A 249,348-nucleotide genomic window follows, 5' to 3' on the forward strand; every position below is an offset into this window, starting at 1 on the left:
CTTTTTAACTGGTATTTTAAAGCTGAAACTTCTCCCAATCTCCCACTGCACCATGTGTCCGATCTCTATTGTCAGTTTTCCTTAGCCCAGGGGACTGTCTGTGTGTCGTGCCAAGTGCCCTGGAGGTGCTTACTGGGCAGTAATTAATCCGCTTCCTTACTGGTCTGTTTCACGGACCAACAGTCAAATGTGAGATCCTTTTCGATGCTATTCTGCAGGCTCTGCGGAAAGATGCCTGCGTCCCTTGGCAAAAGGGAACGGCATTAACTGGAGCAGCAAAGCCTGTTTAATGTAAAAGGCAAACAAGTGACACCTGCAGCTAGGACCTGCTCTGTTCTGAAGCCTTGGCTGTCAGACACTCCCTGGCTGCCCTGTCCCATGTTCAATAGGCGGAGTGAACTTTGATGCAGAAAGTCTGCGTAGCTGTTGTGCCTAATGGTTACCCTGGTCAAAGCAAGCTAGTGCCCCAGCCAGCCAGCGTCCTGGCCTGCAGCGCTTTCGCTGGGGCGGGACTGCGCTCATCTCTAACGGGCTGCCCCATCCTTCGAGCCGGGGGTTGGACTAGATGACCTCCTAGGCCTGAGGTCTCTTCCAACCCTCATCTTCCACGATCCTATGAAGAACAGGAGGACTTGTGGCACCTTAGAGACTAACAAGAATGCATCCGATGAAGTGAGCTGTAGCTCACGAAAGGTTAGGCTCAAATAAATTGGTTCGTCTCTAAGGTGCCCCAAGTCCTCCTGTTCTTTTCGTGAATACAGACTAACACGGCTGCTGCTCTGAAACCTGACACGATTCTATGAACTCCCTGCTCTGCATTAAAGGCGCTGTTCTCCCAAACTACCACAAGGGGCGCTGTCTCCTAGCAGGGAGGGCAGCTGTTCACCCTGCGTGCGGGTGCTGTCTCCATGTGCTTCAGCTCCAGAGGGCAGGAGCAGCCGCGTGCACAGGGAGGTGGGTGGGAGTGGATCCCTCCATCTCTCCTGGGGGGTGGGGAAGGAGGAACAGAGGATTTGTGAGAGGAGGGAGTGGGAAGAGCACAGTCCATATTATGCACTCACATGCTATCATGACTGCACAGAATGCCCCTTGCAAAGCTCTAATTGTTTTTCGCTCCTGACTGCAGCAAGGCACAGATGGCCGATAATTAATAGACCATCCAGCCCCCTGCTTCTTAAACAATCCTGGCATGTCTGGACCAGGGGCTCCCTTTTTTCCCCTCATGGGCCCAGATGACCTCAATCAACATAATCGGCCCTGATCCTTCGTCAAAAGTGGGTTCTGCTACTGCAAATTAATGGAGCCCGTCCTCCTCTTTTGCACTGCGGCTCCCACTGCAGATTAGCGGCTATCTCCCAGCCACATCTCTGATCATCAGATTCCTCACTTGGATAACAGGCTTTCTGGAGAGTTTTTTAGGGATGGCATTTTTGCAATGTCTGCCTTAATGCCATGTGTGTAATTTGGCTACAAAAATCGGGGCTTTCCAAGCTGTAAATAGGGTGACCAGATGTCCCGATTTTATAGGGACAGTCCCGATTTTCGGGTCTTTTTCTTATATAGGCTCCTATTACCCTCCACCCCCATCCTGATTTTTCACACTTGCTGTCTGGTCACCCTAGCTGTAAATGACCACCTGGTTTTATTAGAAATATTGCTTGAGTCACAGAAAACCTAATGCGGGATAAAGTTGCAAACCACAAGGGACAAATGAGCCACAAGTGGTGAACAAGACAATAATTACAAGCATTATCCTATAACCATAATAGAGTGCTAAGTATGTAATGTTATTCATGAAGGCAATGGAGGAAAGGACAAAAAAATTAGCAGCTTGCATATTAGAATCCGCATGTGTAATGAAAGGAAGGCAAAGAGCGTGATGTGGGGAAACATTTTCCCAGTGTTTCATATGAGTAAGATTTTCCATAAGGCTATTCACACTTTGCCAAAAAAAGGAGTTTGGTTGAATTCAGCACAGCAAGTGAATTGTCTGGTATGAGTCAATAACAAGTCCCTCTTCTTACTCTGCCTTTCCTTATCTAATCTGCTCCCTCGGATGTATTTCTAAAGCACCCATAGCAGGGAACTACGACGCTCTCACTTTGACCCTCCCCTCCCCCCCCCCGAAGAGTAAGGAAAACTGACCCTTTATGACAAAAGCTGGACATAGTGCAAGAGTAGCTCTGGAGTGTAATTAACCGTGGGTTTGTGCCCCACTTTGGATTCCCCCCTGCTGAACGTTAATTAAAGCTTTCAGCAATTGCTTTGTGAAGTCACGTCTGGTACAGACTAAGTCACCCGGACACATTCTGGTCCCCAGCTGAGAGAAATAAAGGAACCATGGAAGGTTGCTTAGCAACGGATGCTGCTTGCTTTACCAGTGCCTGTCACTGGGCTTTCCTTCCTTCAGTTCCTCAGCTTAGCGTCTGAGCGCTGAAGGGATGAGGATGGGCCTGTAAATGGGTTCAGAGCCCTTGTTTTTGCCAAGGTCATTTCAGTGGCAAAAATGTTATGTAAAATAGCCATCCGTTGCATGGCTCAGCAGTTATTTACCCCCGCTGATTTTGTCCTGTAGATAGAAGTGTGTTTTCTACTGGCATCTGTAAGGGGTACTTTGTTGCCCCTTTCCACTCCTTAGTCTGTGTGTTTTAGCTAGTTAAGAGAAGTCTGGGGGTTGAGTTCGGACCAGGCATGTTGCAGATTGGCCAGGTGAGTTTCAGGCCCCTCAGCCCTGACCTCCAGCCATACCATACCATAGCTTTCACGAACGTGGGCACTGCTGGTGCCTATTTTGCCACATTGAGGGAGTGATGCATTACCCACGGCCACTGGGACAAATTTACTGCACTTTATTTTCACTGGTGGTTTAAAGCGGGGTCTTAATGTGATCTCCATTTGCTCACTCAGATTCACCTAGGCAATGAACTGCGGGGCCGGGGGGTTGCCAGATCCCCTGGATGTGACACACGGGTTGGCTGGCAGTCTGTTCTCTGCAAGGGTTCGGCACTCTGGAATGCCACCTTGTCCCTGATCCAAACAGCCCAGAGAGTTAGTGCGATTGAGGTGCTGGCTGATGGGTGGTGGGATAGGATTTGAACAGGACCTGCCGCCTGGCAGAAGGTGGGAGCTGATCCCAAATTTTGTACCTGGTTCTGGAATTTTAAACCATCAGATCCTGGCTATGTGGCCTTATTATTCTGACTGGAAAGAAAAGCAATAAAATAACACTTGTTACTGCCCATAAATGAAGGGCCGAATGTGACCTAAAATTGTACCATCTGGCTTCACCTCCCCCTGAACTCTGTCTCTTGTGATGCCCGCACGCAGAGCCCTTTGCCTGGCAGTGGGATTTCTGCCTCGGGATGCGATCTTTGATTTTTTCCTCTTCCCTTCCAGATGTCTCAGCGCCCTTTGCTAGTTTCTTTCTTGGAGATCTGCCTTTGGCATGCTGTTCCAGATAGCTCAGTGATGAGTGCGATGGAGAATATTCCTAGTGAGGTCAGGAGAAGGGGAGGAAAGGGGTTGTAGTTTGCTTTTATTTGTAAAGCATGCTTTCTATTCCCTCCACAAAACGAAGGCTAATGCTGCTAAGTGGCACCACACTGCTGCTAACCCCTAGCTTATATATCCCGCTCCTCACCCAGAGATCTCCGAGCATTTACACAGCAGGTCAGTTTCCCTATTCTCATTTCGCAGAGGCAGAGAAAGGTGAAGTGACTCAGACATGGTCACCCAGCAGGCCAGTGGCAAAATCCAGATCTCCTGAGTCCCAGTCCAGTGCTCTAGGCACTACAGCCTGAGTCTGCTTTTAGCTGCACAGACCATAGCAGTGCCCAGCTCCTTCCCACACTGCCCTGCCAACACGCCTTAGACCTGCCCTACAGAGGTGACCTCTACAGGTAAGAAGTATCCATATCGCATCAGCTCTGAGGTGACTCTGTGTGTGTGACAGAGAGAGAGGTGAGGCTATATGGGAAGCTACTACACGAAAAATGATTGGGGTTGGCAGAATTTTGTATTTTATTTTAATTTTGACAGCTAATAGGGATGTTTATTTTTAAGCATTTTTTCCCCAGTTTTCATTGATTTAAATGTTTACAGCTGTGGGAAATTACGAGGAGTAAGACAATTGGGGGGTCAGACAGTCATTGTTTAATGACAGGAGATGTTGAGATTCAAGAAGTTAAAGCTTTATAACTGTTAAAACACACATGGTCAGCATCACATGTCAAAATCTACAAAGTGAATAGCCTTACATCAAACCCGCATAAGTTGTCCAGCATCCTGTTTCTGTCTTTGTCTCTCTGTAAATGCTGATTATTATCAATGGAAATGCTTTTTTGCTGGTTTGTGCATGGTGAAATCAACACTTACCAACATTTACTGATTAAAAAATTGAATCCTTCCAAACCCCACCGTGATCTCCGTTTCCCAGCAATTGTGTGGCTGCAGGAGCGCCAGCAATGATGCAGTGTCTGGCTCAGGCAGTTTTGCCAGGGGGTTATAAAACCCTGTTCTGTTGAGCAAAGCAGGGCTTCATGACCCAGTGGGAAAAAACCCCGAGGATGGTCTACACTCACTCTTACCGGAGGGTTTCAAAGTCCATGGGGGTTGGACACTGCATAGGTGCTTTTGAAAATTGCTCCCAATGCTCTAGCTGGTGCTTGGGCAACTGGAAAAGGGACACTGGTTTCTAGTGTAGACAAAGCCTTGTGCACTAGGAACAGTTCGGTTAGGGTAACAAACAGCTGTGTGATAACTTGTCACTGCAGACCTGGGTCACACCCACTCCAGCAGCCTGGCAGCTCCTGCCAGTCCCTGAGCTGTCGCCCTTTTCTGCTCCCAGTACTTACTCTGCAGGTTCTCCTGGGATGGTTCTTTTCCTTGGCAGAACTTGACTTTGTGACTAGCCCATTTCAGCCCGTTGCTCTCTCCAGATCTCCTCACTTAACTAGAAATAACACTTGTGTCTATAATTGCATCTGTAGGTGATAATTAATCCCTGCCCTGCGTTCTGCAGCAGACAGTCTGGTTAAGAATATCTCGCTCCTTACTGTCAGGTGCGCCCTCCCAGACAAAAAGAAAAGGAGTACTTGTGGCACCTTAGAGACTAACCAATTTATTTGAGCATAAGCTTTCGTGAGCTACAGCTCACTTCATCGGATGCATCCAATGAAGTGAGCTGTAGCTCACGAAAGCTTATGCTCAAATAAATTGGTTAGTCTCTAAGGTGCCACAAGTACTCCTTTTCTTTTTGCGAATCCAGACTAACACGGCTGTTACTCTGAAACCTCCCAGACAGTCATCCATGCGAACTCAAAGGGCTGTTCTGTTGCACGACCAGTGAAGAGACTTGATGCGGCGCCTACAGTCCTGGGAACTGTATTTCCGGCTTTGCACTTGTGTCCCGGTACCCAAAGGATGATCACGTGCAGGCGCTGCAGGTGGAATGCAAGATGCCATGTGGAAAGCTGAAATTCTTACCCATGGAAATAGACGTGGCCAACTCTTTTTTCATGGCAGTAGCAAGGCCTTTTCACTAGTGTATTGCAGACGTTGGGGCAAGTAGCTGAGAGATTTTTTTGTTTTGAGGGGTTAGAAAAAATGCAGCTAATATGATGTGTTGAGTTGTCTCATTGGTCACAGGTCAGATCAACAGTACACACACTCCCCCTCTGTGATCCACCAAGGGCATCCACCTGGGGATCCCAGCTCCTCAGCGAGCATCTCTCTCCCTCCTGATAGGGGGTCTTCCTGGCTGCCCAGCTCCCTGCCTAAACAGACCAGTATCTGTCCTTGGCTGACTCTTTGAAGGCTTAGAAGAGCTGTAATTCCTGCAATTACATTACCACACAGCTATCTATAAGCAAGCACCTTTATTCTTCTGGTGAAAATATTCCAGAGAAAACACTAAACCCAACAAAAGAACCTACATGAATGATAAAAAGCTTACAAGAGGTCATCCCAACTCCAGCCTCAAGCTCTGGTAGGTGTCAGGCCTTCAAAACCACACCTGGGGTTTCCCCTATGATTCACGTTGGTAAGTGTTTCATATCCCCCCCTCCAGGTTACACAGAGTCACGGCCCACAACCATACTGAATTCATTTAATACAACGGACCCCCAAAGATCCTCACACTTCATTCAATGAAGTCTCTCCAGGCCAGGGCCGGATTAATGTAGGGGCTTTTGGGGCTGCAGCCCTGGGCTAAGGGGGACCACGGCACAGCAGGGCTCAGGCAGGCTGCCTGCATGACGTGGCCCCACGCTGCTCCTGGAAGCAGCTGGCTGCTGAAATGTCTCTGTGGCCCCTGGTGGGGGGGAGGGGAGGCAGCTCCGCGCGCTGCCCCGCCTCCAGCACCGTTCCCGCAGCTTCCATTGGCTGGTTCTGGGGGCAGCACTTGTGGGCATAGGCAGCACACGTTGACACGCTGTCCCCCTCCCCCCAGGGGCGCGCAGAGACCTGCCAGCAGCCGGCCGCTTCCGGGAGTGGCGTGGGACCATGGCATGCAAGCAGCCTGCCTGAGCCCTGCTGCGCCATGGGCCAGGAGCCACCTGTGGTAAGTGCCTCCCAGTCAGAGCCTGTGCCTTGCACCCAAACTCCCTCCCAGACCCTGCACCCCAACCCCCTGCCCCAGGTCAGAATCCCCCTCCTGCACCCAAACTCCCTCCCAGAAAGAAACTAATATAGCAGCTGTTCTAAGGTAAGAAGTAGGCTATTTTGAATTAACTTAACTATACTTGACATGTTTTAAGACTGAAATGTAACCACAGACCAGCTTTATGTTAATTAAAAGGCAAGTTTAATATAGTGTTAATAGCCTCAGTGCCATAATTGTGATCATTTTGCTTCAGATTAGGAAGAAGACTTGTATACAGGGCCCCACAAAATCTAGTCGCTTCGGGCCCATGGGAGAGTTAATCTGGCCCTGCTCCAGGCTATGGCAGGAAATTGCCATCTCTGTCACAGCAACGTCTGGAGAGATGAGCACAGGAACCAGGTGGTCTTAAATCCTAATCCTAGCTCTGCCACTGAGTCACTCCATTGCCCTGAGCAAGTTGCTTCATCTTTCTGACCGTTTCCCAATCTGTAAACCGGGGAGGAGAACGTTTAACCTCCAATTTAGCCAGCATGTTTTACAGATCAATGAGTTAACATCTCAGTGCTCTGTACATATAAAGTGCTATCAAAATGCCAGGTGTTATAGAAGTATTTAAAACCCCAAACAAAGGGGAACCTTCTACTGTACATAGCCCTCTTACTGTTAAATGGTGCAGCATGGGCCAGTTTCTTTAGTAGCTCGAAGGCTGTGCCTCCCGGTTGATTTCAGCGGGGCTACTGGCAGTGCGTGAAATTAGCATGTGTCTAGATCTGGGTAGGATCAGGCTCTGACTGTAGAGGACCAGTTCACTAGCAGGTATGTTGGTGGACACCATGAAGATAAATTTCACCATTCTAAATCTGAGAGTTGGGAAGCCAATGAGAACCCAATCTTAGCACAGCTGCCTGTGATGTATGTAGAGTCAAAGCAAACAAATGTCTCGCCACGTTCAAATATTAACTAGTCCAACAGAAACAAACCACCGGAGAACAATTGGCAGACCCAGAGTTCATCCCTCGAGTTGCCTGGTACCTAATTTTGAATAATGAATAAATTTGACTGAAACTGGATCTTGTTCATAGGCAACTCTCAAACCAAAAAGGCAAAATTCACTGATTTGCCCAGAGCTAATGATTATGCAGACTTGGCTGTCACCTGGGCTCAGATTTTGCGATTGCCCAGCCAGAGACTCAAGCTAGCATCCTTGCATTTTTAAACATTAGATTAATGGTTTTTATTGTGTTTGTGTAGCATGCGGTTGTAGGGATTCTTATGATATATGCAAACACATCGCATTTTAACCTCAGTGATGCTTTCACTTTTGGGGCTCTGATGGGAGAGGGAAATGACATGAGTTTGGAGGAGTTTTTCCCTATAAAAGCCCTTCTATCCGCAGAAGGCGCCAGGGTCTGAGCTGCCCTCCAGCCCTGAGGCGCAGTGAAGGATTCCCAGCCATTTGGCTCTCTAAAGAGGTTATGTTCTGAGTACAGTGAAACTGGTGCTGGTATGGTCACATGTAAAGGGGCTGTGTCACATGCCAGTCATGGGATCTTACTCTTTGTGATGCATCTGCGGCTTTTTCCTCCCCCCCAAACATAAAGGGAGAGGGAAATGACTCAGAGCTGTTTAACTAGCAATGGTTTCTAGACTGCAGGGCTTTTTGTGCGTGTCTCTGGGTGGGGGGCTTCCTATGTAGGGGAAAGGGAAAGAGCAGTTTCTCACTTGCAAATGGTGATCCACCCTCCCCATCAGATATTTATGGGTTTTTGTTGTTGTGAGCAGGGCTGGCCTTACCATGAGGTGAACTGAGGCGGATGCCTCAGGTGCCAGACTGTGGAGGGGGGGAGCCACTAGGACCCAGAGTGTAGAAAATTGTGTCTGCTCCTGGTTTTCTCTGCTCTAGATGCACAGAGAGGGGGGAGTGCTGTGCTGGAGGAAGGAGGGCACAAGAGACAGAACAGGCAGGCAGGAGAAAAGGTGAGAGGGAATAACAGAAAGCAGCAGGAGCTGCAGGGGGAGAGAGGAGGAGGAGGAGCCTCTTATGTACCTCTCTGGCCCCCCCCCCAGGAGCCTGGACTGATTAACCCCAGCTCTCAGGGCGCTTCCTGTTTCCTGCTGCTTACCGGAACCCACTTGAGGAGAGCAGGCCGTCAACTGAAGTAGTAGGAGCCAGTTAGGCCCTTAAGACGCTGATCTCTTCCCTCACTCAGGCCCTGCTACCAGCCTGCTTATTTGTCCCCTTCAGTTGAGTGTTGAGAGCCACTCTAGCTGGCACAGAACAGCAGCCATGAGTGAAAAAAGAAAACGCCCCTCTGGGGCAGCATTCAGAAAAAGAAAGAAAGCAAAGGAAGCTTTTCTATCTAAGCAGGAAGGAGCTCTCCTAAGATACATAGACACAAATGTTCACGGTGGACCTTCCGGCCCTAGGGAGGAGGTGAGTGGTGAGGAGATGCCTGATCTTCCACTAGAGTACAGGTGACCTGGCAATTACTGGAGCATCCATATCTCCATCTCAAATGGATGTAATCATGCACATTCCTGAAGAAAAGTGTAGATCAGAGAAGAGTGTGGTGGAGGCAAAAGAAACAGCTGCTGCTGAGTTTAGTTCCTTAAGTCTAGATGATTCAGGACTGCGGACCCACTTGAGCAGTAGCCTGAAGGTCTTCCTTGTACTGCATGGACCACAGCAAGTGGAAAAACTTCATGTTCCCCAAAGACAATGAAAATAGAAGTTTCCATCCAACACATTACTGGTGTGAAATCCCCAATGGTGACAAAGCGGAGAGGCCATGGCTTATGTACTCAAAAACCCAGAATGCTGTATACTGTTTTTGTTGCAAGCTCTTCCTGTCTAATGTTCCAGCCACATTGGGTTCTACAGGAACAAAGGACTGGAAAAATCTGGCTAGAAATCTGGCATGCCATGAGAAGACAGCAAATCAGCAGAGAGCATTCCATAGGTGGAAATAGCTTGAGATGAGACTAAGGTTAAAGGTCACCATAGATGATCAGCATCAAGAGAAGATTGCATCAGAGTCTCTTTACTGGCAAAATGTTCTGAAAAGGCTCATTGCCATTGTGAGAATGCTTGCGACCCAAACCCTAGTACTGCGTGGCTCTTCAGATCCGCTGTATGTGCCAAACAATGGAAATGTCCTTAAAATTGTGGAGCTGATGGCTGAGTTTGATGCTGTACTCCAGGATCATCTAAGAAGGGTCACCACCCAAGAAATGTACATATACCACTACCTTGGAAAAACAATTCAAAATGAGATACAGTTACTGGCAACAAAAGTCAAACAGAAGATTGTGGCAGATCTGAAGTCAGCAAGATATTACTCTGTTATTCTGGACCGCACACCGGACATCAGCCGTACGGAACAAATGACTTTAATGGTGCGTTTTGTAACAATAACAGAACCTAGTGAAAGTGTCCCGGCAGTGGTGACTGTCAGAGCATTTTCTAGATTTTAGTGACATTGATGATACTACAGGAGCTGGCGTGATAAATGTTCTTCTTAAAAAGCTAGAAGAGACGGGAATTGCGACAGCTGACAGGAGAGGTCAGGGCTACGATAATGGTGCCAACATGAGAGGAAAGAACAGAGGAGTGCAGACACGGATCTAAGAGTTAAACCCTCGAGCTTTTTTTGTCCCATGCAGTTCTCATTCATTGAACTTGGTGGTCAGTGATGCAGCATCAGCTTCTAATGAGGCTGCTGAATTTTTTAGTGTAATTCAAAGCATTGATGTATTTTTCTCTGCATCAACTCATCGATGGCAAATTTTGAAGCAACATCTGGGAACATCCTCTCTGACACTGAAATCACTGAGTGCCACACAATGGGAAGGTCGAGTGGAGGCGATAAAGCCTATCAAACACCAAACTGGGAAGATAGATGGTGCCATAGTTGCCATTATGGAGGACAATGCTATGACAGGAACTGTTCGTGGGAGAACAGTGGCAGAGGGAAATGGAATCACCAGAAACATACATAACTTCACATTTCTGTGTGGCTTAGTGTTGTGGCCTGACATACTGTTTGAAATAAATCTTGTAAGCAAGAGACTGCAAGGTGTTGACCTTGATATATCTGGAGCAATGGAACAACTGGACAAAGCAAAGTCAGACCTACAGTCTTACCGGTCAGATGAGGGATTTCAAAACGTTCTGAAGAGTGCACAGAAATTGGCAGAGGAACTTCACACTGAAGCTATTTTCCACCCATTCAAGAATACAAGAGTCACCGAAGAAGAAGACATTTTGATTACGAGGCACAGGATAATCCCATAAGAGACCGTAAACAACAATTCAAAGTTGAATTCTTTAACCAGGTGCTAGATTGTGCAATACAGTCAGCTGAAGAACGTTTCATGCAGCTCAAGGAACACAGCAGTATATTTGGGATGTTGTATGATATTCCCAAACTCCTCACTATACCTGAAGAAGACCTACACCAGCAATGCAGCGCACTGGAGACAGTGCTGACATGATGACACGCGCGATATCGATGCGAGTAATTTAGGTGATGAACTGAAAGCCCTTTCAAGATACATTTCAGCAGGATCAACTCCAAAGGCTGTTCTGGAATATATGTGCACAAATAAGATGACCACCCTCTTTCCAAATGCTTTTGTTGCTCTGCGCATACTTCTAACACTTCTGGTAACAGTTGCCAGTGGAGAACGCAGCTTCTCCAAGCTAACGTTAATAAAAACACATCTACCCTCCACAATGACACAGGAGAGGCTGGTTGGCCTTGCAACCATCTCAATAGAGCATGAGCTGGCCCAGACTGTGGACCTTCAGCAGGAAGCAGTTCAAATCTTTGCAACCAAGAAGGCACGGAAAGCACCACTTTGATTATTCAAACGGATAAAAATGCCAGTGTTTGCTATGCAGACAAGAAAAGTTACATTTGCTGTTCAGGCGTTTGAAAGTTAAGTGTTACTTACCATTTTTGAACAAGGCATTTTAAGTTGTTAGTTCTCCTTTATTGGGGTAGGTAGCAGAGCAGTACCATGAGAGGAGTAGAACAGGAAGAAGGCAGAACTGAGACCTTTCAAAGTTTTGGCCCAAGCAAGGGGGCATCATTTGAGCTCCCAGCCTCAGGTGCCAAAATGTTGTGGGCCGGCCCTGGTTGTGAGTTCAGAAATGTGCTAGATCCGTACCCTTCTCTCCCCTCCCCCGAAAAGGAGCCACTCCCAAGATACGGAGCTGCACTCAGCCCTCCCCCCTGCTTTCTCCAAGTGGGGGGGATGACATGAGCTCCAGAGCAGCATCACTCCCTCCCCTCTGCCCCAGCCTGTGGAATGCCCTCTGTGCCAGCCAGGAGCTGGAGCTGTGTGGGTTTGTCTGGGGTGTACCAAGGCAGTGTTAATGGGAGCTGGGGACTGGCTTCTGCATAGACCCACAGGGTTAGAAGGGCCTGCCAGGGTCAACCCCCTGCCAAGATGCAGGACTTGTGTCTAAACCATCCAAGACCGATGGCTATCCAGCCTCCTCTTCAAAACCTCCAGGGAAGGAGCTTCCACAACCTTCCGAGGCAGTCTGTTCCATTATCTAACTGTTCAGGTATGTTGGCAACAAGAAGAAAGTCAAGGAAAGTGTGGGCCCCTTACTGAATGAGGGAGGCAACCTAGTGACAGAGGATGTGGAAAAAGCTAATGTACTCAATGCTTTTTTTGCCTCTGTCTTCACAAACAAGGTCAGCTCCCAGACTACTGCACTGGGAAGCACAGCATGGGGAGGAGGTTACCAGCCCTCTCTGGAGAAAGAAGTGGTTCAGGACTATTTAGAAAAGCTGGACGAGCACAAGTCCATGGGGCCGGATGCGTTGCATCCGAGCATGCTAAAGGAGTTGGCGGATGTGATTGCGGAGCCATTGGCCATTATCTTTGAAAACTCATGGGGATCGGTGGAGGTCCCGGACAACTGGAAAAAGGCAAATGTAGTGCCCATCTTTAAAAAAGGGAAGGAGGAGGATCCTGGGAACTACAGGCCAGTCAGTCTCACCTCAGTCCCCGGAAAAATCATGGAGCAGGTCCTCAAGGAATCAATTCTGAAGCACTTAGAGGAGAGGAAAGTGATCAGGAACAGTCAGCATGGATTCACCAAGGACAAGTCATGCCTGACTAATCTAATTGCCTTCTATGATGAGATAACTGGCTCTGTGGATGAAGGGAAAGCAGTGGACGTGTTGTTCCTTGACTTTAGCAAAGCTTTTGACACGGTCTCCCACAGTATTCTTGCCAGCAAGTTAAGGAAGTATGGGCTGGATGAATGCACTATAAGGTGGGTAGAAAGTTGGCTAGATCGTCGGGCTCAACGGGTAGTGATCAATGGCTCCATGTCTAGTTGGCAGCCGGTATCAAGCGGAGTGCCCCAAGGGTCGGTCCTGGGGCCGGTTTTGTTCAATATCTTCATTAATGATCTGGAGGGTGGTGTGGATTGCACCCTCAGCAAGTTTGCAGACGACACTAAACTGGGAGGAGTGGTAGATACGCTGGGGGGATAGGGATAGGATACAGAGAGACCTAGACAAATTGGAGGATTGGGCCAAAAGATATGAGTCCCCAGTGTGCCCTTGTTGCCAAGAAGGCCAATGGCATTTTGGGATGTATAAGTAGGGGCATTGCCAGCAGATTAAGGGACGTGATCATTCCCCTCTATTCGACGTTGGTGAGGCCTCATCTGGAGTACTGTGTCCAGTTTTGGGCCCCACACTCCAAGAAGGATGTGGAAAAATTGGAGAGAGTCCAGCGGAGGGCAACAAAAATGATTAGGGGACTGGAACACATGACTTATGAGGAGAGGCTGAGGGAACTGGGATTGTTTAGTCTACAGAAGAGAAGAATGAGGGGGGATTTGATAGCTGCTTTCACCTACCTGAAAGGTGGTTCCAGAGAGGATGGATCTAGACTATTCTCAGTGGTAGCGGATGACAGGACAAGGAGTAATGGTCTCAAGTTGCAGTGGGGGAGATCTAGGTTGGATATTAGGAACAACTTTTTCACTAGGAGGGTGGTGAAACACTGGAATGCGTTACCTAGGGAGGTGGTGGAATCTCCTTCCTTAGAAGTTTTTAAGGTCAGGCTTGACAAAGCCCTGGCTGGGATGATATAAATGGGGATCGGTCCTGCTTTGAGCAGGGGGTTGGACTAGATGACCTCCTGAGGTCCCTTCCAACGCTGATATTCTATGATTCTTTTACCTGAGATTTAATCTAAATCTGCCATGCTGTAGTTTGAACCCATTGCCTCTTGGCCTGCCCTCTATGGCAAAAGAGAACATCTTCATCTTTTTTATGGCAGCCTTTCAAGTATCTGAACACCGCTATTGTGTCCCCCCTTAATCTTCTCTTTTCCAAACTAAACATACCCAGTTCCTTCGGCCTTTGATCATCTGGCTTGTGATCCGTCCCTTTGATCTTCGTCCCTCACCTCTGGATCCTTTCCAGCTTCTCTACATCCTTTCTATGTAGCGGCAACCAAAATTGGACTCCAGCTGAGGCTTTTCTGTTTTTCATCCTTACCATTGTGACTCTGGATGTTTCTGTTAAAATAACCCAACAGCATCCTTGATTCTTAAGTGGGGAGAAACAACTGTGAACAGGCGTTAAATGTGCAGTGGAAGTGGTGTGAGTTTTGCAAAACGGAGGCCTATTCTGAGTGAATAATAATTGGAAGTGATGCATTTGCCAAGGACCATGATGGGATTTTAGCTGCAGAGGGCTTGTTAGGGTGCGTAGAAGCCACATGGCTAACAATCCCACCCTGCCCTTTGAAAACTCAGTCCCCTAAGGGGAGAAGAGAAGTATTCAGTCTGAAGCACTGACAGAATTCATTGCTAGGGCTGGAGCGTGGCTTACGGCCAAAGCAGATTAAGCACAGAAATGACTTCTGGCATGGTGCTTAAGTCCTGCAGCCCAAGATCGGTACCTGGGCCTGATCAAACAGGTAAAGCTGCCCCCACTGAGTGAAGCATGGGATCAATGAGGCATCTGGTGCCTGCTTGCTTCTCTCACACCACTCGTGCATTTGCCTTCAGGGCAGAGCGACAGCCAAACATTTCTTCAGAGGCGGAAAGTCAAAGGTTCGCTGCCTGAAGAGCTCGCAGAAGGCGTCTCGACCCTGCTTCACACACCGTTAGTCTCTGCTTCTGCAGCTCAAGGTTTCCTCCCTGTTCCTGCCCAGACCCGAACTCAGGGTTCGGTTTCCCCAGCAACAGCAGATGATAGTGATGCCATGATCGGCAAGTGCCTGGCTCAGACGTTTGTTCTGCCCTTAGCTGTTACCAGGGAACAGGCTGCTGGACGAAGGCGTCGGCAGCTCAGCGAAGGGCCGTTTCGGCTTCAAAGGTTTGGCTTGGCGACATGTTCATGGCACTTGAGTCGTCCCCGCAGAGGCCAGCCCTGCTCACCAACGCTTTCCGTCTGAGGTACAGACCTCAGTGCCTTTGTAGGGAACATAATTACCAACCCGCTCCCTGATTGTCCCTCAGAGCAAAGACCCAAGCTCAGGAAAGGCTCGCTTAGGAGCTGCCTCCCATACCTACCTTGCGGGGGAGTTAAGGGGGCTGGGGAAAGTGTAGGGCACTGCCTCATTCCCCTGTATGGGTTACCTGCTTTGCTGGTCCATGTATGGGGGATGGGGAGGGCTATAGCTGCTACCAGGCAGTGTTGCCTAATGGATCGAGCACAAAAGTGGGACTCAGGAGACCCGGCTCTGCCACTGATCTGCTGGGTGACCTTGGGCAAGTGCCTTTACCCCTCAGTGCCTCCGTTTCACCCTCTGTAAAATGGGGCTAATGATACCGTGATCTCCTTTGTAAAGCACTTTGAGAGATGTTGATAAGGACTACCGTAGAATCATAGAACATCAGGGTTGGAAGGGACCTCAGGAGGTCATCTAGTCCAACCCCCTGCTCAAAGCAGGACCAATCCCCAACTAAATCATCCCAGCAAGGCCTTTGTCAAGCCTGACCTTAAAACCCTCAAAGGAAGGAGATTCCACCACCTCCCTAGGTAACGCATTCCAGTGCTTCACCACTCTCCTAGTGAAAAAGTTTTTCCTAATATCCAACCTAAATCTCCCCCACTGTAACTTGAGACCATTACTCTTTCTTCTGTCATCTGCTGCCACTGAGAACAGTTGAGATCCATCCTCTTTGGAACCCTCCTTTCAGGTAGTTGAAAGCAGCTATCAAATCCCCCCTCATTCTTCTCTTCTGCAGACTAAACAATCCCAGTTCCCTCAGCCTTTCCTCATAAGTCATGTGTTCCAGTCCCCTAACCATTTTTGTTACCCTCCGCTGGATGCTTTCCAATTTTTCACATCCTTCTTGTAGTGTGGGGCCCAAAACTGGATACAGTACTCCAGATGAAGCCTCACCAATGTCGAATAGAGGGGAATGATCACGTCCCTTGATCTGCTCGCTATGCCCCTACTTATACATCCCAAAATGCCATTGGCCTTCTTGGCAGCAAGGGCACACTGTTGACTCATATCCAGCTTCTCGTCCACTGTAACCCCTAGGTCCTTTTCTGCAGAACTGCTGCCGAGCCATTCGGTCCCTAGTCTGTAGCGGTGCATTGGGTTCTTCCGTCCTAAGTGCAGGACTCTGCACTTGTCCTTGTTGAACCTCATCAGATTTCTTTTGGCCCAATCCTCCAATTTGTCTAGGGCCCTCTGTATCCTATCCCTACCCTCCAGCATATCTACCTCTCCTCCCAGTTTAGTGTCATCTGTAAACTTGCTGAGGGTGCAATCCACACCATCCTCCAGATCATTTATGAAGATCTTGAACAGAACCGGCCCCGGGACCGACCCTTGGGGCACTCTGCTTGATACCGGCTGCCAACTAGACATGGAGCCATTGATCACTACCCGTTGAGCCCGACGAAGTAGCCAGCTTTCTATCCACCTTATCGTCCATTCATCCAGCCCATACTTCTTTAACTTGCTGGCAAGAATACTGTGGGAGACCGTGTCAAAAGCTTTGCTAAAGTCAAGGAACAACACGTCCACCGCTTTCCCCTCATCCACAGAGCCAGTTATCTCCTCATAGAAGGCAATCAGGTTGTTCAGGCATGACTTGCCCTTGGTGAATCCATGCTGACTGTTCCTGATCACTTTCCTCTCCTCTAAGTGCTTCAGAATTGATTCCTTGAGGACCTGCTCCCTGATTTTTCTGGGGACTGAGGTGAGGCTGACTGGCCTGTAGTTCCTTGGATCCTCCTCCTTCCCTTTTTAAAGATGGGCACTACATTAGCCTTTTTCCAGTCGTCCGGGACCTCCACCGATCCCCATGAGTTTTCAAAGATAATGGCCAATGGCTCTGCAATCACATCCGCCAACTCCTTTAGCACTCTCGGATGCAGCGCATCCAGCCCCATGGACTTGTGCTCGTCCAGTTTTTCTAAATAGTCCCGAACCACTTCTTCCTTCACAGAGGGCTGGTAACCTCCTCCCCATGCTGTGCTTCCCAGTGCAGTAGTCTGGGAGCTGACCTTGTTCGTGAAGACAGAGGCAAAAAAAGCATTGAGTACATTAGCTTTTTCCACATCCTCTGTCACTAGGTTGCCTCCCTCATTCAGTAAGGGGCCCACACTTTCCTTGACTTTCTTCTTGTTGCTAACATACCTGAAGAAACTCTTCTTGTTGCTCTTAACATCTCTTGCTAGCTGCAACTCTAGGTGTGATTTGGCCTTCCTGATTTCACTCCTGCATGCCTGAGCAATATTTTTATACTCTTCCCTGGTCATTTGTCCAGTCTTCCACTTCTTGTAAGCTTCTTTTTTGTGTTTAAAGTCAGCAAGGATTTCACTGTTAAGTCAAGCTGGTCGCCTGCCATATTTACTATTCTTTCTACACATCAGGATGGTTTGTCCCTGTAACCTCAATAAGGATTCTTTAAAATACAGCCAGCTCTCCTGGACTCTTTTCCCCCTCATATCAAAGTATTGTTATTTATTCATCCTCTTCCCATGCACGTGTGTGGACAGTGTGCTGGCCAGGGTGAGGCGCAGGTGGATCCTCAGCTCTGTCCCCTCACATGCCAGCCAGCACGGAGGGGGAAAGCCTCTGCCCTGCTGCAGGTGCTGTACAGCTCCACGCTGACAGCCTGCAAGGTGCCAATCGGCTCTGACAGAACGGGGCTGATCCCTTCACACAGCCACACTGGAAATGTTCCTTACCCCCCGAACGAGGCTCATAGTTCAGGCCTCTATTCTGCTTGGCCCAGCCACTCAAAGGTATTTAAGCCCCTGTCTCCCATTGATTCCATTGGGAGTTTGGCACCTACCTAGCTTTGAGGCTCTGGGCCCCAGTGACTTAGGATCTTAGCTCCAAGGGCCGGGGCGTGTGATGGCAGCAGCGTTTTGCTTTGGACCAGAATCGGAAAACAAGAGTGTCACTCAGCTGAGCGTTAGGAGCATCGGCTGTTTTTAACTCCGGGGACCTGAGGGAGGAAAGGGCTGTGGCAGCTGGGAGAATTGCTGCGTGATCCCAGGCACCGATGTTACCGGAATATGTCAGAAATCTCCTGCAACGCGCCTGAGGAAATGAAAGTAGCTGGTAGCCTTGGAATCTGAGGCTTTTAACATTGGCCTGACTCTCCCTTTGCAGTCCGAGGTGTTGGCTTCTCTCGAAGCAGCACTGGTGCTGGGTGGCAGGGAGTGTGAAGGAATAAGGAGTTGAGGGGTCAGAGGCCCTGATGGATTGCTGCTGCGGGAACTGCTCCAGAAAACCAAACAGATGAGCGGGGAGAGAGGTTGGGAGTCTGGATTGCTAAAACAAGAGCCAGGGAAACCTGGTTACTGGAAATACAAGTGTGAGAGACTAACCAGGGGAGAAGACTGCTTTGCTTCCCCAGATGTTGAAGTAAGTATTTGATCGGTTTATTAAGAAGACTCAATTAAAGAAACTACCCCAGCTGAAAAATAGCTTGAAAATTCCTTGAGAAAGCCTGGCTGGATTAACAGCTGTACCAATTGATTAACCATGTATTAAAACAGAGTAATCCCGCATTAGCCTTTCACAAACTCTTGAGAAATGGATCCTTAATATAAAATGTGACTGGCTATTTCATAATAGTTCATTTGGTGCCAGCGGAACAAAGGGAACAAAGTTTGCCCAGAAGCTGTGTGAACAGTCCCGAGCGATGTCATCGCTGGGTTCTAGGACACAGTCCTGATCCTGCAAAGCCACTCCATCCATAGTTGTGGGGACATGCCCACAGCTATGTCTATGGATATGCCAACACTGCAGTTAGACTCCTGAGGCTGGTCTGTGCCAGCTGGCTCTGGCAGCGGGGCTGTTTAATTGTGGTTTAGACATCCCAGCTCTGGGACTTTCTCACCTCACAGGATCCTCGAGGCCGGGTCCCAGCCCGAGGTTCGCTGCAACTAAACAACGCTGCGAGTTTGCGTCAGCTGGCATGGGCCAGCTGCGGGGTTTTAATTGCACTGTAGACATACCCAGTGGGGCTCCCCCCCAGGATCAGGAGACCATCCAGGGAATTGGCCAGCAGATCATGGAGACCAATATTTCCAAACAGGGAGGTTACGCTCCTAGCGGCCTCCTATTTTGCACAGGAATGACTTTGCACTGACACACTGGTCTGGCCCCACTGCTCCTCCATGCTGATTGTTGGGTACAGATGCAGGATGATTTCTGGAGGCTTCCTCTCTTGAACCTGAGTTGATTTATATTGCGCAGTTGCCCCCAGGAATGCTTCATCACATTGGAATGTGCATCAACTTCAGACCCAGCCAGATACCTGAGTGGCTGAATCAGCAGCAGATACCAGCCCTTACTGCTTCATGTTGCCATGCAGGGAGGAAAGTAGCTCCATGCCAGCGAAGGTCTTTTGTGGTTCATTATGGTCTGAAAAAAGCCATAATGGCAGAAACCAAGTTATATTTGCTCAGGGGTTGCTACAACAGTTAGTGGAAAGTGTCCAAAGGCTTGGATTAGACCCAGGAATGTCAGATTATTTATCACTAGTATTTGAGTAGAACACAGCTGCCCCAGCCAGGCGTCTGTGCAGCACCTCAGCTTGGAGAAATTCTCTGGCCTGGGGGCGGGGGGGTTGGTCAGATTAGCTGAACAATGGTCCCTTCTGGCCACCGACGCTTAGTGAGAGGGAGTGCCAAAGAATTTACAATTGACATAGACAAGGTGTGGGGAAAATATTTTACAGATCCCCATTTTACAGATAGGGAAACTAAGGCCCAGAGTGATGGAGTGACAAATAGTTTTGTCTGGTGGTTATTTGGGATCCTCACTAGGTCTACATGAGCGTGTGATGTTCAGCGTATGTTTGTCACGGCTTTCGCCGTGTCAGACTGCATGGAGGAAAGGAGATGGCTCGATGGGAGAATTTCTGAATGGCAGATTTCCATTCTTTATTCCATGTATTCCATTTCTTTAATACATGTTTGTCTTAACTTTTCCATTGTGATTACCAGTGAGTTAGGTGTTTGCTCCTCCCCCTAGATCTTCTCTTCCTATAGAACCCTGCTGCTGCAATGAAGTTATCGGGGAATTTTATTACAACACAAAAAGAAAAGGAGGACTTGTGGCACCTTAGAGACTAACCAATTTATTTGAGCATGAGCTTTCGTGAGCTACAGCTCACTTCATCGGATGCATCCGATGAAGTGAGCTGTAGCTCACGAAAGCTCATGCTCAAATAAATTGGTTAGTCTCTAAGGTGCCACAAGTCCTCCTTTTCTTTTTGCGAATACAGACTAACACGGCTGTTACTCTGAAACCTATTACAACACAGTAACTCGTGTGGCTAAAGACTGAAGCCTAAATTTGCCAGAGTGCCTTAGTGATTTTGGCTGCCTCAGGTCAGGGTGCCTAGCTTGAGACATATTGAAGGGCCTGACTTTCAGAAAGGACAGAGCCCCCTTCCTCTACAAATCTGTCTCCAGCTGGACCCCAAAACACTAGTGTGGAACACTTCAGTCTGAGATCATAAGCAGAGGCACGAGCTTCCCTGCCAGACCCAGCTACCAGAGAGGTTGGGATGGGAGAGTGTGACTCCTAAAGCTCAGAGATGATTAATAGTGGCACAAGTACGGTAGGGGGCAAATATTGTCCTGCTAAATCTTTTTCCTATTTCCTTCATTGTGAAAGCTGCCCCCTGAGACAATCCACACAATAATTCCACTGACCTGGGTGAGTTCTGGAGGATTTCAGGTACTCTGCTGGGTTTGTGGGAGATGGGCAGGAAAGGCGGGTTGTGTCTCTTCCCTCCAGGAAGAGCCCATCTTTACAGATGCAGTGCCACAGCCACGCCACTTGAAGAACTGGTCTCATCTGATCCTGTAGGCTCCTCTGGGCCAAGCCAACTTCGTCAGGTTGCCACCTGGAGGGGAGAACTCCAAGGTAAACCAAAGCTGTTGCCAGCAGCAGTGATGGTGAGCCAATGGGCAGTACTCTTTCTCCTGAGTCAGAACGGGACCAACACCCAGGGTGCACCGTGCTGATGAGGGGGTGTAAAACAAGCTCCCTGAGGGTATCTCTTGAGGTGCGAGGTTTGTGTGTGTTGGCCTCCGTGTGCTGGTAAACTTGCCATTTAATTCTGCACCCTCCAGTTCCCCCTGACTTTCCATTTGCCAAGGTATTGGCCCCTTCCTGTCCTCAGGTAGAGCTGTAGCTTTACGGACTTTAAACGGGGCTGTGCATCTGTACCTGAGGCTCCGGCCCATTTATCGTTCGCTACCTACAGTACGTGTCAGGCGCCCGTCACTGCAGTACCTGAGCGCCCCCCCAGTTTTTAATGTATTTGTTCCCACAATGTCCCCAGTAGACAGGATAGGGCCCAGATCCTCAAAGTCTGTAAGCTCCTAACTTTCATTGAAATCAAGGATTGAGGGGATCTGGGCCTCAGTGACTTGCCTAAGGTCACACTAGAAGTGTGTGGCATAGCAGGGGCTTGAACCCGGACCTCTTAAGTTCCAGGGTAGGGTCCTCGGCATTGGACCATCCTTCTCCTTGTGAAGGCCAAACGCAGGATGAGTGTGTAGGACTGGCAGCCAGAAACCCCCAGATTTTCCCTGGGTTTAAACTGAGCAGCTCTGGTGAGGAATCAGTGTCCGGATGAGGAGTTAAAGGCTTGATGTTAGTGCTGCCTCGCCTGAGGTGAGCGGCAGTTTGTAAAACTCTTAACGGAGACAAAGCAACAGAACTTTAGCGTGCGCTAAACTAACTGGTTGAAATTACAATGCTACACCGGCGCAGCTGCAGGGGGTCCGTGTTGACACTCACCGCAGCGGCAGGAGGGGTTCGCCCATCGCCGCAGTTATTCTCTCTCCCCGAGAGGAAGAATTCTTCTATCGCCCTGGAGTTGTCCGCACCGGGGATCAGCTCGGCGTAGATCTGTACCTGAGGGGTGGGGATTTTTCTCTCCGGGGTGTAGCTACGCCAGTGTACGTTTTCAGTGCAGACAAGCCCTTCAAGTGGAATCTAGCTGGTGCCTCTGTTTCCCCTCTCACCTTTCGTCTGGCTCACCTGCTAGGCCTGTCTTTTACAATGGGTGAAATCTTGCCCCATTAATGTCAGTGGGAAAACTCCCATTGGCTGGTCTACACTAGGCACTTGCATTGGCATAGCTACGTCTCTCACAAGGGCGAAAAGCCCACACCCCTCAGAGACGTTGCTATGCCGACCTAACAGCCGGTGCAGCCGGCCCCAGGTCGACAGAGGAATTCTTCCATTGACCTAGCTACCACCTCTCAGGGAGGTGATTATCTACAGCAGCCGGAGAACCCCTCCCATCAGCATAGGCAGTGTCTACACTGAAGCACTACAGTGGCACAATGGCGCTGTATCAGTTCAGGTGTAGACATGCCCCCAGTGTCTGTACAGCACCAGTGCAATGGGGCCAGGATTTCACTTGGGCGTCCAGGGACTATTGTTATAAAGGTCATAACAAGCTGACCACTTTCCTGATGCTTAGGGCAAGTCTGCACCACAAAATTATGTTGACCTAAGTGACGGCGACATACAGCCACCGCCGTAATTAAATCGCTTTGCATGTCCACACCACGCTCCTTTGTCAGTGGTGCACGTCCTCACCAGGAGCGCTTGCGCCGATTGAAGGGTCAGCGTGGGGCATTGTGGGACGGCTTCGGAAAGTCAGTAACAGGGGGTGTCAAGCAGCACAGCGTCTACCCTGACACTGGGTCAACCTACCTACACCAACCTAAGCACTCCGCCTCTCCCAGAGGTGGAGTTAAGTCGGGGTAGTGGGCAAGTTACTTCAGCGGGAGCGACATTCTAGTTTAGACGCTTACACAGTTAGGACCATGTAAGCTGCCTTACCTCTGTAGTGCAGACCAGGCCTTAGTTAATTATGGATTGCTGTGGCTGGGTGACCAGTGCAAGTGCCTATCTGTTGACCCAGCTGTACATCAAGAGAAATTAACCCTTTCAAGAATGCTCATGCAGGAAGTCACAGGGCATCTTCAGAGACCCAGCTGGGCTCATGGCCATTGTGGAGGGTGTCCAGTTACCACCCTCTCGGTTCCAGGGATCTTTCTTGCTCCACCGGCCTGTATTCAGTGTCTGCACTAGGGGCCATGACCACTCTGGTGGGAGGGTCAGTGTTCTCAAGTCATCATGGTTGTGCTGTTTGATGATTGCATCTCCCTTGTTTGACAAGAGGCAGGAGCTGGCTCCTCCAGCATTTGCGCAAGGCTCTGTATCAGCCTACTCCATGTCTGCTCCCCCACATGGCAGGCTCTCAGAGCGTTTGCAATAAATTATCAGGGAGATAAGAGTTTAGTGTCTCCGAAAGTCCTGGGTATTTGCTGAATCTTTCCACAGACAGAAACCAAACCTCTTCCCATTCTCATTGCTGTAATTCCACCAGCATAGCACGTGACAGGATACGCTCCTGCTCTTGGGAGCAGTTGGAACCTATTAATTAACATTTTCTAACACACCTTTTAATCCCGGTCTAGCCAAAGCCTAAGGATTTATCTACATTTGGAAATTTACAAAATTAACTATTCTGGAGTCACTACATTTATTATTTTATTTTATGTATGATTATTCTGGAATAGCTATTTCAGTAAATTTCCAAGTGTAGACAACCCCTTACAGATCTTGACTTTTTCACACCTCTGAGTGACGTAAGCAATCATGTGGACCAGTCCTAAGAGATTAAGACCTCTTAAGATCCTCACATCCCTGCTCAAAGCTATTGTGAAGACGCTCCCGAAACCCATTCACACCATCTCCATCAAAGCAACTCATCCAGAAACCTTTGCCCAGACCAGTTCCTGCTAAACCACAGAATTAGTTTTCATTTCTCATTAAAGACAACATTGAAGAGGAAACTTGTGAAAGTGCTCATTGCAACCCATGACTCTTTTTATTTTGGGAGAGGGATAGCTCAGTGGTTTGAGCATTGGCCTGCGAAACCCAGGGTTGTGAATTCAATCCTTGAAGGGGCCATTTAGGGATTGGGAGCCAAAAATTGGGGATTGGTCCTGCTTTGAGCAGGGGGTTGGACTAGATGACCTCCTGAGATCCCTTCCGACCCTGATATTCTATGATTCTATGATTATTAAAGACCAGCAGGTGCTATGTACAAACAATACCCGGCTGAAGCTAATGGAAAGGCTTCCACTGATTTGAGTGGGCTTTGGATCAGAACCTAACTGAGTTTCCATAGTACAAGACTAGTCTGGCTGCAGTAGTCTTGGTGGGTAGGTGAGAGAGAATTCAGTAGCCCCCAAGTCACACACAATTGAGAAACAAAAGGTATTAGCTAGGTGGTTAAACTTGTGTTCACCACAACACAGTGGGCAGCCTCTAAACTCAGTTGTTACTGTGCGGGACGCCCAGGGGCATAGGGAATTAGGTCCTGTTCATCCCAGCAGAGGCAAAGCCCCAGGGCACAGCATATACACCTCTTCCAAAGCAGCATCCAGCTCCCTGCCGTGCACTTCCCCTACCTCCAGTCTCCCCTCCCCAAACTGGTGGTAGGACTAGGAGGTTCCCTCCTCCCAGACAAACACACAGGCTGGGTCTTTAAAGGAAGAGAGAGAAGAGGTAAGTGACTCTTATCCCCCCTGCCCCAACCCCAAATCAGCAGCTGTAGCATTGCCAATCCCCCTTGGGTCAGACCCTAAAATATCCTGAGACTGGCTTAAAAGTCATAGGCTTTTACCAAATAACGGACGTGGCTCGTTTTCTTTGTCTTCTGGTGTCTCAGCCTTGCAGGGTCACCTTTTTCAGCTTTTCTCTCAACCATGTGGGCTAAAAAATTATTAAAAAAAAAAAAAGGCAAGCTAAATTTCTCCTGCAATAACATGACTCCAGTAGCTGGGAATTCAGCAAAAGCATCAAATATCTTATTAAAGCTAAAGTTAAAAATATATATATATAATACTTAGGTTGGGGAAAGAGTGTCTGTACATCTGGGTATAGTGCTTAGATTATCCACAAATATTAAGTTAGTTTTTAAAAGTCATAAGATACATAAAGTGCATAATCAGCAATAGCCCAAATTTAGGTGAATAGATTTAACAATACAGTTTAGATATTAGAATCCGAATACTTGGGTACATCACTCATGAAAAGTTGTGCAGAGATTTGGTTGTGGAAAGCAAAATATATCCGTGAGTGGAGATTGTCCCTCAGTAGTTGAGAATTAGGCTGGTTGTCCATTTAGAAAATACAATCCACTGCGCTTCTCATCGGCACTCTGGCTCATCCCTCCTGGTATTGCCAATGTCCGGTGATGTGTTCTACGTAGATGTCCCTCAAGCACCTGATGGAGTCCAACACCATGAGTTGCTGCATCAGCCAAGGGTAGCGTTGATCGGTTCCGCGTTCTCTCAGCACTCGCTCCTCGCTGGAGTCCCATGCACCTAAGGCTCCGTGTCTGGACCTGGTAACCCTTAACTCTCAAGGTGTCAGCCAGAGGGGCGTATTTCTCTACCCAGGGCTGGTGCAAGGATATTTTGCGCCCTAGGCAAAACTTCCACCTTGCCCCCCCCCCACTCCCCCCCAACCTCTGAAAACTAGTAAACTTAGCATTATAAACAGCCTGTCAGAACGGTAACGGCTGTTCTAATGTTTCTTTTTTTACCTTGAAGACATTTCAATTGTTTGCCATTGCCTCTGATGGTGTCCCATTCAAAGTCTTACTATTGTGCAAAGCTAAACAATTGAGCTTTGCCTTGCATCACCAGCCAGGTTAGGCAGGGTGACACATCCCCCTTGCCCCAAGGGGCCATTATCCCCTGGTGACTAATTTCTACTCCAAGTCAGTAAAGCAGACTTTTAAGGTAAATACATTATTCCTTCAATATTACCCATGCACGCATCTCACAAAGATTCTCACTCTTGACAAGTTACCAGCCTTGTGTAGATCCCTTCCACTTTCCTCTTGGTGGGTAAGTGCCCTGTAAGACACGTGTGGGGTGCAGTGAGTTTGTCAGGCCTGTGGTGACAGCTGTTTGTGAAGATCAGGGGGCCCTTTGCCAAGCGGGCTGGTGTCATAGTGAGCTTGGGGTAGCTGACAGTGTGGGGCAGGGCACACTCACTGGGCTGGGGGGCAAGCAGTGCCGGAATGGGGCGGGGCAGGTACCTGTCGGTCTCGGCTGGGGCCCCGCACCTGCTGGCCAAGAGCAGCAGGAACTGGGCACCACTCGGGGGGAGCCAGGCAGCCCGAGCCCAGGGCGGCGGGAGCCGCCGCAGCAGCAGGGGCAGGCAGGGAGCATAGGCGCCCTGGACTTGGGCTTTCCAGCTCCCCCCAAGCGGCGCCCGGTTCCTGCTGCTCTCGGCCGGCAGGTGCAGGGCCCCAGCCGAGCCCGGCCCCTTGCGTCTCCTCCATGGCGGCGGCACCCCCCGCCCACGTCCTCCTGGGCAGCTGCAGCAGCAGTGGCCGGGGAGTCTGAGAGGAGAGGTGCCCCTGAGGCAAGCGGTGGAGACTCCGAGGTGAAGAGGCTGCTGGCCCTGGCACGGCCCGAGTGCTGGAGACTGACAGGTACCTGCCCCTAAGCAATCGTGTGAAAAAAAAATTGGGGGCACTGCTTTTTGGTGCCCCCAAATCTTGGTGCCCTAGGCGGTCGCCTAGTGGTTACACCAGCCCTGTCTGTACCTTTCAAGCTCGGGCATCGTGAAAGTCCGGGGATCTGTTCTCGAAGGGCACTGTGACGTCCACCATGATGATCATCTTTTGGTCCTTGTTGGTGATGATGATGTCCAGTTGCATTTGGCTGTTGGTTCCAGGGATGGCTGAGTTTACAGCAACCCTCCGCATGGGTGGCGGGATGGCTCTAGCCAGGCGATCTTGGATGGTGGTGTCGCAGCTGCCAAGCTCTCGAATGAGATTGCAACACTGTGACCATGACTATCCCCGTATGTTCTTCTGCTCGTAATTCAGGGCTGACGTCTTCCTAGCCTGCAGCTGTAATGAGTGTGCAGAGAACTCCCCGAAGAGCTTAGTCAGCTCTGCGGGTGACCCCAGAACCTGGGCTGAGCAGGGCTCATAGCTGCCAGAACAGCCCATAGGAGTTTTGGGCAGCCAGGTGAAGTTAGAGACTTTACTCTTCTCTATTTGGGGTGCTGAATCGGTCTGCATCAGCCCCAGTACAGAGGAGACAGTCACCTGTGGGCTTCCCCCTCTGCCCCCGTGCAGAGCTCACCAGAGCACAGCAATGAATCTCAAATATCAACGATGAAGTCTCATTTTGAAGCAGTGTGCCTCAGAGGACAGAGCACTGGAGTGGGAACCAGGAGATCGGGGTTCTAGTCCCAGCACTGCCTGTCACTTGGGTCAAGTCATTTCACCTCTCTGTGCTTGTTTCCCCTCCCATGCTTGGCCTGTCTTGTCTATGTGTCTGTGAAACATCCAGCACAATGGAACCCCTCTCTCAGCCGGTTCCTGGGTGCGACTATAATACTTTAAGGCTATAGTGTATTAGACCTGCATTTCTTCAGGAGGAGTTGGACAAAGATCAGTGCTTAGATACTACAGCAAAGGGTGCTCCAGGGGAAACCTCAGCTACGCAGATAGCAACAGTAATAAGCATCACTTGCATTACAAACCATGGTTGTTACATTTCAATTGCAAGGCTGGATTATGATGCTCATGGAGCTTCATCATCTTCAGTCTGTCCAGGTAACACTTGATTTCCACCACTCCAGGTTTTATTTTGTGGGGAAGGTCTCACTTCCTCATTGCACATATGGCTTTCCCTACTGGGTGAAATTTATTTGCAATGACATTCTGCTCTCTACTGGACATAAACGAAACACTGTACATTCTTAATAGGCCAGTGGAGTGTCGTTCACTCAATCTCTCATGTTATTTCTGTGTATTCATAATGTCTGCCTGATGAACTCAACCCCTCTTGGCTTAAGGGGAACGCAAGCTCTGGGAGTTAATTATAGAGGGCCTGCGTCTCCAGATGGATTTGCTCCAGGGGCTGTGTGGAGCCCCCTTAACTTCATGTCCATGTGCACCAGTTTCAGGGTCAGAACTTTGGTAGCTACAATGAACTCCTCTGTGTTTGTCTATAGTACATGCACTCGGACACGAAGGCTGGGCTGACACAGGGAAGTGGTGAGTCTGGCCTGTCATGTTAAGGTGGGTTTTTGAAGGCAACTTATATTTTTGTCCTTAACTTCCTCATTTAAGCATTGGCAAAGTCATGGCCCAGTGCCTTGAGACTGTAGTTATTTGTTCACTGACATTTGTTCCTACAATGGCTATTGTTTGAGGGGTTTCGTTATTTTAAAGTGACCGTGTTGGATTTTAAAAACTGCTATTTAGAGCCCAGCTGCATTATGCAAACTCTCAAGTGAGTAAGTCTGTTGAACATTCCCTCGCATACAGTAAAAGTAGCAGAGGGGAAGTTCGAATCCACGGCATGGGAGTATTAAGCAGGTCGAAGTTATGCTATCAAGGTCAAATCTAAGCTACACTGAAGATGCTGAATCGGGAGATGAGCATTGTAACGCAGCCTTGCCATTGAATTAAACGAAACCTCTGGATGTTGTGATGGGACTGTCATTGCAAATCAAGCCTATTGCTTTCCAAATGGCATCTGAATCAGAGGGCAAAGAGGAATTCAAGGCTGCATGTCACACAGTCACGCAGTCAGGTCATGAAGCTTGTAATATCAAACCATGTATGCTCATTCTACCCCCCTTCCTCAATTTGGGTAGTCCCCTAATCTGCAAGTAGTCCCATTGATTTCAATGAGGCCTTGTGTGATGGCGTGTGTACCCCGCACAGGCAAGGGAGAGCTTAAAGTGAGCCTGAGAGACCATTTAACATACCAGACTGTATTGGGGAGCTGGGAGGGGACTATAAACCGCAGAAGCTTAGAACAGAAGGGGATGCAGGGAGAGGAGAGGAGTTCTGTAGTCACTCTGGGGCTACAGAGTAGCGAGACCCAGAGGATCAAGCAGGAAGCCTGGGGAGAGAGTTGGCCCTGTGACCCTGTCCTGAGTAAAGAAGGAGCCAGATGGGCCTCGGAGCAGCCATTGGACATGGACCAGGCTCCAGTGGTGCACCCTGATAATGGGGCTGGGCCTGGCCTGCCAGGCAGAGAGCCGTGGGAGTGGTTCAGCTGAGGAACCGGAAAGGGATGAAAAGCCAAGCCCAAGGAGGGCAGAAGGAGGTTTACTTTTAGTTTGGTCTTTGTTGGGGGATTGCAGGGAAGAGCCTGGTGTGAATCTTGGCCCCTAGAGAAGGGTGAACCTAGAGAGGTTGTGGGCAGAAGACCTGGTAAAAGGCTGTGGTAGGAATAGGGTTGCCAACCCTCCAGGATTGTCCTGGAGTCTCCAAGAATGAAAGATTAATATTCAATTAAATATTATGTCATGTGATTAAACCTCCAGGAGTACGTCCAGCCGGAATTGGCAACTCTAGGTAGGAAGAAGTCCAGGGAGGCAGCAGGGGAAGGCTGGAATAGGCAGACTTTCCCTGTAGCAAGCAGGCACCTGGTCTGGGACCTGGCGGAGTGGGAGGGCCGAGGTTCCCTACCAGCCACCAGAGAAAGTGGCTTGAAGCCTCCCAAATAAGGTAATGACATTGGAAAGCCCTGAGCCAAGAGGGTGCAAGGACCCTGGTGCTCATGAGGACCTTTTCGTAAGGACATTTGGACTTTGGACTTTGTTACTCCGAAAGGGGTGGGACTGAATCATGGCCTGGCTGGAAGGCCTAGTTATAGGGAGAGAGACCCGTGGTGAGCTGGAGCAGCCATCCGTCAGCAGGGGGCGCTAGAGAGGAGAGAACTGCTACACTGTGCCCGAAGGCGCTGTAGTGGAGTGGTGACTTGCCTGCATTAGAAAGAGTTTGCCAGTATAGCTTTTCTGGGACAGCTAGACTGGCAAGGTCCCCTCGAGCAGTGGTTCTCAACCTTTTTGGGCTCAGGATCCGTTTGTAAATGTTTCTGGCCTGTCACCACCAGTATGTTGTCGGGCAGTGGAAGCCCTGGGGCAGAGCCGTAACTAGGCATTTTTGGGCCCCGGGGTGAGCAAGCAGATTTGCCCCCGCTGCCACAGGAGATGCTGGGGGGAGCACACAGGGTCACGTTCTCCCCCCCCCCCCACACCTAGATTTTTTGTGTCCCCCCAGCCCAGAGAGGTTGGGTGGCCTGCTGAGATGAGTCAAGGTGGAGGTGGTGCTCCCTCCCTGAGCCCTGCACCACCTGTTGTCGCCGGTCCAAGCTGCCTCCACGGCTTTGCACCCTGGGCAGCTGCCCTGCTCACCCCACCCTGGTTATGGCTCTGCCTGAGGTGGTTTCAGTTGGATCCTGCCCCCCAGGGGGGGTTGGGTCCTGCCTGGCACTCACCCCACGATGGCGGCTCCTGCAGCTCCTGTGCATGACATCCGGGGCTGGCTGGGCTTGGCTCTCTGCTCCAGGCGTGACATCCGGGGCTGCAGTGACGCTCCGGTTCGGCCATGCCCCCCCAACTGGATCCAGTGTGTGTGAGTGGAGCTGTGACCTGGCTCATGGGGTTGCAGTGCCACTTACTCACATGTGGCCTACCCCCAACTCCTGTCGTCATGGCGTCTGGGCCACACCTGAGTGGCGCTGGGACCCCAGAGGTCACAGTTCCTGGAGTAGGGAGGCCAGCCCAGCCAGCCCTGGGGGACAGGAGCTGCCATGCCACCCTTTGAAATATTCTGGTGCCCCAGTTTTGGGTCCCAACCGACAGGTTGAGAAACCCTGGCGGAGAGGAGTCTCCTTTTATACAGGCCAAAGAGGTTTTATAGCAGCTCTGTGAATGAGATAAGTGATACTGGCCAAAGGGCTATTTTGATGGTGTAACTGCATTTCCACTAGGGCTTATGCTGGCATAGCTGTGTTGGCTAGGGAGTGACTTTCCCCCACTCTCCTCACTGACACAGCTATGCTGGCAAACCCTTGAAGTGCAACCCAGGCCTGAGACAGCTGTAGAGTAGGGGATTACTCAGCCGTGAGCGAGGGCCCCAGTGATTAGCTGAGGTACAAGTCGAGAGGGGAACTGTCTAATCCTCTTGAGCTTTCACAGGAGCTGGTGCGCTGGAAAGTGCCAATGTTCAGAGGCTTCTTATCTTTGATCATCGGCCTCCAAGCATCCCCCCACCCTGACAAATGTTAGTAAATCTCTTCACTGTGGTGAGTGGGAGAGCCCTGCTGGTGCACAGAGCTAGCCTCCTTTTCCTAGGCTTTGCTGCACCTTTGTGCGGGCTCCACAGGAATCCTGCTGCTCTAAAATGACAGCTCTGATACACGACTCTCTGGGCCCCACCAGCCAGCGCTGATCAGAGGGTGAGAGAACCCAAGGGAGTTCATTGCAGCAGCGCTCAGAAATCCCAGCTGGTGCCCCTGGGAATTGGTAAAAACAGGGCGTTTTACCTCCCAGCATGTGATTAGCAAAGGACTAAGTGAGAGAGAGTGAAGCCACCCAGTACAGAAACAGATGGGAACATTTAAGGCATCGTCATGTGAGAATTGACTCTGCAGAAAGAAGCTGCTCGTGATGTCTTGGCGGAATGTGCTTCCTGAGCAGGATACACTTCCTCGGAAACTGATCTGCGCCGAAGCGCTCGGCGTTGCGTGGCTAATGGTGATTAGCGTGACCATTCAGTGCGAGTCATTCATCTTTAGCCAGAACTCACTCTGGCCTGGGAGCCTAGGGCAGAAGTCCACTTAGCCATCTATTAAAGCTCCTTTCTCAGGACGATACCACGTGTTAGCTGTGTCACGCACTCCTGATCCAAGAAAGAAAAAAAGAGAGGTTGTCTTTGGGTAAATGCTTCAATCCCACCTTTAGGGCTAGAGTGGGGTGAATTTTTTTGGCTGACTGTTTACCCAAAAATGCAGTTTCAGTCAAGCCAAAACTATTCCCGAATTGGACACGCACTTGCTGATAGTTTGGCCAAATATTTTGTTTCAGGATTTAGGTGCTCTGCAAAAAACAGCCAGGGGGGCAGCGCTGGCTCCCTCCTCCCCTTTAGCCCAGTGGTTAGGGCACTCCCCTCGGATGTGGGAGAGTGCGGTTCAATTCCCTCTTCTGCCCGATGGGCAGGAGAGATTTTGACTTGGATCTCCCACATCTGGGAGCGAGCCCTAGCCACTGGGCTGGCATATTCTAGGGCAGAGCTTTCCTAAGCTCTCCTGTTGCAGCTGTTCCACTTTGTATAAAATATATGACTAGTCATTGCCCAGAGCAAACCAGACTGAGAGTGACTCTATAGCCAGATGGTCAGGGCGTTCACGTGGGGAGCGGGGAGATCTTGCATTCCTGTCCTGCTCCAATGACCAGAGGAACTTAGTAAACCATTTCCATTGCATGAGAAGGAACAGAATACAGCCCTGCACGTGCTTTGCCTTGTTAGCTCCTGAAGGGCTCTGTAACGTGTATTTCCATTGTCAAAGTTTGACTCAGCCTGACAATTTATCAGACCACTCTGTTTTATTAGCAAAGCTGCTCTGCTAATACATTTAGAAGTGAGCCCCCCGAGTGGGGCTTGTGTCTCTTAATTTATACAGCTTGCTGGAGAACAAGTTACAGAGAAGTTACAGACAAAAGAAGAAAAAGATTTTATTCACCACCCTTCGAGATCCCTGAGACCAGTCACGTATCTTCAATTACCTGCCACCCTTAACAATCTCCTTTAACAGCTTCCAGTTAACTTAACTAATTGCCCTTCACACCTTCCATTCTGATGCCTGCTTCTTAGACGTGCTGGCTCTATCTTAATTGCTTCTCCATTCAAAAGCTAACTGTCCCTACGTGTGCTCCCTCAGATACTTTGTAACATGTTTTGGCATGCCCTCTCATATACAATGTATCCAGCATGTCCCCTTATACAATGTTATACTTCCACACCATCACTAACCTGAGCACACACAGAGCACTGACTATGCACAGGGAACAGGGGTGATGCATAAGAAGTGCTGTTTATACGTCATCACCTTTCAGAGTGCCCTTTGAGGTGATGTGAAGGCTGGAAAGACATCGCACTAAGCTAAGGGGGAAACCTTTTTACCATCCCAACGAACTGTGGAAAGGCAGGAAAATCTGAGCGAAGGTTAAACTTCATTTCCTTAAATGTATGAAATTGTTGAGTTGAAAGATCAAACACAACCTCAACTCTGACCCCCGTTATCACTGGCCAGTGCTGCTTTCCTGTGTGATGGTAGCTGACACTCAGAACACGTACATTGATGATTCCATGTCTCTTCGAGTCCAGGTTCATCTTTAAGATAAGAAAATGGGAGTTTTGCTATTGTCTTTTTGCTATTGAGTTTTGCTATGGGACTTAAGTATCTGCTTTGATGAATGGGAATGGACTTAGGCACACACCTAAGTGCTTTGCTGGACACTTGGGCCCATACTTTGGCATTTGTTTCCCTGAGGACTTTAAGAAGTCGTTATGTCTGCTGTGGTGTAACAGCAGGGTTTGTGATACCCTCAGATCTGGCAATAACCTCCTAGCAAGTGGTGATTGGAAAGGGTTAAATCTGCTAGGTGTGAAGGAGCAATATGGGAAAGACAAAGTGAGTCTGATGGCCTGGAAGGTGGATGAAGTCTAGAAGGTGACGTGTTGGTGTAGCTCTGCCCTTGCAGGAGGGTGAAATGGAGTCAGCGTCCATAATGGAGGTACATATTCACCTGGAGCATGGTGTTAAAGGTGTACACTAACAACAGCACAACTTGGTGGGCATCCCTGGTAGACGTTTTCATGAGGAGCATGTAACCCTTGCTTGTTGTAGGTTATCTCATGAATGGGAGTTGAGATGGTTGTAATAGAAGGGGCAGTGTTCAGCTTTTGTTATGCATCCTAGCTCACGAATATATACATTTGTGGTGTATTGAAAAGTGTTAAAATTGTGATCTATAACTTTAAATTATCAGAGGTTTCCTGGTCCTGCTTGCAGGCCAGGGGCTCTATAGGGAAGCGTGCAATCAGAAGGAGCCAGCCTGGGGCAAGGTGGGGAAAGCTGTACCTCTCTGCCACAGGGAGCAGTCTGCTTTTTCTCTCTCTGTTTTTGGATTCTTGTGTGTGGTTGTTCTAGATTCTAAGAAATAGTCTTATTACATTGCAGCCTTTCAGCAAGATGATTTATGGCTTTATCTAATTTTTCTGTTCATACTTTGAAACGTAACACGCACTGAACTACGTTGTCTTGGTCTTTCCTGCTTTTCCTGTGGTGAGGACTTCAGGAGCTCTAAGAGCTAGTCTTTATATGTTAACATGGTTTTAATTGAAGATATAGGTCTGTCATGCTCAACCACATCAAGTTTTTCTGTTCTGCTAGTCCTCAGTGCAAAGATTACTGCATGTGAGGAGGTGATCAGGCCCATACATTTCAAATTAAAAAAAAGAGAACTGTTATTAGTTTTCTTGTTTTTATTTGGGATTTATTTATACAGATTTTTGTTTGGTTTATTTTTAACAGAATATCAATAACAAAGATCAAATCAGTTGACTACAATGCTCCAAGTTCAGTGCTCCAGCTGGGGTGAAACTTGATTGGGTGGTGGTGGCTCAATAATACTTTCAAATGAAAAATGTGTTCACGTTCAGTGTATTTGAAACACAGTTCAGACACTGACAGATTGACTTAGGCAGAACAAATACCATTCTCTATTTCCAATCAACAGGCTGCTAGGATGACATTCTATCCCTCACTTAGAACACCACTTGGTACTTATGTGACAACTTTCATCCAAAGATCTCAAAGTGCTATCTAAATATGATGCATCAGACACTCATACACTAGAGTGATAGGCACCATAGTAGTACCAAGGTAGAAATCTTATCCCCATTGCACAGATGAGAAAACTGAGGTACAGAGAAGAACCTTGCCCCAAGTCAGATAGTGAGTGAGCAACACAGCAGGAAATAGAAAAGGAGTACTTGTGGCACCTTAGAGACTAACCAATTTATTTGAGCATAAGCTTTCGTGAGCTACAGCTCACGAAAGCTTATGCTCAAATAAATTGGTTAGTCTCTAAGGTGCCACAAGTACTCCTTTTCTTTTTGCGAATACAGACTAACACGGCTGTTACTCTGAAACGCAGCAGGAAATGGAACACAGAGGTCCCATTAATATTCTGAGCACTACACCATAGCATTATGGCATGAATCATCTGTAACAATCAAACAAGCTTTAAACAAAGCTTTCACAAATATTCTGAATTAATTGGAGACCAAATCAAAACATGGAACAAAAAAACACTTAGCTGCTATTTAAAGGCAATATGCTCTGAATAATTTCTGAGCTCACCGCCATAAGTTACTTACTGGGACTGTGCTCAGGAGAGCCCTACATTCCCTAAGGCCTGGAGCTGCACCCAGTCTCCAACCCCATAGTTACTCTGCCTTGGATTTCCTCGATTTGCTCACTCTTCCTTTTTTGCAGAAACACTTCCGGCAGCAGGACAGGCAGCACTTCAGAGAGATGAACACGGTGACGAGCACGGCAGCCAGGAGAAAAGCAATGACGTCCAGAGAGTGGTACTGGATCCAGTTGAGATCGTGGGCCGCAGGCCGCAAATGCGGGGCCCCCTTGTGTCTCATCACAAACTCCACCCAATACACCGCGAGATCAAGGGGATGGATAGGTCTGTCGAGGTGAAGGGCTGAGAGATGCATGATATTTTCTTTATAGCTACAAAGAAAAGAAATGAAATGTTTTAAATACTTTTTTATTTAGAAAGTTAGAAGATTATTTATATCTACAGAAATAAATTCCACAGAGATTCCATCAGTTAACTTTCTTCTCATGCCATATGCCCTAAGGGCTTTATTCCCCTTCTGTGTCTTAAACCCTGTTAAGAAAAGGGAGACACTTTACATAGCGTCCAGGCTGTGAACTGAGGCTGGAGGTGTTAACATCGACAAAGAAAGCAGCCAGTAGAGAAGGTTTAAGAGGAAAAATCAGGATCTTCGTTTTGGCTATGTTAAGCTTAAACTTCAGGGGGGCCTCTGGGAAGAGGTATCTCGAGGGCAGGCTGAAATGTGGGACTTGATGGGAGGAGACCAGTCAGGGCGGTTTTAAAATCATCGGCCGAGAGATGGTAGCTGAAGCCATGCAAGCAGATAAGGGCACCCAGGGACATGGTGTAGAAGAGAAGGCCAAGCACCAAGTTGTGTGCATTCTGCGGGAGAGAGGTGGAGAAGACTCCTCAAAACTCCACTTTGTTGGGTTGCCTACACAAAACTGAGAATAGCTAGGTAGTTGGGGCACTCCTTATTGCGCTGCCTGGTAAAGTCACATTTGTTTCCTTGTCCGTCCCACATTGCTATCTACCTGCTGTCTCTTGCCTTATATTTGTATTGCAAGCTCATTGGGACAAGACACCATCTTTCTGTTCTGGGTTTGTACAGCATCTAGCACCGGAGGGTCCTGGCCCATAACTGGGTCTCGGTGCTATGATAATACAAATAATAAAGAGCAATAATGTACTAAGATATCCAAGAGAGACCAGTCCCAAGAAAGCCCAAGGAGAGCAGAGTGTCCAGTAGAAGGGAATAGCCAATGGCACTGAAACAGCAGAAGAATCAAGGAGGATAAGGATGGAGTATTGGCCCCAGATCTGGCCAGCAGGGGGTCACCAGTTGCCTTGGGGAGGGCAGTCTTGAGTGGAGTGGAGAGGGTGGAAGCCAGACTGGAGAGGGATTGGAGGAAAGGAAGTCAAGACAGTAGCTATAAATCTCTGTTAGATAAATTTAGAGGAGAAAGGTGAAGAAAGAGGCAGCACTTGCAGAAATAGACAGGGTCTCTTGGAAGCCTTGAGAGTCCAGGGTGGGCTGCTTAATTATAGACAAACTATTAAAAATGGTCAAGTTCTCCTCACGCTGAACCCAACTGGCTCGTCCGCATTTACCCTGCTGTACCAGACAGTCACTCCAAATGTAACCTAATCTTGTGTGAGACAGCCAGCGCGGCAGGGTGAGTCACCTCCACATGGCCCCTGGCAGTGAGTGGATCAAAATCCTTTCCTGGCTCCTTTCTGTACACGTTCCATCTCGGCTACCGTGCAAGCTAAGAGACCTCAGTGGCCTGCCTTTCCTGCGTAATGCCCGGCCAAGCAGCGTTTGACTGGGCCTGATGCTGCTGCTTGCGAACAGATAGAAAGATGAGTTGACTGAGAAAATTCTGGTCTATGTAGTAAATTAATGCTAGAGTTAGCTTCTATAAAACATGGCGATTATAAGGTAATCCTTTAAGGACGTTCTGCAACAGAACCATAGCTTTGCTCGATAAACGCCAATGTATGGGAGTGACTATACAAATGAGATGACGTAATGGTGATATGGGCGGGACAGTTATTAATGCTTAGCCATCTTCGGCGTTCCACAGCATTTTGCTCACGTTCACTGTACATTACATCAAGTCAAGAAATCAGGCCAACCTCCCTCGAAAAACATTCCAATAAAGCATTTTTGTTTGAAAACGTTCAGTGGAACCCTTGGGTTTTTTGATGAAAACTTGTGAAATGGAACAAACATTTCTCTCTTTGATTTTTTTTCTCTTTTCTCTGCTTTTATCTCCCTTTCCTGCCTAGAAAAGGGGGGGGGGGGAGGGGACACCACCACATTTTGATTGCTGTCTTTACATTCTCCAAGAAGCTGGACACTTTTGGCTTTAATCATGTGATGTACCTTGGAAAATTGCTTTCTTCCACTGTATATATGCTGCACCCACTTGCATCATCTCATTTGCATACTCAAGCCCCTTCTAGATACCTATAATTAGAGACCCTGATGAGGAAAGTCCTTTAGTAATGGGGAAAATACTAGCCCCCTAATGCTAATACACTGGTGTATAAATCCTGATTGCTGAGTGATACATAACATCCTTAATATGACAAAGGTAGTGCTTAGTGTTCAATTTAACTGGAAGCCAATGTGCCAGCATTATATTCAATAGCCCTAAAATGAAGATGCCACATTTATATCTCCTGTTACTGACCTTTTATCATTAATCACTGCATTCAATGCATCCGATAGGTCCTTAGAAGTCATTTCAAGTACATTCAGCGTCACTCCCGCACCCCGAGACTCTATCCGCTTAGCATTGTCCATCTGGTCTCCAAATAATGGCATCAGAACCATTGGCACTCCATTGCATATCCCCTCATAGATTCCATGTGAGCCTCCATGGGTGATAAAGGCACGGGCTTTGGGATGAGCTGTGAGGGAAAGGTAGACTTATTAAAATGATTAGGGGTCTGGAACACATGACTTATGAGGAGAGGCTGAGGGAACTGGGATTGTTTAGTCTGCAGAAGAGAAGAATGAGGGGGGATTTGATAGCTACTTTCAACTACCTGAGAGGTGGTTCCAGAGAGGATGGTTCTAGACTATTCTCAGTGGTAGAAGAGGACAGGACAAGGAGTAATGGTCTCAAGTTGCAGTGGGGGAGATTTAGGTTGGATATTAGGAAAAACTTTTTCACCAAGAGGGTGGTGAAACACTGGAATGTGTTACCTAGGGAGGTGGTAGAATCTCCTTCCTTAGAAGTTTTTAAGGTCAGGCTTGACAAAGCCCTGGCTGGGATGATTTAATTGGGGATTGGTCCTGCTTTGAGCAGGGGGTTGGACTAGATGACCTCCTGAGGTCCCTTCCAACCCTGATATTCTATGATTCCTGTAATAGACTGTTTGCTCAGACATTTCTGGTTAATTCTTTAAGCTGCAGGAGGCACAGTATTAGATGTGCTTTCGGTACAATGGCATCGGTGGTTATAAATATAGAATACAACAACACTGGAGTGCAGGTCACATAGGAATCGCTCCTGGACAATCTTCAGGATTACAATTATCAGTGATGGAGTGGACCTTAAGCTTAAACTTCAGCGAGACCTCTGGGAAGAGGTATCTAGAGGGCAGGCTGAAATGTGGGACTTGATGGGAGGAGACCAGTCAGGGTGGTTTTAAAACCATTGGCCGAGAGAAGGTAGCTGAAGCTATGCAAGCAGATAAGGGCACCCAGGGACATGGTGTAGAAGAGAAGGCCAAGGACCAAGTTGTGTGCATTCTGCGGGAGAAAGGCGGAGGAGACTCCTTAAAACTCCCCTTTGTTGGGTTGCCTAAAGGTCTCAGAGGTTCCACTAAGTTTGGATAATCGTTGCAAAGCTTGGAATCGTCTGTAAAGCTTTTGAGATCTTGGAGTGAAATCCTGGCCCCACTAGAAATAATGAGAGTTTTGCCATTGACTTCTGTGAGGTCAGGATTTCACCCTTAGCCTTCAAACTTAGTTAATCTTTCTGTTCTCACTCAGATCTTTCCTTTCCTTAGACTCATCTCTCTTCCCCGAAGTCCTGTCACCCTTACTCCTCCCCTCAATCTCTAACAAACTTTGGTAATTTTCCCTTTCTTCTCCCCCGCAATTCTCAGACCTCTCACGGGACTCCCCATAAGCTCTGACATCAAGCAGACCCCTCCCCATTCTGGCTCCTGTTGAGAGGTCTGCAGTCTCTCTCTGGGACCCAGTGCATTCTCCGGTTTGAATTTGGCAGGTCTTGGTGCTTCACCTGTCAGCCACCTCTAGCAGGGACTGTGGACTTCTGGGAAGCCCAAGCGAACACGGGAGCTGCATCGAATAGGACACTAGTTCCAGTGAGACTGTGGGATTTAATGAGATCACCAGAGAGAAGAATGTATTTGAGGTGAGGAAGAGGGTGATTTCCCTAACTAAGGTCTGGGAATGGCTCCGACATAAGGGTGAGTTTATTTTTACAGAATCAATATGTCCACTCCTAGTAAAGATCTAATACAGGGATTCTCAATGTTTTTCTTTCTGAGGCCCCCCTGAACAGGCTATATAAACTTCCGGACTCAGTGGGGAAGGGGGAGGACTCGGGGCTCCAGGTCAGGGGTGAGCCCTCATGCATAGGCGTAATTTGACTTCTATTGGGGCGGGGGGGGGGGCAGGGGCTGGTGAGGCTTGGACCAGCTCTGCACAGCAGGATCCAGGGAGGCAGCACCGTCTCCACCTCCTGACTCACCTCAGCAGGCCACCCAGCCTGTCTGGGTTGTGTGTGGTGGAGGTTCAGCTCAAAAAGTTTGAAAACTGGTGATGGTGCAGGCAGGGGGCAGCTCGGGGCTCTGGGCAGGAGGGTAGCTCAGAGTATATGTAGGGGGGAACTAGGGGCTCTGTGTGGGCAGGAGGGTAGCTCAGGGTGCAGGCAGGGGGGTAGCTAGGAGCTATGTGTGGGTGGGGGGGTAGCTCAGGGTGTAGGCAGGAGGTAGCTAGGGGCTGTGTGGTAGGAAGGCTCCCCTGTGGTCGCTGCTCCCCAAGGGCTCTGCCAGCCCCAGTGCGGGGTCACCCTACCTGGGCAGCTCTTACCGGCTGTGTGATCTGAGGAGCAGCCGCAACCCTGGGCACCAGCAGCAGACGGGGGAATGCCAGGGCTGCCTGCTCCATGACACCAGCCAGAGCAGCAGCTGCCCCGCACAGCCCGACTCCAGCTTCCCATGTCTGACCTGTCCAGGGGGTGGGGCCTTGGGGGCAAGAAGAGGAAGTGGGGGGCATGGAGCTGCCCCCCGGAGTGCCGCATTCTGGGGGGCAGCCAGTGGGGGTGGGCAGCCAGTGCTCGGGGTTTCAGCCCCGCAGTGGGGGGCGCCGGGGCTTGGGGTTTCTGTCGCGGAGTCCCACAGCCCCCCTGAAAGGGCTCGTGGACCTCCGGTTGAGAACCGCTGATCTAATAAACCCTATGTACAGTAGTTACCATGTGAATAAAACAAAGCTCAGTCTATAAGTATCTACCTGGGGGGAAAATGTCATCATCTAGCAGACAAAGGTATAACACGAGGTAATGGCTGGAGGATGAAGCTAATCAAAATTAGAATAGAAATAAGGCACAGATTTTTAGCAGTGAGGCTAATTAACCAGTGGAACCCAAGGCTGTGTGCAGACAGCCCATACCTGCTTCGGGGGGCGGGGGGGGCAGAGTGAAGGCAACCGGCTTCAGCAGTGTTACTGAGCATGCTCAGTACAAGCCAAGCCGCAAAGGGGCGGGGGGTGGGCATATGACCGTGCATGCCCCCGCCCCCCACGCATTGCCTCTGTTATAGGGGATTCTACGTCACTGGCCATTTTAAAATCAAGACTGGAGGTTTTTCTAAAAGATCTGCTGTGGTTTCAAACAGGGATTAATCTAAGGAAGTCCAGTGTTATACAGGAGTTCAGACTAGATGATCATGATGGTCCCTTATTCGTAGACTTTAAGGCCAGAAAGGACCATCGTGATCATCTAGTCTGACCTCCTTCACATCACAGGCCACGGAATCTCACCCAGCCACTCCTGTAACACACCCATAACCTCTGGCTGAGTTACTGAAGTCCTCAAATCATCATGTAAAGGATTCAAATTACAGAGAATCCACCATTTACTCTAGTTTAAAGCATTGAGTGACCCGTGCTACAGAGGAAGGCAAAAAACTCCTAGGTTCTCTGCCAATTGGACCTGGGGGGAAATTCCTTCTGGACCTCAAATATGGCCATCAGTTAGACCCTGAGCATGTGGGCGAGACCCACCAGCCAGACACCTGGGAAACAATTATCTGCAGTAACACAGAGCCCTCCCCCTCTAGTGTTCCATCACCAGCCCTTGGGGATATTTGCTAATAGCAGTCGCAGATGGGCCAAATGGCTTTTTAGGCAATCTTATCACACCATCCTCTCCATAAACTTCTCAAGCTCAGTCTTGAAACCAGTTAGGTTTTTGTCTCTGCTGCTCCCCGTGGAAGGATGTTCCAGATTTTCACTTCTCGGATGGTTAGAAAACTTTGTCTAACGTCAAGCCTTAACTTTGTTGATGACCAGTTTATATCCATCTGTTCTTGTGCCAGCACTACTGCTTAACTTGAATAACTCCACTCCCTCCGTGGTGTTTATCCCTCTGCTGTATTATAGAGAGGCCCTTCTGGCCTTGCAATCTACAGACCTATGGTATTTATGACTATTCCCTTAGAGCTTTATCAAATTCAAAGAAACCTACTTAATTGTTGCCAATAGCGCCCTCTCCTGCCCAGACTTACCAAGTAGATCATTCTGCGGTAGCCATTTGATTAGCTTTGTGTTGTTTGCAAGGTTGGGGGGTGCTTCTCCAGTGTACCTCCAAAGAACCTTTGGGAAATAATAAATGCAGCATTAATATTAAGAACTTGCCTCTTACAATTCTTCTGCTGTTGCTTCTTCCTGTAAACTGTGCTGTACAGCAGAGCAGATAAGCCCATGACAGACAAAATCTGTTTTGTGAAGGTTTGTGCTGAGCAGCGGAGATGGGTTTTGTTTTGACATAAGAGGGGAGGGGGCAGGTTTTTGCTTATTGAAGCTATTTGTTGTGTTAAGTGTTATACCACACATACATAAAAAAAAATAATCAAATAATACAGAATCGTAACCAGTGACTCTATTCCAATATTGTATTCAACAGCGGTGCTAGAGAGATTCTTTTCCTCTTACTGTCTGAGGTATTTTTCCAAAGGCTTCAGCAATCTGCTTGGCTTTCTTCATGGGAATCTCAGAGACCATTGAGCCCAAGGAGAAGACCACAAAGCCGTGTTCCCCAGAGGCATTCACAATGCTTTCAAATTCCTGCAAATACAAAGAAACCTCCAGTCAATGCTTTCCATTCTAATCCATGTCACAGGGCCATAATTCTGGTGCTTTGCAGTCAAAGGGATCTCACCTTGACTAGCCTGGAAAGGAAATAATGTTAACAGGCAAAATAATTCACTATGGTCTGATTCTATAAACATGTATGCATGCGATCGTCCTGTTGAATCCTATGGGACAGCTCCCAGGAGTAAAGATTTTGTGTGCAAGTGTTTGCAGGATTGGGGCATAAATCCAGACTCCATATGGAAATAATTAAAGGTGTAGTGTACTAAATAAATAAAATATATGAAAGAATTCAGGTTCTGTTCAGTAAAGGAAGGTGCAATGCAAACCAAGTCATATATTTCCTGGCACCCAAAAGCAGCTAAATGCATTGTTTTCTGTTGACACACCAAAGGTGTCAGGAAATTCAGGCTTAGGTCTGAGGTTTTTCTTTTCAAATCATACAGTTGTGGAAACATGGTTAGTGTTTTTAAAGCTTAATGACATAAACAATGGCTTGAAAAAAGAGGCACTTTTACATTCCTGATTCATCAGTTCTGTCTGGATCTTAAGAATATTGAAAATCCTGTAATTTAATTTTCTTTTAAATAAAAAAAAAATTTCACAGTTGCCTAGACATAGACAGGTGGAAGATTTTGAGACTCGTATCGCCCAGAAAGGGCTAAATAGGAATCTGCAACTACCTGTGATGACATAAACAAAGGATTCTGACCAAGTGAAACGCTAACTGCAAGGGCAAGTGAACCAATAAATGTCCTATTTCTTACCAATATGTTTTCCTTAAAGCCTGGGGAAGAGAGAATGACAGAATATTAATTTCAATTCAGACCCCTTTCAAAAGTTCTCCAGGAGGCACTGATGAGTCTGTTGTACCAATAAATTAAAAACCAGCAGGATCTTATTAAAGGGAAAAAGGCAAAATACCACATTTATTGTGAATACAGAAAGAATCATAGTAAGCAGTTAGTTACAGCTGTAACATTCCATTCAATCTCATCTTTATTCACTCATTCATTCATACAAACACACACACACAGGTTCTGCAAGGTTGTTATCATAGTAAGCAGTTAGTTATAGCTATAACATTCCATTCAATCTCATATTTCTTCACACATTCATTCATATACACACACACGCACACACACACACAGGTTCTGCAAGGTTGTTATCATAGTTACCAGCCTTAGAGTTGCTCATGCCAAGCCACTGGCCAGGACATGAGGAGGGAGCAGGGCCTTGTCAGATGCTCATCTGATGCTCCTGGAAGTTGGTTTGCAGAATCAGACCCCAAAGTTCTCACTTTTTAGAGTCTCTTTTTATAGGAATTTCTTCCTAGGCCAGTCTGTGGGAATTGCTTCATCATGCTGTTGCTGAATCAATCAGCAGATGGCACATTCCTGACGGCTCCGTGCTGCTAGATGTTATCTTGTTCTTTGGTTCTCCCATTCTTGAGGCTGTTGGGTGGATTCCAGTCTGCCCTCCGGGGGTCCTCTGGTTATTTCCACTTGACGCCTTCTTCAGCCGATGGACACTGGATTCTTAGGCTGGCACCTCCCTGATCATTCAGTTGTTATCCACACCAAGCATCCGTCCACATACATCCTCTATCTCTATTTTAATCACAATTGTTAATACAACAAAAGGGCGGGGAGTCTCTGGGTGCTGTTTCTGTTGTTAGAGTATTGCTTTGAGTCTCTGTGAATTGCTTTGAGAACAGATTCTGTCTTAGAATGTACTAACACAATTAGCAGCTTGCAAGTTTCACACATAGAGGGAGAGAAACAGTACCAAAACCCAAGAGACCTCTTAATTAGTAATACCCTGGAATTTAAACTATGGGGAATCAAACTCATTTGTGATTTTAATACAGAACTTCTTTAATATGATCCAACATAATCCCCCTTTTGACACTAAGATTTATAATCGTCAGTGTCACTTTCTATGTAGCCTATTCAAGAGAAGGTACCGTGAGGCAATTTGAGTTTGTGATTCCAATTCATCCCACATACATGATCCTAGTGATGTATCTTTACTACAAGGTTCTGGGGCAATAGGCAAGGTGAGGCACACCCACTTTTGAGGAGTCCATTCGATACAACCTCTAGTGTCCAATAGCTTCCCTCCCTCCCCAGCCCACTGGCTCAAGGTCCAGGGTAGCCAGAAGGATCCCATGTGTAATATGGGGAGTGGGTTAACCTTCAATACCTTTGCCTCCAGGGACTGTTGGTGTGCAATTTTGACAACAATTTCTCCCATTAACAAGTCTGGTTTCACAATACTGGAAACATATTGCATCCATTCATGTTGATAAGTGTCAAACAATGATCTCTTTCTTTGTTTTAACAAATGCATCAAACCCTTAATATTTCCCAATATGACGCAGAACATTTTGTGTTCCAAAGTAGCTCGTGCAAGTATCTGCATTTCAGTGCATCCCAGAGCTATGGCTGTGTAGTTTCCTATTTCTAATATTTTTTTTTTTAATGGATAAGCCATGTGGTAGTATTAAGCCATTACTAAAGATTCCATCGGCCTTTTAGGTTACCCAGACCAATTTGGACCAAGTCTACGTTGGCATGTACTTGTTTTTGTATCAGGCTGTCCTGTAGCTGGGACAGAGAGCTTAATTTATTTTTAAGTTCCTGCAGGTCTTCAGTATCTTTTTTTTTTTTTTTTTAACACACAACAGTGCTAGCAACAAGACAAAACACAAGACAAAACATAGAACACAAAACACAATTTCTATTGTGACAGTAGATTCATGGTATTGGGTTACTTTTCAGCTGGCATCAGCTTTTCCTGATTTTTCTGAAAGACAAAAAGAACATGTTTCTACCCCTTTTGGGGTGGCAGATTATTGCTTAAAATATTTCTTTTACAAATACCCTTGCTGATTGCAGGCAAAACAGAGGAATTGCCCCCACATTTTTCTGTTTTTGTTCTATAGGTGGGCCAGGTTTCAATGGCTTTTATCTTTTAAGGGTTATGGGGAAATTATCCCACTGTTTAGTCATTAAATCCCTGAGTTTTCCTTCTTATACAGCAGACCAAGTTTATAATGTTTTTCCTGCTGTGTTAAGCTTTAAGTTTTATTTACAGGTAATAACTGAGAAGCATCATTACCATACGACCTTAAAGGGTTTTTCCAAAAATCATACACACTATACGTTGTTACAGGGATACTTATTATCATTAAATTTATTAAAATTATCTTGTTATCCCATGCCTTTTATTTAGACAATTTGTTTGCTGACCAGGTATGTCCTTTATCTGCAGCTCCTTTGTGCTGCTAGTTCTTTCCTTCCTTTATCATTTAGGTCATTTGCATTTTCACAGAAGCTTCCTGCTTTTGGATTTAAAGCCATCAGCAGCTCAGAGACTCTATCTTAAAAGGGACACCATCAACTTTCACCAGAGTTTTGATTACTTTTAACTTCTGCTTCCAAAACACACAGCAATCTGAAAAAGAAAACCCAACCTATTGTGGCTCCCTTTGGAGCCCGAATAGCATTTTAATTAAGTAGCATGATATGTTTGCATTTCTTTTGCCCCTTCTACAATATACCCTGCACATGTTCTGGGGCAAATGCACATTCCTTCCATAGTTTAACTTCTATAACATTATCCAGATCCATTTTTACATAAGGTGTCACTATTTCTTTTTTTGCTTACAGAGGTTTCATGTACCTTTATCAAAGTGACAGTCTGATTACTCAGAGCCATTTTAAGACTCAGTGTTTCTCACATTGCTTCTTTTTGTTTTGTGCACCTCACCCCTGCTGTTGCTTCAGAGGGGCACTGTCTTTAATTTTTTTTTTTGTACTACAACTCTCATCTGCTATTTTGTTACAAAAACAAACAAACAAAAAGAATCCAGAATTTTTTTTTTATATTCTCCTGATTTTGACTGCACTGCTGCAGCCACAACTTAAAAACATTTTAAATTTTGTAAAGCATTGAGTTACCTTTTAAGGGTTAAATGCCAAATCCCAAAGCCAAACAACACTAATTACCTGTGTCTAGCAAAAAGGTCTGTCAGTTTTGCAACTTTGAATTAAAGAGTCAAATGGATTTTTAGTGGCATTATTTAAAACAAAACCAACTGGTCCTTAGAACTTTACATATTTACACACACAGAGATAGATACATACACATTTTCTTTAACATCCCTTCCACACTGCTCTGGTTTTTTTTTTACATCTTACATTCCCTTTATACATTTGAGGCAGCTAAGTTCCAATAGAACCCTCTTATGTTCTTTTAGCAAATTTGACTAAATTGTCCAGTCAAATGATTTTAATCAGTTTATTTTTGCCTGGCTAATTTACAGACATTCCTTTGGAAAAGGGCCCATTTTTCCCTCAGAATGGCTGCAAAGAAACCAAGAATGCTCTTTCTCTAACACTTTTTTTTCCTTTTTAACATTTTCACAAAGTTTAGCTGCTTAATTCCCTCCAGCCTCTGCAGAGTTAACTTTTTTTTTTTTTTACTCTTTCTCTTTGTAATTATGCCTGGGGGTGCCATACATAGGACCTTCTCCCCCTTTACCTGCCTCCCTCCAGCCTCTGCAGAGTTAACTTTTTCACTCTTTTTGTATTCCTGGAGTGCCTCTTTCACTATTTTCAGCTGGCTTTGGGTATTTGTAGCCAGCACCTTCCAATTGTCTGCTCCCTTTTCCGTTTGTGCCTTTTCCTCTTTACATGAAGACAAGCGGAGGGAAGAATCCTTACATGCCTCCCACAACAACCAAATTGCTGCTGCATCTCTTTTGGCAGCACTAGAAGGTTTGTATATGAGGATATACTGAGCCAATCTATCCTCTAGGTCCGAAATAGTGCAGAGATCAGCTAGGGCTTGTTTAGTCCAAGGACTGTGCCCAAATTTTTGAAGGTTTTGTTTAAAAGGTGTAATTTCTTTAACAAAAGGTGAGGTTGGAGTTCCTTCTGACTCCATTCCTCCCTCTGGTACTGGCTTACCCTGTTTTCTTTTAAACATCTTAACATGGATATTTCAATCTCTTTGTCACTGCTGGTATTACTTAGCAAGTGACACAGCCTAGATTCTGAAATCATAGCTTAATCTATGCGTTTTTCCCCTGCTACCTTCCCGGAGGCCAGCAGGTCCCCTGCTACCTTCCCGGAGGCCAGCAGGTCTGGTTAACCTATTTCTCCCTGCTACCTTCTCGGAGGCCAGCCGGTCCGGTTAACCTGTTCTTCCCTGCTACCTTCTCGGAGGCCAGCAGGTCCCCTGCTACCTTCTCGGAGGCCAGCAGGTCTGGTTTAATCTGTTTTCCCTGCTACCTTCTCGGAGGCCAGCAGGTCTAGTTTAATCTGTTCTTCCCTGCTACCTTCTCGGAGGCCAGCAGGTCCCCTGCTACCTTCTCGGAGGCCAGCAGGTCTGGTTTAATCTGTTTTTCCTGCTACCTTCTTGGAGGCCAGCAGGTCCCCTGCTACCTTCTCGGAGGCCAGCAGGTCTGGTTAACCTAATAGAAATGCCTAGCTCACTAGAGCTGGCGGTGTGCACACCAATATTTACAATAACTGAGGTTTTTTACCAATATTCCCCCTTTCGCAATTCTCCACCAAAATGTTGTACCAATAAATTAAAAACCAGCAGGATCTTATTAAAGGGAAAAAGGCAAAATACCACATTTATTGTGAATACAGAAAGAATCATAGTAAGCAGTTAGTTACAGCTGTAACATTCCATTCAATCTCATCTTTATTCACTCATTCATTCATACAAACACACACACACAGGTTCTGCAAGGTTGTTATCATAGTAAGCAGTTAGTTATAGCTATAACATTCCATTCAATCTCATATTTCTTCACACATTCATTCATATACACACACACGCACACACACACACAGGTTCTGCAAGGTTGTTATCATAGTTACCAGCCTTAGAGTTGCTCATGCCAAGCCACTGGCCAGGACATGAGGAGGGAGCAGGGCCTTGTCAGATGCTCATCTGATGCTCCTGGAAGTTGGTTTGCAGAATCAGACCCCAAAGTTCTCACTTTTTAGAGTCTCTTTTTATAGGAATTTCTTCCTAGGCCAGTCTGTGGGAATTGCTTCATCATGCTGTTGCTGAATCAATCAGCAGATGGCACATTCCTGACGGCTCCGTGCTGCTAGATGTTATCTTGTTCTTTGGTTCTCCCATTCTTGAGGCTGTTGGGTGGATTCCAGTCTGCCCTCCGGGGGTCCTCTGGTTATTTCCACTTGACGCCTTCTTCAGCCGATGGACACTGGATTCTTAGGCTGGCACCTCCCTGATCATTCAGTTGTTATCCACACCAAGCATCCGTCCACATACATCCTCTATCTCTATTTTAATCACAATTGTTAATACAACAAAAGGGCGGGGAGTCTCTGGGTGCTGTTTCTGTTGTTAGAGTATTGCTTTGAGTCTCTGTGAATTGCTTTGAGAACAGATTCTGTCTTAGAATGTACTAACACAATTAGCAGCTTGCAAGTTTCACACATAGAGGGAGAGAAACAGTACCAAAACCCAAGAGACCTCTTAATTAGTAATACCCTGGAATTTAAACTATGGGGAATCAAACTCATTTGTGATTTTAATACAGAACTTCTTTAATATGATCCAACATAATCCCCCTTTTGACACTAAGATTTATAATCGTCAGTGTCACTTTCTATGTAGCCTATTCAAGAGAAGGTACCATGAGGCAATTTGAGTTTGTGATTCCAATTCATCCCACATACATGATCCTAGTGATGTATCTTTACTACAAGGTTCTGGGGCAATAGGCAAGGTGAGGCACACCCACTTTTGAGGAGTCCATTCGATACAACCTCTAGTGTCCAATAGCTTCCCTCCCTCCCCAGCCCACTGGCTCAAGGTCCAGGGTAGCCAGAAGGATCCCATGTGTAATATGGGGAGTGGGTTAACCTTCAATACCTTTGCCTCCAGGGACTGTTGGTGTGCAATTTTGACAACAATTTCTCCCATTAACAAGTCTGGTTTCACAATACTGGAAACATATTGCATCCATTCATGTTGATAAGTGTCAAACAATGATCTCTTTCTTTGTTTTAACAAATGCATCAAACCCTTAATATTTCCCAATATGACGCAGAACATTTTGTGTTCCAAAGTAGCTCGTGCAAGTATCTGCATTTCAGTGCATCCCAGAGCTATGGCTGTGTAGTTTCCTATTTCTAATATTTTTTTTTTTAATGGATAAGCCATGTGGTAGTATTAAGCCATTACTAAAGATTCCATCGGCCTTTTAGGTTACCCAGACCAATTTGGACCAAGTCTACGTTGGCATGTACTTGTTTTTGTATCAGGCTGTCCTGTAGCTGGGACAGAGAGCTTAATTTATTTTTAAGTTCCTGCAGGTCTTCAGTATCTTTTTTTTTTTTTTTTTAACACACAACAGTGCTAGCAACAAGACAAAACACAAGACAAAACATAGAACACAAAACACAATTTCTATTGTGACAGTAGATTCATGGTATTGGGTTACTTTTCAGCTGGCATCAGCTTTTCCTGATTTTTCTGAAAGACAAAAAGAACATGTTTCTACCCCTTTTGGGGTGGCAGATTATTGCTTAAAATATTTCTTTTACAAATACCCTTGCTGATTGCAGGCAAAACAGAGGAATTGCCCCCACATTTTTCTGTTTTTGTTCTATAGGTGGGCCAGGTTTCAATGGCTTTTATCTTTTAAGGGTTATGGGGAAATTATCCCACTGTTTAGTCATTAAATCCCTGAGTTTTCCTTCTTATACAGCAGACCAAGTTTATAATGTTTTTCCTGCTGTGTTAAGCTTTAAGTTTTATTTACAGGTAATAACTGAGAAGCATCATTACCATACGACCTTAAAGGGTTTTTCCAAAAATCATACACACTATACGTTGTTACAGGGATACTTATTATCATTAAATTTATTAAAATTATCTTGTTATCCCATGCCTTTTATTTAGACAATTTGTTTGCTGACCAGGTATGTCCTTTATCTGCAGCTCCTTTGTGCTGCTAGTTCTTTCCTTCCTTTATCATTTAGGTCATTTGCATTTTCACAGAAGCTTCCTGCTTTTGGATTTAAAGCCATCAGCAGCTCAGAGACTCTATCTTAAAAGGGACACCATCAACTTTCACCAGAGTTTTGATTACTTTTAACTTCTGCTTCCAAAACACACAGCAATCTGAAAAAGAAAACCCAACCTATTGTGGCTCCCTTTGGAGCCCGAATAGCATTTTAATTAAGTAGCATGATATGTTTGCATTTCTTTTGCCCCTTCTACAATATACCCTGCACATGTTCTGGGGCAAATGCACATTCCTTCCATAGTTTAACTTCTATAACATTATCCAGATCCATTTTTACATAAGGTGTCACTATTTCTTTTTTTGCTTACAGAGGTTTCATGTACCTTTATCAAAGTGACAGTCTGATTACTCAGAGCCATTTTAAGACTCAGTGTTTCTCACATTGCTTCTTTTTGTTTTGTGCACCTCACCCCTGCTGTTGCTTCAGAGGGGCACTGTCTTTAATTTTTTTTTTTGTACTACAACTCTCATCTGCTATTTTGTTACAAAAACAAACAAACAAAAAGAATCCAGAATTTTTTTTTTATATTCTCCTGATTTTGACTGCACTGCTGCAGCCACAACTTAAAAACATTTTAAATTTTGTAAAGCATTGAGTTACCTTTTAAGGGTTAAATGCCAAATCCCAAAGCCAAACAACACTAATTACCTGTGTCTAGCAAAAAGGTCTGTCAGTTTTGCAACTTTGAATTAAAGAGTCAAATGGATTTTTAGTGGCATTATTTAAAACAAAACCAACTGGTCCTTAGAACTTTACATATTTACACACACAGAGATAGATACATACACATTTTCTTTAACATCCCTTCCACACTGCTCTGGTTTTTTTTTTACATCTTACATTCCCTTTATACATTTGAGGCAGCTAAGTTCCAATAGAACCCTCTTATGTTCTTTTAGCAAATTTGACTAAATTGTCCAGTCAAATGATTTTAATCAGTTTATTTTTGCCTGGCTAATTTACAGACATTCCTTTGGAAAAGGGCCCATTTTTCCCTCAGAATGGCTGCAAAGAAACCAAGAATGCTCTTTCTCTAACACTTTTTTTTCCTTTTTAACATTTTCACAAAGTTTAGCTGCTTAATTCCCTCCAGCCTCTGCAGAGTTAACTTTTTTTTTTTTTTACTCTTTCTCTTTGTAATTATGCCTGGGGGTGCCATACATAGGACCTTCTCCCCCTTTACCTGCCTCCCTCCAGCCTCTGCAGAGTTAACTTTTTCACTCTTTTTGTATTCCTGGAGTGCCTCTTTCACTATTTTCAGCTGGCTTTGGGTATTTGTAGCCAGCACCTTCCAATTGTCTGCTCCCTTTTCCGTTTGTGCCTTTTCCTCTTTACATGAAGACAAGCGGAGGGAAGAATCCTTACATGCCTCCCACAACAACCAAATTGCTGCTGCATCTCTTTTGGCAGCACTAGAAGGTTTGTATATGAGGATATACTGAGCCAATCTATCCTCTAGGTCCGAAATAGTGCAGAGATCAGCTAGGGCTTGTTTAGTCCAAGGACTGTGCCCAAATTTTTGAAGGTTTTGTTTAAAAGGTGTAATTTCTTTAACAAAAGGTGAGGTTGGAGTTCCTTCTGACTCCATTCCTCCCTCTGGTACTGGCTTACCCTGTTTTCTTTTAAACATCTTAACATGGATATTTCAATCTCTTTGTCACTGCTGGTATTACTTAGCAAGTGACACAGCCTAGATTCTGAAATCATAGCTTAATCTATGCGTTTTTCCCCTGCTACCTTCCCGGAGGCCAGCAGGTCCCCTGCTACCTTCCCGGAGGCCAGCAGGTCTGGTTAACCTATTTCTCCCTGCTACCTTCTCGGAGGCCAGCCGGTCCGGTTAACCTGTTCTTCCCTGCTACCTTCTCGGAGGCCAGCAGGTCCCCTGCTACCTTCTCGGAGGCCAGCAGGTCTGGTTTAATTTGTTTTCCCTGCTACCTTCTCGGAGGCCAGCAGGTCTAGTTTAATCTGTTCTTCCCTGCTACCTTCTCGGAGGCCAGCAGGTCCCCTGCTACCTTCTCGGAGGCCAGCAGGTCTGGTTTAATCTGTTTTTCCTGCTACCTTCTTGGAGGCCAGCAGGTCCCCTGCTACCTTCTCGGAGGCCAGCAGGTCTGGTTAACCTAATAGAAATGCCTAGCTCACTAGAGCTGGCGGTGTGCACACCAATATTTACAATAACTGAGGTTTTTTACCAATATTCCCCCTTTCGCAATTCTCCACCAAAATGTTGTACCAATAAATTAAAAACCAGCAGGATCTTATTAAAGGGAAAAAGGCAAAATACCACATTTATTGTGAATACAGAAAGAATCATAGTAAGCAGTTAGTTACAGCTGTAACATTCCATTCAATCTCATCTTTATTCACTCATTCATTCATACAAACACACACACACAGGTTCTGCAAGGTTGTTATCATAGTAAGCAGTTAGTTATAGCTATAACATTCCATTCAATCTCATATTTCTTCACACATTCATTCATATACACACACACACACACACACACACAGGTTCTGCAAGGTTGTTATCATAGTTACCAGCCTTAGAGTTGCTCATGCCAAGCCACTGGCCAGGACATGAGGAGGGAGCAGGGCCTTGTCAGATGCTCATCTGATGCTCCTGGAAGTTGGTTTGCAGAATCAGACCCCAAAGTTCTCACTTTTTAGAGTCTCTTTTTATAGGAATTTCTTCCTAGGCCAGTCTGTGGGAATTGCTTCATCATGCTGTTGCTGAATCAATCAGCAGATGGCACATTCCTGACGGCTCCGTGCTGCTAGATGTTATCTTGTTCTTTGGTTCTCCCATTCTTGAGGCTGTTGGGTGGATTCCAGTCTGCCCTCCGGGGGTCCTCTGGTTATTTCCACTTGACGCCTTCTTCAGCCGATGGACACTGGATTCTTAGGCTGGCACCTCCCTGATCATTCAGTTGTTATCCACACCAAGCATCCGTCCACATACATCCTCTATCTCTATTTTAATCACAATTGTTAATACAACAAAAGGGCGGGGAGTCTCTGGGTGCTGTGTCTGTTGTTAGAGTATTGCTTTGAGTCTCTGTGAATTGCTTTGAGAACAGACTCTGTCTTAGAATGTACTAACACAATTAGCAGCTTGCAAGTTTCACACATAGAGGGAGAGAAACAGTACCAAAACCCAAGAGACCTCTTAATTAGTAATACCCTGGAATTTAAACTATGGGGAATCAAACTCATTTGTGATTTTAATACAGAACTTCTTTAATATGATCCAACAAGTCTTGAAACAACATGGAGCGTGAAAGGCAAACTTGTTAAATAAATATTGTGTATAGTTACGAGTTGCCCTGTCAATCTACTGAGTCAAGCACATTTTTAACCATCTCATTCTCTGTCCCCCATCAGTATTCTGAGTTCCATGCCTGACTATTACAACTACTTTATGTGAGGATGGTTCTTCATCTCTGAATGTTAGGTAGTTAGTCTGTCAAAACGAGGCTAGTACCCACCTACCTTGTATGAAAGCTGTCACTTAATTAATGTCTGTCCTACTCTTCATGAAAGGTGCCACTCTAATAATGCAAAGTTTCAATATTATTTGGTATACTGGGTGACCCCACAAGTCTCATGAAGAAATATATGAAATGAGAATATTCTAGACAGTAAAACCCTAGCCTTCCATGTCTTGTTTGTGGACAACTGAGGATCTCTCATTATATAAGTGACTACTTATGACTCTAAGAGAGGATGCTTTTCTAAGCATCTTAGAGGATGCTTTTCCATGCTGTTGCTTCCTTACTTTTATTTTGTTTTAACCAATAGAAGCGTTATCTAATAGTGGGTGCTAGTAGGATAGTCCAGTTTTAATTGTAAAAAAGAACTAACCTGAGATAATGGTTTCTCCTGGCCACAGTTTATGCCTCCAATTAAAACCATGTTGGGCATCACAGGCCTCGGATACTCAAACACAAAGTCATATCTCAACAGCCAAATAGATGCATGACTTAAAAGCTCTGGCACTGTCAGATCTTGTTGAAGGAACTCCCTGATCAGATCTTCATGGGATGAATAAAGAAGGGAACAGCTCAAGAACTCTGCTGAGCTGACTAAGACGTTCCACACACGCTGGGGAAATGCCATGTGGTCTGTATAGCTGGTGAAGAATTTGGGGACATAAGAAGCAGGGTTTGGACACTGGGTGGCCTGAAATTCGAATCCACACGGAATTCCCCGTGAGAAGTAAACAGAAGGTAGGGACAAATATTCGGCTACTATTTGTCCACATAGAAACATAGGATCCATCAAGACAGCATCAAATGCACTGTCTTTGAGGTAGGTGATCAGCTCTTTGTTGGACAGAAGCTGTTTGCAGGAACTGAGTAAGTGTGCCGTAATATTTCCTATCCTTGCGAATGTTTTCGTGATCTTTTCCAGGAAAGGTTGAGGTGCAAATATATGATGCCCCAGTCTTTTAAATTCGGCTTCCAAGTATTCCTTGGTGTACGGCACAGAGTATGTCTTCACTGTATAGTGCTCCGATGGCTGTATCTGAACACTTGCTTCTGGCACAACCGCTACTATTTCATGTCCTCTCTGCCAAAGCCGCCATACTACTGAGCGCATGCTGAACCAGTGACTGCCATCTAGGGGAATCATCAATAGCTTTCCCCCTTCCGAAAGGCTCCAGAGGGGCAGAACTAGTAGAAGCCAGGCAGGTAGGCGACGAACCCCTTGAAGCAGAGAAGCCATCTCCCTAGATGAAGACTTGTGCTGCAGCCAGTCAGACAGGTTTTAGATGCATGCTCAACTATTCCAGGCAACACAGAAATTGTTTTACTACCGGGCTTCCAACCCTTATTCCTTCATATCTTAAGCTAATGTTTGGTTTCCAATGAACTGTATGTTTACAGGAGCATGAGTGAGGCATTTTTTAACTTTTAGCTGGTGAAAGGTTGGTTCTGCAATCTGGCTGGACAGCAAAGGAGCAGAAAAAGTGGGAGCAATGTAGGGAAATGTTGGTTTCCTGGGTTTGGGCATAATTTCAACATTAAGATGCTGGTGTGGGATGTTTCATTCCAAGATCTACTAGAATTGAGAATGTGAGAGAACACTTTGCCAGCATTGCATGTGGTTATTAACTTATGGTTAATTATGCATAGAACTGAGCGCATAATTGATTTTTCAGTTTTTTGTTTCCAGGTGTGTTTTTTTTTACCTTTGTTTGTTTTTAAATAAATCTAGCTAAATTTCAAAATGAAACATCATTTTGAAATGAAAAATTGAAACAAAACATTTCAACTTTTGGGGGGAATTTCCCCCCCCCCCCTTTTTTTGTTAGTTTGAAACTATTCGCATATTTCAATCCAAATTCACCAAATTGCATTTGTTGGTGAATAAACTATTCATCCTAAAACTCCCAGCTCTAACTATCCACTCCCTGAGGTGACTCTGTGCAGGTCAATTGGGCGACAGACGCACAAAGAAGCTGTACAGCTGCTCAGGGTGTTGGTTTTGTGCTTTCTGCTCCTGCTTTAAACAAAAAGATATTGAAAATCATTAAGATTCACTTGTTTGCTGTCTACCCCATACGCTGTCAAACTCAGCTCATGGTGGAGTATCTTGGCAATGATCCAACGGATAAGGGTGTTTTGTTGGACCACAAATGATGCTAACTTTGTTACCTGATTATTAGTATTATCCTGACTGTTTGTATTATACTGCCTCTTACTGATTCTGTCCTTAGGACACAGCTGCGCCACCCCTGGGGAGGAACTCCAGTATTTCAGTTTGAGAGTGGCACATATTCTCATTATGGAGTGACCCTTGTCTCACCTGAGTTAAAGGTGAAACGAGATTTCCATTATATTCCAGTGCTGATCATGACACTCATCCCCAGTCATTGCCCAAATGAAATACACTTTAAAATGTCACAAATGTGAGCCTGTGCCCAGCTGGTTGCTTTTTCAAAAGTCTGAAACAAAATGAGTGTGCTTCAAAAATGAGGTATTTGTGTTCCCTAGAAATGATCTTCATTGCCTCTGGCTCCTATCTCAGAAATGACTTATTAGGCTATGTCTACATTAGCACTAATTATGGCTGGAACAATCCCCTGGGGACTATTTTTGCAGCCAAGGATCAACAGAATGCAGCATGTTCCTCTTACATCCCCGACACGTCCCTATCTCCAAGCAGGCATCATAGAAACAGATATGCTGGTTTTGCAGCACTGGGGGAGTCTATAAATGCCCCTCAGGCAGCTTGAAGTCCCTACAGCCTGTCCCGTTGTGGTAATTCCACATAACCTTTGCACAGATACCTAAAGCACCACATACCATTTTTTAAAACCCCATAATCCAAATGTCACCAGCTAAGCAAATCCCAGAGGGGTGGGGGGAACCCAAAAAACCCAAACTGTTATGACAGAGCTGATATTAGGCACCCAAAGTGGAGGGAGGGGCGCAGAAGACTAGAATGCCGTCGTTATAAACAAAGAGTGGAAAGCTCAGGTATTCTGGGTTAAAGTTACTCTTTTAACTCATCCCATACAACCCTTTTGCCTCTTCTGACATGAAGGTATGGTGCAGGCACAATGGACGCTGTGGGAATCAGCGCCACGGGGACTCAGCTGCTTCCTTGTAAGAGTCTTTGATCAAAATAGCCCCACTTTTACTATGCCACCTGCAGCGCACAACTGGAAAAGAATGTATACAGCTCCAGCCCAGAGGCTCCAGTAGATGGAGCCAATGCACTGGGAGTAATAGGTTACAGCAAGCATGTCGGAGAACCATTTTCAATCAAGGCCTCAAAGGACCTTTACTTCCATGCTGTAGAAATTGTCCTGAGGCAATAACAATTGATTTAAGGACACTGACTATCCCTCCTCACTCACGCCTCCACTTTGTCATTACTTGAATCAACCCTTGTGAGATCATCAAGACCTTGGCTCATGTGTAATAAGCCATAAAAATGATGTTTTCACTTGGATCCCGTCGGATCTCACACACACACACAAGATAATAATTGAGCCTACAGAAAAACCCATTAAATAATTTTGTAATATTTTCAGCTTTTTAAAAATAACTTACAAACCTTGGATAATGGTTTCTTCTGTTCACAGTTGGTGCCTCCTATGAACACCATGTTGGGCATCACTGGCCTGGGATACTCAAACACAAAGTCGTATCTCAGCAGCCAAATGGATGCTTTGCTGAACAGTTCCAGTATCGTTACCTCTCTCTGAAGAAACTCAGAAGCCAGGCTCTCATATTGTGAATAGAACAGGTAACAAAGTAAATTCTCTGCAGCATTGACTAATAGGTTCTTCACACGCTGGGTAAATGTCATGTGGTCGGAATTGGATGTGAAAATCCTCGGGACATAAGAAATAGGATTGGGACACTGAGTGGCTTTGAAGTCCAAGCCACATGGAAGTCCACGCAGGAAGTACACAGAGGGAACTGAGAGATATTCAGCAATTATTGGTCCACATGGTAACACAGGATCCATAAGGACAGCATCAAATTTGCTGTCCTCAAGGTATTTGATCAACTCTTTGTTATATAAGAAATGCCTGCAGGCAGATGAGAACATGGTTGTAAATAGTGATACAATTTTAAAGACGCTGGTAAATTTCTCTGGAAATGGAAGGTCGACAAAACTGTGATGTCCAATTGAATGGTAAAATTCATCCAACGATTCCTGTGTGTAAGGCACTGGATGTGTTTTGATTGTGTAATAGTCTGATGTTCCCATGAGCAAGGTGGCTTCTGGCATTACAACAACAACCTGGTGCCCTCTTTTCCCAAGCATTTCCACTGCCACTCGCATGCTGAGCCAGTGACTCCCATCTTGAGGCACAACCAGCAGTTTCCCACCTTTGGCAAAACTCCACAAAGCGAGAAAAAGAGCCAGCCCAGCAGTTCCCTGCTCTCCTGACATGGCCGCTGCCGTGCAGCTAGGAGTAAAAAACCCAGCTTTCTCCCCCCCGAAACCTTCCAAGCAGCATTTAAAGGCAGAAGTCGCTGGGATTGCAGCTATGTCTGTGACCTTTAAGCCCAATTAATTCTCAACTCTAGAAACCCTTCTCAGCAAATATTTTACTTGACGCACAATGCTTTAAACTGGGGGGATGTTAAACAAGACTGAACAGATGCCAGCAGGGCCGCTGGAGTTTGTTACGTGCAAACACAACACCTCTATCAGCATTTCATGCTCTAAAATGAGTCAGCATAAATCGAGAGGTCACAGGATCTCTTAGCAGGGTTGGTGTGGGCCAGGATTGGTTCAAAAACCTCAGGGTAGGTCTACACAGCAGTTAAACACCTACCGCTGGCCCATCTCAGCTGACTCAGGCTCATGAGGCTCAGGCTATGGGCTGTAAAATTGCAGTGTAGATGTTTGTGTTCTGGGTGAAGTCGTTAGACACCGACAGGTGGCACGTGTCAGCGGTGGGTGTTTAACTGCAGTGTGGACATACCCTTTGAGCGCAGTTGTGTGCTCTGTACCTGGCTCAAGCCCAGACTACTAGCCTCGCTCACCAGAAATAACCTTGAGGAAATTGCTCTCTTCCTCATCCGCGGCAAGACAGTGGTGACAGATACAACTAAGGCGGGATACAGGAGAGGAGAGCACAGTTCTTGCACCAATCCTGAAGGCTGCTGTCCACACAGTCCCTAGGTCTGAAAGGGACAATGTGGGAGGGCATTTCCATGCTGGAATTTCGGAACCCCTTGAAGTCCTGAGCCTGGAGGGTGTACACAGAGGGTTACAGCTTTTAAGGGAGTTAGAGCTAGATCCACAAAGGGACTGAGCATTACAATGCCTCAATCCTAGGTGCTCAGTGGAATTCACAGCCCTGAGCTCGGTGCCCAGGCATTGTATGGGGAGCATTAGGGACCAAAGAAAGGGATTCTCAGAAGCCAGCAAGCCGAGCTGAGAGCTACCTAGGCTATGTCTACACTATGGACCTTACAGCAGCACTGTGCCACTGTAAGATCTCCCATGTAGCCACCCTCCTGCCTGCGTCCATAAACCACCCCCAAAGAGCAGTGTTAGCTATGTCATCAGAATCAGAGATCAGGGTTGGAAGAGACCTCAGGAGGTCATTGAGTCCAACAAAGCAGGACCAATCCCCAACTAAATCATCCCAGCCAGGGCTTTGTCAAGCCAGGCCTTAAAAACCTCTAAGGATGGAGATTCCATCCCCTCCCCAGGTAAGAGAAGAGTCTCCCCCGCCCACATAGCGCTAGCCACACCAACACTTTTGTCAGTGACATTTCTGCTAGTCAGGGGGATGCTTTTTCACACCCCGACCAACAAAATGTTACCAACAAAAGTGCTGGTGTGGACAAAGCCCTAAGCTAGCCGGAAATGCTGAGGAGAGGCATAAGCCCCAGTAATCAAACTCTGGGCCAGGGTGAGGTGCCTCTCCGCCTGTGAGGATTCACAGCCCTGAACCCTATCCCAGAGCTAGCTCCTAACCCAGTCCATTCTCACGAAAAGCCACTGTGAGGCAGTGACTGACTGTGGCCCATGGGGAGGGCCCTCATGCCAGACTGGGAGGGTCAAGTTCCTGAACTAAGAAATCTGTAATTGTTTATACAAAGTGGAGCAGCTCTAACAGGAGAGAGAGAGAGACAGACACCTCTGTCTGTAAACATGGCAGGCGACCAGCTTGGCTTAATGGTGAAATCCTAGCGGATCTTAAACATAAAAAAGAAGCTTACAAGAAGTGGAAAGTTGGACATATGACCAGGGAAGAGTATAAAAATATTGCTCGGGCATGTAGGAAAGATATCAGGAGGGCCAAATCGCACCTGGAGCTGCAGCTAGCAAGAGATGTCAAGAGTAACAAGAAGGGTTTCTTCAGGTATGTTGGCAACAAGAAGAAAGCCAAGGAAAGTGTGGGCCCCTTACTGAATGAGGGAGGCAACCTAGTGACAGAGGATGTGGAAAAAGCTAATGTACTCAATGCTTTTTTTGCCTCTGTTTTCACTAACAAGGTCAGCTCCCAGACTGCTGCGCTGGGCATCACAGAATGGGGAAGAGATGGCCAGCCCTCTGTGGAGATAGAGGTGGTTAGGGACTATTTAGAAAAGCTGGACGTGCACAAGTCCATGGGGCCGGACGAGTTGCATCCGAGAGTGCTGAAGGAATTGGCGGCTGTGATTGCAGAGCCCTTGGCCATTATCTTTGAAAACTCGTGGCGAACGGGGGAAGTCCCGGATGACTGGAAAAAGGCTAATGTAGTGCCAATCTTTAAAAAAGGGAAGGAGGAGGATCCTGGGAACTACAGGCCAGTCAGCCTCACCTCAGTCCCTGGAAAAATCATGGAGCAGGTCCTCAAAGAATCAATCCTGAAGCACTTGCATGAGAGGAAAGTGATCAGGAACAGTCAGCATGGATTCACCAAGGGAAGGTCATGCCTGACTAATCTAATCGCCTTTTATGATGAGATTACTGGTTCTGTGGATGAAGGGAAAGCAGTGGATGTATTGTTTCTTGACTTTAGCAAAGCTTTTGACACGGTCTCCCACAGTATTCTTGTCAGCAAGTTAAGGAAGTATGGGCTGGATGAATGCACTATAAGGTGGGTAGAAAGCTGGCTAGATTGTCGGGCTCAACGGGTAGTGATCAATGGCTCCATGTCTCGTTGGCAGCCGGTGTCAAGTGGAGTGCCCCAGGGGTCGGTCCTGGGGCCGGTTTTGTTCAATATCTTCATAAATGATCTGGAGGATGGTGTGGATTGCACTCTCAGCAAATTTGCGGATGATACTAAAGTGGGAGGAGTGGTAGATACGCTGGAGGGGAGGGATAGGATACAGAAGGACCTAGACAAATTGGAGGATTGGGCCAAAAGAAATCTGATGAGGTTCAATAAGGATAAGTGCAGGGTCCTGCACTTAGGATGGAAGAATCCAATGCACCGCTACAGACTAGGGACCGAATGGCTAGGCAGCAGTTCTGCGGAAAAGGACCTAGGGGTGACAGTGGACGAGAAGCTGGATATGAGTCAACAGTGTGCCCTTGTTGCCAAGAAGGCCAATGGCATTTTGGGATGTATAAGTAGGGGCATAGCGAGCAGATCGAGGGATGTGATCGTTCCCCTCTATTCGACACTGGTGAGGCCTCATCTGGAGTACTGTGTCCAGTTTTGGGCCCCACACTACAAGAAGGATGTGGATAAATTGGAGAGAGTCCAGCGAAGGGCAACAAAAATGATTAGGGGTCTAGAGCACATGACTTATGAGGAGAGGCTGAGGGAGCTGGGATTGTTTAGTCTGCAGAAGAGAAGAATGAGGGGGGATTTGATAGCTGCTTTCAACTACCTGAAAGGGGGTTCCAAAGAGGATGGCTCTAGACTGTTCTCAATGGTAGCAGATGACAGAACGAGGAGTAATGGTCTCAAGTTGCAATGGGGGAGGTTTAGATTGGATATTAGGAAAAACTTTTTCACTAGGAGGGTGGTGAAACACTGGAATGCGTTGCCTAGGGAGGTGGTAGAATCTCCTTCCTTAGAGGTTTTTAAGGTCAGGCTTGACAAAGCCCTGGCTGGGATGATTTAACTGGGAATTGGTCCTGCTTCGAGCAGGGGGTTGGACTAGATGACCTTCTGGGGTCCCTTCCAACCCTGATATTCTATGATTCTATGATTCTATACCTGAGAATACCCAATAGCCTGGTTGTCGGGGCACCCACCTAGAATGTGGTTAGACCTAGACCTGATTCACATTTCTGTGCCAAAGCAGGTGGGGGTAGGGGATTTCAAACCCAGGTGTCCCACATCTCAAGTAAGTGCCCTAACCATTGGTATAATGGGACTGGGGGACACACCCTCCCACTCTTGCCTTGACTGTCTTTTATGCAGGTTAAGCATATTCTGAGTACACCTACTGGATGGGCCACACAGGCAAGATGTGTGTGTGTGTGGGGGGGGGAGATGCCTCATCTGAGAATCCTACTGGGGTTTAAGTATGAGCCACTGGGCCGAATAGTTCAGCAGGATCAGGACTTAGCACACGCCCACCAGTGGAGACTATTATTTTATCTACTTCAATGCGTGCACCTAATCAAACTGATTTGTGGACATGCTGATGTACCTCACTCACCCTGATATGATGATAAACTTCACAGTGAGCACGGATTTCAAAGACATGACTTGGGAGAGATGCAGGAAATAAGTAATAAGTAGCCAAAGCAAAGGTACCGTGGCGTGATTAGCTTATCAAAACCATATTACGAAATACGATATGTAAACAATTTCTTTTGCTGTGATTTGCTCTCTGCTTTTAAAATATCTTGTGCTAATAAGATCAAGAGTCTTAGACTGTAGCTTGGATATCTTCTCACAGGTCACCCCACAGACAGCAAAAGCCCTCAGTGCCAAAGGAGCAGTAGTGAAGAAGGAAAGGGTCATCAGACTTCACCTCCCTTGGGTTCTCAGTCAGCAAGGCCTGGGCTAAAGAAGCCTTCTCCCAGAAGGAGCCAAGCAGGACTGCATCTCTTGTGGTTACAGGGGAGAGATGCTGAAGGACCAGAAAGGCCCCGTAATGTTATGGAGGAGCAGAAAGCAGTTGTGTTTTCAATCAGAAATCACTAAGGCCCAGGCCCCCAAAGGGAAATAAGCACCTAAAGACCTTTGAGGATCTGGGTCTAGGACTCTGGTTGTCTCTCTTTGAACTCTAAGCCCTATTGACATTCAAGTTAAGTTTTTTATTTAGAGAGACAACGTGGGTGAGGTAACATCTTTTATTAAACCAATGTCTGCGGGTGAGAGAGACAAGCTTTCAAGCTCCACAGAGCGCTCCAATATCCTGGTACCAAATACGGCTCCAACACTGCAAACTTACTTAGAAAGATTCATATAGTTAACATATAATGTTATAAACTAGGGAAAATCGAGAATGGTAAGCAATGGTTAACTGATAACAGGCGTGTCCGTGGAGTTTAAGTGATATATTAACAAACCACCTCCCGTCATTTCAGTGAGGTACAATGATTCAGCACAACTAGCCCAATCTTTACACAACCGAGGCTGCTGAAGTTCGTAGCAGGGGTACAGTGGGTCAGGGTTGTTTGAAGAAGCTCACGCAGCAATTGCCTGCATTACACCCGGTTCAAGCCCAAACTACTTCAGTGTATGGAGGAAGCCATTTCCCTCGTTTCTACATAGAAATTTCATTTACTCTCTGTAATACGATTCCAGGAATGCCTCCCTGAAGCCTCAGCTGTCTGCTGCCTCAGTGGTTGAGAGCTCTTTTTCAGTTGAGAATATCACCAGGTGGAATCATCACGGGGTTCTGTGGTGTTACCATCAAATTTTTAGTTCTCAGCCATTTTGGGCTATTTTTACACACACGACTTTGGAAGTGACACAAGTGCGCCGGCAGGGGCTTTCAGCTCCTTGTAGTTGCAATCTGACATCCCCTGTAGGGCACTTCCAGATACCCTTCTAAGAGCAACATTGACATGCGTTCTGCACTGTCCTCTGCCCAGGGAGCAGGTGGGATGGGGGCCCCCCATAGCAGCATGGCTCATGAGAAAACCATGCTGCCAGGATGAAGTGCTACAGAGCAGCGTGAAGGGGACTCATCTATTTAATATCTCAACACAGAAAATATTTGTAATTAGTCTCAGTCTAATAGATAGAGCCTGGTGGTTTTCGCCAAAGCGAATAATACTAAATACGACAACAAACGACCTATACTACGAAATAAAACTAAAAACTCCCCCTGCAATGGGGTCTCCTGCAGCTCTTTTGCCACAGGGGGTGGGGCCTACTCCCTGCTCCAGGAGCTGAGACCTGTCAGGCGGGGTTGCCGAGCCACGTACTCATCATGACAGAAGGGTGACCGGGCCGAGTGGCACTGTGACCCCATGCATCAGGCTGGCGTGCCCAGGGCAGGGAATGAGTCCCCATGGGACAGGTGTCATCACTGGGGGGTGAAGGTAGGACGGGCTCACTCTCATACCTCCACCCAGAGGCTTTCCACTCCCACCCACCCGGGTCCAACCACCCCCAACAGGGCCTGCCACGATAACACACAATAAAATGAAATGCCCAAAAAGCACAATGACAAATGATAAATAAAAATAATTTCCTGGGTCTCTGATACTAGCTGCATGGATTTCATTTTGAAAAATGGCTTGTGATTTGGGTGCCTTAATTTTGAAGCAGCTACCTTGAGCCCTCTTACAAAGGCCTGGTTGTCAGAGGGTGGCTGATCAGCACTTTCTGAAAATCAGGCCTCTTTGAGGTGTCACAAATTGGGCATCCAAAAATGGAGGTCCCCAAAGTAAGTTGCTTTTCAAAAATGCAGGCCATGTGTTTTTCTCTAAACCGCATAAAACGTACATTAATAGATGTAATGCAGAAAACATACCTGAGTAATTTGTAATGATTCCAGCAACATTATGATCTAAAAAGAAATTACCTGAGATAATTTTTTCTTCTGACCACAACTGATGCCTCCAGTGAAGACCATGTTGGGCATCACTGGCCTGGGATACTCAAACACAAAATCCTATCTCATCAGCCAAACAGAGGACTGACTTAAAAGCTCTAAGACAGTCAAATTTCTTTGAAGAAACTCAGATGCTAGACTGTCAAACTGAGAATACGCAAACTTGCAAATCAAGGACTCCAGTGACGCAAATAACAAGTTTATCACACGCTGGGTAAATGACATGGTCTGTGTAGGAAGTAAAAAAAAATTGGGGATATAAGAAGGAGGGTCTGGACACTGAGTAGCCTTATCCCAACTACAGGGAATTCCACGCAAAAAGTTGACAGAAGGGATGGAAAGATATTCAGCAACTATTGATCCACAAGGTAACGCAGGATCTGTAAAGATGGCATCAAACTGAACCTCCTCAACATAGTTCACCAATTCTTTGCTTAGCAAAAAGTGCTTACAGATGGCAAACATCATAGTACTAAAGTTGGTGAGTGTTTCGTGTGCTGTGAAAACTCTCTTCAGAATAGGTCCATCATCAAAAATATGATAACCGAAGGACTGGAAGTAGACATCCAAATCTTCCTGTGTGGGGGGCACTGGGTGTGTTTTCAGTGTGTAATATACTGATGTTCTCATGAGTAAATTGGCTTCTGGCCCAAGAACTACTATTTCATGTCCCTTCAGGCTGAGTTTCTCTAGCACCTGACTCATGCTGAGCCCATGACTTCCGTCCACAGGCATCACCAATAGCTTTCCACCTTCAGCGAGACTGCAGAAAGCCAGACAAAGAAGTAACCTAGAAACAACTGGACACCGTGACTGGGAGGAAGGAGCCACGTTCTTAGTAGTAGGGAGGGAAAAAGCTTCCACCACAAGGTGCTGAACACTGAGTTGTACAAGAGAACAATGGTCACCAAAGCTTACTCCTTACAAAGTAAATGTTTACCTAGGTTCAGACAAAGATCAGATTAACTAGGAGTTTGGCATCATACAAATTAAGCAATGCCAACGCTATGCAAAGGTAGGACTACTATGTTATTTTGATGGAATGCTAGCACAGGACTTGCTCTTTGGTTCCTAAGAATTAAATTTAAAATAAGTGTTCGCATGAAGTAGAGAAAGAGGATTGGCAACATTACTGGTGGCAGGGTGGGGAGGGAAGAGGGGAAGATTTATAGAACAGAGAACATAGAAGTTGCAGAGTATTCTTGACACTCGGACATCTGTGAGTAGGATCCTCTTCATTCCAGCAGCCAGTAAGGGCTTTATGCTTATGAAACTTACACTAGCAAACAGCAGATGTGAAAGAGGGAGCTGCCAGAGTCCATGGACAACATGCTAACGGAAATGCCAACACCTTTCACCAGCATGAGGGTGCCGCCCCAGGCAGGGGCGGCGAGTTATATTCCCTTGTGGTGCTCGGGCTCCAGCAATATTCAGGGCTGGGGGCCCTGCTCCACCAATGTTTGGAGCTGGGTCTCTCCCCCGGCCCTGCCTGGAGCGGCCTCCGGTCTGGAGCGTCCGCCCCCGCCTGCCCCCCCAACCCCCGGAGCACCCCTGCCTGAGCGAAAGTGGCGCTGCTCTCCCTGGCCTCCGCTGCACAAGAGCAACCCGGCAGCAGGCTGAGGCACGTGCTGCGGCTACTGCACCCCCGGAGGGGGAGGGGCAGAGCGAGGGGGCACACACGTGGGCACACACTGCCCTCCCCTCCCCTCTCCCGGCACCAGGTGCCGAAGGGGCTTCCGGCAGGAGACCTCTGGAGCGGACCCCCTCGACTCACCTGAGCCGCTGCTGGGGCTTCGGTGAGCGTTTGGCCCTGTGGTCCACCCCCCCACAGCCACCACTCCTGCAAACACTGGGCAAGGGGCAGCCCCAGCCCCAGTGAAGCTATGGCAGGGGAGCAGGGGAGGAAGGAAGCCACATGTGATGGCAGTCCCCTCCCCTCCAGCACCCACCCCCTCCCAGAGCCCACACCCCCTCTCCAGCCCCCAAACTCCCTCCCAGAACCTGCACCCCTCACCCCCTCCTACACCCCCAGCCCCTGCCCAGAGCCTGCATCCAGCACCCAAACTCTGTCCCAGAGCCTGCACCCAGCTCTCTGCACTCCCTCCCAGAGCCTGCACCCCTCCACCCATCCTGCACCCCAGCCTGGAGCCTGCACCCAGCACCCAAACTCCGTCCCACAGCCTGCACCCCCACCCCCTTCCCACACACCCCTGCCTGCACCCAAACTCTGTCCCAGAGCCTGCATCCTTCACCCCCTCCTGCACCCCCAAACTCTGTCCCACAGCCTGCACCCCCAACCCCTTCCCGCACCCTCCTTCTGCACCCAAACTCCCTCCTACACCCCCAGCCCAGAGCCTACAACCAAACTCCGTTCCAGAGCCTACATCCCCTCCCTCCGCAGCCCCTCCCATCTCCAAACTCCCTCCCGGAGCCTGCACCCAGCACCCAAACTCCATCCCAGAGCCTGCACCCCAGACTCCATCCCAGAGCCCAACCTCTCAACCGTCCTACACCGCAATTCTCTGCCCCAACCCAGGGCCTGCACCCCAGACCTCCTCCCCCAACCCAAACTCCCTCACAGAGCCTTAGGCAGGTGGTGGGCGGAGTTCGGGGGGAGGGGGGGTGCTTTGAGCATTCTGGGAACCACCAAAATTTCTACAAACCTGCCGCCCCTGAAGGGGACCAGTCCCTGTCATCTTTTGTGTCTACCTCTAGCTAGTAGATTTAGTCTTTTTTTGCCAGTAACTGGTGTCCTCCTGGACGTTTTCAAAGTGAAGTTATTGGACCAGATCCTCTCCAGGTGTAAACTGACTTCAGCAGAGCTAAACTGATTTATGGCAGCTCAGGATCTCGCCCTTGTCTGTGATGCCAGTTAATATTAAGGCGTCTTAGCTGAAATGAGAACCAGCAGCACTTAATGCTTAAAAGGAAAGGTGGTTTGAATTGCTCTATAATCGCTTAATTAAAAGTACATTTAAGAAGAAAGAAAACTAGCTGCTGAAAAGTTACGGAAGTGTATAATGAAGTGAAAGCAAAATCATTTTCTTCTCAACAAGATGCTTAATCCTTGCCAAACTGAAATCGTTGGTATAATAATCCTATCTAGGATACAAAATTTCTAGTGAATTCAGGATCCTACCATGAGTACAACAAAAATAAAAGCTTTACCAACCTGAGATAATTCCTTTTGAACACAGTTGATGCCTCCGATTATAACAATGTTAGGCATCAGTGGTCTGGGATAGTCCATCACAAAGTCAAATCTCATCAGCCAAACAGATCCATGACTTAAAAGCTCAGTCACAGTTATGTCTCTCTGAAGAAATTCAGAGGCCAGTTTTGCATATGGCCCATAAACAAAATCACAAAGGACAATCTCCAATAAGCTAAACAGCAGATTCTTCACACGCTGTGGAAATGTCATGTGGTCTGTATTGGTTGTCAATAGCCTTGGGACATAAGAAGGTGGGTTTGGACACTGAATAGCCTTATAGTCTAAACCACATGGAATTCCACGCAAGAAAAACACAGAGGGGATAGAAAGATACTCAGCTACGATCTGCCCACAGGGCATCATGGCATCTGTAAAGACAGCATCAAATTTGCTCCCTTCTAGATATTGGATCAACTCTTTGTTGTACAGTAAGTGTGTACAAGTGGATAAAATCAGACCAGAGGTGTTCTTCAGCCTTTCACGTAGTCGAACAAATCCTTCCAGAAAAGGTCGTTCCTCAAAAACCTCTTGAGTAAAAGCCAGAAAATGTTCCTCCAGCTCTGCCTTTGTGAAAGGTACCGGATACGTTTTCATGACATAATTCTCGGATGTTTTTACATGTAGATTTATTTCAGGGGCAACAATGACTATCTCATGCCCTTTGTGCCTCAGCTCATCCAGCACGGCACGCATGCTGAGCCAGTGACTTCCATCCATCGGCACCACAAGCAGCCTCCCGCCATCAGCAAAGCTCAACAAGGCCAGGAAAACAAGCAGCGCTTCACTGATCTGGGGGCTAGAGTGAAAGCCAGGGGCCATCTCTGCAGCAGTGCAGTGGGTACTACAGAGACTAGCAAATTGCCACTCAGATCCCGACAACTCTATCTTCTGACCTTTATCCCTACCTGCTACTCAAGTCAATGTTTAATTGCATACTGTATGTACATAAGATGAAAAACAAAGGTCTGAAACCTGAGCTGCACTTTGGCAGTAACCGCGGCCTCATGATAAACCTGATTAGCTGAGGCCTTTTTCAAGGTAAGTTACTCTCTGACTCTAACCACTGAGTCAAATCACTCTATCATTAACCACAGAGTCAAATCACGACCTTGGAATGCATAACCTCTACACAGCTGCACAAACTATCTCTGCACTGGCCAGATAAATGGGTGCATAGTTAGTTTGGTAGATAAGGGGGGGTGGCGCAGAAGAGAGGGATGAAGGAACCAGCTGTTCCTTTGGATAGGATTTTCAAAAGCAGTCAGCATGGGCTGACAATGGTAAAACTCCCCCCAGGCTTCACTGGAGATGGATTTAGGCCAGCGCTGAGTGGCTGGGAAAATCTCCCCCTTTATAGTCAAGAGCTGTGGCACTTATTCACAGGAGTTCCTCAGGCCTGCAAGTAGCTCCCTCTAGAACTTAGCCTTCTCTCTCCCCAAGGAGGGGCCTCCCGAAGGCCTCAGTAACAACCTGCCCCGCTGCTCCTGAGAGGTGGAGAGAAAAGGTGGGAAAGGAGTGAGACGGCTTGTAGTCCATCTTTGTGTATCATTTAATTAGTAGTAAAGGACTGCTGTAGCTGTGTTTGATGACACTTTGTGTATGATCAGTTTCACTTCCAGTCTTGTTCACTAGCATGATTACCTCATCCTCAGTCACTGCTCTGCGGCATCCCACAGCATACTCTTCCCTCGGCTCTACAGGTGTTTGCCAGCTGTAGAGACTTCAACAAAAGGAACATTTTTGCACAAATGTTTCCATTTGTTGTTGAAAATTCTCAGATTTTTGTAAAACTAAAAACTGAAACACGTTCCATTTTCCGCAACTGAAAAATGAATTTGTTTTAGCTTTAAAGCAAAACTGGTTGCATTTCATGTCTTTCCTTTTTTCAATGAAAATCTGAAAAACTGTCTTGTCATTGAAATTTTCTGGTGGAAAAGTAATTTGCCAACCAGCTCCAGTTTTGAGTTGGGACCAAAACAAGGGTCCTTCCTTCTTCTTTCCTGAAGCCCCTGCATGGGATTGGGGGGAGCAACTTCCGAACAAGATTCCTCTTCACTCCATGGAGCCTACATGAGTACAGAAAAACCCATTCTTCTGTCCATGGACATTTGCAAGGGGCTGGGAAGCAACTGAAGCCTGGAGAAGGGGTCACGGCAGCCCTCAACTTCACTTCCTAGTCCCCTGCATGGGGACTGGAAGATGGGAACCTGCACAAGTCAGGGAGGGCAGCCAGCACAGGGAGACTTTTTATTCCTTAAAAAGAAAAGGAGTACTTGTGGCACCTTAGAGACTAACCAATTTATTTGAGCATAAGCTTTCATGAGCTACAGCTCACTTCATTGGATGCATACTGTGGAAAGTACAGAAGATCTTTTTATACACACAAACCATGAAAAAATGGTGTTTACCACTACAAAAGATTTTCTCTCCCCCCACCCCACTCTCCTTCTGGTAATAGCTTATCTAAAGTGATCACTCTCCTTACAATGTGTATGATAATCAAGGTGGGCCATTTCCAGCACAAATCCAGGGTTTAACAAGAACGTCTGGGGGGGGGGGGGGAAACAAGGGGAAATAGGTTACCTTGCATAATGACTTAGCCACTCCCAGTCTCTATTCAAGCCTAAGTTAATTGTATCCAATTTGCAAATGAATTCCAATTCAACAGTCTCTCGCTGGAGTCTGGATTTGAAGTTTTTCTGTTGTAATATCGCTACTTTCATGTCTGTAGTCGCATGACCAGAGAGATTGAAGTGTTCTCCTACTGGTTTATGAATGTTATAATTCTTGACATCTGATTTGTGTCCATTTATTCTTCTATGTAGAAGTCCAGTCTGCTGTCTCGACCTTCAGGAGTCCACCTAGAATCCTCCTTTTTGTAGTGTTGGTAGGGAGGTCTCTGTGGATTAGTATGTTGTTCAGAGGTGTGTTGGAAATATTCCTTGAGTCGGAGATGTCGAAAATAGGATTCTAGGTCACCACAGAACTGTATCATGTTAGTGGGGGTGGAGGGGCAGAAGGAGAGGCCCCGAGATAGGACAGCTGCTTCTGCTGGGCTATGAGTATAGTTGGATAGGTGAACAATATTGCTGGGTGGGTTGAGGGAACCATTGCTGTGGCCCCTTGTGGCATGTAGTAGTTTAGAAAGTTTAGTGTCCTTTTTCTTTTGTAGAGAAGCAAAGTGTGTGTTGTAAATGGCTTGTCTAGTTTTAGTAAAGTCCAGCCACGAGGAAGTTTGTGTGGAAGGTTGGTTTTTTATGAGAGTATCCATTTTGAGAGCTCATTCTTTATCTTTCCCTGTTTGCTGTAGAGGATGTTGAAAAGAAGGATTCTAGGTGGACTCCTCCTGAAGGTCGAGACAGCAGACTGGACTTCTACATAGAGTGCTTCCGCCGATGTGCACGGGCTGAAATTGTGGAAAAGCAGCATCACTTGCCCCACAACCTCAGCCGTGCAGAACACAATGCCATCCACAGCCTCAGAAACAACTCTGACATCATAATCAAAAAGGCTGACAAAGGAGGTGCTGTTGTCATCATGAATAGGTCGGAATATGAACAAGAGGCTGCTCGGCAGCTCTCCAACACCACTTTCTACAAGCCATTACCCTCTGATCCCACTGAGAGTTACCAAAAGAAACAACAGCATTTGCTCAAGAAACTCCCTGAAAAAGCACAAGATCAAATCCGCACAGATAGACCCCTGGAGCCCCGACCTGGGATATTCTATCTACTACCCAAGATCCATAAACCTGGAAATCCTGGGCGCCCCATCATCTCAGGCATTGGCACCCTGACATCAGAATTGTCTGGCTATGTAGACTCCCTCCTCAGGCCCTACGCTACCAGCACTCCCAGCTACCTTCGAGACACCACTGACTTCCTGAGGAAACTACAATCCATCGGTGATCTTCCTGATAACACCATCCTGGCCACTATGGATGTAGAAGCCCTCTACACCAACATTCCACACAAAGATGGACTACACGCCGTCAAGAACACTATCCCCGATAAAGTCACGGCTAACCTGGTGGCTGAGCTTTGTGACTTTGTCCTTACCCATAACTATTTTACATTTGGGGACAATGTATACCTTCAGATCAGCGGCACTGCTATGGGTACCCGCATGGCCCCACAGTATGCCAACATTTTTATGGCTGACTTAGAACAATGCTTCCTCAGCTCTCGTCCCCTAACTCCCCTACTCTACTTGCGCTATATTGATGACATCTTCATCATCTGGACCCATGGAAAAGAAGCCATTGGGGAATTCCACCATGATTTCAACAATTTCCATCCCACCATCAACCTCAGCCTGGTCCAGTCCACACAAGAGATCCACTTCCTGGACACTACGGTGCTAATAAGCGATGGTCACATAAACACTACCCTATACCGGAAACCTACTGACCGCTATTCCTACCTACATGCCTCCAGCTTTCACCCTGACCACACCACACCATGCATTGTCTACAGCCAAGCTCTGCGATACAACCGCATTTGCTCCAACCCCTCAGACAGAGACAAACACCTACAAGATCTCTATCAAGCACTCTTACAACTACAATACCCACCTGCGGAAGTGAAGAAACAGATGGACAGAGCCAGAAGAGTTCCCAGAAGTCACCTACTACAGGACAGGCCCAACAAAGAAAATAACAGAACGCCACTAGCCGTCACCTTCAGCCCCCAACTAAAACCTCTCCAGTGCATCATCAAGGATCTACAACCTATACTGAAGGACAACCCATCACTCTCACAGACCTTGGGAGACAGGCCAGTCCTTGCCTACAGACAGCCCCCCAACCTGAAACAAATACTCACCAGCAACCACACAACAGAACCACTAACCCAGGAACCTATCCTTGCAACAAAGCCCGTTGCCAACTGTGTCCACATATCTATTCAGGGGACACCATCACAGGGCCTAATAACATCAGCCACACTATCAGAGGCTCATTCACCTGCACATCTACCAGTGTGATATGTGCCAGCAATGCCCCTCTGCTATGTACATTGGTCAAACTGGACAGTCTCTACATAAAAGAATAAATGGACACAAATCAGATGTCAAGAATTAGAACATTCAAAAACCAGTCAGAGAACACTTCAATCTCTTTGGTCACTCAATTACAGACCTAAAAGTTGCAATTCTTCAACAAAAAAACTTCAAAAACAGACTCCAGCGAGAGACTGCTGAATTGGAATAATTTGCAAACTGGATACAATTAACTTAGGCTTGAATAGAGACTGGGAGTGGATGGGTCATTACATAAAGTAAAACTATTTCCCCATGTTTATTCCCCCCCTCCATCCCCCACTGTTCCTCAGACGTTCTTGTCAACTGCTGGAAATGGCCCACCTTGATTATCACTACAAAAGTTACCTCCCTCCCCCGCCCACTCTCCTGCTGGTAATAGCTCACCTTACCTGATCACTCTCGTTACAGCGTGTATGGTAACACCCATTATTTCATGTTCTCTGTGTATATAAATCTCCCCACTGTATTTTCCACTGAATGCAGCCGATGAAGTGAGCTGTAGCTCACGAAAGCTTAGGCTCAAATAAATGTGTTAGTCTCTAAGGTGCCACAAGTCCTCCTTTTCTTTTTGCAGATACAGACTAACGCGGCTGCTACTCTGAAACCTGATTTATACCAGTGGCCGAATCTCTCATTCCCACTTAGTGAGGTAGTTTTTCAAGTGGCCCATTCACGGGATCATCAAAAACTTGCTCCTTAACCAAGGTGGTAATTTTAAAAGGGTGAAGCGGAATTGTACTCAGTACATTTGGGACAGGTGACAGTCTAGTAGGATGTTCTCCTGTACAGGTTTTACTATGCTCATTGGATTCAAAATAAAACTAGGGTTTGCAAAAGCCTTGAAGCTTGTGAACTGTGCTGGATCTTGAAATTCCATTAGCTTGCTGAAATAAGATACTTAAGCATATAGCATGTCTGGTGCAATTTATGAACCCATGCTCCCATACAAACAGTAGTTCAAACATTGGGCGAAATCTTGTTTCCATCCAGTCGAAAAGCTCCGACTGAGTTCAAGGTAGACCAGGATTTGACCATTATTTTCAAAGGTAGCTTTGAAATGTGTGCTATTTTGGTGATAACAGGACACAATTGTTCCCACTCAACATGTTAGTTGCAGTGAAGTTGGAGTCATCAGCAGGGCCAGATTAACCCATCACTGGGCCATAGGCAAACATACACTCTTGGGCCCCTACTTTCTAATATGAATAACAACAAACAGCTAATAAATGAAAAGAAGAGGAAAAATACACCTTGATGATGATCCCTCCCATTCAGGTCACTGCAGTAATTCCTGTCTCAGCCTGGTCACTTTCTGCTGTTAGAGAAGAAAGTGGTTTCTTTTACTCACAGCCCTTCTCTCTCTTTGGCTCTGCTGGGAATGGCAGTGAGTCGCACTTGTGTGTGAGAACTATCTTTGCTCCCTCATTCACTGGTGTGCATTTGCATGCAGATTGAAAGTACTTCACTCACTTGACTGATTTCAGAGTAGCAGCCGTGTTAGTCTGTATCCGCAAAAAGAAAAGGAGGACTTGTGGCACCTTAGAGACTAACCAATTTATTTGAGCAAAAGCTTTCGTGAGCTACAGCTCACTTCATCGGGTGCATTCAGTGGAAAATACCTATATAAATCTCCCCACTGTATTTTCCACTGAATGCATCCGATGAAGGGAGCTGTAGCTCACGAAAGCTTATGCTCAAATAAATTGGTTAGTCTCTAAGGTGCCACAAGTACTCCTTTTCTTTTCACTTGACTGAGTGGCTTTGCAGCCTAGTGCATGGTGGGGGTTGCAATATCACTGACATTTGGCCCGGCTGCCCTTCTGTCATGTAAAAAAACAAAAATCAAAAATCAAAAACATTTCCCCCCACACACACAACCATGAAACCGAGCCCCAGGCATATGCCTAGTTTGCCTTTGCATTAATCCAGCCCTGGTCACCACATGGCCCAGTATTCACTCTTCAGAGAATTTGTGTATTATTGCTCGTTTTGTTATGTAGATTCATTTTGGAGAAGCTGTTGCAAACAGCAAGAAACTTTGCACTCTGCCTTAATGTCTCTAAGTAGAGCCTGTTCTTGAGGTAAGAGTTGTTCCCTGGGAACCAGGCATTAGTGTTTTGGTGGAGATTACTCAAAGAGGGATTTGTCTGCTGGATGTTTATGAAAACTTCGGTTCCAGGACTGGTGAATATACTATGAATGAACCAATTATACTAAGAAAATGCCCAGACTCAACATCACTGATTTCTCATCCGATGAGAAATCAACATGCAAGACCTCAACATCTGATACCACTTAGCAGAGGGTGACAATATAAAATATAGTGTGCTTGCCTTGGTAAAGTCGTAGAAGAGGTTTCCTCTCTATTTTTTTTGGTATGAAGTCATCTAGAGTAATAATGCTGTTGACAATGCTGCTGCTCTACTGTCTACTGGTTTCACAGTTTTGAAATAATCTTTGTTGTACGTTGAAACTAGTTATAAAATGTGCCATTCGCAGGGAGAGGAGGGGACAGTTGTATAAAATGTATTTTTCTTTACACTGTGAAGTTTCTGGATTTGACAAAAACTGATAAACAATGGGCAGATAGCTCTATATATGAGGTTTCAGAGTAGCAGCCGTGTTAGTCTGTATTCGCAAAAAGAAAAGGAGTACTTGTGGCACCTTAGAGACTAACCAATTTATTTGAGCATGAGCTTTCGTGAGCTACAGTTTCCACAGTATGCATCCAATGAGTGAGCTGTAGCTCACGAACGCTCATGCTCAAATAAATTGGTTAGTCTCTAAGGTGCCACAAGTACTCCTTTTCTTACGTCGTGGGTGGGGGAGGGGGCTTTTTCACACCCCAGAGCAACATAAGTTCTGCCGAGATAACCTGTAGTGTAGACAAGCCCTGTACGACGACGCCATATAGAGTAATACCGCTGATGTCATTGCTGCTCAAGTGCCTACAGATACAGTAACTCCTCGCTTAACATTATAGTTCTGTTCCTGAAAAACGTGACTTTAAGCGAAACGATGTTAAGCGACTCCAATTTCCCCAAAAGAGTGAATGTAAATGGGGGGGGTTAGGTTCTAGGGAATTTTTTTTTTTGCCAGACAAAAGGCATTATATACATTTTAAACAATTTTTAAAAAGCAATTTAATACAGGTATTAAGCAGGCTGGCAGCCCCCCATCAGCTCCCCTACGCTCCTCCCTCCCCACTGCCTCCTGCCCGCCGCCGGACCCCGTGGATCAGCACCTTCCCCCTGCTCCCCGCCCCCGGCAGTCCGCTGCCTTGCGGTGTTCAGGAGGGAGGGGGGAGGCTGCACGCCACGTCCTCGCTCCTCCCCCCCCCCCCGCCTCCTGAACACCGCAAGACAGCAGATTGCCACGGGCGGGGAGCAGGGGGAAGGTGTTGATCCGTGGGGTCCACCGGCGGGCGGGAGGTGCTGGGGGGAGGGATGTCGGGGGGCTGCCAGCTGAGGACAAAGCAGGCGGCCAAACAACATTATAGTGGAGCATTGCACAACTTTAAATGAGCATGTTCTGTAATGGAGTAGGGACATAAGATCAAAACAACATTAAGCAAGAGGACATTAAGTGGGGAGTTACTGTATTTTTTTTCCAGCTGCATTGGAATAATCAATGAGGCCCCAGGGCCTTCACAGCCTGCTCCATAGTTCTCATAACAATGTTAAATCACCTACATTTCACTTGCTGTCTATGCATCGCTTCACAGATGCATCTATTTTAAGAACAGAAGGAACTATTAGATCATCTTAGTCTGACCTTCTGTATAACCCAGGCCATAGAATTTCACCCCTTTACTCAGCCTAGTAACTTGTATTTGACTACAGCATATCATAGAATATGTCTACTATATATACACACTATGGCATGTATCTAAGATGGTACATACTGTACACTATGTGGAAAAGTTAATGTTGGTGCCTTATCTTGTCTATGCTTTCTTCCTGAGCATATACGTGTTCTTCTATAATCTGTGAAACTCAGCCACGTACCTGAGGTAGGTTGTTCCCCTCCTCACAGTTTATGCCTCCGATGAAGACCATGTTGGGCATCACTGGTTTGGGATACTCAAACACAAAGTCGTATCTCAGGAGCCATATGGAGCCATTTTGGTAAAGTGTTGGTACGTGCACATCTCTCTGGAGAAACTTCGAAGCAATGTCTTGGTATTTGGTGTACAAATCCTTAAACAGTGATGTCTCTAAAGAGCTAACAAACAGGTTCAGCACTCGCTGGGTAAATGTCATGTGGTCTGTGTAGCTGGTATAGCATCTTGGGACATAGGAAACAGGGTTTGGAGATTTACAGATTGCATGCTCTAAACTGCATGGAAATCCACGAAAGAAGTACACGGAAGGGATGGACAGATACTCTGCCAGGATCACCCCACATGGCAAAGCTGGGTCTGTGAAGAGCACATCAAATTTACTCTCTTCCAAGTATCGTATGATTTCTCTGTTCTGCAGGAGGCTGTCACAGTTGTAGAATAACAAGTCCAGTACAAACATGGCACTGCTGTATGCTTCTGTGATCATAGTAGGGAAGGAGACTTCATCAAAGGGCTGGTTAGCAAACAAACGAAGACGACGGCCTAGCTCTTCCTGGGCATAAGGCACAGCATACATTTTCCTTGTGTAATGCTCTGATTCTTTCAAGTACAAATTAACTTCTGGAGCAAGCACTACTATTTCATGCCCTTTCTCACTGAGCTTCTTCACCACTGCATGCATGCTGAGCCAGTGACTTCCATCCTGAGGGATCACCAGCAGCCGCTCACCTTCCACAAACCCCGAAGACACTAAGAAAAGAAAAAACCCTGCAGCAAACTGGTAAAGTCTGGTAATGACTGGAGCCATCTGCAAGCTGGAAGCAGATGCTTTGACTCTGCAGGTGTTAGAAACCATTTTTTATAGCTGAACTAACACCGCCCAGACTTTAGCGCTGCTTGCAACCTTTTTGAACTTACTGTCTCATTTATTTTTAAACTCTGTGGAGCTGGCAAAAGAAAACACTTCTAACGGACAAATTCTACTGTTGGATTTGCCGGCACCATTTTCAGTCAAGAAGAATGTCTTTGATTTACTCATTAACTTAAAGTCCATTTCTCTACACTTAATTGCATAGGCCCCTTCTGACCCCTGGTGCCAGCCCCTGAGAGTCAGCACATTTCATCACCCAGAGGTGTCTTTGTGGTTGTCAATCATTCATAGACTAGATCAGCAAAAGTAGTGATCTGGGTTTGTGCCAGTGCGATGCAAAAAAAACCCCTAATGACCCCATGTTTGCAGCAGTTGCTGTCTTCAAACAGTGGAGATTTTGGATTGCTAGGTTCTTCTGTCCTTCATAAAGAATTGCCCGTTTTGTAACAGGAATTGTATAGGCCATCACCATACTATATTGTGTTACTAAACTCTTTTTCTGATTGTCTGTTCGTGGGTGGCCAGGGCAAATACTAATACAGCCACAAGGCTGCACACACAACACAATTGCATTCAGCTTGTACTTTGCCTCCAGGCTAGTCCAGTCGTCATGCCCTTTCATTCCTTGGCATCTCTGCTGAGAGTGACAGAGTACCAGTTCTATTCATAGGGTGAGCAGATAGGAAGGGTGAAAAATCGGGACGGGGGTCGGGGGTAACTGGCACATCTGGTCACCCTATCTATTCAGGATGTGGACATGGTAAGAATTGTATGAGCCACCCAGGACATTTAATAGCCACAGGAAAGTGAAAACTTCCTGCTCAGGCTGTGATCTCATCAGCTCACACAAGCTGACCAGGTTGCCCCATGTCAACATTAGAAAAGGGAAGCTCCAAAGGACGTCCAGGTTACTGAAGGTGTTGGTAATTCAGTATATGCCCCTGTGACAGAGTACACAGACCCCACGCTGATGGAGAGGGGATTAACGAGATTCTGTGGCCTTTGGACTACAACCGAGAGTGGAGGGCAGGCCTGTCTTCCCCTACTGGCGGTGATGTGAAGACCCCAGAGCCGAGGGCTGGTAGGCCCACAAAGCCTGAAGTTGGGCTGAACCTGCGATGTGATTCTGCCACTCTAGTGCCATGCTGGACTCAAATTCCCCTGGATGGGGAAGGACTAAAAGTGGCCTGGCCGAAGGGCAAAGTCACAGTAAGAGGCAGAGCAGGGCAGGGCCAGGGCTGCTGTCGGGAAGGGGTGCCAGAGGAGGAGGAGAGCAGCGACAGCATGCCCTGCCGCAGCGGGGTGCACCTGCGCTGAGGAGACTCTTCCACAGCCACTTATCCTCGTGAGCCTGCACCAGTGTCCTAGCATGGGACCACTGTGCTGCTCTTAGTGCCATGGTTTCGTTGTGATGGATAGCCACGGTCCTGGCCAGCCCCAGCCATTAAAGTCTGTGTTTTTGCAAACCTATTCAAATCCCAGCTTATTATGTTCTGCTCACTTTGTGGTAGCAATTAGTCTAACAATAGTCTTGTTTCATTTTCTGCCCCAAACTGTTTTGTGATGTTCTTGTACGCTGTTAAATCGCTTCCATGCTCCATCACAGAGGTGGCTGCCCTGAACTGGTGGCAAAGTGAATCTTGCCCATATATTGCTATGGAGTTTGCAAAGCACTTAAAGATCCTTTTGTATGAAAGGCCTTATTATGTAAACTACTGTATTATTCATGTCTGGAATTTACATCACTGTCACACATGAACTGGTGACATGAGGTGGTAAAATGAGGTAATTTATAGGAACTCCGCACTTAAAGTCATCCCGGTTAACCTTGTTTCATTGTTACGTTGCTGATCAATTAGGGAACATGCTTGTTTAAAGTTGTGCAGTGCTCCCTTCTAGCAGTTTGGCAGCCACCTGCTTTGTCCACTGCTTGCAGGAAGAGCCGCCCGTTGGAGCTGGCTGGTGGGGGCTTGGAACCAGGGTGGGCCGGCAGCCCCCTATCAGCTCCCCGCTCCCCTAAGTTCCCTGTGCAGCAGCCGCTTAGCAGGCTACCAATTGCCGGCAGTTCAGCTGTCCCTCCCCTGACTGCCATGTGCTGCTCCTGCTCTCTGCCTTGGAGCTGCTCCCCGAGAATCCTGCTTGCTGTGTGGGGGGGAGGGGAAGAAGAGGGGGCTAATGTCAGGGTGTCCCCCTCCCCCCTGCACCCGGCTTACCCCATCTTCCATAGAGCAGGGGGGAGCCGCTGCCAGCAGCAGCTGCGGTCAGGTCTCAGCTTGCTGATCTAATTAACAAGGCAGTGTACTTCTGACCCCACTCTTCATACTTAAAGGGGAAATCATAGAATCATAGAATATCAGGGTTGGAAGGGACCTCAGGAGGTCATCTAGTCCTACCCCCTGATCAAAGCAGGACCAGTCCCCAACTAAATCATCCCAGCCAGGGCTTTGTCAAGCCTGACCTTAAAAACTTGAAAGGAAGGAGATTCCACCACCTCCCTAGGTAACACATTCCAGTGTTTCACCGCTCTCCTAGTGAAAAAGTTTTTCCTAATATGCAACCTAAACCTCCCCCACTGCAACTAGAGACCATTGCTCCTTGTTCTGTCATCTGCTACTGCTGAGAACAGTCTAGATCCATCCTCTTTGGAACCCCCTTTCAGGTAGTTGAAAGCACCTCTCAAATCCCCCCTCATTCTTCTCTTCCGCAGACTAAACAATCCCAGTTCCCTCAGCCTCTCCTCATAAGTCATGTGTTCCAGTCCCCTAATCATTTTTGTTGCCCTCTGCTGGACTCTCTCCAATTTTTCCACATCCTTCTTGTAGTGTGGGGCCCAAAACTGGACACAGTACTCCAGATGAGGCCTCACCAATGTCGAATAGAGGGGAACGATCACGTCCCTTAATCTGCTGGCAATGCCCCTACTTATACATCCCAAAATGCCATTGGCCTTCTTGGCAACAAGGGCACACTGTTGACTCATATCTAGCTTCTCGTCCACTGAAACCCCTAGGTCCTTTTCTGCAGAACTGCTGCCTAGCCATTCGGTCCCTAGTCTGCAGCGGTGCATGGGATTCTTCCGTCCTAAGTGCAGGACTCTGCACTTGTCCTTGTTGAACCTCATCAGATTTCTTTTGGCCCAATCCTCTAATTTGTCTAGGCCCTCTGTATCCTATCCCTACCCTGAATGGGCCCCTGACTGAATGAGGGAGGCAACCTAGTGACAGAGGATGTGGAAAAAGCTGATGTACTCAATGCTTTTTTGCCTCTGTCTTCACGAACAAGGTCAGCTCCCAGACTGCTGCACTGGGCAGCACAGCATGGGGAGGAGGTGACCAGCCCTCTGTGGAGGAAGAAGTGGTTCGGGACTATTTAGAAAAGCTGGACGAGCACAAGTCCATGGGGCCGGATACACTGCATCCGAGAGTGCTAAAGGAGTTGGCGGATGTGGTTGCAGAGCCATTGACCATTATCTTTGAAAACTCATGGCGATCGGGGGAGGTCCCGGACGACTGGAAAAAAGTTAATGTAGTGCCCATCTTTAAGAAAGGGAAGGAGGAGGATCCTGGGAACTACAGGCCAGTCAGCCTCACCTCAGTCCCTGGAAAAATCATGGAGCAGGTCCTCAAGGAATCAATTCTGAAGCAAAAAGAAAAGGAGTACTTGTGGCACCTTAGAGACTAACCAATTTATTTGAGCATGAGCTTTCGTGAGCTACAGCTCACTTCATCGGATGCATACTGTGGAAATTGCAGAAGACATTATATACACAGACACCATGAAACAATACCTCCTCCCACCCCACTCCCCTGCTGGTAATAGCTTATCTAAAGTGATCATCAAGATGGGCCATTTCCAGCACAAATCCAGGTTTTCTCACCCTCCGCCCCCCCACAGACAAACTCACTCTCTTGCTGGTAATAGCCCATCCAAAGTGACCACTCTCTTCACAATGTGTATGATAATCAAGGTGGGCCATTTCCTGCAGAAATCCAGGTTCTCTCACCCCCCTCCAAAAGCCACACACACAAACTCACTCTCCTGCTGGTATTAGCCTATCAAAAGTGACTACTCTCCTTACAACGTGCATGAAAATCAAGGTGGGCCATTTCCAGCACAAATCCAGGTTTTCTCACCCCCCCCCCCCCCACACACACACAAACTCACTCTCCTGCTGGCAATAGCTCATCCAAACTGACCACTCTCCCCACAATGTGCATGACAATCAAGGTGGGCCACTTCCAGCATAAATCCAAGTTTAACCAGAAGGCCGGGGGGGGGCAAGGGGGTAGGAAAAAACAAGGGGAAATAGGCTACCTTGCATAATGACTAAGCCACTCCCAGTCTCTATTTAAGCCTAAATTAATAGTATCCAATTTGCAAATGAATTCCAATTCAGCAGTTTCTCGCTGGACTCTGGATTTGAAGTTTTTTTGTTGTAAGATAGCGACCTTCATGTCTCTGATTGCGTGACCAGAGAGATTGAAGTGTTCTCTGACTGGCTTATGAATGTTATAATTCTTGACATCTGATTTGTGTCCATTTATTCTTTTACGTAGAGACTGTCCAGTTTGACCAATGTACATGGCAGAGGGGCATTGCTGGCACATGATGGCATATATCACATTGGTGGATGTGCAGGTGAACGAGCCTCTGATAGTGTGGCTGATGTTATTAGGCCCTGTGATGGTGTACTCTGAATAGATATGTGGGCACAGTTGGCAACGGGCTTTGTTGCAAGGATAGGTTCCTGGGTTAGTGGTTCTGTTGTGTGGTATGTGGTTGTTGGTGAGTATTCGCTTCAGGTTGGGGGGCTGTCTGTAGGCAAGGACTGGCCTGTCTCCCAAGATTTGTGAGAGAGTTGGGTCATCCTTCAGGATAGGTTGTAGATCCTTAATAATGCGTTGGAGGGGTTTTAGTTGGGGGCTGAAGGTGACAGCTAGTGGCGTTCTGTTATTTTCTTTGTTAGGCCTGTCCTGTAGTAGGTGACTTCTGGGAACTCTTCTGGCTCTATCAATCTGTTTCTTTACTTCCGCAGGTGGGTATTGTAGTTGTAAGAATGCTTGATAGAGATCTTGTAGGTGTTTGTCTCTGTCTGAGGGGTTGGAGCAAATGCGGTTGTATCGCAGAGCTTGGCTGTAGACGATGGATCGTGTGGTGTGGTCAGGGTGAAAGCTGGAGGCATGTAGGTAGGAATAGCGGTCAGTAGGTTTCCGGTATAGGGTGGTGTTTATGTGACCATTGTTTATTAGCACTGTAGTGTCCAGGAAGTGGATCTCTTGTGTGGACTGGACCAGGCTGAGGTTGATGGTGGGATGGAAATTGTTAAAATCATGGTGGAATTCCTCAAGGGCTTCTTTTCCATGGGTCCAGATGATGAAGATGTCATCAATATAGCGCAAGTAGAGTAGGGGCGTTAGAGGACGAGAGCTGAGGAAGCGTTGTTCTAAATCAGCCATAAAAATGTTGGCCCACTGAAGCACTTAGAGGAGAGGAAAGTGATCAGGAACAGTCAGCATGGATTCACCAATGGCAAGTCATGCCTGACTAATCTAATTGCCTTCTATGACGAGATAACTGGCTCTGTGGATGAGGGGAAGCAGTGGACATGTTCCTTGACTTTAGCAAAGCTTTTGACTCGGTCTCCCACAGTATTCTTGTGAGCAAGTTGAAGTATGGGCTGGATGAATGGACTATAAGGTGGAAAGAAAGTTGGCGAGATTGTCAGGCTCAACAGGTAGTGATCAATGGCTCCATGTCTAGTTGGCAGCCGGTATCAAGTGGAGTGCCCCAAGGGTCAGTCCTGGGGCCGGTTTTGTTCAATATCTTCATAAATGATCTGAAGGATGGTGTGGATTGCACCCTCAGCAAGTTTGCAGATGACACTAAACTGGGAGGAAAGATAGATACGCTGGAGGGTAGGGATAGGATACAGAGGGCCCTAGACAAATTAGAGGATTGGGCCAAAAGAAATCTGATGAGGTTCAACAAGGAGAAGTGCAGAGTCCTGCACTTAGGATGGAAGAATCCCATGCATCGCTACAGACTAGGGAACGAATGGCTAAGCAGCAGTTCTGCAGAAAAGGACCTAGGGGTTTCAGTGGACGAGAAGCTAGATATGAGTCAACAGTGTGCCCTTGTTGCCAAGAAGGCCAATGGCATTTTGGGATGTATAAGTAGGGGCATTGCCTGCAGATTGAGGGACGTGATCGTTCCCCTCTATTCGACATTGGTGAGGCCTCATCTGGAGTACTGTGTCCAGTTTTGGGCCCCACACTACAAGAAGGATGTGGAAAAATTGGAGAGAGTCCAGCAGAGGGCAACAAAAATGATTAGGGGACTGGAACACATGACTTATGAGGAGAGGCTGAGGGAACTGGGATTGTTTAGTCTGCGGAAGAGAAGAATGAGGGGGGATTTGAGAGGTGCTTTCAACTACCTGAAAGGGGGTTCCAAAGAGGATGGGTCTAGCATGTTCTCAGTGGTGGCAGACGACAGAACAAGGAGTAATGGTCTCAAGTTGCAGTGGGGGTGGTTTAGGTTGCATATTAGGAAAAACTTTTTCACTAGGAGAGCGGGGAAACACTGGAATGTGTTACCTAGGGAGGTGGTGGAATCTCCTTCCTTTGAAGTTTTTAAGGTCAGGCTTGACAAAGCCCTGGCTGGGATGATTTAGTTGGGGATTGGTCCTGCTTTGAGCAGGGGGTTGGACTAGATGACCTCCTGAGTTCCCTTCCAACCCTGATATTCTATGATTCTATGACACTCAGGTTTCTCTGTAGTTTCATACCGGAGCTCTGAGCAGTCATACTGCTCTCCTACATACAATGCAACTCCCCCACCGTTTCTGCCCTGCCTGTCCTTCCTGAACAGTTTATATCCATCCATGACCGTACTCCAATTATGTGAGTTATCCCACCAAGTCTCTGTTATTCCAATCACATCATGATTCCTTGACTGTGCCAGGACTTCCAGTTCCCCCTGCTTGTTGTTTCCCAGGCTTCTTGCATTTGTGTATAGGCACTTGAGATAACTTGCTGTTTGTGCTGCTTTCTTAGTATGAGGCAGGAGCCCTCCCCTTTCGTGCTCTCCTGCTCGTGCTTCCTCCTGGTATCCCACGTCCCCACTTACCTCAGGGCTTTGGTCTCCTTTCCCTGGTGAACCTAGTTTAAAGCCCTCCTCACTAGGTTAGCCAGCCTGCTTGTGAAGATGCTCTTCCCTCTCCTCATTAGGTGGAGCCTGTCTCTGCCTAGCACTCCTCCTTCTTGGAACACTATCCCATGGTCAAAGAATCCAAAGCCTTCTCTCTGACACCACCCGCATAGCCATTCGTTGACTTCCATGATTCGATGGTCTCTACCCGGGGAGGATGGATGAGAACACCACTTGCACCTCAAACTCCTTTATCCTTCTTCCCAGAGCTACGTAGTCTGCAGTGATCCGCTCAAGGTCATTCTCTATCTCTCAAACACACACAGGGTGTGTGTCTCTGTCTCTGTCTGCCCTCCCTCCTTTCCTGCTGCCTTGTAGAGTCTGAGAGTTAACCTTTGAGGGCTCAGCCAGTTGCTAGTTCATCATTTAGCAGTAAGGCATTCCCTGAGAAATATCCCACCCTCTGACTCCTCCACCTCAACCAAGCTTCACAGTCATCATCACTGTGTACCAGTATTAAATTGTTTGTTTAAAACGTATACTGTGTGTGTCTTTTGTCTGGTGAAAAAAATTTCCCTGGAACCTGACTCCCACATTTACATTAAGTCTTAAGGCAAAATTGGATTCGCTTAACATTGTTTCGCTTAAAGTCGCATTTTTCAGGAACATAACTACAATGTTAAGTGAGGAGTTCCTGTATTACCAATCCCATAACGTCTAGTCCACCACAAGATGACCTGTGTGCTTTTTTCCTTTAGTAATTAGGTTGATAAAAGAAGCGTTTGGGGGGCGGGAGGTGTACGTTTGTTTTTCCTTTGATTAGAATACATTCCAACCAAATGGTTAAACACATAACATAACACGGCCTTAATCCTACCCCGATTAGCTTGGTTTTGTACGCATTTATTTCAGAAAAAAGAAAAGGAGTACTTGTGGCACCTTAGAGACTAACAAATTTATTTGAGCATAAGCTAAGTGAGCTGTAGCTCATGAAAGCTTATGCTCAAATAAATTTTTTAGTCTCTAAGGTGCCACTAGTCCTCCTTTTCTTTTTGCGAATACAGACGAACACGGCTGCTACTCTGAAACCTGTAATTTATTTCAGAGTATCTCAAAGATGATTTTGCCTTACCTGTTTATAAGACTCAAGGTTTTTGTTTTTAAAGACATTTATATTTTAGTATGGATTTAAAGATCCTCAACTGAATATTTATATCAAGTTGTAGATGCCATCATTGACTTTAGAGAAAATGCATAATAAAGAAGATTTTGAACGGTAACAGGGACCAGAGTGAGCAATTACCATACATAATTCATAATTACAGTACCATTAACAGGGAGACCAAAGTCACTGTGTAATAGACTACCTACCAATGAGTATGTGCTTAGCTGAAGTCTGTGGCGAGATACTGCAGATCATGGATATGATAGAATAATTCTGGTCTCTTGAGCCCCAGAACTGCAATGGAATCTGCTAGTGTAGACCACAGTACCCTTGAAACAGGCCACTGATTTAATGGGACTTTCTACAGGTTGACGGGTCTCTGTTCGCATAGGCGCCGACTTCCTCTCTACACAGGGGAGGTGGGGGATGCTCGACACTCCCCCCCCATCCCAGGCCCACCCGCACTCCATCCCTTCCTCCAAGCCCCCACCCCTGCTCTGCCTCTTCTTGTTTCGCCCCCACCCTCACTCCACCCCTTCCCCAACCCTCCACTCCCACTCCTCTGCCTCCCAGCGCCTCCTGCATGCCATGGAACAAGGAGGGGGAGGAGTTGATTAGCAGGGCCAGCAGCAGGTGAGAGGTGGGGGGAGGGAGCTAAGCTGCCGGTGGGTGCTAAGCACCGGCTAATTTTTTTCCCTGGGTGCTCCAGCCCTGGAGTTGGCGCCTATGTCTGACTGCTCATAATTCCAATTACTGTGCCTTGCTCAGTACAGTTTACTCGATCCAACTCTTACAAACTTGTAAGGAATTTGTAAAGCCATTTAATGTGCATGATCCATGGTGCTTGCACATTAAATACGTTTTAAACTGAAGGGACACACTTGTTTCAGTCCATGTTTTCATGCAAGACCCAGATCCATTCCTCTCCCTGTGATGTCAATCACATTCCATGCTCTGTATTAGAAAGAGTGCCTGGGCTATAACCCTTTTGCACTGGCAGAGCAGTACATTAGGGCTGTGAAGGTGTCCTCACTGTGCAGCAGAGGATTTCCCTTACACAGGTATAAAATGCAATAGGAAAGTGAGGGGAGGAAGGTACCTTTGATAGCCTGTTTTTATGGGAGCAAAATCCCGTGTGATATAATACCAGTGTAGCAGGCTCATGTCACACCGTTGCTGGGGCATGGCCTTTGCCCCGACCCCTCTCCAAAAGTGCACTGACAAGAGCTCTAGCAAAGCTGAGGCCCTGGCCCACTGCTGTGTTTTGAGAAGCACTCAATGGAGAAGAGGGGATGTTCTTTGTCCCATAAAAAAAACCAGCATTTTAAATTTACCAGCACAAACCTGAAATAGATCAGACCAGAGGGAAAGCCTGATGAACACTTCTGAATCTTTTCAGACAGTAGACAAGTGTTAGAACCTTTCAAGGCTGGATGATATGTTTCATCGGGCAGTTGAGAAATGCAGTGCTCAACACACACAAAGTGACCCTACACAATTGACCTTTCCATCAGTAAATAGAGTGCATCAGTTGTTTGCTGGATATGGAATACAAGGAAGAGTGACTTTGCAATTCAAAGTAAGCCAGGCATATGCTTCATATGTATTTCCCCCTTAACATTCAGTCTTGGTTGGTTTTCTAGCGCAAAGCTTATAAGGCCGTCTCCTGACATTTGCTTTTAGATACTGCAGTTTTAAATTAGGAGTTTGGTACATGAAATGGTGACAAGATATGATGCAAAGGTAAATATCTTTTTATATACTGTTCAGAGGTCTGTCTTTTAAAAGAGATTTCCCAGCACATACAGATTCTCAGTGCAAAAATTTCCAGGATAGACAAGAGAGCACAACAGGAGTTAACTCAGCCCTGGTCTACACTATGACTTTAGGTCGAATTTAGCAGCATTAAATCGATGTAAACCTGCACCCGTCCACACGATGAAGCCCTTTTTTCGACTTAAAGGGCTCTTAAAATCGATTTCCTTACTCCACCCCTGACAAGTGGATTAGCGCTTAAATCGGCCTTGCCTGGTCGAATTTGGGGTACTATGGACACAATTCGACGGTATTGGCCTCCGGGAGCTATCCCAGAGTGCTCCATTGTGACTGCTCTGGACAGCACTCTCAACTCAGATGCACTGGCCAGGTAGACAGGAAAAGAATTGTGAACTTTTGAATCTCATTTCCTGTTTGGGCAGCGTGGCAAGCTGCAGGTGACCATGCAGAGCTCATCTGCAGAGGTGACCATAATGGAGTCCCAGAATTGCAAAAGAGCTCCAGCATCGACTGAACGGGAGGTACGGGATCTGATCGCTGTATGGGGAGAGGAATCCGTGCTATCAGAACTCCGTTCCAGTTTTCGAAATGCCAAAACCTTTGTCAAAATCTCCCAGGGCATGAAGGACAGAGGCCATAACAGGGACCCAAAGCAGTGCCGCGTGAAACTTAAGGAGCTGAGGCAAGCCTGCCAGAAAACCAGAGAGGTGAACGGCCACTCCAGGTCAGAGCCCTAAACATGCCGCTTCTATGATGAGCTGCATGCCATTTTAGGGGGTTCAGCCACCACTACCCCAGCCTGACTCCTTCAATGGAGATGGAGGCAACACGGAAGCAGGTTTTGGGGACGAAGAAGATGATGATGATGACGAGGTTGTAGATAGCTCACAGCAAGCAAGTGGAGAAACCGGTTTTCCCGACAGCCAGGAACTGTTTCTCACCCTGACCTGGAGCCAGTACCCCCCGAACCCACCCAAGGCTGCCTCCTGGACCCAGCAGGTGGAGAAGGGACCTCCGGTGAGCGTACCTTTTAAAATACTATACATGGTTTAAAAGCAAGCATGTGAATGGATTAATTTGCCCTGGCATTTGCGGCTCTCTTGGATGTACTCCCAAAACCTTTGCAAAAGGTTTCTGGGGAGGGCAGACTTATTGCGTCCTCCATGGTAGGACACTTTACCACTCCAGGCCAGTAGCACGTACTCGGGAATCATTGTACAACAAAGCATTGCAGTGTGTTTGCTGGCGTTCAAACAACATCCGTTCTTTATCTCTCTGTGTTAGCCTCAGGAGAGTGAGATATCATTCATGGTCACCTGGTTGAAATAGGGTGCTTTTCTTCAGGGGACATTCAGAGGTGCCCGTTCCTGCCGGGCTGTTTGCCTGTGGCTGAACAGAAATGTTCCCCGCTGTTAGCCACAGGGAGGGGGGAGGGTTGAGGGGGTAGCCACGTGGTGGGAGGAGGCAAAATGCAACCTTGTAATGAAAGCACATGTGCTATGTATGTAATGTTAACAGCAAGGTTTACCCTGAAAGAGTGTAGCCATTGTTTTATAAAATGTGTCTTTTAAAATACCGCTGTCCCTTTTTTTTTCCTCCACCAGCTGCATGTGTTTCAATGATCACAGGATCTTCTCCTTCCCAGAGGCTAGTGAAGATTAGAAAGAAAAAAAAACGCACTCGTGATGAAATGTTCTCTGAGCTCATGCTGTCCTCCCACACTGACAGAGCACAGACGAATGCGTGGAGGCAAATAATGTCAGAGTGCAGGAAAGCACAAAATGACCAGCAGGAGAGGTGGCGGGCTGAAGAGAGTAAGTGGCGGGCTGAAGAGAGTAAGTGGCGGGCTGAAGAGAGTAAGTGGCGGGCTGAAGACAGGGCTGAAGCTCAAATGTGGTGGCAGTGTGATGAGAGGAGGCAGGATTCAATGCTGAGGCTGCTGGAAGATCAAACCAATATGCTCCAGTGTATGGTTGAGCTGCAGCAAAGGTAGCTGGAGCACAGACTGCTGCGACAGCCCCTGTGTAACCAACTGCCCTGCTCCCCAAGTTCCATAGCCTCCTCACCCAGACGCCCAAGAATGCGGTGCGGGGGCCTCCGGCCAACCAGCCACTCCACCACAGAGGATTCCCAAAAAACAGAAGGCTGGCATTCAATAAATTTTAAAGTTGTAAACTTTTAAAGTGCTGTGTGGCATTTTCCTTCCCTCCTCCACCACCCCTCCTGGGCTACCTTGGAAGTCATCCCCCTACTTGTGTGATGAATGAATAAAGAATGCATGAATGTGAACCAACAATGACTTTATTGCCTCTGCAAGCGGTGATTGAAGGGAGGAGGGGAGGGTAGTTAGCTTACAGGGAAGTAGAGTGAACCAAGGGGCGGGAGGTTTCATCAAGGAGAAACAAACAGAACTTTCACACCGTAGCCTGTCCAGTCATGAAACTGGTTTTCAAAGCTTCTCTGATGCGTACCGCGCCCTCCTGTGCTCTTCTAACCGCCCTGGTGTCTGGCTGCGCGTAACCAGCAGCCAGGCGATTTGCCTCAACCTCCCACCCCGCCATAAACGTCTCCCCCTTACTCTCACAGATATTGTGGAGCGCACAGCAAGCAGTAATAACAGTGGGAATATTGGTTTCGCTGAGGTCTAAACGAGTCAGTAAACTGCGCCAGTGCACTTTTAAATGTCCAAATGCACATTCTACCACCATTCTGCACTTGCTCAGCCTGTAGTTGAACAGCTCCTGACTACTGTCCAGGCTGTCTGTGTACGGCTTCATGAGCCATGGCATTAAGGGGTAGGCTGGGTCCCCAAGGATAACTATAGGCATTTCAACATCCCCAACAGTTATTTTCTGGTCTGGGAATAAAGTTCCTTCCTGCAGCTTTTGAAACAGACCAGAGTTCCTGAAGATGCGAGTGTCATGTACCTTTCCCAGCCATCCCACGTTGATGTTGGTGAAACGTCCCTTGTGATCCACCAGAGCTTGCAGCACTAGTGAAAAGTACCCCTTGCGGTTTATGTACTCGCTGGCTTGGTGCTCCGGTGCCAAGATAGGGATATGGGTTCCGTCTATGGCCCCACCACAGTTAGGGAATCCCATTGCAGCAAAGCCATCCACTATGACCTGCACATTTCCTAGGGTCACTACCCTTGATATCAGCAGATCTTTGATTGCGTGGGCTACTTGCATCACAGCAGCCCCCACAGTAGATTTGCCCACTCCAAATTGATTCCCAACTGACCGGTAGCTGTCTGGCATTGCAAGTTTCCACAGGGCTATCGCCACTCGCTTCTCAACTATGAGGGCTGCTCTCATCTTGGTATTCATATGCTTCAGGGCAGGGGAAAGCAAGTCACAAAGTTCCATGAAAGTGCCCTTACGCATGCAAAAGTTTCGCAGCCACTGGGAATCGTCCCATACCTGCAACACTATGTGGTGCCATCAGTCTGTGCTTGTTTCCCGAGCCCAGAATCGGCGTTCCACCACATGAACCTGCCCCATTAGCACCATGATGCATGCATTGGCAGGGCCCATGCTTTCAGAGAAATCTGTGTCCATGTCCTGATCACTCACGTGACCGCGCTGACGTCGCCTCCTCGCCCGGTATTGCTCTGTCAGGTTCTAGTGCTGCATATACTGCTGGATAATGCGTGTGGTGTTTAATGTGCTCCTAATTGCCAAAGTGAGCTGACCGGCCTCTATGCTTGCCTTGGTATGGCGTCCGCACAGAAAAAAGGTGCGGAACGATTGTCTGCCGTTGCTCTGATGGAGGAAAGGGCGACTGACCACCTGACTTACAGGGTTGGCTTACAGGGAATTAAAATCAACAAAGGGGGTGGCTTTACATCAAGGAGTATTTCAGGCAGGACTTCACAGAGGGTTCCAATAAGAAATGGTGCACCTAAGTAATTGTTCTTATTGGAACAAGCAGGTTGGTCTGGCCTCTGATTGATACATGGCTAGATTTACCTCGCTACACCTTCTCTGTGAGTGACTGCAGTGTGACCTCGAGGAATGAGTCCCCTAGACGGGCGGGGGGGGGGAGGGGGCAGGAAAGCAAATGAGTACAAAACAAATCTGGTCTATTTCTTGTTTTGATCCACTCCATCTATCTTTTACATCTTTGGCTAGCAGCAGACGGTGCAGAAGGACTGCAAGCCATCCACATCTCATGGCTGTTCGGCAAAAGATGGTACAATAGGACTGCTAGCCATCCTCATCTCTTGCCTGCCCGGCAGAAGATGGTACAATAGGACTGACTGCAGGACTAAAGAGAATGACCTGGTCAAGTCACTTCTAACGTAGTCCCTACACCCATGTCTGCCCAGGCGCTCCTGGCCGACGTGGCCAGGAGCACCTCGGACATGACGATGACGGCTACCAGTCCTATTGTACCGTCTGCTGCCACAAGGCAAGGGGTTGCTGCTGCTGTGTAGCAATGCAGTACCACGTCTGCCAGCACCCAGGAGACATACGGTGACGGTTACCTGAGCGGGCTCCATGCTTGCCGTGGTATGGCGTCTGCACAGGTAACTCAAGAAAAAAGGCGCAAAACGATTGTCTGCTGCTGCTTTCACGGAGGGAGGGAGGGAGGGAACGGGGGCCTGATGATATGTACCCAGAACCACCCACGACAATGTTTTAGCCCCATCAGGCATTGGGATCTCAACCCAGAATTCCAATGGGCAGCGGAGACTGCGGGAACTGTGGGATAGCCACCCACAGTGCAACACTCCGGAAGTCGACGCTTGTCTCGGTACTGTGGAAGCACTCCGCCGAGTTAATGCACTTAATGCACTTAGAGCATTTTCTGTGCGGACACACACACTCGAACATATAAAACCGATTTCTAAAAAAACGACTTCTATAAATTCGACCTAATTTTGTAGTGTAGACATACCCTTAGATTAAAAAGGTGCAGTAAAGAGATTACCAAAATCAGAGAAATGAAGTTGGGTGGGAAGAGGACTCCAGAAAGAACAGAGCAATGAAGAGATGGCCCCAAATTTGAACGCTGCTCTCCCAGAACCCTGAGAAAGTTGTGATTCAATGCAAGTCCACCCTGTAAACTCTTAGCCACCTCTGGAAAAAATATCACCTATTTATGCAGAAAATGTTCAAGAGGGACAGAAAAGGAGCTATTTGGAATTATGGGCAATTATTCAGCAGTCCTAATAAAGAGGAGACAGAACTCAGTGAACTGGGAAGAGGCTGCTTTTCCCCTCTTTTGATGGAAATGGATCTATATTTTTAGATTGGATAAGAAATAGGGGATCTTTGCTCTGTCCCTTGAGTCAAAAGGCTAAAGGATGAAGTACTCATTGTGACGCTGCACCCCCTATTCTTCACAGTGATATTATGATATGATATAGCATAATTAGGATGCATTTTATGCAAGATAAATCGTGTGAGGTGTCATTGGAAAAGTTATGATTTGCTGAATATGATTATCCTATTTGTATGCACGTATCATTTTTGTATCTGAAGTTATGAATATTGCCTACAAATCTGTATTTCAAATGTAGTTACACCTGGGTAATGCCCACTAGACAAGATGCTTTTAGTCTAGATAGCTGGGTGGAAAGGGCCTATTCAGAGCAATGGGCCACTAGGAAAAAGCAGTAGGCCTTAGAAGAAGTTTATCTCCCACCTGGGGAGCCTTCCTGAGAGCACTACAGACAGCCTCCAAGTAATGGCTGCTTTGACTCTACAAGGACATGTGATCAGACCACATGGTGCTGGACTCCATCTTGGGATGTCAGTATCTTTCCACAGATTGGTCTGGGAACCAAGCTTTGAAACAAAGAGTTCCCACCATATGCAAAAACTATATAAGGCGGGGAGTGGCATCAGGTGGTGTACTTTGCTCCCCACACAAGGAGTCTTCTGGAAACACCTGAGGAACAAAGACAGAACTGGGGGAAGTGCTGGACCCAGGCTAAAGGGATTTCTAGCCTCTAAATGAAAAACCTGGGGATTCCAAGCTGTAAGGCAAGTGCAGCTTGCCCCTTAAGAATCTGCAGCTTGCTTGTAGCTTTTCTTAGGGTGAGAATCTGCTAATTCATAACCAATCTCTTTAGTACATTAAGCTTAGTTTGTGGTTTTGTTTATTTGCTAGGTAATCTGCTTTGATCTCTTTCCCATCACTGATAATCACTTAAAATCTATCATTTGTAGTTAATAAACTTGTTCTTGCTTTATCTAAACCAGTGAGTTGGAGTGAAGCGTGTGGGAATCATAACTCAGGGACAAAGGCTGTTGCATATTCCTCTCCACATTGAGGGAGGGGGCAAATTTTATGAGTTTACGCTGTACAGTTCCCTCTGCAGCACAAGACAGTACAATTTTTGGTTTATACTTGAGAGAGGGTGCGTGTCTGGAAAGCTGGGAAATTGGCTGCTGTCTGCTGCATGTATTTGAGTAGTTTGGGTGAAGCTGCTCTCTCAGGTAGCTCAGTTTAGGTATGTGGGCCACCTGCTGTCGTGTGGGGTGATAACAGGGCCTGGGTTAGGCTGGCTGTGTCCCCAAGCAGCATGAGCAGGGCCAACCCAACTGAGTGGTTAGAGGGGCCCAGCAGTTCCCACAGCTCCCTGACTGCATCACGGGGTGACAACCCGTCCCACTCATGTCAACACTTTATAGAATGAAAAGAATAAACAGGCTACCAAATGCAGATTGTCCTTTCAACTTTCCTATTGAATTTGAAATGCCACAGTTGGCCTGAGACTCTCAAACGCAAAGTGCTATCTCCACAACCACTCAAAGCAGAGCCATGCAGCTCCGCCTTGTTTAAATCACTTCAGAAGGAGCCATTTGTTCAAACTTTATCTAAGTCCTTAAAAAGGAACTGTTCTTTGGTGGAGACTAATACGTTCAGCACGTAGGTTCAATAGGTAGATACCATGTTGGATGTATGGCTAGTTTGCACATTAGAGGCAAACAGGGTTTCTGTTTAGTGCAAGAGAGAGAGGACGGCTGTCAGGGACACTGGTTAAGACCCTAGTGTAGGCTAAATCAGTCTAGATGCTGAAAGGCAAAAGAGGCCCAGGAGGACTGTATATGCACTGCCTATGCTTTAGATTGAGGGGAAATCTAGAAATGGAGTGCGCTGAAGAAGGGGGATACTGCAAAAATCACCCTACAGAGCAATGCTACAGCTATGTGGAGCCCTTCAAAGTTACTCTCCGCAAAGTGAGGAGCAATTTCTGTGTTCTGCAATTTCTGTTACAGTTGTCGAAAATAACAATGGGCAAGATCCTCTCCTGCAGACAAGCTGTGCTGGGTGCCATCTGAGGAGCTACTGTGAGGGTATGACTGGGTGACTGCTGCTCGAGCTGTCAGACCTGAGCTAGCTTAAATCTAGCCAGCTTGGGTTCCGGAGAAGAGCAGCTCCAGACTCAGTAATGCCAGGGTACAAAATATAGGGGAATAACAGAGTAGGTCATGCTGGTGGGGAAGAGGCACTGCATATTTAAAAAAAACCCAAAACATTGTCAGATAAGGTGAAAAATCTTAAATGAATCAAACTGTACCACAGAATCTCTCTGTCTAGAAATTCCAGGCGTGAATAACAAGAATATAGCAGCAGTAGGAATATACAACCAACCACTTGACCAGGACAGTGACCGTGTTTGTGAAGTACAAAGGGAAGTTAGAAGAGCTACAAAATCAGCAAATGCAATAGTAATGGATCATTTCAACTACACTCATGTTGACTGGATAAATGTCACCTCAGGGTGTGATGCAGGGATAAAATTTCTACCATTAATAACTACTTCTGGGAGCAGCTAGTCCAGGAACCCACAAGGTGATATAACTAAACCCCCAGTATAGATGCAGTTATGCCAACACAGGAGTTCTTTTATCAGCATGAGCCTGGTCTACGCTACAAAGTTAGGTCAGTTTACTTTGACTTGAGTCAACCTAGTTGCGCATGTGTCTATCCTAAACTTTGTCTCCCTCAGACGGAAATACCCCGTTACAGAGACACAGTAACACAACCTCCCTGAATGATGCAGAGCCACAGTTGACCTACTTAGGTCAACGCAGTGTGAGTGCAGGCCCTGCATTAGTTGTGTCAACCCTAACAGTCTGCCTGCAGCTGACTCACAGAGCCGCAGTGACTGCTCTGGTCACAGTGTTGAACTCCACTGTGCAGGGGTCATAGAGACTGGAAGCCCCTCCTGTGCCCTTTAAAACACCTATGTGTTTTTGAAATTCCTTTTTCCTCACACCTAGCAGCTCACCTTTGTTGTGTGCAATTGGCCATGCCAGCTTCACACACAGAGCGCTAATAGATTTGCTTCTGCCTGTAACAGGCAAGAAGTACGGGAGTTCCTCGGCTTGTGAGAGAAAGAGGTGCAAGCACAGCTATGGAACAGCTAAAGAAATATTGACATCTGTGAGCAGATTGGATGGGGAATATTGGCAAAAAATCACAGCAGGGATGAGCAGCAGTTCCGTGGTAAAGCAAAGGAACTTCACAAGGCATACCACGAGGTGAGGACGGGCAACAAGAAATCTGGTACTGGTATGCAGACCTGCCACTTTTACAATGAACCGCATGCCACACTTGTCAATGACAGCAGCAGCAGCAGGAGAGACAACTGAATTCCTTGGAGGTGCCCAAGACAGAGGAATGGTTTTTTTTTTTCAATATCTTCATTAACGATCTAGAGGATGGTTTTCACCCTCAGAAAGTTTGCAGATGACACTAAACTGAGAGGAGTGGTAGATACGCTGGAAGGCAGGGTTAGGATACAGAGGGCCCTAGACAAGTTAGAGGATTGGGCCAAAAGAAATGTGACGAGGTTCAACAAGGACAAATGCAGAGTCCTGTACTTAGGAGGGAGGAATCCATGCACTGCTATGGACTAGGGACCGAATGAATAGGCAGCAGTTCTGCAGAAAAGGACTTAGGGGTTATAGTGGACGAGAGGCCGGATATGAGTCAACAGTGTGCCGTTGTTGCCAAGAAGGCCAATGGCATTTTGGGATGTATAGGTAGGGGCATTGCCAGCAGATCGAGGGACGTGATCGTTCCCCCCATTCGACATTGGTGAGGCCTCATCTGGAGCACTGTGTCCAGTTTTGGGCCCCACACTACAAGAAGGATGTGGAAAAATTGGGAAATGTCCAGCGGAGGGCAACAAAAATGATTAGGGGACTGGAACACATGACTTATGAGGAGAGGCTGAGGGAACTGGGATTGTTTAGTCTGCGGAAGAGAAGAATGAGGGGGGATTTGATAGCTGCTTTCAACTACCTGAAAGGGGGTTCCAGAGAGGATGGATCTAGACTGTTCTCAGTGGTAGCAGATGACAGAACAAGGAGTAATGGCCTCAAGTTGCAGTGGGGGAGGTTTAGGTTGGATATTAGGAACAATTTTTTCACTAGGAGGGTGGTGAAGCACTGGAATGGGTTACCTAGGGAGGTGGTGGAATCTTCTTCCTTAGAGGTTTTTAAGGTTAGGCTTGACAAAGCCCTGGCTGGGATGATTTAGTTGGGGATTGGTCCTGCTTTGAGCAGGGGGTTGTACTAGATGACCTCCTGAGGTCCCTTCCAACCCTGATATTCTATGATTCTATGATTCTAAGGGGAGAGGCCATTCGTGAGTTAATCATAGGCGGTGTGCAGGATCTGCTCCAAGAGGCAACTATAGCTGCATTGCTTGAAAATAGTGACCCTAATGCAACTAAATTTAATATCTTTGTAGCGGGGAAAATACCAAAAAGCCCCACCAGAGTACCATTTAATTTTAAAAAGGGGAACCACATGCAAATGAGGATGCTAGTTAGGTGGACATTAAAAAGTGCAGTCCCCAGGGTAAAATATCTGCAAGCAATAGGGAGACAATTTAAAAAACACCAAAATAGAGGCTCTGACTACATGTAGACCCCAAATCAAAAAAGACAGTCGGAGGACCAAGAGAGTGCCACCATGGCTAAACAGGAGAATAATGGAGGCCATTAAAGGAAAAAAGGCATCCTTTAAATTTTGGAAGTTGAATCCTAATAAGGAAAATAGGAAAGGGGCATCCATTCTGGCAAGTCCAATGTAAAAGTATATGCAGGCAGGCCTTCTGAACTTCTTTCTTGGAACTTGCAAAAGATCCAAAAAATAACAGTAAAAATATCTTTGAAGACTGTCAGAGTTAGGAAACCCTGCCAAACAGGTAGGGGGGCCACTGGAGGGCAAAGGTATTAAAGGCGCACTCAAGAAAAACGAGGCCATTGTGCAATAGCTAAATTAATTCTTTGCATCAATCTTTACTGCAGATGATGTGGAGGAGATACTCATGTCAGAGCTATTCTTTCTGGATGACAGATCTGCAGTACTGCCCTCAACTGATGTGTCAGTAGAGGAGGTTTTAGAATAAACATGTCAACTAACATATCGATAAGGGTGATCCAGTTGATACCGTGTTGATACAGAGAGCCTTTGACAATGTCCCTCACCAAGGGCCCTGAAGGAAACTAAGTAGACATAGGATCAAGAGAAGGTCCTCTCAGGGATCAGTGACTGGTTGAAAGATAGAAAACAAAGCATAGGAATAAATGGTCAGTTTTCACAATGGAGAGATGTGAAGAGGAGGATCCCTTAAGGACCTGTACTGGGTCCTGTGCTGTTCAACATATTCATTAATGATGTGGAACAAGGGGTGAACAGTGATGTGCCTAAGTTTGCAGGAGACACAAAATTATTCAAGATAGTTAAGTCCAAAGCAGACTGGGGAAGCAGAGTGAGTGATGCTGGCAGACCAGATGCCAGCTCATACAAAGGCCGCTCGGCCTCACTGAACACTTACAAATGCGTAGCTGGAAACCAGTCTTACTCATCTGTGTGTTAGTACTATTAAAATAGATGTTAGAATTATAAGAATGTGTTTAGTGTTTGAACTTTATGAACTGCTAGTGAATTGCTGCCTGCATTAATCTCACTTATAATATCTGTATCCCATGTTATAAGTTTCAGAGTAGCAGCCGTGTTAGTCTGTAGTCGCAAAAAGAAAAGGAGTACTTGTGGCACCTTAGAGACTAACCAATTTATTTGAGCATAAGCTTTCGTGAGCTATGGCTCACTTCATCGGATGCATTCAGTGGAAAATACAGTGAGGAGATTTATATACACACACAACATGAAACAATGGGTGTTGTCATACACACTGTAAGGAGAGTGATCACTTAAGATGAGTCGCACTATTACTACAAAAAGACTTCAAAAACAGACTCCAATGAGAGACTGCTGAATTGGAATTAATTTGCAAACTGGATACAATTAACTTAGGCTTGAATAAAGACTGGGAGTGGATGGGTCATTACACAAAGTAAAACTATTTCCCCATGTTTATTCCCCCTCCCCCCCAACCACTGTTCCTCAGACGTTCCTGTCAACTGCTGGAAATGGCCCACCTTGATTATCACTACAAAAGGTTTTCTTCCCCCCGCCCCACTCTCCTGCTGGTATTAGCTCATCTTAAGTGATCACTCTCCTTACAGTGTGTATGCTAACACCCATTTTTTCATGTTCTGTGTGTATATAAATCTCCTCACTGTATTTTCCACTGAATGCATCCGATGAAATGAGCTGTAGCTCACGAAAGCTTATGCTCAAATAAATTGGTTAGTCTCTAAGGTGCCACTAGTACTCCACGTTTTAAGGTAATAGTTAAGTATTTTGCTCTGTAACTATTGTAACCCTTCTGCCCATCAGAGTTGGCAGCAACAAGGGCCGGGTTCAGGATCTAGGGGTTCCGTTCCAGTAACACAGCGCAAAACCGGCTCATGCCCCCACCCAGTGACCTGGGACAAATATATACCACCCCCCCCAGGCGCCTCTAAGAGGCAATACTTCCCCTCTTGCAAGCACAGAGTCTGAATGTAGCAAAAGCCTTTTAATAACAGAGAGAAACAATGTGGCATTATGTTGAGGAAACACCACCACCAGGATTCATAACACAACCCACGAGCAAAAACCCATCCCAAGCAAATTGGGTTGTGTCCTTTCCCTTTGGTTCTTGAGTCCAGCAACCCAAAAGTCTCTGTCTCTGTCCTTGGTGAGTCCAGAGTTCAAAAGTTCATCTAAAGAGTTTTAACCCCCCCCCCCAGTCTATGTGGAAATGGTCGGGGAGCATGGGGAGTAAAGGGTCACCTTACATGCGCCAATGGCTGACTGCCCTGCCTCTCCATGGGTTTCTGCTGCAGCCTTCACTGCCAGTCACACACCTCCATCAGCTCCTCCTCCTCCCCAGTAGCCATCCTGCAAGCCGCTCCACCAGCTGCTCCTCCCAGGTAGCTGTCCTGTGAGCCCCTCACCAGTATATCATCAGGCTCCCTAGTACTTAACACAGTGCTCAGTGATTTTAGGTCACAGGAGGGGAGCCCCAGGGTGAGTGCACCATTGGCCCAAAATGAAGTCAGCGCTGCAATCTGTAACCAGACACCTAATAGAATCAAAATTAGCTCTGCTATTACACAGTGGAGAGAGGCAGTGGAGCAGTTAGCATTTAAGACCCCAAAGTACAAATGCTTGTCCACAGCCCCTCTCTCTATTCACTGAGTTTTGGAACCCATGTCCCTTGCCTAGTGAGTGCTACTTAGTTGATGGCGAGTCCCTCCATCATAACAAAAAGCCGAGTACAGGTCCACTGTCCTTGATTCACATAATCAGGATAATAACACTTTATTCTTCCTGCCCCAATAACAGAGAAACTGGGGATCCCACAGCAGCCAAAGTGACCATCTAGGCAGGGTGGGTGTGCCTATGCAAATGAGATCAGCCCCTGAAGTTCTTTTCCACAACCTGCCACAACTCACCACCAGATGTCAGGGTAGAGCTCATCCTGACTCTGCTTACACTATGAAAGTGTTTGCGGTGAAACTGTAAACCCACCCTGTCAGGAGAGCAGCATCACTGAGTGTGACATACTAGTTTACCACAAGAGGTGTCATCTCCTGCCCAACAAAAGAAGGCTTATAGACACCAGACAAACCATTGTGGAACATCAATGAACAAAATACTTTGTTGATTGCTTCCCCCACACCCATAAAGAGGGGACATGCACAAATTCTCATCCCATCACAGCTTAAACTCTGGGGGAAGGGGGACTGAATATTGTGACTTTTGGTGTACGGGCCCATCTATGACAAAGGCAGGTTTGCCTGGGTGGCAAAATAGACTGGAGTGCCCATGGGGACTGTGACTCCATGGTTAGACTGTCCTAGCACTTGAGTAGTTCACACTTGATACTTGGTTGGTGAAACCTAAGTACAGAACTCTCAATCAGTTTGGGGTTTATGTCCTGGTGTGTAACAAACTGTGGTTGGTACTCGTGGTTGTGAGCCACAGTCTAGACAGCCTGAGAGAGACCTCACAAAACTGGGTGACTGGGCAAAAAAAAGGCAAATGAAAGTCAACACAGATAATTGCAAAGAAGTGCACATTGGGGGGAAAAATCTAAATTATACATATTCAATTATGGTTTGTAAACTAGCTGTTAACACCCAAGAAAGAGATCTTGGGGTCTCTATAGACAGCTCTCTGAAAATTTCCACTCAATGCACAGCAGCGGTCAAAAAGGCTAATAGGGTGCTAGAAACTATTAGGAAAGGGTTAGAAAATAAGACAGAAAATATCATAATGCCTCTATATAAATCCATGGTGCGTCCAAGCCTTGCATACTGTGTGCAGTTCTGGTTGCCCCATCGCAAAAAGAATTTAGTGGAACTGGAAAAGTTTCAGAGAGGTGCAACAAAGATGATCAAGGGTATGGAACGGCTTCCGTTAAAGAAGATGTTAAAAAGATTAGGGTTGTTCAGTGGAGGAAAGGGATGACTAAGGGGGGATCATGACTGGTGTAGAAAACGTGAATAGAGAAATGTTATTTAACCATTTTCCACAATAGGAAAATCAGGGGGTCGTACAATCAAAATAGGTATCAGGTTTAATGCAAAGAGGAGGAGACACTTTTTGACACAACGCATAAGTAAGCTGTGGTGCACATTGCCATGGAACGTTGTGAAGGCCAAAAGTATAATTGGGTTCACAAAGGAACTGGATAAGTTCATGGAGAACAGGTCCATCAATGGCTTTTAGCCAGGATGCGCAGATGCAACCCCATGCTAAGAGCAACCCTAGTCCTCTGACTACCAGAAGCTGAGAGTGGAAGACTCGATGATTGCTCTATTCTGTTCACTCCCCCTGAAGCTCACATTTGGCCCAATGTCAGAGACAGGATACAGGGCAAGGTGGAGCATTGGGCTGATGCTGTATGGTAGATCTTATGCACTTATATGTGTTCTTTAGGTAGAAAATGCATAAGGATGCAGAAGAACCTCTTCCTGTGTTCAAGGCATTGTATACATTTCCCTACTATGCTGCTTAGATTTCTCCAAGAGAAAACCGGTACCTAGTAATAACAAGAAGTATTTCCAGTTGAGTTCATTGTGTTCGTGCTGAGCTGGGACATCCATTCTGAAGTGTCAACAGTACACAGAATAGAGGAAGGAGAAATCCTGTCCCACACAGGTAAATAGGCTAAAACCCGGAGACTATCCATTTATGTTTCTAAATATTTATCCTGTGTCGCTTACCTTTCTGCCAAAGAGATGCTTTAAACCAACATTTGATTGCCAAAACCTGAAACACAACTGGCTTTTCATGTGTGAGATTTAAAGCTTTTTCATTCCTCTGACTTGTGCCCAAAATAAAGCTGCCAAATGTTTCTCCACTCTGCAGTGTTATCTGTATTTTCCCTCTGCTTGTTTTTTTGTCCCTATCCACAATGCTTTGACTGAATTGCATGACCCCACTGACCTTTCCCCTGCTCTGACTTTATCTGGGTCATTCCAAATCAACATATGTACCATCACCTGTCTGGGTGATTCCTCCACCAGGTCGCTGCCTCTACTATTTGTATTTGCTTCATCACTTTGATGTTGCAGCCATGAGGGGCAGCAAGGACAAAAGCAGGAACGTGCTTGTGAAAGAAGCACACAAAGGCATGATGGCGACTGGCACTGTTGGTGGAAAGGAGACACAGTAAATACAAATGCTGAGACCTAGGAAGAGGCTAAGTTGTGAAGGCCCTTAAAGGTGAAGGCAAGGCGCTTGTATCTGATATGGTGAAGAGGGAGCCAATGAAAGGACTCCTTGAGTGGGGTGACCTGGTCAAAAATGATGGGCAGCAGCTTTTCGTGTGGACCTGCATTGGGTGACTTAGGTTTCAGGAAGAGCAGAAGAGGAGGAGAATCCAGTAGCTAGATGGGAGGTAACGAGGCCCCGGATGTGATTTTTAGTGGTGTGGGTAGTGAGAAAGGGCTGAATCGCAGAGATGCTGTGGAAGAAGCAGCAGCAAGATTTAGCATGACCGGGATGTGTGGTTCTAGAGAGGGGACTAATTTGAGATGGCACCAGGTTATAGGCCTGAGTAACGGAGAGGATGCTGATGTTGCTACCAGTGAGAGAGGAAGAGGGGAATGCTTCAAGGGGTGGAACAGAGCAGTTTGGTTTTAACCATGCTAAGGTTAAGCTGGGAACTACAGAGAGACAGGCCGAGCTGTGGAGTTGGATGGAGGGGAACAGGTCAGGAGTAGACAAACAGATTTTTAATCAGCAATGTATAATTGGTAATTAAAGCCAAGTGAGTTGATATGGTCACGTAAAGAAAGGGTGTAGAGCAGGGGTGGGTAAACTACAGCCTGTGGGCTGGATCCGGCCCACCAGCCATTTGAATCCAGCCCTTGAGCTCCCGCTGGGGAGCGGGAACTGGGGCTTGCCCTGCTCCGGCGCTTCAGCCGGGGAGCAAGGTCGTGGCTCCCAGAAGCAGCAGCATGGCCCTCTCTGGCTCCTATGCATAGGGGCAGCCAGGGCACTCTGCTCTGCACGCTCCCAGCACCGCCCCCACAGCTCCCATTGGCCGGGAAGCACACCCAATGGGAGCTTCAGGGGCAATGCCTGCAGTTGGGGCAGTGTGCAGAGGCACCTGGCTGCTCCTCTGCATAGGAGCCAGAGAAGGGACATGCCGTTGCTTCTGGGAGCTGCTTGAGGTAAGCACTGCCCAGAACCTGCACCCCTGAGCCTCCCCCGGTGCCCCAACCCCCTGCCCCAGCCCTGATCCCCCTCCTGCCCTCCAAACCCCTCAGCCCCACTCCAGAGCCCACACCCCCAGCCAGAACCTGCACCTCTTCCTGCACCCCAACCCCTTGCCCCAGCCCAGAGCCCCCTCCCTCACCCTGAACTCCTAATTTCTGGCACCACCCTGGATCCCGCACCCCCAACCATAGCCCTCACCCCTTCCCACACCCCAAATCCAATTTTGTGAGCATTCATGGCCCGCCATACAATTTCTATTCCCAGTTGTGGCACTGGGGCCAAAAAGTTTGCTCACCCCTGGTGTAGAGGAGAACAGGCGGTGGCCAGTGATCGAGCTCATTGGGACTCACAGGTGACTGATATGCAGTATCCCCTCAGGAGGGTGGAACTAGGGTGACCAGATGTCCCGATTTTATAGGGACAGTCCCGATATTTAGGGCTTTGTCTTATATAGGTGGCTATTACACCCCTCCGCCCCATCCCGATTTTTCACCCTTGCTATCTGGTCACCCTAGGTGGAACTGAGGCATTTCAACTGCATCAGTCGACCAGGGCAAAAATTGGGGATTGGCCCTGCTTTGAGCAGGGGGTTAGACTAGATGACCTCCTGAGGCCCCTTCCAACCCTGATATTCTATGATTCTATGAAGAGTGATTGTAGTACTGCTCTCCTGAGCTTGGCGTCTGACCTAGCAGCTAAGTCTGAGGCACAGTGCTTGGCAAAGGCCCATGGGTTACTCCATGTTGCTGCCTTGCAGGTCTCTGACATTAGCACACTTCTGAAGCAGGCAGAGGATGGCGCTTGTGCTCTGGTGGAAGGAGCCTCAGCAGAAGAGGTATGCCAGGCAGCTGATACTGCAGCGAGACACACTGTGTTCTCCGGGAGGAGATGGCCTGACCGTGGATGGCCTGGCTGTAGCTATATACAGACAGGGTCACACTGTGAATATCTTTGTCTTGTTAATATAATAAAGCAAAGTCCTGGAAACTTTCAGTGGGTGCAACTCCTTTTCTCCCAGTGTTGAGTGTGACTCTGAGAAGAAGACAGTCAGGTTGCTTGATTGTGTTAGATGAAATTCTGAGACCACCGTGTCCCTGTGAATGACTTATGTGGGGTACAGCCCTAAGTGCCAAGTGCTCACTCGCTCTTCAGGATGACATCACAGCCAGTAGGAGGACCAGGGAGGTGGTGTAAGCAGAATTCTGAAAGAGGTTCTAATGGAGGTTCCATGAGCCTCAGGAGGAGGATGTTCTCTGGCTCTCTGTCTTGGCACTCAGATGGTGTCCTCCTCCTTTGGTGAGACAGTAGTGTACCATTTTCTGTTGGGGCCTGGTGTGTAAATTGCCAGGGACTGTAGTGTGGAAGGTCCTGAGGAAGGCAGTCTGAAGAAGGCCACAGGGCTAGAATTAATCCCAGTGGTAAGCCCTGGAGAGGGGTGAAGCACAGGGAGGCAGTCCTGAGCGGTCACCGTTCCCGCTGAGAAAGGAGGAGCTGGGAGGACCTTGGGAGAAGCCAGAGGCCTGGGAACCAGAGGAGGGGCTGTGTTAAGCACAGGCTAGAGGGAAGCAGCACAAGGGGCTCGGCAGTAGAAAGTGGCTGAGGGAAACAGTAGCGTGTCTGAAGGAGCAGACCTAGCTGTTAAACATATGGTCTCTGGGTTGGAGCCCAGAGCAGATGGTGGGCCTGGGTTCCCCTATCAGGAAGGGGTGTACAAGCCTGGTGTAAGCACTACTCAGTCCAGGGTGAGCCTGGACACTGAGCCCAACAGACAGGCTGAGGAATAACAAGAGAGGAGGCTGAAGGATCTTTTGTTTTGGGACATTTTTAGACATTTAGTTGTACTATTGCCACTCCAGATGGGGCACGGTTTAGATGGGACTTAGCTAGAAGGCTGAGTCATGGAGATTCAGGACATTGTAGGGCTAAAGAGGTGACCAAGAGGGACTCTAGAGGTGAAGATCCCTGCAATACCCTGAACTGATGCCAGGATACTGGGCATAGGTGCTCGCTTTACTTTGTGGGGCACTGGTGTCAGGAAAACTGGTACAGGCCTGGGGCAGGGGCGCTGGAACCGGGGCAGGGTAGGGGGGCCATGGCCCCCTTCACTTTTCCAAGTGGGAGGGCCAAGCCCACTGACTTTTTAACATGGGTGTAGTAGCCTTGGGCAGCTGCAAAGTGGTGGCAGAAGGGGCTGCACTTTGTGGTGGGGGAGTTGGTGAAGTGCAGCACCAGCCTCTTCCTGGTCGGGGGCTGAGGTGGGCCTCAGCCCCCCCCCAACGAGGGGCCCCCACCCCGTACGCCTCTTTTTCCCCCAAGGCCCTGTCCCCTGGCCTGGTGGACGGTCCGAGGCTCCCTACAGCGGCCCAGACTCCCTCAGCAGTTCTTACTCCAGCTTCCAACCTGGCCAGAGGGTGGAGGGAAGAGGAGGAGCAGGGGATGGGGCCACAGTTCCAGCACCAGTGCCCCCCCCCACTTTTACACAGGTTCCGGAGCTTCTGCCCGGGGATTTAGATGCTGAGATCTTGTGCACCACAGACTTCATGACTGTTGAGGTGGTCAGAGTCGAAGTCCCCAGTCACAACTCTGTCGTGTCCTTTGCCTCTTTCTTTGCCTGATCCTTGGGTGGGATGTGTTGGCCGATGCTGATCTCTCCAGCTTTGCTCTGGTCATAATGGTCACCTCTGGGTCTGAAGTGAACTGCATGGATTACTGTAGAGGATGCAGCTTGAGCCAGGCATCCCTGGACTTGCAGATGCTGGAAGAAAAGGCTTGGGCACAGAGCACTTAGCCAGGATGTGGCTCTCCACTAGGCAGAGAAAAAAGTGTCTGTTCCTGATGGGGATCGGTCTGTCACAAGACAGGCAGTGTTTGAATCCTGAGGGTTTGGATTCTGCCATGAGGCTTGGTGGTTGGCGTGACGCACCTCACCTCTAGAAGAGGAAGCCGATCAGATTTTGGAAGAAAGCAGCAGGTCAGACACTACCTGGATTCCGTCTCGCTGCCCTGGCAGTAAGAGGGAACTCAGGGAGGGACAGGACTGTCCCTTATGTCCCTGCTTGGGAGCATGAGCAGACACAGGGAGCCTGGTCAGCTCCAACAGACCCTGATGTTCAAAAACCCTCCAATCTCACACTGGGATACACATGGACACAGTCTCACACAAGAACAGGAGACAGAGTTGCGGAGAAAAAAGCTTCAAGAAAGAAAGTGTGATCAACAGAGACAGAAAGCAGATGAGAGCTCAAGGAGGATAAGGATCAAGTGAAAGCCCAGGGATCTGGCTAGGAAGAGGCCACTAGAAACTTGGAGAGAGCAGTTTCAGTGGAGTGGTTGGAGAGTGTTTAAGTTAAACTGGAAGAAAGGAACTGGACCCTGTGAAAGGACGAGGCGGTGGAGTGACAGCTGAGGAGGGAGATGGATTCAAGGGGAGTTTCTTATGATGGGGTGGACCAAAGCAGACCTGCTCTGTGAGGGAAAGGAAGAGAGGTTGAGGAGGAGGAGAAGGGATGACAAAGGAACAAGTTTGATCAGGAGGCGGAGGAAATGGTCTCACTGGGGGAGGCGGAAGGGCTGACCCACCACTGCTGCTGACACAACAGTCCAGGCAGCTGTGGACTTTCGCTTTCTTTGAGCACATTCCTTTTTGAAAGTTACAAACATCAGTTACAAAGTCTGGTTTCAGAGTAACAGCCGTGTTAGTCTGTATTCGCAAAAAGAAAAGGAGTACTTGTGGCACCTTAGAGACTAACCAATTTATTTGAGCATGAGCTTTCGTGAGCTACAGCTCACTTCATCAGATCCGATGAAGTGAGCTGTAGCTCACGAAAGCTCATGCTCAAATAAATTGGTTAGTCTCTAAGGTGCCACAAGTACTCCTTTTCTTTTTGTGAAAGTCTGGTTTAATTTATAACCGAGAAAGTCTCTGGCCAGTTAATGTCAATGGCCTGTCTCCAGATTTACACTGCTGCCCAACAGCGGACTTTGGCTGACCTACTTTTTAATAAAGCCTGAATTATGGTTCTTTGTTTGGCAATATTGCTTAGACTTTTAATTTATATTAGGGCAATACAGTTTGTCATTAGCAAGAGAAAACCATTTGAAGTCTGATTCACATTCGGTGCAGGCCGCACCCTATTTTGTAGTTTGTGTGGAGAGCCATACGAGGGAGGAGGGTGTGTACATTAGGCACGTTACAATGAGCTATAATGCTCATTGCTCATCTACAGGCTTTTTCCACAGTAAAAATATCAAAATGATAGTGCAAACACAAAACAGAATCACTGGACATACCTGAGGTAGGTTCTTCCCCTCCTCACAGTTTATGCCTCCAATGAAGACCACGTTGGTCTGGGATACTCAAACACAAAGTCGTATCTCAGGAGCCATATGGAGCCATTTCGGTAAAGTGTTGGTAAGTGCACATCTCTCTGGAGAAACTTTGAAGCAATGTCTTGGTATGTTGTGTACAAATCCTTAAACCAGTGGTTCCCAAATTTGTTCTGCCGCTTGTGCAGGGAAAGCCCCTGTTGGCCCGGGCCAGTTTCTTTACCTGCCATGTCTGCAGGTTCATAGAATCATAGAATCATAGAATATCAGGGTTGGAAGGGACCTCAGGAGGTCATCTAGTCCAACCCCCTGCTCAAAGCAGGACCGATCCCTGACTAAATCACTGTTGGAAGCGGCGCGGGCCGAGGGATGTACTGGCCGCCGCTTCCAACAGCTCCCATTGGCCTGGAGCAGCGAACCGTGGCCACTGGGAGCCGCGATCGGCCGAACGTGAGGACGTGGCAGGTTAGTGACTGGCTGCACCAAACATCCTACCATGTTTTGTTCATTTTGGCTTCATATTGAGGCAATTGTTACCCCCCTGTTATGAAATCTTCATGGTCTTTACATCTCGTTGATAATTGTTGGATAGCTTGCCATGAGCTGGCAGCCTAAGCTCTTAGCAAAGCGGAAAGAATGTACCTGAGTTTAGCGCTAAAAGCTATACTATCCAACTTCCCCTCCTCAAGGGAATATTAATTGCTGTAATTGTAAGAGTCAATAAACACTGAAAATTGAGAAATCATTAGTTTTCTAAAGATAAAATGACCCTGGAATGAAACGAGAAACAGCTTTAAGAGGAAGAAGAAAAAATAATTTGGAAGCTGTGAGGAGACTATGAAAGCAATAGAGGTGGATGCCCTAACATTTCTCCCAACAGTGGGAACATCCACAGTTACATTTGACTAGAACAATAGGGATACAAAACTTTATTCAGTTAATGCTTGCACAAGACAAGCATTAACTGAGGGTTAGGAAGAAATTTCCACTAGGAGCATGTTATTCCATAGAGCTGGTAGTAAAACCTTTGATGGAACCATTTTCCATCAGAGCCTGCAGTTCTGCTGAGATTAAAACCTTTCATGAATTTCACAGAAATTTTGTTTTGGAGAAAAAAAGGGAAAATAAAGTTTCCATCATGTCAAAACAGGAATTTTTGGAATTAAATGTTTTGATTATTTTCTTTTGGAACAGATTTTGGTTTCACATTTGTTTAAATTTTGTGTTACATTGGATATTATAAACTAAAAAGTCAAAATGGAAATAAAACATTTCAATCCATCTGAATTTCTTTTTTCAGAATTGTCTTCCATGGAGAATTAACACTTTTGGTTTTGTTCCTGACTGGAATAAAAACAAATTTCAAAATATCAAATTCTTCCACAAAACAGAATTCCCATTCCCAGCACAGCTCTGTTAGTCCATCATTGTCCACTACTAGGTTTCTTGCAGTATCCTCTGAAGTAGGGTGACCAGATAGCAAGTGTGAAAAATCGGGACAGAGGGTGGGGGCTAATAGGCACCTATGTAAGAAAAAGTCCCAAATATTGAGACTGTCCCTATAAAATTGGGACTTCTGTTCATCCTATTCTGAAGCATCTTGCACCAAGAGATGTGATACTGGATTAGGAGGAGTGGTGATCTGATTCAGTGTGGCAATTCCCAGGGTTTATATGCAAGAAATGGGAGGATGTTAAATTGCATTCCTTTTGACTATACAACTTACCCTGGATTTAGCCCAGGGTCTATGTTGTTAGCTCCTCTTGGAGATTCTGCTGACTGAAAGTCTGCCACTACAGGCAGACAGCCAGCAGCAGCAGCAGCTTCCCCTTTATTGACCCTCTCACAAAATGGGTGGGGCTAGCTACAGAAAGCTGTGGCCCGGGAGACTGGGGCCCGTGCAGATTCAGTCCATCCCCTGAGCAGTGCCACATGGCAGGACTACTTCTTAATCCCTAACTACCACTTAGAAGTGTTCCACTTCAGCAGAAGCTTTTTAGTATGTGGCTGGTGGCACCACTGTCTGTCCTCCCTCACGGCAAATCTCCCCTGGAGCCCAGGAAGGTGCAATTTATACCTTGATCCAGCTTGTGCTAACGAAGCTGTCCCATGTCTGCTCTAATTCCTGCAGGCATGAAAAAGACTTTGAAAACCATGGTAACCTCCCCCACAAATAACACATAAGTCAGTAGTTCCCCTTGCCTCCATCCACTTTTCAATGTAAAACATTCTTTGCATTCTTATAGTGGCTTTCATCAGAATATTTCAGACAATGAGAGAATCTCACACAACTGTTTTACAGACACGCGTTCCAGTCTAATGCCAGTCCTGTGAGGTGGGTACTGATACCTATTTTACAGATGGCAAAACCAAGGGACGGTGACAGATCACTGATACACTCAATAATACAATTCTTTCTTTGAGGATGCATTGTGTGTAGCCTATTGTGCCTCTCCCTCTCATCCTACAACTGCTTCCAGTGCTGAAAAGGCCATTCAAATAATCATTTGTCCTAACTGTCCCAATTTGGACAGAACGGTCCTGGCTCTCGAACCTGTGACCAGGAGAAACACTTTTCTTTTAACTTGCAGTTCTCCACTGTGGACCATAGAGGCTATTGCTATCAAACAATTACCTTTTAATATAATTAACATCTAATGTAGTAAAGGTTGGCTGGCCTTAGTGCAAAACATGTTCCTCTACCATCTTTGGCTTTGCACTGGTTCTCTGTGTGTTTATGATCACACCTACCACACTAAATGCACAATATATTGCAAAAAGAATGGAACACTTTCATATTTGGGCCTGTCATGTGACAGGCAGGGACAAGGAACACACAAAGCCATGAGTGTGTTTCTAATGGCATCCTGCAGGAATCTGTTCTTGGCCCTATGCTATTTTTATTAATGACCTGGAAGAAAACATAAAATCATCACTCATAAAGTTTGCAGATGACACACAATTCAAGGAGGATGTTGAAAAATTGGCGAGGGATCAGAGAAGAGCCTCAAGAATGATTAAAAGATTAGAAAACATGCCTTATAGTGATAGACTCATGGAGCTCAATCTATTTAATTTAACAAAGAGAAAGGTAAGGAGTGACTTGATTACAATCTATAGGTGTCTACCTGTGGAACAAAAATTTAATAATGGACTCTTCAATCTATAACACAATCCAATAGCTGGAAATTGAAGCTAGACAAATTCAGACTGTAAATAAGGCTGGACTTCACACTTCTGAGTGCCCATGTCATGATTTGGCCCAGTCTTGATAAAGAGCAAACAGAGTGTACATACCTGAGATAGGTGCTTTATCTCAGCACAGTTTAATCCACCAACAAAGACCATATTGGGCATCACTGGCCTGGGATACTCGAATACAAAGTCTAGTCTCATTAGCCAAACAGAGTCTTGATCTAAGAGATCATGCACAGTCACTTCTCTCTGAAGAAACTCAGAAGCCAGCTGTTCAAACGGTGAATAGAGAGCAATACAAGCTCGCAGTGCCAGTGTGCTGTGTAGCAGGTTCTGCACATGCTCGGTAAAGGTCATGTGGTCTGTGTTGCTAGTAAACATTCTTGGGACATAAGAATGTGGACTTGGACACTGAGTTGCCTTGGATCCTAAGTCACATGGAAATCCACGTAAGAAAAACACAGAAGGGAGAGACAGATACTCAGCAACTATTGTCCCGCATATGGCAACTGGATCTGTGAGGATGGCATCGAATTGACTTTCTTCGAGGTACCGAATCAGTTCTTTGTTGCTCAACAAACTTTCACAGCTTTGGAAAAGCATCTGGAATGCTCGTGCTAGACTTTTATATAGTGAAATAACAACATTTAGAAAAGGTTGTTTAACAAAGCGATCTTTACCAAAAGTCTCCATTAGTGCATCCATGTGTTCGTCTTTGTAAGGCACTGGATAGGTCTTAATGGTGAAATTCTTGGCTGATGTCAAAAACAGATTAGTTTCTGGTGCCAAAAGGACTATTTCGTGCCCATTTTGATGGAGCTTCTCCACAATAAGACGCATACTCAGCCACGCACTTCCGTCCATAGGCATCACCAACAGCTTCCCCCCTTCAGCAAAGCCCACAAATATTAACAGAGGAAGAAACTTTATCATGGGTGGATAAAGAGATCTAATCCCAGGAGTCATCTCGGTGTAAGAAAATCAAAACATTCTCCTAAGAAAGATTTGAATGCAGAACCCAAAACGAAGAGCTGCAGAGTCCCCGACTGCTACTTTGATTTGCTTGCACTGCTGTGAAATGGCATTAACTTCTCCAGTCAATGTTTACTGTTTCACAATTAAACAACAGTTTCCAGGAAGCAGTTTATAAGCAATAGCCCTTTCAAATGGGAGATTATTGGCCTCAAGGTGGCAGCTTCACCTTATATGGATCTGCGTAAATGTAGTGAATAATTCTCTTCTCTGTTTTCCACATGAGCTGTTAGCTATGCCACAGTTAGGTAGTTTCAAGATCACTGCAGTTAACGTTCTTTTCCCCATAGTCCTTCTAGACATTCTCTTTTTACAAAGCTAGACAAGGGGAAACACACTGTGAACCTATAGTATGATAACCCAATTCCAATTTGATTTTTTCTGCATCTTGAACATTATGGGCCAGAGTTTCAGCAGCTGTAAATTGCCATCATTTCACTGAAGTCAGTTTACACCAGCTGAGTATTGGCTTTTTTTAAAATTTGGGTAGCTGAGACAGAAGAGCTATCAAATTAACTTCAGAGCAATAACTCTCCAAGTGGAGGACAGAAGGTTTAATCCCCCAAATGAGCAGTTAAAGCAACTGATTTCATACCAGAGACGACTCGTACCAGCTGATACTGGGGGGGCACACTGAGAGGAACTGAGGAGGAATCTTCCAGTCCCACCTCACTTGGCCAGGGCAGCCAATCCCACTAGCTCCTGGGGGGATGAGGCCACAGGAGCGGGGAGCATGTGCCTTTGGGTCTGGCCAGGCTGGCCCCGGCTTGGGGAGACTCACACCTCCACAGTGTCTCCTGGAGCTCCGGCACCCTCACGGACACCTCAGCGGGGAGGCTCGGGCAATACCCCTAACTCAGGCTCAGCGTGGGGGAAGCAGGACAGAGCTGCTTCTCACGCCAGTTCAGGGTGGCCGCTCAGGGTTGTTGCCTCTGTACAGCGCAGAGGCTGCCTGTGGCCCACCCCCTTCACTCCGTGCCTGGGCCCGGCTGCCAGGGACAGGGGCCAAGTGAGCCGGAGCCCCCTCATCCTCAGCACACCCCGGTCTCTGTTTTTCATTTGTTACCTCCCACCCCCATAACCATTTGATGCCTGAGTCTGGTGGCTCTTCCAGCTGCCCATCCCTAGTTCTACAATAGGTACACCTCACAGCAGTCAAGTGAGGAGGGGCATCTCCCAAGCCAGGTGTTTACATGAAAACAGCTTCAAGTAACTATCACTTGTCCAGCCCAGGAAAAGACAATGATGGACCATTAGAGTTAATGGAAAGATACTGAGACAACTGGAAATTGAAAAGAACATTCCAATTCCCAAGCCAAGAGGGAATTTCCTCACTCTGAATAACCATGAGTAACCATGGACTGAGAGGAAAAAAGAGAAACTTTTAAAAGCAAGCTTGGAATTGAAGTTTTTTTTATCCAGAGCCTGTGGGGGAGGCTGTCCATGAATGCTGGATCCCCCGGTAGCTCGGGGTTATGCCAGGAAACTGTTTGAAGGCAATAGGTAACTTTTATTAGAAAAGGGATTTTATCTAATATATAAGTGTGCAAACCGTTTGGAGTGCATGTGCCAAAGCAAGCTGATATCTGGGCAGCTGGTTTCACGCCTTCAGGGGTAATGAACTAGAGTGGAGCAGTGCAAATAGCTGGTCATTCAGAACTGAGGCAAGATGTATTTGGAGAGACTCCCGGTTGGAAGGATTGTTGGTATCACCCTGTGAAGAGTAACTGGACTGGTGAGAGGCAGGCGAGATCTTATGCTTGTGGTCTGGCTACTGGCATCAGGAATCTGAACCTTAGTTGCATGGCACAGAGGCCCCCAAAGTTTCAGGGCAGGCACTGACAGAACCCCTTACTGGTGTGTGATCCCCAGAACATCACCAAGTAGGGAAAGTCTGCTGGGGCAGAAGAATGACTCATTCCTCCACTGGACTCAGAATTCTGCCTCAGTTGTGGTTCTTGCCTTCCTGTGCATACGGTTACCATATGTCTGGGTTTCCCCAGACACAGCTTCTTTTTAGAGCGTCCCTCTTCCGTCCAGGGAGATTTTTCAAACCGGCAATGTCCAGGGTTTTTGCAGAGCAGAGGCTGCATCTCAGAAAGAGCCCCGATTGGTCCGCTTCCTTATTGGTCCCTCCCCAGCATCTGTGGCTGATTGGGCCATTCTTCTGCAGCTGCATTTGCTGGATCTCTGCATCTTGGGCTTGCGCCAGCCAACCTGCCACTGTGACAGGGAATGACACTGCCCCCCACCTCCAGTGAGTAACCCTGCTGCAGGTACCCCCTCCAGCTCCTGCAACTCTACCCTGCCCTCTAGCACCCCTCCCCCCCAGTCCCCCAGGTCCTCTTTTTGGGAACCTGAAATACATTAACCCTACCTATGTGTTGCCGGCACCCAGTGCCGAGAGGCAAAACAACAGCAGGGGTTCGTTACCCGGTGTGCGTCACCCAAGAATCACAACAGGGTGGAGAAGCAGAAAAGTTTATTTGCAGCTGCAAACAAGATACAGGGAGAATAGAATCTCAAATCCTGCACACCGAGCAGGAAGTTACACAGGCTTTTATACATCCTTTTTCCCAGCATACTTATCCAATAGCAAGCTGCCCTGAGTATCCATATAGCCAGCCAATCCAGTTACCAGCTAGTTCCCTTGTTTTTTGTATCATTTGTTAAACTATACGTAAAGCTGCTGTTATTCAGCATTGTTCTTCCATATCTGCCCTGTTTGGCCTTGTTTAGTTTCAGGCAGTCTGACTCTGCAGCATATTGTTGCAGATCCTTAGCATAACTTCTGCGAGTGCCTCCAGGCGGGGGGGCCAAGGACACTTGGGTCTAGTACGCATAGCTGCTGTGAGTGCCTCCAGGCCGGGGGGGGGGGCAAGGACACCTGGGCCTAGTGCAAGGGGGCTTCATCGACACTCGTGGTCTTCCATCCCCTCGAGTTACCTAGTGGCCATGCCCCAGTGTCCCCAACATATGCAACAATTTCTGCATACTGATGCCCCACTTGTTTGAACTTGGGACTACAGCCAGACCGAGAAGTGGTGGCTTTATTGTGCACTTGAGTTCACAGGTATCAAGTTGGTGTATCACCTGAGTCAACATCACATTAATGTCCTATGACACAAGGTCAATGTTCACCGGGGGAAGGAGGCCAAAGCCCTGAGGTAAGTGGGAAAGCGGGATACCGGGAGGAAACACAGGCAGGAACGTCTGTGAGGGGAGGGCTCCTGCCTCATACTGAGAATTGGGGGCGATCAGCAGGTTATCTCAAGTGCTTATATACCAATGCACAAAGCCTTGGAAACAAGTAGGGAGAACTGGAGGTCCTGGTGATGTCAAGGAATTATGACGTGATTGGAATAACAGAGACTTGGTGGGATAACTCACATGACTGGAGTACTGTCATGGATGGTTATAAACTGTTCAGGAAGGACAGGCAGGGCAGAAAAGGTGGGGGAGTAGCACTGAATGTAAGGGAGCAGTATGACTGCTCAGAGCTCCGGTACGAAACTGCAGAAAAACCTGAGTGTCTCTGGATTAAGTTTAGAAGTGTGAGCAACAAGAGTGATGTAGTGGTGGGAGTCTGCTATAGACCACCGGACCAGGGGGATGAGGTGGATGAGGCTTTCTTCCGGCAACTCGCAGAAGCTAGTAGATCGCACGCCCTGGTTCTCATGGGTGACTTTAATTTTCCTGATATCTTCTGGGAGAGCAATACAGCGGTGCATAGACAATCCAGGAAATTTTTGGAAAGCGTAGGGGACAATTTCCTGGTGCAAGTGCTAGAGGAGCCAACTAGGGGGGGAGCTTTTCTTGACCTGCTGCTCACAAACCAGGAAGAATTAGTGGGGGAAGCAAAAGTGGATAGGAATCTGGGGGGCAGTGACCATGAGTTGGTTGAGTTCAGGATCCTGACGCAGGGAAGAAAGGTAAGCAGCAGGATACGGACCCTGGACTTCAGGAAAGCAGACTTCGACTCCCTCAGGGAACGGATGGGTAGGATCCCCTGGGGGACTAATATGAAGGGGAAAGGAGTCCAGGAGAACTGGCTGTATTTCAAGGAATCCCTGTTGAGGTTACAGGGACAAACCATCCCGATGAGTCGAAAGAATAGTAAATATGGCAGGTGACCAGCTTGGCTTAAAGGTGAAATCCTAGCGGATCTTAAACATAAAAAAGAAGCTTACAAGAAGTGGAAGATTGGACATGTGACCAGGGATGAGTATAAAAATATTGCTCGGGCATGTAGGAATGAAATCAGGAGGGCCAAATCGCACCTGGAGCTGCAGCTAGCAAGAGATGTCAAGAGTAACAAGAAGGGTTTCTTCAGGTATGTTGGCAACAAGAAGAAAGCCAAGGAAAGTGTGGGCCCCTTACTGAATGAGGGAGGCAACCTAGTGACAGAGGATGTGGAAAAAGCTAATGCACTCAATGCTTTTTTTGCCTCTGTCTTCACGAACAAGGTCAGCTCCCAGACTGCTGCGCTGGGCATCACAGCATGGGGAGTAGATGGCCAGCCCTCAGTGGAGAAAGAGGTGGTTAGGGACTATTTAGAAAAGCTGGACGTGCACAAGTCCATGGGGCCGGACGAGTTGCATCCGAGAGTGCTAAAGGAATTGGCGGCTGTGATTGCAGAGCCATTGGCCATTATCTTTGAAAACTCGTGGCGAACGGGGGAAGTCCCAGATGACTGGAAAAAGGCTAATGTAGTGCCAATCTTTAAAAAAGGAAAGAAGGAGGATCCTGGGAACTACAGGCCAGTCAGCCTCACCTCAGTCCCCGGAAAAATCATGGAGCAGGTCCTCAAAGAATCAATCCTGAAGCACTTACATGAGAGGAAAGTGATCAGGAACAGTCAGCATGGATTCACCAAGGGTAGGTCATGCCTGACTAATCTAATCGCCTTCTATGATGAGATTACTGGTTCTGTGGATGAAGGGAAAGCAGTGGATGTATTGTTTCTTGACTTTAGCAAAGCTTTTGACACGGTCTCCCACAGTATTCTTGTCAGCAAGTTAAGGAAGTATGGGCTGGATGAATGCACTATAAGGTGGGTAGAAAGTTGGCTAGATTGTCGGGCTCAACGGGTAGTGATCAATGGCTCCATGTCTAGTTGGCAGCTGGTGTCAAGTGGAGTGCCCCAGGGGTCGGTCCTGGGGCCGGTTTTGTTTAATATCTTCATAAATGATGTGGAGGATGGTGTGGATTGCACCCTCAGCAAATTTGCGGATGATACTAAATAGGAGGAGTGGTAGATATGCTGGAGGGCAGGGATAGGATACAGAGGGACCTAGGCAAATTGGAGGATTGGGCCAAAAGAAATCTGATGAGGTTCAATAAGGATAAGTGCAGGGTCCTGCACTTAGGACAGAAGAACCCAATGCACCGCTACAGACTAGGGACCGAATGGCTAGGCAGCAGTTCTGCGGAAAAGGACCTAGGGGTGACAGTGGACGAGAAGCTGATATGAGTCAGCAGTGTGCCCTTGTTGCCAAGAAGGCCAATGGCATTTTGGGATGTATAAGTAGGGGCATAGCAAGCAGATCGAGGGACGTGATCGTTCCCCTCTATTCGACATTGGTGAGGCCTCATCTGGAGTACTGTGTCCAGTTTTGGGCCCCACACTACAAGAAGGATGTGGATAAATTGGAGAGAGTCCAGCGAAGGGCAACAAAAATGATTAGGGGTCTGGAACACATGACTTATGAGGAGAGGCTGAGGGAACTGGGATTGTTTAGTCTGCGGAAGAGAAGAATGATGGGGGATTTGATAGCTACTTTCAACTACATGAGAGGTGGTTCCAGAGAGGATGGTTCTAGACTATTCTCAGTGGTAGAAGAGGACAGAACAAGGCATAATGGTCTCAAATTGCAGTGGGGGAGGTTTAAGTTGGATATTAGGAAAAACTTTTTCACCAAGAGGGTGGTGAAACACTGGAATGTGTTACTTAGGGAGGTGGTAGAATCTCCTTCCTTAGAAGTTTTTAAGGTCAGGCTTGAGGAAGCCCTGGCTGGGATGATTTAATTGGGGATTGGTCCTGCTTTGAACAGGGGGTTGGACTAGATGACCTCCTGAGGTCCCTTCCAACCCTGATATTCTATGATTCTATGATCCTATGAATGTAATGGGGGTTTTCAAACAGATCATGTTCCTCATGCCTGTGGTAAGAAGGAGGTTCAGAGGAGCTGGCCTTCTGAGAAATGCTGGAAGAGTTGCCAAATGAATTACAAAGGAAGATGTCTTAAATATTACTCATTTAAACAAAGAGGTTGTGACCTTTAATAATAAAAATGTACAGCAGTATCTTTAGTTGGTTCCATCTTAGAAAAAAATACAGAACGAATCAAACAGACAGCAAAAATATTACTTTGTGAAGGAATTACCTTTCCCATGTTACAAAGTGCATCAATTCAAACTTTCCTGCTCCATGAAGTAAGAAAAGGGATCATTTTACTAAGATGTGCCAATGAGTTAGTTTAATGGTTTATTTGAAACATTTTTGTATACAAAAAAAAATCCATGAAATAGCGAAGCCCCCATCCAGAATCTTTTTGATAACTGTGGGAGATGGAAGCGAAAGCCTTATGGAGCAATGAGTCTGTTCTCAACAGCACTGCAAGCAATGTGAAGAGGTGGCAAGGAAAGCGGCAGACGTTTCCCTCATTCTTATTTGCTTTTAAAGTTTTGGGTGGGAGCATGGGGTGTGTCCTAGTCCAGCCTGCACTGTCACTAATTGAAGTTTTTGTTTGTGTTAATTTATCTTCAGGGTAAGTCGACTGAGGTCAATGGAATTGCACCAGAGAGAAACTTTACTCATTCGGTTTTGAGTAAACTTCTTAGGAAAGCTTTCCTATTGGCTTATTTTCTGTATCTATTAAACATCTAAACATAGTACATGGATATAAGCAGAAAAGAAGATGATACAAAGGCCAAAAAACAACTGGAAAAGCAGCAGTGAAAAGAATTTATACTATTTGTTATACAGGAAAGAAATGAAACCACTGCAGGATTCTAGGTTTATAATATTCTCCATCCTATTGGTAGTGTAGCATATCGAGACTGAACTTGAATTCCAATCAATCTATTCCAAGATAGAAGTAAAGGGCATATAGATACACACATCAGGAGCTTCTGGTATTTATCTGTTACTTATTTCTTATAATTTAACCAGACAAAAGTAGCTGTGCACTTTACTGGCCTAGTTAATGCATGATGTTATTGCTGGGTGTCTCATCCTCTCTCCCTACATTCCTTCCGACTGTTTGGTGTTGTGTCTTCTCTTATTATTTAGCAGTTCAATTGCAATGGGACTCAGCCCTAACATGCTAGGAACTCTACAAACATAATAAATTCCCAGATAAAAACTACATTAAACTGAAGTTAAAGTTGAATATATCTAAGTAACTCTGGGGTAAAATACAAGCATTGCAAACTTTCCTCCGCTACAGGCAGCTTCGCTTCACTCCGATTGGAAAGAATGGGAGGCGGTGGCCATTTTGGAAGAGGCCAGTGGAATTCTTTGTATTAGAACATTATTCTTTGACCTTTCTTGAAGGGGAAACTGGGGTCAGACCATCCTTCCAGTCTGTGTTTATACAGCACTTAAAACAGTGGGGTCCTGATTATGATTGCACCCCCTTAGGCGGTACTGTATTACAAATAAATGATAATATCGAAAACCTTCCGACAAGCCTAAGCCAAAGCCTGTTGAAGTCTTTGTATGGTAAGCAAAATTAAAGCCAACACAGAATGAGGCAAACCAAGGAAGAGGCCGACATGTGCATGCAGAAATTTTGACTGTGTGAGTATGTTGGCTCCCATTAGAATCAGTGGCAAAACTCCCATTGTCTTCAGTGGTCAGGATCATGCCCTTAAGGTCTTGCACAGCTGCGTCCTGATTCTGCAAACACCCTGGCTGCCCAACACTTTGCAGCAACAGGCTTCCATGCGGCAGAAGTGCCCTTAATGTAACAGAGTTTGAAGACATAGGGCCCAATTCTGCAAGGAACTGAGGACTTTTTAAGAAGTGCTGAGCACCCTTCTCCCCTTATTTAATTCTGTGAGGTTAGTCAGTGTATCTGAGACTTTCTGAGTGGATCCATTCAAACATATCATGAGGCTTTTTCAAAATAAAATCAACATCTCTTAGTTTGGAGAGGCAGACACATCACAGCGTGCCTGAACACAAGGCCCATAGGCTGGGCAGAGGCTATGATTCTGGTGAAATACCTGGGACTTTGAGATAAGGAGTAAATTACAAGAGCAGTGAGAGGAATTGACAAAATCCATTTGATCTTCCTACTCTGATGTATTTTTCCTGCTGTTAGTTATGATTTTCAATGGATAGAACTGGCATTTGTACCAGTGAAAGAAAGATGGCTATAGACAGCAAACAGATATCAGGCGCTTCTGATATTTATCTGTTACTTAGCTCTTATAATTTAACCATCTGGTTACAAACTGGTTCTTTGTGGTCTTCTGCCAGAAAGAGGTATATTTATTTATGGAGTTGGTGGAGATGGGTAGCTATCTGTACCAGAACAAAGGGGCAAAAGTGCTAAACTTTGGAAAAGCATGAGTGGTGATTGAAAGAACATAATGAAAAATCGAGATTAGAGCACTGCAGTCTTTTAATGGGAATGCTTATCATGCAAAGTTTTACAAATATGGAAAATAGCTCATTAAATAACATATATTTGCAAATAATGTGCATATGACTGCAAACTTCAACTGCAGGTCAATACACCCTGCCCCAAGCAGTGGCAGGGGTAGAAAGTAGAGCTGCACAAAAGTTGTGGGGTGGGTGATGAAGCATGTTTGTGGAGGAGGTAGGTGCAGCTGGGTTTATGGATGTCTGAGTGCAAGATGAGGTAGCTGAGGACTATGGGGGGGTGAAACAGGTTTGTGGCTCTGTCTTTAGGAGGAAGCTAGAGGAATGAAATCTAGGGGAAGAAGCTGGGGACAGCTGATTTTGTGGCAGTGTTCCAGAGGAAGATGGGGGCAGCTGAACCTGTGGATGAGTGCTGGGTTAGGAAGCACAGAGCCAGTACGGGGCCTGCTTCGCCTTCTGTCCCCATCACCTCCATTTGCTGCCCCTGCTTCTTCCCCACGCAGGTTCAACAAGGGAAGCAGTGAGACAGAGGCTACTCGACCGCCTGCTCAACCATTGTGATATTGAAGGTCTTGAACCGATGCCTGAGAGTCCCCAAAGAGCTGCCACATCCTGGCCTCCACCCAATGGCTACTGAAACTGGGTGTGCAGAGAAGCGACTAGGGCTATAGTCCCAGCCAAGCACCACCCACGCGGGAGCTCTGATTGGAGGATCGCCCGGCTCTATCGATTGGTTCAATGACACTATTTGATCCAGGAGGAGGAACAGGAAGTTTGTCTGAGCAACAATGCAGCTGTTGTGGCTGCATTGGATCCTGCTTGTGCCTGCCTCCTGCACCCTGCCCTGTTCCTGCCTTTGCTCCTCTCCCACCATGCTTGATCCTTGCATCTCCTCCTGCCTGTACACCTTGCCTCCCATCCCCAGGGACTTCCAAGCAGGAGGCTCCTGGGAGAAGCTCCAAGGCAGAGAGCAGGAGCAGCGCACGGCAGTGGGGGGGAGGGAAACCTGAACTGCCTGGCACTTGACAGCCTGCTGAGTGGCTGCCGCACAGGGAACTTAGGGGAGCTGATGGGTGGGCTGCTGCCCACCCTGGTTCCAAGCCCCCCCAGCTTGCTCCAACGGGCTGCTCTTCCTGCAAGCAGTGGCCAAAGCAGGCGGCTGCCAAACAACGTCATAAGGGAGCATTGCACAACTTTAAACAAGCATGTTCTCTACTAGATCAGTGACGTCTAACAACTCACTGCAGGGAGGGATAGCTCAGTGGTTTGAGTGTTGGCCTGCTAAACCCAGGGTTGTGAGTTCAATCCTTGAGGGGGCCATTTAGGGATCAGGGCAATAATTGGGGATTGGTCCTGCTTTGAGCAGGGGTTTGGACTAGATGATCTCCTGAGGTCCCTTCCAACCCTGAGATTCTATGATTCTATGATAACAACATTAACAGGGATGATGTTAAGTGAGGAGTTACTGTACTCCTCAGTCACATGCCCCCGATTATTAGCTGCCAGGAATTGCCTTTCCTAGTTTTATGCTAATTGTACTTGACGTTAGTGATCTCTCTTTCTAAAAACAAGCCTACTGAATCACTGCCATTTATACATCTTATTAAAAGACACCACTGTGCTAGGCATTTTATAAACCAGCAGTAAGAAATGGCCACTGTCCTGACTTTACAGTTTATAAATCCTGCTGTGACTATGCTACTGGGACTGTTTCTTGCAGGGCCAGCCTTAGTGAAAATGGTGCCCTGGGCAAACTTGTATTTTGGTGCTCCCCCCCTCCCCTTCATCCCTGGCTCCAACAGGCTCCCTGGGCTCTACCTGCCCCCATCACCTCTGGGCCATTACCTATACTTCATATGGAATGTCCACAGGGAAGTCCATTCAGTGTAGATGGGCGTCTCCCATGGTCCCCTGTGAGTTATAAGTTCTTTGATGAGTCACTTACTTTAACTCATCCCTTCAAGATGTGCTGGCTAACTATCTTGTGGGCGTTACCCCAGGAGCAAACATTTGAAATACAGGTAGAGAGCCAATACTCATAACTTCAAATACAAAAATGATACATGCATACAAATAGCTTGAACATATTCAGCAAATCATAACCTTTTCATAGACATCTTACATGCCACATTTTGTACAAGATTAGTAGCAAATATATAACAGTGGTTGCAACAATGATCTACATGGTCATGTTTTAATCAGATAACGTCACAATGAGTAACGACTACAACTAGCAAATTCCTAGGCCACTGTCAGCAGAAGCGCAGAAGCAAGAGTGGCATGGTATATGGTGTATTGCCACACACACTTCTGTGCTGCTGCAGTGGCTTGTGGTGCCTGGCGCTTGGCCTGCAGCTCATGGCAGGCTTTGCGCTGTCATATGGGAGCTGCATCTTGCCAGAGCCCACGGCCCTCCTGCAGCCCCTAGCCACTCCTGGCTCACTACGAGCATTTTGACAGGAAGTACCAAGCACTGCAGTAATAACAACAATAACAATAATGTGTGTGTGTGTGTGTATGACTGTGTGTTGGGGGATTGTGTAACAGAGTGTGTGTGGGAGAGTGTGAGACTCTATGTGTGTGTGAGACAATCTGTGTTGGGGGACTGTGAGGGGCAGAGTGTATGTGGGTGTGAGAGCCAATCTGTGTGTGAGAGAAACAGCGTGTGTGTGTGAGACTGTGTGTTGGGGGACTGTGTGAGAGACAGTGTGTGTGTTGGGGAGTGTGAGACTGTGTGTGTGAGAGAGACAATCTGTAGGGGGACTGTGAGAGATAGAGTGTGTGGGGGTGTGTTAGGGAAGTTTGAGCCTGTGTGTGTGTGTGTGTGTGTGTGTGTTAGGGAAGTTTGAGAGACAGTGAGCGCACTGTCACTTTAAGTCCTGCTCCCGCTCCACTCATGTGAAAGTTTTGCTCCTCCTGGCCCCAGCCTGGTGGTGTGTCCCCCCCCCCCCCCCCAGAGACTGCACCGTGCAGGGCTGTGGGCAGGGAGGGACTCGGCTCCGCTCCGGGCAGCAAGTAGTGGGCTGCACCACCCGTGACTGGCCACGGCCACGCCGCTCTGGGCTCCCCACGGCTGGGGCAGAGCTGGAGCCCTTGGCTGGCCAGCTGAGGAGCGAGTGAAGGAGGGGCCAGGGGCTTGGGGTTGGGGAGAAGCCCGCCGGCCCAGCGCAGGGGAGGGACCGGAGAACAGAGGAGTCTGGCCACAGCCAGCCAGGGGAAGCCCGAGCCCCTTGTGGCGCCCTCTGGCTACTGCGCCCTGGCCATGGGCCCCGTTTGCTCGGCCCTAAGGCCGGCCCTGGGTGTGCACATGGGGGTCAGGGGCCACAGGGTGCTTCTGAAACTGTCACAAGAGAACCTAACACCCTAAATTGGCCCTGCCCTGCCCTCAGGGCCTGTGCAGCACCCACAGCACTTGGGAATGGAGACTTAAACACTGGGCCAGATCCTCAGCTGGTGTAAGATAGCATGGCTCTCAAGGAACTATGACAATTTACCACAGATGAGGATCTGCCCACCTGTTAGAAACTCCTCTGCGTACCCAAAGGGGACACAAACCTTTTGTCATCATCCCAAATGCCACTTTTATATGAATTCAATTTTAATTGTATTCAAATAAAGTCAGAAATTCTTATCATTTTTTCCAAATGTTCCAGATTATTCTTTGCTACTGATAAGTGTTTAATATTATAAAAAGGACATATTAGCCAAATCCTTTTATTAGAGAGCCAAACCCTGAGGCCTTTGTTCCATTTTTACTAGGGCAAACTCCACCAGAAGTTTCATCTGGTGAAGGACCTTGGGATTTCTATGATGTTCACTACAGAAATTCTACAGATGTTTAAAAACCAAGTTCAGTTAGCTAGCTTGAAGAGTTGAAGGGTCTTCTTAGTTCAACTTCATGATCTTTGCCTTGAAAAAATCATGTTAACTTTGTTCAGGGACTTCCTAGAAAATCAATATTGTATTAATGTTCAGCTAATGATAAACATTCATCAAAGTTGAACTGGCCTTGCCTTATGGGGAATGATGTGCCATAGCCCTGGTGAAGTCTGTAGGTGTTTGGTTAGCAGAGGACAAGATCTGGCATAAAGGACCCGATCCAAAGCCTACCGAGATCACTAAAATGACACCCATTGGCTTCAGTGGGCTTTGGCTCAGAACCTAAATCTCCAAACACACTGAATGGAGTCTACTCATAGAATGTGCTCCCCTGGGCATAGTCCTGCACCGGGGTGCTGGAACTAAGGGTGCTGGGGGTGTACCAGCACTCCCTGGCTTGATGTGGTTTCCACCATATCCAGGGTTTACAGTTTGGTTCAATGACTCTCAGCATCCCCCACTATACAAATTGTTCCAGCATCCCTGCCTGCAGCTGTTTGCACACTGGGTACAGGATATCTTATGTAGGTCCCCATTCCCACCTGGATAAGTGCCCTCCGGAATGCTGTTGACAGTGCTAGTGGCTCAGAGGGTGACATTCGACACAGGGCTAAAGTAGAGTGTAGGCCAGGAGACAAGTGTTCAGTTCCCCACTCTTTCTTGGATTCTGTATGTGACTTTGGGCAAGTCACTTACTCTCTCTGTGCCTTAGTTCCCCAGCTGTAATAGGGGGATACTTCCCTCCTTCGCAGCGGGGACTGGAAGGATATATTCATATAAGAAAGTAAGATAATCAGATATATAGCTGCTCCCTCACTGTACTATGTACCTAGACAGATAACTTTTTTCCAGGCATTATTCTTCACATATTTGCACCATTTTGTACTGCTCTTACAACATGGCCTTAATTGCTAAGGATTTTTTTTTTTTTTTTAAACTAAGACCTGTGCTTAATGGCAGCATTTAAGGTTAGCTGTTAGGTTTTCACAGTACATGATGGATGGCACATTGTTATGAGAAAGCCCAGAGATGTCCCCAGTAGAAGGCCATAAAATTGCTAAAGGATAATGAGAGAAAACAATATGCTGACATAATTAAAATTGGGAGGGCCAAGTTTTCATGTGCGATACAAGGCACCAAGTCATAGATGCATGCCTACAATTAGAACTGCTTAGGTTTTTCCTGTAAAAAAATTCAAACAAATTTTCATTTGAAATTTTCCTTTTCTTTGAAAATTTTATTTTGAATTGGAATTTTCATTTGGATTCAGTTTTCAAAAACCAAAACTGTTTTGACAATTTTTTCCTTCCCCCTGCCTTTTCCCAAACAATGAAATAGAATGACTGATGTCTAATTTAGTTTTGCTTTTTGAGGGGATTGGAGATGGGAGTTTCCCACTTACTTTTTTTCATACTAAACCCTTCAAAATGTTTCCAGCTTTGGAAAAGTTGAGTGATAAAATTTCATTTTTATCAATAACTTTTCCTAAGTTAAAAGAAAAGGAGTACTTGAGGCACCTTAGAGACTAACAAATTTATTAGAGCATAAGCTTTCGTGAGCTACAGCTCACTTCATCGGATGCATGCAGTGGAAAATACAGTAGGGGGATTTTATATACACAGAGAACATGAAAAAATGGGCGTTACCATACACACTGTAACAAAGTGATCAGGTAAGGTCAGCTATTACCAGCAGGAGGGGCGGGGGAAACCCCCAAAAACCTTTTGTAGTGATAATCAAGGTGGGCCATTTCCAGCAGACAAGAATGTGTGAGGAACAGTGGGGCGGGTGGAGGGGGGGGGGAAAAAACCCATGGGGAAATAGTTTTACTTTGTGTAATGACCCATCCGCTTCCAGTCTTTATTCAAGCCTAATGTAATGGTGTCCAGTTTGCAAATTAATTCCAATTCAGCAGTCTCTCGTTGGAGTCTGTTTTTGAAGTTTTTTTGTTGTAATATTGCCACTTTTAGGTCTGTAATCGAGTGACTAGAGAGATTGAAGTGTTCTCCGACTGGTTTTTGAATGTTATAATTCTTGACATCTGATTTGTGTATATTTATCTTTTACGTAGAGACTGTCCAGTTTGGCCAATGTACATGGCAGAGGGGCATTGCTGGCACATGATGGCATATATCACATTGGTAGATGTGCAGGTGAATGAGCCTCCGATAGCATGGCTGATGTTATTAGGCCCTGTGATGGTGTCCCATGAATAGATATGTGGGCACAGTTGGCAATGGGCTTTGTTGCAAGGATAGGTTCCTGGGTTAGTGTTTTTGGTGTGTGGTTACTGGTGAGTATTTGCTTCAGGTTGGGGAGCTGTCTGTAAGCAAGGACTGGCCTGTCTCCCAAGATCTGTGAGAGTGATGGGTCATCCTTCAGGATAGGTTGTAGATCCCTGATGATGCGTTGGAGAGGTTTTAGTTGGGGGCTGAAGGTGATGGCTAGTGGCATTCTGTTATTTTCTTTGTTGGGCCTGTCCTGTAGTAGGTGACTTCTGGCTACTCTTCTGGTTCTGTCATTCTGTTACTTCACTTCAGCAGGTGGGTATTGTAGTTGTAAGAATGCTTGATAGAGATCTTGTAGGTGTTTGTCTCTGTCTGAGAGGTTGGAGCAAATGTGGTTGTATCGTAGAGCTTGGCTGTAGACAATGGATGGTGCGGTGTGGTCTGGATGAAAGCTGGAGGCATGTAGGTAAGTATAGCGGTCAGTAGGTTTCCAGTATAGGGTGGTGTTTATGTGACCATCGCTTATTAGCACTGTAGTGCCCAGGAAGTGGATCTCTTGTTTGGACTGGTCCAGGCTGAGGTTGATGGTGGGATGGAAATTGTTGAAATCATGGTGGAACTTCTCAAGGGCTTCTTTTCCATGGGTCCAGATGATGAAGATGTCATCAATGTAGGGCAAGTAGAGTAGGGACATTAGGGGACGAGAGCTGAGGAAGCGTTGTTCTAAGTCAGCCATAAAAATGTTGGCAAACTGTGGGGCCATGCGGGTACCCATAGCAGTGCCGCTGATTTGAAGGTATACATTGTCCCCAAATGTGAAATAGTTATCGGTGAGGACAAAATCACAAAGTTCAGCCACCAGGTTAGCCGTGACATTATTGGGGATACTGTTCCTGATGGCTTGTAGTCCATCTTTGTGTGGAATGTTGGTGTAGAAGGTTTCTACATCCATAGTGGCCAGGATGGTGTTTTCAGGAAGATCACCGGTGGACTGCAGTTTACTCAGGAAGTCAGCGGTGTCTTGAAGATAGCTAAGAGTGCTGGTAGCATAGGGCCTGAGGAGGGAGTCTACATAGCCAGACAATCCTGCTGTCAAGGTGCCAATGCCTGGGATGATGGGGCATCCAGGATTTCCAGGTTTATGGATCTTGAGTAGCAGATAGAATACCCCTGCTCAGGGTTCTAGGGGTGTGTCTGTGCGGATTTGCGCTTGTGCTTTTTCAGGGAGTTTCTTGAGCAGATGGTGTAGTTTCTTTTGGTAAATTTTGGAAAGTTAGAGTGGAAATAGGAAATAAAGTAATAGGGGGAAAAACTGAAGAAGAAGGGAAAAAATCATGGACATTTATTTTATTGCACTCGGTGGGGAAGTGGGAGGAGGAGGAAACAAACATTTCAAATATTTTTTGGTTTCCAAAATTAAAACAAAAATTTCAAATTCAAAATTTCCCATTGAAAAATTGAATAGTTTAGTCAAATAACATTTTCCTATAGGAAAAAACTGGGTTTGATAAAACCCCATTTTTGTGTGGGAAAAAAAACCTCACCAGCTTTACCTACAAGTAAAGACACAATGCAAAGGTGAAGGTAGTGCTCTCTTTTCAGCAATGGGGCCAAACTGAGCCAAATTTTGCCATATCTGGATGAATCTGTTTCACAGCTTTCATAACTCCGTGTTGAGTGAGGTTCATCTGTTTCCAAACTTTTAGTAGTTCAATAGGAACATTGAAAGGTGGATAAGGAATTGGTTAAAGGGGAGACTACAACGGGTCCTACTGAAAGGTGAACTGTCAGGCTGGAGGGAGGTTTCCAGTGGAGTTCCTCAAGGATCGGTTTTGGGACCAATCTTATTTAATCTTTTTATTACTGACCTCGGCACAAAAAGTGGGAGTGTGCTAATAAAGTTTGCGGATGATACAAAGCTGGGAGGTATTGCCAATTTAGAGAAGGACAGGGATATCCTACAGGAGGATCTGGATGACCTTGTAAACTGGAGTAATAGTAATAGGATGAAATTTAATAGTGATAAGTGTAAGGTCATGCATTTAGGGATTAATAACAAGAATTTTGGTTATAAGCTGGGGACGCATCAATTAGAAGTAACGGAGGAGGAGAAGGACCTTGGAGTATTGGTTGATCATAGGATGACTATGAGCCGCCAATGGGATGTGGCCGTGAAAAAAGCTAATGCGGTCTTGGGATGCATCAGGAGAGGTATTTCCAGTAGGGATAAGGAGGTTTTAGTACCCTTATACAAGGCACTGGTGAGACCTCACCTGGAATACTGTGTGCAGTTCTGGTCTCCCATGTTTAAGAAGGATGAATTCAAACTGGAACAGGTACAGAGAAGGGCTACTAGAATGATCCGAGGAATGGAAAACTTGTCTTATGAAAGGAGACTCAAGGACCTTGGCTTGTTTAGCCTAACAAAAAGAAGGTTGAGGGGAGATATGATTGCTCTCTATAAATATATCAGAGGGATAAATACCGGAGAGGGAGAGGAATTATTTAAGCTCAGTACCAATGTGGACACAAGAACAAATGGATATAAATTGGCCACCAGGAAATTTAGACTAGAAATTAGACGAAGGTTTCTAACCATCAGAGGAGTGAAGTTTTGGAACAGCCTTCCAAGGGAAGCAGTGGGGGCAAATGATCTATCTGGCTTTAAGATTAAACTCGATAAGTTTATGGAGGAGATGGTATGATGGGATAACATGGTTTTGGTAATTAAATATTCATGGTAAATAGACCCAATGGCCTGTGATAGGATATTAAATGGGGTGGGATCTGAGTTACCCAGGAAAGAATTTTCTGTAGTATCTGGCTGATGAATCTTGCCCATATGCTTAGGGTTTAGCTGATCTCCATATTTGGGGTCGGGAAGGAATTTTCCTCCAGGGCAGATTGGAAGAGGCCCTGGAGGTTTTTCGCCTTCCTCTGTAGCATGGGGCATGGGTCACTTGCTGGAGGATTCTCTGCTCCTTGAAGTCTTTAAACCACGATTTGAGGACTTCAATAGCACAGACATAGGTGAGAGGTTTTTTGCAGGAGTGGTGGGTGAAATTCTGTGGCCTGCGTTGTGCAGGAGGTCAGACTAGATGATCATAATGGTCCCTTCTGACCTAAATATCTATGAATCTATGAACTTCCACCAGAGTTTATCTTTAATCACCAGGTAAGTTAATGAATGTGAGATGACCCGTGCAAAGTCCATGTAGATGCAGAATATTGGTCATCCCGTCCCCTAAACTCAAATGTCCTAGACAAAAATGCACTTAGAACTTTGAACTATGGTAAACTAGCTGAAAGCAGAACCTGTGAAACCTTTCCTTTTGGTTTTATAATATTACTTTTGGAAACCAGGCAAGAAAGAAAGAACATACTGTATGGTTTCAGAGTAACAGCCATGTTAGTCTGTATTTGCAAAAAGAAAAGGAGTACTTGTCTCTAAGGTGCCACAAGTACTCCTTTTCTTTTTGCGAATATACTGTATGTAAATTAATGAATAATAATCCTCAGCTGGAAGGAGGAATTGGACCAGTGTGGACCTGTTATTAATTTCCCAGGTTCACTCAACAGCTCAATAATTGCATTTTGAGTTTCTTCTTTCTCAAGTTGCCAAAACACGAGCTTTCCTGTTTTATTGCCTAGTCCTTTGTTCTTGCTTTAAGACATTTTAATGTTTTTTTCTGCCTTTTCAAGCGACATCGACTATATTTGTGTCTACTATTATTTAAAGTAATGATCATTTTTCTCTCCAGCATATATATATAAATTGGTGAAGAGAACACAATAAACTGATGAAGTTTACAATCTGTTTCTCCTCCTTTTTATATATGATTTTTATGTGACTATCTTATAATGTGACTGCTTAGAATTGATTTAAGTGGCTCCCAGTAAACTTGTAGTGACCCTACAACATTACCTTTTGTCTTGTCACACTTTAATTTTCCCTTTTATTATATGTGCACTTTGACTGTATTAATCTCTGTGGGTCTTATTCATAAAAATAAATAAATTCAAATAAAATTTTGAAAGGCATTTAAAAAAAAGCTGAAGGCTTTCTAAGGTCAGGACAGGGGTCATTCAATAAAAAAGAATTATATCCATTCTAAATATGCAAACCCCAAGTTCAAAAATCCCCATACTCTGCCCTAAGAAGGTGAAATCCCAGAATAAGATGCATCTCTTATGAGTCTGATTCAAAGGCCATTAAAGTCAATGGAAAGAGTCTCAATGACTTCAGTGGGCTTTTGCATCAAGTCCTAAATGACTAAATATTGCATGTGAAACAAGAAAAGGGTTAGAAAAGTTTAAAGAAACACATTGGCCCCAAAGAGATTCTAATGCAAGGTAACAAATCAGATCACTATTATAAAGTATTTCATGTATGCAGTGTTCTTGTAGCTGTGTTGGTCCCAGAATATTAGAGACACAAGGTAGGTGAAGTGATATATTTTATTGGCCCAACTTCTGTTGGTGAGAGAGACAAGCTTCTGAGAGCTCTTCTTCAGGTCCCAGACCTCAAGAGCTCTGTGTAAGCTTGATAGCTTGTCTCTCTCACGAACAGAAATTGGGCCAATTAAAAATATTATCTCCCCAACACTGTCTCTAAAGTATTTCAGTAACTTTACCAGACACTAAAGGGCATCTGGCAATGCAATAAATTTGCTGCTGCTTTGTGTCAGAGAACAGATGTTCAACTCCACCTACTGTTCTACAAGTTACATAGTAGTGTGTAAAAATTATTCAAGGTTTTAAAAAATACCTCAGAACAAACATCAGACAAATTGTCTGACAAAGGATAAAAATGTATTCTTAACTGAACTTTGCTCATCTGTACATCTCTAAAAATGTACTCTTCCAGGCTAATTATCTTCCAACTCAAATTGACATTTGGCTCTCATCGTGATCTACAAAGTAACCTGGATATTCTATGATGGGAAACATATGATGCATGCATGTGACCAAAACACTTTTATAGTGTTTGAGAACAGAATAAAAACCAGAAGAGATTCTAAGATTTTTTAAAAAAAACTTGTTAAATTGAAGAATTTTAAGCCTGAAATGATACAAATGAAGCCAGAACTATATTTCAGGACTGTATCGAGGACTATAGTTCCATTTTAGAGCTTGCAGAAAGACAGTGTCCTTTTTTCTCCTTGATATGCTTGGAGAAATCTTAGCAATTTAAACGGAAGTTATGTGCCCATGCCAAGAGAAGTATGAATTCCATATCAATCTGTGGAAAGATTCTGCCAAAAAGTAGTTAAATAATTCCCCCAAAGCAGTCAGTGCCACTAAATGGTCATATACTATTTACTCACATTTCATTCATGTCATGTAAAAGCACTGCATTTGTCAATGTTTGATGTGAAGAGAAAAAAGAACACCATACCTCATGCAGAGCTTTTCTTGCACCGCAGTTTATGCCTCCAATAAAGACCATGTTGGGCATCACTGGTCTGGGATACTCAAACACAAAGTCATATCTCATCAGCCAAATGGATGTAGAACTCAGAAGGTCCAACAGTGTCACATCTCTTTGCAGAACCTCAGAGGCGAAGCTTAGACCTTGTGCATAGAAACTATTGCAATATAAGAATTCTACAGAGTCAACTAAAACATTTTTCAATCGTTGGGAAAATGTCATGTAGTCTGAGTTCATTGTAAAAATTCTTGGGACATAAGAAAGAGGATCTGGACATTGATTCGCTTTGTAATGTAAATTGCATGGTAATGCTCGCATGAAGAACACACATGGGAGTGAAAAATAATTAGCAACTAGTGCTCCACAAAGAGAAATGGGATCTGTGAGGAGAGCATCAAAGTCACTTTGTTTCAGATATTGCATCAGTTCCTTGTGGTTAAATAAACTCTTACAATTACTAAATATCAGACTGAAAATTGCTACTGAAGAGTTATGTATTGATAGAACATTAAATGGAAATGGTTGTCCCTTTAGGTGAGCATCAACATATGTCTGTAAGTTTACATCCATATCTTCCTTTGTATAAGATACTGGATATGTTTTCATGGTATAGTTCCCTGTTATTCTCAGCTGCCAATTTACTTGAGGTACAACAACCACCACTTCATGTCCTCTCTGACTGAGGTTTTCCACTACCTGACGCATGCTGAGCCAGTGGCTTCCATCCATGGGCACAACCACCAGCTTCCCACCTTCTGAAAAGCCAGCAATCATCAGGAGAAGCATCCATGCAGCAAACTGATAGCGAAGGAGAAGGGCAGTCAACATCTTTCTGTTGGAACTCAAAACCCAAATAAACCTTCCTTCAAGAGAAAACAAATTTCAGGAGCAAACACAAAGATTTATAACTGTTGGCTTCTGCTGCATTCTCCATGTGATCTAGTGAATGATTATTAGATCTAGTTTGTTTCCAGATAATGATGGTCAGAGGAATTTTTAAAGCTGTTAGAGGGAGGGCCAAAATGATCTTATGAATGATCACAGAAGTTCACCCTTGAAAAGATTTCTCGTATTTGCATCAATGTGCCCAGGGTGGTGTTTACAGATAGATACTGAGATCAGTGGAATTCAGCCAGGGAGGAATTTGGCCCCTAGTGTTTAAGGCAGTGGTTCTCAGACATTTTACAATAAACACCCACTTTCAGTAACGCAAACCATTTCAGGACCCACCTTCAAGTGTGCTAAAGACACTATTCATACATGGCCAGTACTAATGAAATGTACAATTATAATAGATTTTGCTTTGAATCATTTCAAGAGATGAATTAACATGTTGCTAGCTTATGCAGTTCTGGAAAGACTGATCCAAACTGAAATTAGAGTGACCTGAGAATCACCACCGCAGGGGGACAGGGTCTGGAGGTAGGCATTTCAAGGGCAGGGATGGGGTACCAACTACCAAGTGAAGCTCCCAGCCCGTTCCCCTTGAAACCACATTTCCATAGCCTGTATAAGCAAAGCCCTCAGAACAGCCAATAGCTGCTGCCGTCTCCTCATGAGCAGCTCTATGCTGGGCTGGGCACCATAGGGAGATGGGAGCAAAGGAGGAGAGAGTCTCTCTACCCTCAGTACTGCTAGCACCATTGCAACCTGCTGGATCTCATGAGGAATCACTGCAGCCATGATGGATGCATGAGGGAGATGGTTGTCATAGCTGCAGCAAGCTGACAGAAAATCTAATGGAAAATCCCAGGCAGCCATTTGCATTTTTAAGATTGTAAATAAGATGAGACTTTCAGGCCCCACTTAGACACTCTGCAGGACCTGAACTTAATGCCTGCTGGGTGAAAATTAAGTTCTGGTAGACTGTCAGTCAGCATAGTTCACGCAGCCAGAAACCCAGATAATTTCCCCAAGGCAATAAGAAGAGGTTCTATAAATACATTGTGAACAAGAGAAAGACAAAGGAAAGCTTAGATCTTCTACTTAGCAGGGAAGGAGAGATAATAACTGATGACATCAAGAAGGTCGAGTTATTTAATGCCTATTTTGCTTCAATCTTCACAAAAAGGTTAATTGTGACCAGATGCTTAACATAATTAATATTAACAAGGGGGAACAAACACAAGCCAGAATAAGGAGAGAACTGGTTAAAAATATCTAGATAAGTCAAATGTATTTATGTTAGCAGGGCCTGATAAAATTCACCCTTGAGTCATTTAGGGACTAGCTGAAGCTATCCCAGAACTATTAGGATTATCTGCAGGAACTCATGGGGGACAGTTGAGATTCTGCAGGACTGGAGAAGGGCAGACATGGTACCTATCTTTAAAACAGGGAACAAAGAGGACCTGGGAAATTACAGACCAGTCAGCCTTACTTTGATACCTAGAAAGATACTGGAAGAAATTATTAAACAATCAGTTTGTAAGCACCTGAAGGATAATAGGGTGATACGTAATAGCCAACATGGAATTGTCAAGAACAAATCATGCAAAACAAACTAATTTCCTTCTTTGACAGGATTACTGGCCTAGTGGATGGGGGGAAGCTGTAGATGTAATATATCTTGACTTTAGTGAGGCTTTTGACACAGCCCCTATGACAGTCTCATAAGGAAACAAACGTGATCTAAATTAAATTACTACAAGGTAAGTGCAGAACTAGTTGAAAAAACATACTCAAAGAGTAATTATCAATGGTTTGCTGTCAAACTTGGACAGTGTATCTAACAGTGTCCTGTAAGGGTCTGTTCTGGGTTTGGTATTATTCAATATTTTCTTTAATGACTTGAATAATGGAGTAAAGAGTATGCTTATAAAATTTGCAGATGACACCAAGCTGGGAGAGGTTGCAACAATTTTGGGGAACAGGATTAGAATTCAAAACACCTTGACAAATTGGAGAATTGGCCTTTAATCAACAAAATGAAATTTAATAAAGTCAAATGCAAAGTACTACACTTCGGAAGGCTAAATCAAACGCACACATACAAAATGGAAAATAAGTGGTTAGTCAGTAATACTGCTGAAAAAGATCTAGGGGTCATAGTGGATTTCAAACTAAATATGAACCAACAATGTGATACAGTTGTGAAAAAGACTAATATTCTAGGGCAGGGGTGGGCAAACTACGGCCTGTGGGCCAGATCTAGCCCACCAGCCATTTTAAGCCGGCCCCCAAGCTCCCGCTGGGGAGCGGGGTCTGGGGCTTGCCCCTCTCCGGCACTCCAGCCGGGGAGCAGGGTCGGGGGCTGCTCCACGCGGCTCCCGGAAGCAGTGGCATGGCCTCCCTTCAGCTCCTACGCACTCCAATGGCCCCCTCCAGCGCTCCAACGAGAACTGCAGTGGACGGGGCAGCATGCAGAGTCGCCTGGTCATGCCTCTGCACAGGAGCTGGAAAAGGAACATGCCGCTGCTTCCGGGAGCAGCTTGAGGTAAGCGCCACCCAGAGCCTGCACCCCTGAGCCTCTCTCCATGCTCCAACCTCCTGCCCTGATCCTCCTCCCACCCCCCAAACTCCTTGATCACAGCCCAGAGCACCCTCCAGCACCCCAAACTCCTCATCCCCAACCCCACCCCAGAGCCTGCACCCGGAGCCCTCACCCCTTTTCCCCCCTCCCGAACTCCAGCCCAGAGCCCCCTTCTGCAGCCTGAACTCCTCATTTTGGGCCCCACCCCAGAGCCCGCACCCCCAACCAGAACCCTCACTCCCTCTCGCACCTCAGCCCCAATTTTGTGAGCATTCATGGCCTGTCATACTATTTGTATTCCCAGATGTGGCCCTCCGGCCAAAAGGTTTATCCACCCCTGTTCTAGGGTATATTAACACAGCTGTTGTATGTAAGACATGAGAGGTAATTGTCCCAATGTACTTGGCGCTGGCGAGGTCTCTGCTGGAGAATTGTGTCTAGTTTTGGGCACCACACTTTAAGAAAGATGTGGACAAACTGGAGAAAGTCCAGAGGTGAACAGGAAAAATTATGAAAAATTAAAAAAGCAGATAAATGTGAAAGGTTAAGAAAATTTGGTATTTTAGTCCTGAGAAAGGAAGACTGAGGGAGGACCGGATAACAATCTTCAAATATGGTAAGGGCTGTTATAAAGAGGATGGTGATCAATTATTCTCCATGCCCATTAATGGTAGGACAAGAAGTAATGGATTTAATCTGCAGGTAGATTTAGGTTAAATATTAGAAAAAGCTTTGTATCTATACAGATAATTAAACTCTGAAATAGGCTTCCAAGGGAGGTTGTGGAATCCCTGTCATTGGAGGTTTTTAAGAACACACTGGACAAACACCTGTCAGGGATGGTCTAGGTTGTGCCTCTGCATGGGAGAATGGATTAGATGATTTCTCGGGGTTCTTTCCAGCCCTACATTTCTATGAACTTTTGGGCAGTCCGGTCAGAAAATGGAATTTGTTTCTGTGGAAAATTTACACTTTTCTATGAAAAAAAATCTAAAACTCAAGTATTTTGGCCCAGAACAGAAGTATTCCAATTAGGCACTGAGTACTCAGACTCTCTAGTCAGACTACATCTCCCATAATGCATCAGGGTTCCCTCTTGGAGAGGAGAAGCGAGTGCATCGTGAGAGATGTAGTCTGGCTGAAGAGCCCTACCCATAGAGGAAAATGGGGACATGACGAAACTCAACTACAACTCCCATTAGGCACAATGGCTGCAAAGCCAACTTGTCATATTTTGCATTTTGGATGAAATATTTCTCTTTCTGAGCACTTGGTTTTCTGACAAAATCAAAATTTTCCATGGAAAGTAGACACCACAAATCTCATTTAGCCAAATGCCAATTTTTCCATCAACAAAAAAGTTTGAATAGAAAATTTTCACCTATTCTTATGCATGGGGTTGCTTTCTTCCCTTATTACCCTGCCAAACTGTGTTTGTGATGGTATATTCACGGAAGATCTTGCCAGCTATCCTATAGCACCCAAGTTACTGGAAACATGGCTGGGAATTGCAGATGCTGCCATATGGCCCCATGCACACTGGGACATCCTCATTCCCTATGGTGACCACAGTTCCAATGTATTGGATTAGTCCTGCTTTAGTGATATTTCCTGTCATCCTTCTTAGTTCTAGGTGTAACCCTTCTGCCAGGTGGAGCCAGCAGCGACAATGGCCGGGTTCAGTGTCTAAGGGTTCCTTTTCAAGAATACAACACAGAACTGGCTCAGGCCCCCACCCCCCAGTGACCTGGGACAATTACACACCACCCCCTGGGCACCTCTAAGAGGCAATACTTCCCCTCGCGCAACCTCTGAGTGTAATAAAAAGAGGGAAGTAACACAGCATTAATTTGGGAAAACACCGCAACTAGGGTTCATAAACATAAACCATGAGCAAAAGACCCACCCCCAAGTAAGTTGGGCAGTGTCCTTTTCCCCTAAGGTTCTTAAATCCAGCAACCCAAAAGTCCCTTTTGCATGCCCATCCCTTCTCAGTACCCCACTCACAGTTGCTGTCCTTGGCCAGCGCAGCCCCAGAGTTCAGAGGTTCATCAGCACAGTTCACCTCCCACTCTGTGTGGAAGAGGGGGATAAGGAGGCACCTTATATGCTCCGCTGCTTGGGCACTCGCTCATCACCCCAATGGCTGATTGCCACGCCCTGCCTCTCCGCAAGGCTCTGCTCTGGCCCTCTCCACCAGTTGCCCTGCTAGCCCCCCCCCTTAACATAGCTCTCAGTGATTTCAGCTGTTAAGGGTAGGAGCCTTACTACTAGGGCCCATAAGGCAGTTTCTTGCAATAGAGACACTATCTCAAAGTAAGTCTAACATTTTAACCTAGGTATCAGTGATTTCAGCTCTAGACCCATAAAATAAAATTCCCCATTAAGTCTAAACTAGCTCTTTTATTATACTATAAACAGATAACACTTCAAAGAAAACCTACACCACCAGATACTGCTGCTCATCCCCACCTTCTCTTAACTCACTGTGCTCTGGAACCCATGTCCCCTGCCGAGCGAGTGCCATTCAGTTGAGGGTGAGTTCCTTCATCAGGGTATGCCAGGTACAGTTCTGCTACCCTTGGTTCACACAACAAGGATAACAACCCTTTACTACTCCTGCCCCAATAACAAGGAGACTGGGGATCCAACATCAGCCACAAGTGATCATTTGGGGAAGGAATCCCATCATGCTAAGCACCTAGGCAGGGTGGGTGTGTCTATGCAAACAAGATCAGCTCCTGAAGTGTTTTCCACAGCTCACCACTAGATGTCAGAGGAGAGCTCATTCAGACTGCTTACATCTGGAAGTTTCACTTGAACCCTGCGATGTCTAGTCATCTCTTCCCCTTGGGCAGTGCTGAGTAGAGGAGTCCAGAGACAACAGTTCCTGCAACAGAGGTGGAACAGCTTTGGGACCTGGCAGATTTTCAGCAGGCAAAGGAATAGAGTGGCTACTTTAAGGGTAGGGTAGGACATGCAGGGGCCAAGGGGTGGGTGGAGAAGCTGGGAGACCAGGGGCCCACTGTGCTAGCAGGAGAGGTACAAATAGGTAGGGGCAGCATGGTTGATAGGAAGAGTAAGCATGATTTTAAGGGAAGGAGAATTGTTTCACTGTGAGGTATTGTTTAAAGCAGGGGTGGCCAACCTGTGGCTCCGGAGTCAAATGCGGCTCTTCATAAATTAATATGTGGCTCCTTGTATAGGCATCGACTCCGGGCCTGGAGCTACAGGCGTCAACTTTCCAGTGTGCTGGGGGATGCTCACTGCTCAACCCCTGGCTCTGCCACAGGCATTGCCCCCACTCCACCCCTTCCCAGCCCCTCCCCTGAACTTGCAGTGCCCTCGCTCCTCCCCCTCCCATCCCAGAGCCTCCTGCATGTCGCGAAACAGCTGATTGGGAGGTGCGGGAAGGGAGGGCGAGGTGCTGATTGGCAGGGCTGCCGGTGGGTGGGAGGCGCTGGGAGCGGGGTGGGGGAGCTGCTGATGTATTACTGTGGCTCTTTGGCAATGTACACCATTAAATTCTGGCTCCTTCTCAAGCTCAGGTTGGCCATCCCCGGTTTAAGGGGATGGAGTCTAATAATGGGAGCAGCATTGCTTGAGGGGAGGTGTTTTCATGTTGGGAGGAGAGTGGGTTTGGCAGCAGACAATCTTTTTTGCCTCAGCTGATCATCGTAAAAAATAACACAGGCTCACCAAACTTCTTATCTAGTTATAGCTCATTGATATCTCATGTATTGGCTGCAGTTGAAGATTTTTTAAAAAGGTTAATAGTAATTTTTGCTGTTATCCTTCGTAATTGAAATTTGTCCTTCAGTGGAGGTTGACAAATAATTTTTTTTCTACAGAGACTTCCATATGCCTGTCTTGTCCTATTGTTCCCAATCAAATGGGGCTGAAAGTGTCCTTAACTAAACCCTCTTTGAGAATGGGCACTGCCTCCCGTTGCTCCTAAGAGGAGGCTTGCTTTTTTAAATTATCTGCCGTTAAATGGTGCAGTGCTCCATTAATGATCTCCAATTTATTTCACTTCCTCAATAGTAAATTAGTCTCTGGGAAGGATGAGGTAATTTTAGATAGGTTTTCCCTAATCCCTTTAGCAATGAGAGTGTCTTGCATATCACAGTCCTGTAATAGGGCCTTCTGCTGGCTCAGTTGCAGCGAGCCTGGGTAAGGGAGACTGATCCAATGCAATATAATTTTAAAGAGGCCACTGGACCATTTTCAAGGCACAGGCTCAGAGTTTCTGCCACAGACGCTTGAAGGCTTGCAGGAATAACATCCCCATCCACACTCAAAAAGGTATGAAAGTGACAGAGGGAGAGCCCCATTTTGGTTCAACAAAAGTATTTTCCATGCACTGTGGATTGTTTTGGAATAGCCCTTGCTAGTAAATCGAAGATTCTACACTGCAAACTCCTTCCGCATTATAACCTCTTTGGAGCAGGGACCACCTTTATTCCTGCATTTTGTACAGCACAGAGCACACACATTGTCAGCAATTGAATATTGCCAACCCCATGCACTGAAAAATTACAAGACAGGCATCCCAAAATCATGAGATTGGATTAAAAAACATGATTTAAAAATAAATAAACATTGGGTCTTTTTATTTGCCTTCTGGTATATTTACTTCTCGCTTTCAAGTTCTGCCTCCAACCTCCAGTGCTAGAAAACTCTCCCAGTGGCTTTTTTGGGATTGTGGGGGGATGGGGAGATGAGATTCTACTGCAACCTCCTGACTTCAGGAGCTGAGTCATTAAGAAAATCACTAAATATCACAAGACTCACGATAACACTGCAGGACTTGGCAACACTTGTGTTTGATACATACTAGTTTCAACAACTGGGAGAGGCAGACCCAGAGCCTGTGAGAATTTGTTTAGGGAATGTTTGGTAAGGGCTTTGTGTGTGGTGTGTGCAGATAGCATGTGCCTGCCCTCCACTATGATGAGAAGAACAGGAGTACTTGTGGCACCTTAGAGACTAACAAATGTATTTGAGCATAAGCTTTCGTGAGCTACAGCCCACTTCATCGGATGCATGCAGTGGAAAATATAGTAGGATGATATTATATACACAGAGAACATGAAACGATGGGTGTTACCACGCACACTATAATGAGAGTGACCAGTTAAGGTGAAGGAGTACTTGTGGCACCTTAGAGACTAACCAATTTATTTGAGCATAAGCTTTCGTGAGCTACAGCTCACTTCATCGGATGCATACTGTGGAAAATACAGAAGATGTTTTTATACACACAGACCATGAAAAAATGGGTGTTTATCAGTACAAAAGGTTTTCTCTCCCCCCACCCCACTCTCCTGCTGGTAATAGCTTATCTAAAGTGATCACTCTCCTTACAATGTGTATGATAATCAAGATGGGCCATTTCCAGCACAAATCCAGGTTTTCTCCCCCTGTGGGGAGTGGGGTGGGGGGAGAGAAAACCTTTTGTAGTGATAAACACCCATTTTTTCACGGTCTGTGTGTATAAAAACATCTTCTGTATTTTCCACAGTATGCATCCGATGAAGTGAGCTGTAGCTCACGAAAGCTCATGCTCAAATAAATTGGTTAGTCTCTAAGGTGCCACAAGTACTCCTTTTCTTTTTGCGAGTACAGACTAACACGGCTGTTACTATGAAACCAGTTAAGGTGAGCTATTACCAGCAGGAGAGAAAAAAACCCTTTTGTAGGGATAATCAAGATGGGCCATTTCCAGCAGTTGACAAGAATGTGTGAGGAACAGTGTGTGTGTGTGTGTGTGTGTGTGTGTGGGGGGGATTAAACATTGTCAACCAAGTGTTCCTTGATGAACCACTTAATTTGAACAAAAAGAAAAGGAGTACAAGTCAGCTGTAGGTCACGAAAGCTTATGCTCAAATAAATTTGTTAGTCTCTAAGGTACCACAAGTGCTCCTGTTCTTTTTGCGGATACAGACGAACACGGCTGCAACTCTGAAACCTGCGATGAGAAGGGATGGGTGGCATTTTATGAGTCTTTATACCACATTTTCTGAAATTTTCTCCCCATTAGATTAAGTCTCACAGAGAAGCCACCTTTTGCCAGAGAGACTACATCTCCCAGCAGGTATTGCGGTAACTACTCCCAGGCAACTATACCTCCCAGCGGGCTTTGCGGCAACCACTCCGAGTCAACTACACCCCCCAGAGGGCCTTGCGTCCGCCGCTTCCGGTCATATGCCTCTACAGAGGGTGCTGCGGGACCACTCGCCGGTTTCCCTAGCGGAGGCCGCTGACTCCAGCTGGCGCGTGGCCTGTGGGACTTGTAGTTCGGGCTGCGGGAGGCGGCGGTGCGGGTGCCGAGGGAAAGACTCCAACTCCCATCGCGCCCCGCGGGAGCCGGCTGACAACGGAGCCAAAGCAACCATGGCGGCGGCGAGCAGGCCGCGGTGCTGGTGTCGGCGCAAGCGTGGCTCCGCGTCCCGGCTGTGAGCGGTGAGCGGGCCGGGGACTGCCCTTCGGACCTCCCTGCCGTGTGGGGACCTCCCACGCTCGGGCGGGGAAGCCGCAGCTCAGGGTGGGGGAGGGGCTGAGACGCATCCCCGTCACGTCGCGGCGGGGGGCGGCTGTGGGGCGCTGAGGCGCCGGGACCCCGCCGGGCCGCTCCGCTGGCTCCTCCGCGGCGCGGGGACGAGACCCCTCAGCGGGGCGTTTGCGTCCTACCGTCGCGGCGCGGGGACTGGGGCGGGGCTGGGGAGGGTTTTGCGGGGAAAGGTGGATGTCCCCGCGCGCGCCCGCCGTGGAGAGGCGCGGCAGGGAGCGAAGCGCTGCGCGAGACCTCCCTGGCCTCAGCGCCTGAGGGCGGTTGGCTTTGCCGCGTGCGGGGCGGTTGGTGTTCTAAGGGGCGCCCGGCGAGGATCTCCTCCGCCTCCCCGGCCATTCGCCCACTGTGGTCGGGCCTCCCTCCCCCTGCCGCCGTGAAGGAACGCCTCGCCGCGGGGGGAAGTGCTTGTTCAAACCCGTGGTTGTAACAAAACCAGAAATGGGATTCTGCCACGCCTCATTCCTCTGGCGTGGCGCTGGCGAAGCCCACCCTTTCAAGCGCCACTCCGCTCCTGCGGCCAAGTAACGACCTTGGTGTTGGTTGATCCTGTTTGTTGTTTGGTTACAAGCAGCGATGAGCTGCCCAAATCTTAACAACTGGTTCCCTATGAAAAGTTCTGTTGTAAGGGATGTGCCTCAGTATGTATTTTTTGTGCCAACAGGGTTTCCATACGTCCGTATTTTCCCGGGAGGAATTTTTAAAATTAAAAAATTCCTCCCGGACGGTGATTTAAGAACCAAAAAGCCTGACCTGTCCGGGAAAATACGTGTGTGTGTTAACCCTGCCTAAAGTTCTTTTTTAAAAAGATGGGCCTGAACTAGAAATGGGCTCTGTTTCACATATGTGGGTCCCCGCCACTCCCTGGGGGTGTGCTAGGTGACCAGATGTCCCAATTTTATAAGTAAAAAGAAAAAAGAAAAGGAGTACTTGTGGCACCTTAGAGACTAACCAGTTTATTTGAGCATGAGCTTTCGTGAGCTACAGCTCACTTCATCGGATGCATAGCATATTGTGGAAACTGCAGAGGACATTATATACACACAGAGACCATGAAACAAAACTTCCTCCCACCCCACTGTCCTGCTCGTAACAGCTTATCTAAAGTGATCATCAAGGGAGGGCCATTTCCAGCACAAATCCAGGTTTTCTCACCCTTCCCCCCGCCCCCCCCCACAGACACACATACAAACTTTGTCCTTACCCATAACTATTTTACATTTGGGGACAATGTATACCTTCAGATCAGCGGCACTGCTATGGGTACCCGCATGGCCCCACAGTATGCCAACATTTTTATGGCTGATTTAGAACAACGCTTCCTCAGCTCTCGTCCCCTAACGCCCCTACTTTACTTGCGCTATATTGATGACATCTTCATCATCTGGACCCATGGAAAAGAAGCCCTTGAGGAATTCCACCATGATTTCAACAATTTCCATCCCACCATCAACCTCAGCCTGGTCCAGTCCACACAAGAGATCCACTTCCTGGACACTACAGTGCTAATAAACGATGGTCACATCAACACCACCCTATACCGGAAACCTACTGACCGCTATTCCTACCTACATGCCTCCAGCTTTCACCCTGACCACACCACACGATCCATCGTCTACAGCCAAGCTCTGCGATACAACCGCATTTGCTCCAACCCCTCAGACAGAGACAAACACCTACAAGATCTCTATCAAGCATTCTTACAACTACAATACCCACCTGCGGAAGTGAAGAAACAGATTGATAGAGCCAGAAGAGTTCCCAGAAGTCACCTACTACAGGACAGGCCTAACAAAGAAAATAACAGAACGCCACTAGCCGTCACCTTCAGCCCCCAACTAAAACCCCTCCAACGCATTATTAAGGATCTACAACCTATCCTGAAGGATGACTCAACACTCTCACAAATCTTGGGTGAAAGGCCAGTCCTTGCCTACAGACAGCCCCCCAACCTGAAGCGAATACTCACCAACAACCACATACCACACAACAGAACCACTAACCCAGGAACCTATCCTTGCAACAAAGCCCGTTGCCAACTGTGCCCACATATCTATTCAGGGAACACCATCACAGGGCCTAACAACATCAGCCACACTATCAGAGGCTCGTTCACCTGCACATCCACCAATGTGATATATGCCATCATGTGCCAGCAATGCCCCTCTGTCATGTACATTGGTCAAACTGGACAGTCTCTACGTAAAAGAATAAATGGACACAAATCAGATGTCAAGAATTAGAACATTCAAAAACCAGTCGGAGAACACTTCAATCTCTCTGGTCACGCAATCACAGACATGAGGGTCGCTATCTTAAAGCAAAAAAACTTCAAATCCAGACTCCAGGGAGAAACTGCTGAATTGGAATTCATTTGCAAATTGGATACTATTAATTTGGGCTTGAATAGAGACTGGGAGTGGCTAAGTCATTATGCAAGGTAGCCTAACCCCCCCCACCCCCCAAGACGTTCTAGTTAAACTTGGATTATTGCTGTGCACATTGTAAGATGAGCTATTGCCAGCAGGAGAGTGAGTTTGTGTGTGTGGTTTTTGGAGGGGGGTGTGTGTGTGTGTGTGGGGGGGTGGCGGTGGTGAGAGAACCTGGATTAGTGCTGGAAATGACCCACCTTGATTATCATGCGCATTATAAAGAGAGGTTTCAAAGAGGGATAGGCTATTACCAGCAGGAGAGTGAGTTTGTATGTGTGTCTGTGGGGGGGGGCGGGGGGAAGGGTGAGAAAACCTGGATTTGTGCTGGAAATGGCCCTCCCTTGATGATCACTTTAGATAAGCTGTTACGAGCAGGACAGTGGGGTGGGAGGAAGTTTTGTTTCATGGTCTCTGTGTGTATATAATGTCTTCTGCAGTTTCCACAATATGCTATGCATCCGATGAAGTGAGCTGTAGCTCACGAAAGCTCATGCTCAAATAAACTGGTTAGTCTCTAAGGTGCCACAAGTACTCCTTTTCTTTTTTCTTTTTACGAATACAGACTAACACGGCTGTTACTCTGAAACCAATTTTATAAGGACAGTCCCGATTTTGGGGTCTTTTTCTTATATAGGCTCCTATTACTCCCCACCCCCTGTCCTGATTTTTCACACTTGTTGTCTGGTCACCCTAGGGTGTGCACATGTGTGGGTCCCAGCTGCTCCCTGTCTTCCCCCCCCCCATTGAAGCAGGTGTGCAGGGTAACTGCCTTGGGAACTGCAGGGCACCAGTGGACGTGGGGCAGGGCTGTCTGCGGGCAGGGCAGGGGGTATGGAGCTGGCTGGAGACAGGAGGGTGCGGGGTTGGCTGGAGGCAAGGGGGCGTGGGGCTGGCTGGAGAGAGCGCAGGGGCTGACTGGAGGTAGCGGCTGGCTGCAGGCAGGGCAGGGGGATGCAGGGTTGGCTGGAGACGGGCTGGCTGAGGGCAGGGCAGGGGGTGCAGCAGGGGCTGGTGCAAGCAGGGCAGGGGGTGTGGCAGGGGCTGCTGCGGGCAGGGGGTGCGGGGGTGGCTGGAGACGGGCTGGCTGTGGGCAGGGCAGGGGGTGCAGCACGGGCTGGTGTGGGCAGGGGGTGGCTGGAGATGGGCTGGTGCGGCAAGGCAGGAGGTGGCTGGAGACAGGGGCTGGCTGCAGGCAGGGCAGGGGGTGCGGCAGGGGCTGGCTGCAGGCAGGGGGTGCAGGAGTGGCTGGAGACAGGGGCTGGCTGCGGGCAGGGTGGTGGGTACTCACGGGGAGAGCAGCAGGACACAGCCCAGGCCCAGCAGAGCAGCCGGGGACCCACCAGGCAGCAGTGGGAGCCCCAGGGCCAGGGGAGCAGCAGCAGCAACAGGGCTTGTGCTGAGGGCCAGGCGGCAGCTCCTGTAGCGCAGCGCCCCCGGCAGCCGGAGGAGGAATTACATCGCTTCCCGGCCGGAGCCCATCGAAGCTTCAGCGCCCCCTGCAGGGAAGCGGGTTAACAACCGGTTCTAAAAACTGCTTCAAAATTTAGCAACCGGTTCGCGTGAACCGGTGCAAACCGGCTCCAGCTCACCACTGGTTACAAGTCTGTGCATGTTTTGGAAGAAGTGCCCTGTTTTTACCAAAATCAAAATAGGGTGATTTTTATTCCAAAAGAAGTGTCCACCTACAGACTTGAAACTAAATCGCAAAGGTATCAATAAAAGCTGATATTTTGGTGCAAGTTTGTGTATAGACAAGGCTTTGGTCACTAAGATTGGAATAAAATTATGAAACGTCCAGGAACTGAAATCTGTGGACATTAAAAAGTACAAAAACCATAACAACTTTTAAATTATCTTGATTTATAGCTAAAAGTTGATATCTTTGTGATTTATAGTAGATGACTAGATAGAATGGATGCATCAGTGATTTCAGTGTTGACATAGTTAGGCCAAGGCTGAGAACTTCTGAAAACACTATGCTCAAGATTCAATTAGCATCTACTGCATAACCAATTAATATTGCAGTTTTTGTGCTAAATGGTGATTTTTGTTGGATTTCTGAAGGACTATAGTGTGGTTTCACAATGTTTGGAGATTTATTTGAAGAGGACTTTTCCTTTGTGTCAAATAATCAATGTGGAAAAGGGAAGAAACCAAAGTCCAAAGATACCGAGCCTCCCGCTCCAAGGGAGTTCACCAAATTAAGTGGTATCAAAAATCAGGGCGGGACCTGCTACCTCAATTCCCTTCTCCAGACTTTGCATTTCACGCCAGAATTTAGAGGTATGGTATCTTAAATTTTAACTTTCTAAAGTAACTTTAAAATTAACCATGTTTATTACAGTAGTGCCTAAGGGCCAACCAAGAGTGGGGCCCCATTGTGCTGGCCACTGTACAAACACAGAGAAGAAGACAGTCCTTGCCCCCAAACAGCTGTCAAGCTAAATAGACCAGACAGACCCAGGGTGGAGGGAGGAGTAGAACACACCAGCAGAGTGAAAGATGTGATGGCAGTAAACACTGTGTTCCACGCTTTTCCCCCCCTTCTTTGGGGTGGGGGTTCATTAAGGATACGCTGAAAAAAAGAAAAGGGAAGGACAGGAGAGAAGAGGGGCAAGTATGGAGTGAAGCTGAGGTGGAGACACTGTGGAGGGAGAGGAGGGTTGGAGTAAATAACCAAGAGAACAGAGAAAGTCCAGTCAAATCTGTAGAAAGCTCTCTGAATGTCCAAAAGAGCAAAAGTCCCTGCTTTTGCCTCTACCAGCAACATGTCATGTTAACACTATTTTACTAGAAATTCTGCATTGACAGTAGTCAGTTATTTATAAAACATTACCAATGGAAAGCCAATTTCAAAAGCACTTTAGTACTGTTCACTCCAGATAAGCTGTAGCAGCCAAGATGAAAACAAAGAGCAGGTGGTCCATAAAGTTAATATCTCTCTCCTCTGCAAAAAGGCATATAGCATGTCTCGATATTTTATGTATAATTCACATAATAGAGAGACAAATGTGCTTATAACTTCTTTAAAATAGGGTGCCGTTTCACTTTGGCTATTGCCGCCCATTCACTTTTCATGTAACCATTAACTTATGAAGAAGCAGTGTTTCAAGACAACTAACCATTTGTATGTTTCTCAATATTGATATTTAATTTGGGCGAGGTGAAAATAAATTGGTACAAAAAAGTGCAAATGTCATTCAGGAATAAACTTCTTAAGGTATTTAAGGACTTCCTGGGATGTTTTTGATTGCTAACTGTACAGCATGTTAACTTTTCATACAAATAAACTAAAATATGATGCATATGAATGTAAAGCTTCTTTATTCTAAAGTCATGTTTCCTTTTCCATTACAGAAGCACTGTTTTCCCTAGGCCCTGAAGAACTTGGTTCTCTGGAAGATATCAATAAACCTGATGTAAAGGTGTTAAAATCTACTCTTATTATCCTCTGCTGTAGGTTGATTCAGAAAAGTGAGGGGTTGAATCAAGAGGGAATACAATTTCTGACCATACTGGGAATATAAATTGCTGGTGAAGTGAGTTTTCTTTGTAAATCAAAGCTACAATAGCTGTCCTAGCTATGATTTAATTAAATCTCCTAAAGCCATGTTCTTTTGGGGTTTTTTTGAGGTACTAAAATGGGAAAAATACAAAAGAAAGTTACTTGTTTATAATATGATAAAATCATTAACCTAAATTTAATCTTCTTTCTGTATATTAGTTTACCACCATTGAAATAATGAATTTGAATTTCTCAAGAGATACTTAACTGAGAAGGATGAACAATTATGTAGATTTTGGAAAGATGTATCCATATTTATAGAATTGTGAAGTAGGCCAAGTTATAATTAGAAGATAAGTGCTACTGGGTTGACGGTGGCTTATTCTCACTTCTGTGCTAAATCCTTATTCATTTTATTTAAAGTACTGGTTTTGAAGTTGCTTCCTGAAACTTTTTTTTTTTAAACATTTAGGTTCGAATAATTCCATTACAGTTACAACGATTATTTGCTCAGCTTTTGCTCTTAGATCAGCAAGCTGCATCTACAACAGACCTCACTGAGAGCTTTGGATGGAACAGCAATGAGGTACAGTATGGTATCTGTAAGGACCCAGCTTTTAAGAGTTTCTTCCAAAAGAGAGAGAGAGGATGACTCTTGGACACTTGAAATATTTTGATATGTGAGAAAGTTTCTTAGAATTTTTCAAGCTGGGGAAATATATTTTTAATTTGGTAAATATTCTTTTTTTCTCTGTATCCCCACTGACAGCACATACTGACTGTTTCCTGTGGAGAACAAGAAAATGGGTCTCTGCAGATATAAAATATATTTTTAAAATATTTTTGTAGTTTTTCATTTTTTGCAGGATACTGTTTGCCTGATGACTTAAGGCTCCAAGTCCTTTAAATAATTAGGCATATACTTTATGAAAGGGAATAGTGCCACTGAGTTCAGTGGGAGTAGAGTATATGACCTGGACTATGTTATGCATGCTTGTAGCAGAAATAATGGAAGTAAATTAAGACTGGAAAGAAGTAGGGGAAAAAACAAACTTTTAAGTCAGCACAGTATTTCTCTCTTGGTAGTAGGCATCTCTCACATTGTATCTTGCTTCTTTTTAAGGCCTTTGTTATGTCTCCAATGTAACTTTTGATTATTGCTTTTAGAAAATGCTTTAGTCATCATAATATAAAAAGCAGTAGACTGCACTAATAAACCCTTTCTTAAAAATGTGTCCTATGTTGTCTTGCAGGAGATGAGACAACATGATGTACAGGAGTTAAATCGAATTCTGTTCAGTGCTTTGGAAACTTCCCTTGTGGGGACTTCTGGCCATGACCTTATTAATCGGTTGTACCATGGGACTGTTGTTAACCAGATTGTTTGTAAGGAGTGCAAGAATGTCAGTGAGAGACAGGTAAATTCCTAGGCATGTTCCAGGATAGCTTTGTGTGTGTTTAATAGCATAGCTTGTTGGGAACTTGTTAAGCAGGTTACCGTTTATTGAAGATGTTAAATTTTCTGTATGTGTAAATGCTTGCTTAACCTCACAAAGTATTCCAAGCTAATTAAATATTTTGACCATTCTAATAATCAATTTATTGGAACCGTGCAGCTTTTATGGGTTAGGACTCTGTAGACTTCTAAACACATGGAAAATACTCAAGGTGTATTTGTTCATACTGAGCCTTGACTGGTATTTTCTAAGCCCCTCCTAAGGTGAGGGCATGAGTCATCAGAAGAAAACAGTAGCACTATGGCAGTTTCTATCTGAGTTACCGTGTGTCGCATACGGTAGATATGGTTAGAGATGTAAGTAATGATGTTACTACAGTGAAACTCCATTTTTCATTCACAGTTTACAATCTATTTTTACTTTTTCTAATCTGATATGTTTTTTACAACTAGGATTTCTTACGAAGCTAAATTATGACAGAGGAATTAAACAGTTTTTAAAAAAAAATCCTAAAAAATACTAGTATTGCTGAAATAAAGTGATGAGAGAGATTCCCTTAATCCAGAAGCATGACTTGCGTTAATGTGTTTCTTTATATGTAGCAAATCTGCTATTGTGCCTGCATGCAAATGTGCTGTAGTATACCAAATATCAAAATCTGGCCTTGTTTACACAACTTATTGGCTCTGGTTCTCTGCTGTACTATTGTATAGGAGGATTTTTTAGATCTAACGGTGGCAGTGAAGGATGTATCTGGCTTGGAGGAGGCCCTGTGGAACATGTATGTGGAAGAAGAATATTTTGAAAATGATAACTTGTACCGATGTGGAGCATGCAACAAATTGGTTGAAGCAGCAAAGGTAATGGGTTACCTGGTCCATAGCATCCAGTTTGACAGCAGTTCAGGCATTTGGATAAGATTGGCATTGGTACTTTACATTAGGGAGGGCTTTGGCATTCTTTGCCAAATTGATTAATATATAAACTCTTAGCAGTCACCTTAAGCAGAGAACATGTGAAAAGACCTCTCATTCCACCCCACCCCCCAGTATGAGAATGGTAAAAGAAAATTTTTTAAATATTTTATGTCTTGTGTTAACATGTACATTATTGCAGTTTCTTACTAGGTCCTGGATGGATGGGGTAAGGTTTGGGTGGTATGAAATATCAATTCATCATCCAGTAATAATTTTCCAGTAATTTACAGCACCACTGCAACACATAATAGTTTAGCCTGAGTTAGTATCCAAGTGTTCATTCAGGCTTAGCAAATTGTAAGATTTTTCTGAATGAGTCTGTCAGTGTAGAAGAGCAGATCTCTTCACTTACATCAAAATAATCCCCATTGTGGCTGGAGGCAAGAGGGGCCAGGACAAGCTGCGGCTAAACAACTTGGAGTAGATCATAAGACCACAACTGGCTGGTGCAAACAATTTTGTTAAAAGTAGATTATGAACGAATCTTACTTTCTAGCTAAGACTGATGGCTCTGGGCAGGGTTTGACAAATCCTCTCCTCAAAAGCTACTAAAATTTCCCTGGCAAATGGGAGTGTTTCCTAGCACTTTTTACAGAATTAGATTAAACCAGTTGTTAAATGTCTGTGCCTGCTGTACATTAGCACTTCCACTCTTGCTGGTGGTGGATCTGCACCAATGCAGAAATATACGTCCAAGTTTTCTCTGTGTAGACGTACCTTCTGAACCATGAAGCTGCTTTTTGACCAATACTCTGATCTTGGAGCTGGAGTAGACTCTGCTCTTTTCATGCTTCTTCTGGTCCTGTCTGCACCTCCATGTGGGTAAAACAGAAGTAAATGCATTGGCTGAACCTCTTTGAGCCTCCAACATTTCTGCCCTTTGAAGTGGGGGAATTCTGCGTCATTGCACAGTGCAGAATTTTGCAGAAATTAATGTGCGCGCAGAGTTTCCTTTTCCCTTCCCACAGAAATGGGCTGCAAAGATGCTGACTGCCACTAGGGGCCGCTGGACCTGTCAGAGCCTAGTTCACATCTAGAAGACAAGGCTGGCGGGAGGGGGAGGGAACTGGAGGGTTCTCAGCAGCTGCAGTTCCCAGCACACCCTAAAGGGCGGAGGTGGTGGTACACAGGAGACTCTATGCAAGCCCAGGACCCAGCATCAGGCTGTTTCTCCCTCTGGATCCCTGGGCTCTAGGAGGTGTGAGTGTCTGGGCCGGCGTGGGGAGGCAGAGAAGCAGGAACTGGGTTGTCATAAGGGTTTCTTTAACTCTCTACTCCTGGGGGAATTTTTGTGTGTGTCTGTATTATTAAGAATATGCTTACTGACAGGTATTTTGAAATAATTACCAAAATTGAAACTGGCATGATTATGTAGTGCTATTTTGTCAAATAAAATTTGCAGAATTTCAAAATATTTATGCAGAATTTTTTATTTATTGGCACAGAATTCCCCCAGGAGTAGGAAATGCACTGACCAGCAAAAGGGAAAACAATCTCAAGTTTCCCTGTGTTGAGCAGGCAGGTTAACTACTATAAAAACTGACTTGCTACCCTTATAGGGCGAGAGCCATACGTGTTTAATGCATCTTGTACGCTATATGAAAGCTTCTTTTAACTTTTAAAACAAAGAACATATGAAATGGGTTAATTTTGTATTTGAAATATATGTAATATATATCAGTAGATGTGGTTTGCAAAATACGTCTAACTTACAAGTTAAGTATGTATTGAATTTGTTAACAGATATCGTTGTGTTCAGATACTAAAAATATAAAGTGCATATTGCAGATGGTGTATATGTACAATGGAAAATATTGACCTAGATTCATATCTGCATTAATATATTTAGGAATAGTTTCAAATATTTTCTGTATGGGAAAGCCGCTTTTTTTTTTTTTTTTGGCGCAACGAAAGTACACCTCTACCCCGATATAACACGAATTTGGATATAACGCGGTAAGCAGTGCTCTGGGGGGTGGGTCTGTGTGTTCCAGCGGATCAGTGTGTCAGCATGTCTGGCTCTGACACGCTGCTCTGAGTGGCATGTTAAGGATGCCGGGCTGGGGCCGAGGGGTTGGATAAGGGGCAGAGGGTCTCGGGGGGTGGTCAGGGAGCAGGGGGGGTTGGATGGTTCAGAGGTTCTGGGGCGGGGCGGTCAGGGGATGGGGAACGGGGGCGTTGGATAGGGCATGGGAGTCCCAGGGGGCCTGTCAGGGGGTAGGGGTGTGGATAAAAAAGGGAAGGAGGAGGATCCTGGGAACTACAGGCCAGTCAGCCTCACCTCAGTCCCTGGAAAAATCATGGAGCAGGTCCTCAAGGAATCAATTCTGAAGCACTTAGAGGAGAGGAAAGTGATTAGGAACAGTCAGCATGGATTCACCAAGGGCAAGTCATGCCTGACTAATCTAATTGCCTTCTATGACGAGATAACTGGCTCTGTGGATGAGGGTGGACGTGTTGTTCCTTGACTTTAGCAAAGCTTTTGACACGGTCTCCCACAGTATTCTTACCAGCAAGTTAAAGAAGTATGGGCTGGATGAATGGACTATAAGGTGGATAGAAAGTTGGCTAGATCGTCGGGCTCAACGGGTAGTGATCAATGGCTCCATGTTTAGTTGGCAGCTGGTATCAAGTGGAGTGCCCTAAGGGTCGGTCCTGGGGCCAGTTTTGTTCAATAGCTTCATAAATGATATGGAGGATGGTATGGATTGCACCCTCAGCAAGTTTGCAGATGACACTAAACTGGGAGGAGAGGTAGATACGCTGGAGGGTAGGGATAGGATACAGAGGGCCCTAGACAAATTGGAGGATTGGGCCAAAAGAAATCTGATGAGGTTCAACAAGGACAAGTGCAGAGTCCTGCACTTAGGATGGAAGAATCCCATGCACCGCTACAGACTAGGGACCGAATGGCTCGGCAGCAGTGGACGAGAAGCTGGATATGAGTCAACAGTGTGCCCTTGTTGCCAAGAAGGCCAATGGCATTTTGGGATGTATATGTAGGGGCATTGCCAGCAGATCGAGGGACGTGATTGTTCCCCTCTATTCGACATTGGTGAGGCCTCATCTGGAGTACTGCGTCCAGTTTTGGGCCCCACACTACAAGAAGGATGTGGAAAAATTGGAGTGTGTCCAGTGGAGGGCAACAAAAATGATTTAGGGGACTGGAACACATGACTTATGAGAAGAGGCTGAGGGAACGGGGATTGTTTAGTCTACGGAAGAGAAGACTGAGGGGGGATTTGATAGCTGCTTTCAACTACCTGAAAGGGGGTTCCAAAGAGGATGGCTCTAGACTGTTCTCAGTGGTAGCTGATGACCGAACAAGGAGTAATGGTCTCAAGTTGCAGTGGGGGAGGTTTAGGTTGGATATGAGGAAAAACTTTTTCACTAGGAGGGTGGTGAAACACTGGAATGCGTTACCTAGGGAGGTGGTGGAATCTCCTTCCTTAGACGTCTTTAAGGTCAGGCTTGACAAAGCCCTGGCTGGGATGATTTAGTTGGGGATTGGTCCTGCTTTGAGCAGGGGGTTAGACTAGATGACCTCCTGAGGTCCCTTCCAACCCTGATACTGTATGCTTCTATGATAGTGGTCGGGGCATTTAGGGAACAGGGAGCAGTGGGGTTGGGTAGGGGCTGGGGTCCTGGGGGTGATTAAGGACGAGGGGGTCTCTGGAGGCGGCGGTCAGGGGACAATGAGCTGTGGGAGGGGTTGGATGGGTCGGGGGTTCTGAGGGGTCAGTCGGGGACGGGAAGTGACTATTAATAACCGAAATGCTCAAGGCCAAAAAAGTTCGATATAACGCAGTTTCAGCTATAACACGGAAGATTTTTTGGCTCCCGAGGACCGCGTTATATCAGCGTAGAGATGTAATTACGTTTTCACAGAAATTTAGAGGTCTCTGAGAGCTGCTCTGTAAGCAGCAAGTGCAAACCAGCAATCTTTTCCAAACATTAATACCAAAAATTATGGTGTCTTTATTTTTGTCAAATATGCTTAATTTGCAAATCAGTGCAACTCCACGTGTACAAGAGCTAGACAAGCGGAGAATCACTGCACTCTTGAATCTTCGAGTCAGATCATGGTTGGTGGCATTTTACAGGAACATCACCTGACTGTAAATGTCTGCGAAGGGCACAAGATGGGAAATAGCCAGTGGATCCATAGAATCATAGAATATCAGGGTTGGAAGGGACCTCAGGAGATCATCTTCTCCAACCCCCTGCTCAAAGCAGGACCAATCCTCAATTTTTGCCCCAGATCCCTAAATGGCCCTCTCAAGGATTGAACTCACAACCCTGGGATTAGCAGGCCAATGCTCAAACCACTGAGCTATCCTTCCCCCCCATGTAGCAGTGGATCAGTCACCCATGACCCTGAATCCCCACTGCCCAGCATACTGTGCAGGGGAGCCCTTAAAGGACTCTCCTGCGCTGTCCAGGAGGTGTGCTTCCCCAGCTCAAGCTCCTTAAATCATTCCTCACACCCTGTGCGGTTAATTGTACCCCCAATTCCTGCATGCACTTCTTCCTCTGTGGGGAAGAGGGCAGGATTATTCACCTCTAAAAGACTGTAAACTGCTTTCATTCATCTCAGCGGACTGTAAACTCTTTAGGCTGTCTGTGTGGTCTGTCCTTCAAAACTGGTATGTCTGAACTCCCTGAAGGAGTCAGAGATTTTTTTCTGATGGGCCTCATAACCTGTCAGAGGAAAGGAGAAACATTCAGACTAGTGTAGTACTGGATGACCTGTCAAGGAGTGGATCTGAATAAAAGGTGGTATAACATCTACTACTTATTACTTGGGTCTCCCTTGAAAGTGTCAAAGAATTGACTAGTGATTGTGTTGGCACTTACTAGAACTAGTCACTATGTGTTCATCTGTCCTATGACAAGTAACCGTTTCACATAATATGTAATGTGGTGAAAAACATCTTTCGATGTGCTATTCAGAATTCTCCTTTACATAGTTTGCTTTCATTTTTACTTTCCACTGTCATTACCTTTGGGATCTTCTTTTTAATGGATGATATCCTCTTACAAAATCCATAATGGCTGATTGCTTTCTATTAAAACCGTCTGGGGAACTCTTCTCCTGACAGCCTGAGAGAGTTGTGTTTAGAATGGAGGACATTCTGCTTCTTTCCTGTAATAAACTCATACTTAAAACTTTTTTGTTCATTTTACAGTCTGCTAAACTACGTAAGTTGCCGCCCTTTCTTACTGTCTCGCTCCTGAGGTTTAACTTTGACTTTGAGAAGTGTGAACGATACAAGGAAACAAGCTGCTATACGTTCCCTATCCAGATTAACCTCAGGCCTTTTTGTGAGCAGGTTTGAACAATTTTGTCTTAATTTGTTCTCTGGCTGAATATGTGGGAAATTTATCTCCAGGATGAGCCATATTTCATTTTACCTTTTTGGTCAGGTCAGACTATTTACAGAAGAAACTGTATGGCTTTCCCTCTGTCTGCAATCCATCCTTCCAAAAGAGATCTCTTTTAATAGTGTTTGTGGTGCGAAAATGTGTAGTACTGACAAATGGGAAAAATCAGTAATAGCATAAAACTTAATTGAACATTCCCAGGCAAAAACCTCATTATCTGAAAGTTAGTTGTTGCATTACATTAATTTTTATGTTGGTGTTATCTAACAGCATTATATAGAAACTCAGTTGTATATTGCCACACCATGATAGTTTATGCACTCTTAGATATCTATACAGATGAATAGTCATATTAGACATTCATATAACCAAAACATAGTTATTAACGAAACAAAGCTTTTACGTAATTATCTTTAGTCCTTAAACTATGTAAATAATATAATTACTGTAGACACACTTTTTTAAAGTCTGCTTTCTTAAAATCTTAATCACCACGGTTTTGGTCTTTAAAGTTCTGCAAACTGGCAGTAGAGGAAGAATTTTTCAACATTCTTTGGTGGAGGAGCTTATTTGTTTTAATTTAATTTTTGTAAAGGTTAGGCTACATGTGAGTTTTTTTTTGTTAAGCTCCGCAACGTTTCAAGAGTTAACAAAGCCTTTTAGAGGGGTCAGTGAAATTAGACATCCCCCCCATCCCCCCCACCAGCATTTCTCAAGAAGTCACTTTTAACTTAGAACTCCTAAACTATTTACTTGTAACTTTCCAGAAAATTGCAACTATGACTTGGAGTAAGTGGTGTAAACTTGTTCTGATAAACATTTTTGTTTCCAAACAAAAGGATTTCAAGAGCATTCAATTGAAATATTCAACACAATATTAGCTAATGGAGCTGCTAACTATACTTCAATAAGTATTAATAGTAATTTCAGGGAGAGCCGAGTTGGCATGTTTCAGCAGTTGAATAAAACGTACTTTTATGTTGACCACTGTTACTGAAAATATTTTACTTCTAATGTAAAGATACATTTGAACCAAGCCAAAGATGCATTTAACTCTGGAATAATGGTGGATAACAGAGAACTGCATTGATTGATTGATTGATCCTTTTCCCCACTAAAACACCTGAAGTTTTGTCCACAGTGTAAAATCCTCCTTGTAGTTGTGTAAAAGACTTACAGGGTTTATTAATTTCCTCTTGTTTTAGACTCCGTTGGATGATTTGGAGTATATGTATGAGCTCTTCTCTGTTATTATACACAAAGGTGGCTGCTATGGAGGACACTACCATGTTTATATCAAAGATGTTGATGCATTAGGAAATTGGCAATTGAAAGTAAGTCTAGAACACTCATTTTGTATGGCTTTTCTCCTGCTTGTCGAAAACATTGTATTGTACTAACATTGACTGTACTAAATCATTAAGTACACTTTGTATCAACAAAAATAGTCTAATGAAGCATTTACTCAAGCTGTCCTTCATGGACTTTGTCATGCGCTCAGCTGATGTGAAGAGACCCTTTATTCAGTCAAGGAATGATTTCTTCTAATTGGAGACTGGAAACTGTATCAAACCTTGTGACTAGATTTGGTTGTCTATTCGCTATCCTGCTGAGTTAGGTCACAGCATATGATTTAGAGAGGGATTTAGGCTCCAAGGGGCCTATCAAGTTTACAAAGCTAAGCCTTTTAGAGGGGTCAGTGAGCTAAGCCTTTTAGAGGGGTCAGCTTCATCTGTGAGGCTGGCCAGCCCATATCAAAAATTGCCAGTGACCTCAGCATCTATAAAAGTCAGTGTCCTATACAGTATGAGGTTTGATAGTCCTCTTCAAAAATATTTTGTTACACTGTAAAAACTCATGGAATTTCCGTTCACTGAACCTTGTCTGCACTGGCAATCTTTGAATCTAACATTTGACATCTCATCTGACAGGCTGCATCATGAGGGTTGGGGAAGGGTGTGGAAATTAGGAGGGGCAGTAACTGAGTGATCAGGAGCCTTCTATAGACAACAGTAATAGGGCCAGCCTTGCATACCAAAGTGTTTTGCCACCCAGTGTGGAAATTGTATTTTGCTCCTCTGAGCATCCAAGTTAATTTAAAAAAAAGGAGGTGGGGGGAGTGGAGCAGCCAAGCAGTATGATGCCTGCCCCTATGCCTGCCCTAATTTTGAGTTTGAACTTAATTTTAACCTTTTGAATGATTCCTCTTAAGAGTTGTGACACACAGGCCCATTGGTGGGTCATCACTCTGTGTAACTCTTGTCAGGCCAGACAAATTCATGACACCTGCCACTTTGCTGTCATAGTATTTATCTATAAAGGATGTTGTAAAAAGAAAAGGAGTACTTGTGGCACCTTAGAGACTAACCAATTTATTTGAGCATAAGCTTTCGTGAGCTACAGCTCACTTCATCTGATACAACCTCTTCAATGACATTTTCTCCACCTTTAACGGCTACAGTTACACATGGGTACCCATAATTCTGAAAGAGAAAAGAATCTGTGCTAGAAAGCAAAAGGAAAATACAGGTCCCTGTTTGAAATAATAGTATTTACTAATCTTTATTTCCATAGCCTTGTAGTAAGGACCCCATCAATGATCTTTTTCAGGAGGAGGAAAGCAAACTGATGACTGAAGAGAAGGTTCAGAAAGATACTGAAAATATCAAAGAAATGGAGAATCCACTGACAATCCTGAAAGGGATTTTATCAGAGGTATGGTATGTAAACAGATCTTTACTGCTCCCTGTTAATTACTGATCTGGAGGGGGCGGGGGAAATACGCAGGGTGGGTAAGTGAAAAGAATTTAACTTGTCCTAGTAATTCAGCAAGGAGCATGAGACTGAAAGTGTGAAGTTGATTTTTAATATAAAAGTAGCCATCCACTGGATTTCTCTGAATACTTGTTTGGCCACTCCATTAGTAGCCTTAAGTAGTTTACCCAAGCTGTTGCAAAGGTTAGCAAAACCCATTAGTTTATTACCATTCCTATTTATTGCATACTTCTTGGTTGGTGTGTTTGAGGTTTTTCCCACCACTTCTTCATCTCAAAGTCTGTTAACTGTGTTCCTTTAGGAAGAATCTAAACAAATTCCTGTGGATCAGTTAGGGCAGAAACTATTGGAGAAAAAAGGAATGTCCTGGAACAAAAAATACAGGAAACAATATGGACCAATACGAAAGGTAAGAAAAACAGTAAAACTTTAACAGGTACATTTAGTTAAATTTTAGCTAAACCTATTACTAACAAATCACTTCACATTTTTCAGTGTAAGAAAAATTTTTAAACTTGTGTTCTTATAAAATTTCAAATGTTAAGAACAATAAGAGAAACAGTGGCTCTCCTTTCCCAGCAGGCAATCTGTAATGTAAGTCTAATATATGAATGAAAATGCATATAGCAATGTAGTTAGAAATGTCAGTACATATAGAAATATTAATGATGATTTAAAAAATACAGTACACTTGAATTAGCAACTCAGTAGTCATGACTGTAATGAGACTCTTATTCTGAATCCTACTAATTGGTAGTTTAGAACCCATCCAAAAAATTACCACTTGTAGTAAATTCTCAGGCTTGCCAGCTCAAGAATTGCATTGCAATAGTAAAGGAAACTGCTGCATTTGAATTTTGAGTTTGAACTTAATTTTAACCTTTTGAATGATTCCTCTTAAGAGTTGTGACACACAGGCCCATTGGTGGGTCATCACTCTGTGTAACTCTTGTCAGGCCAGACAAATTCATGACACCTGCCACTTTGCTGTCATAGTATTTATCTATAAAGGATGTTGTAAAAAGAAAAGGAGTACTTGTGGCACCTTAGAGACTAACCAATTTATTTGAGCATAAGCTTTCGTGAGCTACAGCTCACTTCATCGGATGCATACTGTGGAAAGTGTAGAAGATCTTTTTATATACTCCTTTTCTTTTTGCAAATACAGACTAACACGGCTGTTACTCTGAAAAGGATGTTGTGTGAGGTATCAAATGAAAGCTTATATTATGCTGGTCATAAGTATTGCCAGATATATGTATGCATGTTGTTTAAGAAGGCGTATGCATGTACTGAAAATATGTTTAGAATCTGTGTTCCAGACAGGGTTGATGATCCATCCATCTATCCATACCCTGTCACCCAATCCCAGCTTCTGGCAAACAGAGGTTAGGGACACCATTCCTGCCCATCCTGGCTAATAGGTCCATCAATGGCTATCTCCCTTTTGAACCCCCTTATAGTATTGGCCTTCACAACACCCTTTTGCAAGGAGTTCCAGAGGTTGACTGTGCGTTGCGTGAAAAAATACTTTCTTGTGTTTGTTTTAAACCTGTTATCTATTAATTTCATTTGGTGGCCCCTGGTTCTTGTATTATGAGAAGGAGTAAATAACACTTCCTTATTTACTTTGTCTATACACTCATGATTTTATAGACCTCTATCATATCCCCCCTTAGTCACCTCTTTTCCAAGCTGAAAAGTCCCAGTTTTATTAATTTCTCCTCATACAGAAACTGTTCTATACCCCTAATCATTTTTGTTGCCCTATTCTGAACCTTTTCCAATTCCAGTATATCTTTTTTGAGATGGTGTAACCACATCTGCATGCAATATTCAAGGTGTGGGCGTACCATGGATTTATATAGAGGCAATATGACATTTTCTGTCTTATTATCTATCCCTTTCTTGATGATTCCCAACATTCTGTTCGCTTTTTTGACTGCCATTGCACATTGAGTGAGTGATTTCAGAGAACTAGCTACAATGACTCCAAGATCTTTCTTGAGTGGTAACAGCTAATTTAGACCCCATCATTGTATATGTATAGTTAGGATTATGTTTTCCAATGTGCATTACTTTGCATTTATCAACATTAAATTTCATCTGCCATTTTGTTGCCCAGTCACCCAGTTTTGTGAGAGCCTTTGTAGCTCTTTGCAGACTGCCTGGGACCTAACTATCTTGAGTAGTTTTGTATCATCTGCAAATTTTGCCACCTCACTGTTTACCCCTTTTTCAGATAGTTCATGAATATGTTAAATAGGACTGGGCCCAGTACAGATCCCAGGGGGACACCACTGTTTACCTGTCTTCATTCTGAAAACTGACTATTTATTCCTACCCTTTGGTAACTGGTTAAAAGACAGGAAACAATCTATGAGAGAACCTTCCCTCTTATCCCATGATTGCTTATTTTGCTTAAGAGCCTTTGGTGAGGGACCTTGTCAAAGGCTTTCTGAAAATCTAAATACACTATATCCACTGGATCTCCTTTGTCCGCATGCTTGTTGACCCCCTCATCTGATTATCTGAAGAGATGAATAAGGCTAAAATCAGGCTCTTAGTACTGTACTTTGAAAGAATCTGCCTATTAAATATTACTACTAACCATGGTTCTGTGCTAATACCCACCCCCTTCCCCCACCCAGCCTACAACAAATAAGGTTTTACATATAGGAGGCTCAAAAAGCAATGTCTCTTTAGGCAATAGAATTTTATTTCCTAAAGTATTTGTCAGGCAGTTGACTGTACATAGTCTGTCTTCTTCCTTTCTCACTCCTGTTTTTATATTATCTTTCTGTCTATTCCCTTAAACTTACAGCCAGAAGCTGGGATTGGGTGACAGGGCATGGATGAGCAGCTTTTTGCCAGACAAGGGGGTGTGAAATCACCTATCCACGCTGTCTCTATTGTAAATTAAACATTGGGAAACCAACACAAAGGAAGCTGCATTTGAGAAAGTCCAACAGGAAATGTCAGGTTGGGGGATGTGAAATCAACATGGGAAGACACCAGAAACTAAAACCATAGGGAAGTTGTCTTGTTTCTGGCATAAAAACAATTAATTTTGGGGAAATATAAGGAGAAGCAAAAAATAAATGTTGTTATCCATTTCACTGAGCAACACCCTTGGCAGAGGGGGGTGGTTCATGAAAAATCTGGATCCAGGTTAAGCCTGAAAACTAGCAAGTTCTGTAAGGCCTGGTCTACACTGTGGGGGGATAGATCTAAGATACGCAACTTCAGCTACGAGAATAGCATAGCTGAAGTCGACGTATCTTAGATCGACTTAGAATCACTTACTTCGTGTCCTCGCGGCGCGGGATCGATGGCCACCGCTCCCCCGTCAACTCCGCTTCCGCCTCTCACCGTGGTGGAGTTCTGGAGTCAACAGCAGCGCGATCGGGGATCGATTTATTGCGTCTACACTAGATGCGATAAATCGATCCCCGATAGATCGATCAATACCCACCGATCAATGGCCTAGAAAAGGTTTCAGGTGAGAAACTGCTTTAGATAAGATTAACTTGCTAGAGCTAAGTTCTGGTCTTGTAGAAGCATGTTATCTTTTTGTTTTTATTATTCTTACTGAACCATCACTTGAATTCGTGACTCTGTTCATTGTTAATACACTTATTTTTGGTTTTATTATAAACAGAGTGTGACTCCTTAGCTGAACCAGACAAGCTGGTATGTCCACTGTCTGTATGGAGACAGCGAACTTGGTAGTTTCTGTGAGTGTCCGGTGTCAGGAGCTGGATACTACAGGGGAATGCTGTTCAAGGGGGCTCAGGGATTGGGGTGCACCTAAAGTTAATCTGCAGGGCAAAGTAAAGGCTGGCACAGCTTCTGATGAGATTGTTTTGGTGGCCAACAGACTAGAGCGACAGGGAGCTGACACCCAGTTTAGCACTAGCAAGTCTCTCTCTAGCTGAGCAGTCAGGTAACAAGATGACTTACAGTCCTGAGCACTCCTAAGAAATCTTCACTGAACTGCAAAACTATTTTCACATTTTGAATAATTCAAAAATAGTTTAAATTGTGAAATTCAAACAGCTCTCTTAGAGGAGTAGCTTCTTTGCTGCGATTGAAAGTAAACTGAGAAATAACTTATGAGCAAAAAAGCATTCTGAACATACACAATGATTTCTGTCATGATTGAATGTCTGTTAACAATTATAATGTGCATGCACATATGTGTGGGTTTTCATGATGTCAGTACATTTAGAGAACAGATCTGTTTTACATGTTCTGATTAATGTACGTGTGTGCTTCTTTTGAATGAGACTGTATGAACATACACTGAAATCAACTCATCTGATACTTCAAGAATGTGCTTTTGTTAGTGATCAGAAATTACACTTATCTGAGGTTTGGATTTACTATATAAAGTGCTTATATTGTAAGCAGTCTGGGGCAGGGAGTGTATTTCTGTGTATTTGTACTTCACTTGGTACAATCAAGGTTGGGACCTCTGGATGCTCCTGAAATATAAAGGCCAAAAAACACTAGTCCTATGGACGAACGACAAATTTAAAGTCCACAAGCTCTGATTTGGTATGGTGCAGTGGTATAAAGTATTAATTTTCATCCATGAAAAATCTTGTTCTGGTTTCTCATCTTTCCTCTCCCCGTTGCTGCCCTATTCCCCACCCAACATTCCACTTCAATTTGTCTGTTTGCTGAACTTGATATCAGTGCTGTTTGTCAACGCTCTGCCATGTTACTTATCTATCCTGTTTGTCTCCAGAGGTAGGCCACTGTAACAGAGGATCCTCTCTTAAATTAAGGAACGATATTCAACAACAAAAATCTTGCAACACGGGTTTTATTCTGGAGACTTGCTGAGAAACACATACAAGAAGAAAACAAAATGACATACAATAAATAAAAACTAAATAGGGAAAACTCTGGGAGTTAGGAAACAATCCTGTTCTTTGGTCATTTATGTGCAGTTCTACTTTAACAAAGGTTTCAGAGTAGCAGCCATGTTAGTCTGTATCCGCAAAAAGAAAAGAAGTACTTGTGGCATCTTAGAGACTAACAAATTTGTTAGTCTCTAAGGTGCCACAAGTACTCCTTTTCTTTTAACAAAGGTGTTTACTATGTCTGTTTGCCAAGTAGCTGTTCTTAGTTTTCTGTATTCACTTCGGGATCCTATTTGGGCTGTCAGTCCCTAACCTATATTTATTATTTCATACTTTAATTTACGAAGGTTTTTTTTTCTGTAGTTCTCATTGTAGACTTTTTTAGGAGGTGTCAGGTAAGCAGGACTATGGCAAAAGCTGAGAGAGACAAGGGTTCAAGTTATGTGAAAGCTACCGTGTGCTAATGAACCAAGCTGTATTCTGTTTAGGTGAGGGACACTTTCCGCATTCTTCTTCAAAAGGCAGGAGCAAAGCACTTTTGAAAAACTGGGGTCCTTATATGGTGTCAAGTTGAGTACCAAATGATTTTAGGCCAGTAACTTTAAAATTCCTGACTTTAGTCTGATCTCACTCTTGATGCTGTATTTTTTTTCTTTGTTTATGGTAGTGCTTATAGTGTGGCTGGCACTTTCCAGACAAGAAGGGAAGTTCCTGCTCTAAGAAGCTTGCAGCTTAAGGATTGACATATGAGGGAGAGGGGAGCAACAAAAGGGGTTTTCTATACAAATCAAGATGACTCACTATAGGAAGCATGGTAGAAGCCGATTTTTCAGAGATGCCTAAAAGTGGGTGTTATTTCAGGGAGGTCAAGCCATGCAAAGGCTTGCAGGTGGCAAATGCAGCTTTGCACAAGTAATAGACGTTTCCTTCATTATGACAGTACTGTTTTTCTTTCTTTTCAGTATTTGCAGAATCATTCTCAGATATTTCGACTTAGTCCTGATGATAATAAGGTTAGTCTAAAGGAGATGTACCATAAGCTCCAATTTGGGTCAGATTCCCAAGGACAAGGTCTGCAAAGCCCTTCTCAGAACAATGATGTCCAGTGGACTTCAGAAAGTCTATGTACAGTACTAAAGGACAGCGCTTCTGGTTCCCATTGGTTTGACTTGAATGATTCAAAAGTCCAGCCCATTAAGGAGAAGGATATTGAGAAACAATTTCAGGGTAAAGAGAGTGCCTACATGCTGTTTTATCGAAAATCCCAGTTGAAAAGACCATCTGAAGGTATGAAAAATACTCACCATGACAGATTCTTCTTCCCTCCACAAAATTACTTTTACTTAAAACAAACAAACAAACCGAACAACCCAGCAGTGGAGTTCTTGTATATATTTTCTGTTCAGAAGGAATAGAAAAATCCTCCCACTACATAATGGAGGAAAGAATTAGCAGGAGATTTAATGGGGTGGTGTGAATGGTAGTGATAAATTAGGCAGCTAATAGTCTCCAGATGCCAAGATTTTCCAGCATCTTCCACAAACTGGCAAATTACCTCACTATTGTAATGAAAATACAAGCAACAATTTTTATAACAGTTACATCTAGTATTTCATTAAGTAAGACTTAATAGGAATAGAAACAGAAATAAAATGTGCATATTGTATCTACATGTAATTTAAGAGAACCGACCACATTCTTCATTAAAGACTTTAAAAGATTACCATATTGGGTGGCCTGGCCTTGAGCATCTTCTAGCCCTGTCAGTATGGCTTTATACAACTAAATCCAAACTAACCAGCTTGCTTTGGTCACAGCACAAGCAAATCCAAGATATCGGGTTCCTGACCATCTCGTGAATGAAATGGATGCTGCCAACATCGAATTGCAGAAGAGAAGGTATGTAATATAATCATCATCATCATCATCATCCTTTTTCATTTGTAGATCTCAAAGTGCTTTACAAAGGAAGGAAAATATTGTTATCCTAATTTTGCACATGAGAAACACTGAGGGTACATCTACAGTATGAAATTATTTCAAAATTGTTCTATTCGAATTTTTGTAAGCTATTTTGTACATTTGGTCTTCTGTGTCCCCACTAAAGCGCATGAATTCGGCAGAGTGCGTCCACAGTACCAAGGCTAACATCGAATGTTGGAGTGGTGCACTGTGGGTAGCTATCCCGCAGTCCCCGCCGCCCATTGGCATGTTGGGTTAAGCTCCCAGTGCATGATGGGGCAAAAACATTCTTGTGGGTGTTTCTGGGTGTGTCGTCAGTCGCTCCTCCCTTTGTGAAAGCTCCGGCAGACAATCGTTTCACGCCTTTGTGGTGTGCAGACGCCATACTGCTTTCAGCAGATGGTGCACCGCTGCTCTCCTGCTACTATGAATCCACCTCTCATTTCCTCTCATCTTCCTAAATAATCTCTACTATCTGCTCTTTCTCTTCCTCATTGAATGCTTCCGCTGCCAACTCTGCTCAGCCATCATGAACCGAGCAGCACAGCTTCCGCCGCCAACTCTGCTCTCCCGCTATTGCCATGCTTTCGAGCCTCTACATGTTGTCTGTCCTGGGCTTCCGCCTCCGTGAAAGCTACAGAATACAACCATTTCCCGCCTTTTTTCGGCTATCGTGAACCGAACAGCACCTCTTCCGCTGCCACTCTGCTCTCCTACGTTTCGCGCCCTTTTTCCAGGATTACCTGTGCAGGCGCCATAGCCATGGAGCCCGCTCAGATCTCCGCTGCAGTTTTGACCATAGTAAATACCTCGCGCATTATCCAGCAGTATGTGCAGTACCTGTGAAACCGGGCAAGGAAGTGACGACAGCGCAATTACGATAGTGATGAGGACATGGGGACAGACATTCCTAGAAGCATGGCATGTGGCGATTGGGAGATCATGGTGGCGTTGGGCAAGGTTCATGCCATGGAACGCCGATTCTGGGCCCGGGAAACAAGCACAGACTGGTGGGACCGCATAGTGTTGCAGGTATGGGATGATTCCCAGTGGCTGAGAAACTTTCGTATGCGTAGGGCCACTTCCATGGAACTTTGTGACTTGCTGTCCCCTGCCCTGACGCGCAAAGACACCAAAATGAGAGCAGCGCTCACAGTTGAGAAGCGAGTGGCGATAGCCCTGTGGAAGCTTGCAACACCTGACAGCTACCGGTCAGTCAGGAATCAATTTGGAGTGGGCAAATCTACTGTGGGAGCTGCTGTGCTGCAAGTTGCCAACACAATCGTTGACCAGCTGCTATCAAGGGTAGTGACTATGGGAAATGTGCAGACCACTGTGGATGGCTTTAATGCGCTGGGGTTCCCTAACTGCGGCGGGGCGATAGATGGAACGCATATCCCTATCTTGGCCCCGGAACCCCGGGGCGGCCAGTACATAAACCGCAAGGGGTACTTTTCCATGGTGCTGCAAGCACTGGTGGATCACAAGGGACTTTTCACCGACATCAACGTGGGATGGCCGGGAAAGGTGCATGACGCTCGCATCTTCAGGAACTCTGGTCTGTTTGAACAGCTGCAGGAAGGAACTTACTTCCCAGACCAGAAAATTACTGTTGGGGATGTTGAAATGCCTATACTTATCCTCAGGGACCCAGCCCACCCCTTAATGCCATGGCTCATGAAGCCATACACAGGCAGCATGGGCAGTAGTAAGGAGCAGTTCAACTATAGGCTGAGCAAGTGCAGAATGGTGGTAGAATGTGCGTTTGGACGTTTGACAGCACGCTGGCGCAGTTTACTGACTCAGTTAGATCTCAGCACAACCAATATTCCAATTGTAATTGCTGCTTGTTGTGTGCTCCACAATACCTGTGAGAGTAAGGGGGAGACATTTATGGCGGGGTGGGAGGTTGAGGCAATTCGCCTGGCAGCTAATTTCGCACAGCCAGACAACAGGGTGATTAGAAGAGCGCAGCAGGGTGCGCTGCACATCAGAGAAGCTTTGAAAGCCAGTTTCATGACCAGCCAGGGAACGGTGTGACAGTTGTTTGTTTCTCTTAAAGTTACCCACCCCTTATATATATGAAAGGAAATAAAGTCACAATTGTTGAAAAACCGTTTTTTATTATTTGTTGCACAAAACATTGAGAGAAATCAGAAGCTAGATCGGGGGTGGGTGGGTATTGGGTTAGAGGGGTGGAGGAGGAGGGAAGCACAAGTCATAGAATCATAGAATATCGGGGTTGGAAGGGACCTCAGGAGGTCATCTAGTCCAACCCCCTGCTCAAAGCAGGACCAATCCCCAACTAAATAATCCCAGCCAGGGCTTTGTCAAGCCTGACCTTAAAGACGTCTAAGGAAGGAGATTCCACCACCTCCCTAGGTAACGCATTCCAGTGTTTCACCACCCTCCTAGTGAAAAAGTTTTTCCTAATATCCAACCTAAACCTCCCCCACTGCAACTTGAGACCATTACTCCTTGTTCTGTCATCTGCTGTCACTGAGAACAGTCTAGATCCATCCTCTTTGGAACCCCCTTTCAGGTAGTTGAAAGCAGCTATCAAATCCCCCTTCATTCTTCTCTTCCGCAGACTAAATAATCCCAGTTCCCTCAGCCTCTCCTCATAAGTCATGTGTTCCAGTCCCCTAATCATTTTTGTTGCCCTCCGCTGGACGTTTTCCAATTTTTCCACATCCTTCTTGTAGTGTGGGCCCAAAACTGGACACAGTACTTCAGATGAGGCCTCACCAATGTCGAATAGAGGGGAACGATCACGTCCCTTGATCTGCTGGTCCAGAAACCGAATCAAAATTTTGGATATGCCAGCTTTCTGCTGCTTGTGCAATCCTCTGGGATTGACTGTGTGGGTCCCCGTAGCCTCCCCCCCACCCTCGTGTTCTTGGGCGTCTGGGTGAGGAGGCTATGGACTTGAGGGGGAGGGAGGGTGGTTATACAGGGGCTGCAGCGGCAGTCTGTGGTCTTGCTGCCTTTACCGCATTAGATCCACCATACAGCGGAGCATGTCAGTTTGCTCCGCCATGAGCTTGACCATAGCATCCTGCCTGCTGTCATCGCTCATGTCCCTCCTTTCTTCGTATTCATGTAACACTTTACGCGACTCCGCAGTTGTTTGCCTCAACGCATTCAGCTGGGCCCTATCAGTGTGGGAGGACTGCATGAGCTTGGCAGACATGTTGTCCCGAGTTCGTTTTTTCCACCTTCTAATCTGGACCAGCCTCTGGGACGGAGTAGATAGGGGCTGCATTGAAACATTTGCACCTGCTGCAGGAGGAGAAAAAGAGAGGGTAGTATTTTAAAAGATACATTTTAGAGAACAAAGGGGACACTCTTTCTCAGTGAAACAGGCAATTCATAGTACACAGCACATGTTCTTTCTGTACAAGGTCTCATTTTGGCTCTTATACTGAAGTGTCTGCCACTTTGGTGTGAGTAAGCCATCATATGTGGCCGGGCAACAGAATTCAGCTTGCAGGCAGTCGTGGTAAGCCCGAGGGGCATGCAGGGTTCTGCTTCTTCCGCATTCATTTCAATGCTTTCAAACTGCTAGGCCCCCTTTCCCATAGCAAGCAATGCCTGGTGGGTTTGCCATATAAAAGGAGGGCCTGTGGGCTCTCTGGGATGATCGACACACACACACACACACACACACACCCACACCCACCCCCCCCCCCCTCCCCCTCCGATGAGGCGCAGGGATGAGCCCTTTAAACTAAATGTGAACAGCCCAGCGTGGCTGGGTTCTCCCCCCCACCCCCGGGCTCCGATCAAGCTCTCACTCACCAGAAGTGCCTTCTCCAGGGTCATGGTCTGGGAGCATGCGTGGGGAGTGGGGGGAGGCTATTGGCTCCAGCATTAAGAATAGTTCCTGGCTGGGGGAGGAAACGGATTCCCCACTTGCCGCCTTTGCACTGTCCTCCTCTTCGTCCTCCAAAAACTCATCCTCCTTGCTCCCGTGCTACTCCCCCTTTGCAGGTGTCCACGGACAGTGGTGGGGTAGTTGTGGCGTCACCTCCCCATAATTGCATGCAGCTCATGGTAGAAGCGGCATGTATGGGGCTGTGACCCAGAGCACCCGTTCACCTCCCTGGCTTTTTGGTATGCATGCCTGAGCTCCTTGATTTTTGTACGACACTGCTCTGTGTCCCTGGAGTAGCTTCTTTCCATCATGGCCCTAGAGACTTTAGCGTACGTTTTTGCGTTTCTTTTTTTTGGAACGTAGTTCTGCCATAACAGATTCATCTCCACAACCTGCGATGAGATCCAGTACCTCCCGTTCGGACCATGCTGGAGCTTGTCTGCGAATCCGGGACTGCGTGGTCGCCTGTGATGGTGGACTCTGCATGGTCACCTGTGCTGGTCGCCTGTGCTGATGGTGACCAAACAGGAAAAAAAGTTTCCCGGGGCTTTTACTGCCTACCTGGCTAGTGTATCGGAATTGAGAGTGTTGTCCAGAGCGGCCACAAGGGAGCATTCTGGGGTAGCTCCCGGAGGCCAATAACGTTGAATTGCGTCCACAGTACCTGTAACCCGGAACTGCGATCTCCATTTTAGCACTACTCCTCTTGCCGAGGTGGAGTACAGAAATCGGATTAAAGAGCCGTTTAAATCGAAAAAACTGGTTTGGTCGTGTGGATGGAATCAGTTTTATTTAGAAGTAACTCAGCTAATTCTGAAATAACCACGTACTGTAGACCAGGCCTTAGTCATGTAGATGAAATGACTAACCCAGGGGTGGGCAAACTTTTTGGCTTGAGAGCCACATCAGGGTGCGAAATTGTATGGAGGGCCGGGTAGGGAAGGCTGTGCCCCCCAAACAGCCTGGCCCCCACCCCCTATCCGCCCCCTCCCACTTCCCGCCCCCGACTGCTCCCCTTAGAACCTGTGACTCATCTAACCCGCACTGCTCCTTGTCCCCTGACCAACCCCTCCCAGGACCCCCTACCCCAAACTGCCCCCCCAGGATCCCACCTCCTATCCAACCCCTCTGCTCCCAGTCCCCTGACTGCCCTGACCCCTATTCACCCCCTTACCCGACAGGACCCCTGGGACTCCCACGCCCTATGCGGCCCCCCCCCAATTCCCTGGCCCCTGACCGCCCCAGAACCTCCACCCCATCCAACCACTCCCTGCCCAACCCCCCCACTGCCGCGCGCCGCCCCCTTACCATGCTGCTCAGAGCGGCAGGAGCTCGTAGCCCCACTGCCCACACGGCGGCGTGGCTGCAGGGGAGGGAGGACAGCGGGGGAGGGGCCGGAGCGAGCCTCCCTCGCCCGGAGCTCAAGGGCCAGGCAGGATGGTCCTGCGGGCTGGATGTGGCCCGCAGGCCGTAGTTTGCCCCCCTCTGGACTAACCCAAGGTCACATAGCAGGTCATTGATGAATCCAGGAATTAGAATCCACGATTCCTGACTCTAGTCCGCTGCCTTCTCCACTATCTCCCTGTTAACATTTCTTTACTGGCCTACTTTCTCAGGCAAACGAATATAATTGTTGAACAAGTTCACTTAAAAAAATTTTGAAAAATTGTGCTAGACTTAAGTAAATTAATGTAGCTCCAGGGATAGAATGGAAAGACTTTTCTTAGAGCTATCTTTATAGAGACGCGGGGGGGGGAGGAATCACCCTACAGTAAAATAGCAGATATGTAGCAGAACAGAAACTTTCATTTAAACTGTGCTACTGGAATTCACTCTCTGCAGTCTTAAAACCCAAAGTTCTCCGAATGGGGCCTTAATGGATGTATAGGCTTTGTGTGGACCCTTTGCACAGGGTGAATTTTATTTTTTTATAAAAACCTTGTTTTTATTGTCTTATTTGGTATCTTGCAGATTAAAGTGGATGCAAGTAGCAGAAATCAGGGCTGATGTGCCTTTTTGGTCTTAGCTGTATATCTTGGGTCTCTGAGCAGCTTCTGCATATTTGTCTCCATTGTGCATTTGTGTTAGAATATTGATTTGCAAGTTGGGTACAAAAACTAAGATTAGGGTTATCCTCCTTAAAACAAGTTAATTATATTACAAATGGATCTTTGAAGGGCTTGGAAGAAATCAGCACTATTTAACAAACATTTTAGCATGTTCTTTATTCTGTACTGCACAATGCATAGATCGTTTGCATCTTTGAGGGCCTGTGACACTTCGAGGTTCAACCCAGATCAGTAAGGAGTTTTGTTATCACCTGCCCTGTAAACTTTGAGTGCCTTAAATGCTATGGTGCTGTGGCTCACTGTCCTGACGCCAGCAGCCAAGCATCCAGGTCATACCCTAGCTTCTACTGGCCATTTACTTTTTCAGGGTGACCTCAAGACCCCTATGTCCCAAATTTCCACAAACCCATCTGCCCTGTACTGTCCAGCCTTTTTGCTGTAAGTTAAATTTGCTGCTCTCTTAAAGAAGCAGTACCCAGCAGCTTGTTACCTTACCTTAACTTAACAAATGCTATTTTAACCACAGCACTGAATTGGTTTATAGTAAAATTTAAAAAAAGGTAATAAAGTCAAAGGCTTAAGTGATACCAAGCATAATGAATAAAGATCAAAGGGATTACAGGCAAACAAAAGTAAAAATATGCTTCTTAAGATTAAAACTAAATTTCAGCAAATTACAGTCTTTGCTAGGAAGATTTCTCACCTATATTCAGTTCCCAGAGACTTCAACTCCCCTGGCTCAAGGATCCATCATTCTCTGATTTCAAGAGCTCTGGCCCCTTTAGTCCCTGAAGTAATAGATAACTATGAGGTTGTCTTCCTTTTCTTTCTATAGACCAGTAAATCACTTAAATGTATTCTTTGAAAAATAAGCCCAAGCAAAGCTGCTGTCTCTTGCTGGGGTGTAGATATGTGCTGTCTTTGCAAAGTTCATTGACCCTGCTTCAAGAGCAGGAAGGCTTCCTGAGGGTGTGTGACTTCCTCCAGGTGCAACCTGAACTGCTGAGTCCCCTTAAATCTCCAGTCCAGGGTGCCTTTTACACTGCTTTGCTAGTGAATAGAAGACCTCTCCAGGCTTTGATCACTCACAGCCACCAGCATGCAAAATCACTCCCAGCTGAGTACATGAATGCTATGCCCAGCTATCTATGAATAAACACAGGGCGACATCTGCATATCCCTCAGACCCAGCCTTGCCCCCCAGAAATGTGTGTCTTGTACAGTTCAATATCCCACTGGACCATACAAACTCATAAATTAGTTTGTCATTCCAGCATAGGGTAATGAAAATGCACTAGCCTTGTTGTGTAAAGTGGAGGCTTCCCAAACACTTCAATTAAACACCCTGGTTTAGATAAAACAATAAAAAAGTTTATTAACTAGAGAAAGATATATGTTAAATGATTGTAAGTGATAAAGCATATAAGTTATAGCTGGTTACAAAATAAATAAAAAGATAAATATGGAAGCTAATTCCTTAACTTTACCAAGCTAAATAAGATTTGAAAGCAAAAAGGTTTCTCTAACCCAAAAACTCTCAGTGGTCCATACTAACTGGAAAGCCTTCCAGCTAGGACAGTGGTTCTCAAACTTTTGTACTGGTTACCCCTTTCACATAGCAAGCCTCTGAGTGTGACCCCCCCCCCTTTATAAATTAAAAACACTTTTAAATATATTTAACACCATTATAAATGCTGGAGGCAAAATGGGGTTTGGGGGGGATGCTGACAGCTCGCGACTCCCCCCCCCCCCCCATGTAATAATCTCGTGACCCCCTGAGGGGTCCGGATCCCCAGTCTGAGAACCCCTGAGCTAGGACTACTTCCCCCCAGTTCAATGATGCTCCTATTGTCTTTCAGGTGATCTTGCTGCTGTGAGTAGAGGGGGGAGGAGAGATGAGGAAGCAGTCACTGTCTCTCCTTTTTATACTCTGACCTTTGTAGTAGAAAAGTCTTTGCTGGGTCATGGGGTCAGGCAGTTCCATAGTGTAAGTGAGCTGCCAGCAGTCCTTCAGGTGAATTGTAAATTTTTTGTTTACAACTCCCCTGCTGGTGAATCTTGGATTAAGCATGTAATGGCCTTTTAGCACCTCGTTGGCAAGCCAGGGTGCCTTTGTCTTTGAGAAAATGGTCTGACAGTGTTTCCCAGAATTACAGCATATTTCAGTAACAAGCATATAGTAAACTCATAATTTAATGTGCAGTGTTACACATGTTTGAACAGGATAATAATATTCAGCAGATTGAGTTTTCAAATGATACTTCACAAGCAGTGTTCTCTCTAATTTGTCCCACCCATGTGCGGAATGAATTTTGTTCTGTGCACCAGTATGGAGGTGAGGTGTGACACATCACCTCCATATTGATGCACAGAACAAAATTCATGTGGTGGGGGTGGGGCCGAGGGGTTAGGAGTGTGGGAGGGGGGCTCAGGACTGGGGCAGAGGATTGTGGGTGGAGGGGTGAGGGCTCCTGCTGGGTGTATGGGCTCAGTGGTGGGGCCGGGGATGAGGGGTTTGGAGTGCAGGCTGCCCGGGGGCTATGGTGGGGAGAGAGGACTCCCCCCAGCTCTCTCTCCCCCAGTAGCAGCACTTGGGCTGGGGGGGAAGAGGCGCCTCTCCCCACGCCGCAGCAGGTCCGGGTTGGGGAAGGGGTGCCTCTCCCCCAGCTGCAGCAAGTCCCGGACAGGTCTATGCTGGGGCCGGCAGGGAAAGGTGCCTCTCCCCGCCGCAGCCCTGAGCCCCTGTGGGGCTGTGGACCTTAGAGGAAACTTAGCTTACAAGGAATACTTTGTACACAGCATACCATAATCATATAATGGGATGAACATGGGGTTCAGCATGTCATATGCGGTATAGAGTGTAGTCTCTGTCCCCTTTTGAAATTAAGTGCTCATCTTTCTCCACTTGCTCTCCTGGGGGCTTTGTTTACCTTGCATGTAAATGTGCTTTTCTTTGGGTGATGCCTGGCTTAATTTACATCAGAGACACCTTCAAACAGGCAGAACCTCATTCCTTTCTCTGGAACAGGCATGGCTTAGGCCCTGCCTGCCAAATACTTTTAAAGAACATATTTGCAGCACATATCTTTGAGGTCCTTTGTGGGTTTATTGTACATACATCATGCAAAAATGTTAATGATCAGTGAGTTACTAGTTTTCCAAATATCTATTACATGTCACCTTTTGGGTGTATATCATGACAACAGTGTGCTGTCTGACACTGGGGTGGTCTTAGGGTCACTGGGCCTCTGCGCATTCCCACCTGTGGCTCTGCTGCTGATATAAAGCTAATCTGTGAGCTCAACACCATAGTGTGCCAATCCCGTAAGAGTGAATGCAACTCTAGAACAGTCAGCAGTAAATCACCTTTCATTTTAGGCTGTTGGTATTGATATGTTTTGTTGATGTGTTTTTTTAAAAAGGATGGACTGTGACTCTGCAGACAGTAATATTGATTTACACCTCCATTTGGGCTCTCACTATAAACTTTACCATGGGGCCCTACACCCTTCGCTTTCTCAGAAGGAAAGTGTGCTGGATCTGACTATTGATAAAAGAAAAACCCTAGGAGATCTGCGACAATCGATATTTCAGGTATTTACTTTTTTAAGAGTGTTAATCCAAACATTTTATCTTTACCTGAGTTACAAAGACAACTTTAAAATTGTGGATGCGACTGTGCTTTGTATGCCAAGAAGAAATTTTCTGTAGTATTTGACATGTTGCTGTCTGAAGCCATGGAAATGATGAAACAAGCCCTTTACCATCGTAATGAAAATAAACCTTAAAGTTGACTTACAGACTTGTACACTGTGGATGGGGATTGAAGTCTTGAAAACCACCTGACTAATTCTTGACGCTTTGTGTCTGCAATCTGGATATTGCTGTTTCCAACTGCATATTAGGAGGGAGCTTGCTGACCTGGACTGGAAAAAGAGTTAAGAAAATACTCAGCAATTAGAGTTAGCATATGCTGAAAAGAAGTCCTAGAATTTTTTTGAAACTATCAAACTGGAAAATCTAACTCTTTTTTTTCCCCCAGTAAACCAAAGAAACATCACAATTCCCAGAGAGTGGTCAGGTTCAGTTTCACAAATAGCACAGGAGTTAGAAATGGCTTTGTTTTAGAACTCAAGTCACTTTTTATTTTCATTGTAGAGTGCAGACAAAATATTTTCAAACTTTGGCACAAATGCCTGATCTGAACTTTGTTGGCTAGGTAATCATTTATGACAGTTGGCTAAAAATATTTGAGTGCAAGACTAAAAAGTGCTCTAGCGTACTGCTTATCTGATTTGCAGAGAGAATGTAAATATAATGCATGAAACCCTGTCCTCATTGAATTCATTAGTAAAACTCTGTTCAACTTCATTTTGGGGGCCAGGATTTCACCCTTTACAACCAGTTTGAAACCAGGGGTTAAACTTTTTTGCTTTTTTTCACAATTGGTTGTTTTATTTGTACCCATTAGCTGTTGGAATTTTGGGAAGGAGACATCATTCTCAGTACTGCAAAGTCTCTACCAGCAGGACTTCATCTTTACCAAACACTTGATGGTAAGACCTGCATAAAACAAGGCTTCATTGTCTATTTACATGCTCTGTACCTCGTTTAGGGCATTTTGAAGATGTTTCATTTATTAATTTATTGGAGAAATATATTACATTTTATTAACTTCAGTGTTCCGTTTGACCTATTTGCAAATTCACTGCAGTCTCTTCAGTCTTGATCTTATTTATGGCAAACTTAACTTAGGTTGTAAGCGGTGTGGGACAGGGGCTGTTTTTCATCTGTGTTTGTTCAGTGCCTACGATGGGGGGGACCTGGTCCATGACTCAGACTCCTAGGAACTACGATAATACAAATAATAAATAACATAATATTAAAACATAATAAAGTTTTATGATTCTTACAGTGGCTCTTCTGTGAAACCTTTGGTGGGAAGCAAGATGAAAGTGTAGGTCTCTGTGATTTGCAGACATGTAATATTTTACTGTGATATCCGTTTGAATGTTTATGTCTTATTAGCATTTATCTATTAGTTAAAAAGGTACAGGATCTGAGAGGCAGGATAGTAGCTAACAAGTGGACTGGACATTTTAAACTGAATGTCTTCATGGAAGTGAAAACTTGAAGAGGAAAGGTTTTTTTTATATATAAAAATACCACAATACACAGTTCAGTTAAGATGTAATCAATTTGGCTTTCATTACTCTTGACACTTACAACTTTATATGGCTTTGTCATTCTAGATGTTAGGACAGATTTTTTTAAAAACTCTGACTTGTTGAGTGAAATGCAATATCTATTGCTTCAGGTTTTAATTGGATATAAATCCATGGTATGCCCACATCTTAAATACTGCGTGCAGATATGGTCACCCCATCTCAAAAAAGATATATTGGAATTGGAAAAGGTACAGAGAAGGGCAACAAAAATGAGTTATGGTATGGAACAATGAGGTATGGAACAGCTTCCATATGAGGAGAGATTAATAAGACTGGGACTTTTCAGCTTGGAAAAGAGATTACTAAAAGGAGATATGATAGAGGCCTATAAAATCATGACTGGTATGGAGAAAGTAAATAAGGAAGTGTTATTTACTCCTCATAACAGAAGAACTAGAGGTCACCCAATGAAATTAATAGGCAGCAGGTTAAAAACAAACAAAAGGAAGTATTTCTTCACACAATGCACAATCAACCTGTGGAACTCTTTGCCAGAGGATGTTGTGAGGGCCAAGACTATAATAGGATTCAAGAAAATGAAATAAATTCTTGGAGCATAGGTCCATCAGTTGCTCTTAGCCAGGATGGGCAGGGATGGTGTCTCCAGCCTCTGTTTGCCAGAAACTGGGAATGGGCGACAGGGGATTGATCACTTGATGATGACCTGTTCTGTTCATTCCCTCTGGGGCACCTGGCATTGGCCACAGTTGGAAGACAGGATACTAGGCTAAATAGACATTTGGTGTGATCCAGTATGGCCATTCTTATGTTCTTATGATAGGCCTTGGTCTGTCTGCCTCAGAAAATTAGGTTTTTGCCAAAAATACTCAAATAATTTTTATAGCATAAATGTCAGAAAACAGAAGCTAAACAAAAAACTGTTGTAAGTGTTCTTGCAAATTTTAATGTAATCCTTGTAGATTTAAAGTAATTGTCATTTAATCTGTATTATGGTAAGAAAGTGAAACTAGTTACGTGCAAAAATTAAGCACATCTATGTCAAATACTGGCTGTAAGGATACAGTACATGACTACTTCAGCATTTAGCATTATTACTTAAATTTAAAAATGTACTTTTAAATCTCATGTGGGAAGTTATTGACCATACAGATTGGTCAAATAGAGTTTAATGTCATAGTCCTGCAAAAGGATTTGCCTAGGTGGACCCTTATGTCTATCAGTAGTCCTGTTGACTTAGTGGGACTCCTCAGAGGCATACAGGTCTGGATCACTTTACACAACTGGGCCCTGAACTTAGCCTTCTGCATCTGTTCTTCATAGCAACTTTATATCTAGATAGAACATCGAAATATGAATGAAGTCTATTCTGTGTCCAGTTTGCCAGCTGACATGGGTGTTACCTATTGGGAAAATGTTGATGGTTTGATCTTTTCAGGAGATGAGATGACATTGGGTGGCATTGGACTTGCCGATGGAGCAGATGTCTTCGTGTGGAATGGCAAGGAGGTAAGACAACAGGAAAATAAATCATATTCTACAAATCCTGAAAATCTGAGTTTTAATCTTCAAAAAGGTTTCTGGTCATTTTAAATCCCTTTTAATACTTTCTTGAGGAGTGCTGGTGATATTTGGCATCAGTGATGCCGCTCCAGCCTCCTTCACAGATGGCTCTCTCTATGCTGCTTGTGACTATACCCTTCATTTACCTCAAGGTACATTTATTTTCCTGGGAGGATATGGATGTGTAAACAGACTGTACCACCTACAGTGTGTGATAGTCAATCAGATTCCCAGATGATTACTGTATAGATTTTTGGAGAAAAAAAAATTCCATACCAATTAAGCTAAAACAGATTTTTAAATTTGCTGTGTGCTAGGTCAGTTTATGATGCAGTAACAAACGTTTGCTCAGCTGCACAACATCCATCAGACAGCTAAATTTGCATCAGTGGTTGATACCATATATAAAAGAATAATTCACTGAACACAGCACACTCTCCTTGGATTGTTCTCTTCTTTTGAACGTAAAGGCCTCTGCTTTGTTTCACAATCTAAAATGCAACAGTTATATGGTAGTAGGAGATGGCTTGCCCTCAAAAGTATTAATTTCTGTAATCTCAATACTTTATTTTTCTATAATAGAGTAAGATACTAGGGAATCTTTTAAACCTTGTTGCAAAATATGTCTCCATTTCCAATTAAAATTTCACGTTCTAAAAAATTGTATACTAAGGATGTATCCAATAACTAATGAAAACAAATTTAATGTTAACAGTCTCAGCTTTTGTTCTTGACATGCACATTTATTTTTGTTCCCTTGCTAAACTTAAAAATAGCCCAACTTTAATTTTTTGGGCTGCCTTGGTCTTATTCTTATATATTTTTGTATTGAATAAAAGTGTGTAGTTCATAAATATCTTGAAGGGGTAAATCAGTGAGGATTGACAATGATTATTCATCTGACTGAAGCTTAGATTCAGTATGTTAGTGTTCAGATCCAGGTAATATAGCTGCAGGTATTCTCTGGATTTCTGTGCTAAAAGATTAAATGGGTCCATTATCGTCCCAGTTTTTTTTCCTTTACCACCAGTATTTTCAGGATGGATGCAGAGTTACAGCAATCCCTGGCTTCCCAGCATTATATCCCCTTCTTGACACCTCTGATATTCTTTAGCAGGCTGTTCAGGAGGAATTCAGTCAGGGGGAGGCTTAATTCTAATGAGGTGGGGAGAAAAGCAAGACTTCCTTGTCCTGAATGACTGAGCAACCAGAACCATCCATACTTTGTAGGCCTCTTGCTATTGTTGATTACCCTTCATCTGCAGATATTGCACGCTTCCTACAGGTTGGTGGTATGGAGGTGTTATCAGGTCTTGACCATGAACCCGTGCTCCTAAATGTTCTTCGGTTGGCGGGCTATAATGAAGGAGGAAAAGGTCAGCATTTCATCGAATCCCAGCATGCCGTTCCATGCAGTGCAGAACTGAGCACCCTGTGGAAAGCCTTACCATCGCCAGGAGGGATCATCTTAATGAACAGTTCGGGATCTGACAAAGAGGTGGAGAATTGGAAGGTCGTTCCTGAGGAGGATATGAAGAAGACAGTCAGAAGTGTTGGCCTGACAGATGGAAGCTCAATATTAGTTTTAGATAGCCATGACCAAAGGTAAATTTCATAATTGTGTTTCTTTCCTGTGAAGGACTTGTTTCAAAGTTAGGAGGCAGTTAAAGCAGAATTCCTTTGACTAGAATTACATTGTTACATGTTCTTGTTGCTATTCTTGTTAGTCATTTTTGCCACCACCATTAATGTGATGATCTCAGGATTGCGTAATGGGATGCTTAGAAGTTGGGGGAATTCCAAAAAGTTATGATTGCTACAGCAACATTAACTTTGCCATGCTGAACATCCTTTGTGCATTTAGGGTGTATGTGAAGAACAGAGGTTTACATTTTAACATGGAAAAGAGCAATAAGAAGCTCTTTATGTATGCAGCCTGGCTGAGTTAACGCTTCTGGAATTTCATGGGTGTTTAAGTACTTAATGCAACATCAGGAATGGGAAATTAATTGGCATTTGACTTCATAGGATATCTTTAAGGAGCTTGTATGTGGTGGTGGGAGAGGAGAATTGTAACAATTGTCCTGGGCAGCATACAGCTGTGTTGGATTTGCCAGTAGACATTTTCAGTTCTCTGAAACAGCCAAATGTGCACTTATATGGAAGGCTCTGTGCATGAAAATGCAATTAGTTAAGTGCACTCCTGCAGACATGGAAATTTTCAGCTGCAAGTGCCCATGATGTAAATTTTGACTTATTGGTTACAGTAAAGTTTTTAAACATTTTAAATATAAAAAGTGAAGCAACAGGTTCTCCATTGGGGACTATATTAATACCAAGACTTAAATTTCAAGTGGTTTATGGTACTCAGAATGATTAGAATATTTTTACAATGCAGAAAAGCATATTTCCCCACAAAATACATCACTTAAACCCTACGGAGTTTTGTTAAGCAAACAGATTTCACATTTTGGTCAAAGACCAGATGTACAAACATCAGCCAAACTAGTGTCAGTTATGGAGATGTGAGAACAAGGTTGCAATGGAAACTATAACTAGAACAGTTATGAGTAGTGACACCCAGTGATTTGCTGTAAAATACTACTACTTAACTAGCACTTTATTAAAGGGCAAAAAGTAAAAGTTCAGTTTTAAGCACAAAATGGTTTTCCTCTTAGGAGGGAAGTGCAATTAATCCTAATGCATGTGTCCAAACTTACATTTGGTGTATACATAGTAATATATGCCTCAGTTTCAAACATTTATTGGGTTAATTAAAAGACTTTTTTTTTTTTAATTTTGGTAATACTGGCTGTATTTTACTCATTATTGTCATTGTTATGGTAGTGCATGGGGGCCTGCCCTTTTTGTTCTGGATACTCTATATGGACAGAGTAAGAGACAGTCCTTGCCTTGAAGAACGTAAATCTTAATTGACACGGCTGGTAAAGGGTTGGAAAAAGGAATATTGTCCTCCTCAGACAGACGAGGAGCTGAACTGAATAATGACTTTGCCCATGGTCATACAGGAAGTCTTTGGGGAGACCCAGGAATTGAACCCAGATATCCTGAGTCCTACACCAGTGCCTTAAACCACAAGGACAAAAACAATTGGCAAATGGCAAGATCTGTCAGGAGTTGAGTAAATTTACACTAGCAGATTGACTCATTAATCATCCCTCTTAGATGGAATGCTACTGATATTCCACCACTTGCCCTTTTGCTGAGCAAGAAGTTCTGATTGTGGAAAAATTGTATGGTTGCTATCTAGTAAGATCATGTTGGCTTAAGCCCACCAAATTAATTTCCTTTGTGTATAAAAACAAATAGAAACCTGGGCCTCTGGAGGTCAATGTAGCTCTTTTAGTACGGGGCAGTGGGTAAAATTTGTCAGAATGACTGACGTAGGGTATATCTGCTCTAGACACGTTGCTGTTGCCGTTATAGCATAAACTCGTACTACAGAGATGGAAAGTGTTCTTCCTAGCACTGTCTACACCATAGATTACATTGGCTTACCTACATCTCTCAGGCATGTAAACTTTTCATACCTATGACATAGCTAGGTTGACCTAACTTTCTAGTGTAGACCAGCCCAGAAACTCCTAAGACCCATTTTTAAAAATAACTTAAAAATAACATTGGCTTTTAATGAGACTTAGCCCTGGTCTACACTACAGAGTTAGGTCGACATACGGCAGCTTACATGGACCTAACTCTGTAAGCAACTACACTAAACTGTCTCACCTGTCAATGTAACTTGCCCACTACGCCAACTTAATAACTGCACCCCCATGGGAGGTGTAGAATCAACGTTGATTTAGTTAGGTTGACGCAGTGTCAGTGTAGACACTGTGTTGCTTTACATCGACTGTTGCTGCCTTTCAGAAGCCATCCCACAGTGCCCCACAATGACACACTCCTTGTGTCAGCAGGACACGTCCTCACCAGGAGTGGTGCAAGCACTCCTGGTGAGGACGTGCCCCACTGACACAAGGACTGTGGTGTGGACTCATATTGCTCATAGACTCCTAGAATATCAGGGTTGGAAGGTGTTAGGGGGCTTATTCCTTCACCCACTTACTTCCCTGGTCCTTCTCGCATGAACAGAGCAACAATACCCGAAGTCCAAAGCTGCAAACAATTCGATGTTTATTGGGGTGAACTTCCAGCAAGCATGATTCCAGTTTCCTTCCTTAGTATCCTCCTTCCCAGCTCTGACACCACAGAGCCTTACACCTGTGTCCCTGTTCCCATTCCTGCCCTTAGCCAAACATTATTCCAATTTCCTTACCCCCATTCCCTGTTCCCATTTCTCCTCTTTAGCAAAACATGATTCCAATTTCCGCACCCCCATTCCCTGTTCCCATCCCCCCACCCACACCCACTCACTTCCTCACTGACTGCAGACTATATAGTAAAACTTGAGTTCTGCTTAGCTATACCTTAACCAATCATTTTTCTGAAATTTAACTAACCAATCCTAACACCAGCAGACAGTGATTTTGATTCTTTCTTTTATTCCTCTAGAACTAGCCAAGTGATAAGAATACACCTAAATTCTTAAAGTACAGGCCTTTGCAGACAGGCCTGAATATCTATATCCTAACAGAAGGGACCTCAGGAGATCATCTAGTCCAACCCCCTGCTCAAAGCAGGACCAGTCCCCAGTTTTTGCCCCAGATCCCTAAATGGCCTCCTCAAGGATTGAACTCACAACCTTGGGTTTAGCAGGCCAATGCTCAAACCACTGAGCTACCCCTTCCCCCCCCAAGGACATGCAAAAGCGATTTAATTACTGCGGTGGCTGTACGTCGCTGTAACTTAGGTCAACGTAATTTTGTAGTGTAGACATACCCTTAGACTCCCTACTGCCTACATCCCTTTTGAAAATTGAAATTAGGCTCCTTAAGTTCTTAAGGCATTTTTTGAAAAATTTACCGTATAACTATTTCTGTTTGTCCAATACCTACCACAGAAGGATACTGACTGGGACCTTTGGGTGTCACCATGTTATAAGCGTAGTAATAAGACCTAGTTCATATATAAACAATAAGACACTGTGGCATTTAGCAGTCTTCCTCAGTATAAGTAATGTACATTTTCCTTGTATTCTTCACTTACATATAGTACATAAATCTACGCTCTAAATATATCTTGTTTGCAGCTTGGTGAACATGGCAAGTGGCAATTTGGCTGCTTTTACACATGATATCAGCTGGCTACAAGTTAAAAATTTCTGCCGGTTGGAAGCTGAAGAGAAGCAAGTTAAAATTACTGCAACCATTGAAACAGTGAGTAAAGGAGTTATAACTGTTCAGGGATATAACAGAATTCTTCCCTTACTCTGCACAGCTTCTTCAGTTCAGTTGGGCTAATCACAGGGGGTAAAATCCTGGCCCTATTGAAATCAGTGGCAAAATTCCCATTGACTTCAGTAAGACCAGGATTTCGTCTTGGGAATTTTCAGTTAAGTACACTGGCTTATGTTGGAAAAACAGCATGGGTGGCAAGCTTGGCATTGTCACCCACAAGAGCCGGAATAACATTGTGTAATTGAGACAGGTACATGCATGTCTGCTTTGAAGAAACTTTTTAAATTTCTTTAGGTTGTGATGCATTATGTAGACTAAAATTCACTGAGGTAGACTGTAGTAAAAGTCCACAACAGCTTTTCTAGGGGCCATCATGAAAACAATGTGTTGCATGAGACTGTGCTGGAGAACAAAACTTTTAAATATCTCTTTATGAAGAAAATAGTTCTTGTTACAAGGGTATGATGGAAAAAAATGGTGGACTGTGTGTTTTAGTGCGTTTTAGCACGATCTTAACAGTAAAGAACAGAAGGAATTTGTGCATTTCATCTAAAGCTATTTTAATTATTCAACTTAGATTTTGGTTTCTGTGTAATTCCTCTCTTTTTTTAACATATTCACGTCTGCATCCTTTATTGCCTCTTTTATGAGTATTTTACATGTTAATTACTTTCTGTACACCATCTCAAACTCCCCTATCTTCTGAATCTTATGCCCATCTCCTCAAACCATTTTGTCTGATTTCATCACCCACATTATTTATAAACCTGAGTTGTCGTCTTAATCTCCTACTACATTAACTACAACTTCACTTTCCTAAACTTGTCATAAGATATAAATCCTCTGAGACTTCTCTTGCTCTTTCTCCCATTATTGTTGAATGCTATAGAAAGAATATTAAACATTATGTGCAGCATAGTGCATCAGTTTCTAGTTCTTTGGTGCATTTTCTTTTGCACTGTAGTCTGATGATATTATATTCACTTTGGGGGGGGGGGGGTGGGAAGGGCTGGGACTGATGGTTTTAAAAATCCCAAAATGTGACTATGTAAGTTGGTAATATATTAAGGAGATATTTTCTCCGATTTGCAAAATGCTACAGCAAAATGAAAGAGAAATTAATGCACTTTAAATGAAGAGTAATAGTCTTTCTTAGTGCTTGAATTCCATATATATATATATACACATACATACATACAGACACACACACACACACACACCTTGCATTCTGTTTTTTGCATAGTCTATTATATTACATAGTCACTAATAATTCTCTCTTAGGTGATGTCAGATATCAAAATTAAAGCAATACAGGAGCTGCAATTAGGGGAGGATCTAGGTAAATAACTGTTCAATAATTATTTTGTTGGTAATATGGTTATTTCAGTTTGCTGGATGGCTTTTATAGTTTACAAAAGGGAGATTACTTGAGATATGGGAGTTAGTCTTTAGTATTAAGACTTTTATAATAATTTTTCTCTGCTGCAGGATGTAAAGGATTTGAGACTCCTTTAGTTGTGAATAAAATGACAAATCTTCCTGGCTAAAAATACTACAATGTACCAAACTAACTGCTGTTGAAAACATACATATGCTAGGAGTACCTTATTTATATCCACCCACTACTTTTCCTAGAAGCCATTTTTTGCAGGTCCAAGAACTTTGTCATCTTGTTTTAAAAAACAAAACAAACACATCACAAATGAAAGCAATTCTGAGACTGGTAAATTGCCTTCCTGTAAGACTTATACTTTCTATCCCTCCCTATAAGATTTATTTCAAGGCATTTTTAAAAATGTGTATCCAAAGTTGCAAACTTTGGCCAATCACAATATTCAAGCCATTATTGCTAAGGTAGCTGACTTTTTAAAAAGGGAAAGTAATGTCCAGCCAGGAGGCAAGGCTAGCAGTGTTTTCTTGACCTCTGGGAAGTGCTATCAAATTGTGATATTAGTGCTGCACCTTAGGGACAAAAAATTTTCTACTATGAGATGCCTCTACTTAGCTAAACCTGTTAGTCTGTTAATTTTCAGTCCTCTATCATTCCAAACAGCTGAGCCAAATTCAATTTGATTTTAATCTATTTAGTCCATCTTGTCCTCCTTTTTCCTCCATTGTAGTGAACGATAGCTGTCTCAGACCTATTAACAGAAATGGGAAGCTTCTCTCTCCAGGTAAGCCTCTCTAGTAATCTGTCAGATAAAATTAAGGAGAAGATGCATAGCTGCTATATTTCTCATTTAATAGAACATACAAATATAGCTGGGTGAATAATAGATTCACTGTCATTCATAGTGGAAGTTCATAGTCATTCATAATTATAACGAATAGTCATTGGGCCATGGAGAAAGTGAGAGTTGTTCTGTAGCGTGGTGGCTAGGCCGCTCTCTTAAGACATTGGAGACCCAAGTTCCAGGTTCTTCTCTGACTGTTGATACAAAGTGGAGCAGCTTGAGAGAAGAGATGGACAGAGACCCACCCCAAAATACCCCATCAGCCGATGACTAGGACATGCGCCTGCAGTATGGGACACCAATGTTCAAATCACTTCTCCCTGTCAGGAAGAGAGGGAATTGGACCCTTGTCACTGGACTAAACGTTAAAAGGAGGTCTGTGGGGTTGCCGCCGCTGCTGCTTCAGGCTGCTTTGTGACTCCAGCCCAAAAACTCGAAATGTTTTGCTAATGTTGAAATGAAACTGTTTGGTTCTTATATTACCAAAATATTTCAGTTTTTCAGTAATGTCGAATCTATTCATGAATTCTTATTGTGTTTGCCAAATGGTTTCAGGTTGGCCAAATAAACTATTCATTGTAACAATTTCATCGAGCTCCTATATACAAGTCTAATATCATATTAAAGTGATGAGTAGCATTTCATGGTGTTCCCATACTTAATTAAAACAGGAGCCTTTTTCCAATAGTAATATTTGTCTGTTAGCATTTCCGCTATCAGACAAATAAACCATTTAATTGTCTTTTTTTTATTACTTGCATCTAAATTCACTAATATTAAATACTGTACTACCAATCATGTATTCATTAGGAACTGGATGCTGGATCACTGCAGAAATGCACAAGAGGTGAACAGCTACCCAATACAATATACTGTATATAGATGAAAATAACTATTAGTTTTCAGTAAGTAAGCCATGTAAATAAATTTATAAAGAAAATAGAGTAATTTGAATCTTGCTAAAAATATGAGTCCATAGCTCCTTTCATTTTTAAGGCTGCTTGCTAACTGTTTCAGGAAAAGTAGAGTCCCTCTTTGTGGATTTACAACATATATTCCTATAAACATTACAAACTAAATGTTAATATTGTTAAATAATTGAAGTTGATACACAATAGGAGGATTTTAGAATGGATTGGATAACTAAGCATGAATAAATATATTAACAGTTAAGTGTTTGCATCATCACTTTCATGACCACACTGGCAACACTAGTATTTTTTGGAAACAAACTTTTATTGTGTTTTCCATATTTTTATCCTCTCTAAAGTGCCTGAGGATTATACTGTCAAAGAAGCAGAACTAAAGATGGGAAGTCTTTTGGGACTGTGTCATGGAAAAGCTCCAACTTCCACTCAGGTAAAAGAGTAGGGATACACAGAAAGAGGACTTGGCGCAAAAGAGTTTTGGTCATGTTTACATTTTCCAATATTCATCATTTGTATTTTCTCATCATAACACTTCGTAGAGTTAATGGCAGTATAGGAGAAATGCTCATTCCTTTTACGAAATATGCTAATTGGCTTACTCACTTTAGAGACTTAGGGGTAGTAGGAACATTGTCATTTACTCTGTTCAGCACCTTCCCTGCCTTATTTCATTTTTAACTGTAAGATGTACCTGGTCTGCCTATTGTATGTTTTGCCACAAGAGGATTTCAGTGCTGTTTGTTTTGTTAGAGAGACAACCCTGCTGTAATTAACCAACATGCACGTGCAGTGAATACAAAGAAAACTTAACCCTGTTTTCATTCTTAACTATATCTTCTGAGAGTTTAGATAAGTAATTATGATAGACTACCCCATATTTGTAAGTAGTCTGTCTTAGCCTTATTCTGGAATTAAAAATCATGTAAATCTATTATATGTGTATATAAAATCATGCTGCATGATCTCTGAACTTTAACTTGACATGCTATCCTTTTCTTAGCTCTTCTTGTATTTTGTTGTTGGGAGTGAACTGCAGGGAGGCCCAGAGATGGAGATAATAGTGGAAGAGACTGCATCTGTGAGAGAGGTAAGTATTGGAGTTTTACAGATATCTTTCATTTTGCATGGATACTTTAGCACTCCAATGCCAGCTCCTCTGCACCTGGATACTCCTCGCTTGCTACTGTGTATTGCTTCAAAATAGCATCCATGTTACAGCAGGTGCCCCCGGGGAAATTGATTTATTGGGGAAAATTTCAAAAGTAGGAAAGGGGAAAGAAATGTCTTGAGTTCCTTAAAGATGGTGGGGAGAGGATACTGCCCATGGACTGATGAGAATCCAGCTGGCTTAGACATGGTCATGTGATCATCTTTACAAGTAGTGTCACTTTATTAGTCATGCGGGACCATGTAATACTATGACAGGGTTGATCACGATTAAGTGGGGTGTAAGCAACTGGATCTGCAATTTTATTGTAGAATTAGTCTTTTTAAAAACTGAAGCGAGGTCTGTGAGCAGAGCCTATTGTGGAAGAGGAAGAAGGTAGCTTTTGGTAGTGGCTGACTCTTTTTGCTAGAGTTGGCTTCAGAGCAGCACCTTGCTCCAAACTAGGAAGTAGATACGGGTCTTGATATCAAACAGTGCTTTAAAATATGTTTTAAATTGTTGTGGTTACGAAGCTCTAATGTTTAATATCTTTAACTTGTGTTTTGGAGTCATCGTGTCTTTAAAACATGTACATGCTGGTCCTCTGGACTTTTAAAGCAAAGAGTTGGTGCTGAACATAAGGACACACACAATGTGGGTTCAAAATCTTTTGGAAGACACTTAAAAAAAAAAAAAATCTCTCTCTATCGCCAGCCCACCCTCATAGCAGGTGCCCTGCTGCTGCCACAGCAGTTCTCATTGCGACTAGCATAAACTCTTAGTATCTACCACGCACATAGTTAGACTAAAAGTAATCAGAGGGAATTGGGCTTTTTAAGATTCTGGCTTTATTTTAGTAAAGGAGAAACCTGTGGGAGGAAGTTGTCGTGTCAAACTCCTACACAACAGAAGTTCTCTCATAGAAGTGATAAATTGATAGCACAAGTCTATTTTCTGACAGGCTGTGAAAGCTGCTTCTTATAGAATATTAAAATTTTGTATGTATACATTTATACATGAAAACAATTTTATATTCTAAGGGCTCAGATATGGCTTTCCAACAAGCATCAAGTAAGGGTTTGAGTGCAGTTGTTCTATCCATTAAGATAGTAACAGATCAGGAACCAGACTGTGACTTGGTCACATGTTGGAAAATCTAGTTTTGTAAATGAAATTATTTTTCAATTTATGTACTGGAGTTAAATATCACCATCTATTTTTCTTTTCTTTCAGTGTCTAAACTTAATGCTGGAGAAATCTGGGTTACCAGGTTAGTTGTACCAGGTAGTTTGTCTAATATGTTCAGTGTTTTCCAGATTCCTTTTGCACACCCTACAAGCTTAAAAAGTAATTGTTTAAATTAAGCTCATTTGCATCATTGTGAAATGCAATAAAAGAGAGAGAGGATTTATAGAGGCTGGAGAAAATGAATGAAGGTCTGGAAATAAAGTTCATGCCAGTCTAAATTGGGCAAAAACTCACCCTTGACTTCAGTGATCACAATAAATAAAAAGAGATCTTTAAATCACTTTGCCAAAGCAAAGCTGTAAAAGTGAAATTAATGGTAAAATTGCATCTGTGAGCATGTGCTTTGGACCATTCCATTATTAAAGGTGCTAAATGAAATGAGCAGGCAGAAGCTATTTAGTGATTGACTGTCTATATTGGTGGTTTTGTCAGCACAGCATTTTTCATTGCTGCTAGTTGAAAAAAAGGAGGGAAAAAGGAGCGTACCGTCATTTCCTCTGTCTTGAGCACTGAAATTAATATGTATTAAATGCAACATTCTATGTTAGTGTAAAGTGAAGGTTGAAAATTTAAACACAAGTCAGATAATAGGAAAGTTCATGTTCAAAAAACATTTTCATCTACATTCATTTACTTGTATTAGGATACACATTAAGCAGCCAAACTAAAACTTCTCTGTGTGTGTGTACGCACCACCCAGTAGGTAAATTCATGTTTGAAAAATGTTAGCCTCATTAATTTCTGTAAGTATAGATTTCCCTGCCATGAAAGCAATGGTACTGTGTTCTTGTGTGTTACTTTATATCACCAACCCTGAAAAGCTGAATTAGGCCTTAATTTGAACTTCATGTATAGGTGCTCTCTTTCTAATAAAATGTGTGTTTCAAATCACTTGGATTCTTTTTTTCCTCACTTAAAAAGACTTTTGGACATGCTTTTTTCTTGTACTTTATTAAAATAATTCTGTTTGGATTTAGGGGTTTTAGTTAGGTCAAATTTTAGACCTTAAAATGCATACATATATAAATATTTTTATAATACTTTCCTCAGAGGAAAAATTCAAGAACAAACATAACTGCTCTTCCGTAATGCTTTGTGCTCACTCTGCTCTTTCTATCTATCTATAACGTATTATAATCCCAGAATTAGTGCAAATCAGCCCTGAATTTTTGGAGGTAGTAAAAATACCCTTTTCTTACAGCAACAGTTGTATTCATTTTTAAGAGGCCATCATCAACTTTAATTGTACATCTGTTTGAAAATATACCTACAGGTAACGCTTAACATCTTTGTAACTGAAAACTAATTTTTATCAATTTTTAAAATTTTGTTTTCTTTGTATTTGACAGCATTTTTTTAAGCGGACAATTCACTTCTCTTCTGTGTCTTATTCAGAGAATCCTAGAATAGCAGGGTTGGAAGGGACCTCAGGAGGTCGCCTAGTCCAATCCCCTGCTCAAAGCAGGACCAATACCCAACAAAATCATACCAGCCAGGGCTTTGTCAAGCCTGACCTTAAAAACCTCTAAGGAAGGAGATTCTACCACCTCTCCAGGTAACCCATTCCAGTGCTTCACCCAGTGAAAAAGTTTTTCCTAATATCCAATTTAAACCTTCCCCACTGCAATTTGAGACCATTACTCCTTGTTCTGTCATCAGCTCCCACTGAGAACAGTCTAGAGCCATCCTCTTTGGAACCCCCTTTCAGGTAGTTGAAAGCAGCTATCAAATCCCCCCCTCAGTCTTCTCTTCTGCAGACTAAATAATCCCAGTTCCCTCAGCCTCTTCTCATAAGTCATGTGCGCCAGCCCCCTAATCATTTTTGTTGCCCTCTGCTGGACTCTTTCCAATTTTTCCACATCCTTCTTATAGTGTGGGGCCTAAAACTGGACACAGTACTCCAGATGAGGCCTCACCAATGCTGAATAGAGGGGAATGATCACATCCCTCGATCTGCTGTCAATGCTACTACTTATACAGCCCAAAATGCCATTAGCCTTCTTGGCAACAAGAGTACACTGTTGACTCATATCCAGCTTCTCGTCCACTGAAACCCCTAGGTCCTTTTCTGAAGAACTGCTGCCTAGCCATTCGGTCCCTAATCTGTAGCAGTGCATGGGATTCTTCCGTCCTAAGTGCAGGACTCTGCACTTGTCCTTGTTGAACCTCATCAGATTTCTTTTGGCCCAATCCTCCAATTTGTCTAAATCCCTCTGTATCCTATCCCTACCCTCCAGCGTATCTACCTCTTCTCCCAATTTAGTGTCATCTGCAGACTTGCTGAGGGTGCAATCCACACCATCCTCCAGATCATTAATGAAGATATTGAACAAAACTGGCCCCAGGACCGATCCTTGCGGCACTCCGCTTGATACCGGCTGCCAACTAGACATGGAGCCATTGATCACTACCCGTTGAGCCTGACGATCTAGCCAGCTTTCTACCCACCTTATAGTGCATTCATCCAGCCCATACTTCTTTAACTTGCTGGCAAGAATACTGTGGGAGACCGTGTCAAAAGCTTTGCTAAAGTCAAGGAATAACATGTCCACTGCTTTCCCCTCATCCACAGAGCCAGTTATCTTGTCATAGAAGGCAATTAGATTAGTCAGGCATGACTTGCCTTTGGTGAATCCATGCTGACTGTTCCTGATCACTTTCCTCTCCTCTAAGTGCTTCAGAATTGATTCCTTGAGGACCTGCTCCATGATTTTTCCAGGGATTGAGGTGAGGCTGACTGGCCTGTAGTTCCCAGGATCCTCCTCCTTCCCTTTTTTAAAGATGGGCACTACATTAGCCTTTTTCCAGTCAACCAGGACCTCCCCCGATCGCCATGAGTTTGCAGAATCATTGGCCATTATCTTTGAAATCACATCTGCCAAGTCCTTTAGCACCCCCGGATGCAGTGCATCCAGCCCCATGAACCTGTGCTCATCCAGTTTTTCTAAATAGTCCTTAACCTGTTCTTTCACCACTGAGGACTGCTCATCTCCTCTCCATACTGTGCTGCCCAGTGCAATAGTCTGGGAGATGACCTTGTTTGTGAAGATAGAAGCAAAAAAAGCATTGAGTACATTAGCTTTTTCCACATCCTCTGTCGCTAGGTTGCCTCTGCCGTTCAGTAAGGGGCCCACACTTTCCTTGACCACCTTCTCGTTGCTAACGTACCTGAAGAAACCCTTCTTGTTACTCTTAACATCCCTTGCTAGCTGCAACTTGAAGTGTGATTTGGGCTTCCTGATTTCACTCCTGCATGCCTGAGCAATAATTTTATACTCCTTCCTGGTCATTATTGTTAGTTTCCTCTGGTTAGGGGAAAAGAGAGAAACATTTATAAATGGGAAAATGTGGTTGCAAAACAACAAATTGTTTTTAGGGAGTTGAGCATGTGTGGTATCTATAACTAGTTTTAATTTAAATTTGGCATCCATTTAATCTCTAACATTTTGTCAAAGTTGAGAAATGTATGAATTACTTACCCTTGGGAAGAGTGTGTTTACATATTCTTTTGTAATAGTGATATTTTGCTGCATGTTTTCAGTGTTCTGCTTTTTACAGGTAACAACTGGCATTTGAGAAGAATTGATTGGTGCTATGAAGCTGGAGAGGCATTAAGTGAGGAAGTAAGAGAACCCTATGTTTTACATTAAAAAGCAAATATGTTAAGGGCTCCTAGGTCTGTGGTATATTGGAGATCACATCCTATTTTATGTTGTTGATGATTAGGCAAGAGTGAGAATGTGTACACACACACACAGAATATGTAACACACAAAGTATTTGCCTTGTAGTGATCTGCTGTGGCTATTGTTAAAGATTTTCCATACAATTGTTTCTTGAAGCCTAGGATTTGGTGTGTTAGGAGCTTTGAGATCTACTGATAACCGCTAGGTATTATTATGTATTGATAACTTAGGGAGCTTCAGAGGAAATGGGAACCAGAGAGCAATAGGACGCCTGTTATACTTGCAACACAGACCCATATAAAGGGATGACTTGTACATTGATGTGGATATTTGGTCAGGTTGTGGCACAACACGGTACTCCAAATTCCTGCTCCGTCTAGTGCATCTGAATAGTTGTTGAGTCTCCATCAAGTAATCAGCAGCCAGATGAAGTTTAAAGTGCTCTTGTATGAAAAACAAGCCCCTGTGGCTTTAAGGCCTGCACACCCAGCACGCTTTTTACAAGTGAAAAAACTCATTCACTTAACAAAATACAGTATGCTTTCTGCTCCCTCAGGGTGCCAGACTGAAGGAGCTTAATGTCTGCAGTGGAGATACTTTGGTCATAACTGAAGGGAAACTGCCACCCAAGGTAAAATTTTCACTTTGTGTCATGCTACAGTTTGGCAGATCCTAAGCCATTTAGAACTGTATAAATCAAAAACAAAGCCTGAAACTCCACTCAGTAACCAACAGGCAGCCAGTCCAGATCTCTGCACAGTAAAGTGCACATGATGAGACACTACTTAGATCACTACATTTTGTATCAGGTTGTTCACAAATGGTTTTAAAATGTGTGGAGCACATTGCAGTAGGCTTGAAGTGAAGTGACCAAGAAGTGTGTGATGATAGGTCTGCCCCAGAAAGATATGGTTGCAACCTCCTGGTCAGATGTGGACAGAGAGCATCATCCTGGTCATTTCCACTTCCTGATCAACTAAGGGAAGTTAGGAGTCTAACCAGAGCCCCATAATGTGAAGCAATGTCACCAAAGATGGACAAACACCCCTGTCAGAGGGGCAGATGTCATCTTTGTCATACAGCCTGATGCTTTTCCCCAAACTAGCAACGTCACTTAGGTCTTATATTAATTAAGCCTCAGTCAGCTAGTTCTTACCATGTCTCAGTCTCTACAAGACTCTGAGTAAGGGGTTCATTGCACTTATTGGAGACAAAACTGGGTGACATCATTATGCTGTAACCAGTTTTGTCACTAACCGTTTCCCTGGGCCCTATACAGGTAGAACAAGCTAGAATCCGAGGCCCGTGCAGGAGTCCTTTACACAAAACAAGATTAGAAAAACAATGAAAATGGAAAATTAACATTGCAGATTAATACTCTTCTTCTCTGTTGATGCAAAAATCAAACTTCACGCACTTTCTGTACTATTACAAGTAAGTTTTATTTTTCATTCACTGTACAGGGATTCTTGAAAGTGCCTATCTGGTGGTACAAGCCTTTGATGCACTTCGGACACCAGGAGAGCATGCAGGATCAAATGAACTGCATGACCTGCATGATGGGGGCATTGCGCGTATCTCCAGCAGGAGGTGAGTTCTTGATGTTCAGAAATAAAGGTTTCCATGAACTTCTTGAGTAGAGAAAGTTGCCTTTTGCAAAACCAAATGGCCATCCCATATTTACCAAGTAGGCAACAATATTTGTAGAATATCTTCTTGAAGGGCCTGATGTTTTATGGGTTATAACAGTCGTCTTCTGATCCTTGTAGTAGGAAGAGAGCCTAAGACATAAGCCCTTGTATTAGAGGCGTGGTATTAGGTAGGACCTGCTCACAGAATCTGGCAAAAACAGGGCTAGTAATGCAAAAATACACATTCCTAAGAGGTGCTAAGCACAAAGTACTTACGCGCAAACATCCCGATATCAAGTTGTACCAGAACATTCCAATATTAAGAATGGTACATAAACATTTCCCAAGAATAACAGGAACACACTGATCCCTCCTAAAAGATAGTACGTAATAAAAATGTTTTAATTGAACCAACGTGTACAAGATGATGGGTAATAACTAGCCACCTCGGGGCAGTAACTAACTGTGTCAGAGCCAGTACTAACTTGTTTGTATTAGGGTATAAAAATGTATTTCAGAGGGAGTATCTTTGTCCAGCTGAGGGGGGAATGGAAAGTCCTGCCATTTACTGAGTTGCGTCCATTGTCATGGGCGCACATGTCTTAGTATTCTCATAGAGTCTGCCAGGTGCTATTACCACACTTTGTTGACAATAAATCTGGCAGGGTGCCTTCGTACCTTAACGGATCTTGTGGTTATTGAGCGGTTCGCTCCAGTTGTGCTGAGCTGGGGCAGCATACAAAAAACCCACACACATGCAGCCGAACATCTAACCACAATCCTTAAGCTGTGTACACTGCCCCACAGTTTAGATTATGGGGATGTGAATATCAGTGTGCAGCAACGTACAGCTCTGTAACTCCTCCCATGTGAAAGCTACATTACATTAACTTAGTCCTATTTGAAGAGGATTACATTAATGCGAACTAGGAACCTTCTAGTTTGCACCCACAGCACTTCAGTGCTGGTTGCTGTTCACACCCCTGTAATCTGAACTGTGGGGTAGTGTAGATGAGCCCAAAGTATTGCTGACAAATGTAACTTTTCATAAGCTGCAAAATGATGGGTGAGTAAATAAGGCATAGCTACTAAGGGTGATGCATACATTGCTTTCTTCTAGAAATGTTTGCTCGTTTAAAATTGATAAAATCAAACAATACCAGTTAAGGTAGGAAGATTAAATGAAGTGGGGAAGGAATAAAATAAGGTGGAGAAATAATGCAAACTGGAAAAAAACAAAGCTACTTTCCGCCTCCTCCTGCTGCCAAACGAAGGAAAAAACCCTCCTCTTCAGTACAGAGTTCTGTTGCATTACAGAAGAACTCGGCATTCTCTGTCTTTTCTTGTTACTCTCCTCCCTGCTTCAAAATTAGCATAACTGGTCACTAAATAATATATCCCACTCTTGCTATGTAAGATGTGGAGCTGTACCAATTTTCTTGGAATGCTGTTCAGATAATAGCTTTCATTGGGGCTTCCTTGTTAAATTCGTGGTACCTGTGTTGTTGAACACCGTTTTAACATCTATTGGCAGAGGGGAAAATCATGTTATTTTACATTCTGTCTTGGTTTCTGATCTACTTAGTAAGCACATACTTTCTTTCTAATTAAGAAGTTATAAGGAGGCAAATCTTACACACCACTCATTTTGAGGTAATTGGTTCAATGTTGCCTTTGAGGTTTTAAAAATTTTTTCATTTGTGGTTGACAGTAATCAGTCATAAGCTGAAATTTGCAGTATTAAGACAGGCTGAATTCTTTCCAGTTTTGCATCCTACTAAAGGTATTAGAGGTTTTATGAAATTATATAATAATGTTAGAGAGAGGATGGCTAATTAAACAAATGAAAGTGAAATCTCACATTTATTGAACACTGAATTGACCATTCATTAACTGTTATGATTTTTAGCAAGGTATTGTATAGAACAATACATGTGGTTATATAATGTCAGTTTTCTTTGACTGTATCTACTGATCTCTTTAAAGATTCCCCAACATATGTCCAGTCAGACATCGGGCTTTGTTATGCAGGCAATGTGGAAATCTCTGGAGAAGCTTTTCTGGAGGATCTGAAAATTCAGGTTAGATATTATCCTTTGTATATCACCATGCTACTGTGATTCTATGAGTGAGCTATATTAATATATATTTTTTTATTTCCTTTTCCCCTCATCTCCAGTATGTTCTGATATGGCATTTGCTTATATGCCATGTTCAGTGGTAAGTACCAACAGGCAATATGAGCATGTAGCTCAGACATTTTCCTAGTATCTGTTTCCTGCAATTGCCATTCTACCTTTTACATGTTCCCAGCTGCTAGCGTCATGCTGCACTTCATCTGAACTTTACCTTTTATGGTTTGCAGGCCTACTTTTATCTTGTTATTATAAAAGTGATAAATAAGAGAAACACACACCTCTACAAACACTATCAAAAGAACCACTTTCCATTCCTACATTGTTCCTGTATTAGTTTTTTGTTTCATATGTGGAATTTAATGATTCAATAAATGCTTTTGGTGCTAAGAAGGCCTGGTTATGTCATTTTGGAAGATGTGGATTTGGCCCTGTTGAGTGGAATCTAAGATGCATCTTAGTAATTATTCCTGATGCCTTAGCAATTGTAGCAAGCTTTTGGACAAGAAAACATAACTAACTGAATAGATTTTTATAAATTCCACTGCAAAGGGCACGTTATTCACCCAACTGGTTGTTCCATTTTCACTGCATGGGGAAGGGTGACTATCTTCTTAACTGTGCTCCATATTACATGTCACTTTTAGGTTAGACTGGAACAGCTTGGTTTCAGCCTAACGCTTTTCGTATGGCCGACTAATATGAAAGGCCATGTTGATCATTTACATCCTTTATGCACATCAAAGAAACCAACTCAGAATGGAAACAGCGGTGTGCATTTGATATACCTTTTGCAGAAGAGTAGGGAAAGCTTACTCTGCATCTGGCTGGAGTGATCATGTCTCATCTCATTCACTTTTAAAAACAAAATATAAACGAGTCTGTAAGTGTTTTCAAAGAATCTCAGAAACTGTATGTTAAACTGAGGAACGTTGGGGAGGGAGTTAACTCAGATTTGTTTTGGGGCTGAAAAGGAAATCCGCCCCTTGTAGTTCACACCGGACAGTAGTTAAGTGGACAATAGAGTAGAAGTAGATCTGTGTAAATTCATTCTCTATATTTCTAATTGCTTAAATACTGCACAGAGGATCCGTCAAATGGGTTACATTGTGTGGCATTACTACATCTTGGCAACTAAAATTATTGAAGAGATGTTTGGTTTTTTCAGGCCATGACCTTGCCATTCTTCCAGGAGCTCAGTGTCCCATCACCCGAGTTTCTCAGAGCCTGGACATTGGAAAGTAAGCGCCCAGGCAAGCTTTTACGAAACAACCAGCAACAACTCAAGTAGGTTTCTAATTGAACACTCAACCTTCAGTCTGTTGCAACGCTACATGACTGGATTGTGAGATGGATTGGTGGAGAAATATACCAGTTCAGTCAGTATTAACAGAAAACCCATTCCTGGTAATTTCAGTGTTGTGAGTTGAGTAACTGTTATAAATTAGATGTTTTTCATCTGGAATATCATGTTTTTGTTTTTGTTTTTCTTTAATCAGGGTACGTTTATTGGTTATGCTAACTTTTTCTTTAGAATTTTTGAAATGCAGTGTGCACCTGATCGGATTTTTTTTTCCTCGTGTTGCTTTCAGACAGGCTATGACTTTAGTTTCCAACTCAACATAAGATAGTTTTGCCATCCCTTTAATCTGTAACTTGTCAAATTATAACACATGATTTTTAAATATTAAAAAAAACAAAACCAAGGTGTAATCTTAATAAAACTCATTTGTCTGTCTTTATTAGTGAATATAAACTGGGAGGCAGAACAGAAATCTGTATCGAGCCTTTACAGAAGGAAGAGAATCTGGGGTAAGTACTACAAATTCCTATTAGTATTTTATTGATGTACATTACTAGATGAGACTTAATCTAGCAGTTCTTAACTTAAAACTTTGTCGGGTTCCAGCCAGTGCTTTGTTCTAGGATATTTATTTCACGCACAGATTATTTTACTTCTTATTTCCCAGCAGAACTATTCCTTAGAAGGAAAAGAATTGATCAGGAATGTGCATGGCTCCTGGAAGCTTGATTCACAAGAATTTTGTTACCCCTTATTTTATTTTTTCTGATCACAGCCCCAGTGACTTGCTGCTTCGGGTGCAGATGGGCATACCTGGGGAGAGGGATTACTACCACTCTGTGGATTTGGTGTGGGATATCTCCAAAGAATGCACAGCATGGGCACTGAGGCATAGACTTGCTGCTCACTATTCTCTCCCTGTGGAGAAAATCGAAATTGCAAAATACTTCCCTGAGAAGTTTGAGTGGATGACAATCTCCAGCTGGGTAAGATCTGAAATGACAGAGGAACTAATTTGGGACTGGAATGACAGATGCCAACAATTTTACTTTGTGCAGAGACTGTTTAATAAAAAAGTAAAGTAGGAAAGTTTAAATACTTTTGAACACACATTTCATTCAGTATTACCCATCAGGTGGATTTGGAAGTGAATGGGGTTGGTTATTCTTTAAGGGCTTGATCCAACTCTTACTGATTTCAGTGGAAGGACAATAAGAGTTCAGTTACATCCTATGCCAGTAGAACCGGGGTGCCATTTATGAGCCCTCATGCCATTTCATACCTGAGGTCTGCTCACAGCGCTCACCTTAACCCCAGACAGAGCTCTTAACTGCAACACAACTTGAGTGTGATATGTGATGAATTCTGTGCTGCCCACAGCTTCCACTTTTGGGGCAAGGAGTTTGTCTATGAACAGAGGCAGGGAGATTAAGATAACAAACAAAAGACTTGTCATTAAGTTAAATTAAGGATCATTAGATGATCCTGAAAGCATTGCCAGGTACTCTAGTTAAAAGATAGGAAACAAAGGGTAGGAATAAATTGAGAATGGAGAGAAGTAAACAGTGGTGTCTTCCAGGGGTCTCTACTGGGACCAGTACTGTTTGACATACTCATAAATGATCTGGAAAAAAGGATAAACAGTGAGGTGGCAAAATTTGCAGGTGATACAAAGTTACTCAAGATAGTTAAGTCCAAAGCTGACTGCAAAGAGTTACAAAGGGATCTCACAAAACTGGGTGACTGGGCAACACAATGGCAGATGAAATTCAGTGGTGACAAATGCAAAGTAATGCACATTGCAAAGTATAATCCCAACTACATATACAAGATGATGGAGTCTAAATTAGCTGTTACCCGTCAAGAAAGAGATCTTGGAGTCATTGTGGATAGTTCTCCTGAAAACATCTGCTCAATGTGCAATGGTAATAAAAAAAAGTTAACAGAATGTAGGGAATCGTTAGGAAAGGGATAGATAAGAAGACAGAAAATATCATATTGCTTCTATATAAATCCATGGTATGCCCACATCTTGAAGACTGTGGGCAGATTTGGTCACTCCATCTCAAAAAAGATATATTGGATTTGGAAAAGGTACAGAAACTGGCAACAGAAATGATTAGGGGTATGGAACGGCTTCCGTATTCGGAGAGATTAATAAGACTGGTTTCAGAGTAGCAGCTGTGTTAGTCTATCAGCAAAAAGAACAGGAGTACTTGTGGCACCTTAGAGACTAACAAATTTATTAGAGCATAAGCTTTAGAATCATAGAATATCAGGGTTGGAAGGGACCTCAGGAGGTCATCTAGTCCAACCCCCTGCTCAAAGCAGGACCAATCCCCAATTAAATCATCCCAGCCAGGGCTTTGTCAAGCCTGACCTTAAAAACTTCTAAGGAAGGAGATTCTACCACCTCCCTAGGTAACGCATTCCAGTGCTTCACCACCCTCCTAGTGAAAAAGTTTTTCCTAATATCCAACCTAAACCTCCCCCACTGCAACTTGAGACCATTACTCTTTGTCCTGTCCTCTTCTACCACTGAGATTAGTCTAGAACCATCCTCTCTGGAACCACCTCCCAGGTAGTTGAAAGCAGCTATCAAATCCCCCCTCATTCTTCTCTTTCTGCAGACTAAACAATCCCAGTTCCCTCAGCCTCTCCTCATAAGTCATGTGTTCCAGACCCCTAATCATTTTTGTTGCCCTTCGCTGGACTCTCTCCAATTTATCCACATCCTTCTTGTAGTGTGGGGCCCAAAACTGGACACAGTACTCCAGATGAGGCCTCACCAATGTCGAATAGAGGGGAACGATCACATCCCTCGATCTGCTCGCTGTGCCCCTACTTATACATCTCAAAATGCCATTGGCCTTCTTGGCAACAAGGGCACACTGCTGACTCATATCCAGCTTCTCGTCCACTGTCACCCTTAGGTCCTTTTCTGCAGAACTGCTGCCTAGCCATTCGGTCCCTAGTCTATAGCTGTGCATTGGGTTCTTCCGTCCTAAGTGCAGGACCCTGCACTTATCCTTATTGAACCTCATCAGATTTCTTTTGGCCCAATCCTCCAATTTGTCTAGGTCCTTCTGTATCCTATCCCTCCCCTCCAGCGTATCTACCACTCCTCCCAGTTTAGTATCATCTGCAAATTTGCTGAGAGTGCAATCCACACCATCCTCCAGATCATTTATGAAGATATTGAACAAAACCGGCCCCAGGACCGACCCCTGGGGCACTCCACTTGACACCGGCTGCCAACTAGACATGAAGCCATTGGTCACTACCCGTTGAGCCCGACAATCTAGCCAACTTTCTACCCACCTTATAGTGCATTCATCCAGCCCATACTTCTTTAACTTGCTGACAAGAATACTGTGGGAGACCGTGTCAAAAGCTTTGCTAAAGTCAAGAAACAATACATCCACTGCTTTCCCTTCATCCACAGAACCAGTAATCTCATCATAGAAGGTGATTAGATTAGTCAGGCATGACCTACCCTTGGTGAATCCATGCTGACTGTTCCTGATCACTTTCCTCTCATGTAAGTGTTTCAGGATTGATTCTTTGAGGACCTGCTCCGTGATTTTTCCGGGGACTGAGGTGAGGCTGACTGGCCTGTAGTTCCCAGGATCCTCCTCTTTCCCTTTTTTAAAGATTAGCCTTTTTCCAGTCATCTGGGACTTCCCCCATTCGCCACGAGTTTTCAAAGATAATGGCCAATGGCACTGCAATCACAGCCGCCAATTCCTTTAGCACTCTCGGATGCAACTCGTCCGGCCCCATGGACTTGTGCACGTCCATCTTTTCTAAATAGTCCCTAACCACCTCTTTCTCCACAGAGGGCTGGCTATCTACTCCCCATGTTGTGATGCCCAACGCAGCAGTCTGGGAGCTGTCCTTGTTAGTGAAGACAGAGGCAAAAAAAGCATTGAGCACATTAGCTTTTTCCACATCCTCTGTCACTAGGTTGCCTCCCTCATTCAGTAAGGGGCCCACACTTTCCTTGGCTTTCTTCTTGTTGCCAACATACCTGAAGAAACCCTTCTTGTTACTCTTGACATCTCTTGCTAGCTGCAGCTCCAGGTGCGATTTGGCCCTCCTGATTTCATTCCTACATGCCCGAGCAATATTTTTATACTCTTCCCTGGTCATATGTCCAACCTTCCACTTCTTGTAAGCTTCTTTTTTATGTTTAAGATCCGCTAGGATTTCACCGTTAAGCCAAGCTGGTCGCCTGCCATATTTACTATTCTTTCGACTCATCGGGATGGTGTGTCCCTGTAACCTCAACAGGGATTCCTTGAAATACAGCCAGTTCTCCTGGACTCCTTTCCCCTTCATGTTAGTCCCCCAGGGGGTCCTACCCATCCGTTCCCTGAGGGAGTCGAAGTCTGCTTTCCTGAAGTCCAGGGTCCGTATCCTGCTGCTTACCTTTCTTCCCCGTGTCAGGATCCTGAACTCAACCAACTCATGGTCACTGCCTACCACATTCCCATCCACTTTTGCTTCCCTCACTAATTCTTCCCTGTTTGTGAGCAGCAGGTCAAGAAAAGCTCCCCCCTCTAGTTGGCTCCTCTAGCACTTGCACCAGGAAATTGTCCCCTACGCTTTCCAAAAACTTCCTGGATTGTTTATGCACCGCTGTATTGCTCTCCCAGCAGATATCAGGAAAATTAAAGTCACCCATGAGAACCAGGGCGTGCGATCTAGTAGTTTCTGCGAGTTGCCGGAAGAAAGCCTCATCCACCTCATCCCCCTGGTCCGGTGGTCTGTAGCAGACTCCCACCACTACATCACTCTTGTTGCTCACACTTCTAAACTTAATCCAGAGACACTCAGGTTTTTCCACAGTTTCGTACTGGAGCTCTGAGCAGTCATACTGCTCCCTTACATACAGTGCTACTCCCCCACCTTTTCTGCCCTGCCTGTCCTTCCTGAACAGTTTATAACCATCCATGACAGTACTCCAGTCATGTGAGTTATCCCACCCAGTCTCTGTTATTCCAATCACGTCATAATTCCTTGACATCACCAGGACCTCCAGTTCTCCCTGCTTGTTTCCAAGGCTTTGTGCATTTGTATATAAGCACTTGAGAGAACCTGCTGATCGCCCCTCATTCTCAGTATGAGGCAGGAGCCGTCCCCTCACAGACGTTCCTGCCTGTGCTTCCTCCCGGTATCCCGCTTGCTCACTTACCTCAGGGCTTTGGTCTCCTTCCCCCGGTGAACCTAGTTTAAAGCCCTCCTCACTAGGTTAGCCGGCCTGCTCGCAAAGATGCTCTTCCCTCTCTTCGTAAGATGGAGCCAGTCTCCTGCCCAGCACTCCTCCTTCATGGAACACCATCCCATGGTCAAAGAATCCAAAGCCTTCTCTCCGACACCACCTGCGTAGCCATTCGTTGACTTCCACGATTCGACGGTCCCTGCCCTGGCCTTTTCCTTCCACGGGGAGGATGGACAAGAACACCACTTGTGCCTCAAATTCCTTTATCCTTCTTCCCAGAGCCACGTAGTCCGCAGTGATCCGCTCAAGGTCATTCTTGGCAGTATCATTGGTGCCCACGTGGAGAAGCAGGAAGGGGTAGAAAAGGGCAGATGGGAGTCGTGGAACCCCCCATCTCAGGACAGTGCATCTCATGCCTTCCAACCAGCAGAGTCTCCTTCTGCTTTCTCCCCCCAGACATATCATCTGGTCCACTCTCCGCAAAGGTACCTGTGGAGAGAACATGAAAGCGGTTAGTTACCTGTGTCCACGTTGCTGGAACCCGGACATTCCCCTTTCTTCTTCTGGAGGTCACATGTTGCCAAGCTTCTTCACTGGCCTCTGGGCTCCGCTGTGCAACCTGCTCTAAATCTTTAGAGCTTTGTGCCCGTAGAAGCATATCCTGACTTTTGTCCAGAAAATCCTCAGTTTCTCGTATGCAACGCAGGGTCGTTATCTGTTGCTCCAGACCTTCAATCTTCTCTTCCAATATGGAGACATGCTTATTAGAGCATAAGCTTTCATGGGCTACAGCCCGTTTCATTGGCTGCATAGAATGGAACATATAATAAGAATATATATACACACACACAGAGAAGGTGGAAGTTGCCATACAAATTGTAAGATGCTAATTAATTAAGATGACCTATTATCAGCAGGAGAAAAAAACTTTTGTAGTGATAATCAAGATGGCCCATTTAGACAGTTGACAAGAAGGTGTGAGGATACTTAACATGGGGAAATAGATTCAATATACCGAACTTCCACCTTCTCTGTATGTGTATATGTATATCTTCTTACTATATGTTCCATTCTATGCATCCGATGAAGTGGGCTGTAGCCCACGAAAGCTTATGCTCTAATAAATTTGTTAGTCTCTACGGTGCCACAAGTACTCCTGGTTTTTTTGTAGTTAACTGATTATAAATGCAGTATAATCTAGACCTCCTTTGTTGGAGGGATGTGGGAAATTTAAAGTATGTGTATGGAGAAGAGGAAGGATAAGTGGGAAACCTCATGGTGAATGAGGGTACGGGGACCTCTGGAGGAAAACTTGTTGACATTGGTACATATGCAATTCTAAGAATAAATAAGACTCTTCAGTTGCTGAAGAGCAGCTGCCCCCAGGAGTATTATACCTTAGAAGGTTCAGAGGGGTAGCCGTGTTAGTCTGGATCTGTAAAGCGGCAAAGAGTCCTGTGGCACCTTATAGACTAACAGACGTATTGGAGCATGAGCTTTCATGGGTGAAAACCCACTTCGTCGGATGACATGCATCCGACGAAGTGGGTTTTCACCCACGAAAGCTCATGCTCCAATACATCTGTTAGTCTATAAGGTGCCACAGGACTCTTTGCCGCTCATACCTTAGAAGGTGAAACCAACAAAAATCAGTTTAAGAATCTCTGAAATCTCTAGGCTTAGGACATGTGAACACTTTTTGATACTTTGGCTTTATTCAGACCCAGCAAATTTCAAAGAGGAAACGGAAGAAAAAACAGGAGAGTTTGCAGTCAGCACCCTTTCACCTGAAAGATGGAGACATTATCGGTGTAAAGGTAAACTTAAGAATTAACACAGTTGTGAAAATAGCTGGGATTTAACAGCCAGTTGTATTAATGAACAAGCATGTAGCTTCAACAGTAATAATATCCACTGTGTCCTGATTTCTGCCGCGTTCTTCTGTATTCCTTTGCATGGGTATGACAGAGACTGCATATAAACATCTGTCACAACCTTGTGTGAGAGTGGGGACAGGGCATTGTTCCTGTTGCTGCCTCTCCTAATGCTCGTTACCAGCCTAATGGAAGAGTGCGGAGGGTACTGTGGGGATCCCACCACCCTGTATTATTTCAGATTCAGTAACCCAAGTGGTTTGGTACAAAGATTGTAAGTTTTTTTTTAAAAAAATGTTCAATCAAATGAACTATATTAAACTACTAAGAGGCTGATATAATATATTATGAGAACTAAAAATAAACTAATGCACTCAATACTTTCTGGCAACAGAATCTCCTACTTGAGGATGGTAAGGACTTCAGTACTGTGAGAGATGATGTTGGAAAGGAGACACAGAGGCAGCTTGCAATGGAAAAAAAGAAAAGGTATTTATTACAATATTTTTGTTTTCTCAGATATGTAAAGGGGTTTACCAGCTTTCACAGATTTTTAGTGCTGTGATACTTTGTCTGAGGCAGAAGATGTAGCTAAGGATAGTCAACGCCTAGTAACAGTCGTTAGTCCTGACAGGACCAAAGGAGGTGCATTGAATAAAAGTAATTCAAAAACTTCTTGTTTTTAATACTATGTCTGCAGGATGAACCCATGCAACATGTGGGGCTTCAGTTCTTCTTCGAGTGATGGTCCCTGTTGTATTCCACTGAGGGTAATGTGAATGTGCCCAGAGCTTTTCAAAGTAGTAGTGTCTCTTGGTCCGTGCATGCACCCCTGCATTGCCCCGTGGATTCACCTGAGGTGATAAAGGGCAGGGTGAACCGCCGCATCTTTAGTTCCTTTTCACTACCGCATGGTCCAAGTTGGAGCTTCAGCTGTCCTCTCATCCTTGGTGATGCATTTTCCAAACTTTTCTCAAAAAAATGTTTCTATTCCTTATGTAGTCAGGATTTTGTTGTTTTATGTAGTAGTTTTCTTGTTTTTGAAAGTCTTCAAGTCTCCAAACTCAGAACGTTGCCTTGGTGGTTCCCCGCCAAAAAATTCCGTGCCTCCAGCAACCCGCCTCTGAGTACTGGAGTATGACAAAGAGGCCAGGATTTCTGCCCTTCTTTGTTCTCCCCAAACGATGAACACCAGCACTGTCTGTAGTGCTTGGGGGAAGCCCACACTATGTTCAGATATAGCATCTGTCTCTCCTTCCCTGCCCATACACGGGAAGGCAGAGCCTTTCACTTTAAGAAGTACCTCCTGGAGGTCACCATCAGGCCACAGTCATACCCTGGCCGGGGAATCCTCCCTCCCCTCCATACATCACCCTGAACACTCCAAGAATACACCTCCTGCCACGGAACCCCAGACTGGCTCCACCAGTACCAGTGCTATGCACCCATGCCAGAGCCGAGCCATGAGTCACGGACGCACACACACAAACGTTGCAGTAGCTCTTTCTCCAGGTCTAAGAAAGGTGCTCTCCTGTCCATGAGCTCCAGCCAAGGAGGGGCACCGTGCTCCAAGACCCACAAGAGTGACAAAAGCCTGCATTGCTCGCCAGATCCGCCGGTCCTGGTTATGGATCAGCACACCCGGGCACCAGCTCCACCGGCATCCAGCGAATGCCAGTCTTGGAACCAGTGAATCTTACTGGCCCTGGTTCCGTCCATCGATCAGGTGCGGTTGACTCCAAGGAGACTTGCAACCATTCCCGGGCCTCATGAACTGTTGACAATGGGAGAAATGCACTCTCTACGTGCCCCAGTATTCTCTCCTCCTAAGAGGGGCCCATCTCCGTACACAATATTCCACCTTTTGGCTGTGTTCATACGACACTCTTGGGTCCGTCCGCACCACCATTGATGCAGGACTCCAATTCCTCCATGGAGTCTGAGGGCCCAGACATTACATATGGCCCGCCACTTCCGTAACGAAGACATGACTATCAGAAGGTCCCATGGCAATACCCTCCCTTACCTTAACCCAGGAGCCTCTGGTATCTCTGGACTACACAGCTGTAACAGTATGGCCAGAATCAACCAGGCTGGCCATATTGGCGCTCGTGGCCCTAATATTTGCCTTCAGAACTGTCCCATTCAATACGGGAGGACTTTCCTATATCACCAACCTGTCCTTTGCCGAGTAGATGCTCAGAACCAGGATTAGATGATGCCCTGATCAGCCGTACTGGCGGATCCAGAGGATGTCCCTCAACATCCCTGGATGAGACTGTGTTGTCAATCTCCCCCAGACAGCTACCATCAATTTCAAGAGCCTACTACATAGGATAGCTCATGCCCTTGAAATACTGTGGGAAGAGATGCAGGACAAGCAGTGCCACCTGTTAGACATTTTTCAAACTTCGGTACTGGCCAGAGTGGCCCTACTGAGCAATGAGGACATTCTGCAACCTGTACCCACTGTGTGGCAGACCCTGGCCATGTGTGCCTCCAACTGCGAAAGGGGCGGACAAAAGGTACTATGTCCCACCCAAAGAATGCGAGTTCCTGTTCTCTCTTCCTCTGCCCAACTCCCTGGTGATTCAGGCTGCTCTGCAGCTTGCTATACAACAGCACCCACGCTCCACCCCAACTGACCAAGAGGGCAAGAGACTGGACCTTCTCTTCAGCCAGCCTCCAGTTCTGGATCTCGAACCTTCTGGTGCTAATGGCCATATACGACTTCTTACACTTTGGACAGATGGTAAAATTCACAGATAAGCTACCAGGATCATTTTGAATTCCAAGCTAGTCTAGAGCAGGGGTCTCAAACTCAGTTTAACTTGAGCCAGTGCCAGTCCTCAAATCCTCCCAGCAGGCCAATAATGCCACTCATGCTGCCCAGAACCCACCCCTCAAAACTCCACCCCCCCACCTGCCTAAGACTCTGGGAAGGAGTTTGGGTGGGGGAGGAGAGTCACAGAATCCATGACTTCTGTGATCTCCGTGAAAGAATCGCAGGCTTAGTCATGAGGAGGGAATCCTGTTTACACTCCTCAGGTGGGCTTCAGCAGGGGAAGGGGGCAGTGGGGCGGGGCCTCTGGTGGAAGGGACAGGCAGGGCCAGGGACTAGCTTCCCTGAGCCCACGGTTCACCTGCTGCCCATGCCATTTTGACTTATAACTGCCCCACGAGTCTTCACAAAGATTTTTCTCTATGGTAGCGGGTCACCTCCGGCAACAAGGAGTCCTTGTCTTCCTGTACCTAGATGACTGGCTGCTGGTGTCACAGTCCAGAAAAGAAGCTCAGGAATTGACATCCCAACTTGTTTTACTCTTCCCTAAGAATGAGCATCAATGTAGAAAAATCGACTTTGCGCTCTATACAATTCCTAGAATTCATAGGAGCATGCATCAATGCAGCCTCCACACATGCCTATGTGCCAAAAGACAGGTTCCAGCGCTTACTGGACCTGATCATCTTTGGTGACTTCAGTCCCTCTGTTTCAGCCAGAACTTGCCTTTCCCTCCTCGCTAACATTGTAGCGTGTACGTAGATCACACCCTTTGCTCATCTACACCTCCGCTATCTACAACTCTGGCTACAATCTACTCCCCCATGTGCCCATCCATGGACATCCCTCTCACCATTCCACCGGAAGTCATCTGTTCCCTTTAGTGGTGGACAAACCCACTCCAGGTTTGCTCCAGGATACCTTTCCTCCTGTCTTCACCGAGTGTTTACAATTATAACGGATGCATCATCCGTGGGCTGGGGCACCCACATGAGAGATCGCATGACACAAGGCACTTGGATTGCCCAAGAAGCCAGGATGCACATCAACATTCTCAAACTACGAGTAGTATGCAAGGCATGCCGCATATTCTTAACAGCTGTCTGTTCTCATCATGTCCTGGCCATGTCTGACAACACCACTGCAGTTTACTACATAAACAAGCAAGGTGGCACACGGTCCCCAGCACTGTATGCGGAAGTGGTATGCCTCTGGAAATGGTGCATGTCATATCATATACTCCTGGCTGCAGCCTACCTTGCAGGAACCCAGAATGTGATTGCCAATACTCTCAGCAGAAACTTTGCAACCAACTGCAAATGGGTGCTGCACAATGCAGTAGTCATGGATGTTTTCAGCTGCTGGGGAACTCTGACCAGAGACTCTTTGCATCTCACACCAACACCAGTTGCTCCAGTGGAGGTCTTGGTACCCACTTGTATAGGGAACGCACTGATCGTTGACTAGTTGGACTGGAACAACAGTCTTCCCTCCACTGCCACTCCTACCACTCATTTTTCACCAACTCAGACGGGAGAGGGCGACAGTCATCCTGCTTGCCCCATATTGGCTTTGTCAGTTCTGGTTCCCTCTTCTTCTTCTCTGCATGTCAAAGCATCCCACGCTCCCACTACCAGTGTTCCCCAAGTTACTTATTCAACACAATGGCAAACTCAGACACCCTGATCCAAGGGCACTCCACCTGACAGCTTGGTTTTTTGGATGGACGCCTCTGCTAGCACAAGACTGCTTGCCAACAGTCTGTAATATCCTCTCCAGTAGCAGAAAGGATCACCTTGTGGAGTCCTATCAGGCCAAGTGGGCTCATTTCATTGCCTGGGCCGAATATAGAGGTCATGCCCCCGAAGTCGTGGGCATCCCTGTGCTGTTGAACTACCTTCTGTCCCTAAAGGCCTCAGGGCTTGCCCTCAGCACCATCAAAGTGCACATAGCAATCATTAGTGTCTTCCAGCCTCCTGTGGAAAGGCATTCCATCTTCACCCACCCCTTGTTTGCCAGATCTTGGAAGCCCCCCGCCCCTCTTTGAACCTCTGGCCTCTGCTGTCTTTCTCTTCTCTCTAAGAAAGTAACTTTCCTAGTTGCGATTACTTCTGCAAGGAGGGTTGGTGAACTGGGGCCTATGATGGCAGATCCCCCGTTCACCACATTCCATAAGAACAAGGTCTCCTTATGCACCTACATTCCAAGTTTCTACCAAAGGTGGTTTCCTGCTTCCACCTCAATCAACCTATACACTTACCCACTTTCTTTCCCAAACCGCATACCTGACATGAGGAATGGCAGCTTCATTCCCTCAATTTCGGTAGGGCTCTGGCCTTTTACCTACGAAGAACCAAACCATTCCAGAAGTCTCCCAGACTGTTTGTTGCTGGAGCAGAGAGAACTAAAGGGCAGGCCATCTCCATCCAGAGAACCTTGAAGTGAGTCTCAGGATTCATTACGCTCTGCTATCAACTATCAGGATAGTCCCCACGAGGTGGATCCGGGCCCGTTACACAATAGCACAGGCATCATCTATGGCCACGCTCTAGGACGTACCCCTTGCGGACCTATGTAAGGCAACCAGGTGGAGTTCAGTACACATCCTTGTCTTTTCATTATGCGCTAGTGCATGATTCTGTGATGGACACCTTGTTCGATGCAGCAGTCCGCCACTTCATGGTTCCGTCCTCTTCCTAGCACCCTCCTTGAAACTAGGTACTGCTTGTTAATCACCCTCTGTGGAATACAATAGGGGCCATCACTTGAAGAAGAAAGGGAGGTTTCTTACCTGTAACTGGAGGTTCTTCAAGATGTGTGGCCACTAGCTGTATTCCAATCCCAGCCTCCTTCCCCTCTGCTGTGGATATGGTAGGTGGAGAAGGAACTAAAGATGTGGTCGGTCCGCCCCATCCTTTATCGCCTCGGGCGAAATCACAAGGTAATGCAGGGGCGCTTGCACAGACCAACAGACATTGTCACTTTGAAAAAATCCAGTTCTAGGTGCACGGTATATATGCATTATCGTCAGTGGAATACAGATAGGGACCACACATCTTGACGAATCTCGTGTTACATGTAAGTAACCTTCCCTTCTCCCCTAGCTTGCATTTTGTGTGACCATTCTGATTTTTGTAGCATGTTTCACCCACTTTGCACAGGTTGACCTCCCAAGATACAAAACAATGGAAAAATCAGCCCTTTGTTCATCTGGGGCACACTTAAATACACAATTAGCAAGTGTCAGACTGCAGTGTCATCTTTGCCAAAGTAGTAATCAGGTTCCAAATTGATTTACAGCTTCCTAGAAGTACACTATTAGCACTACAGCTTAATGCTAATATCACCATATGATTTTCTTATAGCCAACAAGCGCAGCGTTTACAGAACGATGTTTTCTCTGAGGGGAAGGTAGCTACTAAGCATCGTAAACCGGAAGTGGCTCTTTCCATCAATGTGGGAATCTTCAGATAGCATTGGACAGGTGACTTGCTGAGTGACCCTTGCCAATGATGTACTGAATTAGAATGGAGTACCTCAACTGGACCGGCAGAGGGATGCTCTTCTCAGAAGTGTCCTGAGTCTCTGCTGAGACAACTGGCTATAGGATTCAGGACAGCTCTGGATTTCCTGTAATCTATATTGGTGAAGTGCTTTAGCATTCCTTTATCAATGTGGAACTTACTCTCAGGCTAGATAAATGCACTTTATCAATGAGAAAATGGATGACTATATTACATAATCTTTCAGTGACTATTTTATAATAATCATATATGTATTTTTCTCTGACATTGCTATCCTATACCATCACTACAAAACTGTTTTTTCATGCAGGCATGTAAGTTCTAAAAGGAATTGTTTGACTCTTTTGACTTCTGAAATCTTAAGTTTTGTTCACATGCCTGGTTGATAAATCTGAGCTTTGATAGTTTAAATCAAAATTGGGTTCATGCTCCCCCCTCTCTCTCTGCAGCCATTTTGTTGACAAATATTTTTTCTGCAGCACTAGTAATTCTAGCAGTAGCCCAACAGCAAACTGCTAATAGTTTTCCATCTGAGCCCTGCAGAGGTGACTGATTTAAACAGTGTATGTGACATTTCAGTACTTGCCTCCTCTGTTACGTTAAATCTTTCCATTGTGCAGCAAGTCCAAACTCTACTCCTTGCCATATAATGAAGCTCTCTCTGTTCATCAGGAACATGAGCAGAAACTGATTTCAGCATTTCCTTAATCTCTAGAACAAATACACTAAACTGGCCAAAGAAAGAAGCAAATGGGTTCAAAATCTATAAAACTCTGGAGAGCTGTGTCTGTAAAATAGAAATATATTGTCACTGTGCTGGTTTTCTTCTCTAGATGCCTCATCCTTTTTCATTATAGACTAAGTTATTAAAAAGTTGAGGAGAGAAGGAGAGTATTTGATGGAATACTGATTTTTTTTTTTTTACTCAGGAAAAGGTTATTGTGTTTATTTTAAATTAAATGGACCTTTGTAATTTTGCTTGACTGACTTGATAGCCCTCAATAGGTTAAAAAAAAAAAAGGTTTCCCCTCTGGGTGTTGTACAGCTGGTTGTACATCCCCAATAATACAAGGGGTATGTACAACCGAAACAGGATAACGTGGTTGCTTCTAATACCAGCTAAACACTGTGCTGTCCAAGGCTGTTGTGGGTTATGGTAAATAAAACATTCACTGCATTATTGTCAGTAGTTCTTGCTCGATGATGAGACTACACTTTTCTACCACTGTGTGGGGTAACTGGGATCATTACAGTTAATTAATTCTCAGTATCTTTATGTCAAATATTTTTCAGTGCTTACAATTACTAAACTCTTTTTTTATATGTTCCCTTATAGTACATGCATCATCATTTGATTTGCCGTCAGGTTCAGTGGTTTCTTCATTTGGTGTTGATACACTGAATTAACCAAACACTGGAGCATATATCGTTTGTAATAAACTGTACTTTTTAAACATATCTGAGATGATAGGCTGAGAATAGGATATATAAATTAAAAATAACGACATATCCTTAACTGAGCTACAATGAAGTGTTCATCACGTGCTACAAGTTTGCCTCTCTCTGTTAGAAGGCTGGGAAAATTAATTATCTGATCAGATACACTACAAAACCTTGCACTCATGGCTGGAAAAGCCCCTGTAAACTATTGAAAGGAAGTTTTCAAACAATTTCTGAAAAAGAAAGTTAAATATTTTCATTATAATTCAACTACTGCTGCCAAAGTGACTGGATACAGTACCTGTATTGATTTAGAGTATGCTACTAAATCTTGTATCGTTTATTTTGGAAGTATAGTAATCTTAGTAGTAGAAGACCTCATTATGGTGACTATTAAAACTTTGGGAGAGAAGTGGGAAAATCCTGCTGTTAAGGTGAGCAGAATTCTTCTGTTTTGGACAGAGTTTGAGTAACTGAGTCCCCTGCCTTCAGGCTCTGATTCAGCCAAACACTTCAGTATATGCTTAACTTTCAGCATGTGAACAGTCCGGACTCACTGTGGCTGCATATGTGCTTTAAATTAAGTAGGTGCTTAAGTCCTTTCCTGAATTGGGGCATTAGTCGGGGGGAGGAAGGGGATATTTTAATCTTAAATGAAGAGTAGAACCAAATAATTAGAGCCAAGTGCAGTTGAATTATGTAATGCTAGATTTATGGAAGGATTCTCTCCTAAGACTTGACAGAGGTCAGCAAAGTTGTCTCCCTCAAACTGACCTTGTTTTCCACAGCCTTTTTCATTTTACATACATTTTGTTAAGCCACACATTTTTCAGAAGACACTTCACTTATGAGTACCAAGATTAAAATTTGATAAATAAGGAAAGAATTTGTGTGCTTGCAAGCTATTTCATTACATTATATTTAATTTGCTGACATTTTTATTACTCTTTTCCTATGTTGGACAGTTCTATCCTTTCTCTTTCCACCTTCCTTTAATAAGTGAAGCTTATACTTTTCAGAAGACATGAAGCTCAGAGAAATTTAGATATAGATTAAGTACTTAAGTGGGTGTTGTAATATGTGCCTTTATTGAAGTGTAGTGTAGCAATGACTGCACTGGACCAATATTGGGTTATTGTTTTTAATGTTGGGTTGAAAGACTTTAAGAGAAGTCATTGTGGATCAGCCCACAACAAGGATTTTTGTTAAAGGGGAAAATACCTTTTTAAAATTGAGTTTTCATGATTCCACAGTTTTACAGTTATGTTCCAATGTGAGGAGAAGTGTTGCTCTTTATTTCCCAAGTATGCTTCAGAAACTGAATAAAGAATTGTTTATATATTTTATATATATATTATTTATTTATTTATTTATTTATTTATTTATTTATTTATATATAAAAAAAAAATATGTGTGTATAATATATAAACAAATGTTTCACTCGTGCTCTTTGTACCATAGCATACATTTTAGATTGGTTACCAAACCAGCAGAATAATACTAATGAACATAGAGAAGAAATAAATGAATGACTATCCAAAATGTCTGAAACACTGAGCTATTTTAAAATTTATTTTCAACAAGTAAAATAAATAGCTTGGATGAATAGGAGGTGAGATTCTGTGAAAAGAACTATTGATTTTGCTAGTTTTCATAATGCTCCAAGATGTGTATCTAGGCCTGACTATTTTATATTCATTCCAATTTTCAAACAGACTTACTTCCTAGTACAGCAGTCTGATCCACACTGGCAGATCTGGGTGGAGCTCCATTGGCTTCTCTCCATTGAGTTTTCCTAGGCATGTTCCATTGCATGATTGAGGCTTTGTGTGTACCGATAACTGAAACTGTTTGAAAACGAGTATTTGTGGTACCTTAGAGACTAACAAATTTATTTGAGCGTAAGCTTTCGTGAGCTACAGCTCACTTCATCGGATGCATTCAGACTGCTGTAGCTCACGAAAGCTTATCCTCAAATAAATTGGTTAGTCTCTAGGGTGCCACAAGTACTCCTTTTCTTTTTGCGAATACAGACTAACACGGCTGCTACTCTGAAATTGTTAGATTTTCCCCATCTTCAAAAAAAGACTGCTAACTTATTGCCCCATAAATTTAACTTCCCTAGTATACTTACGTTAATCTGTTCATTATCTCTCTCTCAAAAGAAATATCACAAACCTTCTGGAGATCAGTAAACCCATGAACAATTAAAAAAAAAATTAGGCTTTTTAAAGAATCTGTTTTCATAGAATCATAGACTTTAAGGTCAGAAGGGACCATTATGATCATCTAGTCCGACCTCCTGCACAACGCAGGCCACAGAATCTCACCTACCCTCTCCTGTAACAAATCCCTAACCTATGTCTGAGCTATTGAAGTCCTCAAATCGTGGTTTAAAGACTTAAAGGTGCAGAGAATCCTCCAGCAAGTAACCAGTGCCCCACACTGCTGAGGAAGGTGAAAAACCCCCAGGACCTCTGCCAATCTGCCCTGGAGGAAAATTCCTTCCTGACCCCAAATATGGCGATCAGCTAAACCCTGAGCATGTGGGCAAGACTCACCAGACAGACACCCAGGAAAGAATTCTCTGTAGTAACTCTGATCCAAACCATCACAGGCCATTGGGCATATTTACCGCTAATAGTCAAAGATCAATTAATTGCTAAAATTAGGCTATCCCAGCATACCGTCCCCTCCATAAACTTATCAAGCTTAGTCTTGAAGCCAGATATTAATTTTGCCCCCCCTGCTTCCCTTGGAAGGCTGTTCCAGAACTTCACTCCTCTGATGGTTAGAAACCTTCGTCTAATTTCAAGTCTAAACTTCCTAATGGCCAGTTTATATCCATTTGTTCTTGTGTCCACATTGGTAGTGAGCTTAAATAATTCCTCTCCCTCCCTGATATTTACCCCTCTAATATATTTATAGAGAGCAATCATATCTCCCCTCAGCCTTCTTTTGGTTAGGCTAAACAAGCCAAGCTCTTTGAGTCTCCTTTCATAAAAAAGGTTTTCCATTCTTCGGATCATCCTAGTAGCCCTTCTCTGTACCTGTTCCAGTTTGAATTCATCCTTCTTAAACATGGGAACCAGAACTGCACACAATATTCCAGATGAGGTCTCACCAGTGCCTTGTATAATGGTCCTAACACCTCCTTATTTCCTTTTTCCCTTTCTTAAAAATAGGAACTATGTTAGCAATTCTGCAGTCATACGGTACAACCCCTGAGTTTACAGATTCATTAAAAATTCTTGCTAATGAGCTTGCAATTGCATGTGCCAATTCCTTTCATATTCTTGGATGAAGATTATCTGGGCCCCCCGATTTAGTCCCTATAAGCTGTTCGAGTTTGGCTTCTACCTCAGATATAGTAATATCTACCTCCATATCCTCATTCTCATTTGTCATCCTACCATTATGCGTAAGCCCCTCGTTAGCCTCCTTAAAGACTGAGGCAAAGTATTTGTTTAGATATTGGGCCATGCCTAGATTATCCTTAACCTCCACTCCATTCTCAGTGTTTAGCAGTTCCACTTCTTCTTTCTTTGTTTTCTTCTTATTTATGTGGCTATAGAACCTTTTACTATTGCTTTTAATTCCCTTTGCAAGGTCCAACTCTACATGGCTTTTGGCCTTTCTCACTTTTTCCCTACATGTTCTGACCTCAATAAGGTAGCTTACCTTGCTGATCCCTCCCATCTTCCACTCCTTGTAGAACCTTAGAATATCAGGGTTGGAAGGGACCTCAGGAGGTCATCTAGTCCAACCCCCTGCTCAAAGCAGGACCAATCCCCAACTAAATCATCCCAGCCAGGGCTTTGTCAAGCCTGGCCTTAAAAAATAAAATATAGGCTTTCTGCTTTTTCTTAATCACCTCTCTGAGATGCTTGCTCATCCAGCTTGGTCTACAACACCTGCTTATGTATTTTTTCCCCTTTCTTGGGATGCAGGCTTCTGATAGTTTCTGCAATTTTGACAAAGTAATTCCAGGGCACCTCCGCCTTTAGATCCACAAGTTCTTCAGTCCAATCCACTTCTCTAGCTAATTTCCTTAATTTTTTTAAGTTAGCCCTTTTGAAATCAGAAACCCTAGTCACAGATCTATTTTTGTTTATCCTTCCATTCAGTTTGAACTGAATTAGCTCATGATCGCTCGAACCAAGGTTGTCCCCTACAACCATTTCTTCTATGAGGTCTTCACCACTCACCAAAACCAAATCTAAAATGGCATCCCCTTGTCGGCTCAGCAACTACTTGGTGAAGGAATCCATCAGCTATTGCATCCAGGAAAATCTGAGCCCTATTATTATTACTAGTCCTCCAGTCTATATCTGGTAGTTAAAGTTTCCCATGATCACACAATTTCCTCAGTATTTACTTAATTAAAAACATTAAAGAGGTCTCTATCCATATGCAGACCGGATCCCGGCGGTCTCTAGCACAACCCAAGCACTGTCCCAGGGGAGGCTGTAGTAGCTTTCTTCCCCAATGTGATTTTTGCCCAGACTGTCTTATCCAGTCTATCACTTCTTATTTCTTTACAGTCTACCTCATCATTGATGTACAATGCTACTCCACCACCTTTACCTTTATTTCTGTCTTTCCTAAACAGCACATACCCTTCAACACCTGTACTCCAGCCATGACTACTATTCCACCATATTTCTGTTATCCCTGTAATATCTGGTTTCACTTCCTGCACCAGTAGCTCTAGTTCCTCCCATTTTGTTACCTAGGCTCCTTGCATTGGTGTACAAACATCTTAATTTTTGCTGTTTGGCTTCGGTCACATTCTTTACCTGATTAGGCACAGACATTCTACCGCCAGTATGACCTGTTGGACTGGTATCTACACTACCCTTCCTCCTTATGTCCATTCTCCTACCCACGGCTGTATCGTTTCTTACTTCATTTTCTTCCCTCTCAATTTTAAAATCTGGCGTGGAGATTACATGGACATCTCCAAACCATCTCCCCCAAATTCCTAGTTTAAAGCTCTCAATCAGTTGTGCCAGCCTTCATCCTAGAAGTCTATTTCCCTCCCTACTCAGGTGAAGTACAGGGAGGAAGCACAGGCAGGAATGTCTGCGAGGGGAGGGCTCCTGCCTCATACTGGGAATGAGGGGCGATCAACAGGTTATCTCAAGTGCTTATATACAAATGCACAAAGCCTTGGAAACAAGCAGGGAGAACTGGAGGTCCTGGTGATGTCAAGGAACTATGACGTGATTGGAATAACAGAGACTTGGTGGGATAACTCACATGACTGGAGTACAGTCATGGATGGTTATAAACTGTTCAGGAAGGACAGGCAGGGCAGAAAAGGTGGGGGAGTAGCACTGTATGTAAGGGAGCAGTATGACTGCTCAGAGCTCCAGTACGAAACTGTGGAAAAACCTGAGTGTCTCTGGATTAAGTTTAGAAGTGTGAGCAACAAGAGTGATGTAGTGGTGGGAGTCTGCTATAGACCACCGGACCAGGGGGATGAGGTGGATGAGGCTTTCTTCCGGCAACTCACGGAAGCTACTAGATCGCATGCCCTGATTCTCATGGGTGACTTTAATTTTCCTGATATCTGCTGGGAGAGCAATACAGCGGTGCATAGACAATCCAGGAAGTTTTTGGAAAGCGTAGGGGACAATTTCCTGGCGCAAGTGCTAGGGGAGCCAACTAGGGGGGGCGCTTTTCTTGACCTGCTGCTCACAAACCGGGTAGAATTAGTGGGGGAAGCAAAAGTGGATGGGAATCTGGGAGGCAGTGACCATGAGTTGGTTGAGTTCAGGATCCTGACGCAGGGAAGAAAGGTAAGCAGCAGGATACGGACCCTGGACTTCAGGAAAGCAGACTTCGACTCCCTCAGGGAACAGATGGCCAGGATCCCCTGGGGGACTAACATGAAGGGGAAGGGAGTCCAGGAGAGCTGGCTGTATTTCAAGGAATCCCTGTTGAGGTTACAGGGACAAACCATCCCGATGAGTCGAAAGAATAGTAAATATGGCAGGCGACCAGCTTGGCTTAATGGTGAAATCCTAGCGGATCTTAAACATAAAAAAGAAGCTTACAAGAAGTGGAAGGTTGGACATATGACCAGGGAAGAGTATAAAAATATTGCTCGGGCATGTAGGAAAGATATCAGGAGGGCCAAATCGCACCTGGAGCTGCAGCTAGCAAGAGATGTCAAGAGTAACAAGAAGGGTTTCTTCAGGTATGTTGGCAACAAGAAGAAAGCCAAGGAAAGTGTGGGCCCCTTACTGAATGAGGGAGGCAACCTAGTGACAGAGGATGTGGAAAAAGCTAATGTACTCAATGCTTTTTTTGCCTCTGTTTTCACTAACAAGGTCAGCTCCCAGACTGCTGCGCTGGGCATCACAGAATGGGGAAGAGATGGCCAGCCCTCTGTGGAGATAGAGGTGGTTAGGGACTATTTAGAAAAGCTGGACGTGCACAAGTCCATGGGGCCGGACGAGTTACATCCGAGAGTGCTGAAGGAATTGGCGGCTGTGATTGCAGAGCCCTTGGCCATTATCTTTGAAAACTCGTGGCGAACGGGGGAAGTCCCGGATGACTGGAAAAAGGCTAATGTAGTGCCAATCTTTAAAAAAGGGAAGAAGGAGGATCCTGGGAACTACAGGCCAGTCAGCCTCACCTCAGTCCCTGGAAAAATCATGGAGCAGGTCCTCAAAGAATCAATCCTGAAGCACTTACATGAGAGGAAAGTGATCAGGAACAGTCAGCATGGATTCACCAAGGGTAGGTCATGCCTGACTAATCTAATCGCCTTTTATGATGAGATTACTGGTTCTGTGGATGAAGGGAAAGCAGTGGATGTATTGTTTCTTGACTTTAGCAAAGCTTTTGACACGGTCTCCCACAGTATTCTTGTCAGCAAGTTAAGGAAGTATGGGCTGGATGAATGCACTATAAGGTGGGTAGAAAGCTGGCTAGATTGTCGGGCTCAACGGGTAGTGATCAATGGCTCCATGTCTAGTTGGCAGCCGGTGTCAAGTGGAGTGCCCCAGGGGTCGGTCCTGGGGCCGGTTTTGTTCAATATCTTCATAAATGATCTGGAGGATGGTGTGGATTGCACTCTCAGCAAATTTGCAGATGATACTAAACTGGGAGGAGTGGTAGATACGCTGGAGGGGAGGGATAGGATACAGAAGGACCTAGACAAATTGGAGGATTGGGCCAAAAGAAATCTGATGAGGTTCAATAAGGATAAGTGCAGGGTCCTGCACTTAGGATGGAAGAATCCAATGCACCGCTACAGACTAGGGACCGAATGGCTAGGCAGCAGTTCTGCGGAAAAGGACCTAGGGGTGACAGTGGACGAGAAGCTGGATATGAGTCAACAGTGTGCCCTTGTTGCCAAGAAGGCCAATGGCATTTTGGGATGTATAAGTAGGGGCATAGCGAGCAGATCGAGGAACGTGATCGTTCCCTTCTGTTCGACACTGGTGAGGCCTCATCTGGAGTACTGTGTCCAGTTTTGGGCCCCACACTACAAGAAGGATGTGGATAAATTGGAGAGAGTCCAGCGAAGGGCAACAAAAATGATTAGGGGTCTAGAGCACATGACTTATGAAGAGAGGCTGAGGGAGCTGGGATTGTTTAGTCTGCAGAAGAGAAGAATGAGGGGGGATTTGATAGCTGCTTTCAACTACCTGAAAGGGGGTTCCAAAGAGGATGGCTCTAGACTGTTCTCAATGGTAGCAGATGACAGAACGAGGAGTAATGGTCTCAAGTTGCAATGGGGGAGGTTTAGATTGGATATTAGGAAAAACTTTTTCACTAAGAGGGTGGTGAAACACTGGAATGCGTTGCCTAGGGAGGTGGTAGAATCTCCTTCCTTAGAGGTTTTTAAGGTCAGGCTTGACAAAGCCCTGGCTGGGATGATTTAACTGGGAATTGGTCCTGCTTCGAGCAGGGGGTTGGACTAGATGACCTTCTGGGGTCCCTTCCAACCCTGATATTCTATGATTCTATGAAGTCATCCGGAGAGAACAGTCCTCTGTCCATGAATGCTTCGCAGTGGCCATACATCCCAAAGCCCTCCTTCTAGCACCACTGCCTACGCCATCTGTTGATAGTCATAATCTTGTCACAACTTTGTTGCCCTTCTCTAGGAACAGGCAGAATCCCACTGAAGATCACCTGAGCCTCCATTTCCTTAAGCATCTTCCCCAGCCTGGCATAGTCTCCCTCGATACGTTCCAGCGAGAATCTAGCCGTATCATTTGTTCCCACGTGAAGGACAATCAGTGCCAACAGGGTTACCATACGTCCGTATTTTCCCGTATTTTAAAATTTAAAAATTCCTCCTGGACGGCGATTTAAGAACCAAAAAGCCTGACCTGTCAGGGAAAATATGGGTGTGTGTTAACCCTGCCTAAAGGTCTTTTTTAAAAAGATGGGCCTGAACTAGAAATGAGCTCCGTTTCACATGTGTGGGTCCCCGCCACTCCCTGGGGGTGTGCTAGGGTGACCAGATGTCCCAATTTTATAGGGACAGTCCCGATTTTGGGATCTTTTTCTTATATAGGCTCTTATTACCCCCCCACCTCCTGTCCTGATTTTTCACACTTGCTGTCTGGTCACCCTAGGGTGTGCACATGTGTGGATCCCAGCTGCTCCCTGCCCCCCCTCATTGAAGCAGGTGTGCAGGGTTACTGCCCTGGGAACTGCAGGGCACCAGTGGACGTGGGGCCAGCTGCAGACAGGGGCGTGGGGCAGGGCTGTCTGCGGGCAGGGCAGAGGGTGCGGGGTTGGCTGGAGGCAAGGGGGTGCAGGGCTGGCTGCAGGCAGGGCAGGGGGATGCAGGGCTGGCTGGAGACGGGCTGGCTGCGGGCAGGACGGGGGGTGCGGCAGGGGCAGGCTGTGGGCAGGGTGTGCGGGGGTGGCTGCAGATGTGGGCAGAGGGGGCGGGGGTGGCTGGAGGCAGGGTAGGGGGTGCGGCAGGGGCTGGTTGGAGGCAGAGCAGGGGGTGGCTGCAGGCAGGGTGGTGGGTACTCACGGGGAGAGCAGCAGGACGCAGCCCAGGCCCAGCAGAGCAGCCGGGGACCCACCAGGCAGCAGCAGGAGCCCCAGGGCCAGGGGAGCAGCAGCAGCAGCAGCACCACCAGGGCTCATGCTCATGCTCATGCTCATGCACATGGCTCCTGCAGCACAGCGCCCCTGGTGGCCGGAGGAGGAATTACATCACTTCCCGGCCGGAGCCCATCGCAGCCTCAGCGCCCCCTGCAGGGAAGCGGGTTAACAACCTGTTTGCGTGAACCGGTGCGAACCGGCCCCAGCTCACCACTGGTTACAGGCCTGTCTATCCTTCTCAGTAAGGAGTCCCCAGTCATGTAGACTTGCCTTTTCCTGGTAATGGTGCAATTCTCTGGTCTATCCCCTGTTCCCCCTGGCTGCAAGTCCTCTCGATTCCTATTGTCTCTTGCAATCCTCTGCAATCCATCCCATATCCTCCTGGGGCTCATATTTGGTGATGGTATCTCCATTAACTCTTCCCCTCTTCCTATAGGACTAGCTGCTCTTCTCTTCTTGCTTGCCCTCTCACCTTCAGTGACCACCTGCTGAGCCCCTTTTCTTCCATCAGCTCTATCAGGCGGCACTTCATGCAGACAAAACTTTTTTCAGGTACCTCCTCCAGGATCATGCACATGCCACAGCTTCCACATCCAGTCATCCTCATTGTGTCTTCCACGACATGGGTCACTCCCACTACTGCCTCTGTGTCTGTCACCTAAGCCCTGTTAATCCAGGAAACACAAACCAAACCAAAACACCACCACCCACAGCAAATCAAACCCCCCACAAGCACCACAACACTGCTAGACCACCACACACTCCCTTCACTAACCTGTCTGTTCCTCTGCCTGGCTCTCTTAGTCTTCCCCCCCGAAACTCCCCTTGCAAATTCCCGCTCAAACTCCCCTGTTACAGCTCTGTTTGCTGGCTGCTGCAGCTGTCTATGCTGCTGCCTGCCTGGCTGGCTACGTTTATAGGACCCCTAGTCAGAGAAGCCCCGACCCCTAATCAGGGCTCAGCTTCTCTCAAAGCACACTGCCCCTACCAGCCTCTACAAATACCAATACCTACAAATACCTTCTCCTCCAACAGAACTCCCACTTATAATCTTTTATCTGCCTCATCTCAGTACAGCCCTGACAAGACTGCTTCTGGAGTATTGTATTCAGCTCTGGGCACCTCATTATGGGAAAAATTTTGTTTTTTCTTATAACTTCCTACAGTTTACCTAAGTGATTAGGGAGCTGGTGGAACTCACTTGTTCAGAAAGCTAGTTATTTAACTCTTTAATTTTTTCTAAGTGACCACCAAAAAGATGTTAGAGTCAACACATATCTGAGGGAGGTAAACTCCAAGAAGGGAGAGGAGTTAGGGTAGCACAGGGACAAATGTGTGGCAACACTGAGAGAACATATTCAGGCTCGATTCAAAAGAAACTTCTTGACACTATAGACAATGTGGCAGTGAATTCCTGAATAGGGTGTGGATGGATTTTAGAACAGGGGTTGAATGGGTCTGGCTCGGTGAGCCAGTAATTTTTGGAGGCTGCCATCATACTCCCCTCCCGTCACCCCCGCCGAAGCCTCTAGGCTTTCAGTTAAAATTTATTCCAGTCTTTATAGTAGCAAATACACAGTTCACAATCTGAAGGCTCTTTAACGTAGCGATGTCTGCCTGAGTCTGCAGACAGCCATAAAGAAGCTCAGAGATGTAAACTGCTCCCATTTACTTCCAGTGGAGAGTTGATGCTGAACCAGAACACTAATGGGAGAACATTCACTTTCCCTTCCTGCTCAAAGCAAGCAAGAAAGAAGGATAGCAATCCGCCATCAGAATACACATGAAAGAAAAGGAATAATGATAATGATCCATATGAAGATCTGCAGCACACAAAGTGGTATCTTGTTCTGGTATCTCTTAGGTGAAGCTTTGTTTGTGGGTGGAGCTTATGCATACCACTACTTTTTTCCCCTGCATTTGACCCATGGATTAGGTAACTTTAATTTCATGTTACCTAATCTGTGGATCCAGTGCAGAAAAAAGTGGTAGTACTCACGAGCTCCACCCACAAAGAGAGCTCCACTCAAGAGGGTTCCATCTTTTTTTGTGCTCCTTTCTTAAGGAGTTCAGAAAAGAAGAGTTGCTGGAATGCTGAGTCTGCTGCCAAGGAAGACAACCTCAGGCTCTCATCACTAGCAAATCTATAAACCTTTATACCATATAGCTCTTGTTGCAAGTTTTAACTGACCCCCTCAAAAAAACTGACTTTGGTGATCAGTAGGGGTTAAATACCTGGCTTTGCTAAAATTCCCTTTCTGATCGTCTAGGAAAATTTATATCAAGTGAGAATAAAAATTGGCCTCCAGCCATCATGCTTGCTTCATCACTGACACAGAAAAAAAAGTTTGTTTGAAATAACTGAACATTGGTTATTCCACTGATTAACCATTTTCTGTCTGTTTTTATTCTGCTACAGTAGCCAAATCTTGGCCATTTTTTCTCCCAGCTGTTATGAAGTTCCAAACCTTCCTTTCTGTACCTGCAGCTAGACATGACATTCCTGCCCTGATCATATCTTGTCTTCCTCCCAACTGAAATCATCTTCCTTACCCATCGATCTGTCATCCACCTCTTTGAATCCTCCGCTGCATCGAGGTAACATCTTCTCCTTGCCCTCTATAACTCCACCTCCATCTTTATATTCAACCTATAATCTGAGTGTTGCTCTTGACGACCCCCCACTCCTCTAGCAATTATGCCATCTTTGATGTCCTCTTCTACAACTGTCTCCAGGTGGTTTTCCTCCATGGGCTGCCATGCATGGCCCACCCAGCCTCCCTCCTTAATTCACTTCCTCCGTGACACCCAAAGGAAGTGTCAGTGATCACAGTGTAACTAAGTGTGTTAAATGCATTTGTAAAAAAACCCCTAAATGTGGCTAGTCTAAACCAGCAGGTTACCATATGATTGTGCTGCTGAAATGTTGACCTTCCTAAAAGATGTTTACATTCACTCATCACGTCACATCTAAATGTAGATTGTCAACGGGTAGTGATCAATGGCTCCATGTCTAGTTGGCAGCCGGTATCAAGTGGAGTGCCCCAAGGGTTGGTCCTCGGGCCAATTTTGTTCAATATCTTCATAAATGATCTGGAGGATGGTGTGGATTGCACCCTCAGCAAGTTTGCAGATGACACTAAACTTGGAGGAGAGGTAGATGTGCTGGAGGGTAGGGATAGGATACAGAGGGCCCTAGACAAATTGGAGGATTGGGCCAAAAGAAATCTGATGAGGTTCAACAAGGACAAGTGCAGAGTCCTGCACTTAGGACGGAAGAATCCAATGCACCGCTACAGACTAGGGACCAAATGGCTAGGCAGCAGTTCTGCAGAAAAGGACCTAGGGGTGACAGTGGACGAGAAGCTGGATATGAGTCAACAGTGTGCCCTTGTTGCCAAGAAGGCCAATGGCATTTTGGGATGTATATGTAGGGGCATTGCCAGCAGATCAAGGGACGTGATCGTTCCCCTCTATTTGACATTGGTGAGGCCTCATCTGGAGTACTGTCCAGTTTTGGGCCCCACACTACAAGAAGGATGTGGAAATATTGGAAAGAGTCCAGCGGAGGGCAACAAAAATGATTAGGGGACTGGAACACATGACTTATGAGGAGAGGCTGAGGGAACTGGGATTGTTTAGTCTGCGGAAGAGAAGAATGAGGGGGGATTTGATAGCTGCTTTCAACTACCTGAGAGGTGGTTCCAAAGAGGATGGTTCTAGACTATTCTCAGTGGTAGAAGAGGACAGGACAAGGAGTAATGGTCTCAAGTTGCAGAGGGGGAGGTTTAGGTTGGATATTAGGAAAAACTTTTTCACTAGGAGGGTGGTGAAACACTGGAATGCGTTACCTAGGGAGGTGGTGGAATCTCCTTCCTTAGATATTTTTAAGGTCAGGCTTGACAAAGCCCTAGCTGGGATGATTTAGTTGGGGATTGGTCCTGCTTTGAGCAGGGGGTTGGACTAGATGACCTCCTGAGGTCCCTTCCAACCCTGATATTCTGTGATTCAACTCTCCAGTTCAGGGGCACCATCTCTGTTTGTGTGGATGCTGTAAAATATACTTCAATAAACCTAGATCTTTATTCTCATCCCACTGCTCCCTAGAAATGCTAATGTAATTTAGAGAACGTTCTTAATGCCAAAAAAAGTTGAATTTTTAAAGAGATTTCATAGCCTTGTGTTTTCCTCTCAGACACTTATCGCAGGGATCAGGTTCTGTTTTTCTCTTTGAACATAAGTGTGGGTTTGGTCTGAAAAGTGATCATGTAAACATGACTGCGATGGTTTGAGATATTTGGAATCTATTCTGCCTCTGGGACGGTGAATAAAGTAATTAAAGATTCAGCAATAAGAACTTGGTCGTGTGTGACCCAAAAATAATCTCTGATTTTCAGATCCGAATCTCAGGTTGCAGAACTGGCAGTTAAATTAAATCGTTATGAATTGAGCAAATTTGATGGGAATCATAAGCATGGAACTCCACACTGTTATTCCCAGTCACTTTTCTGAGTGTAGCCATGCTTATATCAACCAACCAACCATGTAAAGGATTTAAAAAAAAGTTGGACTGGAAAGAAAATCAACTAAAGATGCTTTTGTGTTGTTCTTTGAATGATAGTAAAGACTTGGTGTTTTTAAAAACAGGTAACATTTCTGAGACCTACATTAGTCATGGTGGAAATTCACAATGTGATGTGATACCTTGCTCTTACCGAATGCTTTTCATCAGTAGATCTCAAAGCACTTTACAGAGGAGGTCAGCATCATTATTGCCATTTAATGGAGGGGGAAACAGACATAGGAAGTGATTTTTGCCCAAGGTCACCCAGTAGGCTATTAGGTAAGGGGTAAGTACAAAACTTGGAAAATATATACAGCTTGCCCTTGTGTGCATTTTAATCTGTTTAGAATTTTACACATCTTAATTTTTACTACACAACTATGAAAGAGTATATTTAACCATAGCTACCTTCTGTGTCGAGAATGTAAGCAAGATGACATGAAAAAAGTAAAGCAGACTTACAGCTTATAAAAGACTCATATGGTAGATGTGTCCAATCAGAGTACTGGGATGTGATTCATAACCAACTATTAGGCTGTTGGATGTTTATTACCAAAAAAAACATTGGTTAATCTTCTCTTGGAGCTTTCTAGCAGAAATGGTCACATGCAAAGAAATGAAGAATTACTCATTTGCGAGATTTGTTAGCAGCTTCTCATGGGAAGAAAAAACCAATAGCCCATAATTTGAGAGAAATGATGAAAATATAGGTTTATGTTTTGGAAAAATTAATGGAAGTATATACCCTCCAAAATACAGAGCAGAAATGGATACTTAGATATTTGGTTACTATTTATTCAATAATTAAAGTAAACTGGCCCACAAAAAAATATTGCATTTGACACTTTTTTAAAATATTAAGTTTGAAAGACATCAGACATGAGCAAAAACAGAATCCTGATGCTTGTATAGTGATTTGTAAACTTGCTAACTTCCTAAATAAACAGTTACTTACAAGAAAGAAGTGTACTGTTCAGATGTTCCCCATCCAGCACACAGGGTTTACATAAGCTTGACTTTGCCATAGAGTTATTTCAGAGAAGATTGAATGTATTCTAGTCTAATCCCTCAGTTCCACCACTTCCTCTATATTAACCTTTTTTGAAAAAGCCACTATGTACAGAACATTTGAAAATGCACTAATGCCACTAAACTTCCAGATTTGTATTTTCATGTTTTCTGCACTATCAGGGTTGTCAAACCCTGGCTTTTGCTGTGCAATCTGTCCACTTCCCTGGCATGTGTAGATCTGGTCAGGCCCGTTGTTCATAGTTCAGTGTGGAGAAGTGTCTTTGCTCGTCTCATATTTTCAATCACTGTAGAAAATACTTGAGTTACTGAAAGCACTGACGTTGTTGCTGTGTGCATTTGTTAATGTGCAGTACAGACCAGATGGCTACATTATGTGGGAGTGAGAAATAAGACTGTACTATGCTTTGAATCTCCTGACTTTTAAATGGTTAGTCTGCAAAAAGAAAAGGAGTACTTGTGGCACCTTAGAGACTAACAAATTTATTTGAGCATAAGCTTTCGTGAGCTACAGCTCACTCATTGGATGCATTCAGTGGAAAATACAGTGGGGAGATTTATATACATAGAGAACATGAAACAATGGGTGTTACCATACACATTCTAACGAGAGCGATCATTTAAGGTGAGCTATTACCAGCAGGAGAGCGGGGTGGGGGGGGGGGGACCTTTTCGTAGTGATAATCAAGGTGGGCCATTTCCAGCAGTTGACAAGAACGTCTGAGGAATGGTGGAGGGGGGAATAGTTTTACTTTGTCTAATGACCCATCCATTCCCAGTCTCTATTCAAGCCTAACTTAATTGTATCCAGTTTGCAAATTCATTCCAATTCAGCAGTCTCTCATTGGAGTCTGTTTTTGAAGTTTTTTTGTTGAAGAATTGCAACTTTTAGGTCTGTAATCGAGTGACCAGAGAGACCACTGTTCCTCAGACGTTCTTGTCAACTGCTGGAAATGGCCCACTTTGATTATCACTACAAAAGGTTCCCTTCCCCCCCCACCCCTTCCGCTCTCCTGCTGGTAACAGCTCACCTTAAGTGGTCACTCTCATTACAGTGTGTATGATAACACCCATTGTTTCATGTTCTCTATGTATATAAATCTCCCCACTGTATTTTCCACTGAATGCATCTGATGAAGTGAGCTGTAGCTCATGAAGGCTTATGCTCAAATAAATTTGTTAGTCTCTAAGGTGCCACAAGTACTCCTTTTCTTTTTACGCACACTTCTGTTTTAATCAGTATTTCAGTAGCAGAGTTTGTAACCTTGAAACAGAGCAATTCAATTAACATATTACTGACCTGCACAAGTGCACTGTTGCCAATGCTTGTGATTTTTCTTTATCATAGGTTTTAAAATGATTGATCTTTTTCTTAAAGTCCCAGCTCCTTGAGTTATGTGACTGTGACAATCTCATCTTTCATTTTACAAAATAAGTTTCTAGCCCTCATGGTTTCAGAGAAAAGCTTGAAAATGATCTGCCAGGTACCGTAAAGGTTTTAAAACCAGAAGGCAGAGAGAGAACCCAAAATACAACTTTAAAGACCTCGTGGTTTTTTAAGGGGCAGTCTCATTATATTAACACTCAGGATTGGTAATATTGCAAGTGGGAATCGTTATCCACTTTAGTGACTTAGGTGATAGAAATTTCAAACTGAGTCAATTTCAAACTAATACTGAAATTTGCAAAAACCTTGAACGCAAGCAGGTAAGCTGCCGTGGCCCGCACAGTCTATGACCTCTCTAGAACCAGCTTCCTGAGGAAGTTTTCAGAGGTTCAGATAGTGTCAGGGAAGTTGTCAGAAATAAACAGCTCAGCTTTCCAGCAATACTCAAAGGCACTTGTTCCCATTGAGGGTTAATGAACAAAGCAAACATAATATTTCGAAAACAAGCTGTTTGAGAGGACGTTCCATTAAAATAGGTCCCTTTTCAAAAATTAAACTCTTAAATCCTTATTTCTTTATAAATACCATGTCTTGTTATAAGCTTGAGATGAAACTAACACTGTTTCATGTAAAATGTTGCTTATTTCACTCACAGTTTGAAATATCTTCTGGTTCATATGCATACATTTTGTTCTTATACTTTCCTGTCAGATCGGCTCGAACTGTCATAGAGGGATCTTTAGGAGGGGAAAAGTCCAAAATGTTAGCAATGGAGGTCTTTAGGAAGGAGCAGTGCTGCTTAATTTTGGGGGGTGGGTGGGGGTGGAGGGAGGAGAGGGGAGAGATTCAAGCCTTTAAAAACGGTGTTCATTAGCACAGCACTCTGATGCTGTGTTTAGGCTAGGGTTTCTCAGGGAAAAGTTTTTGGTGGCCTCAGAGTGCAGCCACGAACTCTTGCCGGTGGCCGCTCTCACACTTTTTCCTAAAATACTTAATTAGCTTTAGGAAAGCCAAATAAATATGCACACATTCACATCCAAATGATTGAAATTTATTTATTGCTGGCTAGTAAGTCTGTTGTGAAAAGTGATATTAATAAACATACAAGTATCACTTTTCACAGCAGACTTAATGAGCCCTGGCAGGCCTTGGGACAAATTAAGCCCTGGATGGAGGGTTGGGGGAGGCAGTGTGGGGCTGGAGCCTGAAGTCCTGGGCCCAGAGCCCGAAGCCCCATGGCCGGAGGACAGGGTCCAGGGACAGAGCCTGAAGCCATTTGGCCGGAGCCTGGGGCCTACCACTGTGCAGCCAGAACCCAGGACTGGAGCCTGAAGCTTTGCAGCCAGAGCTTGCTGCCCTGCTACCCGAGGGCTGAAACCCAAAGCCTGGGAAGGTGGGGAACTCACTGGCTGCCTGCTCCTACAATATTCTGCTCCAGGTGACTCCACATGGGGGCAGGGCCCAACCCTGCTGCTGGCCCCAGTAACCAACACCAGCGTGGTACATCCAGGAGCAACAGGGAGGGGGAGGGATTTCTACTTTGCCCTCCCCCCCTTCACAGCCCAGGAAGCTGTGGCTGCAAGTAAAGCCCCTGGTAGCCACATCTGAGAAACACTTTAGGCTAACAGCCCTGTGGATCTCAGAGCTTAATCTCTGCCTTAGATTGGCTCTTGGACAATAAACTGGTTAGATGCATCTGAACTGCCATTCTGAGCTTAGTAATGACGCCAGGTACGTGTGGTCATTAAAAAGGGTCGGTCTTTGTCCCATTCATGCCCAACAATCTCACATTGGGTTTCCCCTGGAACTATTGCTTATGAGGCTAGACCCTGTCCCTGGGAAGCCCAATGAATCCTTAATAAATATTCAGATATAGGCAGAGAGTCTAATGCTTATCTATTTTCACACACTACAGCATGGTGCCACGTTGGGTCTGTATCATGTGTGTATATAGGACCAGCTCCTTAATTGGTATAAGTTGGTATGTTGATGTCAGTGGTGCTACACTGATTTATACCAACTGAGGATTTGGCCCATGGTGGCCAACATTTAAATAAGGTGACTACTGATTTTTGGGTGGCCAACTGTACACCTTAAAGGAGCCCAATTTTCAGACAGTGCTGAGCAGCCATCCTCTGAAAAGCAAATCTTTTTTAAATGTCTCAGGTTAGGCAAGAAAAATCACTAACCACTTTTTCAAGTCTTGGTCGTAATGTCCTGCAGCTTTAAAAACCAAACCTTAACTATTTAAGTATAACTTGGAGAAATGTGGGTTTCCTGCTGACCAAGCAAGAAATCTGTGCTACACATCACACAAGGCAATTGTTCCATTTTGATTATCACAAAGAATTGGGAAGCTCACCAACAAAGAGGATCCTAGGGACATAGTGGCCATCAGGGGCCAGGTTGTCATCTGTGCTCGAATGCTGAAAGAAAGTTAATTTTTTTTGTGATAGGTCATTATCAGAACAGCTGTCACATCAGTCAAAGCAACAGAAATGGAACAAACTAATCAGTCATCTTTATTTCGCTTCAAGTACAATTTGTGGGGTGGTCTATGGAGTCTCCCTCCTCCCCCTGCATATAACACAGCACCAATAGTTACATAGGGCTTGCTGTGTTGGATCAGAACAAGGTCCCACTCAATTCAGTATTCTGTTACTGACCGTGACCTGCTGATAGAGGTCCTAAGAAACCTAAGAAAACTATCTGAGACTAGATAACATAAATATATCTGGATTTGAGAGTAGTAATGTTTCTGTCTTCTCCTCCTAAAAAAAGGAATTTTAACCAAACCCTGTTGTGGGTTTCCAGCAACTTGGAAACCGGATATTTGAATGAAAATAAAATAATTAATAAAAAAGCCCAAAGAAGTAAATTTCTGATTTGTTATTAAGACTCTTTATTCTGCTTCCCATCATATATTTTGATAATTATGACTTTTAAATTATGATCTTACCACCAGATTAAGCATAATAAAATCCTCTTGAGCCATCTTTTGGATCTCTGGGCTGGAAACAAAAGCTTTCTTTAAAGCTAAAAACAAACAAAAATAATTTAGGTGGGGAATTTGATCTGCAGCTCACTGTTTTCCACTCCGGTGTATGTTTTATATCCACTTACAGTGTTCCTAAAACCATCAATTTATGGTTAACATCTTCAGACTATCACATGCACATGTTAGATAAGGCTTGGATAATTCAGGTCTAATAAACTAAGCAGCAGAAAAAAAGATCTGTTGTTTGCCTGTGAAGCTAGTTGCTGCTTGATGTGATGTAAAATAGTTCATTCCCTTTGTGGGACTCAATCATAAATCTAACTTGACTTCCTCCAGTAGTCACTGGCATTACAAGACAGAATAGGAATCATGCATGTATGTATGTTTTATGCTGCATAGAACTAAAACCACTATAATAACAAATACTTAAAATGTTGCAGGAAATACTGAGGTCAGAATTTACATGTGATCCTCAATTTGTTCTGAATGACCTACAGTGGGATGAAAATCTAATAGAGCAGTGAATCTTCTCAGCTTTTCTTTGGCAAAAAAGGATCTTCCTAGATAATGGAAAGGTACCAATATTCCCTTTGGAATGACTGACTGGTTTATAAATATAAATGGCCTTGAAGGCTCGAAGGTCCTGTCTTAAAATGCCACACCAGACTGCGGTCTCAGGCCTTATGGTGGCATTATAGAGCAATTAGAAGTCACTGCACTTCTAAGAGATGCCATCCTACAGATGAGATGTTACATTGGGAGAGAAGTCCCATCTAAAGTTATTCTAGATGTTTTAGACCACGTTGATTAGAGAATGGCTGTTGCAGGTCATTGACAAGTCACTTCTTTACCAATATCTAACTCATCCCATTTTCAGAATACCATAAGCATGAAGGTCCCTTTATCAATAATAAAAATAATTAGAGGTGGCGCAGCTAGCGATGCCTGTAATTAAGGTTGCATGACACTTGCCATTCTGGCCCTGTTCTGTACTTGCTTATTATTTTGCCAAACTTCAGCTGTTAGGGCTGAAATTTCTCATGCTAATTGTGAATTGAGGAGCCAGAGCTCTGCTGGACCACCTCTCTGCGCAGAGATGGGAAAGCACAGGGAGAGAACACACCAAACACGCAAGCCAACTAACAACATCACGGTTGCAAAGTCAAACACTCCAAAGTTAGGAAATGCCCGAATTAATATTTTTGCCCCCTTGTCCCATATGTGATGATGCAATCTTTAATGATATGATGACATACTGTTTTTGTAATGTTGTATATACTACATAACTATGAAACAAATAACAGAATATCTGAGCCCTTTTTCTGATAAAATTATAATCCCTGATTAATATAAATTGAGCTTTACCCTGGCTGGGTCTGGGTGAAAGAAGATGCAATGACTTCATGTCCCTTGTCAGTGTCCTCTGAGGAAGTTTAGGTGCCAAGGCTATTTTGGATGCTGATCCAAAAAGCTAACAGGTTTACCCTCCATAAACAGTGCCTCAGCCACTGAAGTTTTGACCTAAAGCAGGTTGCTAAAAAGGTGTTATGGACCTTTTATTCCATACTCTTATCTATAAGCCAAGCAGAGTTTATTGCTCCTGTTCTGGAGGATGTTTCAGGAGGTCTTAGAAGGGGTTCAGATTGATTTAGAAGGGTTTCCTTTTTTTTCACCTTTGCTATAAGGGCATTCTTCTAAGTGGTGGATGACCATCAGAGGTTTCTTGCTAAAAGAACATGAAAAAGGTGGCATGTCAGATCATTTATAGAAAACACTAACATATAAGCAACTATGTTGTTACAGGGCTATAATTGCATTGGGGTTCTGATGCTGCTAAAAACCACATCCAGGAACTATGAGAAGAGCTTGGTTGGTTTGTCAGTGGATCTTCCAAGCATACTTCCCATACTAAGGTTTTGTGCATTGCATAGCTGTTATAAGTGGAATGTCCCTTCATATTCCAAGTCACAACAATATGGCTATTCGATCATATGGCTGCGATGATATACAAAGAAAGGATTATGTACAAGGGTTCTAGTGAAACCGTAACACGCAAATGAAGTTTAATGAAACCAGGATGGAACTACATTCCTATAACTCTCTTCAGCCTGATTGATTTTATAGTATAGAAGTCCAAGACTTTTGAAGCATGAAAGCTTTCAGTTAGAGCAGCAACTGTATTAAAATTAATCTGATAAATACTGTGGACCCAATCCTGCAAGGTGCCCATCTCCTGGGAGGTCACCTCCCACCGAAGTTCTATTCAGCTGTTCTTTAAATCAACAGGATTGAAAGGCACTTGTCATCTTGGAGAATCAGGCTTGTACAAGGAAAACAAAGACGAGTCTTTGTCAGGGTGTCAAATGACATAAGTGGAACTGTAGTTCCTAGAATGTTCATGAGCTTTAGTTTTTCCAAAGCCGCTGTGGGCAGGGGTTGCTTTTTACAATATATTGGTACAGTGCCTAGCTTCAATGGAGTATCAGTTCTGAGTAGGGCTCGCTCACTGCTGGAATACAAATCAACCATAACACAATCATAGTCAATGGTTTTAGCATCATATTACCACATTTTGCCTATTTAAACAATAGCTTCTTGTAGAATTATCACCAGTGTCCCTAAGTAAACCCTTTTATGATGCAGCAAAAGAATAACTAAAGATTACCTGTTTCTTGATATAGCTAAAGCTTCTTCATATGTCTGAACCCATTCAATTTCATCACCCCATCCTATAGAGAAGATAGATTGATTAATTTCTTTTGTGTACAAATGGTACAGTTGATCTCTGGAGCAGGTGGATGTCCACACTTTGCTGACCAATGTCGCCAAAGGCTAAATGTTGTCTACTACTCATCACTCCTGTTATCCAGGACAAAGGGGAATGAAGAACTTGGAATCTCTCTGGGGGGTGAAGCTTGGAAATAAAAGTTTGGAACCACATAAAATGCATTTAAGCTCTGCCCAGTCTATGTCTTACCTGCAGAGTATTGAACAATTTCCACCAGACACCTGGTAGACTACGGGATAGGAAAGTTACTCTTCTACAGATGCAGCCACTCACGTGCTTCACTAACACACATGCTTTTGTTCTACTAGATGATGCCTCCAGGTGGACACTCATCTGTACTCCCTTTTCACAAGCACTAAACTATTTCATTATCCCTTCATTTAAAACATCTCCTTTCATGGAGGATGGCCCCATTCTATACATCTTTTTCTTTATCCACACTACAATAATGAACCCATTTACTTAGCATACAATGGGTATAGGAACAAGAGTTGCCACAATTCATAAATGCCTTCCAATCTCTTCCTTGTCTCCTTTTTTGTAATAATCCTTTTTTTTCCTCTGTATGTGTCTATGTGAAGACTGGGACCTTTGTGGTCTTACTAGATTTACTCATTTTCTTGATAAGACCAGTCAGATATATGCCTTTGATCAATTATATGACAATTACCCAAATATACATTATTTCAATATTTCCAAACGTCTACATTTTACAGGACAGTTGTGCTTTAGTGATTAGATACACACCAACTTTGAAGAACATTTAAGAAATCTAACAACAGAAGCAGGTTATCAAAAATCTACACAATACTTTTCAAAACTGATGACTTCCACTCTACAAATATTGCTGTCCTCCCCCCTGGTCTCCGGTCTTGTGCCTAGCCCCTAGGAAGGAAAGATGCTGCCCTGACTCTCAGCAGAGGAGCAGCTCAGGAAAGGAAGAGTGGAGCTGGCTGCAGTCAGGAGCCATAGCTGCGGATGTCTGCCTGCCAAGATGGGCAGGAGGGGATGGCACAAGTGAACCTGCTGGCAGAAGGCTACATTTGCTTCCTGCCTACATGGAGTTTAACCTCTAAGTAGTGGATTGGCAGCCAGCAGGATGGGCAGGGTGAGCAACTTCAGACTCCCCTCCCTCCCCTTCATAGCCCATCTAGATTTGGGTCTGCAAGCACTGTAGTCCCATACAAGCTGAAAGCTGGGGAAGATATCCCAACCTCCCCAAGGGCCAGAGGCAGGATTTATTGGCCTTCAGGGCCCAATCAAAGTTCACCTCTTTAAGTAATGGTTTGGGACTATATTTCTGAATGTCAGTGAGGGAAGGTCTCCCAGCCACTGACTGTAAATATTGGGAAGCAACAGAAGTCATTTGACTACCTGGGTGCATGGGTGATATTCATGTTTATACATTATTTTTGCTAAGGTAAGATGCCCAGAAGTTATGTAGATGGGCATCACATGGAAATGCTAATACAGGTAAATACTGTGCTCAGAGACTTCACCATCTCACCTCGGGAGAGAGTTTGAGGCATCCTTATCCGCGTGACGTTCTCCTCCTCCTCCTGCTCAGGGACCTTCTGTAGTTTTCTCTGGGCAGCTACCACCAGGGCATTGCAGAGGAGGAGAGAACACAGTAACTGAAAGGAGTGCATGTTTTCTGGAAAGTAAATTCAGAAGTGTCTAGTGTTAAGAGAGAAAATCTTTAGACAGCTTCTGCATAAGACAATACAACTTTGAAATGCCTATAAGCCATGTCTCATGGACACCTCACTTCAGCAGAAGTTACTCAAGAAGCATTGTTTCTGGTCAGAGCACCTTGTTTCCTTATTGTGGGAGCAAGCAATTATGAATAACTCAACAGGATCTTGGGTCTCCATCTATACTGAGCCACGGGATCTTGGACTTTAGCGATCCACTCAAGAAAACTAGAGGAGCTTTCCTGCATTGACAGACATTTCTACATATCTTATTACAACTGCACCTCTGAATTTTTTCTTTCACTTGGAGGTCAAAAGTGTCCAACCTCATTGCCTAAAAATAGGCTTCCAAGTCCACTTTAATTAAAGTGGCCTGGTTTTCAGAGGTGTGCTGGTCACTTGTGTGCTGGGGTTGCTCAGCAGCTCTGAACACAAGACTTTCTATTCATATGCTTGTAGCCAAAAATGAATCAGCTACATTTGACAATGTTGGTTTGACATTGCTTCATGGATCCGTGTTGTCAGATACCCCAGCAACAATCCTTTACAGCTCTTGAAATAATTTTTTTTACAGATTTTTACTTATTTTAATTTCTTTGTTACAGTTTTTAACCTACAGAATAGCAATGACAGCTGTAGGAACTTCAGCAAGGAGCACACGTACAGCTTGGAAAGGAAATGCATATCCTTTTCAGGAAAAAGACAGTCCTATAAAAATGCATCTTAGAATGATTTTCTCACCTGGAATCTTAGGCTGAGGTCTCGGAGCAGAGAGTGAAAATGCACCTCTTCCAGTTACTCATCTGCAGTAGGAATAAGTAAGCTAACAGCTATTTATACCCCTGTATTTGCTCAGTTAGTGAGGATGAATGTCAACTGAAATTCCAGGATATCCTGCTCCTGACAAAGCGCAGAACAACCTTTCTACAATAGCTTTCTTTTAATCAACACAGCCGTGTGCTTGGTTTTAATCATGGGATAATGATTAATGAAAGTATTCACTATAGTGTTTATACTAGACACACCTTCGTCTATCATATTTGCTTCCCTAAGTATGGGCTATGTGTTTCTAAGCCACGAGCTGGTCTAAGATTTTGGTCTAAATGCATATGAAAAGTTTATTAAGAGGAAGTCACATATGTAATTTCTTTTTTTAGTTTCATAAATTCTTCCAAAGAGTTAGTGTCATTTCTGTTCAAATCCACTTGAATAACTTTTTCAATGGATATTGTTTGTTAGCATTCTGCAGCATCTCAAAGGTGCCTTATAATGTAATCAATTCTGTTTTCATTTTTGTATATTACCATAGCTTCAGCTACACAGGACTGAATTACCGTAGAATGGCTAACTCTCTGCATCAGCCTGGTTGGCTGTGTCAGTAAACTCTCACAACTACTGTAGATTGTAAGGATAGTGCGTGGAAAGCATCTAGCCTCTCTTTTGACATCCATTGTAACCCATTAGACCAGCTGTCCATGCCCACAATGTACTTTCATTTACAAACGTCTTTAGTTTAAGGTGCTTTAGAAGAGATTAATTATTAAGGAAAATAAGCTACCACAATGTGAAGGGCAAAATCCTGTTGTGAACTGAACCATGTTGAAGCCATAGAAAACAGCAGTATGATAAAAGAGCTGATCCAGGGGAAGAGCAGTAAATGAATGGGATAATCTAGGTGGTAGCATGAAGATTAGTGTTACAATACAAACCGGGGTCCTGTAATGTCATAAACGAGGGGTGGCTAAACTTACTGACCCTCTGAGCTGCATATGATAATCTTCAGAAGTTCGAGAGCTGCAAGACACGAACAATCTGCCCTGCAGGGCGGTGCCTGACCCCCCCCTCCCTGCAGGACAGAAAACCCTAGTCCCATCACGCTGCTGCAAGGCAGAAGCCCCGAGCTTCTCCCCCACACCTTGCCAGCCCACTCCTCAGGGCACATTTTAACTGTAAAAGAGCCACATGTGGCTCACGAGCTGCAGTTTGGCCATGCCTGTCATAAACCATGGCCAAGGGAGTCTTCCAACCCCCCACAAGGGATTATAGCCTTGTTCTTTAAAACAATATTTTTTAATATATTTCACCCGAAATACTGCATTAAAAGAAAATGATTGAGGTTGCAAAGTCAAGCACTCCAAAGTTAGGAAACGTCAGATTTACAGTTGCCTTTGTAACCATCATTTGGCCCCCTTGGTTATCCATCCGGGGCACTGACTGAGCAAAAGGACAGCACGTCAGCATGTAATTAAAGACCGTTTCACAGTGCGTACGCACAAAGGGCTGAATTAAGATTGCACAGGCAACTGTATATCTGGCATTTCCTAACTTTCAAGTGCTTGACTTTGCAGCTGAAATAATGGTCTTTTAACAGGTTTTCTGAATGTGTAGTTTCCTGTGTGTGTGTTTTAAGCAAAAAATTCTCCTTTGAGCTTGAATCTTCCGTAGAGTTGAACCCAGAGCCTTCAGCGCAGATTGCTGCCTAAGCTACAGGTAGCAGTAGGAGGAGGCTATTGTTCCAGATGGGACGGTGGGGGCAGGGTTCCCGGGAGTTGGAGGAGCTCCTGGCTCGGTGGTTCCGCTGGGGGCAGTATCAATGGCCACATGCAGTGGGTCTGCAGATGTATGGGGGAGTCCAGCTAAGCTCTTCTCCTCTGCTCTGCCTACTATAGCCACGTGCTGGTGTTCCTAGTCCAGTGTGTGATGCTGCTGCTCGGCGGGAGCCTGGCATGTTCAGTGATTGTGGCGTGCTGCCAACATTTCCCTGAGGAAAGTGAGAGAGGAGAAGGGAAATGGTGATTACCAATTTACAGCTCAGCAAAAGCTGAATGGCATTTCCTGGGACGATGAAGGGACACTTCTCAAGCCCCCAGGGATTATCAAAGGCCTGCTGCGAATGAGGGAGATGGGAGAGCTGCTCAACGGAAAAGTCACAAACATCCTGTATAACTGAAATTGTTAGGCAGCCCGAATGATAGAATCATAGAATGTAGACCTGGCAGAGACCTCGAGAGGTTACCCAGTCCAGTCCCCTGCCCTCATGGCAGGACCTGGCTATGTCTACGCCATGGACCTTACAGTGGCACAGTTGTACCAATACAGCTGTGCCGCTGTAAGGTCTCCCTTGTAGCCGCTCTTTGCCGGCAGGAGAGAGCTCTCCGGCTGGCATAATTAAACCACCCCCAGCAAGCGGTGTTGTTGCTGACATAGTGCTATCCACACCAGCACTTTTGTTGGTGAAACATATGTTGGTCGGGTGTTTTTTCACACCCCTGGCCGTGACCGACAAAAGTTTTATCGACAAAAGTGCTAGTGGAGACAAAACCCATTACCTAGACCATCCCTGACAGGTGTTTGTCTGACCTGCTCTTCAAAATCTCCAATGACAGAGTTTCCACAACCTCCCTAGGCAATTTATTCCAGTGCTTTACCACCCTGACAGGAAGTTTTTCCTAATGTCCAATGTAAACCGCCCTTGCTGCAATTTAGGCCGTTGCTTCTTGTTCTATCCTCAAAGATTGAGAACAATTTTTCTCCCTCCTCCTTGTAACAACCTTTTATGTACTTGAAAACTGTTATCATGCCTCCTCTCAGTCTTCTCTTCTCCAGACTAAACAAACCCAATTTTTTCAATCTTCCCTCACAGGTCATATTTTCTAGACCTTTAATAATTTCTGACAGGTTTCAGAAGGGTAGCCGTGTTAGTCTGTATCAGATGCATAATGAAGTGGGTTTTAGCCCACAAAAGCTTATGCCCAAATACATTTGTTTGTCTCTAAGGTGCCACAAGGACTCCTCGTTGTTTTTAATCATTTCTGTTGCTCTCCTCTGGACTTTCTCCAATTTGTCCACATCTTTCCTGAAATGTGGGACCCAGAACTGGACACAATACTCGAGTTGAGGCCTAATCAGCACGGAGTAGAGCGGAAGAATTACTTCTCATGTCTTGCTTACACCACTCCTGCTAATACATCCCAGAATGATGTTTGCTTTTTTTGCAACAGCATTACGCTGTTGACTCATATTTAGCTTGTGATCCACTATGACCCTCAGATCCCTTTCTGCAGTACTCCTTCCTAAGTGGAGTATTTTGCATTTGTCCATATTGAATTTCATCCTATTTACTTCAAACCATTTCTCCAGTTTGTCCAGATCATTTTGAATTATAATCCTATCCTCCAAAGCACTTGCAACCCCTCCCTGCTTGGTATTGTCCACAAACTTTACAAGAAGAATAGGAGTACTTGTGGCACCTTAGAGACTAACAAATTTATTTGAGCATAAGCTTTCGTGGGCTACAGCCCACTTCATCGGATGTATAGAATGGAACATATAGTAAGAAGATACATACAGAGAACATGAAAAGGTGGAAGTAGCCATACCAACTGTAAGATGCTAATTAATTAAGATGAGCTATTATCAGCAGGAGAAAAAAACTTTTGTAGTGATAATCAAGATGGCCTATTTAGACAGTTGACAAGAAGGTGTGAGGATACCTAACATGGGGAAATAGATTCAATATGTGTCATGACCCAGCCACTCCCAGTCTCTATTCAAACCAAGTTAATGGTATCTAGTTTGCATATTAATTCAAGTCAGCAGTTTCTCGTTGGAGTCTGTTTTTGAAGATTCTCTGTTGCAAAATTGCCACCTTTAAGTCTGTTACTGAGTGACCAGAGAGGTTGAAGTGTTCTCCTACCGGTTTTTGAATGTTATGATTCCTGATGTCAGATTTGTGTCCATTTATTCTTTTGTGTAGAGACTGCCCGGTTTGGCCAATGTACATGGCAGAGGGGCATTGCTGGCACATGTGTACTTTAAAAGTGTACTCTCAATGCCATTAGCTAAATCATTGATGAAGATATTGAACAGAACCAGATCCAAAACTGATCCCTGCGGGCGTATGCACCAATTCTGCAGGTGGTCCAGCTACAGCTGTTTGTGGCACCACCGATCAGCTGTTTGGTGGCTGCCTGGATCAGCTAATCGGCGGCGCTGCCAAACAGCTGGGGGTGTGGCTTGTGGGAGGGCGGAGAGCAGTGAGTGGAGGACGGGGCCTTGGGGAGGGGGTGGAACGAGGGCCCGGTCTCAGGGGTGGGGGCAGAACAGGGCAGGAAGAAGCAGAGCGAGGGCGAGACCTTGGGGAAAGGGGTGGGGTGGGGGTGGGGGTGGGGCCTCAGGGCAGAGTGGGGCTGGAGCACCCCCGGGGAAAAATAAAAGTCAGCATCTATGCCTGCAGGACCTCACTTGATATGCCCTTCCAGCATATCATATGTGAACCACTGATAAATACTCTCTGGAAACAATTTCCAACCAGTTATGTTCTATCTAGGTTGTATTTCCCTAGTTTGTTTGTGAGAAGGTCATGTGAGACTGTATCAAAAGCCTTACTAAAGTCAAGATATACCACGTCTACCTCTTCCCCCCCATCCACAAGGCTTGTTACCCTGTCAAAGAAAGTTATTAAGTTGGTTTGGCACAATTTGTTTATAAATCCATGCTGCTACTTATCACCTTATTATCTTCTTCTACGTGTGTACAAACTGATTTCTTAATTATTTGCTCCATTATCTTTCTGGGTACTGAAGTTAAGCTGGCTTTCACTATGTTAGATGTCCAATTGCTACTAGCCTTTTTGGTGACACAAAACAAACAGAAAATACAGGGGTCACTACCACAAGGAGTGAATCAAAGTCCTGCATCCGAGATCTTCACAGCTGACCTCTCTCATTTTTCAACCATCCTCCATTCCCCTCTACTGCTCTCTTCTCTTTCAGATACCCAGCAGTGGTGTCCTCAGCCTCCTCCAGCTCTTTACCTTGCCAGCATCACTGATTGGGTGAAATGTAGTAATTGACAGGTGTGGTGTCTCCTATATTTTTGCCGTGTATTTATTCTTACACTCCACTACATCCAATGATCTTAAATATATTAATGACTTGGGGTGAGGATGAAGGTGGAGAGCAAGTTGTTGAAGTGTGCAGATATCACGTTTTGGTTAGGAAAAATGAAGGTGAAATTCCAGCTGGATTTTTAAACATCTTGGAGGAGTTGAGCCAGAGGATGAATGGTAAAATGGAATAAATAATCGAAAGAATTAAATTACACTAGAGCAAGTGCCCACTCTTGGATAGATTACTGTGTCCAATTTCAGCAACTTCATCTCAATAGAGAGAGTTGGCAGTGTTGTTGTAGCTGTGTTGGTCCCAGGATATGGGAGAGACAAGGTGGGTGAGGGAATATCTTTTATTGGACCCAATTCTGTTGGTGAAAGAGACACAGTTTTGAGCTATACAGAGCTCTTCTTCAGGTCTAGGGATGGTACTTAGAGTGCCACAGCTAACTACAAGGTGGAACAGATTGTAAAGCATAAAGAGTTAACACATGTTGCAAGAGACCATTCAAGGTTTCAAAAGGCATGTGGTGTACCTCATCCAGTGCACTAAATGCCCCAAGAACAACTGTGTGGGTGAAACCAGACAATCACTATGCTTTCGAAGGAACTCACACAGAAAAATGATGAAAGACAAAAACACCATATTAACCACATATTACAAAGCGATCACTCCATATCTGACTTTTTAATCCTCATTCCTCAAAGGAAACCTGCATGACACCTTCAAAAGATGAGCCAAGGAACTTGAATTTATAACTTGACTGGACACTAAAAATAATCAGCTCAGTAAAGACACCAGATTTATGGTTCATTACAACACTCTGTAACCCACTAACCCTCCTTTGTCCTGTGACTGCAGAGGCATTAACTGCTCACGTCACCTTGAATGATCTCTTGCAACACGTGTTAACTCCTTATGCTTAACAATCTGTTCCACCTTGTATTTAGCTGTGACGTTCTGAGCCCATTTCCCAGAACTGATGAAGAGCTCTGTGTAAGCTCGAAAGCTTGTCTCTTCCACCAAGAGAAGTTGATCCAATAAAAGATATTACCTTGCCCACCTTGTCTCTCAATGGAGAGAGAACAGATTCAGAGAATGGCAGTACCTGGAGTCTTGTTGTAACATGTTACTTCACTAGACACAATGGGAACCGCTTCTCCTGATTGTGCAAGCAGGTTTGTTTCATCTATACCCATTAGTTACAAAGTCCATTTTATTTGATTCAATAGAATAAAACAAACAAGATTTTCTATTAACATTCAATGGTGTATACGTGTTACAATATGAAGGCTGGTTATCATAGTTTGGGTCTTTTTCTGAGCAACCAAACACAGATAAGCCAGCCAGATTTGTTCAAGGGATCAGACCGGTCCCTCTAATCAATAGCTTGAGCAGATAAACGTAAAAGAGAAACAAAATGCTTTTAAATGTTTGGCACAGAAATTGAATGTAAGTGATCAAAAGGAACGGGAAGTGTTTATCCTGGAAACCAAAAAGCCCTACACTTCTAAGCGTTATCACTGGGCACAGTGTATTTGCTGCCATAGTATTTTAAGGCGTGTTTGCAGGACGACTAATTAGAAGCTTTCAGATCTGAAAAACAACCCATACAGGCAACTCAATCTCTTTCTTGGTTTCCGCCTAGAGCAAAACAGAGGCAATAGCCTTTTTTTATCATGCTTATGGGAGAAGAGGAGGGAAAAATCAGCTTTGCCTGTAAGTGGAATAAGCCGAAGAAGCAGTTGTGGTTCTGGGACACATTTCACTAGCCAGACCACTGCTGGGTGCAGCGGTTGAGAAATGGAGCCATTGTGGAGCTGAAATCTTACAGGAACTGCCAATGAAGAAAGAAAATAGTGTCAAAGCAGCGTGGCTAAGTCTCCAAGTCCCGTATAGGTCTCATGATAGATATGGAAGGTCACTTCTGATGACACTAATTAAGCCTTGTGGGCCAGATCCTGAGATGGTGTATGCAGCTCCATTGAATCTGGCCCCGTCTTTCAATACTAAAGCTAGTTTTAAACTGTACTTACAACTGCTTGTTGCATCCATTCACTGAAATGCTTACAACTAAACCACTTATTCTTTCTAGCTGTCTTGCTACAATGTGTTTTACCCTAAGCCAGATTTTCAAATGCGCTTGGTCCATGACAGCTTATTGTTTTCATCCAGGCTGCTGAACACTTCTTTTGAGGTGCCCAAATAGGAGCAGAACAGCCACGAGTATTGATGGCTATTTCTATACTGCAGCTGGGTGCGAGCCTCCAGATCCAGGTAGACAGATTCAAGCTAGCAGGGGCTCGAGCTAGCACACTAACAATAGCTGTGTGGGCACTGTGGCTCAGGCTGGGTTTTCAAGACTGAGGCAGTGGAGACAAGCAGCCTTAATTAACTGGTAGAGAAGACTGGAAACATATGTAAAGAACATTTTCTCACTGGAAACCTTAAATTGTCTTTGAAATTAAAAGCTTAAATGAAAATGATCATTTAGGGTCTGGGCTCTCAACGACTGAAAGTTTGATTAAACAACGCCTTGGGCGGGATCTGCTAAACCGGGGTGGGCAAACTTTTTGGCCTGAGAGCCACATCTGGGTGGGGAAATTGCATGCAGGGCCATGAATGTAGGGCTAGGGCAGGGAGTTGGGGTGCGGGAGGGAGTGCGGTGTGAGGGCGGGGATGCAGTGTGCAGGAAGGGGCTCAGAGCAAGGGGTTGGGTCCCAGGAGGCTGGTGTATCAGGGGGCTCAGGGCAGGGGGTTGAGGTGTAGGAGGGGTGTGGCAGGGGGTTGGGATGCAGGAGGGGTGTGGTAGGGGGCTCAGGGAAGGAGATTGGGGTGCAGGAGGGGTGCAGGGGGTTTGGGTGCAGGAGGCATTTGGGGTGCAGGCTCTGGCCCGGCACCGCTTACCTGGAGCGGCTCTGGGATGGCAGTGGTGCACAGCAGGGCTAAGGCAGGCTCCCTGCTTGCCCTGGCCCCACGCCGTGCTGCTCCTGGAAGCGGCTGGCACCATGTCCCTGTGGCCCCTGGGGGAAGGGGGACAGAAGGCTCCACGTGCTGCCCTCACCTGTGGGTACCTCCCCTGAAGCTCCCATTGGCCGCAGTTCCCCGTTCCTGGCCAATGGGAGCTGCTGGGGGCGTTGCCTGCAGGCGAGGGCAGCGCATGGAGCCCTCTGCCCCCAGGGGCCGCAGGGACATGGTGCTGGCTGCTTCCGGGAGCAGTGTGGGTCCTGCAGCGCCAGAGGGGTGGCAATCCCACAGGCCGGATCCAAAGCCCTCACAGACCGGATCCGTCTGGCGAGCTGAAGTTTGCCACCCCTGTGCTAAACAAATACATTGTGTGTGTGCAGAGCCACAATATATGTTGTTTAAAATAATTGACTAAAGTCCAAGTTATACACTGAGTAGCAGTTCATAGAATCATAGAAGATTAGGGTTGGAAGAGATCTCAGGAGGTCATCTAGTCCAACCCCCTGCTCAAAGCAGGACCAACCCCAACTAAATCATCCCAGCCAGGGCTTTGTCAAGCCTGACCTTAAAAACCTCTATGGATGGAAAAAGAAAAGGAGTACTTGTGGCACCTTAGAGACTAACCAATTTATTTGAGCATAAGCTTTCGTGAGCTACAGCTCACTTCATCGGATGCATAAAGTGGAAAATGCAGTGAGGATGTTTTATACACACAGACCATGAAAAAACAGGTGTTTATCACTTCAAAAGGTTTTCTCTCCCCCCACCCCACTCTCCTGCTGGTAATAGCTTATCTAAAGTGATCACTCTCATTACAATGTGTATGATAATCAAGGTGGGCCATTTCCAGCACAAATCCAGGGTTTAACAAGGATGTTTGAGGAACGGGGGGGACATTTTTCTGTTGTAATATCGCAACTGTCATGTCTGTAATCGCGTGACCAGAGAGATTGAAGTGTTCTTGTTAGCCGATGGCCAGGGATGTTTGGTGAGGTGCCAGCTATGCCCGTTTATACCATCCGTGACTTTAACCGCTAGGACGCACTGTCCCTTCGCGGCGGGCAGCCCGGGCTAGGCTGACGGATGCCCCAAGGTCCTAACCACCCGTGACTTTAACTGCTAGAGCAAATGATTTTTTGTGTAAGCTTTTTAAAAATTCCGCACTGTAGGGTTTTCTGAAACCCCACAGTGTATTGTGCACAGCTATCAGGTGCTTGTTTTCGGGTTTTCAATGTATGCTGAAAACAGAATGCTCCACTGTTAGTGTCTGGGGAACAGTGTTGCACTTGGAGCTCATCCTCAGCTGATTATCCACCATGATCCCCACATCTTTTCCAGAGTCACTGCTTCTCAGGATAGAGGCCCCCATCCTTCTGGCCTACATTCTTTGTTCCTAGACATATCTATTTAGCCATATTAAAATGCATGTGTGTCTGCTTGTGCCCAGCTTAGCAAGCAATCCAGATCACTCTGTATCAGTGACCGGTCCTCTTCATTATTTACCACTCCCCCAGTTGTTGTGTTCTATTTCCACATTTTCTGCTTCTATTAGGGTGCTCCCAGAAATTGAATGGAAACACTTCGCTCAGCTCTCTACCTCACCAATAAGAGCTCTCTAGACTTCATATTTCTCCCCTTTTCACAGATCCCACCCCGACACCACATCACAAGTTCCCATCTTAATACGGTGGGATTGAATGGAGCTCCCAACCAGCGACAGTTCTAGCCGTTGGCCCCAAAAAGGAAATAGAGACCAAGTCCAAGCCTCAAGCCTTCTCCGTGTCATTGCTCCAGGACATGGCCTTCAATTCCAAGTGCTTCTCTTTTTGTCCAGAGGGATTTACACAGTCTTTGTGGCTTGTTAGCCTCTGACTCTCCAGCTAAACCGACCCACCCTTTCTCAGGGTACCACCTCGCCATCCAAATAAACACTAAAGTTTACATTTAACAGAACCCCTGAGGACTCTTCCTCCCAGTCCTTCTCAGGCATTGCAGACACTCCATGGAGAGCCAGTGGCAGAGGTCCAAATAAACCAGACAGTTCCAAAATAAACACAGTTCCTCCTCCCCAGTTTCTTCTTCCCATTCTTCTGGATTCCTACGAGACTCCTTCCAAAGCCCTTGTATGTAGGAAACTGTCACCACCTCCTACTCTTCCCAGGCGCCAGAGGTCCTCTGAGGCAGAGTTGGTCTGGGAATCTCGTCACTTTCAGATTGTTTCAAACTGAGAAAAAAGAGACAAACTATTAACCTCCAAGCTCTTTGTGCTGAAGTACCTGCTCTCATGAGCTCAGCGGCAAACTCTCCTGCTGCTTGGCACCCTCTCTTGCCTGGACTGAAGCAGATTCTGAGAGTCCTATTCAGTCACATTCTCACTCAGACTTTCCATTACCTCGCAGCACTTGAATTTGAGTTTGTCTGAGGGAATACAATAGTTTCAGAAAGGAAAGTTGAGACAGGTAAGTGAACCTGTAATAATTCCCAATTTATTGCTGCTCAAGGGTGATCTTTAGCAGAGCAGCTGAGCTGGGATGTTGGGCTGATAAAGGTGTATGCAGCCATAATGCACCACAAGAAACCCAATTTTTCATAGGCATATCAACATTTTAATTCCAAACATTAGTGGCAGTCAAGTATCAGGGGGTAGCCGTGTTAGTCTGTATCCACAAAAACAACAAGGAGTCCGGTGGCACCTTAAAGACTAACAGATTTATCTGAACATAAGCCTTCATGGGTAAAAAACCCCACTTCTTCAGATGCATGCACCTGCCCCGTTCCCTTATTGGTGCCCCTCTGCCCCTATCGTCCCGGTGGTGCCCCCTGCCCCGTTCCTTTATTGGTGCCCCCCTGCCCCTATGGTCCCGGTGGTGCCCCCTGCCCCGTTCCTTTATTGGTGCCCTCTGCCCCGTTCCCTTATTGGTGCCCCCTGCCCCTATGGTCCCGGTGGTGCCCCCTGCCCCGTTCCCTTATCGGTGCCCCCCTGCCCCTATGATCCCGGTGGTGCCCCCTGCCCCGTTCCCTTATCGGTGCCCCCCTGCCCCTATGGTCCCGG

At 45.1% G+C, this 249,348-nt stretch overlaps 3 protein-coding genes across 11 annotated transcripts; 1 reads left to right on the forward strand and 2 right to left on the reverse strand.

Moving 5' to 3' along the window:
* Positions 1-34,472: 34,472 nt before the first annotated feature.
* LOC141996267 (UDP-glucuronosyltransferase 1A9-like) lies at positions 34,473-134,161 on the reverse strand. Of its 7 annotated transcripts, none has more exons than XM_074968238.1 (5): positions 133,286-134,161; positions 42,561-42,692; positions 42,134-42,221; positions 38,062-38,281; positions 34,473-35,754 (listed from the first exon to the last, which is right to left on the reverse strand). In XM_074968238.1, exons 1-5 carry the CDS (start codon positions 134,144-134,146, stop codon positions 35,457-35,459), a joined length of 1,599 nt encoding a protein of 532 aa, XP_074824339.1. In that variant the 5' UTR covers positions 134,147-134,161; the 3' UTR covers positions 34,473-35,456. The 7 variants fall into 7 exon arrangements, with proteins under 7 accessions (XP_074824339.1, XP_074824336.1, XP_074824342.1 ...); XM_074968235.1 differs by lacking the exon at positions 133,286-134,161 and adding an exon at positions 112,237-113,245; XM_074968241.1 differs by lacking the exon at positions 133,286-134,161 and adding an exon at positions 80,643-80,669.
* Positions 134,162-142,991: 8,830 nt separating this feature from the next.
* On the forward strand, positions 142,992-213,808 carry USP40 (ubiquitin specific peptidase 40). Of its 3 annotated transcripts, XM_074968242.1 has the most exons (33): positions 142,992-143,255; positions 147,858-148,076; positions 149,151-149,218; positions 149,771-149,884; positions 150,552-150,716; positions 151,469-151,615; positions 156,922-157,065; positions 158,323-158,451; positions 159,692-159,832; positions 160,194-160,301; positions 165,726-166,050; positions 166,581-166,662; positions 176,094-176,265; positions 177,143-177,227; positions 179,296-179,366; positions 180,706-181,025; positions 184,588-184,714; positions 186,017-186,074; positions 186,856-186,909; positions 188,240-188,328; positions 188,899-188,985; positions 190,279-190,315; positions 191,495-191,566; positions 193,852-193,916; positions 194,535-194,609; positions 195,442-195,568; positions 197,596-197,690; positions 198,913-199,031; positions 199,491-199,556; positions 199,823-200,033; positions 205,993-206,088; positions 206,540-206,634; positions 212,293-213,808. In XM_074968242.1, the coding sequence occupies exons 2-33, from the start codon at positions 147,878-147,880 to the stop codon at positions 212,399-212,401; spliced, it is 3,852 nt and encodes a 1,283-aa protein (XP_074824343.1). In that variant the 5' UTR covers positions 142,992-143,255; positions 147,858-147,877; the 3' UTR covers positions 212,402-213,808. The 3 variants fall into 3 exon arrangements, with proteins under 3 accessions (XP_074824343.1, XP_074824344.1, XP_074824345.1); XM_074968243.1 differs by lacking the exon at positions 191,495-191,566; XM_074968244.1 differs by lacking the exon at positions 191,495-191,566 and having other exon boundaries at positions 159,728-159,832.
* A 16,795-nt stretch (positions 213,809-230,603) lies between these two features.
* On the reverse strand, positions 230,604-238,248 carry LOC141996311 (anterior gradient protein 1-like). The gene is made up of 7 exons (XM_074968291.1): positions 238,180-238,248; positions 237,252-237,398; positions 235,622-235,685; positions 234,630-234,682; positions 232,918-232,994; positions 232,321-232,384; positions 230,604-230,695 (listed from the first exon to the last, which is right to left on the reverse strand). Exons 2-7 carry the CDS (start codon positions 237,391-237,393, stop codon positions 230,604-230,606), a joined length of 492 nt encoding a protein of 163 aa, XP_074824392.1. The 5' UTR covers positions 237,394-237,398; positions 238,180-238,248.
* Positions 238,249-249,348: the final 11,100 nt, after the last annotated feature.

This window comes from Natator depressus, chromosome 11, assembly GCF_965152275.1.
Source record: "Natator depressus isolate rNatDep1 chromosome 11, rNatDep2.hap1, whole genome shotgun sequence".
Classification (NCBI taxonomy): domain Eukaryota; kingdom Metazoa; phylum Chordata; order Testudines; family Cheloniidae; genus Natator; species Natator depressus.

Coding starts and splice junctions, on each gene's coding strand:
- LOC141996267 (XM_074968234.1), bottom strand. CDS start 78,414: ATGGTTTCTAACACCTGCAGAGTCAAAGCATCTGCTTCCAGCTTGCAG. Junction 42,693..77,502: donor AGGGGAACAACCTACCTCAG/GTACGTGGCTGA, acceptor TTGTATTTGCAG/GAATTTGAAAGCATTGTGAA. Junction 42,222..42,560: donor TTGGAAAAATACCTCAGACA/GTAAGAGGAAAA, acceptor TATTTCCCAAAG/GTTCTTTGGAGGTACACTGG.
- LOC141996311 (XM_074968291.1), bottom strand. CDS start 237,393: ATGCACTCCTTTCAGTTACTGTGTTCTCTCCTCCTCTGCAATGCCCTG. Junction 235,686..237,251: donor GCCTCAAACTCTCTCCCGAG/GTGAGATGGTGA, acceptor TCTTCTCTATAG/GATGGGGTGATGAAATTGAA. Junction 230,696..232,320: donor CCCTAGGATCCTCTTTGTTG/GTGAGCTTCCCA, acceptor CCCCTCCTAAAG/ATCCCTCTATGACAGTTCGA.
- USP40 (XM_074968242.1), top strand. CDS start 147,878: ATGTTTGGAGATTTATTTGAAGAGGACTTTTCCTTTGTGTCAAATAAT. Junction 151,616..156,921: donor AATTGGTTGAAGCAGCAAAG/GTAATGGGTTAC, acceptor TTCATTTTACAG/TCTGCTAAACTACGTAAGTT. Junction 179,367..180,705: donor TCGTGTGGAATGGCAAGGAG/GTAAGACAACAG, acceptor CGCTTCCTACAG/GTTGGTGGTATGGAGGTGTT.